Genomic DNA, 267,246 nt, shown 5'->3' with positions numbered 1-267,246 from the left:
TTTTCTGAGTGTTAGTATTCCGTTTATAGTTAATTACTATTTATTTAGTAATCGTTTGAATCATCATTACTTGTGATTGTTATTTAATAACCCTTCTTTTATAATTGCACATTAGCTTAAAGCCTTTGAAATCGTCTTAATAGTTTAAGCCTTTAAAGTGTGTAATCCAATATTATGTCAGGCGGTTCAATCGGATTGTTATCACGTCCTTTGGCTTCCCATTCCATATTTTCTCAGTCATCAATTAATTTTACGCCACTCGCCGAAAATTCCGCCATTCCCAGGCCATACTTACGTCAAAGTCAGGCTGGCAGGCAGTTTGAACATTTCTGCGATTTACGTGGCATAACTTTTATTGGCTTGCGGCGCCTTTCTGTTGCGTCCTGTTGTCACCAGGATTCAGTTGGAGTCCTGGAGCTGGAGCTCGGGTCCTGTCCCCAAATGGGACGTAGTCAATGGCACCGCCTCGAACTTGGTCCTCGCCGTCATTTTGTGCACTTAAAGTAATTAAGCGAATTACTTCAAAAGTCGCCAAGTTTTCTAATTATATCGAATAAATTTGTTTAATAGTATTCCCTGGGGTAAAAGTTCTTACTCACAGGCATCGCTGTCTTTCATTTTCTCCTCCCATCTGGACCAGAAAACCAATTTGCACGCCATTCAAATTTCTGTTGATTTTTTCCGATTTTCCGCGTTTTTTTCCCCATTGGATCTTTTTTTTTTTTTTTTGTTTTCTGTGATTTTGGCGCCACCGTTGATTGTTTACTCTAGTGGAAATGTTAATTTCTGGACTTTTCACTGAGGCTCTGCGCTGATTTCTGATTTCCACTGATTTGAATGATTTCGGCTCGCTGTGGATGCTCAATTGGGGCTCTTGTATTCGGGCCTTTGTTTCTTTTGATTATTTGGCTCACTTGCTTATTTCAATTTCCGCTTCGGTTCGTCTTTTTATTTCCGCCTTTTGTTGTTACTCCCGTCGATTGGCCTGCTCATTTGGAAACTGAACGGCTTTTTAGTTTAGTCGGAGGTTGATTGCATTTTTAGATAAGCTTTTGCTGAGCGGGGGGAGATCTTTAAGGAATTTAAGCTTGAATTAATTTCTAAAATGATTTGTCTTGTCCTGACTTCGACTAATGTAATTTAAATGCTGAGTGCGGCGGCCTTTTTCCAGTTGAAAGTATAAATATCTTTTGTGTTCTTTTTAAATTCAAAGTGAATATTTTCTCAGCTCTCAGAAAGATTTTCTACCTCAAGAGCACTCCCATATATGCAGTTTGTTTTTCTTTCCCACCTTAATTAAATTCATTCGAACTCCGAACTGTCCGCTTTAATAAAGTGTTTCATTTGTCTGGTCTGGAGTTAGTAACTGTATCTGTCACATATTCAGCTCGCGCGCACACTTACCCAACAATCCAATCTATATCAAAGGCAAATAAACACGCGCCTCTTGAAATCATAACCTACCCCTCTTAACACCCTCGTCACCAGCAACCCGGCTTAACCCCCTGCTGCACAATCCCAGTCCAACTTACAGACAATTGTAAGTTGGTTGTGTCTGACCCAATTCAAGTTGTACTGCTGCTGCTGCTGCTGCCGTCTGTGTAACTATATATCCGTAAGTCAACTAGCCGGAGAGGAGGATCCTGATCCCACCGTACACCCGTCCTACCCCGACTTGTTAGGTCTTAATGAAGCAACGCACGTAAACAATAAGCAAACTTTGAAGCGAAAATTTTGCGCAAATAACGCTGGGAGTGGAAAAAACCAAGGGTAACGGGAAGTTGCGGATGGGAAGGGGCCAGATACGGATACGGATACGTGCGGCGTGAGGCAGGAACCGGCGCGAAGGTCGAGGGTCCTCTGCCCCCTCAACTCCGTGCTCCTTGCTCCTCGTGCCTCTTAACCTACCTCGGACTGGAAAAGTTTCGCTGCTGTAACAAGTTGTTGGGAATTAGTTGCGAAAAGTGTGGCAACGCCGCTGCTCCTCCGCTCAGCTCATTAATTTTAAGGCACAAAAGCGGAAGCGTGCAGCCGGCTTCCGGATACGGATACCGAACTCGACCACGGGCCGGAGACAGCAGCACGGCCGTGTCAGGACTCCGGGCCTCTGCATTTCTTTATTTGGCTACAAGGGAAAAAAAACGCAGGTATAAGTATCAAGTATTTGAATGGATAGCAATAGAACACAGGACAGTAATTTAAAGAAGTTTCAACATTTTTTAAAATATGACTATAAATATTTATTTATTTACATTATTTTTATCAACATGTGTAATTTTCTTAACACATTTCTGTTTTTTTCAGTGCATATTTGTTTGTCTGCCTGCCACACTTGAGTTATGGTGAAACGTTTTTGTTTCGGCCTTTTTGTTTCTCTAGCTCTCTTAATAAGCAAGCGAAAACTTTTGAAGTGCGCGAAATATGCGCAAATGGCACGCGAGGGGCGGAGAAAGGTGGAGATGGTGGGGCAGTGCTATGTGTGGCTGATGATGCCACAACCACTCTTTGGACTGGTGGTGCAACATCACCCAGTTCTACGTCCGAACAATGAATAGGAAATTAATGTAGGTCGAAATGGCAGGGAATGCTCTTGAAATAGATTAATTAGATAATTGAGTTGGAAAACTGAAAGCTATGGCTGTACACAGCGAAGAGTCCTTCAAGGATTTTCAAAAATGTGGCGCTGCCATAGACATGATGAATGGAAAACGCCACTGCAAAGCTAAAGACCAACTTTGCTTTCGTGAGGGAGATCATGTTTAAGTCTGCTACGTTTTCTTAAATTTGCGAATTAGTTTCGACTCTCGTTTGTTTTTATTTCTTTCTTTACCCGGAACCATAGATCAACACCTCTGGTGACTAATCGTAAAGCACATTCTCGCACATCCTTGAAGATGCATGCTTTCCAGTTGAATTCCTCTGTCGTTTGCCTAGATACTCGGGCCATAATCCTTTGCCAAAAAAAAAAATCACCAGTGTTCATTTATGTGGCATCTTGGCCGTAGTTGGCATAAACTACAGCAGCAATGCCCCGAGCATATTTCAACTGCAAATCCTTTTAAAACGTAGTAGAGAGCCTTTTGTTTAGCTGCAGGATGCAGGAGTTGCAGCAGGATAACGAGGGGAGTGTGGGGCAGCGTGGAGAAAAGGCCTCTATATTTGTTTTCTTTCCTGTTGTTGTCGAGCAGAAACGAAAATATGCAGCTCGGCACAAAAATGTGCACTTGTTTGTTTTGTTTGTCAACAGAGTCCTGTTGGCAGTCCTTTTTGAGGTCCTGCGGCCTGATGTCTGCAATGCCTGCATATGTTGTCAGCGCTAATCAAGCGCACATATGATAAACAGACTCGCAGACAAACGTACGCAGTCCGAATCGGAGAAATGCAGAGAGAGAAATTAGTGCATTCAATTAAGGCGAAAGATGACAACTGGCACTCAATCCCCAATAACATTTATAAAAGTTCAAAAAGAAATGCCCAGTTTAACAGAACGAACTAAAATTCCATATTAGTATATTTATAATAGATATATTGTGAATTATCTTAATATATATTTATGAAAATTTTTTTAAGTGCACTCACACACCAAGACATGCCACACTACAAAAATTACAACTAGCCGGACAACAACAACAGCGGCATCAGGACTTATGCAATTGTATTTGTTTACCCGGACGGCTTAGCACTGAGTTCTCCTGCCTCTTCCTTTGCATTGTTTGCATTTCTTTCACTTCCTCGGCTTTGTACACATCCTTTGTGACGAGTCCTTTGGCAGAGCGCAAAAGTTTCTGCGCAATTTCACAGGCATTTAGCACCGCACATGCAACTGCAACTGCAGCGGCCCAAAGGTACAAAGGTGCTTTATGGCCTTTGATTGATTTATGTTAATCTTGGGCAATTATGCCGGACACGCACCCAATTGCTATGGTATGGTATGCTATATGGGGTTGGGTTGGGGGCTGGGGTCGTGGCAAGGACCTCTCTCCTTCGAAAGGAGATGCTAATTGCATTTGGCCATTAAATGCATAATTTGCCATTGATGGCATTCGGACACGGCGAATGCAAAATCACTTTTGCATGTTATGTGTGGCCTGCTGTGGGATATGAATCGATTTGAATAATGAAAGGGAACTGGGATCTAGTTGTTTATTCACCGGCTGTTGCATAATCAGCATCCGAATGAATAAGCCAAACAGGAACTCATTGACAGTCAAATGGATGGATTGCTTACTTGGGTAACATCAGGCTTTGCAGGGCAGTGTGTCATCTCAATTAAGTATTTATCATGTACTTATAACGAAATTAAATAAAGCGTTTGATTATAAAGCATACATACTAACATTAATGTGTATAAAGTATATATGATGTACATTTCATACCAAGCAATTGTCCAGTTAACTGTTTTTAGTATTCCAAACTTAAGAAATACAAACAAGAGTGTTGTGGCGAATATGAGTGTAAGAAGTTTATAGTTTCTAGATTCGTTTAGACCGCAAAAACCATTTGCTGTTCCAGAAACTGCACTTAAATCTGCACTTTCTAGACTGGCAGAAAAATGGTGCGGAGAAAAGTTGCTTAGTGACGCAGTTACCACTGTGAAAAAGCGTCTTTTTGCGGGCGGTTTCGACGTCTAAACTACTAACTAAAGTAACATTTTATTATGTCACTATGTCACACACATCCACACACTCCCACGGGCACCAACACCAGTGCACAGGCACACACACTCACACACACGTACGGGGCTGACATGTTGACATGTTAAAGAGCATGTAAGTGAAGTGTGATGGAAGCTGGAAGATAAGATGAAAGCGGAGCGAGTCATGCACAAAGCATAGAACCCGAGCCCGAGCCCAAACCCAGAGATATAGTCCACATCCTTCCTTCCTTCAGTCTTATAGCCACGCCCGCTCCCGCTCAGCGCCCCTTTCCTGGTGGCGTCTTGTCTATTTTATGGTTTACTTTTAGTTAGTTAGTAAAAAGAATACAAGTTCTTCGTCCTTTTTTCGGGCGCTCACGTCAGCCGAGGTATTTTTATGATGGAATTTTTAATGAATTTACTTTTAGCTGGGTGTCACGGAGCATCTGCCTGCGCTTGCATAGGAGTCCTTGTGACTCCTGTCTGAAAGACAGAATATTCACAATTTTCTAAGGATTCATATTAAAATCTCGCAGAGACAGGCTGTGAGGTTTCATACTTCGCCGCACACAAACGAAAGAGGTGTAAACTTGTTTATCAAACCCCACTTTTGTTGGAAAATATCGTTCGGGGTTGGTTTTCCATCCGAGCAGATTGAATGCGACAAGTCAAGTGATGTGAATTTAATTTGCATTGCCATCAAAATTGGATTACAAACGAAGAAATGCGAACAAATGTTATTGAAAGCTCAAAGAGGAATTCCAACAAATCAAATTGTGTGATGACATTTTTTGTGGTATTCTACAAAGGTGTACAAGTGAATTACTTCGAGTGCTTGGCGAGTATAGTTTGCTTTTGTTAGTGGGCTAGCATAAGAAAATATTTGCAATGCCAAACTTAATTCCATTGTTTGCTAAAATTTCACAACAGCAGGACCATTTATTTCATGCTTTAAATATATATTTTTAATATATATTCCATTAGTAAAGAGATTATATTAAAACCCAAATATCGAAATCATTTCGTTACCAATCAAAATTCAACTAGCCTAAAGACCAACAAGTTTTTAAATAGACCAAGTAAATGACTATTTCCTAGCTGCATTTAGGCCATCAAAGTTTCCCTGAACTACCCAACGTAGTGAACTATGCCCGCAAACACGCATTGATTAAAATCGCTGCAGTTAAAACTTATGCTCAAGTTCAAAATTAGTCGAAAGCTAATTAACGATAAGCTCGGCTTGCCAAAGTGCAGTGCAGAAGTTTTCGGCGGGGCTCGGAAAAGTTTTTAATGCATTTATCGAGTGACTTTGGTCTCTAGCTAAGTGCTTATTATCGGGCATCTATTTCAATTTCCCCCTGGCAATTACAAGGCAGCCGAAACTACACAGTGTAGTTGTCGGGAAAAACTACGTATTTTCCAGCCGCCCAAGACCTCTGACATTTTGAAACACCCACAACACACCGTGTGACCTTTAACCCAGGGCAGTTCAAAGGCAACTGCCATCGACTGCTCATTTTCGGTTTGGTTTTGCGCCAGGGAAATGGGAAAATTCACTCACCAGAGAGAGCCAGAGGGAGAGAGAGAGAGAGAGAGAGTGCGCAATCGAGTGGGAGAAAATTTCCCTTTCGAGTCCAAGTCTCTCCGAGAAAAACCGGTTTTCGAGTGGGATTTCGAATGATATTGGAGTGAGTTCGGTTGCAGTGCATTTGTTCCACTTTCTGAGCAGGATATTTTTGGCACGTTTTTGTGTCGTCGGAGCCTTTTGTGCATTGAGTTTTTGCCACACTGCCGGCTTATGGTCAACATGAGCAGAAATGAAGCGTGCTGTGGGTCGAATCCCCTTCCTGATTTTTGTAGTTGTTTTGTACCCTATTTTAGCCCTTTTGAAAGCAACAGCAACTGCTGGCAGCAGGAAGCATTGCGGTATCCTGACGCTCGAGGGACTCATAATGGTCGAGATTTTGAGTTCTGGTTACAGTTTGGCCACTGGGCCACTTTAAAGCCGCTGAAAACTGGGTTAGTTTAAGATGGCTAAAAGCCAGACGTCACATAATTTCCATAAATTCTTCATGGCCCAAACAAAACTTTTCGCTGGCCATAATTCTTCGTTTGATTTGGCGCAAACTTCGCGCTCACGCTTATCAAATGCCATAGAAGAACCCCTTTTTGCCTTTCATTAAAATCAGCACAGACTGGAAACTTTGCCACAAAGCAATTTGCTGGAAAAACACAAGACCGAAAAGCGTTGAAAAAACTTTAAACAACGAACGTGACCGAGGTGAAGTTTTCCCTTCTTAACAGCGGTTTTTTCCTCTGGTCTTTCGTACGGAAAATATAGTTTTTGGTCAAACTAGGTCAGTTGGAGAGCAAAAAAAAAATAAGGCAAAGGAAGAGGGCGAAAGGACGTCAAACATTTAAAAACATAAAAGACATGCCAGAAATTGCATGCTTCTTTAAGCAAGGACTTGACTTGATTTGTTGAGTGCCTCGCCCACGACTCACTCAAGAGCGAGTGAATCGAGAAAATGAGTGAGTGGAATGACAAATTTCCCGCATGGCAGGGCATTCTCAGCGACCCGATGTAGGCATTATGCTCTGCCAGCGAGCAGTCAGTCAACTTATAGCCGCTCCAGCGAACGGACGCACCGAAAATCGAGCTATAGAAACTCTACGGCAAATAAAAACCCGAAATCGAACCCATGACTTATATATAGAGCCAAACGATTTGTTTACGTGTCGTGACGCGAGTGTGCCAGCAGTTGTGTGCGTGTGCCAGACGCAAGCAGAAAATAAAGTTTACAAATTAAAATAAATCAAAGGCAATCACCATGATTAGCACCACGGATTATCCAACGGTGGAGACCACCACCACAGCCGAAGAGCTCTATGCGGAGTACATATCCGCGCCGGCCAGCAGCATGAGTCCCGCTGCAATTGCCGAGCACCTGCAGCAGAACCAGATCACCTTCGAGATACCCAGTGCCCACGATCTGCGACACATCGACGCCCTCAACTCCTTCAACGCCCTGCTCCAGAGGATTGGCAATGCGGCGGTGTCCTACGACCCCGCTCCACCCAGCGGCTGGTCCCCGGATGGCAGCATCAGCACCGAGCAGCTCTCCAAGTCGGTGGTTCTGGATCTGGCCGATTTGCGGGATAGGTCCGAGGAATCGGGCGAATCCTCGTGGTGGAGCCAGATCTTCGGGGATGCCGACATGCATGTGATCATCAACTATCTGTGGATCGGTGTGGTCAGCTCGCTGGTCATTCTGTCGCTGGTCTTCATCCTCTTCAGCTGCTACTTCTACAGGAAGTTCCGCACTTGGAAAAAATGCAGTAAGTTTCAGTCGGACAGCCACCCAAATATAATCCCCTCTCATTTTCCGCCCCCAAAATGCCATACATCTGGCTTTTATGTGCTCGACTTTAATCAAAATGTTTCGCCAAAGCCTTATCTCCGGCCATTTATTCAGCTGGCTAAACAATATAAAATGCAGAAACAGAAAGAGCAACCGAAACAGGTCCCACCACCCATCGGTTCCATCAGCTTGGTAGCCTTGCTCCATGGAGCTTCATATCCATAGAGCTCCTATGGCCGCAAAGCCTCATAAATTTTTTGGCGCGCTTCGAAATTGTCAGCCAGCCGTTTGCATCGTTCTGTTGTAATTTTAGATACACAAGTTTATTATGCCACAAAATATATGTGCCGCATATTTATAATATTAAATTGACTCGCCTCGTAGGCATTGTGCCCCTTTTATGATAGCGATAATGTACGAGCTGGAGAATATGGACGACCTCGTCGACCCTTCTCCCTCGGAAAAGTGGAATTGTTGCCCCGAAATTTGTTGCTCTGCAGGCGAAAGGCGTGAAATTGTGACTTGATATTTATATATATTTTGTTTTGGGGCCCGAGGCGATAAAGAGTAATATAATAAAATAATGATGGACCATATCACTCAGCTGCGTAGCTAAAGTCTGAGGAAATGTGGTCTTTGTAAATGGGGGAGATTGTAAAATATTTATTTTGTTTGATATTAGTTTAGGACCTAGAAATATTCAATATGAGATTTCATATTTTTCTAACATCTCCCACACTTTTAGTTCGTTCAGTCCAGTATTAAATCCAAAATCAATCAAGTTGGACACAACTGTTATCAAAATCCCACCTAAATCCCACCCAGATTACCACCACTCAACCCAAATAGAGCCCATGTAAATATATATCTTATCTGCTCGAAACCTGTTGCTCCCAATCCCAAAAATAAATCATATGTTTAGGCACTTTACACATAATTACGGAGCACCACAACAAAGAACCCAACTCATACTAAGCCAAATAGAACTAAAATGGAATTGTATTGGAGGGGCTGGCTAAACAACCTACACAACTAACAAGACTCCGACTCAAGTGTCAAACTTTTTGCAGACCAATTTAGCCAAATGATTTATTTAGGCCGGGCAGCAAGTGAAGGACTACGGCCAGGAGCAAACTTTCGTCCTGTTCCTGGGTCTGTGAGCAGAACTTCTTGGGCCAAAGGGCCGTGGCCTTAAAGCCTGGCCAACTCAACTGTCAAACTGTCAATTTTGTGCTAACGAGCCTTAAAAACTTTGCCCTGCGATTACGACACGCGACCAAGAAGGGTGGATCCGGAAAGCTCCATTTATACATATATATATATACGTGAAATATCAATTTGAGCGATATGTGTTGCCTGCTTTCGGGCGTCCAATGCGTCTAATTAGTTTCGTTAGTGTCGTGTTCTGGGCTTCTTTTTTTTGTGTGCTCTTCCCTGGTCCTATGGCCTAGATAGATAGCAAGTGGTGGTCGGTGGGATAGGTTGCCCGGGATACTGGGAGATACTGGGATACGAGAAGTACGTGTGTCATTTATAATTAAGCAACTAGGCCGGAGTTCACTTCGGCTTTTGTGCATTTAATGCCAGCTACGTGGCGTCTCGCAGTGTTTACCTTATAAATGCTTAACGAGGCCCAAACACAAGAGTGTCTGGCCCAGTTGCCATTCAGCCAGCCAGCCAGGCAGCCGGGCAGCCGGGCTTACACCTTATTTATTAAACTGTCACACACACTGGCGATGGCAAACTTTCGGTCCTTTGGCTTTGGCTTGTTATCAATTAGTGCAGCGGAGGACTACGACTGAATTTATTAACAGACCAGATGAAGTTACTAAATTAAAGCCAAGCAGAGGAGCAACAGCCACTGTTTATCATGTTGTATAGGTCCTGCATAATTTAGTTGCGTAAAAATGTAATTAAGCGTAGCATATTTGCCCAAGACCAGAAAAAGTTGCTCTTAGCCGGGCAGTCCTTTTAAATTTTTAATGGTTTTCGGAGCGACCAGCGCAGAAAAACTAGAAGCTGCTCTCTTTTTTGGCCATGGAAAATATTTTAGTTGCTCTTGTAGTTTTTTACCCCCATTTCGGCAAACTCAAATTGAGTGCTGTAATTAACCAAATTGTTTTGTAGCCGACCAGCACTTAGTGGTATGGGAAAGGCATACATAATAGAGCTGGCAAAAGTTTTAATGGCTGAGACTGCATCTTTTGTGTGGGAAATCGAATACCCATTTCAATGGGCGGCTTAATAACAATTGAAAGCAGCTTAAATACAATGATCATAATTCTTAAATAAAAAACTCCACTCAGATCGAATAAAGCCAGAAAAGTTGGGTCGTTTAAAAAATTAACAGACATTTATGGCAACACAAAATAAAGCAGCTCACTGCTTTCCATTTGCCAGTTTCCATTCGACGAGAGTGCCAGCTTATTGCGATGAATTTAAATTGTTGCATACATTTGGGCGCATCGACAACAGAAATAGTGGAAAAAGACAGGATACAAATGCAAAAATAAAGAGAAGGAAGGCAAAGTGCCAATGCAGCTAAAAACAAAAGGCATCAACGAATGGCGTTAATTTTTTTGTGCCAACCGCACAGAGAGCGAAATACAAGCTGAATTTTGTAGCTATATATTTGTTTCATTAGTGATACTTTATTTTTCTCAAAATAACATCACTAACTGGTTGCCAAAATAATAGCAAGTGAATGCAAAAATATTTGATATCACCATAGGACTTCTAGTTGGTAATATAAATTTTCTGCGTGCATCGGCCACCGATTCCCGATTTTCCGACTTTCTTTGCGTCCATCTGCAATGCTTGAAACGGCTAAGAGGCTGGGGCGGCCACCTTTTTCAGGGGCGGCTGTTTGTTCAACACTTGCATAAAATATGAAGCCTGCAGTCTGTGTATGAGTGGGCCACGCCCCCTTAGTCCAGCGCCCTGTTTGCCGGCTGTCTATCAAACAGAGAGCAAGGAAAAAAACACGGAAACAAAAGTCGAAAAAGGGAAAACAAAGAGACAGAGTCCTCATGTGGGGTGTCCTGGCCGAAAAAAAAGGATATATATGTGTGTGTGTTACAGTTATAACAATAAATCAACAACTGCTGGCAGCCACTGTAACTGCTGACTGGTTCTGCTACCGCTGCGTTTTAATATTGTAATGCGCAAATTTTTCAACAGGCTTTACCCCATGCCACAAAAACCGAAACACCGACCACCTTTCCTTCCTGCGAGATGCGCTTTAATTGAAAAAGCGTTTTCGGGAACGGAGAATTTATGAAAAATACAGCCTGAACAATTAAAAAACTGGCGAGTTTTTCCACAGCGAGGCGGCGGCCAAATTAAATGACACAAAAAATGGACAGAGGCGATCCCCTATTTATTTATTGAATGCAGTTTAAATTGCATTTAATAACACTGAATACCTGCCTCTTTTTGCAATGCCACATATGCTGGGCCGAAATTCTATTTGAGGCAAATTATTGCTTCATGCATTTTTAATCAAGGCTGTAACTCAAAATACAACCAAATTAAATTCTTTGATGGCCTCGGCTTAGAGTGCGTGTGCATGGAAATTGGAATTTTCCAATCTTAATTTAAGTCTGCTTAATTTGAAACATGCACATACACACACATGGACAGCAGCTGCGGCATTATAAAAATTAAATGCTTTCTGCTGCCTACTTTCCGGGGCTGTCGAGCTTTTATTTCATTGCAGTTGGCAGTTGGCGAGCGTGTGTGTGAGCCTGTGTGTCTGTGTGTATGCGAGCGAGAACTTTATTTCATTCCATTCTGCCACGCGCGCACTTCCGGCATATTATTGCCTAGTTGCTGTTGTTGTTGTTTGGGAGGCCGTCAGTCCGCTGTGAAGGAACTTCGCCTGTCCTGCCATCCTCGCCGGCATTTCCGGTCAGCACAAAACTTTCCGCTTCCCCCGTTTTGCCTTTTTTTTGCCTCTGCATTCGGGAAAGTTCAAGCGTTTGCGCCTTTACGCTAAATTGAATTTAATGCCACGGGACCCATCCTTCTACAAATGTCCTTTGACATGGACAAACAAAGTAATGACAGAGTCAAAACTTTGATGCCTGATTGGGAAGCACCCATTCCGCTTTTCCTACACAGCAAAAAATTAAAAAAAAATTGAATCATAAAATAAATTCAAAAGAAAAAGCGCATTTCGTAGGTTATTTTCTAATTATTAGTTACCTCAAATATTGTTGTCTTAATGTTTAAAGAATCTTAATTTATGTTTTCTGCATTCCTTGCCCCAAAAACTCCCTTTTTTTTTCTCTGTCCATCTAAACAATAGAAACTTTCTGCTGACAAACTCAACTAACAAGCTCCGTTTTCTGTTTATTGCAGATAAGGACATACGTGCCCAGATCCATGCGGCCAGTGACTCGTACTCCTCGCACCTGGTTGGTTGCGATGCCAGCAGACTGCTGTTGCACCAGCAGATGCAGCATCCACATCATCGGAGCAGCGAGGCTGGGTTCTACCAAATCGAATCGCCGCCCTGCTACACAATCGCCACCGGATTGCCCAGCTACGATGAGGCACTGCATCATCAGCCCCGGCACTTTGCCTACGGCATGAAGTTCGTTTATCCCTCGTTGGCGGCCGTGCATCATCATCACCATTGCATTTCCAATTGGGAGAAGCAGGAGCCGCTGAATAAGCTGCAAAAGTGCAAGCTGTCAGCGGCAGTGGCAGTGGAGGAGGATAAAGCCGACTCCTCATCGTCCTCGTCTGCATCTGCATCGCCATCCTCTTCGGAATCCAGCAACTTGGCCGCAGCAACGCCTGCCATTTGCATTAACATGCCAAGTGGGCGGCAGGATGAGGAGGTGGATAATTCAGATTCCGATTCCGCAGTTGCAGTTGCAGTGGCAGTAGCACAAAGTTTACAGCCGGCGGCGCCTGCCGACGATGATTGCGCCTCATTGGTCGTTGTTGTTGCCGCGTGATTGCCCACCCAGGGGTCAGGGGTCAGGGAATAAGGGGTCAGTCGAGGGTTTAGGGCCGGGAGTAGCAGCCCAATTGCTTAGTCACTTGTAAATAGTTGCATCGTCTGCTAATGTTGTTTGCCCCATGTAATAACATATATCTCCGAGAATGTACCCTCCTCCCTCTAAGCAAATTTAGTTTTGGTTTTTAGTTATCTGTTATATATTATTGTATTACGCAAGACTGAGTATTATTTATTGTACTATGTATAAAACCGAATTGTCTATCGATTAAGCCCTAATATCTAAGCGAGAGTTGAAGAAAAAATATAAAACTCGAATGAACACATTGCAAACTAAATTGAAATTTTCGTTTTCATTTCCTTATCAGTTTTTCAGTTGCGCCCAATGCCAAAAAAACAAATCATATCCAATGCTAGGCGATTTCCACTCCCATTGTTGACCTTGCTGGCAGTGCACGAATCCTAATCCCTCAGATACCCGTTTTTTGGGCAGAGCAAATATCAGATGCCGTTTGGGGTTCCGGATTTGGTTTTGTTTTGAAATTATGTACGTGACTTGGATGCGCCTGGCCGAGATTAGGTCAGCAGAAATGCAGTGCAGCTGGGGAAGGCCCCACGAACGTGCACTGCTGAAAGGACTTTTCAGCATCCGTTTTAAGTGTTACTTAAGGATTTGGCCAAATAACGGATTAAGTCGGAAAAGTTTATAGAGGAAATTAAGCTGATTACACAAGCGCGTGTCTTTAAAAACGGTCAGTTAATTGAATGATTGTGATCTTCTGGCATCAAGACTTGTCTATGATCCATTAAGATATCCATTGATATTTGAAATTACCGCTTTAATTTTATGGTTATTATTTCCCTTGTAAAGATTCCGCTTCAATTTCCAACACAAAAATTCTTGTCCACCCTCAAGACATCATTGTTCAATAACTAACAAACACAGTTTCTTAAAGTTGCAGTTACTACGATTAAATAGAAACATTAACTAGAGTAAAATCTAAAGCTAAAGCTCACAAACCAAACAAACGGAATACATATTGTCTACTATGGAAAGGAGAGAAAGGGAAGAAATTAATTATGCAAAAATATATATGAAAAGATATTATCAAATCAAAAAAAAAAAGAGAACAAAATCTTGAAATTTTATTTGCCTGTCTGGGATGATTTCAGCTCCTCAGGCGATGAACCTAATTGGGTGCACAGAAGACCCAAGGAACCTAACGGCCAACAAAGCAGCACTAAAAACACGAGTTAAAGCTTCGTGCGAGCATAAATAATTTCATGTCAAATTTGACACTTTTGTTGAAGCTTCTGCGACTTTAATGCTGCAATTTGTATTCAAATGTACGATTTGTTGATGAGTCCAAGCAGAATGAGGCATGGACGTGGTGTAGGCAAGGGAGGCATTGGAGGCACTGGCATGGCACATCAAACATTCCATAACGCAGCGGAGAAGTGAGCGAGGAGCTGCAAACACCAAACAGGGCCATAAATTATATTATCGTGCATCGTGTATCTGGTTCAGGTCGCAGTCATGAGTGACTGTGCCTCAAAACTGGGCAAAAGCAGGGGGAGATTCCGAATGGGAATGCCAACGGGATTGGGTTCGGGGGAGTGGGAATTGGGGATTGGGGACTCTGGACTGCGGACTGTCGACTGTGGACTGGCACTGACATCAACACCAGCAGCTACAGCACATCTACAGAACTTGTGGCCCCCGTTCCCTCTGTGTGTCGTGGTCGTGCCCTGCGTTCTCGCCATGATTTGCCAAAATGCACAAAAACCCAGTCGAAGACAAAAAATATAAGTCTCGCAGAGAATAGCGAATTCAAGATGCTCTTGCGATGGAACGACACGTGATGAAAGTGTATTGCAGAATCAACAAAAAATAGGGTAATATGTTATTTAAAACTAGGAATATTGATCAACTGTAGGAGAAGGCTTTACCATAAAAAGTTGATAATATATAGCGGATCTTCAATTATTCACCTATATTCATACTTTCTGATGACTACAAAACGTCTGTTAAATAGGTTATCAATTCAAAGTAACCTTAGCTATTTAAAAACTATACAGAACCAGCCATACCCTGCACTGCCAACCCGATCCCCGAGAGCTGCCCTAAACCCCAACAAGGTTAGAGACCAAATAGAAGCTCCATCAGCGAAAACCGTAGGTGGAGAGGCCTGCCCAACAGATAAGCGAGGTGGTCGGCATTCATACATGCGAGTAAATGTGTTATATGCGATGAGTTACTACTGTACGGTGCGAGTATCCGAGTATCTGAGTATCTGGGCACCGGAGTACGCTTTGGTACGTTTTTATGGTGACTGCACGTGTGTTGGCCGTAATTTGTTAAACGGTTTTTCTGATTTTTTCCTTCGGCAGAGTTCATTGAACAGGTTGTTTTGGCCTGACTTTTCGGTCGACTCTTGTTTACCCCATTTTGTGGCCGGCCCATAAATCCCTGAGACATTAATTTGTTTGTCACCTGTCGCACATGCGGTTGAATAAGATGTGTTGCCCCCTTTAATGAGTGCAATTAAATGCCTAATGGCTCTGATGACAATCGGCAAATCGGATTAAATTTATAGGGGAAAATAATTCATATATTGTTTACGGCTTTAAGAGCCTATTGCAATATGCTCGAACTGACATTCATTACAAGCTTCTCATAGTCTGGAAGGTTTATTGGATAAGGCTCTCTGGTAATTAATGGCTCAGCCCAACGGTCTGCATTTGGTCGATACTTATCGTCATGGATCCTCTGGTCTACTAATTTTCGGATTTCATCATCGGATAGCTCTTCCCATGGAGGTGGGTCTTTTCGTTCCAATAAAATTTGTTGTCTGGTTAGGCCTGTCATTTCATCCTTTTGCAAGCTGTCCCTATTTCTGAATCCACTTTCTGAGCTCTGGACAAAATTATTTTGCCGGAGATCACTGTTCTCATCAGCAGGAGTAACACTTTCAAGCTTTTCATTTTCAATATAATTTTGTCGTTCATTATTTATGGAATAAGAATCCCTCCTGGTGGGTCTTGCCTTAGGAATAATATATATATGTGAAGAGTCGGTTGACTTTGGCTGGTAGTCTGCTGGAGGAAAATCGACATTTGGATCACCAAAACCAGCTGCCGATTTTCCTACGGCATCACCAACATCTACTTTTGTTCCAGTATTGGGATTTTGATAAAACTTATCAATCGGCTGTCCAAAATGAACATTAATGGGCACATCCGTGTAATCATCCTCCATATCCTCGGTGGGAGTCGGATGCACTTCACCATCTTCTAGGACATCTTTTGAATTACCTCCATAACGGTCATCAAAGGGCACTACCATGTCGATACCTTGCGTAATATATTCAGGATCCCATTCGTCCGGCTTACGATGTCTGTGGTGTACGGTTTTCGGCTCCGGACCTTTAGTTCGGGACCTTGCACGACTCCTAAATCCATTCTTTGGCCTATGATGGTAAACTGACCAATCTTTTGTGGAATACCTATTATTTGGCCTGTGTCCGGGAATGTGATCTGTGTCATAGGGGTTCCGATTCCCTGGATTTCCTCTACCGCTTGGAATCTCAGGATAGTCTTTTGCATTTGAATCACTATCATAACCGTCATCAAATCCTCTGGTGAACCACGGCGGCAGTGTTGTTCCATCTGCATAAAATAAAATATGTAATTTCTCGCACTGTAATTATTTACGATATAATTACCGCCATCAAGACTTTTATAAGCATTGGTGGTTCTGATTGAGCCATTGTAATACGGTGTAGAGGTCTCTAACCAGCTATCAGGCGTGATGGGTCTATAATGAATCTGCCAATAGAATGTTAGCCAGAAAATGATGAGGAAGTCGTGAAACAGAATCAGAGATCCCAAGAAAAAGTCGTTCAGTCGCATCTCAGCAAATCGGTTTCCATTGATTGTTTGGCCATGGTACATTACGAACTAAGTGTATGAATACCAATATTAAGTGAACATACACTTGGGAATTACTTACCAATAGAATCGTAAAGGTTATAGATATTTCCACCACTAGATAGGCATAGGGAATGGTTATGCTCACAAGTAGTTCAAATAATAGTATAAAACTGGCCACAATCAGGAAAAGAAATGCTAATATAAATAAAACTGCTATATCTAGGGTGAGGTCGGCCTGGATAAAATGTTTTTAAGCAATTAAAAGATTATTTAAGCTAAAATTTCATATCTTACTCGTGCTGGTAGAAATACTCCTATTAGAAGAAAGATTGCCATTAAAATTAATGCGACTCCAAAAAATGTCAGGACATCCGCCCACCAACTAATGGCGACTAGAGCAAATGTGGATATGATCTGAAGCTCGACCTGAATTAAGTTTAAAATTAAATTCGCAAATAATATATACATTCATTATGAAGCTACTCACTATAATCAGTGACATGATAAAGTTGAGACCATTGATGAAACGCAGCTTCTCAATAAAAATAAAGAGCCCGAAGATCAGGATTGCCAAAGCAAAGGTCGCAAGGCAGATGTAGTATAACGACGTGAAGATTTCCCTTGCATCCTCTCTGGTGGCAAATGTAAATTAGGCAATATGTTTATTGATATTATTACTTACATAAAAGCTATTACCAGCCATTGGGCCAGAGCTAAAATGAGCCACAGAACCAATAAGCCATATGCCTTCAAAGAAAACTTTCTTCGCACCTTTCGGTAGTAGCGGTGCTCATCCGATACATACATCGTAACTCATGGGTCTACTATGTTTTTAATCAGTATATTTGACTGCAAATTTGTCCACGACCACGAAAAGTTATTAGGGAAAGATCCAAAAGATTCGTTTTGTCTATTATGTGGAGAACAATTTTAAAAGGAGCCTCAAAACTAATGTGATTTTTTTAAATGTTCGACGATTTATTCTATAACCGAAATGCAATATATTTAAAATCTTTAACAGCAGCACGTCACGCGGTTCTACTTTACTAAACTTTCTGCAGCTATAGTATCCCAATTATCTAGTAACCAATCATAATCGGTTTCATTTTTAGGCGACCAGTCATCGTCAGATGTGTTTTTGTCTGAAATGTTAAATTGTGTTCAAAAAGCTTTTTAACAAAAGAATAATATCACATACCGTAATCACCATACTCCGGATATTCGGGTGTTGTTCCTCGTGTATTTGGGGTACTAGTCGACATCCAGAAGAAGTCAGCTGATGTAAAGTAGCTATAATGAATCTGCCAGTAGAATGTGAGTGCGTAGGTGAGCAGAAATTCGTGGAAGACCAGCAAAGCGGCCAAGATGAAATCCTTCAGCCTCATCTGGATATACCGATCTCCATTAATTGTTTGAGCATGCAGCATGATCATCTTAAAATGAATGGTAATAAATATACTATACATTATGCTGCTGAATAAATTTACCGATGTCATTACAAAGGTTAGGCCAAGCTCAAATGTGAGATAGGCATAAGGCATCAGCTTTGGCAAAAACAAATGGGCCAACAGAAAATATGTGGACATCATGGCCAATACAAAGCTCAAGATAAAAAGCGGAGCTATGTAGCGAGTTAAGTCCATCTGATGGTTCGGGATAAATTATATACATGAATAATGATTTGATAGTCCTACCGAAAACGAAAGATGACATCCAACGACCAGGGCAACTATCATCAGGAGAGTGCAGAAAAAGAAGAAGGCCAGCAGATCTGGAACCCAAGTACGAGCTGCTAGCACATACATCGAAAATATCTCCAGTTCCACCTAATGTACATGTATATGGATTTTAAAAATTTATGGAAATTTTATAAAGCACTTACTATCACAAACGCTACAACCCAGCTATAGACCCTGTGGTTGCGAACACCTTGGTTAAAACAAAAAACTGTGAAACATAAGCCAGCCAGAACAAAGGTGGCCGAGCAAATCACCTCAAAGTCACGGAATATTCTACGACCACTTTCCCTGTGAGGTTTAATATTATGAAATATTACATTTATTTTGTATATTAATTACCTACACCAGGCAGACCAGAATCCATTGAGAGACAGCTAAGCCCATAAATATCACAAGGGATCCGTAAGTTTGACGGCCAAATTTTTTCCTTCTGCTGTCAGTGTCCATACTTTTCAAAACAGCGCTTGAAAGTTTAAAAGTAAGACCATTAACTGTAGATTTAATTACAATCGAAACAAATAAACAATTACAATCAAGAAAACAACAAAATAAAATAATACAAAAACAAATACATTCGTGATGGATGTGTGAGAGGTTACTATTATCCCTTAAATTAAGATCAAAAGGAAATTGTTGATTGTAATTGTCTTTGATATATATAAATTTAGCTTCAAATTAGTATTCATTTGTAGACTTATACTGGCATTATTATTTAATAATTAGTTGTCTTGTGGACTGTCAGTTTTAAAATAGTGAAATCCCAGTACTATTCTTAGCCAAGCTGTGCATTTTAGAATATACATTTGCCCCGTTAATGTGCCAATTATATTATGGTATTAACAAGTTCCGTCGACCCCGGGCAGTTGAATTGGCTCAGATGCAGGGGAGCTGCCTTTGAGTATCTCAATGCAGTTAGCCCTATCATTGTGTCAACTTACTTTACTGCTCCGTTCACACACAGCTGCGACCTGGCCCCGATACAAATACTGCAGCTACAGTAAACACACAGTGGGGCAGCCAAGCGGCTAACGCGTAAAATCAACAAAAATTAACGTGGGGCAAACAAGGCGAGCACGGAGCCAAGGTTGAGAAATTTGTGCTCAGCTCGATGCAGCAAACAAATTTGCACTTGTTAGCCCGACTTTGGGTTTTTTTCCCTCACCATTTTTGTGTGTTTGTGCGCTGGCAGCGGAGAAAATAGCGCAGAATATGCCAAAGCGACTGTCAACGGCAAGTGTTAAAAATGCCAGATAAATAATGTTAGAGCAGCCCCAGACAAGAGCCACAATGGCAAACAGACTCACTAATGAGCTGACTGCACTGTAAACTCAACTTTTCTGGCTGGCTGACATTCTGACAGATTCGAGGCTGACTCGCATGCGTCACACAAACAAAAAGACACAAAGATACAATTTGCATACTAAGCCCTGCGGGCGTCACACGGTGCGTATGAGCAATGAGGAATAAAAATCATTAAGCGACACATTTGGCATATCAAAGCGGCCCAAATGGCGTGTGGCATTCCCAATCAGCAGCCGTGTGCGTTTGTTAACTCACCGAAAATGCGACTTGAGAAGCAGCTAGCTAACTATCTGACTATCTGACTGGCATGCAAAATTAATTACGGCCAGAAATTTATTTACGACGACTACGACGTTTCTTCTTCTCCACGCGCTGCGGCAGCCATAAAAGTTTAACGCTTCAGCCGAATTTAGGAGCCGGAAAACAGGGACCAGCGAAACCAGGAACGAGACTGCAGCTTAGATACATTCTCCTTTTGCCGCCGCCATAAAATCCAGGCGCTGATGACATTTCGCCAGCTGCATTGCAGTGGATGTGGACGAGGACGTGGTCGCGGATGTGAATGTGTCACCACTGCGGTGCTGCCATCCAGCTACTGCAGCTAGTGGGGATTTTACGAGCTTTTGCAACACTGGTTGTTGTCGATGGTTAAAGGGGGTTCCCCCAGAGAAGGGTGTGCCGAAAATCACACCGCTTAAGTGCGCGTAATGAAATTTTAAGCAGCATTCGCTTCTGTTTATGATTTAAGCTTTAAAATGGATGCATTCGCCGGAGCCTCTAATTCAATTTGGTTTGGTAAGTGCGCAGCTTAAATTATTGCCAAAGGGTTGAAACATTCCTGCGACATTTTTCCACTACACTTACAATGTAGCCTAAAGTAGGTATACAATAAAATGCCAATATAAGGAAAATATATTTTATGATAAAATATGCTTCGTTAGATATTAGATATTTAGAACCTTTAAGATTTGAATAATTTAATGTTTTGGTGATCCAATGTTTATTTCTGTTTCATTTATTTTTAGGTTATCCAATAGAAAAGCTCTTATGCTAGCTCGAATTCACCCCACTCCACTACATAGAATGGATTGACTGCCTCTGTAGATTAGCTACAGCTAAGCAAACAGGCCAATCGGAAACCCTTTCGATTCCCTAGATTAGCCAGTTACATGTTAGTTTCTATTAAACTGGGTCGCTGTCAGATTATTCCAGCCATGAAGCTCACATCCACACACTATACATATGTATGAGGAAATACCGCTGACTTAGGTCAGGGATAGGTTTATACAGCGATAAGCCAGAGGTCTTATCCCAATTCTCAAACGCTAATATAAAACAAAGAGCAGTGCGGCTAACTTGCTGTTTGTTTAAACCAAATGCAAACAGCTAGCAGACGCTCATTAGCAGCAGCACACGCCTGAGATAAGGACCACACCGGGTCTAAAGATAGCTTCTCATCCAGAATACAGAGTCCAAAATCCAGATAAAATGCCGCAGGCCAAGTTCAAAGAGGCGGCGAATCGTGTGTCGTCACATCATCAAACAAAATGAGCAGCAAATTAGAGGCAGCGACTACGTAGACTACCGCCGCCCGGAAAATCTCTTTAGGTGGGAGACGGGGTACCCACTTTTATTTCCATTTTCCACTTGCGTCATCGAAATTTGTAGCAGCTTATCAAGCTGGCTGCCTGATAAAAAGATGAGCTCCGGAAAATTCTCGGATCTCCGGAGTCGGTCGGTGTTTCAGTTTCTGTGTGTGACTCACTTTTGCCGCAGACCAGAATTCCGAACGTGACCTGGCACTTTAGTGACACTCACTCTCATAATCGGAGTGGAGTGTTTTTCCTTGGTCCAGTGCCTTTATCAATTTTACGACTTCCTTTCCAGTCGAAGTCTGGATGTACATATGTATGTGGAGCGAGGAGAAGGACCACCGGCTAGCTGCAATTAGTTTTATTTTTTTCCGATTCGTGGTCTTGTGGCTCGCTTTAGTATCTTTATCTTAGCTAATTGATATTTATGGCCCGAACACGTTCTTCCACTTCGCTTCATTCGTTCAGGTGAAAATGTGAAAATTCTCGTGGTGCGTTTTCGATTTTCCTTAACCATGGTATTGGCAACATGGAATTATGGGCGGTAGGTTGGGTTGGTTATACTTTATTGGGGCATGGGGGAACGATTCTTGGTAAGCGGTGACTCAGACATTAGCTTAAGTTCCGTGGGGTCAACGATGGAGTCACGTTTTGGTTTTACACAGAAACAAGATTAGAGTCGTAAACAGTCGAGGAGAGTCCTCTTGGAATGGCTGGGAAATGGCTGTGGAAAGGTGAGTTCTCCCAGTCTGAGTCATCAATCACACTGCTCCCCGAATGAACCAGATAAAAAAAGAAGTGCACTCACAGGAAGCCCAAAGGATACTACAATCGGCCAGCTGTCCCGCCAACGAAGTTATAGGCTATCATATTTCCCTCTGACATATTTATCCTAAAAACAACCGTGAGGAAGCATATTTTTTCCAATAAACACTTCACAGGCTTCCTAAAAAAAATGTATCGAAAATTAACAATACTTGTAGCCATTGATTTATGAATGAGTTCCTCTAGCTGTGTTGTCTTTTTATGGCAGGATATTCTTTTTAGAGCATGATATTTGAGTTTTTGCGCCGTGTTTTTTGGTGGTAGGCAGGATATTATGAATGCATTTAGAGTGACTACTTAAAAGTAAATAAATAATGTAGGAAATTGCTTCACTGTTTATTCAGGAAACCATGTTGAATAGAGAATGAGTTGACGAACTAGATGCGAAAGTGGGGATTAAAAGGTTCAGCCTGCAAAGCATTACAATATCAGCTTCTTAATGCAATATCTTATTGTATGAATCGTATTTTAATTAATATGAATTTTTTGTAATAATACCTAACAAATCTTATTAAATATTTAAAATTCACAAACATTTCGCACATAGTTGGTATTATTTTTGTTCGAATTAATATTTCTAATGGTGTTTTAATAACGAATAATTCATTATATAGAAGGGTAAATACCATATGAAGGGTTACTTTGAATGTACTCCACATGCATTCCAAGATTTCCATATATTTTCCCAGAGCAGCAGGAACAGCAGCCCTACTCGACTTGACTTGAAGTTCATTCTTAATTTATGACACTTTCAATTAGGAACTCCTGCTAAAAGGCTAACATCAGGTAGGATTCTAGGGAAACCTATGCAACTCCCATCCACGCTGTGTGTGCGAGCGGATTCCAGGAATAAATTGAAAACCATAATTATGCTCACGCTTACAGCCTTCGCCTCCAGCGACTGTCAATTGCAAAAACAAACAGGAGATGGCGAAAAGAGCAGGCAGCCAACAAAGGCCAAGGCTATGGCCATACAGATTGAGATTCGGGGAAGGAGTAGTGGGAGATACTTGCAGATACTGGAAGATAGATTGACAATAACGAGGCCTAGGCCCAGGCCCGGGCCTACCTGCAGCGCTTCGCAAGTGCTTTGTCCTTGGTCCGGGCAAAAGATAGAGATACTGAACAGACATTGTCAATGTCGCATGTCTGGTGCTGACAAATCGCCAGGAAAAGGGGATTTATGAATAGGCCGAGTGCCAAAGAAGCCAAGGAAGCAGGATGAGGTTTCGGTCCCCTGATCGCTTCATTATTGGGCAGAACATGTCAATTTGGGCCCAAACTTCCTCCTACGAAATGGTACAAAAACTGAGCATTTCCAGCTGCGACTTTGTCTCATTCATAAATTGCAGCACAAATCTATCAAAATCCCCCAAAGTTGATTAGGCTGTCAGATAAATCAATTTGTCGCCGGGCATAAAATATTTTTATTATTTCACAAAAGTCCGGCTTAGGCTGAAAATTTTATGCCGTAATTTAGATTGATGGCCTCGAGATACGGGACAAAACAGAAAGTGTCTTTGGTATAATTGCAAAAGCAAAAGTAAATTGAGTTTCGCAGTCCTTGGAGATGCCAGGAGGAGGTGGCTCGAAGGCCTCTGCGCTAATTTTATGACTAGTTCGTGACTGGAAACTATGGGGAGTGATAAAATAAGGAGGGAGGACCAGGACTCACCTGTTACCTGCATCTAAAATTCAGAACTCACAACTCGCGACCGACACGCGTTCCACTAGAAAATGTGCTCGCAGCGATGGCAAATAAAATAAAAATTTTTACGTGCCCACGTGTCCTCAGTCAACAATTTTCGCGGCCAACAGCAAGAACAGCGGAAAAACGAAAATCCGTTTGCACGTTGTTTTTCCAGAAAATTAGTTTAAAAGCATCATAAAATAATTTTCGTGCGGCGTTGGGAAATTTCGCGTTTCGTCTCTCGTTTTATTATTGCCATTGACTCCCTTTCAACTTTGGCCATTTCGGGTTCGCTTTTCGACCATTCTCACACCCATTTTCGTGCCCAGGTGGGTAAATGGATTTGGAGCGCTTAGATAGCCCATCATCATCATCATCATCAGCATCGCCATTCGCTGGCTCTCTTTCAAATGGTCCGGCGCCATAAAAGAAGCAAATGCACAGGTCCAAATTAGATTTATGTCTTTTTATTCCCAGATTTTTTTGTGGGGCAGTTAAAATTGAAAATGGTTTGTGCCCTCTGCACTTAGGTCATCGCAGGGTGAAACGTAATTAGAGATACAATTTATGTGTAGATGCCAGGGTCAAATTGAAAACAAATTGTGGCAGGTGAAAGACAAATGGGACGGGATGATTGAAAATAAATTAAGTCTGTAAAACAGAATAACTTACCAAATATTCTACAATATGAAGTTTCGAACTCATCATAGATAAACAAATAAATATGATTTCATAACTTTTGTATGAAAATCCCCTTTAGCATTATCATAGTACATTGTTTTTTTAGATGGCATCATCCTCTGAATCACGCAACTTAAATCGGACCTGAAATTCATCTTTAAGATAGCCGAATTTCGTCATTCGTGATAAGGCACAGTTTAGAGAATCTTCCTTTTCGACAATCAGTCTGAATCATAGCCGAGATAACAGCGTTATTTGGTTAGTTGAAGTATCATCTGTTGCCATGGGGAATTCCCAGGGGCTGAATATAGTAAAAAAGCAGTTGAACACAACAACTTCCTTATTAGTCGGACAAATTTGTATCTTGTCCCACATTCAGAGCTATATCCTTCTGGCTCACGTGTAATCCATACCAAAATGCACTTAAGTCCGCACTCCCACATGTATCCTTAAGACCCAAAGAGAGTGCCCTGAAATTCGAGCAATTTGTTTTCATAAAGGTTGCCCTCTCCCACTTCCTTCTTATACAATATGATGCCAATGGCCACTAAATAGTATCTGGTATCTTAAAAAAGAAGACGAGTGTATCTTTTGTTGTTGCTTGTTTTCGTAGAAATTATGCCAGGGAATTTGTTGAAAATCTCTCAACTAAAGCATGTGTGGATTGTGGCATTACTCGCATGTTGTTCCTCCTTTTAGCAGTCGCTTCCTCTGAGAAAACAATCACCAGATCCCTGCCAAACCACTTGGCCAGACAAAATGAAAATTAAAGAAAAACTAAAAATGAGGACTTGCGGTCGAGGCGTGAATGTGTTTCAAGTGCCTTTCGCCGAGCTGTCCAACAGATTGTTTGCTAAGCTTTTTTAATAACAATTTGCCACAAATGTGGCCAGGTTTTGTTCTCTTCTTTGCGCCTCATGCATTTTTATATGTAAACATAATTTCTTTAATTGGATTTCGTCGTCGGTGCTGAGCAAACATTAAAAGCGCCGTCTGACGTCGCCATTCCAGTTGGTGACAATGGCGGTGTGAAAATCGCCGAGAGGTGGTGTGCAGGGTGGCACTGTCGAACAAAAACAAAACCAGGCTCAGAGCCAGACAGCGGCTTCCAACTACCAACATGCAGCCAGCTAGACATCAGTCGACCAGCTGGTGGAACCCGTTAAAATTGCGACCAAATAAGAGAGTGTGTGGCTTAAGTGTTTAGTTTAGGTCTGCTAAACTTTCCTGGGCGCTGCAAAAGTATTGCTAGGTTGGTGAGTGTAAACTTAACGAAACGGTTCGCTCTGTTTTGCAATTAAAAATTATTATTTACTATTTGAAATATTTGAAAAGTATATTAGAAGTACGTACCAGCACTCTTTTGAGAATGTGTTCAATACAAAAACTCTTTTCTTTTAATACAAGTTCTTACAGGCATCCATTTAGTGACTTGTGATAAAACTTGTTTTTTTTTGCGAAATGTAATGAAAGTACACCACTTGCAAATACATTACAAAGCTAGTTTATTACCTTCTTAAGGCCTTAGCTGACATAAAACTAACCGTAAGACTCCACCGAATGCCTTCAGCAATTCTTCTCTGCGGACTTTCTTTCCTATTTTACTTTTAACTGTTGAGCTAATCCCGACCCAGTGCGACTTTTATAGCGTACTACATCCTCCCATCACCCAGCCGTCCCTTTGACCGCTGACCATGTCCGAGTCACTCTTCATCCGCTTTGGTGGAGTGTATATCACCGCAGGGTATTCGCTCCAAACAAATGCCACCGACAGGCGACAGCGCGACACGCTGTCTAACAATTTTAATTTTCAATTTTAAACTACGGCTGCGACGACGTCACGCGGCTGGGTCTTAACCAGGCCCAAGCCTACACTGAGAGAAATTCCTGTAAATACTTATATATATTTTAACACTAACACTTACTGCTAAAAGTCTATACTTTTAAATATATTTAAGTAGCCTACAAAACAAATATATTTCTTAGCAATAAATCTTGGACATTACTTTGAGCAAACTCAATAAGTAATGTTATTATATTATGTAAAATATATCTTTTTTTGCAGTGCACTAAGTTCTGTTCACAATGCGTCCAGTTTTTCTCTAGCCGTTTTTGCAGCGCCACGTATCTGGGTCAGTGGTGTCAATTGCTCGCTGGTGTCGCTGCCACTGTTGCTTTTGCCATTGCCATTGCTTTTGCTTTTGCTTTGCTCGTGCTTTTCAGTTGCTTTTGCTTTTCTGGTGCTTTTGCTGCTGCTGTTGTTGCATCTGTTGTTGTCAACTTAATTATGTCGCAATTGCTTTGAAGTCGGGTTCTCGTCGTGCTGTATTTTTTGCAAATGTAAAGCAGACAGCAGGTGGCAGCAACATGGCCACATTGCTCCGCTGCCGCTGTCCAGTTGAAATTGCGCTTTATTCAATTTTTATGCCAGCTCGCAGTTCCCATCGCCCCCAAATGAAACCCCCCACAAGCCTCCTGCCCCTTATATCACCCACGGTCCTCCGCCCACCGCCTACTTGCCCTTTTTAGTGGATGCAGTGTCGTTGTCACTAGTTTAATTGGATTTGGACCCGCTGCCTTGCCAGGGCTTTGTCTTTGGCCGTTTCCATTTCCTTTCGACCAAGTCGTGGATTTCCCTCATCACCCTCAACACATTGAAAAAAAATAGGATGTTGTAACTTACTTCATATTTTAACTGGAAATGTTATCAATGGTGAGCACTTCTTTTCTAGACGAACTGATATACGTAATATATGTACATATATCCATTTATGTCTTTTTTATAATTTGTATATTATTTCTATACTGTTTTTGGCGTTTTTAAGTATATACGAGAAATGGAAATTTTTGTCTCTGCATCATCATCGTGATCGCAATTCGTTGCTGTAGCTAAAAAGCTGAAGCGCATTACAAATTGGTTTAGTTATTGGCTTAATTGAATTGTTGCAGATTGGACTTTAAATAAGCGCGACGCAGTCTTCGCTTCAGTTTTGAGCGAAAAGCGCCAGCGGCAATCGGTGTATAAATTTTCATCAGGTGCGCGTGTAAAAGGTAGCATGCAATTAATTTTTAGCGTGGGTGTGGAATGACTGCCGGCTATATAGTACTATATATAGTGTGGTGTCTAATTGGAACATTCGCAGATGAGCGTGTGAAAAGTGGCAGAAAAGGCAGAGGGGCTAAAAGCCGAGGGGAAAATGCTTAGCTGTTGGCTTAGAGGTGGCGGGGAATGGAAATCCCATTACAAATGCAAATAGTGCGGAATTTTTTTTTTTTTTTTTTTTTTTAATTAGTTTATTTATTAAGGCATACGGGGAAGTCATGAAGCCCCTTTGTGTCCTTCTTATCTATTAATTCAGCCCATTTTGGGCTCGCCGGCTAACTATAGTTAGCTTTTTCAAATTTACAGTAATTTAACTAGAATTACATAACAATCACATATAACAAATAGGATTTAAGATAAGCGTCAGCTTCTGCGGACCCTTGTCAAAGGAGATCGGGTAATGAGATCCCTCGGTTGCCTTCTATTGAGCCTCCTTGGTGGGCGAGATCTATTTAGAGCGCTGGCCAGCCGATTTCTGTGGCGCTCCAGCCTGTCATGGTATCTGCTCGAGTGCTGGTTTATTTCGTCGAAAACCGTTGCTAGTTTTAGGTCTCTGTGCAGAGTGGTGTTTCGAACAAACCACTCGCAGCCGGTGATAAGTCTTGCTACCTTATTTTGAATAGCCTGGATTCTTTTGATTTGGCTGTCACATGCCAAGCCCCAGATTTGGCACCCATACTTCCAGTTTGGTGCTAAGATCTGTTTGTAAATTGTCAGCTTGTTGGATAGCGACAATTTACTGCGCGAACAAAGTAGCCAGTAGTGCTTCGCCACCTTAGCACGTAGGCGCGTTCTGATGTCGGTCACATGCTTGGAAAATGTGAGTCTGCGATCCAGAAGCACTCCAAGGTACTTTGCTGCGTTCGGCTGTGGTACGGGGGCTTCCTCGATGTAGACGGGCGGTGGCGTTCTCCGCTTTAAAGTAAAGCAGACGTTGTTGGACTTACTGCTATTGATGCCAATGTTCCAACGTCTTGCCCATTCCGAGAACCGGTATGCAAAGTCCTGGATACCATCGGCTGCGTCGTGCTCGCATCGGGTCCTGTAGGTGACGCACACGTCATCGGCAAATGTGGCCAACATAGATTTCCCGTAAAGGCTTACATCCGGCTGCGGCATGTCGTGGCTATACAGGCAGTAGAGCAGGGGGCCGAGAACACTACCTTGTGGAACACCAGCTGCCACGTTGTGCTCGGTGGAAATTGCTGAATGAAAGCGCACAGCGAACCTCCTTCCTTCCAGGTACGATTTTAGCAGCCCAAAATATGGAGCAGGCAGCGTCTGCTTGATTTTCAGTTGGAGTCCAATGTGCCACACTCGATCAAACGCTTCTCGAATGTCCAAGAAGAGGCTGTTACAATATTCCTTACTGTCGTAGGCCGTCAGGATTTGCTCGACGACTCGATGGAGCTGCTCGACAGTACAGTGGCCAGCACGGAAACCGAACTGGTGCTCAGGGGTAATCCCCTGGGCTTCCATAATCCTTACAATCCGGACAGCAATCAGTCTCTCAAACACCTTCGAAATTGAAGGGAGGAGACTGATCGGCCGGTAGGAGGCGGGCTCCCTTTCCGGCTTGCCAGGTTTGTGGATCATGGTGATTATCCCGAGCTTCCACTGATAAGGGAAGTATTGCAACCTCACAATAGCGTTGAAAACCAACGTTATGTAGAGGATCGCTTGTCTGGGCAGGGCCTTCAATGTGGCGTTGCAGATGACGTCATGTCCAGGTGCTTTGTTGTTACTCTGGCGCACAATGACTTCGGCTACCTCGCAGGGTTCAAACGGCGTGATTGGCATATCCATTTGAAGCGCTTGGTTCAGCTGGTCCTGAGTTTCTTCAACCTGTTGCAGGCTGGCAAGCTTGAATGGTTGAAATCGCTCGGCGAGGTGCGCAGCGAATACCTCCGCTTGTCCCAAGTCGGTCCGACACCATGTCCCGTTGCTATCGACTAGAGGCGCCTTCCTCGTGCAACGCCTTTTGATTGCGCGCGTGGCCTTCCACAGCGAATGCGTAGCTTCGCTTTCGACTCCAGTATTGGCAAGCCTTTCGTCGAACCATGCGGCTTTGTGCAGCACCAACGCGCATCGGAGCCTACTCAGCGCTCGATTCCATTCCGTTTTGTCCAACGGGTGCCGAGACCTCATCCACCTAGTGCGTAAGCGCCTCTTCTCAGCTATAAGCAGCAGGATCTCCCTGGGTATTGGGATTCGATCTGCCGCGGGCTGCCGAGATATTCTGCGAGTTGCCAATCTAGCTGCTGACTTGATATTGTTGGTGAGCAGTTCGATAGCATCATCAACGTCCTGTCCAGAGTTTAAGGCAGTGTTGAGGGGCAGTGTGGACTCCAGTTGCGATTGGAATACCTCCAGGTTACTACGCCTAGTGATAAGCCGCTCCATCTTAGGGTAGGATATTGCCCCCGCATCCAGCGTAATTACCAGAGGCAGGTGGTCGGAGCTAAGCTCAACAACCGCACTTATGCTAGCGTGGATGCCCAGCACACCCTTTGTCAGTGCAAAATCGATGTATCCTGGTGAGCCTCTACTGCCGTACGGGTATCGTGTTGGTCCTCCTGTTGCTAGCGAGTCCACCTCCGAATTTAGGACGAGATTCGCTAATGCAATGCCTCTTTGGTTGCTCCTTCCCGCACCCCAGAGCCAGTGGGACGCGTTCCAATCGCCTGCAACAATGAACTTCGTCTGGAACTCTTCCAGAATGTCCTTAAACTCGTCCGTAGTCCATGCAAATCTCGGTGGGCAGTAGACCGCTCCAAAGCTTATAGGACCAAGTGCCGTTTCAATAACCGCCGGCGCAAGTTGCACCTTGGCAGTGGCTATTGGTGTTAGCGGAAAGTGGGCAAGGCTAGATTTGATTAAGATAGCTGCTCCGCCTTTGGCGTTGCCACCACTCGGATCATTGGCAGTGTAGGCTACAAATCCGAATAGCTTAGGCGTCTCTGCCCCCTTGCAGTGTGTCTCGCTGAGCAGCAATACATCGATTTCGTGACGTCGCACGAAGCACTCTACTTCAGGCAACTTCGTGGATACGCCGTCGGCGTTCCACACTAGGATGCGCAGCGGCATCATTATGGCGCTTGACGCGCTTGGAGAGCAGTGAGCAGATTGATAATCTGCCCCTGCTGCTGTGACTGTTGTTGCTGTTGCTTCATCATCATCATCATTAATTCCATCTGCTTCTCTTGAATCGAGCGCAAAGAATTAATGTTTTCATTAAGCGTCTGCAGGATGGCTTCAATGCTGCTGCTAGCATCCGTCGAGCGCTGAAGTGTACCCCTAGACGTCCTTGTCCGGCTGCGGCTCCTTTGACGACTGGGACTTCCATCATTGGGCTGTTGCTGTTGCTTCTGTTGTTGGTGCATCAGGCTCAGTGGTTGCTTGTGGTGAATGGACCCTCTAGCCACATCTGCATAAGATATTCCGCCTCGAGAAGAGGGGATCTCCTTACCTCCAGCTAAGCCCCGTGAAGTTGGTCGCTCGTTTACTTCTGTTCTTCCAGCCACTCCACTTCTGGGTCTGGATCGCTGCAGGAACGCTTGTAGCTTGCTGCAACCTTTATAGTTTGCAGGATGCTGACCGCCACAGTTGTAGCAAGTGCACAGCTCGATGCGTGGCCTGGTACAGTCCTTGGCTGGGTGTTCGCCGGCACATTTCACACAAATGTGGGCCTTACGGCAGTATTTGGCTGTGTGGCCAAACTGCTGACAACGATGGCACTGGACAATAGCGTTACGCTTGCGGAGAGGCTCAATAACTACTCTCATATGGCATAGTGCCTTAACCGCCAGGATCTCCTTATTGTTTGCCGCAGCAGCAATATTTAGGAAGAACATATTGACTGGCGACGCTTTTGAGGTACCCGGTTCGTTTCGCCTAAGCGGTGTATGAATATCGAGAACCTTGTGCCCGATCTTTTCCAGCTCATCCTTGATTTGGTGATGTAGCGTACTGTGGTGCAGGCCTTTCACGCATACCCTGTAAGGCCTGTCCTCTTTAAGCTGGTAGCAGTGGAACTCATATTCTTCGTTCTCGAGCCAGTTCACTATGGCGCGAAATGTATTAGCGTCAGCCGCGTAAAGCCTTAGGACACCGCTCATTGACGCCCTAGCCTCAACCTTTTCTAGGTCCACTATGCTTTCAATGCTCTGCATCATCAGGCATACGTCGTCCACTCCCTCCATTACTATAGGAGGTGGTTTGGACTGCGCCTTTTTGACTGAACTAGTGGTACCAGCGGAGGCTGCATCCCGCTTAGCGGCAGCAATAGCAGCTTGATGACTGGTACTGGGCTGGTCATACAGATCGTCAATTTCATTGCCTACTTGTTTGTCGGCTGTGAGATGCGCAAGTAAACCAAATCGGTTTGAATTGCCGCCATATCTAGGTTCTGTAGTCGAAGGGTTTTCCCCTTGTTTGCCGATGCTTTGTTTTGGTTTTTTCCTTTCAGTCTCCGGAGAAGCACGAGACTTTCGCTTTATTTTTTGAAAGCGCTGCGGGGCAGCACATTGGGGGCTCGGGAGAAACGCAGTATCCAACGATTCATCAGCCGCAGCGGTTTCATTTAAAGGGTTCATATTGTAGTGTGCACCAAATCACCAGGGTTCTAGCCAAAACTTGAACCCTGGGAAAGCTTTAAGCTCGCAAACAGCTGTTTGTGCGATCGCGTGGCAGCTGGGCAGCGGAGCCCCAGTTCGAGTAACTTAACTTTGTATTTTTGAATGAAAATGTTATCGTTTCACTATTATTTCACTGTTAGTGACTTGGGGGGTCACTATTTGCTATATGTGCCAGTATTCTGGACTTGTCCATAAGTTTATTACCGCGAAAACTAATTTCACTTTATCCACTTTGTCAGGTGCGTATTGCTAGACACGAACCTTTTCACCGAATAGTGCGGAATGATGGGGGATTATCTTATCTTAATTGCTTTTACTCCAGCTGATGTTTAACTAAAAGTGGGGAACGTTTAATAGGATATTGGAGAATGTATGAACCACACGATTTTTGCAAGTTAACATACTTAAATTTAAATGCTTAAATCGACTATTTTTACTTGTTATTAGAAGGGTAAAACAATTGACATGCAACAATTTAATCATCATAATAATAATTTTCTTATAATGCATCTTATTATAGATGCCTTTTCACTTAGCTCCAGAAATGTGAGGCATAATAATAGAAGAAATTTTCCTCTATTGTCCCCCTGCCCATGCGAATTCATTGAGGGATTCTTGAATCACTCTGGAAATCATAATTGACTTTCACTTCATTCATTAGCCCACAGCACTCAGTTCGATTGTTGTGGATCCTTTTGGCCGAATCACTCAACTGCCATTCACAGGCTAACAAACCTTTCGAGCCCCTTTCAAACGCCCCAATAACCGATTTATCGAACCCAAATGCGAGGGGGAAAAGTGAATCTGAAAGGGGAAAATGATATCCGCGCCAAAAAAAAAATCACACAATGCAGTGAGAGTGACACTTCCAAGAATTGATATGCCGAAAAGCAAATGCTTTGTAATGCTTCTGTCGCCAGGTTGAAAAACTCCCCCAATTCCCCAGATTTCTTGTTTGCATGCAACGTTGACGAGGCGAAAAGGAAAAAAAAAACAGAAAAAAGAAATGTCAGCACGGAAAAAATTGGACTACGAACTCTTTTTTCAGGCCTGATTGACAAGAAAATCAGTGAGGCAGGGAAATGTTTTTGTTTCTTTTTCGGTGACACTCGAAAACTAATGCGCTTATCAGTGGAAATGGATCTGGGGTCCCACCGAAAAATGCAGGTGATTGTGTTGGATCGTGTGTGGAAATAATTAACATGTACTTTCAATTTCGTGAGCCGCAAAATGAAAACTGTGGCGAGGGCGCAGCTAAGAGAAACATAAATGAAAACCCAAAGACACAACAATCAATAACATTTGTAATGTCAATAATGACAAGGTCCCCAAAACTGGAGGTAACCCTACTACCACTGGAGGCACAGAGAGAGTGCATTGATGAATTGCCCAAGCACATCAATCCCCTGGGCACCTTGCATATCATTTGATAAGAGTGCTGCGATAAGGAAATACAAGAAATTAAAGAAGTTTGTGCTGCGGGAAAGCAAAGCAATCCGAAAGTTTCCCAACACCTCGTGAACATGACCAACACGATAATCAATAATAAAAAATTTGTTTATTGATCGATTCCGATGGTCTGACGAAACCAATTGGGGTCAGTAGAATCGGAATCGGGTCTTAAGTGGGAGATCGGAAGAGAAAATCGGCTGGGCGCCAAGTGCGAAATTAAGGTTAATTGAAAGTCTCCCATCGATGTTAAAGGTCTGTGGGTCTCAACTATTAAGGGATCCCACACTGGGAGCCGCCCAGCAGTCCATAGAATTAAATGAAAGAATTCCATTCGCTATGCCGGATTTGATGATCTTGTGGTTTATTAGACAAGTTCGGTATGTTAATGCAAGCGAATGTTCACCACGTGCGAAACTTGTTTCGCTCATTCGGGTTCAATGACTGGCCACAAAGTGCAGTTGATTAATTAAGATTTGATTAGGCTAGATCGTGGGCTGATGCACAGAACCATATAAAAAATGCCAGCAAAGCACTGACACCACTAGGTGTTTACATTCTTTATAGAGAATGCAGCTAGATTTTGAAGCTGTAGTTTCATGTAACTCCCCTAATGAATCTTATTCGCTGAAAAATGACTTCACTCTGACTATCTGGTGAGCAACATGGTGTTACATGGCACTATCACTTCCTCAACTCAAGAGCTAGTCCGATATAATTACAGATCTCGAGCAGCGACAACTTGTTGCTGTCGGCGTAAGCGATCTATAAATCACAGGGGATATTTATCCCCTTGGGGGGTTGATCGGGGGAATATTAATATGAAATTAAAATATTCCGCGTTCTAGCTACAGATGAAAAGTACGCTTTGATTAGTTACAGTAGCTACAAATTACGAGTCAAATGAATCAATAAAGGTATATTAAACTGCTTGCAAAACAGTTCCAGTTACCCGGCTTATGGGCGGATTTTATTTGCACACTCGATTTTGAAAGCTATACATTTATCGGATTGCGTGCTGCGTAATTTAGCTTTTCAGCAATCCAGTGTTTTGTAACTTGTGCGATTGCATTTGATTCGGTGTAAATTTAGCTTAACGTTTGCCCCATTTGTATCTATAAATTGCTTAGACATTTGGATCATAAACGTTTCTATCTATCCATCAGCTTCGTAACATCTAGGTTTTCCCCCACCTAATGGACTACAAATATTGAAGCCTTATACAGCCAGTTAACCCTGTCGAGAATGTCGAACAAATTTATGCTTGAGTGCTAATAATGTTCAATCAATTGTTGTATAGAAAACCTTTGGAGCGATAAACCAACAAAAAACCGAAAACTTTGACAGCCGGTGATGGGGAAAGGTCCCCAAGACGGCGACAATAAAATGAAATAACATCATAAGTACTACACATGGATGATATGGTGGATATGGTGGAGGTGATGGGGGGCTGGAGGAGGAAGTCTGGCCAAGCGCAACGAACTTGGGGCTAAAACGCGCCCAAGATAATCAGACGGCAAAACCATAAACAAATAAAGTAAAAATCCAAGCAACGACAGCGTCGGAAGGTGGACAACTTTGGAGTGCTCCATACCGTGTGCTTCTATCTGTCTCCATGGCTGCAGGCGGAGAAAAAGCCTAGAAGTATTAGAAATTTATACTATTTAATATTTTCATATATTTTGTATATACATTTTTTTAAATTTTAGGTCATGCCAAAGTATAATAAACTTTATAAGAATTTGTGATTATCAGCAAATTATGGTTTTTTAATTTACCTGTTGCTCTTCACCATGATTTACTACTGAATAATTTGAAATTGTGACAATTTATTACACGTTTTTTTAATAATTTTCTAATAAATTATTTCATAATTACTTAAGTGATATTTCAACAGATATTTGTCTTAAATAAAGAATTTGAAATTTGAAATTTAATTTTTTCTAAGTGCACTTGTAGCTGTATCCGTATCTTTAACTGTGATGGGCGTATAAACATTACAACCGCGGTTCATTGACATTGAATGGGTGGGTGCCTACACGCAAGATGTTCCTGTGGGTAGGGGATTCGGAGGTTTGGCTTGGCTAAACTTGAGCCAGACTTCCAGCTATTCTGCTAACTCTATGCACAACTGCGTTTTTAATTGTGCCTGGAATAAAAGGCGCACTCATCGCTGCACTTGTTGTCTTCGGACTCAGATACAGATACAGAACATAATAGGCCCAAGCCACTTGGCTCGTCACATAAGAATATGAAAAGGATGGCTGGAATGCTCACGCGTAATTTCTACGAATCCATAACAAACACAATGGGACCAAAGACAATGCGGAGTCTAGAACTTGGAGTTGGAGATGGCACCGGTACCTACTCGGAACCTTGAGGGTTGCATGACCTATATCACAGATTAGGGAACTGCGAACTGACTTTCCCATGGCAGCGGCACGTCTCGGCTTCGGTCCATATGACAAATGTTTCACATCACTGCCCCCCGACAACTGCAGCAATTACCTGGCCAGGCTCTCGTACTTGTGTAGTATATGCTCCTGCCATGACTTTCGCTCCGTCACAGCTCAGTTGGTTGCATTGCGTCTTGCTGAGCTTCAAAAAAAGGAAAAGGCACAAGATACGTATCCAGAAAATGCGCCCCCGGGCAGGGTGAGAAAAAGTCGGAGTGGAAAAGGCAGAACAAGTGCTTCTAGTTGCCCGGCAGGATGTCATGACTTTATGGCCCATGCCCACGGGTGGCTATTGGGTACTGAAACTCCGGATTCGAGAATCTGGGATTCAGGGAATCCGTCTCAACTGCGAGACTGATTCGCCCAATGATACTTCTCCTGATCGCTCAATTAGAGCACTGTGCCCTGTAATTATATGGAAATCAGTTCGTTTTAGATGTGTGCCAAATATCTAGGGTTGAATTTACAACTCAATTAAGCTGGAAGGAAGTGGCAGTCATATTGCCAAGGGGCTTCCAGATGCCAGCTGCCTCTGGATAATGGATTTAATTTGTAAGGTGGAAGGGCGGTCATTCATTCCAATGCTTCCCAGAATTAAAGTCCAGTGCAGTGCTTGCACTATCAATAAGTTTACTAGGGTAAACACATTTAAGGTCATTTTATTCGAACTTTCTAGATTATTATTACACAATCAATATTTTGTTTACTCCAAACAGTGTAATCAGCAACAGTTTTTGAGATATTTTATTGCAAACTCATACCTACCCCTTTTACATATGTGAATATAAATCTATATTTAACATAGGTTAGCAACTAATTCCGCATCTGCAGTAGTTTTTCTTAACAATTAAAAGATTAAATGATGTAATTGTTTAGCAAACGTACGGCACTTTTGCAAAAACGGTCATAAAAATGTGAAAATTATAAAATAAAAACGTTAGTTTCTACGTCAGAGTTCAGTAAATAACTCAAATCAAAGTAATCGGCCGTCCCAGGGTTTCCTATACAATTAAAGCCGGTCCATTTAAATCACTACCAGCAAGCCGATTATGGAGCTGAACATAACTCAGGGGCTCGATCGGCGGATTCTTTGGGGCCAGCTTCTAGCTAAGGTCAGTCGCCATCATCAATAATGCACACACGGAGCCCCTGAGATACAAAGTGCCCTCAGCTAGGTCGGGAATCAAAAATACACCGCTCAAGATCAAATTTAAGCCGATTTATTAGTGTCAGAAGCGGTTGACTGGCGACAGAGGGCGGCGGTGGGGAGTGAGAATACCTAAGCCGAAATCCGAAAAATTAATAAACTATGTAAAAATTGTGGCTCGATGGCGGGGCTGCATTATGCAAAGCAGCCCAGAGACCCCGATCTCAGAGTCAGTGAAAAATTAAGCAGCTTTATCAGCATCAGAGCATCTGAGAGCATCACCCGCATCCGAAAATGAGGCCCCCAAAACCGAGAGACTAAATCCCAAGCCACCAGATCCAAAGACCAAAGACTAAAGACACCAACTGGCCGTGGACTCATTAATTTAACTTTTGTTCGCGGGCAGGGAGACGACCAAAACACAGTAGTCGGCATTGAAGACACAAAGCCCAGAATGCCTAAATGGCTCATTAGGGTCTTAAATTAAAGCTACTTGGCCCAAGTCGGTCAACTAAGCCGACGTGCGGAGAAAGAAAAAGAAAGCGGCGCGCAGACAAGACCACAATGCGGAGGAACCCAGATATACATACATATGTATATGCAGAAGCTACCGAACTACCCCGAGAATAGGTTAAGGCCCAAGAAAACCCAAGGCGGGCCTTAGCCTCCTTAATTAAATTGCCATTGTCTCTTCTCACGGTCCGTGACAGTTGATTGCAAAAGAACCGCATACCTGGCGTACTTAGATGGGCGGTTCTAAGTGCAGGGAATGGGAATTGGAATCGGAATGGTATTCGGACTGGTATTCGCCCATATGGGTTAGCCGCACTAACCAGAGAAGAATGCCCGGATAATTGTCTGTCCCCTGTCTTCAAGACGTCATCGTTGCGAAGACAACCTCCGGCATTTTGCTAATCTCCCCCAGCCTCTCTGCTGATTCATTTCCTCAACGAGATTAGCCGATCGTGATAAGAACTGCTCACTTCTGGCCGCTCTTCGATGAGCTCATCAGGAAGCATTGAGCCCGGAGACCATAGGCAACCCTTTGTGAATCGCAACAAGATTCATCTTAGACTCTGTCTTGTTGAAAAGCAATTTCTCCTTCATCTTCCAGCGGGTGCTGATCTTATCCGGCCTGTTTTGAGTGCTTGTATTTATGTGATTTTTATCGACGGGGGCATCGTAATGGGAAATGGCAACGCATTTCGGAGGGGGGCTCTTCAAAGTTAATTATTAGGGGATGGCTATAGAGTTTTAGTTGATTTATTGGGCTGTTATGGGGCCTGAGGAAATGCTTAGAAATGTGTTTTATCATCACCAGTACAGCAAATGTTTCGGCTCGGTGGGAAATTAGTTTCAATACTTAAATATTCTACCTTTAATGTCTTGGTATTTCCATTGACAACCGTTAAGAAAATATCCCGAAAGCATTTTCCAAAGATTATGTCATACCCTAGTCTGCGCCTCTTTGATTGCAAGGATAATCCCCCGTCAGCTTGCCCTGCTCATCCACAAAACCTCCAATTACACACACATCAATCCCATAAATGGACAACTATTGTATCTACTCGATCCGATCCTCAGTGCCAATCCCCCGTTCCCGGTTCCAATCTCAAGATCCAAAAGCGAAGACCTAACCCTACCTGCTGCTATCGCCAAAAAGTGATCAACCCAAAGCCAGGTGATCATCGCGTCGCCCACAAAATTGCTGCCCGAAATAAGATATCTGCACGTAGCTGTAATTTAAAACTTCACCGAGCCAAAAAAAAAAAAAAAAAATAAGACAAAATTGAATAAGAACAAGAGAAGTCTCGGGCCCCTTTGGGCAACAACAACAGTCCCACAAACACATTATCCTACAGCAATAATTTCTCTTTCCCCGACGAACAATGCAGCGGAACAAGAACTGAGCTGTACACCCAGCGGAAAAATGTGCCGTGAAATTTGGGAAAGAAATTTCGAAGATAGCCATAGACGTTCGAATAATGACAAGAAAGATCGACAAAAATATGAATAATTCTAAAAATTATTAAGCATCTAATTTTCAAATCAATTTTAAAGCCATTCTTTTGGTTTTCATCATATTTACCCTTGTGCCTTCCTCGACAGAATTAATATTTGAATTTTTTCTATAAGCATCCTATAATTTCCTATTTTCCAAATAATTTTCCCTATTTTTTTCGACTGCAAGGAAATGGAGATATGTCATTTGCCCGGCTGCAGAACGATCCGAAATCGAAGTAGCCGCCAGAGAAATGAAGATCGATGCCACAGGGCAGTCCCTCTATCCTCTCCTCCTCTCCTACCGATCCCTATTCCCGGCCCGAATCCTCTCCCTCTTCCCTCTCTTCTGCTTGAGCAACATGTGCGCCGCTTTGTAACGCCAATTATGGTCCCATAATTCCAGGGCATTGTCAGTTTCTGTGGGAGCACAAAAGATGCGCTCCGGGAATCGGAATCGAAATGGGAATTACAAGATACAAGATCGTTTCACGGCGAGAGAACGTTCTCAGCGATGCGTATCCGAGCGGCAAATGAGCAAGAAGAGAGGAGTGATCGAGATCTTGGCCAGGTAGATTTGGATTTACACTCCGGATCGGATGGGATCGGATCGACTCGACTCGGCTCGGTTCGGTTCTCTCTTGAGTGGAATGGAGTTAAACTCGTGGAGCTGCTCGGCTTGACCGCTCGACGAGCGGCCGCTCAAATCAGTTTGTTTGTAGACTCAGACGTCGACGGACGTGTGCGTTCGTTAAAAGAAACCGGAGACTAAGAACGATCCACGAGATACAGATACCGATATCGCAGCAGTGAAAGTGTGCCGCAGCGGAGACACAGATACAACAGCAGAGATATAGATACAAATAGAGATTACACCCGCCAGTCGACCGATATAAAAGTAAACCATGGAGGAATTGCCGCGCGCATTAAACTACGAACTCTCGCACGATTTGCATTTCGATCATTACGCCGGTGCCGCAGCTCAGAAGATTCTGAACAGCGGGAGAAGTTCTCCTGAAGCCTCCACGCCGACCATCACCACATTGGATGCCATCTCCAGCAGTGATTTCCTGAAACAGATTGGCCAGCAGATCCTCACTTCCATTCAACTGAAACATCAACATCAGCTCAACGAAGTCAGCCATCCGAGGAATTCCACCAGCGAGGAGATCATGGATTTCGATCTGGCCAATCGGGTGATTCTGGACAGCAGCAGTGTGGATCAGCTGCAGCAGGAGTTGGAGTACGATAAATTCATGAACGAGGTGTGGATCGGCATCGTCTTCACCCTGATCCTCATCTCGATGGTCTTCTGCATCTGCTCCTGCTTCCTGTACCATCAGTTCCGCACCTGGAAACGCAATTGTAAGTATTCCGCATTAGAAATGGGAAAATGTACATATGGCATCCATATATAGTTGTTAATTGAGATTAAGATCTTATCGACTGCGTGTTTTGATTAGCCAGTACTGCCAAAAAAGAAAAAAAAACACTCACAATTCAAGCCACATAAACAAGTAAAAATTCCAGGCCATTATAAACGATTTTATTGCTGAAATTAGGTGACCTGACTTCAACCGTCATCAGGGAAATATACTCCATTAGAAGTGGAAATCTTTTCGTATTTTATTCCGTCTTAAGTGCTTCCACATCTCTAATGATTCACTTTGTTACGTCAATCTATGTTTTTTTTTTTGTTGAGGTCGTAAAAGCAAAGTATTTCGTTAACTGTCGTCAGGTTCAAGAACAAACACAAATTTTCTGTAGTTCGTGATGCGGCCTAAAAAGTCACGAAACCTTGGGAAAAAATTAGCACATCGCCAACGAAATCGCAGAAAAGTACGGCAAAAATGTCAGAGAAATTCGTCTACCTCGAGTTTAATTCGAAAGCGGTGCCAAGGCAATTATGAAAAAGAATGCAGCGAAGAGAAAATATTTAAAAAGTTAATGGCAATGAAAGCCAGCAAATAGGGCAAAACAAATGCGGGCAGAAGCAATTGTAATATTGCAACTGGGTCGAGGTCTTCATTAATCTCGCCCAGTCAGTCAACACCAATCCAACGAAGGCAAATACTAATAAACAATTATTAATCTTTGTTTTGCAGATCGCAACAATGCAAATGGCTCGACGCAGTGCACCATTGTGGATATAGAGGCGTTGAAACTGCATCCGGATGTGGAGGATCCTGTGCCGGAATACACCCTAGTATCTGGATTGCCCAGCTACGAGGCGGCTCTGGAGCTGCTACAAAAATCCCCGCAGTCATCCTGCCTGATTGTCTATCCGAGTGTGTTCAATGTGTTCAATAAGCAGGAGCGGAGCAGCCAGGAGCTGCAGCATCCAGGAGTAGCAACATCAGCACCACCAGCCGCACTCGAGAATCAGCTGGCACCGCAGACACCTTCGTTTTGTGATGCCACAATGCCGCTGCTCCCAGCTACAGCAGCAACAGCAGCAGCAACACACGCAGCAGCAACAGTAACAGCAGCAACAGCAACATCTGCAACATTGGCCGCTTCGCCCACGTGCGAGGCGATTAAGCCAAACTTTGTGATGATGCCAATTGTGCCCAGTTATGCGGAGGTATTCGGCAGCTCGTACAAAACCGTCGACGAGAAAAAGAAATCGAAGTCGAAAGACAGCCAGTCGAAAGACGATATCAAGCGGTAAAGGTAAAAGTGAAGCCCATACGGATACGGATACGGATACCTAGCCAAGCAACTGAGCTCTGTGATATTTTCATGTTCATGCTGGAAAGACATACCCATATGTAATTAAACTAAGCGCTGTGATTATCAAAAAGACGTAACTAAACATACTACTCGCTACTAAATGTGTTAGCTGGATAGTTTCGCCACATTGTACTTAATGATTTCGTATCCAGTACTTATGGAAACGCAAAGATGCATATTGTTACTAGACTTAAGTAGGCCACAAACTAATTATTAATAAATTATACACTTAACAATTTAAATGATCATGGCTTTTATTATTTCTCGAGTAACAAGCACTCTTTTAAAGCTAAAAGCACCGAATGGAGCTCTTCATCTGCCGCCAGCTTCTTTGATTATTATTTCGCCATCAATCAGTTGACATTCAAATTGATTCATTGATGTGCTGCAGCAACTGATTTGATTGACGCCAGGAACAGATGGCATACAAATCCTTTCGCCAGGCGCTGCCACTCCCCGCTCCACACTGAGCTTTGTAAATAGCTTCCAGCTTCGGATGCCGGAGCACAACATCAACAATCCGGCAGATTGAGATAGTTGTCGTAGATAGATAGATAGATGGATAGATAGACAGATAGAGACAGTTCGATTTGACATTGAGCTAAGGACGTGATAGCTTATTCGACTGCCGGTGCTTGCAGTGCGCTCAATGCATTTGTGCAATTGTAATTTCGCATTGATAAGCTAGTAAAGCCATGTATAGGTATGCAAATCGCTGGCAGAGACAATAGACATAATAAATGATCTCAAACAGTGTTTTCCTAGCATCGATGCTAAGTCGGTGGACGTGACTCCCAGTTAACCCCGTGCTGGAAAACGTGGCCGCTTCCGAAGGCAATACGAATTGTGGTAGGTCTTGGGTTCTATCGCTCTATCTTTAAGAGTAAGAGGTTTTTTCAAATTTATTTCTATTTTATTTTTATTCCACGCTACACGGCGCCGCATTCCAACAGCTGAGTTGGGAAGCACTACTGCAACTAAGTTAGTATCTGCAATCTGAACAACCCGCTATCGACATTAACAAATGGCATGAATTCTATGGAAATTTATCTCACTGTGCAATGGATTTGTCGCTCTTAACCGCCATGTGATTTTTATTTATCATTATTATTATTATCGTTATTGTTGTATTTATAGATTGCCGGTTGCAGTTGCACTTGCAGTTGCCGTCCGTTTCCGTGCTTCATTATTGTTATACCCATTTGAATGGGTAAACAAATCACCGACAACCAACTAGAAATCCACATGTGAGGGTGCGAATAAATTGCATTTATGCGAGTGCAATAAAAGTTATTTATCTCGCTAGCCGTGATTCACAATCCGTGATCGGTGATCACAGGTCCGTGATCGGCGGTCAATGAAATGGGCCAAGTTCTGGGGAAGAACCTCTTGCGGTGGCATTTGCATATCGGTGGGAATAAAAAAAACAGACTTCGACCGAATGCCGCCGCTTATGCAAAGCAATAATTATTAATTGCAAATGCAGTCGAGATTTACGATCGCTCTTTGTTTATTTGACAGTTTATGACATATTCCCCGATGCGAGACGCCTTACTAACTTAGCCTCATGTCTAGAACCTATGAATATCTTAGCCAGCTCACAAGGGCTCGAATGATCTATGCTTGGATTTTATTGTCGACCGCTTGGACTGTAAAAATAAGCGAAACCTGACCAAAAAGCACGCCCACCAATTTGTCGGAACGCCACAATGTGTGCAAATTGTTTCATTAGTTGGATTTTGGGCGCCGTTCAAAAACAATGCCAAAAAATTCCAATAAGCGCGTGGTCAGTGGTTTAAACAATCCACGCACGTTCTACCGGCCATATCCAAAGCTATCAGGCTAGAAAGAAAGCCAGAAGTGTTGGCTCTACTAGTCAGGAGAACAATTCTGGATTATTCAATTGTTCCGTAGTTCAGCTACTTATTACAGCAGGCCATATAATTTCATTACTGCCATTACGGGGCATAAAGCAAACAGTTCCAGTGCATACTTGAAATTGTTGCTAATGAGTTTTAGTATCGGTTTTTATGTTAGCCTCGCTAATTGCCTAGCTAATGGGTTAAAGCCCAATCGGTTATGATGCAAAAATTCGCCAGTTGCCGGCCAGCAAAATGTGGCAATTTGTCTATGCTTTCACCTTGCCTCCAGACAGCATGTCCAATTTTATTTCTATTTGGAGTTTTATTTTTCGATTTGCATTTGCATTGCCGGTTTTAACGGCTGCTGCCACGAAAACATGTGTAGATCGCACCAAGGCACATCACAATATTATACAACATAAACAACATAATTAGCTCGAAATGCAAATTCGAATGGGAAGCAGCGAGAAAGCGCAACCAAAGGGCAATTTATTAAAAGCCCATCCATCGGATGCATCTTTCCGATCGGTGAAAGTTGCAGGTTGCTGGGGCAGAGGGTACGGCCTAATGAAGCGGACAATTTATTAATAAAATGCACATTAGCCCACGTTTATGGCCCCGCACAACACACGTCGACTTGGCCAACTGAATTTTCAATTAAGCGCCAAAATCGTGGCCCAAGCCGAAGTTAAATTTTAAGCTGGAAGTGGAAGCTGGAAGATAACCATACCCATTCCCATACCCATACCCAAACCATCGTGTGGCTCCAATCGACTAACTCCCAACTCAGACGAATCGCCGCCGATGTTTGAAAGCGAAACCGGTTGGCCAACAGCCGCTGGCTAAAAGGCAACGTCATACGCAATATTTGACCCACTTTATTGTGCAGGCGGCTAAAACCGAAACCAAAACAAAAGCCAAAATTAAAATTGGCAAGCCCGCTAGCTGTCTCTTGGAAAACGGTCACCAATTGTGGACATCTACACACATTTCTATAAATGTTTTTTATGGGCTCAGCGTTGCTTGTTCAAATAAAATATATATTACACAAACAAGCCACGCGGCTTTTTAATCGATTTTAGCCTCGAGTCGAGTAAATAGCACAAAAACAAACTACAAAAGCTGTGTAAATTGTATTGAGCCAATATTTAAATATTCATTTAAGCCCGTTGACCTAAAATCTAAAATTTATTTTAAAGTATTTAACTTTTCAAGGGTGATTACTGGCGATTATAGTCATCTTTTTTTTCAGATCTCCATTAAATGTTTATTTATGCTTTGCCGAGATTCTTATTAAGAGCCATACAGTGCCTCCAATTTGTTTATCACCCGTGTCAGCTGTGGAGCTTTTTTATAATGTCATGCGTTAAATTCAAACGCGATTTGTTTATCTTTTCTTTTAGACTTTGAGCAAACATTTCCAACTGAAGCTGCGTTGTTTGCTTGGATATTGCCCTAACTCAAAGGTGAATGAAAGATCTGAAAAAAACAAAAATAAAAAAGTAAAAATGCACGCAAACAATAGCAATAAATATTTGCAACAACTTCGCTGCCAAGGCTAAGATTTTGCAATTTGATGTGTTTGCCTTTGTAAGTGGCAAGCGGGAATGCGGCGGTTGGGAAAATATTTACTCAAAATGTTTTCCATATATGTAGATATGGTGAAGTGTAGTAAAAGCTTTGCCACGCGGCTTAAATAGCGAAAAATTAAGAGCTTTTCTTGATAAATAATCTAAACTATCGTTCTGCTTGCCTGGTTTGCGGCAGACCACAAAAAGATAATAATTTGAATTCTGTATCTTTGCACACAGATGCTGAATACTGCAATCCACCTAGCTAAAAATCAATTTTCCGTTCAAGAAAATTAAAGAATTTTCTGATTGAAATTCCATAAAAAAATAACAATAAATTGATTTGGGCTTGGCTTCGAGTGCGGCATGAAAACGCAATTTAGGATTGGGTCAAGCATGGAATGCGAATTAGTAACTGACAAACGTTCTACGCTCCAAAAACTCAGCAATATAACAATCTGAGCACTTCAAATTTGTATAAATTGGCAGCAGAAAAGTGCAGGCGGTTCAGCTTTTATGCTTAATTCAAGTGAAATATTTACCTCGATTGCGTTGCCAAACAAAAGCAAAATTAAATTCTATCTCCATGAAAATAAATATATAAAAAGTTGGAGCGTTCCGAGAAGCCCGACTAAAAGAAAAACAAATAAAAATGCAAATAAAAGTTGTCCGATTCGAAGTTATGGGCGCGCTGCAAGATACTCCAGGCCTGAACCCAGCTCATAAAAACCCAACAGGAAAACTCCGCCGAACGAGTTAACTGCGATGCGCTAACTGTTCCTATCTTGGGCGCTTCCATCAGAGGAACATCAAAGTGCAGCAGTGGGGGATCGGATCGGATTGGATTTGGGACTCGGAATGGGATTGAAAAGGCACTGTGAAAAAATGTTGCAAATGTTAACTAAGGTGTTTACCAGAAGAATAAATTATTTAAAAAAAGATACAATACTACTATTAGTTAAAAAATCTATTGGGACTATTTAGATTTTTCTAAAAATACACCAATGTATTTTTTAATTTTAAAATTTATAAAACGAACTACCTTTATATTTTATTTACGTTGATGTATTTTTTTTATTTTTAAATATTGAATATCAAAAATGGTTAGTCCCATGTCTAATCTTATACGATATAAATACAAGCTTCTCATGCAATTTAATTACCATTTTAATAGCAATTTATAAAAAGTATGTTAAGCGAGCAGAAACGTTTTCAAGTTTTTTTCTCCGTGTATAAATGGGATTGGGACGCGGATTGGGAGCTCGCAGCAGCCAGCCACAACGGTTACAGATGCAGATGGAGATGCAGACAAAGATACAGATACATATAAAGTAGGTTGCTGCAGGTTTGTTTTCCTGATAAGCTCGCGCCATGAGATTAGCCTGTTTTCCCTTCATCCTCCATCCAACAACAATTTGTTTTTCTTTTTCCGTCTTTGTCTGTTCTGCGTATTTGGCTGCGGTTTAATTTTATGGGCCAAAGATTTTATTTTGTAACTTAATGTTTGCTTGGCTCGCACGAGATTCGAAGCAGCAGGTTGTTGGATCTTCTTTTATTTTGGTACTCATCTGCTTTCAACGGAAATGCACTAAAACTGAGAGATGATGAAGAGCGGGGGACAGCCATTTACATTTTATAACCCCTTTTCCTATTACACTTTAATCGCAGCCATTTGCAGTGATAAGTATTACTTAAAAGCATTGATCTAGAAGCCATCGAATTACTTGCCAAATCGTATGATAATTTGATTGGTAACCACGGTTACTTCGTTATCTGCACCGCTAACCACACAATTGTCCCCCACCCACCCTGATTGGATTACTAAAATGCAATCAAAGCTCGCCAATCTTATCAAAAATGTTGCTCCCAGTGGCCAACGAATCGTGTAATTATGTTTAATTGGCCCAGCGAATCGAGTTAACACTTTGCGGGCTAAATAAATATTTTAATTAACTATTCAAATTGTAGATGCAATCGCAAAACCATTCACCAATTCTGTTTCACTTAATAAAATTAAAACGACCACAAAATCAAGATTATTTTTTTTCGCCGAAAATTTAAGCCGCCACATGAATGAAGTTCATTTTTTGCGCACTAAAAAATAACGAATCAATGTTTAATTATAGGAACTGCTTAGCCATAGCATTTATCTTCCTATTTTGCAAAAAATCACTTAACCGGAAAGAAAATAGCTTGATAGCTTCCGTCCGTTTTAAAATACCAAGCATGAGTGCACATCGACCACCGAAAATTTAGTGGGTTAAATTCTTTCTGCATACTGATAACTGTCTTATCTAAAATTGAGTTTTCCCTTTCATGTGATCAAACTTTAATAGCAGTCAGTTTAAAGCCATGACTTCACCTAGACGCGTCTATTATGGCCTTTTTCTGGCTTTAATTTTGTTTTTGGTTCTCACTCTCTATATTAATGTTGGCGAAGTTGATAGAACACCTGCCAAAGGTAGTAACAAACACACTTTGGATCCCCTGTACGAAGATATCAGGATTCTCTGCATGATACCCTATAATTATAATAGCCCAGACACTGCCAAATACGTGAAACGCACCTGGGGAAAACACTGCAATGTTTTGCTATTTGTGAGTGGGGATATCGATGGCGAGTTGGAACCCTATGTGCCCGTGATTAATTCCACGGATACGTGGACATTGGTCCAACAGGGGCTAATGCAGGCCTATCTGTTCAATGGCGACAAAATCGATTGGTTCCTCAGAGTCGAGCCCTCTAGGTAAGACCCCGTATTTATTGTTCACCAGATCATAACATAATTTGAATCGTTCGACGCAGTCATAAATTGCCGAAGAGCTCTATTATCGTTTTTTTTTATCACTAGAATATTGTTATGATATTCTAAGCGCACAACTGCCAGTACACCGAAAAAGATTTTAAGATTGCATTTATAAGGAATATACCTTAATAAAGTTTTTCATCAAATATAGTTCTTAAATCTAAAGCAGAAACTAATGCCTCTGAACTTAACGACAATTGGTTTTTATTTTTTGAAAGTGTTTTATCTATATCTATTTTTAGGTTTAAAGCACGCTTTTAGTTAGCTAAGAATGCAAATTAAATTACAGATAACCAATGAATTTTTACATTGTATACAATCTTACCGCTGTTGTTATTTTTTTCCGTGGCTCCTTATTCATTCTTGTTGTTTATTTTTATGAGCGTTGAGTTCGGTGGCCGCCTCACTCAACATATTTTGACTTCTTTCATTGATAAAGTTATCAGTCAGCCTTCGGCAGTATTTGTTTGTGCTCGCTCGAGTTTGAGTTTGGGTTTCGATTGTTGTTCGCTGGATGTTCCCGTTTACGTTAAGGTCTACATCCCGTTTTGCTGTGCCGGTTCCGTTCTATTCACTCCATTGTAGATCGATTTTTCCTCGGCTTCCTTTTGTGGTTTGGCCCACGTAGAGTTTCCTTTATCTGGAGGAGCTGGGGGAGAGATGTGCCAAGGAAGTGCGAGTATCTATAGGCGGTAGTTTATCTGTCTTTTGTAGGGGACACACAATGCACTACCCCATCCCCGGTTCCCCATTTTTCCACTGTGTATATGTCGCTTGATTGCTCTCCGGGGAGGTTTGCCTTCATAATTGGTACAAATTTCAGTTCGAAGTTGGAAAAGAATATTTTCCCATGGATTTTCATTCACGGTGCGGAATGCCATTAGCATAGTTTGCCTCAGATTATGCTGATAAGGCACAAATGAATTTCTATTCAGAGCGAGTGATCGCAACCCTATCCCAATGTATTCCCCATTCAATTCGAATTTGTGAAAATAAAATGCACTCTATAAACTAGACATTTATACAGACAGGTTCAATATGTCATTCCATTTCACAGGCATTGATTAGTTTAAATATATTTGCAATTGGCGCTATCAATTTATTTGATATTTTGCGCACTTTTCAAAATGCAATTCAATTAATCCCTGTTTACATTCAAATGCCAAGTTAATGGTCATATAAGTGCTAGAAGTTTCAATATGCCCTGCTCGTAAATGTTATTGATTAGAGCGCATTATCAATAGTTTTTTTTTTTAATATTGGGAAAAATGCGTGCCAAGGGGGTCAATTAAGTGTGCCGGAGTGCTGTCGATTGAAATAGTATTTTCCTAATTTATGCCGTCATACATAATTGGAAATTTATTGGATGTGTGATGTCAACACCAGCCGTAGAATATTACAAAATCAATTGAATTAGGATTGGATTATTTATACCGCGCTTAATCGTCTCTAAAATGACTTGATAACCTAACTTGGCGTCAACTTCGTGTGGTGGTCGTTGACTGGCAATTAAAAGTTTATGTCTTTAGCAAGAGTCATTAATTTTGGTAGTTTTATTAGCCGGTTCTGCATTGGACAAAGAATACGATATTCAATGACGGCTTCTTCTGTTTCATCAGCGTAATTAGTCTGATGGGAAAACAATGCGAAATTGAAACATTGTGATCGAGACCCTTAACGATTATACCCATCCCATATCAAAGTATACAGCACCTTACCTCATCGACATTACCAACAATTACTTATGTCTCGGTCCGGTTGTTTGGCAAATATTCAACGCCGTGTTTATGATTTTCTACGTTTATTTTCGCTTATATTCTTTATTTTTGTAGATTTTAGCCATCGTTGTTTGCGCCGCACATTTGCGGCTTGAACTTGGACTTTGTTTGCTTTGCGTGTCCACGATTCATTCAAAAACGGATCTTGCCATGTTGTTGACACGGTTTTTCTAAATGGCAATTGTTTGCTTGTCGCTCTATCCGCACTCAATTTTTTCGAATATTCATAAGACTCACACAACTAACAATTTGGCTATTCGTACATATTTGCATTGCGGCTTTGTATGCACAGCAGATCAGTGATGGATTTTATAGATATGCACGATTTTGCGACGTGAATAAAGAATGAGAATTTGTTAGGTGGCCACAAAGGAAATTTTCGACTGAAGTCTAAGTGTTTTCCAATTTCAGTTTTGTAGTTGTGGAGAATCTCCGGTATATGATACACAAAAGAAAATATCAACCCAGTCAACCGATATATTTTGGCTACGAGCTCGAGAATATTGTTACACATGAGGTAAGTTTTATTTTAAGGGGAATTTAAAGTATATTTTAATATTTGGCACTATTTTTCGCAAACATGTTTTATTGCGGGCTTTAGTCCTTTGTCCACCATCATAGTGGGTATGTTATAAGTCGCGAGGCCTTAAAAAGATATACGCTGGCATCGAAGGATCCTCAGAACAAGGAGTGCACTCATTGGGAGGGATATGTTGAGGGTCTGGATATACATCGGTGTTTGAGTTATGCTAATGTAACGGTAGCAGAAAGTCGGGACGAATTTGAGCACGAGACATTCCTGCCCGTTACAATGGATTACCAGTTCTTAGATGGCTATGATACTATACCCTGGCTGCGCAAATTGTCTTATCACAAACGAACAGAGGTAATACTATATTACTATGTTTGATAAAGTTCGATATGTAATATTTCCTTTTATCACCTTTTTAGAAAACAGTTCCCATATCCAGCCGCGCCATTTGTTTTCTGGTAGAATATCCGCCAGAAATGTACGATTACTACTATTTTGTTTATCGAATGAATATCTTTGGCAACCCCGTCCCAAACTCCATAGACTTTAGGCCGTAATAAAAGACTCACCTCTGGCAGCTGTCGACGAACTTCCTTCCTGATGTTTCAATTACTGAAGGGCTGAGAGGGCCTTGGTTACTTCCTAGTAAATCCATGCAATCCCGAGTAACCCACATATCATGTCCATCACATAACTCATCTCACATGTGGGAAAAAGGGGGAGGATAAACGTGTTCATCAATGAATCTGTCGTCTGGCCTGGAGTCTCATTTTCCCAATGCCCTTTGTCTGTGCAAAATTACTTCCGTTTTTCTTCGATTTTCGGTTTTCTTTTTTTTTTTGCCCAACTGCAAAGTGTCATTGTTACATCATGTCTGTGGGAAAGGAGATATCCGCATGAATGCAATATTGCACTTTTCCCTGCTTCCTGTAACCTTAATCATGTGTAGGCCTTTTGTTTACCTGTTAGATGAAAACTTGGCTCATCTGGAAACTTGAGCACGTAAACTGAGACATTAATATCCCACATAAGCAGAATATCGCTTACCTCGCACAGGTACCATATTTTTGGTTTGACAGTTTCACATGAAACCCGTACAAGTTGCTCTCACATGTGATTATCGAAATCTATACAAACATTTGTGGGTCTTTTGTTTTCGCAACAAAAGAGATAGGCGATTGAATAATATTTTGTTATTTTGGGATGTCTAAAAATATATACGAGTATCTATGCAAATCTAGAAACGTGTTTAAATCGTGTAAATAGTTGTAGTTTCGGATTCCACGAAGTTTGTTGAAATACGAGAAACATGACCGCCAGATGTGGGGGCCCAGTAATCGATACTCCACTTAAAGTTTGTGTAGTCTACGCAACACTTTATGAACTGACCAAACCCTTCCGGATGTAGCGACCCACTCGCCCCTTCACTTTCAACTGCAAAGTTTTGCATCAACTTGAAAGCCATTATCATCAATGAAAGACGATGGCAAAGCGTCTTCGATGCCCGAGTCGTCAGGTGGGTTAATAATTCTAATTGAAAAAGGCAATTTGTATGCGGCGGGCAAAGGGAGACCAAAGGCAGCTCCGACAGACAAAAGCACTCAATATAATTAAATTGTCGACGGACCACCCAGCGCCAATAGTTCCACCACCTGAACCGCCGATTGCAGTAATCGTTTAGAAATGCCACGACTGTTCAGTACACGGCGCCTCTTCCTGGGCGGAAAGAATGCAATTTATCTGCTTATCCTGGGCACTATGTTCTATACGCTAATGTTGCACCTGCCAGGGAACTCGAAACCTCGAGAAGTCGTCGAAAGCTATGGTCCGCCGCCCTCTAGGATTTTTTGCATTATCTCAACCTATGCATATCGCCACGAAAATGCCGCAATTCACATCCATCGGACTTGGGTCAGGCACTGCGATCACTATCTTTTCGTCAGCGATGACATTAATCACTACTTGGAACCGGCGGTATTTATGCATATGAATGACAAATGGCACCGAATGAGAGCCTATCTGGAGTACGTCTACAAGTATCACTTCCATCAGGGGGACTGGTTCCTCTACTGCAACGACGATAAGTAATAATGGCGAATTTTTTATGAAAAACTAATACTCTGAGTGCTAATTAATTGGCTTTTCAGTTTTGTAGTCGTGGAAAATCTTCGTCACATGTTAAAGACATATAGTCCCAAAGAGCTCATCTATTTTGGATGCAAGCTGCGAACACCCAATGGTCTGGTGAGTTAGTTTCTTATTTTATTTCCTAACTTATAAACTCTAAATAATTACTTAACTTTAATAAATCGGCCAGTTTGAAGTTTCACTTTTATAACCCTGCTTACATATATTTTAATTTAATTTATAGGTATTTATGCTAGAAGGTTCCGGGATTGTCTTCAGTGCAGCTGCTCTTAAGCGATTTGCACTCATGGCCCTGACCAACGAAAGTATTTGCAGTTCGGAGACAAAAGGAAATGATTTCACTAAGGAACTGGGTCGATGTCTTACAAATGTCAATGTGATAGCCGGGGATAGTCGCGATGAGTTTCAGAGACATCGATTCCTGCCTTTCGAAGCGGATTTGCATTTGGGATCAGCTATGAATGAATCCTTAGAACACCACAAGTATTTTCTGGATCATTCATACTATCCAGTTAAAGATGTGAGTTAACGCCTTCATTAGTTCATTAATTTTTTTATTTTTTTGCCGGATTCATTTCAGATGAACTTGCCGGTCTCTTTGCATTCAATATGCTTTCATGTTCAGTATATTCTCAACATTTATGATCTGTACTACTTTGCATATAAAACTAGTGTTTTTGGAGTGCCGCTCAACTTGGGCTTTGAAAATGAAAGGATGGGACTTGAAAATAAAACTGCATGATGCGGTCTTTAAAATGTAATTAAGACAAATATTCTTAAGTTATTCCAGTTATTGTAGAAATATACGCTTACATGCTCTCTCCTAAATAACAAAATATAAGTAGTATATATTTACAAATAATATTCGGCAGTTATGGACATAGCTTTCGAAAATGCCGTAAAATTCTCCTATTGTGTCTTAACATTATCCCAAAAATGTTGCAGTCTTTGGCTATTCAGATAACCGAATTTCCACTGTTGCTTATGGTTCTTCGGATCACAGACACTCGAAGTAACCGCATTTAATTCCGGCTGGGCCTCCAGGCAATGTCTGGAGTTCTGCTGCTGGCCGGAGATCACCTGATGGGTCTTGGAGTCGAAGGACCAGAACTGGTTTCCACTCTGACCATGGCATTGGTATATATGAACATTCACTCCGTGATTGCGCACCTCCAAGCAGTAGAATCCAGAACGCAACTCCCTATGATTAGTTAGGCTCCAATACTGCTCTGGACTTGGGAATACGTGGTCCGAACTACAAGGAGCTAATTTGGGTTGACCATGACTAGGATCTTTGCGATCCAGGCAGAGTTTCGGTGATGCTATACTTTGTAATACTCCCGAAGCGTATTCTGCGGGATCTAATACGGGATACAGATTGAGGAAATCCGTTGCGAGGTTATCCAAAAACCACTTGAAAGGCTTGCAATGGAGGCGGTTCTTAAGGGCTCGTTGCTCGGCGAGATTGCCCACCGGAATCACTGTTAAATGTGGCATGTTGGCAAATAACTTGTCCTTGTATTCATCTAACCAAATCTCAGCCACTCGGCGGTAGTTCTAAAAAAAAGTTTAGTTGTACGCAAACCATTATTTTACATTGAAACTATTTTATATAATTTATTATGGTACTGAACATAAACGGAACTCACCCTTGAAATTAATTTCTTCTCGCTATTTTTATCCTTATTGGTATAGCGAACTTGGAAATTTCCGTCTCTAAAGAGATGACCAACCCTAGAGCAGGGGACTTCTAGGATCTGTCCTCCGCACAACCATAGCTTAAGACTCAGCTCGAACTGCTCGGCTCCCCAGATCTTCAAGCCCTTGTCGTAGCCACCGAGCTCGGAGAACCACTCACGTCCAATAGCAAAGAGACCACCATTCATTATGGGATTCTTATGCGGAGCCGGCATGGCTACCGCCTCCTCCTTGAGAAGTGGAAGCTGAATATAGTTAAATTCCCAGTTAAAGAAGCCCCTCGACGGCTTGCCTCTTCTGTAGGCAAAGTTATCAAAGTCAATGGTGTCTATAATAGGAGTAGTGCAGGTCCTGTTGTCCTCCAAAATGGGAGCAATGAGCGGCTCCAGCCAGCCTTTGGTGACCTCCACGTGGGAGTCTAGGAAGACCAGGACATCGGCCAGGGCCAGTTCCGCGCCCACGACTCTCGCATGCATCAGACCCACCTGGGTTGTGATCCTGCGGTGCTGCACCATATTTAGGAACTTGATCTTAATGAAGTCGTTGAGCTTCTCGTCCACTTGGGTGCTCCCGTCGTCCACCAGGATAACCTCTCGGAGCAGCTGGATCGGAGTCCGGCTCCTCAAGCTGCTAAGCGTTCGCAGCAGCACGCTCGCCTCCTCATTGTGATACGTTATCACCACACTGACCGACGGGAGCTTTTCCAGCGGGTACTTGAGCTTTTTGCAGCTGTGGAAAGATCACAAAATTCAGAGAGTCTTATCATATTAACAGTGATGACTAGTTAGCTATGTATAAAAGTACAAAAGTACTTTAAATAATAAGTAATATAAATAATATATTAATAATAATGTATCCTCTTAATATTTTAAATATGACTAAAGAAAATATTAGCTATTTTTATAAATATACTAAGATATAAAGTGTTTCCAGTTATAACAATCGTTTCTAATATGATAAAAGATTTAATTGCTAGTAAATTTATGAATCTGAAATTAGCATTAACTAGACTATTTCAGCGCAAACATCAATGAAATGTGTTTGTTTGAGAAATGTCTCTTTAAAGCACCGACAGTACTGAATCGTATGCCACTCTTATAATGCTATTGATTTGCGCTCTGCAAGCTCTTAAAGCTCATTCTCTCGCCACTCACCTGCGATGTCGCATGTCGTAGAGCGATCGCTCAGGTGAGATGCGCTTGGAGAGCCAAGCATTGTAACCCGTTTCCCGCTGACTTTTGGCGATGGCCTCCAGCTGCTCCTCAGTCCAATTACCCCGCGCCGGGCGACCCAATGCTCCCAGATCCGGGATGACCTCCGACTCGAAGACCGCCTGCAGATCCCTTATGTCACGCTCCAAACGAGAAGTGGTTGAAGTTGCACTTTCATCACGCTCCCGCTCCAATTTCAGGGTATATAGATAGTAGATAATACTGCCGATGGCCATCAGCAGTAGCAGCGGCAACACCTTCTTCTTGTGCCTCCAAATGTCCAGGCACATCGTATCACAGAAACAAACACAGCCCTCCGGAACGGACAGTAAACTTTCGGCTTAAACCGCACAGCGTTTTGGCCAAGACTGAAGCTGGCCAACTGAGAGCATGACGAGAGCGGTCTTGGTCTTCCACACCAGTAATCCCATCTTATACGCTGAGAAAGTTTTCGATTCGGTGGCTCAATGAGCAGATCAGGGGCGGGCATATTGAAATTTCTGAAGGCCATTGGGTAGGTTTCAGACGGTTTGCCATTAAAGCTAACGACGAATGACTTTAATAAATCCTATCTTACTGGATGGAAGATATCTTACAAGGTACCAATTGATTTTATAAACATAATTAGTTATGTTAGCGCAAATTAATATGAAAAGTGTTGGGTATCCGATAGTCTTTACTCCTCTAAATACACTATCGAATGAATTTGTTCCATCCAAACCGAATTAACGAAGGCCTTTAATAGTTATTTTAAATATTTATTTCAGTCTAATTTTAATCATAATGAGATCACTACTATTTGGTACACCCTGTAGCTGTGCGATTTTCATTTTAGTATATTGTATAATTACTCTATTTATGTGGTTTTTGTATACAGATAACTTGTCAAACCTCATAGTTGACTTTGAATACTTATCAATAAAAAATCTTGGCGAACTTGGAAAAGAAGCGCATTTGCAAATGACAGAAACTGATTTAGTTGATGCTGAACTACAGAATGAGAAATATCAATACAATGCCTGGCTATCAGAAAGAATTCCGCTGAAAAGAGCTCTAGAAGACTATAGGGATCCACAGTAAGTACACTAAGCAAACCAATTTAATTACATGTACTAAATACTTTTTTAAAGATGCCTCAGATTCAACTATAGTTCAGAAAAAAGGGTTACTGTTAGCATAGTTATAGCCATCCAACAGGAGCATCCTCACACTCTGCTGAGAACCATCTACAGCGTTATTACGCAAACATCACCCCATTTACTGAAGGAAATAGTACTGGTTCATGATGGGCATCCCGATATTGATCTTATCCGGCACATTCATCATAAATTTCCCATAGTTATTCAGCTGGATATGGAATCTTTGATGGGAATTATTCAAGCACGTTTGACTGGAGCTAGTATAGCGACTGGAGATATTCTCGTATTTCTCAATGGCCACATGGAGGTCACAAGGGGTTGGCTTCCTCCTCTACTTGAACCCATACTGTTGAACAACCAGACTGTCACCGAGCCTATTGTAGATGCCATATCTAAAGAATCGTTTGCCTACCAGAAGCGGGTGGAACCTCAGCAAATGGCCTTCGATTGGCAGTTGGATCACATTTTTCTGCCCCTGGATCAGCACTCGTGGAATAGTCTTCCCAAGCCATACCCATCCCCTCAACTGGAGGGTCGTGTATTTGCCATTGATCGCAAGTGGTTCTGGCATCTTGGGGGATGGGATGAAGGACTCCGGGACTACGGAGGCGATGCTCTGGAACTCAGCCTCAAGGTGTGGCAGTGTGGAGGTCTCATCCTCGCTGTTCCCTGTTCACGAGTAGGAATAATCTATAAACGCGATGAGCTTGAGGCCCAGATGGCACCAAACAGAAATCCCAGCTTACAAGTCCAAAAGGTTGGTTAATATCACAAAATTATAGCCGAAACAATTCACATATTTCCTTAAAATTTCATATGTTATTAATTTCTTTTCCGGGTTTTAATTACTTTGCAGAACTTTAAGCGTGTTGTAGATGTCTGGTTTGACGAGTTTAAGCTGCACTTTTATCGATACAATCCCAAGTTGAGAAACCTTACTGCAGAATCGCTGGACAAGCCGCGGGACTTACGACGCCGACTGAACTGCAAATCCTTCGGATGGTATAGAAGCCAAGTGGCGCCGCAAATCAGGAACCACATTCTTCATGCTGGTCTTACCAACTATGCGATAGGTAAAATAATGCCCTTTGTGGCGCCACATTTTTGCTTATCGATCAAGGGAGGATTTCCTGTCATAAGGAAATGCCTCCAAACCAATTTCGAGGACTGGACACTGACGTCTCGCTGTCAACTGAAACATGGTAACATGTGCCTGTATGTGGACTATATAAATAATGTGCGGGCTACGAAATGCACTAAAAAATTGACGAAAAATCCATGGCACTATAATTACCAGCACAGCTCATTTGTGAGCAACGGAAACAAATGTCTACAAATTGATGTCAATAAAATTGGACTCATTTTAAGTGCTTGCGACTCTCAAGTGACGGAACAACGATGGATGATCACTAATGTGCAGGAATTCAAACAAGACAGCAACAGGCATGTTTGCTTAAGTGTAAGCCACTAAACTTATGGAATTCTTAAACTCTAGTTTTGATTTTACAAAAGCCAAATGGGTTTATTCCTTTAAAGCTACAACTAATGTTTAAGAATTATGAACCAATTCCGAAAATCTTATAAATATATCTTGAACTTCAGATACTTTAGAGACTGCGGACCTTACAGCTATCATAAGCCTTAACTCTATAGTTCTTTGATATAAAATCTATACTAAAGTATTTGCTGATTGCATTACACTAAGATTAATATTATCGAGAATCCACCTTTGTTTTTCGTTCGCGGAGTTGCAAATAGCCAGAAAAATATTAAGTTCATCCGCAAATTCCAGACACTTTGTATTGCTCATTAGTTGATTGCTTACCAAATCATAATGCCAACTTTGCCGACCTCCTAGGCTGTGGCACAAGTTGTATCCCAACCTCAAATTGGGATGCACTTCTGCACAAATATCACCAGCCACGCGTAGATCTTTGACATAGGTTAGTGTCCAGTTTTGATGAGAATTATTTGTACTGCAGCGTTCTACAAATAAATGCTGACTTTTTGCACTGATGGTCAAACACTTTTTGGGAAATCCAAGGGTTTTAACATGTCCTGAGGCATAATCCGTTCGATTTAGGGCCGTAACGTGTCTAAGACCTGGTGTTAAATCATTTATAAACTCCTTAAACGACTGACATTCGTTTTGCTTATATAGTTTTCGCGGTTCATTGAGATCCCCCTCGGAGATATTCAGGAGATGCGGCTGGTATTTATAAATGGTCGATTTTAGATCTCCTGTCCACACTTCTATAATGCGTTTGAGGTTCTGGAAAAATTATATATATAAAAACAGCAGAATTTCATTTTTGTTTCCTTTGTACATACCCTTGATTTTTGTTCACCCATTTCATGGAGATCTCCATATCGCTTTAGGTAGTCCCCATCCTTGGGCTGCAAGTGGCCAACTCGAGAGCAGGGAACTTGAACTATTCGACCACCAGTACACCATACTTTGAAGCTTAGTTCCAGCTCAGCAGCACCGAATCCCCGAAGATTCTTATCGAAGTTCGAGATGTCCTGGAACCAGAGAGCTGGAATGGCAAAAACGGAAGTCCTTACGGCAGCCACTTCGTAGGGCCAAGGAAGGTGCGACCTCCTCGCTCTAGATAAAGGCACTTCCCTACGAGTTAAGCTCCAATCGTACATTCCTCGTCTTTCTATAGACCGTCTGTAGGCCAAAGTCTGCTCGTCCAGATTATCAAGTATAGGAGTGGCCAGGGTATAACTTTGCTCTGCAATGGTATCAAGTAGTGGGGATAACCAGCCATTTGTAAACTCCACTTGTGCATCCACGAACACCAAGTTTTCGGCCTTGGCTTCGGAGGCAGCCAAAATGCGAGCCTTGATTAAGCCCACCTGTTCAGGCAGGTGAAGAATCCTCGCATTTGGATGAATATACCTGTGCACATAGTTGTCGAAGAAGACGAGCGATACTTTATCTTTCCAAAAGTCCTTATCACTGTTATCGTTCAGCAGAATAAGCTCGATATATAGGTATTTCGGAGTCCGTTCCACCAAACTATGTAATGTCCTTAAAAGTACTACGAGTTGTTCGTTTCGGAATATCATAATAATACTGGCAGATTTCATCTCATCAGAATCTTCATCGTCTTCAATCTTCTGGCATCGTGGATCTCGTAAGTCTGGCAAAGAACGCCTTAGAGGAATTCTCTCCGCCAGCCAAGAGTTATATAAGTAATACCGCCAACCCTGCGTATACGCATCGATTTCCCAAGATGGAACACTTAAATAAGAGGCAGATCCATTTTCGCCCAATCCCGGATGAGAAAGTGGTCCCATCAGGCCATCCCAACTGCTCAGATCTCTGTGCAGCAGCAGGAGTACAATAAATATCCACAGGGGTAAAACAATGTATTTAAAACAGTAATTTAAAACTGACGCGATATCTTCCATGTCTATGAAACAACTGATTACTTAATTGGCGAAACGGCAAACATATTCTTAAATAATACTTGCTTATTTTAAAGCGTAACATATTAGTTGAATGTGGAACACTTATACGAGAATGAAGTTATCGTTTTTACCACTAGAAATATCACAATCTTATTAATATTCAATTTTAAAAATCATAATTCACTTAAGATCTAGATATTTTAACCCTTTAAGGTAAATCCACTAAATATTTGAAAGGATAAGATTATGGTGGTCCAAACTATTTTCTGTTAATCAAAATACCATATTGAGCCATGGAAGTTTGTTAGAACTTCGACCAAATACTTTTTGTATAAAATAAGACTCCTTGTTTTTTGGGTTTTTCTAACTGTGTATACTCAGAAAAAAATAATTTAGAAAATATTTTTCAAGCAAAAAATTCCAAATTATTAAAGATAAATATATTATATTTCCGAAGCCCGGTACTTTCTCCACCCATTATTTATCCCATCAAACCGCAGCCACTACAGAGTTCCCACACCCCACACATGTCACATACGTGCGCATTATGCATCCATCATTACTCATGCCATAAACGGAATCCACTTAATCTCGCAACGAAACATCCAAACATTTATTAAAGACATCGCACGTTGAGGGTTGCCAGCGCCGGAGGTCCCATTCCCCCGAATCTTCAAGATATTCAGGCAAAAACTGCAACAAAAGGTACAATTTATAGTTCGACACCCTTGCCGGCTAAGTCCAACCCCCAAGATTTTTTGGGGGGGTAGCGCACGCCAAGGACATTGGGTGGGTGGTTCGAAAATGAAATTGCTGCCGCCCCAAAATTTGGCAAAGACCTTGAAAAAAATACCCAAGGAACAAAGAGAAGGGGAGCTGCTTTGTGGGGACGAGGGGCTGTTTGGGCTGGAGGTGAGTGATAGAACTTTAAGCTCAAACGCCCGGCCGTATGCAATGAATATTTACGACTAGGTCCTCTGAGGATTACATTGTCGGGCTTTTGGGCCTGGGGCTTTATGCAATTGTGCGCAAGTAAAAATCTAATTTATCCACCCACCACCCAGCCGGCGTTTTGTTTGACAATTGCCTGAAATGATGGCAATGCATTGGCATGAGTTCTACGCTCTGCCGGCACGTAATTCTTCCGGTCCTTCGATCTTCCGGGGGAATTCCCCCACAAAGCAGGCTGGAAAAATCGCTTCGCTTACGCATATCAATGCACCCTTTTTCGGACTACCAAAGTCCGTGGATTTGGGGTGGCTCTGCAGAGTTCCATGGGGTGGGTGGCTGCCGGGTGGGTGGTGGTTTGGTGGCTCAGTGGTTTAAAGGTCCCAATCCTCATCATAACACCACATGTTCCGAAATTCAGCGGCGACGTGGCGTCTACTTCATGTAGATTTCTATCTATTCTATTGTCTGACTTTGTCGCGTGGTAAATTTCGGCATTCATTTCGTTTGATGAGGCGCAAAGTTGTGGAATTTATTGCGTACGGGAAAGAAGTTAAGTGGATTTTACGTAAATTAATGAGTTTCCATCGGGGGTTGATGCCAGCCAGTGGCTATTTAAATTGCTATACAGGATGTTGGTCATGGGTTGAGGAATGCTGGTAGTGCGAATGATTGCATAGGATCGCTAAACAGATCGCTGGAGGATCCCCCTGCAGTTATTGCCCTGCTGATTTATGCTGCAAATAATAAACATCAACTGAATGCCGTAAAACATTAAGAGCGCCATCAGTTGGACATTCTTCTGTCTCCAGTGGGGGTACACTGAAAAAAGAGGAAAAGATTGGTAATAGTTACACCAATAATGTATTTAAAACCAATTTACAATTTTCAATTTATCCCAAGTGCCCAATACTAGTTCATCACTACTTGCGACATGAAAATGAATAATTTTCTTATGAAATATTTAAAGTATCTGAATGTTTTTCGGTGTAACCATCATAGTGGACACACAAAGCACCCACAATAAATTTCACTTATCAAAGTTTTCGCTAGCCGGCGGAGACAAAAATGGAGCAAAGGAAAGACGCGACGAGGGCCATTCGAAAAAGAGCTGAAAAGAAACCACGACGACGACTAACTTTATTGCATAGCCCCAGTCCAGATACAGATACTCGCCCTCCACGCACAGGAGGCCAAAGACGAGCGACGACGCCAGGCGGCGGGAAAATTAAATGTCTTTTGTCAACAGACGTTGCAAAAGGAACACTGGCCAGGAGTCGGTTGATGGAGGACTTGGACCGGAGGAGGAGCGGGCTCTGGCCAAAAGACAACGAAAAGCGAACGGACAATGACGCACTTTTTGGCCAAAAAGTTTGCCAACTCTGATATGCATTAAAGACGAATCGAAGGAGGGTGATGCCGATGGTCGATGGCCGGGGCTATGACTATGGCCAACTCCAATGGAGCGCAGAGCAATCTCGCTGTGCAAACTGGCATCATAATGGGCCACTTATCATGGCAATCACTCAGCAGTCAGTCGGGGAGTTTGCCTCTGCACTGTGAGAAATACCACCTAAATTGGCAAGCCTTTCGAGACTAGTTCATAGTTAATTTTAAATTAACTTTCTTTGTAAATAAGTTTAATTAATTAAGATAGTCTTTAAATTCTTGATTTCAACTTCTATAATTATCAAAATTTAATAATTATCTAAGAAACCATGTTAGTTACATCTAATTAGATTAATACGAATTTTCTCCCGGTGTGAGCAAGGAGTGCAACTCCAGTGTTATGTTCATGGACACCCCAGAGCTTCGCTCCCAACTTTGCTTTACTACTTTCCGATACTCAATCGTCGTTTGCCTTTTAATACTTTGGGCAAACACATTAAATGGAAATTTCGTGCAAGAAGACCAACACCACCATCCTTTTGGCTGAACTGAGAAGCTGAAGAATAGAATGTCCTGGGGGTAGAGCTTTTCCGACTGATTTTCCGAGAGCGAGGGTGAGCCATGCAAAGTGCCGGCATTTTTGGCAAACAGCAAACGCATTTTTCATGTGACATTTGCCAAAAGGGAAAAAAGCAAAACAAACTTTTGGCCCAAGCGTAGGACTTTCAGCCGACTGTTTGATCTCTTCACATTGCATTGCTTTTCATAGTTTTTTATTTTTCCCCCATCTTTGCCGGCCTGGGAAATCCTTGCGTCAATATGCCCGAAAAACAGTTTGGACATTTTTTCTCGTTTCGAGTGTTTTATAAATAAAAGTTCGCTTTTTCTCACTCTGCCTGGATAACTCTGAGGAAAAAATTTCTGTCTGTTTACTTTGAAAATTGCTGTGATTCGGGGCAGTTCGTTTGCATTCCTTGCGAGCAGGAACAGGACCAAAAAGGGAGGAACTCAAGTGGCGTCTCTTAAGGGGGTTTAAAATTGAATGATTGTTGAATTAGCAGATTAAAATTATTCGCCCTAAAGGGAACTTCCATAATGAGAATTTTGCAGTGTGCTTGCGGTAGGGATTAAATGAATTTGAGATCTATATCGAATCTAGCTTTATTTGTTCAGATTATCAGATAATTATTATATTATTTATAGAACCGTAGATAATGTTTTCATCAAACGAGCAATTAGATAAAATTCCTTTTCTACGGATCCTTATATAGCATCGATTATTCTTGAACATAGCAGCAGTGAAAAAATAACACTTCGAAATTAAATCAGATCTAATTTGGGACCCAAACAGAATTCGAAATAAATCGAAATTCAAGTTCAAGTTGCCCCGACATTTGTATCTGTATCTATTTAGGCATTCGTATCTGTATCTGTATCTGCATATTTGTACATCATGCACCCGAAGCTGCAGTTTAGGACCCGTCTTTCGGCATCTGAGAGTGCCTAATTAATTGTCAAACATTGCGCGCTATGTGACGTTAATAAATGTCAACTAAATGAGCTGCATGTACGGCAGCCAAGCGAGGCGAGACGAACTACTCAAAATGGATGTGGTTCGGGACTGGGAGAGCCAGGAGCTCTTGAGAAGGAGGTGGGGCTGATGCGACTCCCTAAACAGATGCTGATGATGCAGACTGGGGCTACTTAGTGGCGTTGCCAATGCCACATGTTGCACTCGCCGCCGAAAACAAATGAAAACTATTTTAAGCCGATTGTCTGTCGAGTGGCAGGCAGGTGTGACTGAAACTTTGTCGGGACACTGAGAAAAAATAAACTGCAAGGGTGATCACATTAGACCCAATTTAAAGTTCCATCTAAGAGTAAAGTAATATATTTTGAATTTAAGAAAAACTTACAAATTGTAAGTTTGTTATAGCAATATTGCTTATGTAAGGCATTTGTGTTGGGTTTCGGAACCGCAATAGTTTGAATTAATTTATCATTTTAAAAGTGACATAAAATAGTATTTCTCACAGTGCAAATCGGGTCTCCTTCGAATCAGCCCCGCCATCTCCTCGGTCTGTTTACCAAATTAGATGCATTTGAATTGATGTGCGTGCATAAATTACGTCTCAAATCCGAATCTCACATCGACTCTGGTTTTGCTCGGTGGGTTGCTTGGGTTGCATTGGACTCTGGGGTTGGGCGATTGCCTGTGGACAAGTTTAAATTAAATGTTTAACATTCAATCAGGGACGGCGGCCAACTCAAACTACTCGTAACTCCAGTTCAACCGAATCCCTATGTTTCTCAGCCGGCAGTTGAAATGCATTTGTAAACTTTTCTATTTGTCAGTTGCGAGATACCAGCTTGGAGGTACATAAACTTATTCACCCACCCCTCACTTCTAAACTTGCAATCAAGGCAACTTCCTGCCTGCCGCTTTCACACTTTAATTTCCGGTCTTTATTGTTATAGTTTCTTTGGGTTTGTGTTACGGTTTCGGCTTGAGTTGAACTGAGTTCTGGTTGAGTTCAGCTGACAGGCTCTATATGGCTCAAGTGGTTTCGGTGATCTGTCATTCGAAGAGGGGGTGGGACGGGGACTGAACTCAAAGTGACTAGGATGTGGACAACCGCGTTTTGGAATTGAAAAGTTAGACAGGAAAATTAATTAACATGAAGGCGCTTAGCCGAGAAGGAGACAAGGAAAATGGAAATTTGCGAAATGTACGTGAACTCTCATTTTGGCTGGGTATGTGGATCGTAAAGATAATTAAAACAATTAAATTCAAAAAATTCTTTTAAATATAAATAATATAAATTATTGCATCTAAAAAATACTCTTCCCCATGCTTTTGACCAATTAGGCAAAGTATAAGCTCCTGGCTATGCTATCATATTCGTCTGTAAAGTTATAAATAATGTATTTTCGTTTGAATTTTCCACAACCGGCTTTCAACATGCTTTGGTAAGTGATCACCTTTTAGTTGAAGCGAATTTAAGCTGCAGCAATGGCCCAACTTTCCCTAACTTCCTGATATATCATTGACATATCATCTAGCTGAACTTTCTCATCTGGCCCCGGGCTAACAACCTTCAGCAGACACACACAAAAAATAAGTACATAGAGGTAGCTGGCAAGCTGAATCCGCTTTTCACCTGCATGCAAAGCCACCGAGGAAATCTCCTCTTACCTTGGGTCATTTTCAGCAAGCCAAAGAAGGGTTTAATATGGTGAAAAAGGGGGGGATTCCCCGGCACCGCACACTTAACCCACCCGCACACACTTGTCTCATTTGGTATTTGTTTTACGCTGAAAGTGTGAAAGCGACGGCGAGGTGTGGGAAACATGGGTATAAATATGCGCTTGGGGTTAAATTCTATTTGAACTTTCTACATCCGTTTTTGTGCTGGCAAAAGGAGTAACGCACCGAACGGGGGAACCATGGAGCATTTCATTCACACTTTCATTACAGTCTGTGGAATATATTGCACCCCCGGGACGTTTGTCACAATCCGTAGAAGGAGCCGGAGCACTCCGAGTCCGAGTTTGACTCAAAGTCAGCGATGGACCCTCAAACTGGTGGGAGATATATTTGCATTGAAATTCGCCTTTCAGCGTCTGCCATGCGGAAGTTCTCTGTGGCAATTGCATTGGAATTTCCACTTTTCTCCCGATATGTACCTCTGGATATCTCGTCCATCGCAACAATGCGGTGCAATTAGTTGATAGCACGCCTCGTGCAACTCATTTCCCGAACAGCAACTGGGAAAAATAGGAAAATACCGCCCAGTCACGCGGCCACATTAATCAACATTGGCTTCACAGTCGCGTTGCAAGTTGCACGTTGCACATTGCCGGTGCCAAGTTGCCAGTTGCATTCCACTCGGATATAGGTGCCAGGTTCTGTTCGGTGTAGCCCATCGCAGTCATCTCAGTTCCGAAGATTAATTAAGGTCAGCAGGGAGTTCAGGCTCAAAAGAATGCCGCCTAAGACGGCTGACCTAGTCTAGTCATGCCAACTAATATGGGAAGAGCCGTGGAGCCTCTTCTCTCACTTCCTTTTTCAACCAAATTAAATTTCTTGCCCTGTGTATTTTTTACACTATAAAATAAAATTGATAAAAACAGCGACGTTTGGTAATGGATAAAACTCACACACGCCACATTACAAAAGTAGGAATAGTATGCATTTAAAGCATTATATATCTTTACCACTGCTATAAATTGATTTAAATATTAGAGTAAGTTGCTGTCCTCATCTATTTTTCTTAGTGCATAGTGTTAGCCCCACGAACAGTAGCGTTGTTAGAGATCCGCTTCCAAAATCTGACTTAGAGGCTTCCTGATGCATGTCGAATGCAGCGTAATGAGCGGGGGGTGGTTCACCATATGTGGTCCCCATTTCCACATCCATATTGTTAGCGGGCGAAATCTACGATGAAATCGACTTCAGGAGTCATCAAACATCATCAATTTAATCAATGGTCAGCCCACTGGGGTGTCCTTGGCACGAGGGGGCGAAAGTGGGAGTCGCTGCACATCCAAATTGCAAAGTCAAGCAGGCTGAACTTTTTCTGGGGGATGACCCGGGCAAGCTTACAAGTAATTAAGGGTGGCAATTTTAAGACAAATCCTTGGGGTAAGGTGTTCCCCCGAACAATGCGAAGGATTCGATGGATTCATTCGGATTGGATATGTAATTGAGGGGGGTTTGCTGTGGGGTGTCGCTTCTGTCGCCCTGAAGTACGTGATAAGGGCATTAATGATGGCTAAGCCGCCACCTTCCGACAACCAAATAAAACTTGATGAGTTTCAATTATTCTGCAGACGAGGAAGCTCCCGATGAGAAGTCGAATTTTGGCTGAGAATGCTGCTTTGAAGTAATAACGTGCCGTTTGTTTCTTTGTTTTAGACCTATGATAAAGAAAATCATCAGCTATATTGGATGAGTATTTAATGTAGAGCGGAATCTTAATAGAATTTTAATTTGTGGCCAGAAATATTATCAATGAGAATAAACTCTTCTACAAAGCAACAAAAAATGCAAAGGAAAGTTGAAGAAGTTACCCATTAATTATTAGTCAAAGGAAACTAATTGCTTTTCGCCATTTCATAAAATAATCTGCTGTGAAAAGCAACTTTCGTTGGGCACATTCAATTAAGAATTAAAGAGGAAATTGAAAGGAAAGACGAAGTCCGAAGTTTCTATCAAATAATTTAACTGAAATAAATACCATAATTTTGCTAAGCAATCTCAATAAATTAGTCTGCCAAAGCTTCACATTTCCATTCGAAATTATGGACCACAAATTGTGTCTAACGATAATTTACGGTCAAGAGGATACCGCATCCATCAATCCGAGTTGCACCTTGCTGCTCTGCTTTCATTCTCAGCATCATTACACATTCTAACCGCAGGATCGCAGTCAGACAACATCCTTCTCACATGGAATTATCAAATTGCACCTGCTGAATTCATTAAATTTGGCTAACGATCTGCTTGAAAGGCTGCAAAACAGGCCCAAAAAAAAAAAGAAAACATCATAAAAACTAAAGCCGAAATATTTGTCTTCCGCTGGTTAAAGTGCTACACATAGCCCAGCACAAGCATCATTAATTTTGCACGTAATTATGTGAGGCAAGTGGTAAAACACCTAACCAAAAACCCAAACCAAAAACCCAGCCAACCAAGCTGCAAAAACACAAAACTGTAAATCAGTGCAATTAAATGCGACTTTTCAACAAAATTTACTGAAAATTTATGACAACAAACGAGACTAATTACGCGACGAGGAACAAGAAACCGAAACGAGCGAGAATCTGATGATGAAGTTGGGGCGACGATGAAGACGGCGACACTATAGATACTGCAAAATTGAAGGCAATAAAATTGCGTTGGCCAAAAGGCGCGACAATAAAGCCCCAAACGAGAGCAGAACTATCATTAATCAAGGACCTAATGAGAGCAGGCGCGCCACGGCATATATGTACATCTAGTCTGGGCAGGAAGGACTTTATCGCCAACTCGTCATCGATTTGTTGGCCAGCAATACATCAAGCCAAAAGTATCCTTCGCCGTTGAGGCACAGCCCACTTAACTAAACTGACAGTTCAGCTGCTACAATTTAGTCGATTAACGTCAGATCAGCAGACGATCCTGACTTCTCGAATCCCAATCCCTGTTCCAAGGGATCAGCCCTCTGCGATCGTTCTTTACCATTTTTATTTTTGCCCTGGCAACCTGTCGTCATCAATTTTGTGGAGTCGTCTGGACCCGAAAAAAAGTAGTGGCAGCTGTTTGGCCTGGTCAACAAACAACGGCCAAAATCACTAAGTGGCCCCTGAGTGCCGCAGGTAGCTGCCAGACGGCAGGAGGCACGATCATTGATCAATGATCATCAGGACAAGGGGCAATACAGCACAGGTCGCGATTGTACACTCAGAGAAAATATGAATTTTAAGTGAACTACTTCAAAGTAATAACCATTTTAAAAAGAACAATTAAAGTTTAGCTATTATTAACAAAAGATACATCGAACTAAATAATGGATACTGCTAGAAGCTATGTTATATAAATTTAAATATTACATTCTTGTATTTTATTATTAAGTAAGAATGCAACTTTTTGCTTAGTGTTTTGTTGAACTCAAGCAGTGCGCAGGTGACTTTTTACCTTCATATATTCCATTTGAATTATGAAATTATGCATCCCAAGAAGAAAGTTAATCCCGCAGATGCGTATTCCCTCATTGAATGTCAGAGATTTTCCTAACGTTACATGATATGTGACCAGATCTTTATCGCTACCAGGCCATCAGGCCATCAGAAGTATAATTAAAAATCGTTCATTTGGCTCGTTTTCATTATCTCGGTATACAGATCTATTGATTGCCTTTCCTGGAACCGCGATGCTGGCTTGTTAGTTTAACAAGCTGAAGGAGAAGCTGCGACTTGGCCATGGAGACTGCGGCTGACCATTTAGTTGGCCGGAATTAATGGTCAGCAGACCTCGGCTCCATCTGTTCGACCAAGTCCAAAGGCTAGAGAACCATACGATTTTGGTGGCCCGAGAACGCGTGTCTGCATTTAATTTAATAATATGGTGTCATGTAGCAGTTGTTAGGATGCGCTAAATGCCCCATCCTCAGTCTACGAAACTCGGACTGGCATCTGTTTGAGTTTTCGGAGTTGTGTAACCCAATGCCAGACGGCTCTCGTAGACAAAAGCAAGCTGTTCCTGCCCCGAACAACAAACCTGATGCCGAACCTGAACATGAACCTCAATGGAAATTATAGCAAGTCTTGTCCATTTAAGAGGATTTAGGTTCGGTAGGTTCGCATTTGTATGCTAACAAGGGCGTGCGCTGAACGGTCTTTAAAGTAGGTGCCTGAAAATTGTAGAATTTCCCCATAATTAAATACGAGAGAATGCAGAACGATTCTCTGGTTGAACAACTGCCGATGACTGATCTAGTTACCTCAAGTGCCGGCTCTTAGTTTGCCCTTACACTTAGCAGCTTTAGATGGTATCTTTGAGTACGTGAATGAACCGTGAGATATGATGCAAATACGAGATACGTATCTCCACTTGAGCTGACCACACAGTCACGTTCTCAAGTCACCCTTAGATATTTAATACCTGAAAATAGTTCAGTGCTTTCATTTTAGGTATTGAGGATTAATTCGAGTTTTTGTCCAATTTAAAAAATATTATATGAATGCAAAAGTATCTATGCATGAAGCAAACCAACCATCCTAGATAATTTCGAAAAAAACTGATAGTGCATTTAGTGAGTACAGCTATACATATAGTGCATAATATTTTCAAATTGCAGAATGAATAATCGCAATCTAGCAGTTCCATCTCATATCAGCCACAATAATAACACCACTCACTTTGCCACAGTATTTCGAAAGTGCTCGTGTTCATTTGCATTCATTTTAGCATACCATAATTCGTTTGATATTCTCTGTTTTTTCGGAGGAGGTCCTTTTCCTGATTATCATGCTGGGTATGCCATCAGTGGAATGTCCTCGCACTTATTACATATGCAAATGGCAAACAGATTTATATACACCGAAACCGTTGACAGGACTCCCAGCCAACTTTCATTTGCCAACTTTCCAACTGTGGAGCTATGCATCCCCCGCTCACCATTCAAATGCAAATCCCCAAACTAATTTTTATTTCGACAAAATATTCACGGCTCGTTGCATTTTGTGGGGCCATCCTGAAATCAACCCTTCCGAGGGTTCAGATAGACGGGTTAGCCAGCTGGTCCATGGCAAATGCACAGAACACTACATAATACAATCGTAAAATTTGCCACAAAAGCCACTTGGAAATATTAAAAACAGCCGCAGGACAATGACAGTCACGCTCTCCAATAAATCGCTTACGCACAACTTTTCCCTCCGCTCCTCGAGGAGTGATGAAAAATTTTCCATTTTCATTTTCCTACATGCAATAAAATCTAATAATTTTTGGGGGTTGTGATGCCAATTTCTGGGAGGCTGTCGCCGACAAAATAGCTACAAACAATTGGCAACACTTGTGTTGTGCGGCGATTTTTTGGGGGTAGAACAACCCTCAAGTAGTGCACTTGCCACATCTCAAAAAGGGGTGTGGGTGGGGCAGCGGGCGGTGGGGGATTAGCCAAGAAAATTGGGGGAGTTATTGCAATCAAAACGAAATCATTTTTATGCGATCCCCGCTTCCCTTCCGCACGACAAGTTTTCGCTTCTCTGATATATGAGATGTAATTAAAGTCCGGACCACGAAATCAGTTTTGGTTTAGTGCAATAGTTTTGCGGTGGGTGGCTCTGAATGCGGGGGTGGTTGCCCGATGGGCGGTGGGCGTTAGTCGGTGGGTGGTGGGGCGTGTCGGTTGATTGCAAATTGGTCCATGGCCTGTTGGTGACGTGTCTTTGATTACGCCGCAAGTCGTTGGCGCTGTCATCGTGTTCCCGGATTCTGGCTTCTGGTTTCTGGCTTCTGGCCGAGATTCCCGGACTCCTTGCTGTTTGTTTTTAATATAAATGCAAATTTCGCCAACGGCATTCGCCAGGCGCCATGCTCCATAGTACATATGTGTGCGAGCCTGTTCCGGAGATCTGTCATAATTAATATTTTGAAGCTTTGGCCACCGCATCGCAATGCGTGCGGATGTCTACAACTAGTTGCAGGACGCATATTAAACAGGATAGCCATCCGGCACTCTAAGAAAATACCTCAAAGTTAATTATAATTTTGGTCAATAATGATATTGTGCGCTTTATGACACATTTTTAAGCGCTTTGAAAGCTTGAATCACTCTCTGAAATCGTACATAATAAAAAATTAAATAATGGCAAACTCAATCTAAAATAGATAAATCCACACTATATTTAAGAAACAGACCTTAATGAAAATTTTGAATTATTTTGAAAATTATAGCTGCAAATATATAATATATATAATAATATTAAAAAGGATCAAAACTGAGTTTTGTTAAATAGAAAATATGAAAGAGCTTCAATTATTACCGTAAATCGAATAACACATTTTTCCGAGTGAGAAGGCCACACAACTATGCCGCCGGCCTATGAGCAGTTTTAATGCAATCTAAAGTTTTTGACAACCCCTCACTTCAGTCCACTTTCATATCTGTGTCCTGGGCCCGAAAGGATCACCGCCCAGTTTCCTGTCTCCAGTGACCAGTGTCCTGGTCCCTTTCGAGAGCCGGGTGAGGGTTTAATTTATGACTTGCAATTAGCAGTTGGCAAATGTGTAATTTTCATAGATGCAGAGCCTTTTCGGAGTTGATATATAATGATAGGACATGCCTCCACAGGATATTTCGGCTAATCGAGATTTGAATTTCCAGCCATTTCAGAACAAAGGGGAGCTTAAACTTTTAAGTGGAAGAGAATTGCCCAATATTAGGTTGCCATTTAATTGTGGTAATCTGATGCAGGCCAGAAAGTTTGACTTTCAGGATGTGTTGCAACCAATTTGTATCAAAATATGAATCCAAAACTGGGTCAGCTTATCACAATGAATGGAAAGTTTCTATGGAGTGCCCGAAGAACTTTAATCTGCGTCTGAACAAGTTTTTCATTACAACGATTTATGGTTGAAAATAAAATCAACAACCGACCCGCAAAAGAGCCAAAGCTCAGCACTCCAGATTCCTTAACAATTCAACGCACTGCAGCAGTAATTTCTCCGCTCCGGACATTCGTTCTCCGTAAGCTGCAAGGGCAAGCTCAAATATTTATAATGCTGTCCAACACTTGGTTGACCACAACTGCTGGCCTGGCCAAGAACATTGACCGCAGCCCAAAAATACACAAAAAATAAAATAAACAAAAAACCCAGAGTGTTGGGCAATCGATGGGGAGGGCGAAGCGGTAAATTGATTTTTGTATCTCATCGAACAAGTTGAACAAGTGCAGGATCCGGGTAAAAGGAATAAACGTATCCAGAGTGCTCGCACACGCCCCGATAATTATGAAATGCGAGGCAAAGAAAATCTACAAAAAACCCAAAAATAAAAGAAACCAAATTTCTACAGAAACAAAAATCAATTTATGAGGCGAACACGCCCCAAAAACTTTGCAGCAACGACGTTTAACTGCAAAACGCCCAATTTCCAAGGCGTGTCCGAGCAACAGACATTTGAAAGGATATGTGGCGAGGCAGCCAAAGGACAATGCCTGGCCGCAACATATGCGAAAGGGATAATAATTCACTGGCCGAAAGGCGATGGGAACAATGGTCGCATAACTCAGGCGCGCCAGATGAACTAAGGACAAACATATCTATATATATGTAGGTATATGTAGGGATACAACGAGCTGACCGACCGCATTATGGACTTGGGATCGCTTCTAATTCAAAGGACACGCGCACAGCGGGATGTTTGCAATGTCCTTTTCGCCAGCGTTTGATGTGCGGCGGCGACTTGAAATTGACGTTTAATGAGCACAATCCTCGCTCCCACGCGGCACCGATGGGTGTTTTATTTGAACACTGGAAAAATAATATGGATTTGTAATGCACTAAAATATAAAAAATACTTTTATATTTAATAGGAAATGCTTAATATCTTATTAAAAAATCTTAAGAACGGCCTACTCCTGCTTCAACATTGTTCTTATAGGAAATTAGGATACTGTATCTGGATCTATCCATACTACACTCTATATTTTTTCTAGGTGCATCCTCTTACATAAATCCCGGCTAGCCAGGACCTCGTTTGTGCAACACCTTTTGTTATCGCCGAAAACACTTGTCCTGTGAACCAGGACTCCTTGCTGCCCAGTCGACTGGCAAATATCACATTGTTACCTGGACTGTCCCATGTTTGTTGTCTGGTGTCTGGCCGTCTGGTCGATGGGGATTTTCGATTAGCTCGCTCTTACACATATCAAAATCGGACGTTAATTGTTTTCAGGTTCGTGGCATGTCAACAGCTCCAAACACGTCGCCGGCTTCACCGAGGTTTTCTGCTCGATTTATCTGTCTAGCCGGCTAAATTTTATGGATTTGTTTTGTTTACCAGCACTGAGATTGCAACAATTACTTATGAATCATGAATCAAGTTGGCGAGACTTGGACTTAACGACGGTTTTTAAGGAGCGCTTTAATGCGATTTTTGATGTGCACATTTTATCGAGACTAGTCTGCAATCTAAAACCAACCATTGATTTAACGAGATAGATATAAACAACACTACATTATTTTCAAATGCTACGATTTAAGAATTTTTGTCTAACTAAAAATGGAAGACTTTAGTGGACTGAATACATTCCTAATACTTAAACGTTTTAAATTATATTATAAATCCTAATTACTAATTTTAGGAAGTAAATGTAAGATCGCGAGCATTTGTTAATCCATAACGAATAATTTAAAACCAATTTGTATTTTATGCTTGGATTTTTTTTTGTATGTATCTGACCGTTTGTTTTGTTTTTCTATTAGCAAGCAATTTGTACATGCCATTAAAATCAAAGTTACCCCATTCCACGCGTTTTAAGATCGCAAATCGCTTGACTTTTGCGCTTTTGTTTGCCCTGCCAATGAATTAAAATCCCCGGCACTCACGCAAACATATCGGCGAAAAACAAACAAGTGCTGAGGCGAGACAAGGGTCCTTCAAATTGACCACACTGCGGCCAAGTACTGGTCGCATTCTGGCCCTGGAGCACCAGCTGTTGCGTAGACCCACCCACTCAAAGGCGGACCAACCATCCACCACCCACCACCTTGCAGCCACCACAAATTCCAGCCGCGGAACAACCAACTGAATTCTAATAACTTTAAACAAAAACAAACTTCCTGGCCACATGCCTCATGCCCATGCACTCGCGTATTACAGAAATTACAATGAGCGAGTTTAGAGAATTCGTTTCGAAATTTCACGCCACCGTCTGTGACGAAATTTTTTCTGTTTAATAGCAAAGGACAAGTGCAGCCAGGAGCAGGATGAGTCACCATCCCCTTTCTCTTGCGTCCGGGGGCAACCCTCGGTGGCAAGTGGAAAAAGGTTGCAACACGAAACCTAAACCGAAAAACTCAAAAAAGCATCGCAACCCCGTAGACACAGTTGCCACTTTTAATCAGCATGAAAGTTCCTGTTCCCATTCCCGTTCCCATTCCCATTCCCAACCGGCTGTTCAGCTATTTAAGGACCCCGGAGATTCCGATTCCCCCGAATTAAAACTCAGCCGAAAATGAAAATTTCTATACTGCGTTAGTTTGCCTTTTTGTTGAAGGCGAAATAAATGAATGCATGAATTCCAAAGCAATTTTGATGTTGACATTGAGTAATGTTGGTTCCGTTCAGCCTGGCTGCTTTACTCTGGATCTCTGGATTTTTGGATTTTTGGAGTCGGGTTGCTCCGGTGGGTGGTTGTTTGGTTTGGCATTTTCATATCATTTTCGAATATTACATGCGGATTAGCATTTCCTCATCGGGATCGCAACAAAACGTGTGCCCATCTATTGGGGGGTTTTTTGTGGGGTGTTTCGCAGTTGTGGAATGAGGAGCGCTCCATAAAAGGGGGTGGTTCACTGCACTGGGTGGGTTTCGGTGGTTTGGCCTTTGTCTGTGGGAGTGTGCTGTCGATTACCCTCGGAAGGTGTTTTTTAGTGTTCTTAAAGGCCTTTGTTCGGAAGACATTAAAGTTGTAAGGAAGGCGTTGAGGAAGTGAAATTGACGCACGAAAAGATACGAATAATAATGAAAATGCTTTATAGCAAATCTATTTTAAATAATTAGCATAATGTTTAAGGACCTTTAAGGTAAGGATATAAGGCGTCGATGTATTGTCAGATGTTCCTACTACTATATTTAAATTATTATTAAATTATTTTATTTATTTTTTTTAGCTCCTTGAACCCAAAAACTCCTAAGCTATTAAAAATGAAGCTGGAGAACACCGCATTGCACTCATAGTTCGCAAAACTCAAATAGCTTTCCTCATTTTCGCACTTAAGAAAACTTGCCATAATCCCAGCATATATACCTTCAACAACTTTTGGCTTTTACAACCCGACTTTCGGACAAGTTTAAGGAATTTCCCAAATCAACAGCCTTTCAGAAACCGAACTGGCACGAGGGGGGATTTTTGGGGGGACTGACGGAAAACCCGGGCGTCGAACTAACTTTTCAATTTTCTTTTCACGCTCGCATTTTACAAGCTGCTACATGATTAGGGTCAATGGTTGCAGGCTCCCTACTTCCTCGCTCCGGTGGAAAATTGTAACAAGCTGCCAAATTTCACACTCAGTTTCTGATTCTGAAATAACTCAAACGAACACCTAACGAAGTAAAAGTTTGGGGAGGGGAAAACGGAGGGGATTTGTATCTCTCAATCGTGTCATCACTGCGATTGTAATCATAATCACATTCACTGAAAATTTTATTATTAACTGAGAGTTTATTAAAAACGCATTGGGTTGCCCCTGGTCTGCTCTGATTTGTTTGCCGGGATTTGCTGTTTGCTTTTGGTCTTGTTTGTTATCAAGATCATGGACACATGTCGGGGATGGCTGATTACCGACGCTAGATAAATATTAAGCAACTATGTGGAGTGTTTCCTCTGCGAAGATTCGGAGAAGGATTCGGATTCGGATGACGACATCATCGTTCGCTTCCTTGCAGTAATTGACTCTCTGCCAGAGGGCACAAAACTGCTACCCCCAAAATGGTAATGAAATTTTGGGTTCGAGTGCTAGCAGCATATATGTGTATGGGGGAATCCCCCCAGCCAGCCAAACTCCACTCGAGTTTGTTATTGTTGTTGTTTTGGCACGTGGCACGTGCAACGTGGCCAGGAAATGCCCTGAAATTGATTTTTATTTTTATTTTAGTTGGGAGTCTTCGCTTTTTTGCTCCTGTTGCCCCGAGGTCTTGGCGTAATTATTTCTGTCCGCTGTTCCAGAATGTGATTAGATTTTCCAGTAAAAGTTTACTCAGCTTTTGTTGTCGCTCGATGATAATTAAAAATGATTAGCTCATAAATATTTCCTCCTGTCGAGGGTGAGATTTATGCGAAGGTAAACAAGGAGACAGCAAATGCCCCAAGGGCTAAACATAAATATATTCCACTCAAAAGTAATGGTCATGGAGTATTAAGGGGAGGCAATCGAAAAGTTTGTGCTTATGCTAATAACAATTTAAATAAGTAATGTTTTATTCTTTACTATTTACTTGTAATCCTACGATTTTTAAAGATGCATTACATCGGCAATATTATCACAATTCGCGTCCATTGCATTCATCTGGTTCACTGGAGGTTATAAATATTAAAAATTATAATTGTTTTATTAAATTACTTGCACGTATTCTTACACAAACACTTTGTAGCTTCCAATTCACAACGGGTAACATTGCTCCACTTGGATCCAATTTCCTGGCTGCAGTTTCGATTTAGCTCATTTGTCATTCTATTGAACTTTCCCATTATGGTTTCAGTTTCCTGACATTTAAGCAGCAATTCATTGCATTTGAATAAATCCCCAACATAGTTGCCTTCACTTGCTATAAAAACACTGACGACTTTCAACGCAAATTAGGTATAAACTAATATTAAATCCATATAGTAAAAGTTACCGATCAGCACCGATATGATTGACATCTTTAAATTAACTTAATATAATTTCCCATTTTAACTGCTTTTATAGAGTTGGATCCTAAAATTACTTTATTTGCCTTTATTAACTTTTGATAAAACAATATGTTTATTGCCAGTCTGTTATTGCTTAAGCTTTTGTTTATATCCTCTGTTGCTGAACAAAAGAACATTTCTTAAAAAGACTTGATTACAATTCCAAGACATCTGCAATGTTGTTGCAGGACATATCATCACAGCGACGAAAAATAACTAAAATATAAAATCAGTTAGCGCTAAATATGACTTAAATTGCAATTGTGACTCACGAAGACAGGTGGCTTTTTCCATTTCACATCGAGACACACTGTTCCACCTTCCTCTGCGCTCCCGACGACAATGACGATTAAATGAATCTATAGTCTCATCGAATCGTCCAATTCTGGGTGTAAATCGTTGGCAATCGTTATAGATATTCTCACAGTACTCTCGACTCCATTGAGCTTCAATGTGGCTCAATTGCAGGATACAAATAACTACAAAAAAATGGGTTGTTAGAAAGATAAACAATCGTTGACGAGATAAAACTCTTACCCAACAGCAAGAATATTTTCCACATTTTTAAGCTTCCCAAACTGATGTTAAACTATCTGCGCGGTTGTATTTATATGGGCATCGGATCAAGATTCCTTACCATGATGAAAGGAACACCTTTCCCCAGTTCCATTTTACTCAGGTGCTTCTTTTGTTGTACCTGCGAATCGATGTCAGTAGGGCTATCCTTGCTCTAATTTGAATTTCATTATTATACAAGTGTTTTTTCTCTGTTCGCCCGTGTATAAAACGAGTTATCTCAGTTTCCAGCTATCAGTTGTAATAAAAATGCGGTATCAGTGCGTTTTTTCCTTAACCCTTATCCTTTGCTGCCTTTCAATAAAGGCTCAGAGCTTAAATTGCACGAGGCTTCGCGAAAATTGTCGTCCTTGCACCCGCCGCTTGGTGGATCCTATTAACAACCTGGAATTCATTAATAGCGATTGTAGGGAAAAACTAAGAGGACGTTGGATTTGGCGGGACGTAAGGCGTTGTAATATGCAAATCGTTGCGTGCGAAAGTAAGTATAATATAGTATAAGTATTTAAAAAGTATTATATATAGAAATCTGAGAATATTTTATGAATTGCAGATCACGAAACACGACTGGATTGCGAGAATGTGGCTAGAATAACAGGCATGAGACGGATTCGTTGATTTTTCATAAGCCTTGAGAGAAATTTAAAACTATTTGTCTTTTTAAACAATATTTTTAAACATAAATAAAGAAATATGTTTGTAAAAGCAATTTAAGTACTTTTGCTTATTTATTTCCCGCAAGTCCATAGTTAGGGAAAATCGATTTCCAAAATCAAGCTGAAAAACGACCTATGCCCAGGTTTTTAAATTAATATTGTTATCTAACAGCTATGTATCATATGTGACCAAAAGGATAACATATATTTTTTTTTTGGATTAAGGACACTATTAAAATTTGTTTAATGTTGCAAGAAAATATACATATATTTATTGAATTACAAAATATAGTAAAGTTTTGCAGAAAGAACAACCCAGTTGGTTGCAATATTTAATGAGAGCTACAACTTAAAATATAACATTTAAATAAAAAATAAGAATACAAAATTGAATCTTGTTAAATATCATTTCTCGCTTTCAGTTTATTCAGGGTGTTTTAAAATTTTCACCAAAGACGCATTCGGTGGGCAACATTCTTGCAAGTCGGTGTTTCGCAATCGCGCACAGTAGCTGAATAATTGGAAAAGTATTACTTTGATCTTTCTGAAGCTTAAGATGTTAACTCACATAAACAGGCTATTCGCAGAAGATCACAACGGCTTACATCTGACCAGACAGAATCCGAACGGCGACAGTAGTCGTTAAAGAACTTGGAGGTATCGTCCTGTTTTCCCAAACTAGCTTCATTTTCAATGCACTTATCATAGGTGCGAATGCAGATTTTGTGACGCCTGTTAGCTTCATCGGGATTGCCTTGTATGTGAGCCATAAGCAGGCACACAATAGCTGAGAGAAAGTAGCTTATTACCACTTAAATAAATATAAATACCTATTGGTAGAACTTACCCAATGACAGCAAAAGTTTTAACATGGCGTAACGATTGAAATAGTTTTGAGGTCTAAACTGATTAATAAAAACCCAACTGCATTTAACACAGGTATTGGGATCGTATCTGTTTCTTTGTTCAGATTCAATAAATAATAAATTCAATAAATTGAGGACACTTAAGACCTCGCTTCCTTGTTGGCCATCATATATAAGGCCCCATTCGCCGAAGTTGCCAAAATGCCCAAAGTGACTCCAAGACCTCCAGGATAATAAATGTAGCATATGGCCAAAGCATATGATATTCACTTTCGGGACTGGATAATAATTGTTTCTCATATTCTTGAAACAAATTTTTTAAAATACAATAAAATGCATTTATAAGATATTCTATTTAATTATATAGATTGACTATCATTACCAACGCTTTTAATGAGTATAATATAAATCTCCCAAATTTCAAAACAGCTAGCGAAGGTTTATATAAAGAAAACTACGCTAAATTTGCAGGCATAATTACTACAAATGTAATTTATTCTTATTTACGTTATAGAAAAATATTTATTTATTTTGTTTTTTAAGTCAAATTCCCGTTAAAGTTCAAATTGAAATCAATACGATGAAATGTAAACACAATATTATGGATCTCCAATTCTGGTCACATATTTATAGCACATCTAGAAATAAGTACATGAGTAACAGCTGTGGAACTGCCTTGAAAATCGTTACTATATAGATATCGGTATTTTGAGCAGATAATTTTCCTAAGCTTATATATTATAATTTTCTTATATATAAATAAACTATAAGCAGAAGCCAATTATTTTAAGAATGGAAATTAAAATCACTTTATTTGCTCTCATTGAAAAGCTTTTTCTATTTCGGCTGACAAAACATTTATTAAATCTCACAAGAGTAAAATAATGCAATTTATTAAGACCGCAGGCTATCGGCAACATTTTTGCAGGACACATTATCGCAGCGAACCATAGTTACTAAGGAGGAAAAATCTTAATAAAATTCCAAGAAAATAAAAAATAATTTGCTTACATATGCACGAGGCTTTGACCAGCTCACAACGGGTTAATTTCCTCCAGTTTCGGTCATGTCGTCCGCAATATGAATTAAATAGATCCACGGTATCATCCTTAGTTCCCACGGTGGGCTGTTCACGAAGACAGTCGGCGAATAAACGATCGCAAAATTGGCGACCCGAAGCATCCTGAGCTAGGACCTGGCATATCAATATGCAGCAGAAAGCTAAAGGATTGAAATTATATAACTAAGTTTTATCATCTATAAGGGTTGCTTACCCAACAAAAGCAACAGTTTCGACATTGCAGAAGTTTTTAAGGTGAACTTGATAACTACTCTGACTATATCGTAGTATATCGCTCTTTATTTATACCGTAAACATTGATCAAGGAAGAATACGTTTACAATTTTAACAGGTGTGCAAAGGCTTTATCTTTTTTACAATTTTATATGAACAATCCAAATTCAATAGGTCAGACTAGAGCAGCGTCTGTAACGCAAAATTAGTTGCTTTATTATCTCATCTGAAAAACAGATGTGGTCCTATTTGGAACATACCACTTCCTTGTTTCCAAATTATATAAAAGCTGAGATTTTTTAATTTAAGCCAAAAGGAAATCTCCAGTTGATTTACTTGCACGCAGGCTTAAAAATGCAATTGACAAGTATTATCTGCGTCATCTTGATCCTGGGCTGTGTACTAATTAATGGACAAAGTCCCGAATGCCGTAAGTTAAGGGACACTTGCAATCCTTGCATCCGAAGACTCAACAATCCCATCAATAATGTGGAGTTCATGAACGAGGGATGCCGTGAGAAAGTTCGTGGTAGATACATCTGGAAGAATCAGACTCGCTGCGATCTTCAAGTGATCGCTTGCGGAGGTAAGTTAATATAAACTGTTTGAAGAATAGGTACCTACTTCTAAAAATCAACCATAAGTCTTGCCTAACTGAAATGTAAATTAACTAATTTACTAACACTGTTATTTAGCTTTAAAGCCTTTATATAAATTTTTCGATTTTTTTTTTTTGAAAATGTAAATACATCTTCTGGACTAAAACTAACGTATATTGAAATGAAAACCAAATTAATTAATATTCATTTATTAATTTATTTATTTATTAATTTTTCACAATTTACAAAAGTGCATAATAATGTTATTGACTTTTGCCGCATTTGCAGCTCACAAGAGGAAACTGGATTGCTTGGTAATAGCAGAGCTTGCTGGGATGCCAAGGCGAACTTAGAAGAATGCCCACCAGCATTGTGATTACCACATGGAAGCACAGCTAAAATATTAAAAGTGATTTTGTCCAAATAAATGCATATGTGAAGAGATTTGACTTGGTTACTCTAGCTTGTCTGTGCGGCCAATAAAGCGATATGTTCTTGTCGTACTCGCGGTCTTGGCCTTCAATTTATTCTGGACCCTCTCAGCGCTCAGCCCTTCCAGGAATCAACAGTCGCCCGACCACGAGAGCATCTTCCACGTACGGGGCATTATCGTAAAGACGGGTCCAGACCAGCATCGCGATGAGTTGAGCCAGGCACGCACATCGTGCACATCGTCATGCTTGTCTTACACTTGATGCATCCTCGTCATCTCGTCTGGCAGTTCTTCAAAACATCTCACTCCCCTCCATCTTTTTCCAAAGCATAATTTTTCAAACGAAATGTTTTTGATTTTCTTGATGCCATAAAAAATGGTAGTTTATTATTTGGCTGTCTGAGATTGCAGCCAATGCTTTTGGTCCAAACGCTAGACGGGGGAGTTCATCTGAAGATCTGAACTTAAGGAAAATTTTCCACGCTACATGTGCAAACAGAGTGGCGCCTATTAATACCTGTCCCAAAATTTGCAGCCACCCGAGTTCATATCTATAATTAAATTCTTTCTACAGTTATTGACACAATTGGCAAGTCAACTGGCGCATTCTAAATGCTATATAAGTTCTTTGTGGAGGTATGGATGCACACAGTTTCCGACAACTTCCTAAAGGGGTTTCACCATGAAACTAACCGTGGTCTGCTTAGTGGGTAAGTTGAATTACTAAAATGGATAATTAATTTAGCTAACATGATCTTTTTAGTGAGCTTCTTTCTGCTGTACTATGCAGAGCAGAGTGAAGCCTGCCTGGAGGTAATTGAGAAGGCATTGGGTCTCCAACCGTGCAATGAAGGTGGTCGCAAGGAACACAAGGAGCCTCATAGGGGTGGACCAGGACCTGTGAGATCTACTGGGAGGCGCAGGAGAATCCCTAGGAGACGTGAGACACCAAGACCAAAACATCACAATATCAGAAAACGGAAGCATCACAGAAACACAAGGAAGCCTAGAACACACGTTCCTTGTACAAAGAAGAAAAAGAGGACGGAACCACCGGTTATAGATATTACTACTCAAAAATCCAATCCACCATGCACTTGTACAGATAGTACAACTCAAAAGACCAATCCGACTTGTACTTGTACAGATAGCACTACTAAAAAGACCAATCCGACTTGTACTTGTACAGAAAGCACTACTCCATGGACGGAACCACCGGTTACAGATATTTCTACTCAAAATCCCAATCCTCCGTGCACTTGTACAGATAGCACTACTAAAAAGACCAATCCGACTTGTACTTGTACTGGAAGCACTACTCCATGGACGGAACCACCGGTTACAGATATTTCTACTCAAAAACCCAATCCTCCATGCACTTGTACAGATAGTACAACTCAAAAGACCAATCCGACTTGTACCTGTACAGATAGCACTACTAAAAAGACCAATCCGACTAGTACTTGTACAGAAAGCACTACTCCATGGACGGAACCACCGGTTACAGATATTTCTACCCAAAATCCCAATCCACCATGCACTTGTACAGATAGCACTACTAAAAAGACCAATCCGACTAGTACTTGTACAGAAAGCACTACTCCATGGACGGAACCACCGGTTACAGATATTTCTACCCAAAATCCCAATCCACCATGCACTTGTACAGATAGCACTACTAAAAAGACCAATCCGACTAGTACTTGTACAGAAAGCACTACTCCATGGACGGAACCACCGGTTACAGATATTTCTACCCAAAATCCCAATCCACCATGCACTTGTACAGATAGCACTACTAAAAAGACCAATCCGACTAGTACTTGTACAGAAAGCACTACTCCATGGACGGAACCACCGGTTACAGATATTTCTACTCAAAATCCCAATCCACCATGCACTTGTACAGATAGCACAACTCAAAAGAACACTCTTCCACCCAATCCACCAAGCACTGAAAACACCGAACCACCATGCGGATGTAGTAGCTCTCACCCGTCTGGATGGAATCCTGGCGGTCCTATAATCCCAAGCGGTTCAACGACTACCAAGAAACCAGACGAATGCTCGAGAAAACCGTTAGGTTGGAATCCCGGCGGTCCGATTTGGACAATACCAACACCTTCTCGAACGCCCTGCGGCTGTGTCTCGTGGAATCCACCAGGTTGGAATCCTGGCGGTCCTTGTTTTCCCCCCTTTCCCGGACCTTCCGGACCAGGACCTGTCATTCCCAACAATGCAGAATGCGGATTTGATCCACAATGCCCACAAGGCTGGAATCCCGATAGTCCTCTAATACCCGATCCCGAAATTCCCGGGAACTTTGGACCCGGACCTGTCATTCCCCTCAGTGGAGAAAAAGGATGTGGCTGCCCGTGACCAAAAGTGGAACTTAGTAAAGGTCTTCGTACTACCGTGGATCGAATACCATTACTGATAGAAGAATGCATCCAATAAAAACCATGTTGATTGAACAAGAAAGCTGACCTAATTGTTGTTCATTGAATTACTTTGTTTTGCAATCAGATATTGCGGGAGCCGTCGGAATTTGGCGGTACAGGTCAGCGGGACAGGTCGGCGGATCCAGTCGGGACAGCTCGTCGGGACACTTTGGTGGAACTGGTTGCAGGACTGATCGACGAAACAAGTTGTCGGGAAAGGTCGGTAGTTCAAATTAAAACTAAATATGGTAAATCTTTGCGCTTTTGGGATATCAAATATATCCGTTACAAAGTTAAGAAATGGATGGTAATGATTTTCCACTCAGCCTGTGCCAACTGCTTATATAATATTTGAAAATTGAACATTTGGCGCTGCACTTGAAAAATGCTTAGACCAGGCCATCATGATGATGAAGTTTATAAAACTCTTGACCACAGTTGCCGCACCCGTCGCTTCGCCACTCCCCTCCCGTTTTGAAAAGTCTTTCCTTTTCGTTGCCTTCCACTTTGGACATGTCTGGCCAGCTGACGTCGGAAAAAGCGGTTAGAGAAGGGGTCCGAATGGAGCGGGTTCGGGGATTTAGAGATGGGGATGGGGTATATGGAATGCATTGCACTTGACTTTAGCGCCACTTGTAAGTGTAAATTTTATTTGAGCCAGCGAAGTAGGTACACATGTAGACACTCACATTCAACAGCCATGCCCTTTGTCAAGAGAGCTCCACATCCAAAGTGCCTGGCCAGCGATATTGGCGTTCGCACTCGTACTTGGTCTGGGACTTGGAAACATTTTCGACTTGGTCTTGGATTCGGCTGTGGAGCAGTGCACTATGGGGCATTTGGCCTGCCACTGCAGTGGTTTCAGTTCCGTAGCCGGTTTTTTGACCGGAGTTTGGCGTCGTGTCGTTGACAGCTAAGTGGTGATAATCGCTTTGGAATTGAATCTGAGCGAGTACATTTACAGGCAGACGAAGTTAAAATTCAAAAATGCAACAGACTTAAAGATGCAAGAGTTTTGGTCAATGGCCATCGGACAAAAGGCGTCACTTGCTTCGCTTTGGTCTGTATCAATTTTTGGGTAGGCGTTTGGACTTTTGTGTTTTGGGTTGCGGTTTTACTAGCTACTACGGTTTCTTTGGCTGGTTACAGTGGCTTTACTTTGGTTAAGTGGATTTGCGCCATCATTTAGATCATTTGGGCTTGATTTAAATAAATGTTTAAAGTCATAAAATCATGACTTGAGATCGTAAAAGGAATTAAGGTGGTGAAAAGCACTTGCCTATGAGGAATATAAGAAGTAAGTCTAAGTGTCCATTTCAAATCCTAGCAAACGAGTTGAGTTTCTTCTTGGCTAAATTCTTGATAATATATTCAAGTTGGTATTTCAATGCTCTCTGGTGTTTTTATTATCAATCAATTAACAAGCATTTGTATCATTATTAATTAATACGATCCATGCCAGCGAGTTCAGCAATATCATTACAGTTCATGCGTCGATTAGCACCTGATGGTAAATGAGATGGTAAGTAAATAAATACAAGTACATAGTAATGCATTCTTCGATATACAACTTACCCAAGCAGTTCAGCCTGGTGAGCTCACAACGTCCTACATTCCTCCAACGCCAATTGTTCCGAGTCTTAGTCCTGCACTCTTTATTGAGAACGGGCAGGTTACGATCAGGTGCATTATTCAATGATTCCACGCAGATTTCACATCTGCGGGTCAACTCATCGCAGTTCCGATTTTGTCCAGCCACCAAGACCAGGAGCAGGACTTTAAGCCAGAATTTAAGCTAATTATTATGGAACACTGCTACATAGTTAAAAGTCCTAGCTTACCAGAAAATACGGTTACAACAGCTTTAATTTGCATAATTTTAGTTTTAAACTTTTTGACTGTTGACTGGAACTTATCAGTTAGGTAACTACCGAAGACTTTGACAGAACCTGACTTTATATAAACACCATAACCTATGCGTAAGCAGCTGTTTCACAACAAAAGGTAAAAGTTAAAAATATGGAACAAAAGCTTTACAAAATTGTCATAAACCCTATTCAAACCCCTAATAAAAACTGGACCATCTTTTGAGCGTATTGAAGGGCATTAAGACAATAACTTCCTGGTTTAAATAAAGGGCTTAATGCATAAAAGCCACGTGGTTCTTATTCCGAAGGCTGTCGATCACTTTATAAAAGCCCAAGACCGAAGCACACTTATCACTGAAGTCAAGCAAGTTGTCAGTAGCAGTACCAACATGTCAAAAAATACACTCCTTTTTGGTAAGGATATAGACCGATATACCATAAATGATTATTAATCCTTATGATAACCATTTTAGCTATTCTTTGCCTTTGCGTGGCTGTTCAGGCTCAAAATCGTGAACAAGAAATTTGCCGTAAAGAAAACGAAACTTGCCGACGAAATGAACGGAGATTGGGAGTTCAAAATGATGTTTCGAACACATTTAATAATCACTGCAGCCGCCAGCCAGGCATTCGAAACTGGCGAAATGTCTCTCGTTGCGAATTGACTCTGGCTACTTGTCGATGTAAGTATCTGATTTGAAATAACCGTATTTCATATAAAAATATAATATTATATTATCTAACTATCGATTTAACAGTGACACTCCAGCGTTGTGCTGTTATAAACTGCAAAAATGTGAGAAACAGCATTGATGGCGGGTCCGGTCGCCCTCCCACTTCAAGGACGACAACCCCGCGAACTACTCGTAGGACCCCAACTACTCGTCGTGCTCCAGCAACTAGATCTTCTCGTAGAACTACACGTGGTCGTGCTCCAACTACCAGATCTTCTCGTAGAACTACGACTCGTCGACCTACTGAAGAATAACTCCAACCAAATCGTTCAGAATAATATCCTGGAAAATGTATACTGCTGAAAAACAATAAAAAACTTTAATGCTCTCAAAAATATTACCCTCTATATTAATATAACAGGTTCTGCCTAAAAAACTAAATATATTTGGCTCAAAGACTTTGATCGAACTTCTTATAAAGTATTTAAGATTTTGACATATAAAAAATTAACATCTGTTTATTTCATATATCATTACTTAATTAATATCTTAAGGCATTGCAACTTAGGAGTTATTATCAGTTTTATTAAATTCATCAGGGGATTCTTGTGTACCTTCTATGCTCAATTTTGTAACCGCTACGCTATTCTCTTCTAACTTTTTTGCGGCAGTATCCAATTTCGATGTAGAGTTTTTGTTTTGTGGTATTTCCAATCCAATAATGCTCATTATATTCCTTGAACTTTTCCGGCAGTCTTCGTTCATCAACGAGTAGAAGATTATTCCGGCTAAAAAAACTCCAAGTATTATGCCAAGAAAGAGGCAACCGATAGACTTTCTGGCAGGTAGGCCTTTGAATAAAAAATTTATTCATTTCAACGAAAAATAATTTAATAATATTTTCTATAATAATATTCAATATTATTTATAATAAATACTCACCTTCATTTAGGAAGGGTCTACTTGCCAGTTTCCTATTTAATTTTGATGAGCTTATTGGGTTCATTTTTGGACGAGGTCTCTTTGTCGAATAAATTCAAAACGTGTTGTGCTCATTCTTTTCTTTTAAATATTTTACGACTCTGAAACAATTGAGTAAACATACAGTTTAAATGCATAAAAATTGAGCAGGCAGAAATGCGCACGAGGTAATTTAACACGTTTCGTCTTTATAATAAATATAATAAAAGAAATGATAGATTCAACTTTTCGAATACTCAATTTTGAGCGGTAATCGAATATTTAGTCGTATTGACTGTATAGTTGCACTAAGTGATATCTAATATCGCTGTGCCTTCCATATTCAAATAATTGCGAAAATCTATTTGACATATCTATTATGTATTGATTGTTTGTATGAGCAAGTTTTCTTTATTTCCCGAAAAAATTCAAAGCATAGAAATTGAGAGCATCGAAGTATTTATTTCATTGCAGTAAAAAATGTTTTTCTTTTTTATGTGTATGTCGATTACATTTTCCGATTCTGATCTCGGTATTTTATTAGGCCAGGGCTCGCCGGACATTCTCGCAGGACAACGTCTCACATCGTTCTAGGGTCACTAAAGATAAAATACATGTATGTATAAAAATATATAAAAAATGTTTATATATACTTACATATGCAATTGGCTTTTGCGAGTTCGCATCGGGAGATTTCGCGCCAATTTCTATGGGTTCGCCGACAGTTCTCATTGAAAATATTCGAAATATCGTTGTTTCTGCCATTTCTCGCGACCCTTGACTCACATCTGTCGACAATTCGTCTACAAATACCTCTATCGCTTTGGGCCTGAACGATAACGAAAAGGCAAATAAAAGCTAAATAAAAGAATAAAATATATATTTAATAATTAAAGTATTTGGACTCCGAAATTCCATATGCAGATCCTTACCAATAAGCAGAGTAATCTTGGACATCGTGAATTTCTTACTAAAAATCGCGTACGTACTGTGTAGCTTTAGCCCAAACATGGGCTTTTATAAAGTGTAGCCCGCTCAAAGAAAAATACCCGGCTTTTAATTTTTGATTCACTTTTTTACTGACATCCAGGAAGCAAATAAAAGGCTTATTCAACTTAACAAAAACTTGTCCTACTTTGAATACATTTCCTAAAACTTTTCCACCCTTTACTAAAGGTTTTTATTTCTGATTTAAATACTTGCCATATTTCGTAAAACATCTGTAATTTCTGAGATATATTGTTTATGGTATTTATATAAAGTCAAGTTGGATCGGAAACTTCTGTAGTGCGTCAACTGATAAGTTCCCATCGTGAGAGTTTAAGCTACAATAATGCGCCTTAAAACAGTTTTAACCGTCTTTTTTGGTAAGTTTAAGCTAGAAATAATTATGACAATATGTTCAAAACATAAACATCTTGTTCTTAGTCATATCGCTGACTCTGGTTGCTGGTCAAGATCGGGACTGTGACGAATTGGCAAGGAAATGTGAATCCTGTGTGAGGCGTCTAAATAATTCAATCGATCGCGATTTACCCCTGTTCAATAGGGAGTGCAGGCAAAGGACCGAATTATCTTGGCGCTGGAGGAACGTCGGACGCTGTGAGCTCTCCAAACTAAACTGCTTGGGTAAGTTTATCTAAATACTTATATACTTATATCTTTAATAAACCTTTTTTATGCTATAGGTTGGCAATCACCCATGAACTGTGAAGACATTGCTTTGAGAGCTGGTATGGAACGCAGGCGTACTTAATGAGCATCCACTAATGCATAAATGAAATGATTAAAAAAAAACTAAAGAGAGCATCGAAGTAAAAAAACAAGTTATTTTATTTGCCATACAATTCAAATTTCTTCGCGCCACTTGTGCATCGCATATCGCACTATCCGATCTTCAATTTCATGTTCAATGTGTAGATCATGCTGACCGTAATCTGTGTCCGGCTGATTTTCTGGATTTTTAGACAAACGTAGAACATATAAATTTCGCTGGACTTTTGTTTTATCATTCATACTACCTTCAAAATAATCCATTCCAGTGGTATAATGATCAACGTACGATTCGGCATAATTATCAGTAGATATATCTACGTGAGGGTCTGGGTGGTTAGTACTGTCATGGTTTTCGTTGTGATAATCATACGACACTGTCATCTCATTATCAATACTTGCCACATCCTCATCTGGCCTTGTTAGGTGATCATCTAAGGGCTCTTCTGGATCAACATATTCTGCATATTCTGGTTGTCCAAACTCTATGCATTACAATTGTTAAGCACCCAATATAATTTGCGAATATTCAGTTGACTTACCCACTAGCAGTAGAACGCAAAATAAATTAAAATGTATATTAAATGACATGTTCTCCTTGGCTCTCAGATACTGATAATACTGATGGATGGCAGTAAAAATACATTGCATTTACCATTTCGAGCTTTTAATATTTAAACAGCATGTTCCTTATTAAGTATTCACATGTATGGTGTTGACCTGGATATATTTGCTTACCGAAAATTATATTTAGGGTATCAAAGCTTTTAATACCTTATGAAGTTGTCAATAACTTAAAAAAAATACAATATTTGTATTTATTCGGCTGGTCAACAAAACCTAGAAGGGTCATTACCCCATTCTTATTTTGGCGAAATTCCTATGAAATACCTAGATTAATAGACCGTAGAAGCTCTTCAAAGAATTTCAGAAAGCTTCCGGCCGTTCACCAACAAGAGAACTTCACCACGGGCCCAGGGAGAATTCACCACGACCGATCAACTTTAGCTAAACCTCTCACTGGTAAACAAAACTCGGCCAGAACCTGCGAGAGGAAAAGGCCAAAACAGGCCTGTCTGGCTCAAAAAATAAAAATAATAATTAAACAAAATCTGGCGGGTAGGCGTTAATACGCGTACAATATTGTTTAAACAAGAGACGAGATTCTGTCGCTGTCACTGTCACTCGATCTATCTGCTTAAATACATAATGTGATAACGAAGATTGCGGGTATGGGCATTAAACAATCTTTCCAAACTGCGGTTCAGTCGTCAACTGTTGTCGCTGTTTTTCACACACAAAATACGAAATACGAAATACGAAATCCGACATCCAAAATCCGAAAACGAAACCAAAGGAATAAAATAAATAATATATGCGCAGAATAAACGTTGAACAGACCAACTAGTTTAGTTTGTTGGCGAGTTACCAAAGAAACGGTCACGTTTGGCGGCTTCAGTTTATACGTTCTCGTGCCAAATTTGAGTTAATAATAAACTGGTACAGTGATTGATTGATTGATGGACTCATTGAGTGAGTGAGCTGCAATCATGGCTAATTACACAGTGGTGCGTGTGACAAAAGTGCAACCATACCTGCATACGGTGGGCAGTAGTTATGCAGCTTTGGCCAATGTCGATAGCTTTTATGCGCCGACCTTGGAGGCCGGATTACTGGATTTCCATGCAAATAGCACTGCAACCCATGCCAATTTAACGGCGGAAAGGGTCCTCGTTCTCATCGGCGAGGAGAACCACAGCTATCGATCGACCTCGACCATAGTCCTCATGGTTTCCGCCTGGATCCTGCTCATTCTGGGCTTTGTCTTCTGCTGCTGCGCCGAGTGCTGTGGCGTCAGCGTGTGGCGTGGCAAAAAGACGCGGTCCAGCATCGATATCGATGGCTTAAATCAGGCGGAACAAGGTGGAAATGGAAATGGGAGTGCCTCCGCCCGCGATGCAACTGCAGGTGAGTGCACCAAGTTCGCTCTATCATCGAAAGCTTTTGTTTTGGGGGCTCGTTTGCATACTTTTAGGCTGCCATCGAATATTGATTGGCCTGGGGGGAGACTGGCCAAGTTGTTCTCCCTTGCCGGTGGATAACTAAACTCATATTTCACGAGTATCCCATAAATGGCTACAATAAACGAGCAGCCACAGGGATATCCAAGAATTTGCAAGTGTGCAATATACCCTGCGATTCACTTAAGCACACAGCCTAATGGATATGTATAAAATTCAAAGGAAGCGAAATAAACATGCTTATCATATTTAACAATTATTAGATTAGACTTAACTATTTTTCTTTTTTAATTACTAAAACATTTTCTGACCCTTGCACGGATCCTTTATAAACTTATTTCCTGATTCTACCAAATTTCATTGGCCCCAACCGAACTGCAGAGTATAAAAATGCATTCGAATGGCCTGTCAATGCGCTTTGCTGTTATTGCTGAACTACTTTTCGAAACAACACGAAGGGGCTTCTGTGGGCTTGGGAGTTGCTCTGCGGAAACTGCCTGCCTCATCGATATCATAAAATATTTAGCTATTTCTCTTATTTCGCTTCGCTCCGTTTTTGGCAAATTTGGCATGCGTTTTGGCTGAAAATTGACTTTTGGCCAAGTTAACGAAACGTTCACAGAAATGAATGCTTCTACACAAACATTCACACACAAATATGCCAGTCGGGCTTGCACATACACAACGAAAAAATGGGAGCAACTTTAAAAATATATTTGTATTTGTTTTGACGAAAGAATGTGATTTAGTTTTAAAAATATAAAAACATGCTGGCCCATCTACTTATGAGTTAGGGGTTTCAATTTATTGAATGTCCATTGTATATTTATATTAAGTATTTCTCTCAGTGCACGGGCTGTAGAATTTCGTCGGATAATTTGGTTGCATATGCTGCGCTCAATGCAGCTTCTGTTTGCATCGTTGGCAATTAGCATTGTCTCGAAGATATTGCGTTTCATTAGAGCGATATGTGTTTCAGAGTGTTTGTTTGCGCCTGAATGTGCGTATGTGTGCGTGTGTGTGTGTGTGTGTGTGTGTGAGCCAAAGTGCACAGCAGTCAATGGGTCATTTCGATAACGGCAAAATTTGTTGCAAAATTTGTTCGGCATTTAAGCCAAAACTGGGATTTGTGTATTGTGTGGCTGCCAGAGCTTAAGTTGTTGCATTTCTGTCATGGATTCTGTCGATTTTTGGTATGCTTTTGTGTCCTGGCATTTCAACCTAACAACTGATACCATAGTTGAGCCATTGTGAGTAAGCACAGATGATAGGTTGAAAGTGCACATAAATAGGGCTATGTTACGCCCATTTGAGTGTGCAAAATTGTGTTTAACGAAAACCGATGACTTTTGCCGGAGTATCTGCCTCGTTTTCAAATAAAGCATACATTTGAGATGTTTTCATTTCTCAAATCTAAGATATAAGAACATTTTCTAGGCATGCTGTGAGATAATCATTTATTTCTAGAAGCGTTGGTAGTTTCAATTTATCAACTCGCTTATCACCTAGTTAGATAAATGGCAGATCAATAATGCCACAACTAACCTAGATAACATATTTCTTTGTACCTAGCTCATCATGGGGCACAATCAATTTATACGCTCGAGCGCATTTGGCCCATTTCGATAACGAAATAGGAAGCATCTTAGTATGTCAGTGCAATAAATTCTTCCACTTTCGTTTCGAACTGTGGCCACAAAACGTGCCTGGGTTCCATACCAGACCAATAGTTGCCTAGTTAATGCCCCCGTTTCTTACTCCACTTTTGGCCCACACGGGCAACTTAAAGTCGAGAGCCATAAAAATTGCGCAAAGTCACAAATGTTTTATGAAACTTTTTATTTTTTTTTATATTTTATTTAGCCCAACGCTCATTTCGCTGCACAAGTTTTAATAAAAAACTTCAGCCTCTTGTGCGAACCAACTGCAGTCGATGCCGCTGCGCCCCGACTTTTCTGTTCAGGAATTCATAACCGCATTTCTCTGCCAGGCTGCCGAGCTGCCGGGGAAAATCGAGCGGGGCAAGTCGGAAAACCAGGAGGCGCAGTTGTACATACCAATTGCTTATGTATCGACAATACGGGGCTGTGAGTGCAGCTACCCACTTTATCGCCCCACCACCCACTTTTGGGGTCCCAGCTGATGCGGCAAAAGCCCCGGCGTATAATAAGTTTTTGTCTTCCATCGAGGAGGAGCGCCTGCCAAGTTGCTCGCCTCGAGTTGAATCTATAATTCAGTTTCGCCAGCTATTTCCTTTTGTCTTCGGTGCGTAGACCACTTTAAATTTTCTTAACCAATTCGCCAGGAAAATGCAGCAGCAACGTATTATAGTCTAGCATAAATCCTTTCTATCGAAAAAGATAACTATATCTTTAGATAACTCATAATTTAAGATTATAGAAAGTTTTAAATAGTATATGAATTTTCTTTTCAGAATTACTAACTTAAATTCTTTTTAAACATACTTTAAGTTCAGTGTTATAAAAGAATATCCAAAAATACACGTTTTTCTACTCCGCGAAAAAAGCCAAAAAAATAAGGGAAATTTTTATTATTTATGCAAGTAAAAAATGCGTAAAAATTTCTCTCAACTTTATTTGCTGTTTACGCGCTTCATTTACGGGAACCAAAACACCACCCACGCCTCCCACAGCCACCCACTGTCCCGATAATTCGTGTACATCATTTTTTACAGCCCCTCATCAGTTGGTGGCTCTGCTTAGTTAGTCTTTCATGGCACTTTGATTGCTCATTTGGCATTTATTTGATGATGCCAGGACCCGTCTGTCTTCGGGGTCCTTAAATTATTCATTGTGCGTGTGCGTGGTGGCTCCTGCGCCTCCATCGTTCGCCATCTAAGCATCTGAAACATCGTCTCAATCCTGCAATGAGCCTGGCGAATTTTTTTTTTAAATATTCATGTCCCGCCTTTGGCTAGCGAAAAGAGCAAAAAAGAAAAATGAATCCGGCAGACAAGTCGCCGAAAACATCCGCGGACGAAGGCGACCAACTAAGAGTGCGTAATTTTTACCGACAGCGCATTGAAAATATCGCCCTCGGCGATAACAGCAGACATCAAGGATTGGGTGTGGGGCTGGATTTCGCAGGACTCCATCAGCGGGTGGGGGTCACGGCGTCCTACGTGAGTTTGAAACTTGTACTTGGTCAGGACTCGGCCAGGCGGATTGGATTTGCACCATGATTCAGCCGGAGACGAAGCATAAAAATGCTTTTAGGGTGGATCTTAATTCGACTAAAAAAATGCTAGGTCATAAAAAATCATTTTAAAATTGTTTCAAGCTTAATTAGATGTTGCGTAATGTTATGGAGCACAAAAGTACAAAAAAAGCAAAACTAACTTACGAGCGGTATAAAATATAAGCTTCGCTTAATAGACTACCAATTAAAACTTAAATAAAAATAATTTATTAAATTTTAATTTAAAAAAAACGTTTACAAAGTTGTAAAGCAATTATATGAATAATATTTCATGATACTAAAATAACTCAATTGAAGAATTTGGTTCACCCCAGCGATCATTGCCTATATAACCCACTTGGCCTGTTTTTGCTTTGACATTTCATCTAATTTGTATTTATTGTGTTGGATTTTGCTCTTCAAATTGCGCATACAATTTACATTTTTTATTGGCGCCGGCTACTTCGAGTATAAATTTCCCCGAGTCTACCAATTTTTCGACATCATTCTGTTATATATTTTTTTCACACGTTCGATTATTGATTGAACTGGGGCCGAAGAAAGATGTTCGATGCTTCAATTCAAGGGAGATGGAAATTCGTGCAATTTGAAATGCAGGTCAATTGCATTTGTTTTATCGAGGGGTGGTTCTGCATTTGAAGCTGTCAATTTGCAATTTGATTAAGTTGAATTTAATTGCTTTTGTTGTATAATTATAGGATAATTGCAAATTGCATTGGTCTTACTGTAGTGTCACTTATTTTGATAAATAATGCTCAATTTATTTTATAGCTATGCACTTTTTTAATTCGACCTTTTCAATTTAAAACGACTGAACAGTGTGTGTTAAAGTGGTTCATAAATGAATTTTGAGCTGCATATTGAGTACAAATGAATTAATGGATTAATTATAGAGTCAGAGGGAAAAGCAATGCCAAACAAAGGTACGTCATTGGAGTAACATTAATCAATTAAAAAGGTTAAATCTGGAATACAGCGTATGCAAATGAATCAACTGATTTAATTATTTAACCAATATTTGGCAACAGCTCCTTAATTGGCATTTAATGCTCCTTCTGCTTTAGCCGTAAATCTTGCACCCATTCAACCGTTTCAATTGCCCACTTAGCAGCCTTTCAACACAAATTACCATAATTCGAGCTCTTTCTCCATTCTCTTTTTGAAAAGGCTCACACACACTTAACCTTTAATTAAGATACTCGAAAGTTTTCAATATTAAGCTCAATTGTATGCAGTGGCGCCGCATTGTCGGCTCCCTTGCACCATGCTGCACGTTCCCATTTTCCGCTTTGCCACAGGTTCTACGACACGGGGGAAAACAAGGTGATCTAAATCATTGCAAATTAAAATTAAAGAATTTTATTTCCAAAATTTTAAATCTTTTCTTAGTATTCTTTTTATATCATAACAACAAATATTTATTCTTACAACTATGTGCTTTCTTTAATAGGATGGCATTTTTATATTTATCTTGCATAAACTATAAGATTTTCTAGCGAATACCATTAAGTTACCCAATATCTGGCATAAAAACATTGCTAACTGAACTAATTCCGATTACAAGGACTATTTTCCCCAGTGTCCTGTCCCTCTTATGCCCATTACCATTCGACTTTCCCGACTCCCATCATCCGGTTCCCCATCTCACGCTCACATGTCAAGTCGTTGCAATTTTCCATAACGAAATTAACGCCATGCCAGGCGGCGCTGCAAAGTATGCAACGTAAATTTTTGCGCCGAACCAATAAAAATAATTGAGGCAAAAGCGCCACATGTGATGATGGGATGGTGTTGGCGTGGCTGCAAGGGGTTAAGGGGGCTTGGTGGCACAGGGGTATTGAAAATGCAGGGGGTCCTTGCTCCAATGGCAATTTTGCTTTTATTGCCTGAATGCCTGATGACGGCAGCTCCTCATTGCACAGCCCTTTTCAATCCCTCCCGCTGACACTGCACTCAAAAGTTGAGCTCTTTAATTAATAAATTATGTATTTTATAATGTTATAACATTTATTGCGGGAAGATAAGACTTTTAGCGTCACAACCTTATAATAACTAATAATATTCTTTAATATAATGAGTTTTCATAGTTTTAAAACTGACTTTCTAGGCTCATGAATTACTAAGTAAATTAAAAAAGAACAGCACATAAAATAAAATTAATCGTTTTTAATTCACTATTTTACTTTTAACACACAGCTTCTTATATATTTGCTATTTATTAGTTAAACCAAAAATCGATTTTTATCAAATATTGAAAGTTAGCATATATTTTTCTCAGTGCATCCATGCGATGTTGACGCTGGCGCCTTCGCATGGCTTTTAAGTGCTCAGTCTTTGTTGTGGCTCGCCTTTGTTGTTGCAGCTTTGGTTGTTGTTATTGGCGGTACTTACACTCTCTTCCTTTCTTTTTTTTATGCCGCTGTCATCGCTCGGTTTGCACTTGCATTTATTCTTGTTTTCATTTCCGTTGCGCTTATCACATTATTGCAAGCTCATTGCCGCGGCTTCCCTTCTGACGCACACGCACACAAGCATCCGGATACTCTTAAGCTCGCACACAGATACACACGCAGACATATCAGTCAAGCTGTCTGGCTTTCTGTTTGACAAAAGGTACTTGTGTGCGTAAAAGGGAAGAAATATTCATGCGTTATGGGTATTACTGCTATTTTAATAATGGCAGTAAAGTCAAAGGTAAATTAAATACATTTTTAAGTTACATATTTGGATGTCAAAAGGTATTAAAATTTAAATACACCTTAAAGCTTGCTGGCAAAATCAAAGAATTTAAATTTGGAATATTCAATTTATATGGTCATAAGTATCATACAAATAGGAAGATCTGTATTTTACTTTTTTAGCTGTTTTTGAAAACGATATATATGCAAGGTAGATGAAACACACATATTCAGTTCTTAATCTTTTCAGTTTTCTATTTGCTGAAAACTATTTCTTCAGATCTTCGAGTATTTAATTATAAATGAAAATATAAGGCATCGATTTATCGGCTTTTCCGAACCTTTTCAACCCCTTGTCAACGTCCAAAAAAGAAGAAAGTCTGGAAATTAAACACAAAACACAAAAAATGTCAAATCCTAACTTTCCGAGCAGTTCAAACCCTCTTTAACTATGGCACTTTCCCGTTTCCCCCCTATCTTGGTCCCTAGATTCACACAATTTTGCATAGACATTAATAAATAATTTGGAACGTGTGAATGATTTTCATATAAATCGCCGCCAAGAAGGAGGAGGTTCCGGCAAAAAGAAAGGGAAGCGGAGCCCTGGCCTCCATGTGAGTGTAACGTTTGTCTACTCTTGCAGCTCATGTAATATTCATGATTATTTGAAATTTGCGCTTCGTTATCCTTTATCCCTTTTTATGTTTGGGCGAGGCAGACGACAATCATATGTTAACGCGACGCCTTTTACTTCTTCGTCGCCTGCACAGATATACCCATGTATATATACCCCTATGTATGTACTTAAGGGAAGGGGGTTTGGGGGCTGGCAGTGAGGTCCTTGCATATCAACTGAGCGTAATCGGGTTTTCATGCTTTGCTGCCACGCAGGACACACTGGGGAATTCCTCCAATGCCATTGATAGCAACTCAACGCGACTCTGGTCCGTCAATATCCCCTGGCAAACTGTTGCGTCGCCCATCCTCGCCTGCCAAGCGATTTTTTCTTTGCCACACGTTTGTCGCTGCACTCAGAGAAAAAATATATACCTTAATTTGAAAGGATGCAACTAAAACCTAAGCGCTAAAAGAACTGTTGCCTAATCAATTATTAATTCGATTTAGAACATTGTTACATGGTAATAAAATCAAATGAATAATTTCGTCAACATTTCAAGCTGATATGTAGATCTTAAATGTTTTCTCCAAGTGTACCAATACACCCATACCCATTAAGCTAGTCCTGTGTCTGTGTGCCACTTCCGTTTCGTCGCTTATCAGCCTTCGTCCTTCGTTATTGTTGTGGCTCCCTTGGTGCACTTTTTGCTGCAACTTTATATGCAATGCCGCCAAAAGCTAGCAAACGCGATTCCTTTCTTCCCGCTCGCCTCCCAAATGCCCGCCCACAAATGTCAATGGCTTTGTGCTGAAACTTGCTTGATGCCGCTGGAAGTGGGCGTGGCCAGCCTCCCATAGCCACAACCTGGCTGCATTGCGATAACAGACAACTCGAAACTTCAGCACCACCAAACTCGTAGTTTGTTGACAAACTGAAAAACAATTATGATTGATTGTGTGTCCAGGAGACCAGGGCAGAAACGCCAGGAAGCCACTGGAAGCCGGCTGACAAGGAAGCAAACTATTCGAAAGTAATTTTTGAGATCGCCAAGGTAGATATTGCTGAAGGATTCCAGGACACACAGGAATCTATTGCAATGTGATAAAAACATTGAGTTTCAAATTACATGACAGCGTAAAAGTTTAAAAAACTGAAAGATATATTGTAGAACGCGGAAAATATACATAATGTCTAATCAGTTTCAAAGTTTTAATATATTTAACTTGAAATTTTATTATGCATCTAGTTAAAAACGGTATTTCTATAACGTCTTAAATTAAATTAAATTTAATTTGGAACCAAGCCCCACACCTTTTTATATTTGTTTTTCCCAACCAACCTTATTTCAACTGGAACTTCTTCTACCCTCACCTCTTTCTTGTGGATATTCCTCAATTAAATAGGATAATGAATGAGGCAGTGTGTCACCCCATGACATTAAGACGATTTGTTCAATATTTGCCCCTAATGAGTATTTAAATTTATTCAACAAGGTGCGGAAGCGATCAAAAACGCCTCATTAGGTCGCTGCTGGTCAGTTTCGGTTCCAGTTTTCGATTCTTTTCGTATAATAAAATACGAAATAGATTTTCCTGCTTTGTTGACAAACAGCTCGTAAATTACACGCTCGTTTTTCAGACATTTTATGAACAGCACCGGGCCAAAATCGACCTTTCAAGCCGGCTACTGTGTGTGAGTCGAGTGCATTGGCCACGGTTCTGGTCGTTTGTTCTGCAACGGAAGTTCAGATAGAGGTAGGGGCGTAAAAAGATTGTTGTATAGCATAGTACTAGCCTGGTGACAATCCCAAAAAATAGAAATGATTACAGAAAACGCTTGCATAACTCTATGTGGAATACCCGGGCCAACAGCCTTTCAATTTCCGTTCTCACAGCGGCATTGGCCCAATGGTAAACAAATCAATAAGTTGAGAGAAGCGCGAACGATTGCATCCTTATCAAGGCATATGTCGTCCTTGTACCTGTCGGAGGTGCAAAGCCGAAAAGGATACAGCCTGCTGTCAGCCTAACCATTTCCGTTTAGCAAGCCAAACAATAACAATGAGATTTTTCCTCGCTGCGGCAGTCACTCCGGAGATAAAAGAGGAAAAGAGGCCGCGACCGGAAAAGCGCATTTAACGCGATTTGATGGTTTACAAATTGGCTTAAAGGAACCGGAGAACCGGGGAAACTGGGGAATCGGGGACCGGGAACATCGGGAGATATCCCACAAAGAGGAGTGTTCGAACAACTGACGGCATTTGTTCGAAGGGTCGGAGGTTGAGAATAAGAATGAGGCTTGTTGTGTTTGGATAAAAGATTGTTGCGATAGGGTTGCCGATGAGGGATCTAACGGAGACAAGGTGGTTCGGTACTGGAGTCGAGTGCGTTAGTAAAAGATGGTTTATCATAGGACGAGGGTTTTTCCTTTTGGAGATTATAGGGATATGCAAAAGGGCTTATTATCTTTTATTGTATATTTAATTGGATTTTTTCTGGAACACACTGATATACACACTGATATTCCAATAATGCTTACTGCGTATCGTTAAAAATATATATAGTGATAAAATATGGAACAGAATTTTAACCATAGATTATGGCTTTAATATTCAGGTAACTGGAAAGTGCTATTGAAGAGTTTTTGCTTATAAGTTATGTCTCACCATATAAGCTGTTTAAAAGAATAAATCCATCGAGCTGCGCATTCCCTGCTATTATCTTGGCCCAACAAAGTTACCTAACTATTTCATAATTCAGAAGCATTATCTTTCTATGCGGTCAGTCCTCGTTCAAAGACCCCGGTTACTCAGAAGTCTATAATTAAGTGCATTACAGGCGGCCACCATGCCGCGCACTTCCTTTGTTTGCTCACCTTTTCCCGAGTGGAGCGAAGTGAAGCGAGTGAAGCCGCAAATAACGCTGACTATTTGCCAAGTATATTCAACTGGCTGGAATGTTCGCTTTGGAGATCGGGGCTGGCATGGGAAATACCCGGGGGTTAATAACATTCCGTTGCAGAGTTACTTAATTGATGGCTTAATCAGCATGACTGTGAACTTTAAGCGGTAATCTAGCCGAACGACATCAAATTCCAAAGGTGATGAATTTATGATTTTAATATAACAATTTTATCAAGATCTTATCACCAGACTCAGTGGCGTCGCATTCTGTCTGTTGACCTCATTTGTTTTTAATTAAAGCATGCTGTTTGCAACAGTGTGACGAAATCATTTGGTTAATTATAGTGCAAAAATACCAAAACTGGTTGAATTACCTACTTAAAATAACTTGTACTTTCGAAGTCATCACGTGAGCTGTGTCACTTGATTATTTTGCCCGGCGCATGCGCAACCGGTTTACAACTTTTCACTACTGCCAGCCGGCGTCTGACACACAAAAAATATAAACGTAAACATGGCAATGATATAAATATTAATAATACACGTCGACGCCTGGTTTTCGTAGTATTTTCGTTTTTTGGGACTAATTAGTAATTTGTGGTGAGTTTGTCCTAATTTGGGGAGTTTCCTGTCCTAAGTAGTCTAATTAGATCAAGTTAGCGAGCGCAACAACCTTTGGTGCATGCAATAGGGTTAAAAACTATGCTAAGGTCTTGATGATGTTGTGGTGAATTTGATTTGAATGATTGAAACTACTAGGTATGTATATTAAAAAAAAATTTGGTAATTTATTGAAACTAAATTGCTAATTGGTTGCATAGAAATGTAGCTATCCATTCTGTTATATATATTCCCCATTATAGAAAAAATAAATATATGTGTTTTGTTTCGAAATATCAGAGATCATTAAAAACTATTTGTAAGCAATAAATCCTGTTAATTACAGTATAAAAATAATAATTATAGCTAACGAAGCTTTATGGCCAAGCTAATGTAAAGAGCATGCAAAATACCAGATCGAACCAAATCGAACCGAAACTTACAAAAAACGTATCGCACCGCATGAAAAACACATTTGTTGTTTTGCCTAAAAAAGGTATTTAGCTCATATTTAATGTAGAACGTAAATAGTAATCTGACGTATGTACGAGCTGACAAGATGATTGGTGGCCACTTGAGATAAGGAATCACCGTGATACACAATGCAACCGGCTACTCCAAATAAATCATGTGTACACAGATACTTTAGATTAATAATGGGGTGAAATGACCAGGGGGGAATGTCCACAAGACACCTGGAAACAAATATACTTATTGAAAACAAATATCATTTGTACGACTTTAAAACAATAACTCAATCAGCCGTTGTCCCACTTCCCCATTCAGGCCTTTTAACCCAATTAATTCCATTCAATTTAGCTTTTAGCTGTTAAAGAGCAAAAAGAGGTCACTTTAATGCACTCAATTGTTGATTGATTCGGCAGTGCGATTTATTTGCAAATACATATATACTCCGTAATCTATCAATTGGAAAGCCCGTGACAAAGGCTCTTCAAAAGCGATTAGGAGCACCCCCTTTGAGTGCCAACAGGGTACCAGCTTTAAGTGCCAATATCAATAAAATAATTCGAAATTGATAAAGCTCTAATCAAGCGTCACTAAGCCTGTGCAGAATGCTAATTGCAATTGATGCTCATAAATAGTGCAACGCCACACAGAAAAGTCAATATTAGCAAATGGAAAATTCATAATCAGGCAGTCGATCGAATCAATTTGTGATTTACAAATAGTTAACCGCAAACACAGGAAAAATTACTTCCACTAAGCACACAGACAAAGCAACTTCTGCATTTGGAATTATGCAATTGCATTAAAGCACAACATAATTGAAATTGTTCTACATTTCGAACATACATAGTTTAGGCGGCAAAGTGCAGCAGCCACAAATTCCCAATAATCAAATGAAACGAAATAATTAAATGCAAATTTTAATAAACACCAAAAAGATAATAAAACATACACTACGACAGCCGAGCAGCCAAATAACAAATATTACCGAAACACTAATGAAATACTCGCTGTGAAATTGTCCATGAAATGCTCACGTTTCGGCAGCATAAGTCCAATGCATAAATTTAAATGTAAATGATATGCAATAAACATGAAATATGCATGGCCGGATTAGAAGAACAATTTCTGATAGTCCTCTGCGAAATTGCAACTGGAAATAAACCAAAGCCAAATGCATTAAAGCCAGACTGCACTTTATAAATTTTACTTAAAACACTGGTGTTTATAAATTCAGATAAAATTCATATTTATGTATATGGTATATAAATACAAAATAGACTGTGTGAATAGAAATTCTTATTACTGATTAGAAATGGCGGAATCGTAAGTTATAGCTAATTAATAAATTTACATAAGCACGATTGCTTTCACTGCAATAGGTAGACTGCAATTATTATTAAGTATAGACGGAATATATTAAGCAATAAATAAATAATAAAATGTGAGAAAAGTGCGGCTACGGAAACAGACGACTTATTTACAATTATATTATTGAATCATAATTATTGTACATTACAAATATAATTTATAAACTATATCAATATAAATGAAAATACAACTTTAAGTGTGTAGAAAACCAAAGATCAGAAAGGTCTATATTATTTAGTGGTGTTATATTTTATAATAAAATGTATTTACTAATAAAAAAATTTATTTAATCAAAACGAAACGTCACAAACAATTAAATCTAAGAAAATAGTACAATCAAGCCGAGTCAATTCCTGCCATCGACTCGTTATGAATACTGATTTGCTAGTTTTAGTTCTCTCAGCAGACTAACTGCACCTAGAAAAATATGAATTTAATTTCCATTCAAATATTTAATTTAAAATTGGTTCCCTTTCATTTAGAATTTATACCTCAATCATAGTTATAAAGATATATATATATATTTAAATCATTAGTAGAAACTTTAATAAAATTAATAAGATTTATAATAAACAAAGGAATGGATTAAACATTACATATATGCTGATCAAATTTATGAAAAATATTTTAATTATATGTTTTATTAATATAATAGCAGTTTGTAGAGGTTATCATTTTCCAAGTGTCATTTTTGTCTGTGGCGACCGTTGATCGCGTTGTCTCACTTGATTTAAATATTTGCCGCGTCTTCGCGTCAGAAGCAGTTTCGGCCAGACATAGCTCAATCTCAATCTCAATCCGTATCTGTATCTGAATCTCAGCATCTGCCTAGGTTCCGTCATGCAGTCAGTCTGTCAGTTTGTCACACGCTCAGTTAGTCATTCATTCGGTTTGTTTGCCAAGAGTCGCTGGCTTTTCAACAATATTTTGCGGTCGCAGTCGACGTCGCGCTGTCACCGCGACGGCAGTTAACTTTTCGCTGTTAACGTGGCTATAATTGCAAGACGCAAGAAAGCAGTTTTAATTGTTGTAAACAAGCGCGCCCGGTCGGTTCATTTGGCTAAACAATAATAAACGGCCAAAAGTACTACTACGTTCAACCATTTTTTATTGTTGATAAAGGTCGTGAAACTTAAATGGAAAAAACGATTGGCGCCAAATATTCAACTCGTAGTAAACAATTATTTCACACAAGCAGTGTAAATAAATGAAAATATCTAATAAAAAGCGGAAACTAAATGATTAAAGAAATGTGTTTATAAAAAGTAAGCCCTAATGAAATCGTGTGCTTCCTACTTTTCAATATTGCATGTTTGCTGATTTGCTGCGTCTTTAATAAAAGTGTGATTACAAAACAAAGAACCGGGAAATAATAAATATGATATAAACAATAAAATAGAGAGCTAAATTAAAGCAATTCATCTCATAAAAAACGAATGCATTGCCCTAACTTAAATAAATTGTTTGATGAAGAAACCCATTGAAAAGTCAATGACAATATTTATCAATGAAAGCCATCTTTTTGTTTTATTTTTTGCTAGCATTCCAATATATATTTGTTGTGACATTAAATTGATTAGTTAAACATTTGTCCCAAGCACTATACATTTATATACTATTCTCATTATCAGTCGTTGGCTTGATCTAGTATTCAAGTTGAGATCTTAAAATTTCCCGCTTGATTTATTCATTAATTGCATATATTCTAGACTTTTAAATGCCCAGATATCTGTACTGAAATTCAATAGGGCTCCACCAGTTTTAATTAATGTTTATAGATGCTGAAAACAAGCGGCCTAATTGACTGTTATTGAAGCTGTTCTAAATATAGAACAGTCGTCTGCCATAAAATGAGATGGGTGTGTGCTTCAAGACTCGGAAAAGCCTCTGATTGTGGGTTAAGTTACGCCTATCTAGTTGTCAGTTGATCCAATTTGAATAAATCAAATAGGCATTATTGATTGAGTATGTGCACACAAGCGATTTCTAATGAATGACTGATTGATAATATAATTGGTGTTATTAATAAAAATCAGCAAGCCACTTTTATAGATTTATAGATATTATAAAAATATAAACTTGAATTCTTAATTTAAGAAATTCATGCGAATCTAGCCTTCTAAATTATTTGCTTTAAACTTGCTTAAATTTTTTGTTGATATTCGTAGGCCTTTAGTTTATGGAGTTTATGGATCTTAAACCATCATTAAGTAATTCACTCAGCAAATCGACATTTTACACGTGAGCTGCCTTGGATTTGCCCTTATGCACTTCACGTGTAATCGAGAATTAGCTGGGCAAATATGCGAAGATTTTACAGCCTCGCAAGTGGCAGAGATTAAACGAAACGGAGCACAGCTCCGGAGTAATGACAAATGTTTTCCCTCATCTCCACTTGGCAAATCAATAAAACTGAATTTCATACAGATAGATAGCCGAAGGATATACAGTATATGCATATGTTTATTGCTAAGATAAATTCCCCAGCAGCAAAACAGTAAACAGCAGAGATATATACAAAAAAATAAAGGAGAGCTTTAATGCCAACGATCAATATTTGTGCAACAAATCAGCAATGAGAGCGGCCTGTATCTGTGAGATACAGATACCATTTTTTCAACCCAAAACCGTACGAGATGCGTGAGGCGAATTAACACCGATGCGTTAACACAATTAGTTGAAAAGTGAAAAACGGCATAAAGTAGAAGCTGGGAGATTAAATAAAATAAAATCTATATGCCAATCGGGAGTGTCGACAAAAAGCGGGCCAGCGATTTTGCAACTTTACACTCGACGCCCGTTTTCAGTCGCGCAATGAAGCTCCAGCATCGCGGCTGAGTTAAAGAAAGAAATATATACGAAAGCACATGTGCCGACTGTACTAAAACTAAGTGATAAAAAAATATTACAGAATATATATAGTTCTGAACGATGGCTGACTTACTAAAGGCTCTGAATATTACGGGCAACCTGCTGGCAGGCCTCGAAGATGCCGGCAATCTAACTATTGCAACTGCCACAACCACAACTTTAAGTGAAGGCCTCAATGGCAATGCAACGACCTTGGATGCCGCAGCATCCACCAGTAGTGGCGAAAAACTCGATCTTGGCGGCTTCGATCTGCCCGGCAATTACTCCATACTCATTAACAAACTGGAGCAGCTGGCCTTGGGCTTGGACTCGGCCTTGGGAAATTTCACCATCGATCGCCAGGAGGTCGAGATCAATTTAAGTGGCGCAGCCACGGCCAACGACGTTGCCGATGTGGCTGACGATCTCTTCGATGTCCTGCCAGCTGCTCGGGCACCTCCGCCGCATATAGCGCACGGATCAAGGATATATACGGGCGACGATGGTCAGGACTTTGCCCACGTGGTCAGCGATATCTGGATTGGAGTCATCCTTACGCTGCTCATCGTCTTTGTGATATTCTTCATATGCGCTTGCTTCGTTTATCATAAATTCCAGCAGTGGAAGAATTCATGTAAGTGTGGTCAATGGGGCGTATGCGTAATATTTGGTATAAGTGTATGTCAAAAATCCATTCGGTGTGAGATTTTTGATTTGATTTGCTGTTATAAATCAACTTATTTTGCATATCTTATTACTTAAGCGCCATTCAGTCTACCCTTCGAATTTCACCTAAGTCAACAGATCAATAATCAGCGAAATATTATTTCGCCATACTCCGCTGGGATTTAATCTGTGCCTTCATATTTACATACCTGACAAATCAAACATAAACCATCACTCACACAACACGATTGCGCTATTGAAAATTCCGATTCGCGGTAATCCATAAATCAAATTGCAGAATCATTCGGGCTGAATTAAACGTCAGTGGAAACTCGTTTAGACTTGGACCAAAGACACTAGAATAACAAGATGCGTAACGGCCATACAAATTTTTGGCACGCGATTTTTTGGCCGTGGCTCTAGAGGTGGCTCCAGGCTCTCTTGAGTTTTTGTTCGAGAGAGAAAGAGCGGAGAGCGCTACAGCAAACAGCTCTTTTCTACGCAAACAGTGATAGCATACAACTGTATGTGTGCACACGTATGCTCATGTATTGTAAATTTGAAAAAATATGCCCTTTACCTTAGAAGTTCGTTCGTCGTTTAAATCTATATTATTTTTTATCAATTGGCACCATGCGAAAAATTCTTGTTTTGCATTGCCTCAACGTTATTATTATTTAAATAAAGCTTAGAAATAGTAATTGTAAAATCCCAAATAAGAAGACTTTACTCGTTGAGTTTTTGTAAGAAACTGCTTTTATTTGGAAATATCTTCGGTTTAAATAGGTGACATGAGAATCGCATCTTAAAGTAAATGGCCTACGCAGAGGCCTAAGTAAATAGTCCCCGCCTTATCGAGGTCCCACGCTCGGGCACATCTGCCTATCTTGAGCGGCGAGGACCTTATCTGTGGTCTCCCACTAAGGGACTATTTTAGGAGGCGGGGAACGATCTCAAGTGACTGACTCATGTGGTGTGCACATGTTTTTGAGCAATGCACCCATGTCGCCTTAGATAACAAAATCCTAAATATAATTTATCGCTCTCGATTCATTTACATAAGATATGAACGGAGCCCAAAATTGTAAGTCTTTAAATATATTCGTGTTCATGTGTGAACATTCTGCCAAAGGGCCAGCAAAGCTGAGATGTACATTAGTATATTAGTTGCATTTATAACAGTAGTGGACTGTATTTATTTGATATATGTTCATTTATTTTGCAACTAAGATTTCAATGGGCCTAGTTTTTCTGGCTTTTAATTTTATTGGATTACAATTATGGTTTATATTATTTTTAATTCAACAATTTGTACTCAATTAACTTATTTTAAACATTTTGCTTTTTCTATGTAGAAGTACATTTTCTATTAAACAACGATATAGTGGACTGTATATTTTTATTTGTTATATTATTTTATTGTTTATTTACTATTGATATTTATAGTACTGGCAACGGACCTGCAAAGGTTATTGCTTGCATTCTTTGTTGCACAGCACATTCCGTATGAAATATATTATTAATACTATCATTAGTATTAAGGCAATAATTAATCCAGCATGTCCGGAAATATGATGGAAATGTAAATCTTTCAATTTTTGATGGTTCTCTTTCATAAATTTAATTTCATTATTCAATCGTTCAAATTCCTCAGTATGATTTAATATTGATAGTTTCAGCGGATCCCAAATAATCTTCGGCACTTCACTAACTTCTCCTATATAAGGTGTTGATAATAATTCTTCACTTTCGGACTGAATGTTATGGTGGGCAACTAGAATTTTATCGTCGATTCTTGCCGTACAATATGGCGCAATGCTTAAAACTCCTTGCTGAGGCAAATCAAACAATTCAATTTGAGAGCCAGTACATTGCAGACGGACTTTTGAATTCGCAGGAACCTTACCTGAGAATATTTGTATTTAGCCTACCGTGATTAATATCAATCAACAGGCTTATAATGCCTGCTTGAATTTTTTCGCCTTCTTCAATCAATGAGTGTAGCTGTTTCGTAATCATAAAGAATTTTATTGATTCCTTATAAACATAATAATTTTCTTTAAGAACTTCTGTCATGTTCTCAATTCTTATTTGCATACTTCTAAAATTGGAGTTAACATCTTCTGTTGTTCTCTTTAATAGATTAGAAGTTGAATCAACCACAGATGTTTGTTTTTGAATTAGTTTATCAAGGTTGTTCTGGTTATCTAACAAATTCTTCATATTTTCTTCTAATTGCTCTCTATCATCTTCATCCATTATACCAAATAAAATATGATACAAGGAACCCATAAATTCGAAAGGAGCACGCTTGCTTCTAGATCTAGACTGCATCATAAACAATTTATTGTTTTCTTCAAGTTCCGATAACTGACTTTGCATATTATCTAAGACTAGACTACATTGCTCTTCAAAGCTATGAAGTCTTTCGCAAACTTTCCTCATACTTTGTATAAGCGCATTACCCTTTGTTAACATTTTAAAATATGGATCCATTTTATAATAGATAACCAAATTCCAAGAAGTACTCACAATCTCAACATCTCCTAGCGGGTCTAGATATATTGCTGAGGTTTTATTTATTTTGTCTATAGAATATCTTGGTGCTATATCTTTAGGTAATGCGCTAGAAACTTGACAACTTAACACAAACAACAACATTGCCATAATGATTCCGATCTTGGACATTCCCGATGTCGCTCTAGTTCGTCTTTTTGGCTCTTGGTCAGCCTCATTTTTGTCAACAGACTTTATTCCTTCCAAGGGACAAATTTTAGTAATGGGTCTAGTGATATATCCTTCCTGCATCTTTACTTTAGCCACTCGGACCTTATCATCATTCCCCTTATGCACCTTTTCCACCTTTCCTAAAGGCCATCTTGCAGGATGACAATTCTCATCCTTCAATAAAACTATTTGCCCTTCTTCTATATTAGGAATTTCCTTTTTCCATTTATTCCTTTGCTGGAGCGTATGCAAATATTCACTTTTCCACTTAACCCAGAAATCTTTCTTCATTTTTTGGATAAGTCTCCACCTATCCAAATTTCCGATTTTTTCATCTTCCATTGGTTCGACTATTTCTAAAGGTGGTCTTCCAATTAAAAAATGACCTGGTGTTAAAACTTCTTGTTGGTCCTTCTCACTAACTATAGTGTATAATGGCCTTGAATTTAAGCATGCTTCTATTTGACATAAAAGAGTTGACATTTCTTCGTAAGTCAAAATAGTGTCGCCGATTATACGCTTTAAATGGTATTTCATTGACTTAACTCCAGCTTCCCAAATACCTCCGAAGTGAGGTCCTGCCGGGGGAATAAAATGCCAATCAATCCTGTCCTTTTCAAGCTGCGCTGCAATCGTTATATTTTCTTGTATTGCATTAAATAACTCTTGATCTAATTTTCTTGCAGCTCCTACAAAATTTGTTCCGTTGTCTGAATAGATATTGGAACATTTTCCCCGTCTAGCAATAAATCTTCTGAGTGCTGCTAAAAATGCGTCTGAAGTTAGATCGCTTACCATTTCTAAGTGTATGGCTTTGGTGGCCATGCAAACGAATACAGCAACGTATCCTTTAAATGTTTTTTGGCCACGATTTTTTGAACATTTAACATAATAAGGACCTGCGTAATCTATTCCAGTATTAAGAAACGGGAATGTCATCGTCACTCTATATTTTGGCAAGTTACCCATTATTTGCTGAGCTGTATTTTGTTTATACCTTGCACACGTTACACATTCTCTTAAATACTTTTTCAACGAATTTTTCAACCCGAAAATCCAATACTTTCTTTGGATATAGTTTCGCATTAGGTTTATCCCTCCATGCAATGTTTCCTTATGAGCATTTTTTATTAATAAGCTTGTTAGGTGGCATTTTTCTAAAATGATTGGATGTTTAACATTAAATTCTGCATTGGAATTTTGCAATCTTCCTCCAACTCTTAGAACCCCATCCTTGTCCAAAAATGGATTCAATGACAATATTTTATTATTTGTCTTGATTTCCTTTTTGATTTTAAGGCACTTTATCTCTTGCCTAAACTGGTATTCTTGTTGTTTCTTAATAACAATTGTTTCCGCTATTCTTATCTCCTTTACTGAAATAATTGATGAATAGGCTTTATTTCTTGTTTTCATCTGCACGAATCTATTTATGTATGCTATTATACGTATAAGTTTTTCTATACTGGAATACCTTTCTATTAATTCGTAAATAGGATCATCTATTTTGTCATTTAATACCGTATTTATTAAGACAGGTTCTTCTACAGACTGCTGCCGAGGCCAAAGTTCTTTTGGGTCTGCTAGCCATTTCGGACCTTTCCACCAAAAATCACAGTTGATCAACTGGTTAGAATCCACTCCCCTGGATGCTAAATCTGCTGGATTATCCTCTGACTTAACATGATTCCATTCAGTATTTTTTAATTTCCGAATGTCATCCGTTCTTCTTTTTATAAATTTGATCTTACTTTGACCACTGTTAATCCATGCTAAGGTAATCGTGGAATCACTCCAAGCATAGATCTCCATTATATTGTCAATTGATCCTTTTAGTCTTTGGATTAATTCACTAAGCAGGTGAGCTGCACACAGCTCGAGTTTGGGAATTGTCTTCCTATTTTTTATAGGGTTGACTCTACTTTTGCTAGCTATTATATTAACATGAGGTCCTACTTTAGCATAGACTACTGCAGCATATGCTTTTTCGGAGGCGTCCGCAAATCCGTGAATCTGAATGACTGAAGAACTGTTTGAATTAATCCACCTTGGGATTCGAATATTCTCTAACAATAATAAATTTTCTTTATATTTTTCCCAATAATTTTTATCTTCTATGGATAATTCCTGATCCCATTCACTTTTATTTATCCAAAGTTTTTGAATAAAAAGTTTTCCTGAAACCGTGACTGGTGCCAACCATCCTAACGGATCAAATATTTTTGCTAGCGTTGATAACACAACGCGCTTATTTATATTTTTTGATTCATCATTACAATTTACGCTGAACTTAAATAAATCATTTTGAGATTCCCATTTTAGTCCTAAAGTTTTAACACATTCATTTTCGATAATATTGAGAACCTTATTGTCCCCTGTGTCCTCCACAGTGGTTAATATTTTGGAATTGTTGGAAATCCATTTCCTTAAGTTGAATCCAACTTTCTGCAATTCATGGAGAATTAATGTTATTAATTTATTAGCTTCTTCTACCGAATCAGCTCCAGTCATTAGGTCATCCATATAGAAATCATTCCTAATTATTGCACTAATAACTTGGTTTTTACATTTATCTGCAATATCTACCAGAACCCTGGTAGCCAAATATGGTGCAGATGCAGTTCCGTAAGTGACTGTGGTTAATTTATATGTTTTAATTTTTTCTTTTGGAGAATTTCTCCATAAAATATATTGATATTTTTGATCATTATTATCTATTTTAATTTGTCGGTACATCTTTTCAATGTCTGCCGAAACAACAAATTCCCATTTTCTCCATTTAATAATAATGTCAAAAATATCTTTTTGAACTCGTGGCCCAACCCACATTATGTCGTTCAAACTTTTGTTATTCGTAGTTTTTGCTGAAGCATCAAAAACTACTCTCAATTTGGTCGTAAGGCTTGAATCTCTAATCACTGCCTGGTGCGGTAAAAAATATTTGCCTTCATCACTCACTTCAATCATGTGTCCTAAATCCATGTATTCATTCATGAATTTAGTGTAGTCAACCTTAAGTTTTTCATTTCTTTTTAGTTTTTTCTCCAGATTCATGTAACGAGCTATCGCTTGTTTCTTTGAATCTCCTAAGGTGACATCCTCCTTGAATGGAATTGACACAATGTATCGCCCATCTGAATCTTTTTTTGTCGTTTTGATAAATTTATTTTCACAGATTTCAGACTCGATATCATCTTTTTCTTCTTCTTCCACTTCCCAGTAGCGATCTAACTCTTTTATTTCTATTGTTGTGGCTACAATGGTTTCTTTTCCTTTGGATTTTTTACATCCAGAAACTATCCACCCGAAATCAGTTTTTTGCCCAAGGAGACCGTCTATTTTTATAACTCCATTTTGCAGAATGTGAGTATATACGTCTGCTCCAATGATTAGATCAATGCGACCCGGTTTATTAAAATCGGGGTCGGCTAATCTAAAGTTCTTCCATTTTTTCTGATCAACATTAATCGTGTTGACTGGAAGTGCCTTCATAAGTTTTGGGAGAATAATTGCTTCAATTTCTAAATTTTTCGGAGAATTTCTTATCGAAATAACCGCTTTGTGCTTGGAGATGCACGTTCCTGTGGAAGATACTCCACTTATTTCAGTATGAGACCGAAATTTTTTCAATTTTAGAATCTGTGCAGACTCTTCTGAAATAATTGTGCTTTGAGAGCCACTATCAATCAATGCTCTTAATTGTTCAAAGCCTCCATACCTCGACTTTACTTGAATCAAGGCCGTGGCCAACAAGGCTTGACCTGTTGTTCTACACGTATTCACTTTTTCTGGATTATGACCTGCAAAGTGAAGTAACGTGTGGTGAGGTTTACGACAAGTCGAACAAAGCTGCTCGCTTATACATTTTTTACCAAACGGATGCCTCAGACATCTTAGGCAAATCCCATTTTTTCTTACCCAGTCAGACCGTTCTGCTGGATTCATTATTTTAAATTTATGGCATTGAATTAAATAATGCCCTGGTAGTTTGCAATATGCACAATTGTCACTATAATTTTTATTCTTGTTATTATTAATCATTTTCTTTACAGGTTTTACTTCCTGTGAGAATGATGATATAGAATTGAGCCTTTGCTCTAAAAAGTCCATGACATCAGAAAGTGCCTGTATTTCTTTTGTCTTTTTAACATGGCTTTCATATAAATTGAGTGATTCTTTATTGAATTTCCGAAGAATTATGTGAGCGAAAATTGCATCCACATCTTCTGGTAATTGTGCCTTTAATTTTATAATATAAATTGACTCGTTAATCGTGTCAATAAATGTCTTTATTTGCTTATTGGATTCTAAATTTAAATTTGGCATATCCATAAGCCTATTCATATGATCTGAGAATATGTTTCTTTTATTCTCATATCGCTTGGTCAAAAACTCCCAAGTGGCTTCATAATTTTCTCCAGAGCCGAGCAGTAAATGAGTAACCACATTTCTGGCTTCTCCTTTTAATGCTGACTTTAGATAATTAAATTTGAGAGAAGGACTGAGATCCTCTCTCACATGTATGAGCTCTGTAAAGAGTTCATTAAAAAGATCCCATTCTTTGGAATCACCAAAGAAAGTGGGAATCTGTATTTTAGGCAGGGTTGGTAACTCCTCCGCCTTAACAACCGTCGACATTTCAGCTTTATTTATTGTGCCACTGAGTCGACTATTAATGGCTGTAATAATATTTTGTTTGTCAAATTCAAGTTCGCTAATTTCTTCTTCGAATAGCGAGCTCTCAAAATGACTATTCACCTGTTCAATCAGGTTATCTATTTTATGCCATAAAAATTCAATTTTATTTTTCCTTATTTTAAGGAAATCTGGACTACTGTCTATTTGTTTAGACGTATCTTCTAGATATACTCGAAATTGGCCAACATTATTTCGAAATGCCTGCTCTACTTTTAAAGCGTTGTTTTGTGCTATACCCTCTTTTTCAGGGTGACCACACATTTCAAGGTTTAATGTAGGGGGAGGGTTTGATTTAGGGACAGTGTTTGATTTAGGGAAAGTGTTTTCTACCGACTCGCCCTTAATTTTTTCATTTTTATTTTTAATTTTTTCTAACACCATCATTATTAAATCATACTGCTTCGCGTTAAAATATTCATGATCGACAACGCCGATCTTTAACAAATTGCTATGATTAGCAATGAAACATTTTTGAAGCTCATTTAATTTTAGAATTTCTACATCTGTTAATGTTGGTTTTACTTCCAACTTTCTAATTTCCAAAATAATTTCGGACTGCTTCTTAAGGAATTGAATAGTCTTTTCTGACATCATTTTGAAAATTTTTTGTAATTTCTTAATATATATAGTACGTGTATATGTATTTTATATGTATTTATATATATATGTGTGTTTGGATAAACAGAAAATTCTTGTTTTGACTTAGCTGATGTCGTTGTTGTTGCTGCTGCTGTTGCTGCTGTTGTTGCTGCTGTTGCTACTGCTGTTGCTGCTTCTGCTGCTGCTGTTGTTGCTGCTTCTGCTGCTGGTAGAGGCTCCTTTGAATTTGACTTCCTTCTCTTCTTTAAGGCTCCGTCGATGTTTAAAGATGATTTTTTTTTTTTTTTTTTATTTGGCACGTTTTATTATTTTTGTAGTCCAGTCAGATTTTTTGTTTTTTAGCCATTTATTTCGGCATTTATGCTCTTTTGGCATATACACTGCACTCTATTTATGAGCTGATTTAATGCTATTAGAGCATTTATAAGGCACTGTTTTCAGGCACTTTTTATTTAATTTATGCTCTTATGGCATATACACTGCACTCTATTTATGAGCTGATTTAATGCTATTAGAGCATTTATAAGGCACTTTTGTTATGCACTTTTTAATTTCACAATTGCTGATGTATGGCCTCAAGCACGCCTTACCACAATTTATAATGGTACACAAAGCAACCTTTAGCTATAGACTATAAGGTGCTTGTTTTAAAACATAAAAGATTCTTTTGTATCTTTTTGCTTTTTATATTTATACTCTGTTCCTTACCTTTGGTAGGGGGAAACAAGAGTCACTTATTTTTGCTACCTTTAGCTGTAAGATGCTTAAAAGGAGCTGGCCTTTCTCTGAGTTCCTTACCTTTGGTAGGGGGAAACTGCAGAGTCGATTAAAGGCTCGATTGACCAAATGTAAAATCCCAAATAAGAAGACTTTACTCGTTGAGTTTTTGTAAGAAACTGCTTTTATTTGGAAATATCTTCGGTTTAAATAGGTGACATGAGAATCGCATCTTAAAGTAAATGGCCTACGCAGAGGCCTAAGTAAATAGTCCCCGCCTTATCGAGGTCCCACGCTCGGGCACATCTGCCTATCTTGAGCGGCGAGGACCTTATCTGTGGTCTCCCACTAAGGGACTATTTTAGGAGGCGGGGAACGATCTCAAGTGACTGACTCATGTGGTGTGCACATGTTTTTGAGCAATGCACCCATGTCGCCTTAGATAACAAAATCCTAAATATAATTTATCGCTCTCGATTCATTTACATAAGATATGAACGGAGCCCAAAATTGTAAGTCTTTAAATATATTCGTGTTCATGTGTGAACAGTAATAGACGAATCTATGTACATCACAAAATAAATTTCGAAAGACTTTATATTAGAATACTTGTCATTAGGGTATTCAGCTTGCGGCGTGAGAAAAATTAATAAGGCAATGATTGTTGAGTGCTTGTGTCCGCACTTCGTGCCTGACGATATGACTTTTGCAACGAACTGTTTTCATATTTTTATTTATTTTATTAATTTTTATTTTCTACTACGTATTATTATTTTTTATGAAATATTATTATGAAATATTATTATTTTTATTATTTATTAATAAAATTATTATTTTTATTATTTATTAATTAAATTATTATTTTTTTATGAAATTAAAAAATAATTATTATTTTTATGAAATATTTATTTCTCAATGTTATGTCTTCTTTTTGGAAAATTTATGTTTCAAATTACAGTAGTTATAATAATTTCCTTTGTATTTGCTTTTATTATTATTATAATAATTATTATAATAGTCAGGGAATTTTTATTTTATTTCATCATATTGCTACGAAATTGGCCACAACTCCAAATATGTAAATTCGTTTCTTCGATCAGAATTGATTTCGGCCCGAAAATCGTCTTCTAGCACAGCACGCACACATATACGCGTTCTCGTCTCTTGTTTTTACTCACGCAAGCAAGCAAATTCTATTTTTATATTTCTTACGCTCTCAACGTGAGCGAGCGGAAAGAGAGCAAATTTGGCCTTCACCAAAAAAGTGGCTGCATAGTGCCAAACGAATGTATGGCCGTTACGCATCTTGTTATTCTAGTGTCTTTGCTTGGACTTTGGCGCGAAGAGCGTTGAGAGCCAAGCAAATAAAAAACAAAAATAGAAACCGATAAAAGCAAATAAACAAAAGTACCAAAAGCAAAGTCTGCGGCAGGAAGGAACTTTTCCAACACAAATGAAAAAAGCGTAGAACAAAAACAAAACAATAAACTCCATCCCAGCGGAGTAATATGTATGATTCACCAACTGTAAAAAAAGGGGGAATTGAAATTTCAGCCAGTATTTGTTTAGCACATACCACACGCATTCGTATCTTGTGACTTGGAAACAGTGGAAACAAGAGCCCAAGATATTTCACAGCTTTGCTGGCTAATAAACAATAAATGAGTGTGTTCCATGAGCTGCCAGTTTGCGCCTACTATTTGCCAAAATAATAATTAGAAGCCGCAGATCAGAAGCTAAAAACACTGCAAAAAATATCACGAAATCGTGTCACTTATAGATAAAAACATATTTTAATACAATTTAACACAATTACCATTCGTATAAAATCTATAATGATTTAATAGAGCAAAAAAATCAAATTCGATTGTTATTGAATAAAATAATTTGGTAAAAGCCAAATAATAATTCTTTAATAATTTATTTAATTCAATGATAAAAAAAACTTTGCCTATAAAAAGCTATAGCTTTCATTTTACCTTTGTTTTAATCTATATAAATTGAAAAAAATAATTATTGAAATAATGCATCATGTAGATTTATTATATGCTTTCAATTTAAAGCTGATTAAATTTTCTTATAAACCAAAGAATTTTTGCTGTGCACCACCTCATCATATAATAATAATTATGTATTGTCCTGTTTCCACTTCCCAATAAATTAGAAAGCAATTAGCCCAATAAATTTCCAACTACATTGATTAAACATTGGGTAGAGAACAGCCCCCAGACAATGTGTTTTGGGCCCTTATCTTTCGAGAACCCCATCTTCTTGGCCTTTGGATCTTGGTTCTCTGGGCCATTGTCTTTGCGTTGTTGGCCGCCTTCAAAAACAAACATAACGTTTCCAGTTAATTAAAGTTGCAGTCAAGTGGCCCATTTAGAGTGAGAAATTCAAGCATTTGCCGTTGTTTACTTTTGCCAACATCTCGAACCCCGCCAGATACTTGTGCTTCCAGCGTCTCTATTACACTGCAAATTTGTGTTAATTAATTAAAATTTCCTTGTCCTGCACTTGGCCAACAGACTGGTTGTCAATTGTTTGCTTACGCTCAAAATGACTGCTGGCTAATTTCTTTTCCTCGTTTGGCTTCAATTAAGCCAGTTCAATTAGGCCCATAAGGGGCGAATGTAAGTCAAGTGCAGGAAGTAAAAGACCTGGAGCATTAATGGACAGATGACAGATATTTGGAATATTCGCATATAAAATAGACAAGGTCTATCACAATAAAATTCAAGTTGGACTTGGAATTGAAAGAAAAAAGGTTTAAAAATTCACAAATTCAATCAAAGCTTTTTTCACGTGATGCAATTTACTTAAAATGCAGCTATTTAAAGCGACTTTAATAATAATATATAATATCTGCAAAGGATATTTATACACCAATATAAAATATTTTTATAAACAAATAAAATAGTAGCCATTAGAAAGAAATTTCTTTCTCTGCCTGAGCTAAGCTTTTTCTAACACTTTTCTCTTGCAATCTATTCAACTGATATTTGTATCAAATAAACTCTAAAAACCACCAAAAATGTTCGAGTTGGCAACCGAGCAAAGTCAACAGTCAGATGCTAAATACTTTTGACTAACCACACCCCAGGTCTATTGAAGATAACTATTTGTTATACTCTTTAGTCATTGCTTTTTGTAGCAAAGTAGCATTTAGCCTAGACACATTTAGAGGCGATATGTTCAAATAAAATGTATTTCCATTTATTTATATTTATAGACGATAAAGTCATTTAAATTTTGCATTACATATCAATGCCCTTATTCAATTTCCTTTTGGTGAAATTCTTTATTTTTTTTGGAGGAGTAACGAGTGTCTTTATCAAACCGCGAAACGTCACTCACGTACGGCCAGACAACAGTGCGTATGAGTGACGGGTCGTGACATGGTGTTCGTTTTGGTTCACGGCTGTTTAATTTCCTTTTAATGAGTTGTTTATCTTTGTGTTGTTGCTGTTACTACCGGCGTCATTGTTGCGGCCATACCATTGTTATTATTTTAACTGATTTGCCATCCAATTTACCGCTTTCGGTTGGCCAGCAACACTTATTGTTTTAAGCTGACACCCTTGACTGGTTTGCTTGGTTAAAGGCTTTAAATAGTAAACATATGTTCGGTGTTTGTTTGCGGCCAAAACCTTAGGGCAACAAACTTAATTCTGTACCTTGGGGGATTGATGTTGATGGGCAGGTTAAGATATGTTAAGATCAAGCGGGTTCGTAGAAGCTCAAGTTCCACAAATTCAGCAAAGTTCGAAAGTTTCTTCATGATAGGAGCAACAAGTAACTACTAGATCAATTAAATTGCCATAAAGATAACTTATTAATAATACCACAAGTTATAACCATAATGTGAGTGGTACCAATTAGCCGAGAAGCCGAAGTACCAAATAAAGATAAGCCTTTTTAAAGACCAATAAATCTTATACGTTAGGACCCTAAAATCAGGCCATAAAAAGTGTGTATATAAATAGAAACCCCTAATATTCCAAATCGAGTGCAAACTTTTCCGTTTAACTTTTAGCGCATACTCTCTCCAAAATACTTAGCGAACTGTAACGAAAACTCCTCCTACAATTTTAATCAACTTGGCCACGCGGCAAATAAAACTTAGCGATTGGTTAATTAAATTAGGCAGTTCGATATTGATTGCATTTGCAAATGTAATTAACATTTGCGGTGCTTTATCGGGTTTATTAAAGTGCAAATTGCAATGGCAATGGCGATGCATCATCATCATCAGGGCCAATGTCCGTCCACGAATTCTTCAAATCGAACTTAATCAAATCCCATCGTATTAAGTCCGACTTTCTCCGTCATTCCCCCAAAAAAAACAGAGATGGATTCGCTTTAAGCCGCTTTATATAATGCAGGAGGGCAAAACACTGACGTCAATACAGAATGGTTTTCACGGCAGACAACAAAGCCGTAAGCAGCTTACGGATATATATGTAGATTCACGTTTAGGATCAAGACTTTAACGTTGTATACGTTGTTTTTTTCGATTTGTGGCTAAAATTGAACCGAAGCGAAAAATTCGCATAAATATGCTAACTGAGCGGGGCAAAAATATTGCGCAAATTAGCAGTAGTAACGAAAATGGCATTTGCATTTGTATTTGTAATGCACGTAATAAGGCTAACACTAATCAATATTTGCTAAACTTTAGTAGACTGTAAGTTACTGTGGATTTTGAAGGATTTTTATAATTATTTGACAGATATCTAAACCATTTTAATCTAATTAAATCTAATACATTAGTATGCAAATTTTGAAAGAATCTGGGTAAAATTACTTATGTATTTTACTCTCTAGCAAACAGGCTTCACCATCCATCAATCAATACCCAAGCAAACACGCATACCCCAATTACCCTTTAATTGCCTTAAATGAATGGCCGCAGAAAACAAAATCCCCAGTCCTATGGCCTATTCCCGGTTCCATTCCATCGACCGCAGGGTTCGAACCAATCGACATGATGCTTCAGTTTATAAGCCACAAAACGTGTTGGATTTGTTTCAATGGCGCTAATTGCTTAATTGAAACTGTTTTTGCATTGGCAAGCACTAGTGGGCTAACTGTAAAGCTATAGACATGTGTTCGGCCCTATTATTCCACCATTACCCTCCGTAGGCGGCATAGCGAGATGTCAATTAGTATTTGGTTGCTAAAAGCCAAAAAGGCAGCGGCAGCGGTAACAGCAACAAATAACAGCTACCAGAATTAGCTTGTACCATCACACATGTCAAGCTGTCGTATACGTAATATACACTTTGATTAGCGTTACGTATACGCCACGTTGAGCATTCGATTCGGCGTAATTCGGCTAGGGAATCGAATCTGTGCATATATGTAGGTGTGTGTGCACTGCATGTATTTTAATTGCAAATTTCCTCCGACTGCATCATAATTGGGCAGCATATTTCAATAATTGAAGCGCGCTATATTTTTAATTAGTTAAATGCGCGTTTAATTAGCTTTATAAATTATGCACATTCAGCGGTTAGTTGCAGTCCATCTCGCTCCCCCGCCGCGCTATCCCTCTCACTTGCACTCAATTGAAGCCCTGCGGGAGCTGACTTTGGGCTTTTTTACAATTATGAATATTTGTTTGTTCGACAGAGCGACAGGCCGCATTGTTGTTTCCCGCTGCTCTGATTTATTTATGCATTTGGCTATATTTTTTTCGCGTTTATTTCCATTTTTAACGTTTTCGACTTTGTTTGTTTGTTTATGTGCCATTTCACTGTCGACGGGAAATGAACTCGAATGCATTTTTTATTTATTAACGATTGCATGATTTATGGATAAATAATTTTTAATGCATTTCATGTGGATGAGGCTTGTCAACAGGACTTATGAATAAAAATTCTTGCTAACGCTGGCAATATCGCTTGGTAATCGTGTAAATCAATTGAACCAATTCAAGAAATTCGTAATCCTGGTGTCATAAAAAAAACTAGTGGATTGCATAGTAGAATTAATTTACTGTTAATTTGATTTCACGGTCCTGCGGGTTTTAATCACATTTATTTTGTTCTATTGATGAAAAAATACAGTTTGAGCATAGTGCAGATTAAATTTATGACTCGAAATTATTAACTCCTTTATTGTTCGCATTTCCCATTAAACTAAAAATAGGAAAGTAAAAGTGCCTGTCATGTTTTATATTGTTATTTTTTCTTTTTTAATATTCATGCGGAAGTAAATTTACAACTCAAAATTAAATCAATAATAGTTTGCATTTCCTATTAAACAGAAAGAAAACGTATAACGACTTTCATATTTGTCAATTTCGTCTATATGTACATAAATAATATAAAAGGTGCTATATTTTCTAATATCTAATATATATCCCAAGGTAACTTAAGTTGCTACCTACATTAGTCTTTCTTCAACAGCCCTAATATAACTTTCCTTTGACCAAAACCATTAACCATGAATTACGTATTATAGAATTGCATTGGTATTAAAACCCTATTACCCTACACTATACAATATAAATCTTATTTAGTATAAACAAAGGAATCGCATAAATGTAACCTTAAATTACTTTGCACTTTAATCATTCATACGCACCGTTGGCGATTTAAAATCTTTAAATGGCGCGCGTTCGCTTGAGTGTTGGAAAACTTGACAGTTCTCTCTTTCGCTCTCATTTGCCGTACGCACACAAACACAAGCGTCGATAGCAAAGCGGCTCACACACAAAGCAATGAGAGCTGCGCAAACAAATCAACAAAGCCAGGCAACAACACAAACACTGGCGCATTTCGAGAGCGCAGAACTTAGAACATTGAGCGCGATGCAACAATAAACAAGAAGGAGAGCGCAGCGGCTAATATCAACAATAACAACAAAACACGTTCAGCTGCAAGTTAACGACCGCAAAAAGAATGCAATGGATGAAGAGCAGAAGAAACGCAGCAGAGAGACTTAGCAAACAAAATCAAAAGCGGAGAGAGAGTGAAATGAATGAGTCTACACAGAGAAAAAATATTACAAAAATGCATTACTTTTGTTTTAAATATAATCCGTGTTGTTGCTTATGCTGCCTAAAACTATAAGTTATCAGTCTATTAGAATAAATTACATTATGTAACAACTAAAAACCTTGAGCAAATGGGTTATTTAAAGGTTATATTGCTAGAAAATAGTGCTTCAGCTATAAAATTTGTAAGAAACCCCACTAAAAAATAGGTATTCTATTTTTTTTTCAGTGTAGGCAGAATGTAATTGTATTGGTACCAAAAACCGCTGCCTCTGCCTCTGTTCACGTCGGCGCAGCGTGTGGCTTTATGGGTAGTTTTAAAATTAACCACAGCGAAAAGAAAGAGCAGAAAAAACCGAAGAAGTCAAAGTCTGAGAATGGAGCAAAATTCAATTAAAAGCCAGCAACATAAAAGTGTAAAAATGCTGACGAGTCGAGCCAGAAACAAAACAAAACAGTGAAGACGAGAGAGGGAAAGAACAGAGAGGGGAGAGCAGGCTTGATCGGCACACAGACACAGGCAGACACGCAAACACTCACACATGCACACATATTGCGGACTGACTGACTGTACAACGGGGCGTATACTCGTTTTTTTCGGCGCTTTGCTTTCCACAATCGCCAGCCCAAATAATGTGTATACGTACAGTTTTTGCTCGCTTTTTACGCTTTCTACACCAAAAAACGGCGAGAACAAAAGTCGCCACACTTAATTTGCATATTTTCGCACACACCAGCATGCACAACTCCCGTGCACATGTGTGTGTGTTTGTGTGCCTATGTGTTGTGTGTCACGTTGACTGTCTTCTTGCTTTCCCTTATTTTTTTTTGGCTTTTGGCACAATCTCCCAAACAAAGCACGCGGTACCACGCGTCGTATGCGTAATATTGCATTGAAAGCAAGCATGCAGCAAGCAAATTCTTTTTTCCTCATATTTGGCCTCTGTTATTCGCTGATTTTAGCATTTTTTCCCCGGCTGCGCTTTTGTTTGAGAGCCAGAACTAAATAAATTGTCATTGCTGCTGCCAGATGATAAGCATATGGCCAAATCATGCGAAGAGCAAAAGAAATTGGCTTTTGTTTAGATCGGAATGCCGGTCGAAATGAAAATGTCACCCACCAAAGAAGTGCAGAAGCTTATCTTTTATATATTTGATTTTTTTCACATTCCTGCTCTTATGAATTTATTTATTAAGAATATTTATTTTAAGACGAGATAGGGAAATTGATATTTTGGAAGTATATTTTTTGTTTAGTATTTTCGATAGCGATGCTATTATCCTGCTCCGTAGAGTTCAATGATCGCCTAGGAGATAGCTCTTCCACCTGGATCTGGGCATAAATCTCTCTCAGAGCTCCATTTGTCCCGCTTTATTTATCTCTCTCACATATCAACCCCTTGGCACCATGAAATGAACCGTGTACAACCCCATTAGAAATGACAAACTGCCGCTCGACATTTACTCTCCGTGGTCCTTCGGCCACCCCAAACGCAATCCTCTCGAGCAATAGTTAGTGCTGAAAAATTGACAAGGGCTGCAGGAGCAGCAGCAGCTGCCTCTGGTTGTCCTATGCCATAAACATAAAACATAAAACTCGCACACCCCCATTCAAATAATTGCAATTTCGGGGTTGAAGTACCGGGCACAACAACTGGCAAGTGGCATCAAATTAACAAGCGACAAATGTGAAATTATAAAGTAACGTATATTCATCGGACTCTCTTAGATGCTACAGAATGAGCGAAGCTGCCACAAATTCAATTTACAAAAATGCGTTCAGTGTATGTAGGAAATAAGCGATGTTGACTTTTTGCATGTTCATTTGCCTTTTCACTACGCTTACGATTCGAGAAATTAAGTAAATATACTAAAGTAAATGCGTAAAGTATATAAAATAAATATAGTAAGCGGAGATGCTGAGATAGTGCAGAATGCTTTCCAAGGGAAAATATATAAAAACTTTTCCCAAAGCAATTCATGTGCTTATACAATATAAATTTAAAATTATATTCATAAAATTACGTTTGTTTTGGAATTTCGAGCATAAGTTGCAGATTTTGTATAAACTGCATGCTAAATGACTTGCAATTGATTTTATGTTTGCTGTGAAATTAAATGAAATTGTGAAATATTTCTCAGCTTGTTCGGATTATAAATGCGGGGGGAATGGAGGGAATATGTTTGCAAATCAAATTCGAATCGGTGTGCGCATTTGTTTATAAATATCAAGTTTTGCTGATATTGAAGCTCGATAAGATTGAATTCGTCGAGCGTTTGTTTGTTTACAAATTATTTATAAAAACCTTGATTTGGGACTTCAATTTGGTTCAAATGAAATTTGAGTTTCAGCCATTGAATTTTAAAATATTTTAGTTGCCTAGTGTTGCAAACATTTCCCATGCTAGCTTACTGACTAATTTATTGGTATTTTACATAGTTTAACTTATTTTGTTCACAAAAGTTGCTCTGTCTATAGAAAAATATATATATATATTTATGTATAAAACTCATTGCAGTCTCTTGCTTGATTTCTTCATATCAAATATCATTATTTCTTTTATAAAGTAGTCTTTTCTTGTTCTTGTCGGCTTTATGTCCTTCACAACTTTGAATAATTCGCGGCTAACCGTATCCTCAATATAAGGTCGTAAGTATATAAATAGAATATATAGAAAATACTTGATCCCTGCTGCAAGATTGCATTTTAAATCGAAAAAGTTAAATTGCGAGGTGTGCGCTACGCTAGGGAAATGTCTCCATCATTTCCAAGTACAGTGGCATCTTAAAAGGTAATGAGTAAGAAGTGTTGCTGACCCTGAACTTAAGTCTTTAAATTTCCGCCTGCTGACCCACGACAGTGAAGTAGCTGGTTATCTTGCGATTCGCCTTTGTCTTGCCATCGGCTGTCATCGCGCTGGACAAAGCGTTCTCCTTCTCCGGCGTGATCTCCTCGTCGTCCTCGGTATTGGGTGCTGGCTCCATTTGCATGGACAGCGTCACTTGGACTTGAGCATGTCCTGCTCCGGCATCTGCCGGTATGTCCTGGCCAGATCCATCAAGTTTGTCCTGCGTTGGCTCCTCAGGTATTTCTGGCATAGCACTCAAGCTACGCTTCAGGTCATTCAGTAGCTTCTCCTGAGCAGCAATCTTTTGCTGCAGCTTCTCGCGTCGCGGACGTCGTGTCGCTGCTTTGGCTTTGGGTTCGTTTTCCTGCTCGTTTTCTGTTGCCGTTTTTGGGAGTTTCTTATCCGCCGTGCCCGATCCAGAGACTTGCTCCTCCATGCCATGCTCACGCTCCTGGTGGCGCAATAGATTTACACGTGACGAATAGCCACGCTGACAGGCATCGCAGTTGTAGGGTTTTTCACCTGTATGCCTGCGCATGTGCACCCGCATATCTATCTTGCGGGCGAAACGCTTGTCGCACAGTTCGCACTGAATGGGTTTATCGCCGAGATGAGTGCGTCGATGGACCACCAGATTTTGGCGTGCACGGAACGCCTTACCGCACAGATCGCAGCTGTAGGGCTTTTCACCCGTGTGAATCCGCACGTGGATGGACAAATCTGAACTGCGAACAAATCCTTTGTTGCACTTGTCGCACTTGTAGCGCCGATCGTTCTTGTGATGACGCATGTGCAGCGAGAGATCCTGCTTGGTGGCCAGTGGCATTGAACAGATATCGCATTTGTATGCCTTCTCGGCGCGATGACGCAGTTGATGCTCCACCAGACGCATCTTTAGGCGGAAAGCCCGGCCGCACTGTCCACACACGTATGGTTTCTCGCCGGTATGGAGGCGCAGGTGATCTTGCATTCTTGAGAAGCGCTTAAAGGTTTTGCCACAGAAATTACAGGTGTGAATTCCCCCGATTCCGTTGTGCTGCGATTCCTCCGATGACTCACGTTTGATCGAGGTAAAACTCTCATCTGTTGAGCTGTTGTGCGGCGAAATAGTGGCTGAGGAGTCATCATCCACCTCAGCCTCTTCCTCCTCGTCATCATCCTCCTCCTCATCTTTGATTTCGACAACGTAGTCCACATTTTGGCGGCTCTTGCGCATGCGCCGCACTGGGAGTTCTGGCTCCTCCTTGATTTCTTTGTCTCCCAGCGGAATGAGTACGGGTGTCGGTGACTTGCGCTCTTTGCGTGCGCGCTTGCGCTTGGTTGAATTGGTGGGTTCCTGTATTAGGAGGGTTTTAATAGGCAGCTTCTTAGAAAAAAAATTCATGTGTGATCTTACCTCTGACATCTGCTGGTGATCCTTTGAACTCTCGACAGGCATTTGCTGATGCACTTGATCCACCTTCTTCGATTTGCCAGCACTCGCCGGCTGGGAATGACCTTCCTCACTCTTATCCAACTGCTTCTGGTGGCTGTTGTCATCTTTATGTGTCCCTGCTTTGCCTGCTTCATCGTTTGTCAATTGCTTATCGTTAATAGTTCCTTTCAGAGCCACCGATTCTGTCTTATCCGACAACTGGTGATCTTCCTTTGAATTTGTCTCAGCATTCTCTAGGTGCTTGGGATTAGTCTCAGATTTCTGTGCCGACTGAGTACCGTCTTTCTTTGATCCCTTCGCGTTCTGTTGAACTTTTACGACATTACTCAACTGTGGTACCTCCGTTGCAGCGTGCTCCGCCAGATTACTTATATTTTTGACCTGCAGTGGCTCCAATACTGGCTGCTGTCCCTCCTCTTTGTTCATTTTTTTCTTCTTGTCCGTCTTCTCCGCATTATCCTGTTCGTTCCGCATGCTCTCCGGCTTGGAGCGCTTTCTGCCTCTTTTTTTGGGCATAGGAAGCTTGATGATCATCTTGTTAACCTTGGAGCTGCTGGTTTTCTTCACTCGCTCGGCTGCAATATCCGCGACCACGTCGTTGATCATGGTGAGATCCGCCTTGTCATTGGGCACGGTACTCGGCGGAGCCTCCTGCTCGGGTGGCGGAGTTTCCGGAGCTGGAATGGGCAGCTGAAGCTGGGCATTGGCCTTGTTCAGAGCCAGAGCACCGGGAATTGTGACCATGGCATGCGGTGGGAGATCGGTGGGTTCCTCCTTGGGCACCAGCAACTGAAAATAGCCATGCTGCTGGCTGAGATGCTCCTGAAAGCGTACCACATCCACAAACTGTGAGTTACAGGCGAGGCACAGTTGCAGCACGGATTCTCCTTGGACGAGCAACTGGGCACAGGCCTTAAGTTGGCCCATTTCCAAGGGATCAATGATCAAGGGAGGAGTAACCATAGGTTCTTCAGCAGAAGCCTTGGTTTTGCCTCGCTTCCTTTTCGGTTTCTCGACATGCTCCAGCTGAAAGTGTCTGGAGAGGATCAGGTTGTCGTCGTAGTGGTGTGTGCAGCTGGTACAGCTGTAGATGAAGCGGCGTGACTTCTCATCTGCGAGAACCTGAGCGGCTACCAAAGTAGCACTGGAGGCGACGGAGGCACTGGAAGCCTGCGAACTGGTGGAAACCTTGCGTTTGGGCCTCCCACGGGCCTTGCGTTTGTTGTTGCTGGGTTTTCCAGTTTCCTCCAGCTGCTCTTCGTTACCGTTACTGACCTGCGCTTGCCGTTGTTGTTTTTGTTGCAGCTGCTGCCGTTCTTTCTCGGCCTTTTTTGTTGTCTTGGCTGCTTCTTCTTCCACCAAACGAATGCGCTGCGCCTCCAGTTCCGCCTCATCCTCGCTGTCGATTTGTAGCGCTACATCCGGCAGATCGTCCTCCTCCTCGTCTTCCTCATCTTCCTCCTCTTCTTCCATATCGGACTCATCGGACTCCTCGTCGCCGATTGTTTTCTTCATTGTTTGCAGCGGATTTGCACCATTTGCCATTGCCATTTTCATCATGTCAGACACGAAACGCTTGCTTTTCTTTTAACAAATCGGCAAAAACTGCGGCGCAGCGTTCAGAACAAATCCAAATCCACCGACGCCGCTGGAAATTTTTATTTTCTTGCCTCTCTCTCTCTCTCTGTGTGTCTCTTTTGGCGTTCTTACCCTTGTTTGTGTTCGTGTGCGAGCGTGCGAAATTCGGCGTGCATGTGTTGGTGAGCGTGATCGCTTGCAACACTGTTTGAGCGTGTCAGTGCTGTACAGCGCCTACCCAAGGGGCAGTGCTGGAAGTCGGAGCTGCCGCAACGCGCTACAATTCAAATAAAAAGGAGCGTTAAATGCGAATTGTTAAAGTAAAAGAGCAGCTGCCGCCACTAATGCCATTTTGATAGATATTTGACTTTTGGCGCAGAAGCGGCCAACTATTTGTGTATTCCGTTCACGCGCTCAAATGGCACGTATTTCCCATGCACTTGTTTTTGTTGTATTCGCCCACTTTTTGCACTACTTCGTGGCCAACATAGCGGCCAAAACTCATGTCAGTGCAGCTGACTTGGATTTTTTAAGCCTACTTTTTTTCACTGTTTAACTTAAATATTTTAAAATATTTAATACTAATCTTAATTCATGGTAAAAAAGACTTGTTTATATGCATTAAAATTCTCAGAGGAAGACGTTTTCGATTGTATACTCCTTGTAAGCCCCTTTTATCATTTCCTTTGTAGTTAGTCCAACTTTTTCTCATATAATCTTGCCAGCACTGATTCGCACACACCCAGACGGTTTAAGCCTATTGTGCTATGTTTTTTTGATTTTAGTGGGACGTACTTTGGCTACATTGTTTGCCCGCATTTTCGCTACGGCGGCAACATGTGCAAAAGTCAATTTGAAAATTGCCGCAACTGCCGCACAGTCGTCCAATAGGCAGGAAAAGTGGTACTTTGTGGTTTAAGGCTTGTTTTCCACGCCCCAAAAACCCCCTCACACATAAACAATCGACCCCGAACAGCCCACCGGGAAGTTGTTTATATTGTTTTTAATAACATTCAGCGCCTCGCACAGGCAAAAAGGCACCATGTGTGGCTTGCATTTTATAAATTACACTAACTTTTTTCTTCCCCTGCCTACGCACGCCGTTTGCATTTTATGTATTAGTTGAACTTTCAGCAAGTTCAATGTACATAAATCAAATGGGCCAACAGCAGTTGCTAAATTAAAAAAAAAAATTCTAAAAGTAATTTCAAATTTAAAAACACTAAAATATACCATTATTGAACTTATAAATAAAGAAAAAATACCATTTATACCATAAACTGATTTTGCATATTTAAATATATTAATTTATTAGAATATCACATAAGTTTTGAATAAATGAGATTTATTGATTCATGAAAATGATGCCTGAAGGTTTAACCTTTTTAACCTGGGGCTAAAATAATACTTTGCAAATTCAACTGGAGTTTGTTAGCCGTAAACAGCGACTAAATTTGATCTACGATTGTATAATTTAGTTTTGGGAAATGCGACTTTCGTGACAGACCCCTAGTTTCGTCCTTTTTTGCACAGGAGCCTGCTGTGGGCGGAAAACCGGTGAAATCGGGGGTAAGCGGCACGGGAAATGAAATATTCGCAAACAAATAGACACACTTATTACTTTTTCGTCCTGGCGGCGGCATGTTGGATGTTGGATGCTCCTGGCGCGTGTTTCGCTTACTCCTGCTGAAGACGTCTTCATGTTGTCGGTTTTGTCCTTTTTATTGCTGCTCCTCCTGCCTTTCACTGACATGCCGCAATTTTTCTTCATTTCTGTTTCGTTTCGTTTCGTGTTGCAAGGACCCACCGAGGACCTTCGCCCGAGATGGATGGCTTGTCTTGCTAATAATTTAACAGTTAGTTTTAATGCCCTACAGTTGCTGATGATGGGACATTTGTCCGGCAAACACACACAAATGCCGCGGACATAATACGACAAATTTACCAGCGAGCCTATCTGATTCGATCCATTGTGCTGTGCAATAAAATGAAAATTTAGGGAAAAATATTCATTAATTTTTTTATAATTTTTATGTCACTACTATCCCTTTTTAAGAGAACTACAAATATTTCAAAATTATTTTGCTAATGAAGAGACTCTGATTTTAATCATGTTACTCATTCTGAAACTGCCATATAATAAATAGTAATAGTTTTATTTACTTAAAGAAACATAATTGATTAATTTATTTTTTAATTAATTGAAAACTAATTCCCTATAATTTCGTATTGATAATTTTCCTTAAATGGTAGGCCATTTGATGTCATTCAAGCTCGAACCAATAGCATCTTGTCCAGATCCTGGCCATGGGCAACATCATTTTTCTTGTCTCCGGCTCAAGGAAAACAATGCAATTCTGACATGCGTTTAGTTTAGGGCCTAAAACATTCTTTCGCATTGTTTTCCATCTATTTTTTTCCATGCCAGACCGACACGTGTTTTTCCGAGGCAAGGCCAAAATATGGCCTGGTATTTGCATGCTGGCTGCTACAAGAGTTTAATTAGTTAAACAAAGAACAGAGGCTGCAGCAGACAGGGCCATAAGTTAGCCGAGTAACCCCTGGCAAAACCCAGTCCAGACCCTTGACACGGATCAGAGCAGAGCTCCAGATCCCCAAATCCTGTGGGAGGCATAGGTAGCATTTAACGCCTGTCCTCTCCCTGATCCGTTTCCCGGGAATTGTCTGGCGGCGGCCACAACTTCAAATACAAAGTTGTCGGGGGATTGAAACACCGCCCGCCCCCTTGGGGGCACGGAACTTGCTGCCCAGATCTTGGGGCAGGCCTAACAGGTTGGCGAGGGCTGCTGGGTGGGGCAAAGGGGGCGTCACAGTCATAATAATGTTTCAAGGCCGCTTTGGCCCCGGGCGTAGACATTGGGGAGAAATTTAAACGGCAATTTGGAGCCGTGTTTACCAACCCCAAGGACATGGAGATGGGGCAGGGGCAGCTGCCAGGACGAGGACGGCTCCACGGCGGCAACATCCAAAAATGTGGGCTGAACTCTTATTTTTGGCTCCCTTCTTTTTTTCTGGGTGGGGGTTTCGGCGGGGCATAAACTGCTTACGTGCCTGGCAAGCCTTCGAGATGGCTGCTGTCTGCCAGACATTTTGCACTGAAAAAAAAAAAAAATAAATAAAAAAAATATTAAAAATTACCATGCTTAACATAACAAATTAATCAGTATATATATTTTCTTATCCACAAATTTCACTAGAATTTGTATTATTATAACTTCTTTAAATAGCCAACACATAATATAATAATATAATAGTTACAAGTTAAACTTTTAATTTCTCATTAAACATCTAAAAACATAATCATTAAAAAAGGATAAACCAGTATTTCAAACATAATACATAATTGTTTATAAAATATTGTAAATTTTTGAATTTTACTTACTTTTTTGTCATAATTATATGATTTTTTTCGAGTGCTTTCGCCCGAGGAAAGCATTTGCCCCTTTCCATTCTCGCCCACTTTTTTTCGGTCTGGTGGCAGGCATGTCGCCATCGCCATCGCCATTTCCATGGTCCTCATCCTGGGCACGTCACTTTTGGTTGCTTGAGCTGTGTGTCGTTTGTTTTCCTTTTCTGCTTTGGTGGTTTGGCGCACAAATCCACAAAAACGCACAAGCGCCCACTCCCACCCACTTCCTGCGATTCATCCGCCTCCTTGGTGGACGCCCAATGCTCGGGCACGAAGCCCCAACATAAAGTGTGTTTAACTTTTTGCGTTGATATTGTGAAAATGCCCAAATATCTTTAGCCTGCCTTAGGTAAGGATGTTCTGTAACTACACAAAAATAAGAGAATAAATTGCATGATGTTGGCCGAAATATTTCATATGAAATAGAGATGTAAGTAACATAATATACAAATTAAGAATAATGTTCAAGAAAATAGTGCACATATATATTTTATTTTAAACCTTACTCTTTTAATTACAACAAATTATTCAAATTTTAAGTTATATTCTTGTAGTATGCAGTTTTCGGTATAACTGACTTAAATATTTTGAAAGTTAGTATGCAGTTTTTCTTTCTGTGTAGCTGTAGTTTCAATCCTGATGGCTAGCGAGTTTTTGTTGTGGGCGCTTTGGCGCTTTCACGACCTCTTACATATTGACTAGTTGGAAATTTGGGTGTCCATTTTGCTGCTGGCTTATAACTTGTGGCGAATATTTTATGCACAACGCACTTACACTTTTGGTCCTTGTTTATTTTCGTTTCGTTTCATCGTGGCAAGCGGCTTTCGCTTTTTTATGCGCTGCACTTCATTTTATTGTCGTGCTAAGCTGCGTTTGGGGAATTGAATGCGTATGTCCTGCGGCTCAGGATTATGGCCCCGGACAGTTCATCAAGCCAAGTAGTTGCTGGGCAGGTCAGAAAGCGTCCTTTTCGGCCAGGGGAATGGACAGTTTATGGCCAAGTGGGGGTTGGTTACATACTCCAACTAGAGTGGTTGTTCAAGCAGAACTACAAGTCGCACGTTTATAAAGGCTTTTTCCGAATTAAAATTTACATTTAATGTGAATCAAGCGATATAATACTTGATAGGAAAATAACTAAAAATATCAAAAGTATATACAGAATATTAAGATACATATAAACACATTTAAGCTTGTAAAATGAATGCATTTCTTGATTGTTTTTAGCTTGAACCTGCGCAATTTGACTGAGCTCTAATTAATCCTTTAAGCCTCTGTATTTAACTGAAACTTAAGTAAAGCAACTACTAGTACGGACGACCTGTCGCAAAATCAAAAGTGTATCCCTGCGACATGTCCTCCCCTTGGAGGACATACGTTAAGCTCCTTGTAAGCCGGCCATAATTAACTAAAGTCAATTGAAAATTACAAAAAGGCTTAAGCACGTCGAGCTGTCGTCGGAGGAGAAGGAGGTTGGGCCACTGACAGCTCCCCCACCGTGCTCCACTGCCACATGGTCGAGCAGGCCCACCCAAAATGAGTTTTCACTTTCAATCCGCCCGCTTTCTTCCAACATTTTCCGGCCATCATCAATTTAATTTCGTAAGCTCACCGCCGAGCATTGCATAAAAAATGAACGTCCATTCCATGTGGGTGTGAAAATGTTGGAAAATGTTTGAAAATGTTGGAAAATGTCGACCCGCAGGCCTTAAATCCCCGCCAGTATCGACGGAGCAGCTAAGAATGAAAGGGTGTGAACCGAAGCGTGTGCCATTTTCAATATTTGCCAAAGCCACCCAGCATGCGGCTAATCTGGAAAATCTTGTACCACGTCACGGGTAAAACGCTTGCCGCATCAACAGTTCCATGTACTCCATCACCGGGGCTGCTGACTCACCTTCTCTGGGCGGAGAGGATTCCTGGCCAGATGCTTTGCCCATCCCGGGTGCCACATTTATTTTCCTCCTGCCGCTGGACGATTGCAATAAATGTTTTTGTTGCCTACTTTTAAGGGTTGGCTCGCCACTTGCAGTTGGTCGCCTTAAGGGCTTTTCACTGGCTTTTAAACGAACAAGCATGGGGTATAAAAATTTCATTTAGATCCGCAGCAGCATCCCCAAAAACTATAGGTAACATTTCCGGCCGTTTGAAGGCGATTTAAGTGCCGTGGATTCCCAATTCTCAAAGGGCAGCAAAGGGGAATTGATTTGATAATTCTGATTGTTCTTTTTCATTCGTTTGACTGCCGGATGTAGCGGGCTAAAAAAAAAATTAAAAAAAATAAATAGATAAAAAGAAAGAAGGATGCAAGCTAAAGAAATATCTTCTATGATTAAAATATGTTAATTTTATAAACTCCTTAAACATGCCACTTTTTTCGCCATCTATTAACCATTTCCATCCTTTTCTTTTACAGACCGCGCCAATCACAGTGATCCCACGATCGAGATCTGCCGCCGCTGTCCGCCGGACTACGAGGCGGAATCGCTGCCCTCGTACACGATTGTTTCCGGACTGCCAACGTACGACGATGCACTGGAGGAATTCCGCAAGGCGGGCATTATTCTTACACCCGCCGTCGTGCCCATCATCAAGATCTTCGAGTGCAACGAGACCGGCAAGGAGCAGGCGGTGGGCTACAGCCTGGTGGAGACGAACATAGCGAGTGCGGATGCTGCCGCGGATAATGTGTCGCTGGCCTCGACCACCTGCAATTGTGGCAACTCCTCGCCCACCTCATCGCTGCCCAGTTACAGTGCCGCCACGGCGGCTGTGATGGCAGCGGCGGCTGCTGCTACTCCGCAGGTGATTGAACTATCACCGGAACACCTGGCCTCGTTGTCCCAGAAGCGTCTCTCCCTGCAGATCTCATTCAATAACTCGGTGCGCCGGCAGTCGCCGCTCAGGAATCATCTGCTGAGATCCCGAGCGGTGGGAAATACCGCCGGAGTGGGTCCATCGGAGGCAGCCGGTCCTGCCATTCACGGGTCGGGAGCTCACGGAGTCCATGGCGGCGGAGGTGCCACCATTATGCCCATTCTGCATCGCTCCTCCTCCACAATTTCACTGTCCCACGAACGCCAGTTGCTGGATCAACGCCTCAGGCATTTGCATCATCGCGGTTCCCTCTACTGAGAACCCATATAGAGCATTCAAACTGCCTGACTAATCCTTCCTAAAGGGTATTCCCTACGTTATTCATATCCCAAAAGTTGTTAGTTTTAAGATACAGACATAATAAACATGCGTTGTTTTTTGATGGCTTTTGTTTCAATTCAACATCATTAAAAGATACATATCCGTAAGGATTACTTTTTGTATCTTTATGTTTAATAAATAGAAGTTATTTATAACTACCATGGTTATTTACTGGTAAACGTAAGTACAAATCGCATAAAATCAATAAAATCAAGTCAATACACCGGCACCTCAACTAATTACTATGGAAACTAAACAAAATGTTTTATGGGTGCCATCGCCGGCTTTTGTAGTTTAGTTTGATATTCAAAGTTTATTTTAATAGTAGCTATGAGCGCCTCAACACGTACTGGATTAATTCCCACGCCCAAGAGGCATGTTAAGTATCTAAAAAAGGTAATGACCTAATCATTATCCTAAGTTCTTATGTTATCTTTTGCTACTATAAATAATTATTAGTACTGATTCAAAAATGACAATATTACATTGAGATACTGAAGGCGATAAAATCTTTTCGGATTTTTATTTTATTTTAAAAAGTATTTAAAAAAAAAAAAATCAATTAAAGTGCTTCTGTTTTAATAGCGCAAAAACCAACATGGCGATATATCGCGAATGCCTCTTAAGTTCGAGGCCACGCCCATGCCGCTATCCTTACGCCCCTTTGGAGGACTCTTCAATCCTTTTGCCAAAGGATGCTCGGTGCTGTGCAATCATCCGGCGCCATCTGGGGTCAAGGATGTGATTAATCAGCTGAAGACATCGTTGGCGATCGAGGGCAAAGGCCAGCAGCATGGTAAACAGGACAAAATTCCTGAGGAGCCGGAACTGCAGCCCCATGAGGCGGATAATATTCCGGAGGATCTGTTCAGGCGATATGCGGAAACGGATTCGCGTCCGATGACGCCAACGCCCACGGTAACTAGTATCCATACCAGGACCAGTGCTGGGTCCTTCTATCGCCGATGCATTACTCCGGAATGGGGCAAACACGAGAACATAAAGCGGAAGAAGATCATATTGGATCTACGGAGATCGCACTCCCAGGAGACGCTCTACTGGAAGCCCAGTTCGGAGCTGACCCAAAGCGGCCTAGAGGAGGACAAGAAGCCGAAGAGTGCCGGTGCCAATGAGGACAAGAAGCCAAAGAGGCAGCCATCCAACGAGCAGAGACCCAAGTCCTCGCTGGCCACCGCAACTCTGGCACCCGGCGGAGATGCCTCCAATGACCAGGAGGCCAAGCCCAAAACCTGCATCAATGAGCACGAGCTCAGCGACGAGGATGTGCGAAGAGGCAAGAAACGCAAGAAGTTGAAGCCAGCTCAAGGTGGGTAACCATAAAAAAATGAATCTTTAAGATTAAAAATAAAACAAAATTGGCTTTGAGTTGAAACTTATTTCTTCCAAATTAAAGCCACCACCACATTTCACTTGAGTGAGGATCCCGAGACGCAGGTGGCTGCCTTGGGTCCCGATTCACTGAATCCCAGCACCAGACCAAGTTTGATACCCAACTCACTCACCTTGTTGCCCAAGGACAAGCGAGAAACTGAGCGGGAACCGATCCTCTTGAAGGGCAGTTTCCTCACCGATGAAGCTTTTCAGGCGTTGAAAACCGATTTGGATGTTGATCTTATTGAAAACACTTTTGGTCGATATGTAAGTGAAATTACTTAAATTCAGCTATTGGTTTTTGAAAGTTGAAATCTATTTTCCAAAGCTCAATAGAGCTCTAAGAGAGGCCATCAAATACATGCCACCCAAACCCAAAACTGTGCCGAAGCCCGTCGATGATAAAGTTCCACCAGAAACAACGTCCAAAATGCCGCGAAAGTTCTCCAAATCAGCGACCAGATTCGATGTACCCATGGACCTTTCCATGCTAAAAAGTGAGTACGCTTCAAATATTTTAAAGAAATTAATAATACTAATTAACTTACCCATTTAGATATGACTCCCTGGGATTATTTGAGCAAGTGCGTCTGGGTGTCGCAACAGAGAAAGCAGCTGTATAAACGAGTATTCTTAAAGTATCTGAGTAGAATCGAGGAGCCGGAAAGCGAGTTGGCCGCCATGGGAAATGATGAGCTGCCGGAATACAAATACCGTGAAAGAACCCTCGTCTGGCAGAGTCTGCCACAAGCTCTCGAGGATGTTCTGGAGTTCCATGGCACTGAGGAAAATGTACAAGGCACACTGAGAATGTTGGGCTACGACGCCCAAGTATCGGGTGACTTGGACTTCCGCGCCTGGTGCGGAATCGTCTCCTTCGCCGAAAGATTGGCCCTAGCTGATGAGTCCGGATCGGATGATTCGTGCGACGAGTTGGAAAAGGCCGATTTCAATAGCATGGAGCAAATAATGCCAGACTTCACTGTGCCCGAAAAGCTTAAGGATATTTTCGATGTAATTCGAAAGACACATAAAAATAGATATTGATTTAAGATTTGTTATTAATGATTGTCACTAAATTGCATTTAATAAATAAAAACTATGTGAAACAAAAAAAAATATCAACAGTTAATATCTAATTGTTCTAGAAGAAGAACATACATATGTAGCACTATAATTCATTTGTAAGCTAAGTGAAAAAAGATTTTATTATTTTTAAATAAAAACAAGAATAATTTGAAAACAATTTTGAATATCGCGGTCATTGAAAATGCATACTAACAAAATATTATTAAATACTAACGTAAAAATACTGAAAAAATACAATCATACTAAAAAGAGTCAATATCGAAACTGAAGCATCGGTAATTTGACAATCGACCTATCGATACTACCATTAGTGAATAATCCAATCCCGACTAATTAGATTGTAAATTAAAAGTAAAGACTCGTTAATTACCAATCATGGCCACCTTGGAGGACAAACTACTGGGCGAGAAACTGGAGTACTACTGCAGCAGCAGCGAGGGCGAGGACAATGGCGACGAGGGAGACGATAATAAGGGAGCATCCGGAAAATCCCGATCCTCCGGTCTGACCATCGACACAAATCCGGATGCGACTCCGGCTGGCGGATTCCGGCAGCAGAGCTCAACGAACACGGGTCCCAAGGGCGTTGTGAAGGACTGGCAGAGATTTAAGCAGCTCGAGGCGGAGCGACGGGATGAAACCGAGCGTCAACGTCTGGCGCTGGCCAAGAAGCTCACTATTACGGCGACAACGTCGGCGGAGGACGAGGAGCGCAAGCGGCAGGAGGAACTGGACGCCGAGCTGAACGAACTGATGAGCGAGGACTTCCTGCAGCAGTACCAGAAACAGCGGATGGCCGAGATGCTGCGACAGACGGGACACCACCAGCAGTTTGGCCAGGTGCAGCAGTTGACCAGCCACAAGGAGTTCCTCGCCTGCGTCGAGCAGGAAAACAAGCACACCACCATCATCATCCACATATACGAACGACAATTGGCCGCCTGTGCCACGCTGAACAAATGCCTGGACAGTCTGGCCAGCGATTATCCGTCCATTAAGTTCGCCAAGATCTGCAGCTCCGTGGCCGGAATGAGCAGGGACTTCCGCACCAAAGGATTGCCCGCCCTGCTGGTTTACAAGGCCCAAGCGGTCATCGGAAACTTTGTGCGGCTTACCGATGACCTCAGCGACGACTTCTTCGCCTCCGACGTCGAGAGTTTTCTGATTGAGCACGGCATTATAGTGGACAGAGCTCTGTACAATTGAGCTGTTAGCAAGGTTTATGAACTGACAAGTAACTTATTCGAGGCTTAACGGCTGGACCTTTCAATGTATAGCTAAGACCATTAAACTTTTAAATCTCTAAAACTCTATCTTGGTTAATTCCTTGATAAAATTCCGACCGTATTATTTGTATCAACAAAAGAAACTAACACGACTTCTTGGAATCTCCGAGTTACTTGTCAGTTTAAACCTGGGAATTAGAATTATCCGCAAATTTTGACCAAATATGTGTTCGTAAGATTAGCATTTAAGAGAACTTAAGCCCGCCCTCCTTTTTGATTTTGCAATTTAAATATTTATTCTTTCCACTCAGTAATTAGTTACATTATATGTATGATTCTTTTCTCTTTTTTTGTTTTTTTGTATACAGAAGTTCTTAAAGTGCAACTTTCACAAAATGGAAAATGTCTCTAAAATGGGGTAAATCAAAAGAACTATAAAACTAAATTAAAAATATTTGAAAAATGTATTCGAAATGCATTTTGCACTTGAAAATATATGGAACAGATCCTGCTCACTAAATATAGCGTATATCTATAACGATTCTGTCATCATTTACAACACGATTTATATTTATGTAATAGTATTTAGTGGCTAATGAATGTACTTCACTCGAACTCGTACTCCGTAAGATTTATACAATTATATATTTTATAGCTTATAGCCTACACATATACAGCAATAAAAATGATGTCGATAAAATTAACCTTCTTTTTGTTTGCTTTGCTAATCAACAAATTGGTGTTACTTGCATTACTCATTCCTATGTTCTGGGCAACATTCAGAGCTTTAAATTCTAATTTTTACACTTAAATAGATGCGCTTCATACTACGTATGAAATGGCAAAATAAGATGCATTCATTTCCATTTGTTTATTTCCTTAGCTAACATTTAGAGTAATTATGTAAATTCAATTTCAAAAACACACCAAATGTGGCCAAACACAGCGAGGAGGAAACTGTTTCTTTCTCTAACTTCGCAAAGAATTTTTCAATTAAAGCTGAAAAATCTCCAAGTCTGGGATGAAGGGGAAACAGAACTCTAGTGGCGGGGCAGTGGAAATCAATCTGGAGAGGGTCCTTTGGGACCATCTGGAGACCATACTTGGATTGGTACTATTAGTAACTAGTCGTCGAGAATTCGCTAAATCAGATTCTATATAAAGTGGAATTGTCTCATTCGTTTTAGCTGTTGTTTGGCGGTTCTGCTCCCCCGCAGGAAGGGCTGTTTTAGCATATCGTTTAGTTAATATACATACTGGATATATCTTGGACACATAGACATACACGTATATATGTACACATAGCACTATTAACGATAACATCAGTGAAATAACATCCGATTTACATATTGATTTCCGTTCGCAGTTATACAAGTTTAATTCGAAAACGCTTATCTACATATTAAATGCTAAGTTTTCTTGTTTCTATCTTTGTAAGAATAATGTAGAATTTGTATTAGATATTTTCGATTGGTTTCTGTTTAGTTTTGATTTTGTACTTCACTGTATCAAAAATGAATGTATATCTGTATTCGGATCTATGATTGCCTTTAAAGAGCTCCATTCATTTGATTAGTTTCAATTTGCATAGCTTAGAAGTAAAATCTATAATGGTTCTTATAAAGACAGAGAGTCGGCCTCGAAATCGATTGGTTGGATTGTTCAGATGCTAAAGAGTTTCGAAATTCTTCTGCTTTTTGTATCGTTGTTTCGGTTTGCGATCAGGTGAAAATTTCGTTTATTTTTACCTTGACAATGTTCAAGTTTGAGAGATTCTTGGCTAAAACATAATGTAAAATCAACCTAAGTCACACAACGAAATGAATGCTGAATAAAATTTGGCAATTTGTTGCATAATATAGTTAGTTTCAGTTGTAAATTGTTTGTTTGTTTGTTTTCATTCGTTCGTTTTCCATGTTTTTTGTTTTGTTTGTTTAACTAAAGAAAATCAGCCTTTTCTTGCTATACACATTAAATACATATATCGTTTACCATAACCTAATGTATGATGGTTCTTAAAGGGGACCGTCAAAATCTATAGAGATTTAACTATAATGCAAAATGCAAAACTGCCGGTGATCAGTGGCATTCCCATTAAAATCTCTATGGATTTCTTCGGCACTCTCTCGTTTTTGTGTGTGTGTTGGGTTGGTTTGAGTTGAAAGTATGTATACGTATTTAAAAAAATGGTTAGATCTTAACATAGTTATGGGCCGAGACTTTCTGGGTGTGCTTAGCCTTCGATCGAATGGGCTGTTGTCCTTGTTACAGCCGCGGCGGCTTGAAGCTCAGCGTCGTGCTGCACTCCATGCCCACGTCCATTGCATCCGGCGTCGAGATGCCGCACTCGGCAATGGAGTTCCGTACGGAGGGCGGCTGCTCGGCACCCGGCAGTAGGCCGACCATCAGTAGGGGTTTGTTTAGCACCGGAACACCGACGGCCGATCCTGCAGCTGCTCCAGCATTTCCGGTCAACTGATCACTGCCCAGGCTATTGCTACTGTTGCTCTGACTATTGCCGCCGATCTGCTTCTCCTTGTTGCGCCGCAGCGAGGATCGATACTGGCGCGGCACATTGATGAGCAGCCGCCTGGTGGTGGGATTGTGGGTGCTGGTGGTGTTGATGGTGGTAATGGCGCCGCCGAGGCTGGGATTGAGGCCGAGACTGGCGACCGGTCGTCGGGCTGCATACTGAATGGACTCGGCGCTGTTACTCAAACGGATGTTGCCAACTAAAATCGGGTTCGGACATAAGGTTGGGACAAAAAAAGAAAAAAGAGGAGAAATAATATTGCTGATGAGTTCATTTGTTTCATTCGGAGGTCTGGGAGTAGTAGAGCAAGTAAATGTTGGTGTTGTTTGTGGTTGAGGCGCTTTCTTGATGTGTTATATATGGCTTACTACTCTGGTTTGCTGTGGTTGTTGCTGCTGCTGACCGTCTCTGTGGGCGTTCCGACCACAACAACTCACAAAAACGTTAACAATTAGTGTACAAAATGTGGACGAAACACACAAAACTCGGGGTTAGTAGGCAAAATCAAACAACAACAAGTACAACACACGTTATTATGCATGTATCACATGTATCGAGTGTGTGTATAGTGTAATTTTATCGAGTGTAGAAAACACACAAAAAACAACACAAAAAGCTTTCAACATATTTCGATTTCGGTTATACACAGTATAAATAAATAAAAATGTTTATTGTTACAAAGCAAAATCATAAATGGATAAATGGAAGGCAAAGTACACAATACGAATAAATAGCTAAACTATCTGATAGATAAATCAAAAATAATACAAATTAAAAGGTACACTTAACAAAATTCCGATGGTCTGGCGGTGGCAACACGGAAATCTTGGCCTATCATGCTGGGTTAGGAAAATTAAAATTAAGTTGCGTATTACGCTTCGATTCCATATCTTAATACTTAGGCATGATAAACACTGAGTTCCTCTTCAACAACACGAAAATAAATGAAAATCTTAAACGTATGTATGTTTTAGCATTAGTTGGACATAAGCAAAAAATTCATGATTGGATGCAATTGGTAGCTACAAAACACAAGACATTTCATTCCGATTGTTCAGCTGGCGCATTTGATCTCTGCTTTCTTCTTTTTCTTATCAAAACAAAAAGTCCAAAACATTGAAAATGACTGTGGCAAAGTTGTTGTTGTGGTGGTTATTGTTGCTATTATTATGGCCGCTCCTGTTGTGGTCGTTGCCGTGGCTCAGATCGGCGGAGGTCACGTCAAAGGATTGGTACAAGGACGAGGCCATGCTGCTGCGATGCTGCTGCTGCGGTGTCGAGTGTCGCAGCAGCAACATGGCCGCCTGCCTGGGCTCCACGTGATGCTGCAACTCGTGAGCCTGCAGGGTGTGCAAAGCACCGCCGTCAAGGGAGTCGCCATCGCCATCGCTATCGGTGACCTCCGCCAGCTGCTGCTCCTCGCGCACAACGACAACAGGTGGCAGCCGGTTCAAGCACTGGCTGGAGTAGTAGCATGTGTTGCTGAGCGGTTCGTGTAGATAGTTGGCCAGATCGTCGCCGAAATGAGTGTTGTTGGTGGTGAGCGTAGTTAGTCCAGCGTTATAACTACCCGAATTGACATCCAGCAGCAGGCGACGTTGCTGCTGCTGCTGTTGATGCTGATGTTGCATCGGCGGTGGTCTTAGTAGACCCTTGGAATGTATGTGTTGCTGTTGCTGCTCCTGCTGCTGCTGTTGCTCCTTCTGCTGTCCGTAGCTATCCTCCGTGTCCATCATATCGTCATAGTGTTGCTCTTGCTGCTGCTGTTGCTGCTGCTGCTGCTGCCTGCGGTAAAAGTGATAGAGCAAGGCCGCCTGATTCCGCTCGCCTTCCGTTTGAGCCTGTCGCATGTCCCTGGTGCTGCCGCCACCCAAATATCCAGCGGCTGCGGCCAGACAGCAATTGCTGCACGTGTCCGCCGGCAATTGCAACGTGACCACCGCGTCCCGGGGACCCAGGAACCACTCGGAGCGGGTGCGCATGCGGGCGGTTTGGCGTTCATGGACCTAACACATTTTCCCATTTCGGATATGTTTCGACATGGCATTTTATTTGTTTGTTGGTTGATGTTGTTGTCGTGTGGTTGTAGTTGTTGGTGGAAAGACGAGGGGGGATTCAAAATTATCGCATTAGAGTTTTTTTGGCAATTGAAATTTGAGTTTTAGCTAGCTGTAACTTTTGCTTGATTAACTTAATTCGAAACAGAAATTGAAAAGCCAAATTAAAATCTTTAAAAACAAAAACAAAAGAAATTGGGTTAACAATATTATGTGATATATAAAAATGCAGCAAAATCAGCGCAGTGGAAAAAGTGCAAGACTATACAAAATGATGGATAGAATATTGCAGGGTATTCACCGCAAAATAAAGATGAAGAAAGAGAATCCTTAATCCAGCTTAACTTTACCACGAATACCCCAAATACTCGAAACAAGAACATTTCAATTAGGTATAGTAACATTCTGTGAAAAAACCGCCAACAAGCGCTTTGATTGCTTATCTTGAGGTGGAAGTAACAACATTTAAATTCCGACAAAAATAAGATTAATTACAAATGCAATTTGGGTTTTTTTTTCGGCTCGTGTTTTGTAGTATTTGCATGATGATCTCTTCGTATTCGTATTCTCGTGTCTTCTCGTTCTGCTTAGCAACTAAGTGTTAGTTGGTTAAGAATTAACTACCAACTAATATGCAAGGTGCAAAAACATACAAACAAAACAGGCAAGACAAAAGCAGGCATCTACGCTACATAGACCAGATAGCCAAGCGACAACGAATCAAAATGGTGCACAGTTATTAACAATATTCTTCGGGTAGCTTAGGGGTCTAGTAAAATATAGTACAAATAAACGATTACAACAAAATCAAAGGAAATCATACCGGTAGCTTATGGATACATTATACATTGTTGTAGTTACTTCTGATATGCCACCTTCGCTTTGTACAGCAAATGATAAGAGTGAGAACATTACACAAATAATAACTAAGTGTACATGGTGTGCTACATCTAGAGATATCTACTTTTATATATGGTGTCAATAGTTTTTGAAAAGGCTAGGATACTTATTCCAAGTTCTTTTTGTCCATAAAAGATTTTTCAGGAAGAGAATTCACGGTTTCAAAACATTACTTTTCTTATTTAGCCACCTAATAGCTGAATATTTTCAAGAGCCCATCTCATAAAAATAGGCCCAGAATATTGAGTTTCGAATTCAAGAGATCGAATTTTTGATTTTTGAAAACTTTTGAACAGCTGTCACTAATTTTATCCTTAGTATTTACAACTCCATTAGAACGAACTTATATCCAATTGCTATAAACTTCTCTTATTGCATTCATACTTGTCAGTCCCAATTTGTTTAAATTATTAAATACGCAATTTGGTGTTTAGTTTTCTTTTGTTGCAACATTGTATAGCACTCGTTTTTTATTTAGTGAAAATAGGTCTTTGGGCATAGAAAATGTATTTATATAATGTTTTTATGTTTTGGTTTGACATTTTGTTGTTTTCGTTTTTTAACGTTTATTTTTGTTTTGCTTGGTTTTTCTTTGTAAGAGAAGTTTGAACAAAAGCAAAAATGGAAAAATAAAATTAAAATATAAACATACAATGTAAAATGAAAGGTATTCAATCAATTTTGCTCCGTTGTAGTCCATTTTTACAGAGTTTTGGTGAAGTATGTTGATTTCTTTTTTTTTTTTTTTTTGTACTTTTTTGTACAGTTTAAGGGGTGTAAAGGGTGTGAGGGAGCATAGATTCTTCAAATTCTTAAGTCTTAATGTGTTGTTGATTGTTGTTTTTGTGTAAGTAGTTGTTGAGTTTCGTTGGCAGGCGCAAATCGTTTTGTTAGATTGTGAAAATATTAGAAAAAACTAGGCAAACATTTCCAAAATGAAACAAACTTGAGCAATTTGCTGTGTGATTCGAGTTAAGAGAGAGTCAAAGTAGAAGTGAGTGATAGAAAGATTAGAGGGTATAACATTTCCAATTGACAAAATTCAAACACAAGAAACAAAAGATATTAAATTAAGCTATTACAATAGGGTTCAATTACAATAAATCAAAAATTCGCAACAGAAAATGGAAGAAAATAAAAAGAGAAAACTTAAATACTAATATATTCTTGGTTCTTGATTCTTTTTCAATTCCTGGAAAAAAGAAACCAAAACTTAAAAGAAATTCGAGCATTTGCAAACGGGGTTAGACCTAGGATCTATATAATAGATGGTACATTCTACACAACGATCGCAAGTTCTCAAACGGAAATGCGTGAGCCCAGCAAGAAATCGTCCCTCACCTGTGGCAGATACGAGAGGCTCTTGGTGCTCTCCGCATATCGGTTGACGGCCCTCAGCTCCTCCATGGTCATGCCGCCTTCGGCGCCTCCTCCGTTTCCGGCTCCGGAGCCTCCGTTGCCGCCTCCTCCGCTATTCGAGCCAGTTGCTCCGGCGGAGTTGGAGCTGCACGAGCTGCTGTGCCGAATGCCTCGATTGCAGCGGCTGCACGTTCGCTGCTTGAGCTTGGGCGGCGTGGGATTGCCAACTGCTGAGCCTGAAGCACCTCCTCCTGATCCTGCCGCTGCTCCCGATCCCGTGCGCCTCTCCCCTCCGCCATCGAGACTCTTGGTGCCAGTGCGCAATCGCCTCTGATGTTGGCTGCTGCTCGGCGGCGCTGGCTTCTTTTTGTTCTGTCGATACCGGCGCTTCACAAACGTCATCTCATCCTCATCATCGTCGTCGTCCTCGTCGTAGTCCCGCTGGTGCTGAGGCGGCACCTGCTGCAGCTGCTGTTGGTAGTGGTGTGGCTGCTGCTGGGCTCGCTGCTTGTGGCGATAGATGCCACGACTTCCCTGCGGCGGAGCTATGCTACTGATCTCCAATTCGGCACCAAAGTCGTGAACGCCGTCCAGCTCATCGTTGTCCTCATCATCGTCGGCATAGTCATCGTAGTCGTAGTCCGTGGCATTGCCGTTGCCATTGCCATTCCGCTTCGCCGGCAACGGCGACGATGTCATGGCATAGATGCCAGGTCCCTCCAGCGAAACCGAGAGACGGGCGCAGCTCTCGATGAACGAGTGCTCGGGGGAAACGCCCAGCGACAGGACACTGTTCTCCAATGCGGAACTGGAGCTGGTCAGCAGGGCGGGCGTCGAGCGGGACTCCTCCTGGGCCACTAAATCAGGTCGGCAGGGGGTTATAACAAATGCATTGGATGACTCGTCAGAATGAGAGGGGTGGTGCAAACAACTACTGGGCATGCGGCACAAAGCTATAGAATGGGGGTGGTGCAGTGCGGGTGGGGCTAGAAGCTTATCTTTTCGGGACACCAGATGACCAAAGATGAGCTAATAAGGTATCAATAACATTTTCCCCTCCCACACAGACACACAGACAGAAGTTAGATCGGACAGTGTGTAGAGTAAATAGAGGTGGAGATTCCAGAAGCAAAGCACAATAGAGTATGATTCTAGCTATATCTACGTATAGGTAAACACATTTCAGGTACTCACGTAAGCCCCAACGCTCGCATTGGCACTGCAGCCATGTCTTCTCCGCCTCCAAAGAATGTTGCACTGTGGGTTGAAGCGATAAAAACGTATTAGCCAGCGAATATGTGTGGAATTTTCATTGCTTCAACAGAAGACTGAACTTGGAGTTATTTAACCAATCAATAAATCGATTAAGGACGCGCTTAATGGCATGCGTAAACATCTTAATAATTCATCGACAAACTTAGTTTGTTAAGTTATTAAAGTGACTTATTCATCATTTTCTGATTTATTTTAAATTCCTATCTAATGAATATAGCCCCTTTTTTATTCATATGCATTGTAAACATACATCGATAGAAATGTTATTCCAAGGCACTACTCATATCCACAGCTTATTTTGAAATTCCAACTTACATGCGTATTTTTGTTGAGCCAACTTGCCACGTGGCGGTGGTGGATACTGAAAGCTGCATATCCACTCGTCCTGCACCTTGAGAATGCGTCCTGTGACGCGGGCGTAGTACTCGTAGTTGTCGCGCCCGAAGATGTCGTGCGTGGCAAACTTATCAATTATATTCTGCATGATCTTCGTAGAGACCTGTAAATGAAAGAACATACTTTAGAAAGGTTTTCTTTTCGAATGAAAATAGTTTACCGAACTCACCTTGAACTTGAGCACATCCTCCATGCGGGCAGTTTTGCCATCGCTGACGCAGGATTGAAAGAAACTGGGGGCCACGGAAACGCCCAGCGCCTCGCTGGTCATTCCGGTGGAGGCGTGGGCCGCATTGCTCGCGATAACCCGGAATGTGCCGAACAGTAGAACTAATAGATGCTGTGTGTATTTCGGCAGCGAACCGAAGAGTCTGCAAGGGGGAAAAGAGAAAGGTTCTTTAGATGAAGAATGTCGGCACATTTATCTTAGAGATACCAGAAAGCGCGCACTGCGAGAAAGAGTTTCTTATATATCATAGCTGTGCTTCTTTTTTTCACTTTTTATGGTTTTCAAACCATTCTAAGAGTTTTGTGATGACTTGTTAACCCAATCATCTCCTCACGCCTTTTTTGTTTGCTTGACACATTCATTCTCATTCGGCATTGTAATTTTATTGTCTTACAGCGTGACAATCTTTTTCTGTACTTGTGTGGGCTAGATTGTAGATTGTAGATTTCATAAATATTTGTTGAGATCTGTTATCATAGCGAAATAAATCGTTGTCAGCTCTTTGAGCCGGCATAGCAATTGTTTGTTACTCATGCTATTTGTTTTTATTGCCATTACAGAAGTGCAATGACTCATTCTCAGGTGAGCTGCGCTCCTCCGCTTTTGCTGGCCGCCTGTTACCCATCAAAATCATCGCCTGGCCAAGCGGAGCCGGCAAAGAAAGTCAGAGCAGAGCAGCTCAGCTCAGCTCAGAGCTCCCCTGTTCACACTTTCATTTTGGCGTGCCTAATGATTTTTCGAAACAAATGGTTGAGCCAAGTCTGCGGGCCCCCAGCTGCAGCCCGGTGACTTTGGCCGGGGAAGAAGAAAAACTGGTTGGCAGCCTCCTAAGCGTCCACATTACACAACTCGATAGAGGTAGCTAACCAAAACCAAAATAAAAAATAAAATAAATGAAAGAAAGACCAAGCCAGCACCAAAAGCCAACACAAGACAAGCCAGGCCAGCTTTAGGATGGCGAAAAAAGAAAGATATATAAAACTCAACTCAATCAATTAATGCTTTTTAAAAGCAACACTCGCACAACACAAACAACATCTCTCCCCAGCTGGCGCTTAAAAAGTGAAAACTTCAAGATCCAACAATAAATTCAGGAGGCGATGGGGGCTAAAATCGCTTGACAATGAACTATACTATAATGCGATGGCTGTGTCTGGCTCTATTTTCGTTTTCAGATGTGGTGTAAATTGCCCCGCGAAGAAAGACTGAAAAACAGACTAACGAGTGAAAACGACAGCTTAGGCCGATCGATAAGTGTTGCATTTAGAATGAATGTCTCGGGGTTCGAAAAGGGAGTGCAGCGATAGGGTTTTTCAAGAAATAAATGGAAAATATTGAAATGTCACCAGATTCAGTTAATTGAAGTGAGGAAATGAGCATGAACTGTCGTCTCAAGTGGAGAAATCCAAAGTGGCAAACTGAGAGGTGGGTAGCACCTAAATGCTGTACAAAACTGAGACCCAAATGAGCAGTGGTTTCTGAGAACACCTAATGGTGCTAAAAACAAAGTTTAAAAGGTTTCGAGAAATGTAGTTCTTTAGTCCATTGTTATTTAAATGTTTGTAAATAAGTATTATATCATTATTATCAACGATACTCCTATTAGAACTGACATCGAAGCCTTTCCAGGGTTATGGTTGGTCAAGGTTTCGACAGGTTTCCATGAGGTTCATTAGTTCATTGATATCTCCCAATTTGTTTGCCGAAAACTACAGACGAGTCAATATGGCGATGTGAACAACCCAGGCAATGCCACCACACCCAACCCAAGCCAAACAAACACTTTAAAGCAAGCAAACCCTTGCCGAACGATCCCTAGTCAAACCAGCATTGCATTGTCAACAAAATTGGGAAAAACGTGCCGCCGAAAGCTATAGAAAACTTTCAAAAAATGTAGATAGGCAAGAAAACCTTATCTTATCGATACAAATTTGAACTACACATGTTGCGGCTTCTTTGCGGCGAGCATCCGAACTCCTTGGAGGCCAAAATGATAGGGGCCAACAGCTAGTGATCACCTCGAACTTCTGGCCAAATGTCGCCCGATAACGACGATTATCAATTAGTTAGTTTTTTTTGCTCGTTCTGGCGCCGGTTTACGCCCATAAAGCGGAATGCGTACAAATCGTTTATTAATTGCATTAATTACGTGGAATGCTGTTAAAAAAGAGCATAAACAACAACCGCAGAAACCACAGCAACTGAAAGCGGAACAAGTGTTTACGTCTGTTGATATTGGAGAGATAAGCAGTATCATCGTAGTTCCGAGCCCTATGATTCCGAATAAAAAAAAAATCACCTCAATGGTGTGAGTAATTGTGGTTTATTGTTTACTTTATCATTTGATGATTTCTACCTTTTTTGTTGTACCCTCGCTGCTTCGTGATTGATCGCCGGACCATTAGGGTCTACGGATTACCTTATATAATCGCGTTGCGCATGCGTCGTCGTATCAGTTTGTTTTTATACGCCATTCATTTACATAATCAATAGGCCAAACAGAAAGAGAGCCATACAAATAAAAAAAATATAAAACAAAAAAACCGGCCAAAACATTAGCATACACCCATATTTCCACGAATCAGTGCTAAATAGTTTCCGATATTGAAAATATTTAGCATTTGGCAGTCGTAGCTTCTGCGTATTGTTCATTGACAATCGGACAAACTCGTCATTTTATTTAGATGAATCATTTTCATTTATTGTTAACTTTGTTTATTTGCCCTGCTTGTGCTTTGCTGGTTTTTTCTTTTTTTCATTCATAAAAATGAAAAATGTCGGAGATTTTTTTTTTGTATTTCGCCGCATTTGATTTGCTTTTGTAACAGTTTTTTTTTATCACAATATTATATGTGTCTGCTGATATATGCGATTTGTTTTCAGTTCGTTACGTTACGTATGAAAAGTCTCGGAAGTTGAAGATGCGATTGCCCTACAGAGAAACCAGTTCCCCGATATTCCCACAAACCCAAACCCAAGTCTTTTGTGACACTTTCGAGTGGAGATCTCGAATCCGCATCTCGGTGGCAGTCGCGGTTTCAGTTGCTCCCAGTGAGTAAGTCAAGTGAGTGAGTGAGTGAATTGCGCCGACTGTCGAGGCCTGCGTATGTGATAAGTGAAATATCACACACAAGATAATTGAGTTTCCTTATGTACATGTGTACTTCAATGGTTTACATTAATGAACAAGTGCATAATATACTTTATGGAATTCAACTGAATGATAGCTTGCAAATGCGGAATTATTCAAAGTCTTTGCTGAGGAATTTATGGGGAAGTACGAAAATTTGATTTACAAGAAAGCAAACAACAATTTATCAATACTATTTGTATGTCAAATAAGTTATAAATTACTTTTTCTAATTAATTGCAAATAGAAAGCAAGACGTAAACAGGCGCTAATTAGGCCGGTCAATAATTTTAAATTGACAAAGTGTAAACACAAACTTCTTCCAGTTGAATTGAATTTAAAACGGAAGTTAAAGCTATTAAATATTTATTCGCAGCATAAACTAAGCTACTATAGGATATAACAAATGAAATCCCATTTCCACACATGAATGTTGGTCAGTTCTTTTTATCTGCAATGTGTAATCGTCTGAAGAGGCCTATAAAAATAACAATATGTGGATCAATTGATGTGGTCGCCTCGCTAATGATTCATTTACATTAGGTCATAAACGAATAAGTTTTTGTTAGTCTGTTAAGGGCATTACGCATCATCAATCGAGCGAACAAAGAGCATCCAGTATCTGAAGGAACTACAAGTATGAGAGTGTGTGTGTGTGTATCTTCTGGATCGCTTATCGCATCGGCAACATTTTTTGCCTACTAAGCAGTCCGGATCGGTCAGTTTTATAATTATGCTGTACGTATCGCTCATATCTTGGAGCTCCCTTCTCTGTTTTTTCTGTATTTTTTCTGTCTTTTTGCATCAGCATCAATATTCATTGCGACAAGCTCAATCTGCATCTTTTGTTCACTTCCACGCCCAAGATTCGCAACTGGAGAGTCAAGTACACGGAAAAAATAGGTTTATACTTAGATCTTAACTGATCATTAATATAATTTATCAGTTAACATCGTGTCATGTTTAGCATTTGCATTTGCATTTGCAAGTATGACTTCCCCTATTCTAAAATGTCTTCTCAATTAACGAAATAGACTTCGAATGTTTTTTTTAAATGTCTTCAGTACACATTCAGTTGAATGGAGTGGCTTTATGATCGCTCAACAGATGCGAAAACATAACCGCATCGGCAGCAAGTTTTTTATGGCTCTTGGTCGGCAGAATACAAAAGACAATACGTCATAATAACGAACCAAGGAAAGGCAATACTCCAACATCAACCACACCAAGTGCACGATGATAAAAAGCAGTTTATAACATACATATACTAAGTGCAAACATCACGATATGCGACGGATGACGGCTATGACCCACCAACCAAGCTAGCGACAATGCCCTGATTACACTCGACATCCCATTGTTTGTTTCTATCTCGGTGATCAATCATCAACATCAGATAATAAATTTACTGCTCTGATGTAAGAATTTCACCAGAACAATTATTTATTAAAAGTTCACTGTACCTCATTATGATCGGTAATACTCTTATGAAAACAAGGACTTTATATTTTGAAAAACAAGCTCAGGTAACTAAGAAATATTTTGTAGATCGTTGAAAGTGGGTGTATATGTTTACAGGTAAGATATCTGCATGTTTTATAACCCCGCCTTCTATAGAACTTTCTACCTACCTACTGCTTCTTGAAACCAATACACCCAGTTTTTCTCTACAAGTACTGTCAATAGAATTGCTGAAAAACAAAGATAAGCATTTAACAAACAAACACAACGAATCTTATCCAAAGTTCGTTATAAACTGGGCAGCAAAGTATTTTAGGATAAGAGCAGAGCCCTGACCTCAAATAAAACCAATTCCCTGCTGGCCAGTGTATATCCGCCATATGTTTTTAGTGGCTGCGTCTGCAATGTTCGGTCGGTTGTTCAACGTTCGACGTTCAGGGCGATTCACTGAGGGAAAAGTGCGAACCCAAGAGAACCCTTGAAGAAAAGAAATACCGATCGAGCCGTCCGGTCCACTGACGTAAATTTCCACGCTTTTCGCCTGTTTATAAGTACATTTTTTTGCGCCCGTTTCATTTAACATTTATTGGTTTTGTTTGCCATTGTTGTTTATACACGTCGGCGGCAGTTTCGAGTTTTTATTTATGCAAAGTCAAAGTCGAATGGATACTCCTGAGGTGGCAGTCGATAAAACAAAGACAGAATTAGCAAGCCCATTGAGGTATTTGCGAATTCTACAACAAATAGTAGATATACGAAATTAAATTATACTAAATTATAAAGATTTGGTTTCAATAAACTGACATTGTTTAGGTTTTAATAAGTCAAAGTATGATATAAATGATATTTACAAAAATATCCACATCATGCATAAAAACGATTTAAATTCTGAACTATCTTAATATATAACAATTTACCCAAGGATAGGATAGATCAGGTAAAAAGTTGATTTTACAAATGCGTGGAATTTTTACAGAAAACCCAATCGTAAAGAATTAGTTTTGCATCCGTAGAACTTTTGTTTCAAGCAACCCCGACCGAAAAACCGATATAAAAAGAGGAGGAAACAATGCAGCGCTTGTGAATAACCATATATAATAATAATCAGGAAGCGAAACCTCGGCCGTCTGGAAGTGGGCGATGGAAGGGAGGAGTGGAAGGGGAGGGGCCCTTCCAGACGTCGGATGACGATGACGGCTTATCGACTTATAGACAAGAACGTTGTTGTTTTTGCTGTTGGTTGGTTGGGGGTTTGTTGTTGTTATTGTTGGTAATGCCATTTGGGACAATGCGGCTTTGTCGTTTTTGCACTGCAGTTTTTGCCATTTGTTTGTCTAGTCCAACAAAAGCGGGTAGAAATTTTCATTTATTCCTCGGCTGCTCGCTCTTTTCTACACTTATCAGTATTCGCAGCAGACAGTTTTCCCTGGGCCATCAGCAATTGTCCACCAGGCAATTGTGTAAATAGCCTATTAACTATGTATGGCCAAAGACTAAGATGGAGGAGAATCAGAAGGATAAATAACACAAAGATTGAAACAAAGGGAAAGGAGGAAGCCAATCGGACGGAAAATGTGATTTAGGAACCAATTCTGAACGATTGTGAAAGATTTTTAAAAAGAAGAATCCTTGCAAGGTTAAAGGTATAGTAAAAATTATACAATCTGTTTTTGAATCCTGTACTGTAAGATCATATGAATTCGCTAAAATCGTTAGCAAGATTAGAAATAAAAGCAATTTCTAACGAGGTGGTTTCTTACTGGCCGTCAAGGGTTTTTAAGAAATGCTTTGATTTTTTTCTTAACTGTAAGTTTTTACAAAAGTAATATATCCTTAAATTAGCGATTAAACACACGTTACTTTATATAGGTCAAATTGTATCTGATTCCAGAGCTTAAAAATCGAGGAGTTTGAGAACTGCACAGATAGAAGTTAAACGAAAGAGCAACAGGCGTTGGAAAAAGCTCGCGAAAGCTCTTTTTCAGTCAGGCAACAAGTTGCGAATAACAGGACTAACGGCAAAGAGAGAATCAACTCGGGAGATGCGTGGGAGCGAGACAGAGAAGGCACTAGTCCCACTCTCTTCCAGCAGCAGCTGCTTTCTTGGTTTTTTCTTTTCGTCCATCCGCTGTGTTTGTAATTTACACAAAACAAAACGGCAAGAAAAACAATACACAATTCATTTGCACAAACGTACGCTCGTTCATATGTAGGTACGATTGTGGATATTTTTGGACTATTGCTAAAACGTGCAACAATGACGTCGATCCGCTGCAATAACAACAGCAGCAGGAGCAGCAACAACAACAACGGCCAAAAGGCCAGCAGCTGGAAAGTACACAAACAAAAACGATGTGCCAACTGATGGAATTAAACACTATCTGCCTCTCTCCTCGCGTCTCCTTTTGCACTCTCTTCCTATTTTTGCGTTTAGTTTTAATTGATACAAAGTTTCCAACGTGTGTCTATTTTTAAAGGTGTTGCTGTTGTTGTTTCTTTCGGCAGAGGCGCTATTTTCGCGCATTTTGTTTGATTTGATTCGATTGTGATTGCCCAATGTTTTTGTTGTAGCTCTGGCCGTTGTTGTAATTGCTGTTGCTACTCGTGTTGTTGTTGCTTTTGCTGTTGCTGCTGCTGTTGCGCCTTCCCCAAAAAGTAAATAAACAAAAGTAGCCAACGCAGCAGCAGCAACAACAATTACAATAAATGTGTATATAATTGTACAGGTTTGAAAAGTTTACACACACGCACAGCGGAGGTCAAGAAAATACGACAATGAAAAAAAAAGTAACAATCCTGGGCTAAAGTTATTTTCAGTATAGTAAAAACATGATATAAAGAAAGTTTTTAATTTTAAATGCTATAAATTTAAAAAAAATTTAATAATTTTGTAGATTTTTACTGCATTCTTATAACTGTTAAATCACATTTTTATTTGATTAAGCGCGCTCCTAGTATCTCAACCCCTGCTGTAGAGAAACACACAGGTTGCCAAACTGAAAATTTACGTTTTCCAATCCTTTCGCTTTTCCCACCCGAAAAGCGCTTCCCGCGAAATGAAAATAATTTGGCGGTCGATTTCTACGCATGTAGAAGTTTTAAATTTATGTTTTATTGCTGACGTTATTTGTTTACACGCACATTTGGCGTTTAGCGATCGGTGTTTCAGTGTTCAGTGTTTAGTGTTCGGCATTTAATGTAACCAATGGATCTGCTGACGCAGAAGCATCTCCCATCCACCAGCCACCATCCATCCACCGTATCCCATATCCATCTCAATCAGATACTGAGTGTTTGGCAAATTAGGCAAACGCCAGAGGAAGCCCAAACAGACAAATCATTTCGGCCCGTCAATTGCAATCGATCGGCTATAAATGTTCGTTCGATTTCTTAATTACAGGCAGTCGGCCACTCACTTTGCGAATATGTACGTATGTACATACATATGTAAGCCGAGTGTTGAAGAAGAACGGGCCAAATAGCACACACACCTCGCAAATTGCAGCGGCCAAGTATTTCGTCTACATTTTAATTGAGCCTGCGTTCGTGGGCTGGCTGCTTTGTGATGTGTTGGCCCACGCTTTATGCTCTAATTCAGATGGTTAGAAATCGATTGCAACAAAAGGAAAAACAACAAGCGACCAAATGGGCAAATGGACAGACAACAGCAGAGAGTTAGCCAAAAGCCAAAAGCGAGCCAAGAAATCCAAGCTTAACCCTTTCAGCGGCTTCTGTTTACATTTCCATTTCCAAGTGCCTTAAAGTCCATACAAGGCTGCACAGTGAATCAGCGAAAATCGGAATTAATTACATATGCACATATGTATATACGGTCGGAATTCTATAAGTTTTACTTTGCTTAGTTATCTGCAGATCAATGAATGCTTTGTGGGAATTTAAAGAATTCTTTATACACTGAATCGGAATTTAAAAAATATGTCCGACAAAAGTTAATCTTTTCTCTTTTTTGCAATACAACAAAATACTGAATCAAACCTTAAATAAATATTCATAAGTACAAAAAAAGAAAAAAATTGATTATATTAACGTTTAATTTATCTTGAGTGGGAGACACATATTTAAACACCATATGCTGGTTCAATATTTGCAAGTAATACTGTTTACTGCTTGTTTTTTCTGCTGCCGCACAAATTATGTAAATTGCCTGGCACATCTAAGGGTTAAGCGAACGCTTAACGCTCAAGTGAAAATTGGTGAAAATCCACACAAATGTGTCAACAAGTGCCGAGGAACAAAAACAAGAACAACGCCGATTTAACAACAACCACAACAACAACAAGAGCAGAGGCAGCGAAAACAACAAGAGGCTGGCTGGCTGGCTTTCCAGTGAATTAACTCCCCCTGAAGATTCTTGGGGCTGCAACAACCGAATCTACATCTATATCTATATGTGTACATCTAAAGATCCGGTTCAGCAAGTTTACCGCAAGCTAGTTACACTACAACAACAAGCCAACGTCTGTGTGTGCGCGCCGCACAGCAAAGGCCACAAAAATAGTAGTGGAAAAGAAGATCCAGCAACGGATTTATGCAAATCCTAGCGATTTGAAACAAATAAAAGATGTGCAACTGCGTTACAAACTTCTAAAGTTGTAAATACCCTTCGCAAGAAAGTAACATGTTAATAAATTCTTTTAATCCCCAACACGATCTGAATACTAATGTGTACCAAGTAATTGGTAATAACATTCTGAATAAGGAATCGCTGTCATTTACTTGTCTACCATTAATTTATGATATTGTCGAACGCTTATGTTTGGTGAAAATATATTAAAATGCCCGCTTAGAATTTATGGCCAGTGTAATGGTTTCCACAGTAGCACTAATAAAATGTCGAAATTTATTCATTTTCAAGACCTTGCCAAATTTATAGTTACTCCTAAGAAATTTACTCGCAGTGGATTCCTAGAATCCATCCAAGTGATGGATTTATTCCTTAATTTAATTTTTATTTAATTTAATTTAAACATTGAAATGAGCCTAGGTATATGACAGTTTTCAGTGCCAAGCATAAAAACTTTTCTGATTTTCTCAAATATAAAAATTGATTCTCAAAAATATGTTTAGTTCATTTAAATGATCTGAATAAAAATAAAGCGATTTACAGTGCTAAGCTAGCACCATGTTTTATCAATAAATTCCACAATGACTTATTCAATCACTATTAATATTTAGGGAATTACAAAATTCTTGTTTATGTGTCTCTCAAACAAAAGGTTTGTTTCTGATTGTTCTTATCAATGGAATTCCGTACTTACTGAATCAGTGTGGAGCCCATTTCACATTTACGTTATTCATAATTAGAAATTCCATACATTTTAGTTTGATTCTGCATGCTAACATAAAAAAATAATAATTCATAGAGTAGGCCCTAACGAAATTTACACTTTTCTGCAGCTGATGCTAACTTCGCGACCCCCATAGTGTTTTGGGTGGCCCCAGCGGCGGGCCCCACCTTCTTGCCACTCACCTGTGCAGTCGCTCCGTTTGCTCGGCTTCGTTTTGCAGATCGTTGATGGCGAACAGCTCCATCTCGCCGCTGCGCCCGAATATCCCATTGGGGATCTTGCGCAGGAACTTCTTGAGCACGCTGGCGATGGTGAACACCGAATAGTTGTCCACGTTGACCAGCCGACCGGCCTGCAGGAAGTGGATGAGCTTCTTCATGGCGCCCTGGTGGCCGGGGGCGCGGAATACATCGCGGCGGTTCGGTGACTCCTTGTTCAGCTTGAGGATCAGGACGAGCAGGGGCCCGGGAATGTTGTTGTTGTGCTTGCACACCTCCTCCAGCGGCACACCGAATTTGACCTTTTCGAGGCGGTACGGATAGGCGGGTGCAGTGGCGGGGTGGCCGCAGGAGGTCACCACGTTGCCCAAATCCGCGGCGCGCCTATGGACGCGTTCTGCCCAGCTGGACATGATTTTTCACGCGATTTTCCTGCCTCCCTGCCTGCCTGTGCTTGTATGCTTTTCCGTGCGTGTGTGTGCGTGTATGTATGTGCTGGCGAGTTTTTCAGCGAGCAGTGGAAAATGTGCTCGGCAGATTTTATGGTTTTATGCTGGCCACAAACATGTTCACTTGACTGGAATGTTAATTTGTTCGCCTGCCCAATATGCGGAAATTATCTTTCAGATTTTCACTATTTATTTTTTTGTATTATTTTTACTATATTTTCGACACCTACTCTCGCGTCGCAGCCCCAGATTTTAGCCCAAAATGAGCAGCTTTGGAAAGCCAGCTTTGATTAAAAAATCGCCACCACTCCTGCTGTATGCATTTTTCTCTTCTCTTCTTCGCGTCTCTCTTTTACACTGCGTTTCTCCGTTTCTTTTGCGCTTTTCTTCTTTTTGGCCAACGCCTCGGAGCTGCTATGCCTTTTGCGCCCCTTCGCTTGCTGAATTAAACGCTCGCCTATCGCATTTCGCTTGGGTTTGTTGAGAACGCGGCGTTCGGCGTCACTTTCGGTTAGTTTAGCACTAGTTTAGTTGTGTTATTTCGGGGAGTGTTTAATTATTTTGCTGCGCTCGCCCGCACGCTCGACTTTTTTCGCTGTATATTGAAAACGGAGTGTGGCCATCAAGCGGTAGCTGCAGAATGCCTGAGGCCTTAGTGCATCGCACAGAAATACCAACAGAAAATACCAAGAAATAATACTGCAAAAGTACTGCTATAGTAGGGGTGTTCTGGCTTTCGTTAAGTTTCAAAATGGAGTCAAAGAAATATATATTAATAAAGTAAACGCACTTATGTATTATCAAAAACATATAAATACATACATTTACCAACTTGACTTAACTAAGTTTATACAAATTACAATGAAATTAAATCTACTTAACTACTAGTGTTCTTAATGTTATTATTAGTTATTTCATACGATATGCAGGAGTCGAAAAATTTATTTATTAAAGCTATATTTTCATTGATGTTTCACGCAGGTATAAGAAAATTTCGAAATTTTTTAAAAAAATACAAATACGCTATTTATCTACATTTATCAGTCGCTATTACATTTCTTAAATAAATCATTAGGAAAACTAACAACTCAACTCTTTAATAAAATCTACTCTCCATAAAAAAACAACATTATCCAACCTTAACGCCTTGATATTAAATCATAAAAAAATTCAAATGAACACTGATCGCTTTGCCAATTTAAAATGCTAAGGTTTTCTTTTAAAATTTGAACTCGCTGGAATGCCGAGACTTGTGACGTCACACGCTATCTTCTTGCTGCGAGAAACATGCGCAAACGTCACCTTCTCAGCGGCAGACTCAGGGCGGCCATCCCTGGTTCAAATAATGCCACCCTGGTTTTTGTTTTGTAAAGTGAAATTGTTGCAAGTCAAACAACAATAATAAAAATCATTTAAAGCGCGTACAAGAAGTCAAAAAGAATTGCCCACACAAGTACGTATGGTCGGGCTGTCAGCCTCGCTATATGGAAATCAATTTTCCACTCAACTCTTACTTGGCAATCGGTATTTAATTTCGTGTTGTCTGCTGTGAAAGTAACAACAACAAAATCAAGAGTAACGTCAAGAGCAAAAATAGTTTTCCCCATTTTCAAAATCGACAAATATAGATGTAGATTTCCCGCGATTCTGCCGGACAGCTGGACTGGAGTTTAGACCAAATTTCGCAGTTTTCCCAGCCCAGTATTTTCGAGCAGCCGCACAGTCATCGCTTTTGTGACGTGCTCACCTTGAATTCATCAGCAGGCAGCAAGATATTGACCCTGCACATAGACACTCCCGGGCATGAAATTAGTAGCCGTTGCCAGTAGCCATTTGACACACTCCATTAGACATATCTAAATCAAAATATTGACATGTCTCGGCATTTTGAAAACTATTTCTCGAACAGAGCACGGCGACAACTGCAAGTGGCTGAACAAATGACCACCGCCGCCTCCACATCGCAGCATGCGACATCGTCCTCCACAATGATGGCGGGATCTGGATCCTTGGCGACCTCGTCGTCCGCCGCCGCCCCCACAACCACGCCCAGCAGCTCGGCAGTTCGCGCCCTGGCCATGGAGTACAAGTCGCTGCAGGAAGAGCCGGTGGAGGGATTCCGCGTCAAGCTGATCAACGACGACAATTTGTTCGAATGGGAGGTGGCAATCTTCGGGCCACCGGACACCCTCTACCAGGGCGGCTACTTCAAGGCACACATGAAGTTCCCGCACGACTATCCATACTCACCGCCATCCATACGCTTCCTGACCAAGGTCTGGCATCCGAATGTCTACGAGAACGGTGATCTGTGCATATCCATACTACATCCGCCGGTGGATGATCCGCAGAGCGGCGAGCTGCCCTGCGAACGCTGGAATCCCACGCAGAATGTGCGCACCATCCTGCTGTCGGTCATATCGCTGCTCAACGAGCCGAACACATTCTCGCCGGCCAACGTGGACGCCTCGGTCATGTACCGCCGATGGCGGGACTCACAGGTTAGACTGGCTCTTCTAGCTATAGTAAATGACTAGTATGCGGACTTCTCAATAATGAAAGCAGTGCAAAACTTATCTTTGGAATATGGAGTAGTCTTCTAACTCGAAGATCAATCTACTTCAGTTCTAAAGCCCAGATCTAGTTTACTAGTTTCATTAACTTCGATTTCAATGAATGCCAATTTCAATGCTTCTTTTGTGAACTTGACCATTGTAATTCACTTTTAATTACGTGCCTTGATTTTGGTTCTTTGAACGTGCATATTTCCATCATTACATTGTAAGTACGTTCTCTTTTCACACGAATAATCAATGTAACTCATTCAACCTTTCTAATAGTTATTATATAAATTGTGAGTGTTAATAATATAATAGTAATCAACGCAAAGCTTGAAGTCCGCATACTAGGCATTTACAAACGCCACTTGGCTTTTTAATAAGGACTTGCTTGATTTCAGGGTAAGGACAATGAGTATCCAAACATCATACGGAAACAGGCACTGGCCGCCAATGCCGAGGCCAAGCGGGAGGGCATTGTGGTTCCGATGACCCTGGAGGACTACTGCCTGAAGCCCACGCGCAAGCCCACAACGGAGTCTGGCCTGGATGCCAACTTCTATGATGATGACTTCGATCTGGAGACGGAGGATGATCTGCCATCTGATGATGACTTCGATGAGGACGACGACGAAGATGAGGACGAGGATGAAGATGAGGACAGTGCCACCGCGCCGATTAGCAAAAATATTGGAGGCAGCAGCAAGTGCAAGAACAACGGGCTGGTCAGAGAGGCGCCCGCTGCCGGAGCGGACGATGCCGAATCCGCTGATGACAGCGGCAAGGGCGAGACCACATAATGCAGCCAGGCCAGAGTCGCGTCATCTCTTCCTCCCACTCCTGCCCAGGGCGGCGAGCCACCGCCTTTTAATTTCTCCAACATTATTACTATTATTAATTCTAATTATACACGTTTCGAAACTAAACCGAACAACTGAGAAAACAATTATTTAGCAAGTTTATACGTACGAGGGTAGTTGAAACAATGGTCCTACGCTGATTTCATCTACTCAATTTTACTTTGATAACTAAGATGATTCGTATAAGCTACAGGTTATATGCATGCGGGCTAACTCAATTCCCAGCCTGTGGGCAAGCAATTAAGAGTTCAGGGACTTCTCCAAATCCAAACGTTTATACGCAGCAGAAACACACAACACAGAAACAAGAATAAAACCAATAACACAAGAAACTCAAACAGAAACTGATTATCAATATACACAGCATATGTACTAGGTATTTAATATTTAAAAATATACATATACACATTTTTAAGAGCGGAAACGAAATACAAATGTCCCAATTCGCGCGACGCGGCATCCTATCGTACATAATGACACAGCATCAAGGTAAAGAACAGCAAAAAAACACATATTAAACAATCAATGGATTTCAAGAATAAAAGCAAATATGGAAACATAGCGATTAAGCAATTTTTAAGTGCAAAATTGACAAAGTAAGTTTAAAACCAGCTATTGCAATATGGAAACGATGAAGCGCATTGTTCAAACAGTAACAGAATTGCAACAAAGATAAATAAGCCAAATAAAGTTACTGAAAAAAATAAGATGTTCCCTCAATTTGGATGGAATAATTGTTGGAAAGGGTACAGAAAAGCACTCATTGCATCACATTGAACTCTACAATTTATTTGTTCGCCTTTGTCGATTAAATTATTTAAATTTGAACCACGAGCTTGGCCCTTTTTCTCCAAGCCACTAGCGCAGGCGTCAGATCCTTCTCGGTAACAGCTGGCATGCGTATCAGTGAGCTGTAGACACCAATATCGGCCACCGACATCTGGGCTCCACCGAAATACTGCTGCTTCTGCAGTCGCTTGTCCAGCAGGCGCACCATGGCCACCTGCGTTTTGTGCGTGTTGCAGCGCAGCAGTTGGTAGCAAATGTCCAGGACGAGGTCGATCTCATTGCAGAGCGGAGAGCCCTCATAGCGATACTGGGCTGGACCCACACGGCCCAGATAGCGAATGATGTTCACCTCTCCGTAGATGGGCACGTACATGGTGGGCGAGCTGATCATCTCGGTGTGTTCGCCTGGAAGGCATTGCATAATCAGTATTTGTACTTTAGGAAACTAGCTTGAATGTTAATCATGGGGATCAGGCTCAGGTTTCTTCCATATTTATGGAAGCTATTTTTTAAATGGTCGTTTTGGTGGTAAGCCCTTGCTCTTACTCACAGTTCTTCCAGATGAGCGTCACACTAATCTTGGGCAAAGCAGGGTTTACTGGAACCTTCGCCAAGTTGGCCTCGAATTCCCGAGCTGCTGGTCCAATGTCGGCCATCGTGGAGTGCGTAAAGGTTTTGACATCAATAGTGTACAGATCGCGCCAGGCATTTTTCAGGGCCAACAAGGCATAGGGTATGAAGTTGGGATGTCCATTGATGACGACATCCTGCAGTGGCACCTGGTTTTGATTTATTGGAAATATTAATAAAGGTATTTGAAGGCGATGGAACTCTCTTTTTAGCTAAGACTTTTCAAAGCTATGTTACACATAATTATATCCTATTGCATAATCTTCTAAATATTATTATTATTATTATTATTTAGTTATTTATTATTTAACCTTTGAGCTCCTAGCCTTGAACTTTTCATATTGATAGTCGTACCTCCTTTAATCCACCATTCTGGAAGGCAGTCGTGTGCTGGAAGGTCTTGCCGCAAACACCAAGTCCCGCCCGGATTTGTCCCAGCTGCGCCTTCAGGTCCTCCAGCTGCTTGAGAACCTTCTCCTGGCGGGCGGCCACTGATGCCGTATCGTCCTGAAAGTAAAAGCAGGGAAAGCGGATATGTTAGGGAACGCCATATTCCATTGGCCAAGGCCACAAGAACACACAAAACGAAGCATGGATGCATTATAAACATTTCTGGTACTGGCTTGTTGTTCAATTTTTTTTTGTTGTTAGTCGGTGGTTTATAAATAGAATTTCGTATTTTAGTTTGGTGGTCTTAACCTTTAGCAGTCGTTGTATTTGTCGGCCTAAAGAGTCCAAATCAAGTGCACATGTGGCTGCGTTTCGCCCCGTTCTGTCGATCCTGTTGGCCTCCAATTTCTGGCAAGGATCACACATGCGGGAATGGAATGGATGTGGCGTTGTAGACATATGTTGCAATTTCACTGTCCTTGCGACCCGACCAACTTCTCACTGGCCCGGCAATTCAACTTACGCATGATGATGTGGACGCGGATGTGGATGCGGATGTGGAGGAGCCGCTGGCCAAGGAATCCGCCGCCAGGCTAACGTTCTTGAGGTGATACATGCAGGTGGGCAGCTTGATGTCGAATTGCGGCAGCAGGGTCTTCAGTTCGTACATTTTCGCGGCGAGAATCGTTGAATAAACACAATAACCTGCGCAAATTAGCAATTCCAAAATGTGCTTGCCGTCTATGAGAAACTCTACAAAATACCAAACAACTTAAGGCAATGCTATCGGTATCGTTCAACGTGACACCAATAATCTGGTCACATTGCTTGCTTTTAAATTCAAATTTAAATTTAATTTTTATACATTTTATACAGCAAAACTTACGGTTTGTTTCAAAGTTTTTTTGAGTTTCCCCAACTTCAGAATACTCTGCATGGTCAACTATATGCGTGTCAAGGTTTTTTATAGAAATTTCTTAAAGCAAGTAACAAAAATAGACAACAATTTGAGAAAATTAATGCAATTTATAAAATAACTTCCTTTTCTATAGGTGAGTGAATTGGGAGACTGACAATCGTTCATTTCATTCAGATTTATTTTTAAAACTACTCCTAGTTCTATGCTATCTTGGCCTTGGGTGGCACTTTCGGTATGCGCTTTATCCTCCTGTCCACGATGTGGCGTAGACGCCTGTCCGGCTTGACCAGCTCGCTCTCCGTCATGGGCTCGATTACCTGGCCCTTGCGCGTGATGACTGCCGGACGGGTCAGCATGCGGAAGGCCGTCTCCGGCACAAAGTTCCGGCCAACTGGGGCACGGATACTGGCTTCGTAGTCGGCCAGGGATCGGAAAGGAAATGGTATGCTGGAGACCATGTGCTGGCGCGCATGCTTGCTGCCCGACTCGTTGATGTAAAGATTATCCTTATTTTCGTCACGACGCTTTTCCGGAGCAGCCAACTTAAGAAGAAGCCGCTTGTTTCGTCGCTCCATGACCTCCTTCGAAATGCCAGCACCCGCCCAGGAACCCCATCCAGGCAGGGCGAGCTGAAGCTCAGTGTTCTTAAGCTCGGAGTCCTTGCTTTTGTCCCTATTAAAATCAGCTACAATGTCATCATCCTCGAAGGCCTGACTGATTGTCAACTGGCGTTCTGCAGCTGCGTCTTCCTCGTCGTATTCAGCTGCTTCATCGTCTATTAGAGCATCGTTAAGGCCTCCCGAGTTGCCCTTCTTTTGGGTAAACACCAAAGTTGTCACCTTGTTGGGATCTATGGTATCCACAGCTGGGGTTTCCGTGCTTTCTGTGTTACTTTCAACTTGGACAGGGATATTATTCTGTGAGTTTTTATCCTCCTCGTAGTTAAGGGGCTCGTCAATCTCTATCTGCTGCTTTGTCTTTTTTAAAGCCAGACTTTTTAGGTTCTGCAGGACGTCCTTCTTTTTCGCCTTTTTTGCCTTGACAGGAGCTTCTTTAAGTTTGTTTACCCGTTCCTTCAATTTCTCCATTTTCTTACTTAGTTTGGCTCTGATTTGATCCTCGTGTTTCTCAAAAATGTCATCAATGGCTTTTGAATTCGGCCTTTCCTTGGCTTCTTTCTGATCAGTTGGGCTAATATCCTCCACCTCCCAGCCATTTTCTATCTTAACTTTCGATTTCTTAAGTTTCTTTTTAGCAGGTGTTACTTCTGTTAATGGTTTTTGAATAGTTTCTTTCTCCTCCTGCTCGTCATTATCCTGGACTCCTTCCAAATCCCTACGATGCTCCTCCAGTAACTTTTCGTTTTTATTCCTTTTTGTCCAATATTGCCGCCAATTGGCATCCCCACTTTCACCTTTTCCATTTTCCGTTTGCTCTGTAGCTCTTCGTTTTGTCCAAGGATTAAAGGGATCGTAGTCATTCTCCTCCTCCTCGGGTACAACTCTCTTCTTGATGGTTTCATCTTCGCTGTCTGACTCCTGCTTTTTCTGTGTCAGTTCCCTGCTAACAGCCAACTGCTCTGCCAGATCCTTTCGCACATCCTTGTCGTACTTGGCCCGTATCTGCAGATTCTTCGCCCAAGTACCGGTGTTCTTGTGCCGCAGGCTGGCACGCTCCTGCACTCGACTCTTTTCCAGGGCATTCAGCTTTTCCAGCGCCGCCTCTGGATTGGTTTTCTGCAGCAACTCGAACTCCTTCATCTGCTCCAACATTTTTTGTCGCTTCTGCAGCTTGTGGAACTTTTTCGATTTGATTTTGTTCTGCATGCGCGCCTTTGCTGACTTTTGAGACTCGCGCATCTTCAGGTAAGCCAGCTCCTTCCGACGGGCGAATAGTTCGTCCCTGGTAAGCTTCTTTTGTAGTAAAAGCCGCTCCTGCTTGGCCAGCTCCTTTTCATCCGTGGTATCCCCAATTTCCGCTTTGCGCAGTTCCCGTAGTTTACGGTTGTTAGCCTCGAGTTCTTGAGCAAGATTGGACTTGACTCTGGTGTTTAAAGGCCGCGCATTCGCCGAAGTATTTACGTAAACCGTTTCAGATGGTAGGGGGAAGATCTGTAATAAGTTTTGGAGATTATATGTGTATCTCACTGTTGGCATTGGCTTTTACTAACCTGCGTCTCTGCAGATCTCTGTTCAGCCACCACAGCATCCCAACGACCGAGCTTCTTGGTGACTCCCTCGTAGCCAATGGTCCGCTTGATTCGATCCGCTGCTGGTTTCTCCAGCGGCTTCTCGAGCACCTTTTTGCTGCCCTGGATGTTCTTGAGCTTCTTGCCCGTCTGACTGTGCTTGGTGGAGGTGCGTAGGATGTCTACCAGATCGTTCAGACCCACGGCCCTGGGGGCGTTATCCGTTTCCGCTGACGAAACACCTTTCACCAGTTGGAACTCATCCTGGCGCGATTGCCGCTCGTCGCGCGTTGACTTCTGGATGTGCTGCACCTTGCCCAGACTGCCGATGGCCTGCAGCAGCTTCTTGTGTGCCTTCGGTTCGTAGTGCTCCTCGTCGTCGCTCATTTTTTGTCAGAAAAATATTTAAAATCAAATAACAATACAAAAATACTTCGCGCAGCACGTGTGCAGAACAACAGCTGAGGAGTTATCGATAAATTTGGAGGCCCATCACAATTTCTCCTTGTGTTCAATAGCATGGGTGTGGAAAATGGGGTTGCCTTCTTTTAAAAATGAACTTAAATATAATAACATTTACTACTCAATACATCTATTTATGCATTAGGTGTAAATCAATTGGTTTTTTTATAGTACAATAAGTGCCCTTTTACCTCAGCGAAAACCCCCTTTGTAACGCCCTTGATAAATACTATCGATTGTCCCCCGACGAAAGACCGGCTATCGATGACAACGGGATGAAAATATTTTGTTTACGAATTCGACATTCGAATCGTCATGGCCGACACGAAATCCGGTAGTGGTCGGCATTCGGCTGCCGGGGGAAGTGGAAACACCGTCCTGTCGCCCTTGGGGCAGGGTCCTGCGAACTTGGAGTGCAAGGACTTTCAGGAGTATCTGCGCACCCGCCAAACGCCAGAGTCGTTGGAGAAGCTGTACAACTATCCGCCCATTTGTTTGGCCGTATTTCGGGAGCTTCCCGAGATAGCCCGGCAGTTTATCATAAGGATACTGTTCGTGGATCAGCCTGTTCCACAAGCGGTGGTCACATCATGGGGTGCCCAACGTTGTGCCAAGTAAGATTGTATCATATTGGATTAAATACATCATTGCAATGCATTCATTACTTTTGCAGGGAGCAAGCCGAGGCTACCAGCTGCCTGACGGCTTTGAACGTCTGGAGGGTCACAGCCATTCCGGGTGGCCTTTCTGCGTGGGAGCTCTCGCCCACCTTCAAGAAAAGCGTGCGCCAGGTGCTGCTGGGCGGCGGAAAGCCTTGGCCTATGACCAACACGCTGGATAAGGACTCGAAGCCCAGGGACATTGCTTTTCTGGATACATACGCCATGTCCCGCTGGCGCTGCGTGTTGCACTACATGGTCGGCACCGGAAATCGCAATGGCACCGATGCGGAGGCCATTAGTCCGGATGCCGTTAGGATTCTGCTGCACGCCAATCTCATGAAACGGGATGATCGAGACGGTATAACAATAACCCGGCAGGGCTTTCAGTTCCTGCTGCTGGACACGCGAGCTCAGGTGTGGCATTTTATGCTACAGTACCTGGACACGTGCGAAGAAAGAGGAATCAGCCTGCCAGAATGCTTGTCCATGTTGTTCCAGCTCAGTTTTTCAACGCTGGGCAGGGATTACAGTTCGGAGGGGATGAACAGTCAGATGCTGACCTTCCTGCAGCATCTACGGGAGTTTGGACTAGTCTTCCAACGTAAACGTAAGGAGGGACGCTTCTATCCCACACGTTTGGCTCTGAATGTGACAAGCAAGGAGGCGGCTGCGACTGCTTCTGTGGCCATGGATGAGGAGGCCACTCAGGACTGTGGCTACATCGTGGTGGAGACGAACTACCGAGTGTATGCCTACACTGATTCTCCGCTCCAGGTAGCCGTGTTAGGTCTGTTCACGGAGCTCCTCTACCGCTTTCCCAATCTCGTCGTGGGCGTGCTGACCCGCGATTCAGTGCGCCAGGCGTTGCGTGGCGGTATCACGGCGGAGCAGATTGTCTCGTATCTGGAGCAGTATGCGCATCCCAATATGCGCATGGTTGAGTCAGCCATTCACTCTAAATCCTGCCTGCCACCCACAGTCGTTGATCAAATTAAGCTGTGGGAACTAGAGCGAAATCGCTTCACCTACACCGAAGGCGTGCTGTACAATCAGTTCCTCTCGCATACAGATTTCGTAACGCTACGAGACTACGCCCAGTCGATCCACATGCTGGTGTGGCAAAATGAGCGAACTCGCACCATGGTGGTGCAAAAGAATGGCCACGACGATGTCAAGCGTTACTGGAAGAAATACTCTAAGAGTGGTGTTTAGCCCGGGATGACGACCAATTGGGCAGTTATTCTAGGAGTAACATCTGTCCCCATTTTGTTACTAAGCTAAAACTTTAAAATATGGTTTAATAAGGGAGTGGGATACATATAAAGCATCGACATTCAACATACAAGTGGAATAAAATTAAAGTACACAGGTATCATACACATCAAAACATAAAACCAAAAAAGCTTTTCCTGGATTGTCATTTGGGGCAAAGACACTAAAATAATTATTCTAGTGTCTTTGTTTAGGGTGAGTCGACTTGTAATATTGCCAAACGTAAAACAGTGAAGAGACAACTAACAAATGCATACAAAATAATTTTATTTACCTTTATTTAGTCCTATAAGCAAATCTAAACATCCTCTCCTACCTAAATGCGAATGGAAAAGAAGCTAGCTCAACCTAATACAAAATGGGCCGCTGGGGCATGCAGAGATTGTAGTAGCTGCCCTTGGCCCAGAAGTCCATGCCCTTCCAGCCGCACCAACCCTTAATTTGAATGGTGGCCAAATCATCGGCACCTGTATAATGGGGATCCAAGATGAGGAACTTCACCTGACCCGTCTGCACGCAGTAGTCTACTCCGATAATGGTGTGGGCCAGCACACCGCCACCAATCATCACCGGTGTTCCTTGCGTTTGGAAATGCATCGCCAGCTCAGAGGCAATAGTGGCCAGCTCAGCTCCAGAGGCTACGTGCAGAATCTTTGAGTCCACGTTAAGGAATCCCTGCAGACACATGCTGATTTCTGTGGAGCCAATCCACTGAGAAGACCCCACGAATGCAGCAGGTTTGTCGTTGATCTTGTGAAGGTATTCCTGCACCTCCAGATGGGTCGGAATCGGTGCGTTCGTATAACCCTGCAGCACAAACCAGGAGCAGATCGTCTGCAGCGAGCGATAGGCGCATCCCCATCCCTTGTCCTGCACCTGCTGTTGCAGGTAATGATAGTAATGGTAGTTACCATTCACTAAGTACTCTTTGCCGTCGACAACTCCACTGGGACGTAATCCAATGTGGGTATTTAGCAGTGGAGTCCATGGTGCGTCCTCCGTTTCACCTAGGAAACGCATCTGGTTGGACCTGCGGAAATAAGGACGACTGACGGGCAAGGCAAACTGTCGATGCAGGCGCTTGCGTCTCTCTAGCATGCTTGGTGTATCGTCACTCAGACCTTCCAGATATGCGCAGCTCACGAAGTGACCAAACTCTTGTGGGTAGAAGTGATAGCTAGCGGGCACCAGCAGCTTTCCACTTCCCGACTCCGTGAGATGCTCAATCAGGCTCAATTCGAACAATCTGAGACCTCTGCAGATGCTTTCAATGAGCACGTCGTATAGCCGTTGGAGCTTCGTCTTGCGGCAGAGAATGGCCATGGCTTCGATCTCTAATGGTACCTGGACTCGGATCTGTTCCTCATTGGTCACAGCAATGCTGAGTGCCGGATGAGGTGGTTCTCCAGCCACGGGATCACGACTACGCGACCGCATCACATCTATGTGGATCACCTCGTAGTCACAGCCAGTCGGAGCCAGTCTCTTGACTGGCGTGTTCTGACCTTTGGGCTTCTTTTTGTCGACACTGGCAGTCTCTTTTTCATGTCCTGGAGTGGGAATGACGTCTATAAGATCCTGAATTTGGGAATCGCCGCTAAACTGTTTGTCCAGTGGACCGTAGTTATTAATGAAAATCTTTGTCTGCGGAACGTTAAACACTAGATTTCCGTCGGCTACCCTTTTGCGCAGCACATGCATTTCCCGGGACACAGATTCCGGTGTGGCGGCCGTTTGCAGAAAGAATCCGCACTGCAGCCGGGTGAAGCAGAAGTCGTTGTACAACTGATATGCCTCCATAACCTCGTAGGGTACCTCCTCCAGCTTTCCGTGGACGAAAAACGAGGCCCGCAGGCCCACCAAGGTGCCCAATTCGCATTGCAATAGGATGGGATTATCGGTGATATCCACTGATTTGATGACCTCATTAAGGTGCGCCTCGCCATCGGTGCAACCACCAAACTTGACCAGTCCGCATAGATCCAGTTCCGCCGGAAATCTGTGTTGGATCTGCTCGTAGTTCAGCTGTCCCAAACTGGACTCAATGTTGAAACTCAGAAGGAGTAAGGTACCTTCTCCATAGAAAACTCCAAATAAGCAACCACTGCACTGCTGCTTTGTTCGCTCCAGGCGCTAAAATTGGGGAATTCGGGTAAACGATATATGGTTAAATAAGCCATTTATAGTCTCACCTTCAGCAGGAACGCAGATATTTTTAGTTTGGGCAGCATATTTTTTATAAATGTATGAAAAGAAAAAAAGTAATACGGCCACCAGAGCAAATGTTGCACAGCTGGCAATTTTTTATCGATAACTGAGTCTGTATGGTATTTACCTATCGACTTACATATGTATATTAATTTACTGGCAAGTATTTGATTTCAAATAAATTGTGTTTGAATTGAAAAGAATGCATTAACATTTTAGTAGGATTTTAGTTTAGGGATTCATTGGTTTAATTTGAGACATGTCAAATATTTGTACAACGCACTTTGTAAAAGAATGAGCTTTGTAAAAATTAAATTTATGAAAATTTTTGTTTTAATAGACAAAAATAATGTTGTGCGCATCAAAAATGCAATGTACGATTACATATAAAGGCCAACGTTTTATACAATAGTCCATTACTTGCCATCTGTACAACTAATTAAAAAGTCGGTTTAAGTACACACACATATAACATTTATTTAATATATAGTTTATATTGAATTCGGCATAGTGTATAGATTCGCAAAAATGTTATAAACGCAGCCCAACGCCGCGCCACTGGCTCCATGACTCTCCCATCGACTATCATCCGTAGTCCACAATTCGTTAATTCTATCAATGTTACACATTTATATACAGTACATAATTGCGTGGTGCCTCTTATATTTGCTTCAACTGGAATATCGTGCTCCTTCTCGATTTGCTTTCGTGCCTACTAATTTACATTAAGAGTTTTCAAGCGGTTTTGTTTTGTTTGCCTTTAGTTAGGACATCTACAAACTACTAGGCTTTAGAATTTTCTAATTAATTTCATTGCTAAATTGTATGATTTGCGCAAAAACAGAAGCTTACTTAGAGAAAACAAGTTTAAAACGCAACTCCCGCTCTATATTGAATTCCTGCGGCCTTCCATTTCCATAATTATTTAAACGCGAAACTTAAAACACAAGCATCCATATCCACCGCGTCTACTCTGGCGCTACTTCCTCTGCTTGGCAGCAGAAGTGGCTGCAGATCCTCCTGGTCCAGAGGTTCCTCCACCGGTCGCAACCGATGTATCCTTGCGTGGAGCTGTGGAGATGGTCACGCTTGGACTGGCGGGCTTTGTCGTTGTCATCGAAGTTTTACAGCCACTGTTGTGGGGTTTAGTTTTGGGCGTTCCAGGAGTTGTGGTCTTACCTAAAAATAAATGAAGGAAAGAAATGTTAAATATTATTTGTTTTTTTTTTTTTTTTGCGTTAAATCTATTACCTTGGTCGACCTTCTTGCTTTTGCCAGCAGGCTCCATCTCTGGCTGCTCGGTGGCCTTTACCTTTGTCGGCTTTTCCAGGGTTTGAGTGGGCGAAGATGAGGATTCCCCCTCCGCGAACTCCTCGATAGCAGGCATGAATCCCTCTGACACACTGCTGCTCTCTTGGGTACTGGTGGGCGAATCTTTCTCCTCCGCAATACGCGGTAAAGGCTCACAATTGGCCAGGGTAACCACAGCGGTGGCACTTGGTTCAGTTCCAGCAGCGGTTGTGGAGACCACTGTTGCCATAGCAGTTTGTCTTTGAGATTCCTCAGAAGCGGCAGGCACCAACTGCAGGGGTTGAGCTGTCGGAGCCCCCAAAACTGCTCCTCCAGCTCCCGATGCACTGCCGCCAGGCGTCGACCTCCAAGTCGTGGTCACCACTCGTTGGTGGGTCGGCTGCTTGATAGGCGGCGAACAGCATAGTGGCGATATCTTTGTTTCCGCGCTACGGGGATGCAAGCGATCCGGCGACAAGGCGCGCCTTAGCAGCGGAGAACTCGGTTCCGCTGACTTGGTTCGTGCAAATCCTGCCTTCTTGGTGTTTGCGTTCACCGCCGTCTGCAACGTGGGCAGCGTGCTTCCCGGACTATAAGACTGTGTGGTGTTTGAGGCACCGGGCTGATGGCCCACCAATGGAAAGGCCAATGGGGAGGGAGATCTTGTGGGTGACGATGGCAGCGGTGACGGTGAAGGGGTTCGCGCCAACGGAGAAAGAGGAATGTGACCCACAGACTTCCGTCTATTCGGCAACGAATTGTTGTTCGTGGTATGCAAAGTCTTTAGGCCTCCGGCGGGATTGTTCGCATTGCCCCCGCCTGCTATTACGGCGGTGGCTGCATGCAGCTTGTGCTTGAGACCATGTAGAGTGGATGGACGCTGATACAGCTGCGGAACGACTCCAGTGGGAGAGACTATACGAAATAGGTAAGAAATATTCAATAAACTGATAATGCATTGTTGTGGCTTATCCCATTACCCGGTACATTTCCAACAGAGGTGGGGTTGCTGCCAACGACGGCTCCCACATGGGGCAGGAGCACCAGCTGCGTGGGTGGCGGAGCAGCAGATAATTGCACACTGAGGGCCGAGGGAGCAACTGCAACGGATCCTGCGTTGCCACCGTGATTGGAGCCACTTGAGCCGGTGGGTGTGTTAGGCGAAGAGGATGAGGGCGACGTGGATTGCGATGAAGAGTTGGCTGCCGACTGACAACAGCTGCTGTGATACGAGGAATCCAAAGGCGACAAATTTCTGGCCGATGGTGTGGTGGGTGAACTGGTGCCAGCTGAGTACTAAAATGATGCATATTAGGTAGTAAACAAGTTTGGCTTTAGATATGGTGCACCAGAAGGATCTTACCTGCTGCATCTCTGCATTTGCACGCTTGCTGCTTATACGGCGAAACAGCGACGTCTTGCGCTTCTTGTCGTGCTCTCGCTTTGTCTGCTTCTTTTGGCGATTCACACCTTTCTTGGCCAGCTTGCTTTGCATGAGATCGCGCTTGCGGCCACCGCTCTGGATGCTGGTGTGCTCGAGGGGAGTGGCCCGCAGGGTTACGTGCTCGCCACCACTAAGAAGCAGCTGCAGGACCTGTGTGTGGAACAGGCCTTGCACAGCCTCCCCATTAACATGAGTGATGAGATCCGCTGGCCGCAGTCCCGCCTCAAAAGCTGGACTGCCCTCGTCCACGGCCATAACCAAATGATGCATTGTATAGAAGTCCGTGTCGCCATAGTATACACGGATGGTATGGACAGTAAAACCAAACCCACGCGGACCACGACGTATGATGATCGGAGGCTTCAGATTTGTAACCAATGGCGAGAGCTCTCGACAAGGAGAAGTATCCCTAGAGCTGGCCGTACTGGAGCCATTGCCTCCACCACCTGGCGATTGAATGCCACATAACTGCGCAGCCAGTTGACTATTGTCTAGAGATGTCATAAGTGACAGCCCCAAGGCGGATGCAGATTTAACAATCGACCTGGACCGATGATGCTTCACACTGCTTCCGCTAGTACTGCCGTCCATGGATTTTGGTTGATGCTGCAGTGCCAGCGGAGATTGTTCTCTTGGCAAGTTCATGTTCTCCGTTGATGAGCTGCCCGCGGATATGGTTTCGTCCTCTATCGAGATGGAGAAACGCGGCAAAATGTCTCTGGCGCAAACACCCTTTCGTTTCCGGTTAATCTGCGGCGAAAAATCATCACTGTCCGTTTGCGAACTCTCTGGCGTGCTGCGCGAAAAGCTGCCCACAGTTGCTGTTGGCGGAGTGGCCGCCATTGCCGCCTGAGTTTGAGTTGGTGGCGGAGTGGCCGGCGTACTAATGATGGTGGTTGTGTTCGGTGGCATGCTATGCCGCTGCTGCATTCGCTGCGTGGCCCCGGGATTTGGTTGTTGGAGATAATGCTTTAGCATTCGCAGCTCAGCATCGTTTCCAATAGTCACATTGTGCAACAATTCAGGCAAGTAATCGGCATCCGGGGTGGACGGCACCTTCAGGCAGCTGGAGGAGAGCTAAAAGAAATGTTTCAATATTAATAAAACACATCATTTTCAAATAAAGCCCGTGTAGAACGAATACTCACATCTAGCTTTCGCAGTTGTGGCGTGTTCAAGAATTTGTTGACCACTCCGTCGTGGGAGGCGCTACCCGAACCACTACCACTACCGCTTCCACTACCGCTTCCCATTCCCGATTTAAGTTTAGGTATAGCGCCAGTTGATGTGGCTCCTACGGTAGCTGCGGGAGTCTCCTGGGCACGCGATGGCAGCGATGCAAGTGGTGGTGGACCCGTTGGCTTCGCTCCATCGGTAGACGTGGGAGTGGCATGCCGCGACCAGCTATAATGCTGTTTTCTGTACTGCGGAGTATACGAATTGAAACTGCCAAAGACGGGAGTGTCATCCGTGTCATCGGTATCTTCTCCACCTAGATCATGGTTATAGCGATCCATTCGGGCTGTTGAAAAAATATTTCAACAATTTATCAATAGGTAGTTAAAATTATTTTAATATAGCTTATAGAGCTTACTGTCAAAATAACTGGTATCATCATCGTGGGACAACTGCGGCACAAACTCAGCCTTCTGCCGCAAAAGAGAATTCCAATCCATGCCCAGAAAGTATTCGTGCTCCTTCATCTCCAGTGCACCCGATTGAGTGCCCAGACGATCCCGTGGATTCTGCTGCAGCAGCTGCGAGATTATGTCCTTTGCCTCCGCTTGAACAGGCCAGTCCTCACTGTCCGGCCACTCGATGTCATCGTTGACGGTGTGCGCAAATAGTTCCTCTGTGGTTTCGCCAAAAAACGGCACACAACCGATGAGAAATTCATACAGAATGATGCCCATGGACCACCAGTCGACTGGTTTGCCATAGCCTTGGCGCAATATCACTTCGGGTGCAATATACTCGGGTGTGCCGTACACCTTAAGAGACGTTACATTGAAAAACATGTTTTTTTTGTGGAAACTGAAGAATATTTGCATACCTGCTTGTCGGAAAACTGCCTCGTCTCCGAGTCGATATAACCCTCATACAAATTGGTGGCCAAGGACATTAGACCCATTTTGGAGAGCCCAAAATCTGTTAGTTTGATGTGACCCAAGGCCGTGATCAATAGGTTGTCCGGCTTAAGGTCGCGATGAACGATGCCGTAGCTGTGCAGATACTCTACGGCTAATACTGTCTCGGCGAAATAGAAGCGGGCCATGTCCGCGGGCAGTGGCCCGATGTTCTTCAGCAGCGTTCCGCAGTCGCCGCCCTCCACGTACTCCATCACCAGGCACAAGTGCTTCTTGGTCTCAAACGAACAGTACATGCTGACTACAAAGGGATTGTCGGCGAACGAAAGAATGTCACGCTCCGCAAACACCTGCTCCACTTGGTTGCGCAGGATGAGATTATTTTTGTTGATTTTCTTCATGGCAAAGCGTTGACGGGTGGTCTTGTGCTTCACCAGGTAGACGGCTCCATAAGCACCATTTGAGATCAGCTTGACAATGTCGAAGTCGTTTTCTTGGGGTGAGGGTTGTTGGACTCCACTGCCAGTTGCTGTTGCAGCCGAACCTCCGGTTATTCCTTCAGCTCCTGCCACCTTCAAACCCGATCCTCCAACTGAACTACTTGATCCTCCCTTCTCCTCATTCATCTGGCTAATAGCCAGCGCAAAAGAGGGTGCCGTGTCACACGAAGCCACTGGCGTTTGAGGAGGCTGCTGAGGTGTCGCTGTGCCGCTTCCCGAGTCCATAGCTATGGCATCCAAGGCCAGGCTGCTCAGCTGCTTGGCTGCACTGGTTAGGGGCGAGTTGAGTAGCAAACTGCCACCGGGTTGCAGTGGATCCGCATCTACGGTGACTTGCTCCGAGCACATCTGCTGTGTTTCCCTTAATTCCTGCTGCAGTTCTGCGATTGGATCACGGTTTAGGCCCAGCTTGTGGATGATGTATTGCGGAATGTCCGCCTTTATCACAGGCATAGCCTTGGCATGTCCTTCAGCAGCTTCCAGTAGCTCATAGAATTCTTGCGGATCGAATTCTAGGCATTCCAGCAATCGAGCTGGTCGCGAAATAATCAACAGCAGCTTTTTAATCACACCATTTAGTTCAGCTGCCGCCTCGGGAGATTTCTCCTTTGTCTCCACCAGCAAACGCTCCAGATTTTCACTCAGCTCATAAAAGTATTGCGAGGTTATCAACTTGGCCTCAGATTTGTGCAGGCAATCCCTTGCCATTTCCAATACTTGATGATGCACAAAGCTGCAAGGGAAAAACAAAAATAGTTTTAAAGGATCTACAAGGAGGATTTGATATATGTATAAAGCAGAAATCTGCCTGTATCATATACTCGATTATATCTACTCAAAATGATTGCATTGTTGTAGGGTTTAAACTCACCGCACTATCGGCTGCGAGTCCCTAAAGCTATTGCATGCAGCACTCTTGTTTTCGTTGATAAAGAGCTTCAGCCGCTCTTCCATTTGCTGTGTGGCCTTGGGAAAACGCTCCTTGTACAAAGTGTTCATTACGGCAATCTCATTGTCCACGATTGGTGAACGCGATGGGCTGGAAAGCGATCGGGAGCGCGGACGAAAATAGGGCGACATACGACCACCAACTTGCATTGCACTCGAGGCTGAGCTATTCGCGGATGAACCACCATTACCAGCACCACCACCTGCTTGCTGACCTCCACAGGTTACGCTCAGCTCGGCACAGCAATTAACGCAGGCCGCTGTAATCGATTTCTGGTGCTGCAGCTGCGTTGGCTTCGGTGGCTGGGGCGTCAGTTGCTTCTGGGAAACGGCTAGCAACAGAGCGCAGTGCTTGGGACAATGCTGTTTGAGGTGCTCGGCACAGCAGGCACCGGCGGCCACGGCAGCGGCATCCGCCTCCTGCACTCCGGGCGGAATGTTGTGCGGCAACTGGTTGAGACCCTCCTGACTCGAGCACTGAGACTGTGATACATGAAGCCATTAAGCTATTAACATACATACATTTGGTTTGGATTATCGAAAAAAAAAACTTACCGATAAATTGGAGCTACCAGGCGTGGTTCCGTAACCCGAAGAGGGCAGCGAGGCGACGGACCAACGACGTCCGTCGGCTACAACGCCCCGGCACGAGGCGATTCTTTTGATCGGAGCAAATGCAAATGGCATGGGTGAATTGAGGCGCGGACTATCCACGGGGCTGGCCGAGTATGGGGAATGGGTCCGGGATCCGCCAGCCGCTGCCACGGCAGCCGCGTTGGTGACCAAACTTAGACGATGATGGGCAACTCCACTGGAGGAGCCACCACCGGAGCCAGCACCTCCTCCAGCTGACCCACGCATCACAACGCCATGCAAGTGATGGTGATGGTGGTGTTTGACCAAGCCAATCCCTGCACAGCTGCCCGACCGCGAAATGTTGTGACCGCCCAAGGGAGAAGCCCCAAAGCCAGGTGGCTGTACTGGTAACGGAGCGGCCAGTTCGTGACGAAAATAGTTGCCCGTGAGGCATGGAGCTGACTTCCCCAACGAGGAGTGACGCATACGTAGCAAGTTGGACGTTTCTGCAATGAACAATTTAATACATTTTTTGTATAGATTGTGTAATAGTTGGACAAGAAAACTTAATTCTAACTTTTGGATAAATGAGTGGCTCTTAACTTGATAGTTTTTAAAAGAAATTCAATAAATACGTTTTGATCTGAACTTGATAACTTTTTTTTTATACGCTTACAAGGGCAGACAGACAAACATGATTAATGCAAAAATATAGGTGTCAAGCTTTGGGTGCTAATTAAGTCAGAACTCACATCTTATCAAAACGATAAAAATAGCTTGTAAATATGCTTCAAATATAAATATCAAAGCTAATATTATCGTTATTGCGGAAATATACATATGTACGCATATATTCTTTCTTTTCGTACGTTAAATCTTTCTTTTTTATGTGGTTGGGATAATCTCTTACCGCCGCTGACAGCGCGCAGCGAGTTGGTGTGCTGCTGATAGGAGATCTTCCGGAGCAGGGCGGTGTATCCCCTAGAGTGCAAGGAACTTGAGCTTCCGCACAGACCGCCAGAGGAGCTCTTGGTCAGGTTCAGGTTGCGCATCATTGAGGAGCCGTTGGTGCTATCGTTGCCGATGGATAACTTGGCCGGCGAGGTGGGCAGCAGCTCCAATCCGCTGCACGACTTGACGCTGCTGTTGCAGGACGACGATGCTACCGCAAGTGCTGCTGCAGCGGCAGCCGCCTCCTGGTCGGAGTCGTCGAAGATGAGTACGCGTGCCGAGTAGCTCGATTGCGGGCGTATCCGCGACAGATTGGCAGTGCTCAAGTGCCGCTTGGGCACCGGGCTGCCGCTCATGGTGGCTGTGGCCGTGGCGCCACTGCTGCTGTCCGCGGATGCCGAGCCCGAGATGGACATGGCCTCGATCTCGCTGGCCACGCTCTGATTGATAAACTCTTGCTCCTGTTGCTCATCGTTCTTTTGCGGCGTTGAGGTGGATATCTTGCTGCCAATTACAGCACTCACTGAGTGGTTGGACGATGTCGATGATGATGACGATGTGACTGGGCCGGCCGCTCCATCGGCTGGACGGGATGCAGCTCCCTCCTGGCGACTCATGTTCGTGCTGGCTTCGCGTTCGCTCTGATCTTAGCAGGATCGCATGTTGTTATCTGTCTCCGGGGCTTTGTTGCTTCGGCTTTTGGGCATGGCGTCGGCGGCTGCAATAAGAGCAATTAATTAGCATACGGCTGGCAAGGCGCTTCCCAGCTCTCAGTTCTCAGTTAACAGCTCACTTCCCATCCCATCCCACACCATACCATCTCCGACATCCAGACGCTGGCAATTGCTTCCACACACAAACCCCTGGCTAATTAATCTCGTTGGGCTGTCACTTTGCACGAGCCTAACAGCTAATAATTAAATATATACGTGTGTATAAATCGGTCAAAAATTGGATCGAAATATACTAATATGTAGTACATACTACACATATTCGTATACGGGAAGCGATCGCCCACTTGGTTTTGGGTGATAGTCCAGAAATTCCACAATGAGCAAGTGCCTGCTGAATGGTTGAATCACAATGCTGTGCAGTGACAAGGGTGACACGGAAATCTCTTTCAACCGAAAATCGAGTCCCGATGACTCAGAGATCTATTTTAGTTGACTAAAAAACCATTGTTTTGAGTCAACAACCTCACAAAATACAATGCTTCTACCAATGCTCATATTCTGCATAAAAATACTAACAGAATTTCTTAAATTATCGACCAAGAATTTTTGCATATCAAGTTCAAAATTGTTTGACATTGTACATTCTATTAAAATGACTAAACAATACAATTGGAATTGAGAAATTTAAGAAAGCTAAGTATCAACAAAGTTTCTAATTTAGACGAAACTTTTCCAAATATTTGTATAACGAATTAGACCGCTAGGAAATTTATAAACACATATACATACTTATATGCTAACAAATATACATGGATTCAATAAAAGTTTCTCAAGTTCATACTAATACATACAGAAGTGTTCAAAATTTACAAATTTCAAAAGACATTCGAATTTTTTCAATACTATGTGATGTGAAATTATTTCCTTTAAATCTTTGTGTGAAATTTCCACATTTTAAGACATTCTATCTTGAAAGATCATTAGGTACAACAAAGTGAAGTGCATTTGAAACAATATCACAAGTAAGTGCAGTAATGATCATTCCGAAATCGTCAGTTAACAATTCTGATAAATATTGATAATGAAAAAAGTTACTGCAGGCTGCGTTTGTTTATGGAATTGAGCGGCTCGTTCCACGACTCCAGTTTCCAAAACTTACACGTTTCGGCTGAGTTTATACACTCGAAAGCAAACCAAGAAACCCAGTTTCGGTTCCATTGTTTACCCTCCTCGCTGTTCTGAATAAAAGGCTACTAAATTATACGATTATCTGCAGGGGAGGAGCAGAGCTGAGCAGAGCGGAGTGGATGTGGTGGGTTGGGATCGGATCTCGAGACGGCAAGGGGCTAACAGCTGTGTGAGCGATATAAGCTATACGACACTATAGTGCACGATCGTAAAAGGTGCTCCGAGGCCTCCATGTAGACGTTGTCGTAGTCCGACGACTTCTGCGGTTATCAGTTTGTTTTCGTTTCGTTTATTTTTGTGTGTTTAGTGGCATTTATTCACACACTGTGCGGATTGTACACTAGGTGCGCACACACACGGCCAACGGGGCGTATATTTGTTTAAATTTCGCCCACTCGAGGCGAGACGCGCGAGTTATTCACATGATAATTGGATTTGCAAATGCGACCACCGCTGTTTGCACGGATTTGATTATATTGTGTGGAGCGCCCAGAACAGCAGTCACAAAAAATAAATAATAAATAACCAAGGGCAAAGGATTTTCGAGACCAAATTAATTATGGCCAATAGCAAGAACAACAACAACAACAACTGCAGCCACAACAACAGCAAGTGGGGGCTTTGCTTTGGTATGGGTAATGGCATAGCTGTGTATGTGTATGTGTGTGGGGGCGGCGAAGGAGCCCACACACACACACAGCACACGAACACCCACAGACGTTGTGATTACGGGCTTTTTGGTACAATAAATTGTCAGTTTCTCACTTTTACATCGCTTAACACTCGATTTGGAACTTTACATTTCTTACGCAGCATCTACGCTGAGGCAGACACACACACTCGCGTGCCTCGCACGCGATTTAAGGGGTATTACTAAATATTTTAACAGCGAAAAAATCGTTGTAACAATATCAATCAGCCGAACGGTCACATTACTAGCGATGACCCCCGATGCTGCTCAAGTTATCGAATCACGGCAGTGGTGGCACTCCAATCTTAAGATTTTTTTGCCATTGGCGGGGTGTTTGAAAATATAAATTACAACATTCTGTACAAGCAAAAAAAACTCATCTCAGCTTTAAGAATTGAAGGTTGCGTTTTAAGTTACCAGCTGTTTTTAATCCAGAATATATAAGAAAATAATCGATTTTAAACGGTAACTCTTCAGTGTGACCGAAGAAAAGCAATTCTACTTTGTTGAACTTTTTTAAAAATATTTACACACTTAATTTTTGAAAAATAATAAAAAATATTTATTTTTCCGTAAGTCTTCTAAGTATGTGTATATACACTTAAGTAACAAAAAAAAAAAAAAAAAAAAAATTATAAATAAAAATTTCATCAAAATAATAGCATTCGAGTTTTATTTCAAAAGGGAAAATCATTTCAATTTGTATTTATCAATGATAGAAAAGCGTAAAAATTACAAAATATTAGGTACTAAAATAATACCAGAGGGATGTGATTTATGTCTAGTCATAAGCAAAGAAATAATAATTCATTTAGATTCTAATTTTAAGCTTGAAAGTGATAAGCTTATATTCCTCAATTTCTATTTATTTCTAACGGATGAACTAGATGTTGTCTACCACAATCAATTTCAATGAATAGGACGCCGGGGACTTACATTTACTAACTTTATTTATTTATTATGACGCTTTTATAGAGAAAATGTAAATTTACCGGCCTTGCTTAGATTCTCCGTTATTTAGAATAATCAGAATAAAAGCAAATCTATCATTAATGAGAATACAATACAGTGTAACAATTCGTTAGCCATAGTTCATGTTTGTACTGTGCGAGGTCTGGTAGGCGCTGGATATGTTCTTTTGGGAGCTTGAGCTAGCACTGGTCTGCTGCTGGTAGCCGGATCCCGGCGAGGAGTCCTCCTTGAGATGATCGTTCTCCTGGCACCACTCCACAAAGTCGTCTATTAGAACCGGCCAGGCGCCCTCCGAATCGTAGTTGCTCATCCGGTCGTCGATGTTGGTGGCAAAGTCGAGCAGCAGGTTCCACGTATCTCGCGAAATGGCCCGCTTGTGTTTCTCCTCGAGGAACTGGCACCAGATGTCCAAGAACTTGAAGCGCCCACTAAGAACGATGCACCAGTAGGCGATTGCCATTTCCAGGTCAATGCCTTTTTGCCCCGGATCCTTGGCGTAGTTGAAGGTAAAGTGGTAAAAGTCCTTGAACTTGCCGGCGTCGTTCAGCTCCTGCTCAAGGATGGGCAGCTTGGTCTTTAGCTTGTCGATACTATCGATGCCCAGGTCGCACATGCCATTGATAAACTCATCCCGCGAGAATTCGCACTGTACCTCGGCGTGGAATTTCCACGCTATGATCAGCACCAGTTTTGAGTCTGGCTTCAGGTCTAAATCCTCAAGGAAGTGGATTACGCCCTGGGATCCGATCTTCAGGGGATCGCTGGGATCCCGATAGCGCATGAATAGCTGCTCGATGCGCTTGCGATCCAACTCCCGGTAATAGTACTCCGGATTCTGGAAGTAATTGTCGCTGGCCAACTCGAATTTCCAGTCGTTCTGTTGCAAACAGAATATAGCCGTCTGTTCGCCCGTGTGTGTCAGTGATATGAACTTCTTCACCTTATCGCGGTGCGTGCTGGATTTCAGTTTGTTCTGCAAAATCATAATGGGGCGTTACTGCAGATGGCTATGATGCGTGTGTCTTAAAGATCTCGGGATATAGTGGATCTATAGCTGTGGGATTTGGGCTGCTAACCTATGTGCGTTTATTAATAAGATCTGAATACTTCTCGTTTGAATATGAACTATTTTGAATGAAATATATTCACATATCTCTCTGCAAACTGGAATATTTACATATCCCAGTGGTTCCCAGATAAAGGCTTGAATATAAGATTCCTGTCGAGATGAGAGCCATTGACTAATGGGTAACTTATAGTCGGGAAAGGGTACTATACGATTCTAGCGTTATTTTCTTGTTTACTATGGATTTTGCTGCCCAGGCGAATTGCATAAATACAACAGCAGCAGCAACAACAACAACTACAACTAGTGTGCCCAAGCTGGCACTCCAAGAAGAAGCTGCTGGGGATGAGAAAATGGATCGACTTAGCCACGTTCTCCACGGTTCTCATTTTATGCTAACTGGGCCAGCACTCTTTTTGAAAATTTGAAGAAGTACTCACCATTGCACTGCCTGCCACTGGTTCAATTTTCGCACTTGTCTAGAGCTGTGGTTTCCGACTATTAACAACAAGAAACTGCGGACTGCAGGTGTTGGAAAACGACTATTGTTTGCCTGGAGAAACTAAACTAAACACGTATCGCACAGTTCCGTTAGGTTTAATTCGCGAAGAAATTTTTCTTGTTTTGGTAAATCTGTGTTGATTGTTTACACTATTTAGCCATATTTTCCAAAGGGATATTTTTATTTAGTTTTGTTCACTGATGAGTGACCTTCACTTGACAGTTGAAATATACCATAATGTTTCGAAATATACCGAAGCGTAATTAAATAATACCGAAATCACATTGGAAACTTAAATAGAAATATTTGAATTAAAATAATTTACAAATTTTAAAAACCAGAAAGATTATATAATTAAAGAAATTAATTCGATAAGACTATTGGAAACAATTTTTGCTAATACGAATATTTTATCACATATCTATTAAAAACATATAAGAATAAAATGAAACAATTAAATTTTTCAAATAATGGGATGTCATATATATTTTTAAACAAAATTTTTCTCAAAAAATACTGCTTAAAACGCAGTGGAAACACATTTAAAACTTATCGATTACTGTGCTACGCGACAGTGGATACGCAGTCAACAAAATATCGCTCAGCCCATCTGATTCACTATTGATTTTCTTCAATAACAAGGCAGAGGAAAGTGGACAAAAGGAACACAATTTGGGAAATACAAAACTTGGAAATTCGGAATGACGAGATGCAGCCTTGTATTGGGTGTCCTGCTGGCCCTTGGCAACCTTATTCACGCCAGTGATATCACGGATAAAGTTTTTGCAGATATTAAAGAGGGCATTGTTGCAGCTTTCGGGGATTTCAATTCCGACGAACTCACGGATGTTTTTGTGATTCGCGATGGGATGAGGAGGTTGCAGATACTCTTTGGTATGTTATTGGAGCCGGCAAACTGGATCTCCAAAGGTTTAATTGTCCGTTTTACATAGGGCACTACACGGAGCCTCTACTTAAACTGGGACCCGAGTGCCAGTATGGAGATAAGACCATTGTTAGTGTTATACCCGGAGATTTTGATGGCGACGCCCTAATGGACGTGCTGGTAAACCTGAAGGGCAAGGACGAGAACACCTACGAGGTGCTCATCAACTGGGGCAATACCACCGAACTGAAGTGCTCCAATAAGTCACTATTCACCAGCAAAGGAGAGGTAATGGCCCTGGACTTTAACCGCGACATGATTATCGATTTATACGGACTTGACTCTGTGGGAGTGCGCACATTCTGGATATTCAACAGCAGTAGGCTTCCGCCTGAGCCAGTACACCAAGCAGAACCCACAGAAATCAAGGAAAACTCGTTGAGCATCCCCAATGCAAATGCCTATCTGGATCTGAACGGCGACTTCTTGGCCGATCTGTTCTTGCAGACGGAAAGCTCCTACGAAATATGGCACGGCATCAACGAGCGAGACAAGCAGGAGAATTTCAGCTACCAATACCAAATTAAGTTCCAGCCGATCGGAGGCAATGACTACCACATCGGTCAGACTGTGTTCATGGACTTCGAGCTAAAGGGCGTGCAGAACATTGTGGTTCCGTTTTGCATCCTGTCCAATTGCCGGAACTCCTCAATCATGGTGCATGATGGCACCGACTTTCGAAATCTCCATGTAAACTTCCGCGATCCACAGGGCATCACTTGGGCCTTTGTGCCGCCCGTGTCAGATGATGTTTACTTGCGAACCATTACGGCAAGGAGTGGGGATTTCAACCTGGATGGGTATCCTGATCTCCTGGTTACTTTGCAGCCACTGCATGTGGGTAAGCCAGTGATGCAGACGTTCTTGCTAGAGAACGTGCCTTGCACAACGTGTAACAAGCCGCTAAAGCGCACTTTCGAGGTACGCTGGAACGCCCTTTCGCCAATGGGCAACAACACGGTGGCAGGTGCATTCTACGACTTCTACCAGGACGGTGTGCTCGATGTGATTCTTATTCGAAAAGAGGCAAAGGGCAAATACAAGCCACTCGCTTTCCGGAACACGCTTGACTATGACGCGAACTTTGTGAAGGTGATTGTGCTAACCGGCTTGGATAACAAGCAGAACCCGGAGAGACGCACTCCTTTGGGTAGGAAAAAGCGCACCTATGGCACTAACTTGCCAGGACCACGGATCACCTACAGTACCACTACTCAGGATGGTGATCAGCAGTGCGGCAGTAGCGTTCAACTACCGCAGGCCTCGTACTTTGCTCTGCAACTACCGTATACGTGCTTTGGCTTGGGTCGAACGCCAAATTTCGTGGATCAATTGACCGTAGGACTGGGCAGCAAGTTACGCAACTGGACGCAACTTATACCGAACTCTCAGATCATTGTGGTTCCAAAACCACTAAACGAACCGTCGCACTGGAAGGCTCAGCTTTTTGTCACGCCTAGCAAATTAATTCTGATGAGCGTCGTGGCGCTGGGTGGCACCTGCCTGGTTATCGTCTTCATCATCCTTGTGCTATACATCAAGGAAAAGCGCGAGGATAAACAGGAGCGCTTGCAGGAGTCTCACAGATTTCATTTCGATGCAATGTAAGGTGGTCGCCCCATGAAATGTAAATGATTTAACCAATTAGATGAGCTTTTAATTTTAATATTATTTAATGTTGATTAATATGCCTAAAAAAAGATCGCTCTGTTGAATCCATTATAAGCTTACCAACCCTTTTGAGGTTCTAAAATGCCACAAACAAATAGATAAAAATCTAAAGTAGAACAATATTTGGCGGACCATCTCAAGGTGGCTTTTAAAATCTTAGCTCATCATGGAATCAAAAGAGACACTCCTTTACATAATTTCCATTTGTAATATGGTTTAAGAAATGTGATAATAAAACGATGAAAAATAAGATTCAATAAGTTGCTCAGACAAAGTACATGGGGTTTTTCTTCATGAATTCGGGGACAATCGTGCGCTTTGCGTACTCCTTCTTCAAATCCAGAAACCTGTGGGTGCTGTGACATTACAGAAAGAATTAAGCTCAATGTACGGGTAAAAGCTCACAAAGAATATCATACCCAGTCAGATAAACGCGTCCGCGAGCAGCTACCAAATGAGCTAGATAGGCCGGGGCCGGATACGAGACCGAGCGATTGCAACGAGGGAACATGTGGCACAGGTTGTAGGTCAACTGCTGCAACAAGTCGATGTCAAGATTGCCTGTGTTCTCAATCACATTGTATCGTGTTGGCTTGGCTGTGCCCTGGATGGCCTGGTGGCTGACCATGAAGAACTGCATCTCGTTGGGATGCACAATGGTGCGATCGACCACGGTACCGGGGTCCACGTTGTTGAACCTGTTCGATGGCGTTTCGACGCCGCTGGGAAAGAAGCGAGTGTGATGACGCTTCACCACAATCACGCAGCAAATCTTAGGTTTACAGCCCACCTGTATGTAATAATATAATAATTAACTTATATCTGGTAACTGTTCATGTTAAATAGCTAGGAAATTCAAAAACTTACCTTGTCACAGGCTTGTCTTATATGCAACAGTTCCTCGTTTTTGATTTTCGGAAACTGGCCGTCGCTCACGCCATCTCGGTAATAGAGGATATGATCAGGGTAGGCTTTACGGTACTCCTTATACACGCGCAAGTGCTCCAAAGTTACTGTGTACATGTCCTCGATCTCCTCCAAAGTCCCTCGCTGCAAACGATATTGCATGTTATAACTAGCTCCGTAGGGATCGTGTGATGCTGCTACGCCGACCACACTGGGAATCTCGCGCTGATCGGGAGAGGGATGGGTCACATCAGCTCCCATGTACATGGTGTTCACCAACATCGGCAGTCGAGGATCGTCCTTGATCTTGTGGTTAATGCCGTTCAGCTTGGAGTTGATCTTAAGTAGAATATTTCCAATCGTCTGATCGTTACACTTTCTTTCCACGGTGAACTGCTTAACGCACTGCGTCAAAATCCCATGCTGTAGCTCGGCCTTCTGCTTAATTGTATCGTAAGAAATTCTAGACTGAGGAATAATCACAATTGCCAGATCGTAATGGCTGCGCTTCAGATCCGCGAAAACAGTGTCTAGGCTGCGCTCGTCATCCGTGAACGGTCTGATAGACACCTCAGAATCCAAGCTTATATTGAATGCCTTGCTTTGGGATAATATTTTTCGCCCGAAGTCATTTACCTGGTTATAGGGTATTTTGTGACCACCACCCCTCGAATCACAATACAAGACCGTCCACTTGTGCGCCACGTTCTTCGGCTGCAGAAACTGCATATTATCCATGCGCCACGACCCCTTATTCACCAGACTGAACTTCTTATTATGATATTCAACCTGAGGTGGGTTTAAGATGCGGGTGCTGACCACAATAAAATCGTTGGCAATGCGGATGCCAAAACGACTGATGGTCGGATCCAGGTTGTGCTGGAAGAATTTCATCAAGTTCATGATCTTGCCCTTTCGCACGTTCGTCGATGTGGCTGCGAACCTTATCATTTCGGATACCTGTCTTGCTCCATCCTTGCGCTGTGAAATACATATGTTAATAGGTATGTATATGTAATGAAAATACAGTCGAGGGTATTGAACAGCAAGATATAAATATAAAGGAATGTAGTGAACTCACGTTTAGGGCCTGACCTTCCTCGATGCTACATAGCTCGATGGGCAGCATAACACTCTTTACTGAAGATCCAACGTTCAAGCAATGAAGTTGGGGATACTTCAATGGGTAGTTGCGACTGTGGAAGTAGGACGCAATGGTGACCCTCTTCCCATCGTGTTCGAAGACCTCACTGTTGGCCGGGGCACGAGAAAGTCCATTTACACGGTATATCCTTGGAGCGCTTTGAAACGACTTAGGAGGCGTGTAAACCACATTGATGCCTTTGAGGAACGGCTCAAGGAAGCGTCGCGAATAATCCAAATTCGTTGTATTGTTGATTTTTGCATTTAAACTATATTCCTCCAAATATTGGATCATCGAAATGGGCTTCGGAAAGGATTTGTGCGATATATCTACATTTAAAAATGGCCTATCGCCCAGCATAAAAGCCTGATAAAGACCGACCAGGGCCTCGTATCCATCTTTCAGATCGTAACATTCACCAGGATCGGACATCTTAAAGAAGGAACGACCAACACGAATGGCTTTCTTGTAGCAGGGTGAAGCCAACACAACCTCCATGCACTGCATTGCTCGCATGGGCTTGTCGAAAATCCGGTCTTTCATATAACTGCAGAGGAGCGCGTTTAAAAGGTGTCTTTATGAAAAACCTAATTTATATTTACGTAGTTAACGATTTAAGGTCAATGTTCGAGTCAGCAGTCTCCTTGATTTCGATAGTGTAGCGCAAGGTACGACCATTACAATCTGTCACCTAAAATAATAAGAAATAAAAACAACTAAAATATCATATAATTTATATAACGTTATAATAATTTATAATTTAAAAATGTTATTACTCCCAGTTGTTCATAAGTTAGTACACAATTTCTTGCAACTTACAGTCACTTCCGGATTTTGGGTATTCAACGGCAGCTTATCCACCGAGTAGCAAGAGGCTTTGCCATCAAAGGCAAGAATTGCACCGCCCAATTGGTCCATGCGAAATTGTTCAAATGCCTGCCTGTAAAACTTTTTGGGGCGGTCTGGCATGATCTTCACGTCATAGTGGTATGCCACAGAAGGCATTTTGGACATGTCAAGGTCCAGATAGTTGATGGCTACTTGCCCGGGTCGGCCGATTGTTCCGCGCTTAATACTCCCGGCTGGCTGAGGCGGTAATGGTAATGGGGCAGCCTGCTGTTGCTGAGGTGGTCCACGAGATTGGTATTGGCCTTGGCTCTGGGTTTGGTATCCTCCCTGAGCTTGCTGATTGCCACCTTTTTGACCCTGTGCAGGCCGTCCTTGTGGTCCCTGCTGGTGGCCACCTTGTTGTTGTGCAGGCGGACGCTGTTGGTAGCCACCCGCTTGCCCTTGTCGTCCTTGCTGTTGGCCACGTTGTTGACCTTGTGCAGGCCGCCATTGTCCTTGCTGTTGGTCACCTGAGCCATCCCGAGCCTGGTCTTGTGTTTTCTGTCCTGTCCATCCTTGGAATTTCTGCTGTTGGCCTCCGCCTGAGCTTGTGGATGGCTGTTGCTGAGGTGGTCCACGAGATTGGTATTGGCCTTGGCTCTGGGTTTGGTATCCTCCCTGACCTTGCTGATAGCCACCATCTTGTCGTTGTCCTCCTTGCTGATAGCCACCTTTTTGACCCTGTGCAGGGCGTCCTTGTGGTCCCTGCTGGTGGCCACCTTGTTGTTGTGCAGGCGGACGCTGTTGGTAGCCACCCTCTTGCCCTTGTCGTCCTTGCTGTTGGCCACGTTGTTGACCTTGTGCAGGCCGCCATTGTCCTTGCTGTTGGTCACCTGAGCCATCCCGAGCCTGGTCTTGTGTTTTCTGTCCTGTCCATCCTTGGAATTTCTGCTGTTGGCCTCCGCCTGAGCTTGTGGATGGCTGTTGCTGAGGTGGTCCACGAGATTGGTATTGGCCTTGGCTCTGGGTTTGGTATCCTCCCTGACCTTGCTGATAGCCACCATCTTGTCGTTGTCCTCCTTGCTGATAGCCACCTTTTTGACCCTGTGCAGGGCGTCCTTGTGGTCCCTGCTGGTGGCCACCTTGTTGTTGTGCAGGCGGACGCTGTTGGTAGGCACCCTCTTGCCCTTGTCCTTGCTTTTGGTCACCTGAGCCATCCCGAGCCTGGTCTTGTGTTTTCTGTCCTGTCCCTCCTTGGAATTTCTGCTTTTGGCCTCCGCCTGAGCTTGTGGATGGCTGTTGTCTCAAACCTAGATTTAAAATCGGTAAAGAATGTTTATTACAATAGGTGTATAGGGCTATAGGTTACGTAGATCTGAACTTAAGAGATTAAAAGCAGATCTAACTTTTCAGTTGTTTGCTGCTTCTGCTCAAAGCACAGTTGTTACATTTGATAGTGAAAATTATTTTTTTTAAATATACGAGAATTTTAATTTAGTTATGTTAAGGGGAAATTCAATAACTTTTATATATAATTCACTTTCAAGTTAAATTTGGACCAAATCATTGATTATATTTTTCATCAACAAATATGATACAATATAACAATTTTGTTATGGTGATAGTATGCTTTACTTTTTTTACAATTATTTTATAACAGTAATATGCTTTCCTATGTGCAATGACAATATAACAATTGTAATAATTTTAGATAAAACATCATTTACTAGTCCTATATAAAATTGTTCATTTTCTTTAATAATTGTATCCAATTACATAGCATTAATTCGTATTTGGAAAGTAACCATAAAAACATTATTTGCAGTGATTGTTGTCCTTTTGGTTTGGGGTATTAATTTAATTAAGAGCTACATACATACGAAATAGCTACATACATACATACATACACACATACATAGGTTCTATACAACCACGTCAGTTGAATTGCATCATGGCAGTTCCAAGCAGTTCGAAAACTTCTGGAGCATTCGATTGCAAATGGTAAATACATATAAACATACATACATGCATACATACATATATATATTTTTACATACGCCGAGAATGTATAGCAAGTTGTACTCACTTTGTTGGTTTTGCTGTTGTTGCTGCTGCTGCGGTTGTTGCTGCCGTTGTTGTTGCTGCTGCTGCGGTTGTTGCTGCCGTTGTTGTTGTTGCTGTTGTTGCGGCTGTGGTGCTGCGGCGCTCTCCGGCCCACCTTTCTTGTACTCTGAGGTGGTAATTGGAAATTTGTATATATTTGTATAGCTGTATTGTCCTGCAAGTCGGGCAACTCACTGTCGTTCTTTCCCATGATTTACTTTTGAGGGTTTCGAATTAAGTGCTTAAGAAAACAGATGCAATTTTTATTGCGTTGTTTCACTTTGTTCACAGTCTCTTTTAGTGATGGGAGACCCTAGGGCTGGGTGATAAGTTATTGAGTGACACAGCTGGTGTTTTCTGCTTATCGATTATTGATAGTAACATACGGATTAGGCGGGTTATTCAAGTGGGGATTTTTCTCTACCTATTTTTTTTAATGTTTTGATATATTTTTCATATTAGCCTTGTAAACGTCTATCGATCTGCCAAAAAAAATTTAAAATGCCACATTCACACAAAATTCCATGTGATATTTTTTCATATTTTTATTAGTCTTGTAAATTTCTATCGGTTTGCCAAAAACTTTTTGCCACGTCCACTATTACGTCCACAAGCAGCCCAAAACTACCACGCTTCCAATTTTGAACAATTTTACATTTTTTTCTTATTTTATTCACCAATATTTAATTTGCGTTCGCATTTCCAAAAGCTGAGTAACCGGTATCTGATAATCAAAACGTCACACTGATGTCATTCCTTCTTTTTATATATCGATGTTTCATAAATAATTATTTAAAATAGGAACAAAAAATAATTTACTAGTTTTATTTAAATTTTATTTTGGAAGATAACATCAGTAAGAATCAACCATATTAATCACCACTGATGGAAAACATTAGTTTTATTTTTCCCCCTTTAAGTGAAAAACAATTTTACATTCCTGAAAAAAAGGATTGTTTTCCCTTAGATAATAATAATTGAAAGTACCAGATTCCCGCTGTTTGTATGGTTGTTTGAATTTTATTTGGAATTGCACTTTTACTTTTGCCAAATTACAGCAACCAATCATAAAAGTTTTACAATTTTTTTGGATGTTTTTTCTTGTTTTGTTTTTTTTTCCATTTTCAACGTCAAACATACAATATATGCGTTTAAAATGCTATAGCCAAAAAATAGTAAATAGTCGTACATAATTCATACTTGTATATATAAATATATCATAATGTATATTTCATGTTGTCTTCAATTTGTTTGTTTAACGCTTTATTAATAAATTTTTTTTTGTCATTGCACGAGCGTTTTGATTTTCAACATCGATTTCTGATTTTCGTATTTTTACTAAATATCTTTCTTTTAAAAATGTTCTAACAATTGCACAACTTCGCCCGCTTGATTTATACACACATGCACAGACATACATAGAAATAGCTAAATTATATTTTATAGATATTATCGATTTGATAGGAAATCAACGGGTTACGCTTGAAATTTCCGTTAAGTAATTTTGTGTATATAAATTCAACTAATAAAAACTAGAATGACTCATTCAGAACGCTGCGAAAAGAATACAAAAATATCTGTATAAATATGTATGTATGCCAAAAAATTGCACTAAAACGTAAAACACAAATTGTAAACATAAAAAACAAAATAATTGCTGCGAAATTTGATTAAATTGGGTTATACTCTCAAAATATCCCTTCGGTCAGTGCAGCGCCGTCTTATAATATAAAACTTAACAAACAATAATTCATTTTCATAATTGGCTCGGAAATTGTTTTAAATTGGCCAGGCAACGCGGCAGTTGGAGAACGCAATCGAATTGGGGATACGGATATGGATACGGATGCAGATACGGATACGGATACCCATTATAAATTCGTATGCTTTCCATCTATTGAAACTCCAACTTGACGGCCGCTGGCGAACAGATGATGAAGAGAAACTTAAATGCTGCATATAGACATAGTTCGTTACATAATCCTCCTATATAGCTACATTATGGAATTGTTTAGGTATTTTATCTCGTCGTCAGCTTTCGTTATTCGTTTTGAGAAATATCGTTTAAAGGAACAAGAGTCATGCCAAAGACAGCACAGAGATTGAGCTCCGGGAGTCTTTCGTTAATTCATTCATTCAATCATTATTAAAACATAATGTACATGTCGCCTCCAACTGTCGGCTTAACTCCAATCTGGATTTCATATACAATCAGAGCCTATTTGCGATCGGCTTTCTTTTTATCTTTCTATCGTTCTTTCATTATTATTTTTTTGTTGTTGTCGTTAACGTTTTCATTACTTTGCTGTTTTTTTACGTTTTTGTTTTTGGTCTGTTGATTTCGTTTAATTACAATATTATTATTTAGCTTCTCTTTAGACGCTTTCTGGATTTCTGGCTTCTGCATTTGAGCTTCTCGTATTTGTAAGTGTAATTGTAATTGTGGTTGTTGCTGCAGCTGGTCATTTGCCTAAGCTAGATCAAGTTTATATAACAGGAATGCATGACTAATATACATAGCTTTATAATATAGGCCCTACAAGTAGCTAGGATTACATAAACATTATTTATACGATATTAGTTATGGGCATTCTGGGCATCTGGGGCCCTGCGGAATATTTATTATGGGGGTGCGGTGGAGCAGGAGTGAGGAGGGGAATGTTATACCGCTTTGTGCTATCCAAAAGCCGAATAAAAAATTCATCAGGGTTTCCTCGTCGCATAAATTCATCAAAAACTCCCAGACTGATTAAATCGAAACAAAAAACTAAACTGCATTAAGCTGAACTAAATTGAACTGAACTGAACTGAACTCAATTGACATACAAATAATAGATCTAAAATATAAAACTCAGGAAGGCGGGCAAACAAGAAACGATTCCGGCTACAGAAGCCCCCCGGGGATATCGAGGGGTCCATGTGAATCCGGGTGTTTAGGACTTTTTCACATTGTGCTTGCTAACTAGGGCCTGCAGTTTGTGCAGCTGACTAAGTAGATTGGCATTGGTCTCCTCCAGCCCCTCGAGGCGCTTCTTGTAGTCGTGGTTTTCGGTGACCAGGATCTCGACGCGCCTCTCCAGCTGGTCCATGTACTCCTTCTTCTTGCGGCGGCTTTCCTGAGCAGAGATCTGTAAAATGATGCAAAGTGATATATAAATAAATATGATTTCTTTTAGACGGATGTAAACGATAACGCTGCATCGTTTAGTTTGCACCTACTTTATTCTTAATTTTGCGTCGAATCTTCTTCAGCGATTTCTCCTCGGCTTTGGTTAGGGGTAGCTTCTGCGGAATCGGATACCCTTCGGCCAGCAAAGTGCGTTTCTCCTCTTCCGTCAGCAACAGCGTCCCAGTGGAGCCCTTCTGCAAAATCCAAATTGTCCAAAGAGTTAGTGAGTGATGAATTTCTTGCTAAATAGCCGCAATGACGAGCATAAATTGTTCATGATTTTAAAAAAGATTCTTTGGCATTTTCTTCTCACTTCCCATGACTAATTTTACTTGCTACTCTTAAATCGTCTTACTTGAAGCAGATATTTATTTACGGAAACAATGGTTTTTCATATGGCCAAAACTATTCTCAAAATAACCATTAAACAAACTTACCGGCTGCGAGCTAATCAGCGGCGTGTGGATCGGCTGCCGTGTCGTGGTGACCGTTGAGCTGGAACTGGAACCGGACGCTGATGCGGATCCGGAGGACGAGCGCGTGATGCTGGCAGCGGTGCGGCTGACCCGTACGGATGACTCACCGCCGGCTGGATTGGCCACGGAGATGGAAACGGTTGCGTTCGGCGACAGGGGCGCAAACAGGTGTTCCGGACTCAAGTTACCTTCGGAATCGTCGCTGGGCAGGGAGGATGGTGGCGTCAGCGGGATTCCATAGCCGTGGGCATGCGATTTGCCCGAGCTATTGCTGGTGCTCTGTTTCTCGCTCTTGATCTCCATCTTGGCCAGCAGCAGATTGTCCTGGCCAAGGATTTGCTGCTGGCGCTGCTGGGACTTTATGAGGCTGTTGTTGCTGTTGCTGCTGGCGGTTAGCAGGAGGCCACAGTGCTGCAAGACAAACATTTCCCAAAAAAAATATATAAAACATAAATAAATATGGCAATTAAACATTGTGGGTGGAGTCCTAGTTATGCTGTGTGAACTCACCTTTGGCTCGAATAACATTTCCGACTGCAGGTGGGCCAGATTAAGGCTGAGCTGGTGCTGCGAGCTGCTCGCTTGAGAAGTGGGACTGGCGGGGCAGCTGGAGTCCGGCGACATGGGCTCATCCTTGATGGCCGACTCGTCGATCTCGATGTCGGAGCAAATGTCCGGCGACATGCTGCCTTCCCGCAACGACGACACCGAGGAGCTGCAGTCGTTGTCGTACAGGTGCTGAGGTAGTTGAAAGTGCTCCAGATTGGCCACCACCACGTGGCTCGAGCCGGATCCGTGGTGTGGCTGGTGTGCCTGCAGGCTTTGCAGGCTTTGCAGGCCGGAGGATCGTGTTAGATCCGCGACGGAGGTGTTTAGGGCGGGATTGCTGCTCAGCCGGCTGATGGGCGTGGCGTGCGTGGGCGGGACGTGGAAGGTGAGGCACTTGGGATCGATGGTCACGCGCCCATTGGTCGCCGTCTTCGGTGAAATGGCGGGAAAGCACTCGTCGTCCATGTCTGGGGAAGCATATATATGAAAGTCATTAGAGATTTTAGTTAAAGAGGGTTAGCTATAACAACTTAAGGGACACGTCTTAGGAATCCACAGCAACACTGCGTATTAGTGATCACAAAATGTGAGGTACACTTTCGATAAACTTCACATTAACTGTTAACATTTCATTTCATTATAACCAAACTTTTGCTTATAGCCCCTAAAACCTAAGACTTCATAATGATTAAATATCTTTTTCTATTTAAAAAAATTTAATTGCCTTGGCTTGCGTCAGTTAAAATCGGTCTCCGTTAGTCTCAGTTAATTGTTAATTTTCCCAAAAATAATTAGCTCACAGCCGTATTTGCTCCAACCCCCTTTTTGTTCCATAGACAATGGGCAAAATCAAATAGAGCAATATGTGGGTAAATATTATGGCCAAATATTATTGCTTCTAACCCACATTATTATGCAAGAATTGGGGCTCTTTAGACTGTAGTCTGTAACTAAGCAAACGCCGGATCACTTTCCTTTGCCTGAGCACGCGTCAATTGGCCGAGTTGCACTTGTGTTTGCATTTCATATTCTGTTGTTTCAGTTTTTTATTTTTTTTCTGGCAAAACTTTGGGCCCCACCCCCCGACGCCCGCGTCCGTAAAACTGGCCCAGCACAGTCACAAAAAAAAATTTCGTTTTATTTTATTTACACAGTTGTCGTACAGTTTCCATAAAATTACAAATAATAACAGCACGAAAAAAAAAAGAGAAGCCCAGAACTCAGGCAGGGTAATTATACACAGTTTGCCGTCATACATACGAACAACTGATATCGCGTCAAAGTACAAAACTTCATGCACGAGTACTGCGTTAAATTGCTAAATGCTACCGCGACACTAGAAACAGAACAGAGCGGATCTGAAACTGTTTTTCAACTGTTATTCTTGTCAGCGTTGTTTTCACTGTCTACATGGCCCAAATTAACCAACTGCCAACTGTGTTGGGATTGCTATTCGGGGCTTACAGACACCCCTTCAATAATACAAAAAAAAAAGAAAAAAAAAATGCAATTGGCCGTGTTATCGGTGATCGCTCTGTTTCAATCAGCAATCGTTCAAATTGCATAGGTCCACCTTGATGGGCATTCTAGCATGTGCTAGCATTGTAATGCATTCATATTTTAATATTTTATATTACATGAAAGCCCACCATACTACATCTAATAAACTGTTTTATGATATTTATGAATGCTTGCATGTCTGCAGTCATCGACAATCGATTTGTCCAACTAGGTACGACCCTGTAACTGTTTTTTACTGTTATCCATTCCTAAACTTGGCCTTTTTTACTTTAAATGGCTTTGACCACGTGATTTTGATGACTGTCATTTTACTCTTACTTTGCTAGATTAAATGTATTATAACACGTTATGGCCCATAGGTTTCTTGAGGTACCTACCCTCGATCTTGGCCTGGAGGCTTTTTGGTGAATCGGGCAGGGAGTCAACGTCGCTGCTGAGACTGTAGGAGTGCTCCGTCTTGATCGGCTGTGTGCCATTGAGCAGGGCATCCGAGATGAGCTTGTCGTTGAGTATGACGGTGGGATCTTTGACGTCCCGATCGAACAGCCAGTCGTGCATATCGTGATCGGGGCTGATTTTCAAGGATTCCTGTAACAGTGCAAAATGGGAACAAACAAATGGTTTGCAATTAGTTAATGTACAAAAGTCATTCATAGTCGTGCTGCACAGCGATAGCACGCTTATATAATTAAAACACAAAAACTGAATGCGAAAAACAAAAGTACATCTGCTCTACCTACCTATTTATACCTACATACATATATACGACCTATGGCAAAATCACACGAGAATCGCACACCCAAAACGCAACGCGGCCACTCGGGCCATGCAGATAGCTCAAAAAGTGAAGTATACTGTATAAAAAAACTGATTTCATTTGATTTGATTTGAGAAGTACATATATGTATATATATATAGCGCAGATCCCGAACGGCCCCTGCATATGGTGGCTATGCAATATATTTGTGTTGTCAATCTTATCAGAAGACATTTTACCATCGACCACGCTCGCCGATTCGGACGTACCCTTGAAATAATTTTTGTTGGCCCGGACAATCAGTAGAGGGAACCATTTTGAAGTTATCAATCGTTAAGTCATTATTTTTGGGGACCCGCAAATCAGTGGTGGGAATTTTTCTAGCCTAGCCTAGGTGGGGTACCAGGTATTAGCTTCTAGGTTGGGTAATTGGTACTCGAACTTTATGGGGCTGCGACAAGAGGAATGTTTGGCTGACTTAAGGAAATGGTAATTCAACAGAATCTTAACTTTTAGAAAGCTAACAGGTAGCTTGATACAAAAAAAAAAAAAGGTCCAATGGTTTCTTGCACAGAATTTTGAAAAGAGTTTCGATATATCATTGCAGAAATAGGATTTATCGGGATTTTCCTGAAGGACCCGTCAAAAGCACTCAACGGTCATTGCCCCTGGTTCCATTAGTCGTCAATCGAGTTTTGGGGCAAGTGGTTGGCAAATGGTTGGCACAAATTTAAATTAAAAGTCGCGTGGAGCGCTGTTTGCAAGAGTGTAATTAATTATAATGAACAGGGCCAGTGCTAAGTGTTTTCGATGCCGAGATGAGCACAAAAACCAACCTTGCAAATCACTCACAATCACGATCAGAGTGCAGCACAAATAATCCAAACAAGTTAGCCGTGTATTCTATTCAATTCTATTCTATTTGCCGCCAAAAAGCCCGAAGATCCAAACAGCTCCAGAACATATTTATTTTGAAGCTAAAGCCCGCCCGATGATGTAATCCCGAATGTGCCAGATTTTCGGACTGGATTCGCTTAATTGTCGCCCGCAATCTACGGCAATAAATTGCTGACCCATTTGGAGGTGGCATTTTGTGGCAAATATGCACATGGATACAACTACTTACATATACTTCAGAGTGACTGTCTGTCTGTCTGTCTGCGATAAAGAAGTGCATGTAATTACGCTTTAAAAACACATTTGTATGTAAAATCCCAGCCGAGCCCCACCTCACCAAAGTTCACATTCTAAGCCAAGCCAAGTGGAATCCAGTTTTGGCCATAAAAATAAAGGGAACGTCGTACGGATAAATACATACGCACGCATGTACATACATACATATGTATGTAGGCAGGTACGATTCTTCCCGGTTCTTTGGTTAAACGAATTCTTCGGGTTCCTCCACGAAATCTACCGTAGAAGGAACAAACCGTGAGTCCAAACATTGATTACCGTTTGCACGCATGCATTTGAAGAAATTTGGAATAATTATGCGGCACTCGCAGTTTCGAACGAGGGCGGTTTGATGAGTTTTATCAACGCTATTGTGTCAAGATCAACGTGCTCTACGCCGATGTATGCTCATAGTTGACCCTTAAATTATAGTTTAAGGATTTTACTATAACTCTGTGGTTCATATATTATATTAATATCTCCAATATACAAATTATTTTTTCCCTATGTATTAGAATAAATTTCTATAAAAATCATAATTAATTCCAGTTGTGAGCTGTAGCTCTCTATTTTTTCTATTATTGCGGATTACCTAATAAACAATAAAATGTATTTTTCATGTAGCTCACAAATCACGGAGCGTACGCAAAAATACAGCAGCCCACTAATTTGTTAAGCTCGATTGTGAAAAAAACAAAAATGAGAATTTTTTAAACAAATTCAAGACTTTATGTTTTTCTAAAAACAGATTATAATTATATACGAATCTGACGCTAAGTACATAATGTAAGCACTGTAAATTCGAAGTAAAACCGATAATTGCCAAGTAGCAGCAGTATTAACTGATGTATTTCAACGTAAATACTTTAAACCATAAATTAGCCCCTGTCGTTTATGTATTTATACGTAATTACAAGTTTTAATACCTTACGAGATATTTATTTTTAGCGCATTGTAAGGAGTTTCTTTAATATTTTACGGTGAAGTGCTAATAACGTTTTCAGTAATTAGCCAAAAATGGCAAAGGGCCAAAGAAAGTGCTATAATAGTCAAAGTTTCTCTTGACCAAAAAACCGCAGTCGATGTTTACTGTAATTCGTACATTCTGAAAGCCAACGAAAGTATGGAATAACCGAGAATTAATGATCCGCCCATTATGCTAATACTCGTGGGCCGTCCCTCGCATTTCTTTGCTCTTGTTGTACATTTCATTGGACAATGCATTAAAACACAAATACACAAGTGCTTTCTCCGCATTTTAGCCGTCTCCGCACATCGGGCCAAGAATCAGCAAGCAGTATGGTATATATAGTATACAGTATACTACTTATAAGCACCGAGAAGCGTAAATAAAGTGTGAGTGTGCGTGCCCAGTGTGTGTGTGTGTGTGTGTGTTTATGATGAGTTCAACGAACCTCGGGAATTGTTGAGAATTAGCAATTCTTGAAAAATGCTACCAAAACGGGCAACACAGATACAGGCAAACACACGTACTTCCATTCGAACACACAGATACAGAATACAGATGCCCGGGCGGCAGTCGTACAAATACAAATATATGTACATGTGTATGTATGTATGCCCATCGGTCGCCTGTATACAAATATGTATGTTGCCGATGATGAAAGAAAGAAGAAAGCCAGGAGAAAAATACAACAGAAAAAGACGGCAAAAATGCTCGCAGGCATTTGCTACCTCTTTTGTTAGCTGCTGCGGATCAGGTGGGGGCATCGTGTTCCGGAGGTGGGGTATTACACTGAGGGAAAATGCACACTGCCCCTTAGCAATGGTCATCGTCGTATCTAATCTTTAGTCATGCCAAATCAAAGCCCAATATCGTAGTGCTAAGATAACTTTTGTTTATTTTCAACTCTATTTATGTCAATTCGATCGCAAATCTTATCAGTTTCTAACTTAAATCCAAAGCATTATACTATGGTGAGACCCAAACGAAGATCGTTTAATATGCCACAACGACCTTGCCCGGAAAATGTGTAAACCACTAGGTAAATATGGACATTACGGTCTAATAGTACAAAAATGTATCACTTTTATTTAAAGTTTACCATTTCCCCAACATTTTAATTTGATTTTTGGAATCAACATATATGCAAGTATAAGCCATCTGTGATATTACGATCTAATATTACGCAATCCTATAGCTACTGCAGCTCAGCTTGAAAATATTTCTCATGGTGCACCTGTAGCACCGTTTGTTGAACGTTCCAGGTGGGTTTTTGCCTCCGAACCAACGCCACTTCTCCGATTTGTGTGTTCCAATGAAAGCGCGGCACCACCGGTGAAATGGCTAAGGGCGCCTTCTCAAGTGGAAAGCGATGTGGTGTGGTGTGTGGTGCGATGCTCGACTTGGAGCTCAAGTTGGAGCTGAAGATGGAGCTGGAGTGGCTCTTGGGCCACAAAAACCGCTTGAATGCGGCTAAGCTCGACTTGACTTGACTTGGCCGGGCAATCGATTCGATTGCCTAACCATCGGCGGTGGAGCCTGCGTGAAATGCAGTCATTTGACCCCATTTCATTGGCGATTCACAAAAAAAAAAATAAAAATAAAAAAAAAAATAAGAAAATGAAAACCTGTTGCTCCGCTCGAATGTCACGTGCAGAGAATTGTTCTGCGGGTTTCTCGCACTCGTCACTTGGGATCCCAATCAGGCAGCCACTTTGGAAACGATTAAGGTGGAATCAAATCGAAATAGCCGCCGAAGGGGTTTTCTTTATCTTACGGCATTAAATTAGCATACACACATGGGTGTTGGTGTTGCCTCGCCCCCCCCCACTGTCTTTCGTTTTACCCATTATACAATCTTATTCAAATTTCCAGTCTTCGTATCGGTCTTCCCGAAGAAAAAAAAAAAAAAACGCCAAGAAAGGGTGAAAAAAAGACCCACAAACCATACAATTTCATAAAAATAATTAAACTGGTTATAGTTTGGCTTGGTTTCTCCTCTTTCTTCTTTCTTTTTACCTCTGTATATTTTCATTGGGCTTTACTTTTGCCTTTTCTGGCTGTTTTGTCTATACATTTTTTCGATTTTGCTTTTTTTTTTCGCTTGCTCCACAATTTGGATTGATTAAATAATGTTGCAGCAAGCGAAAACCTTTCACATTTATAAAACTGCAGTCGTGTGCGTGCCGATCATTATGTATGTATCGCCTTTTCTTTGTGTTGCGCACAGCATTTTTTAGCCGAGTCTTTATTTCTTTCCAATTTTTATGCCCAGGCTGCATCATTCGGCGCTGGAGTGTTGGTAAAGTGAAAGGTGCTCCCACAATTCAAAAAGAGCAGAAACCAAAAAAAAAAAAAAAAACGAAGCGAAAAAAAATAAAACACAAAAACACGGATACTGAACTGCCTTTTAACTTGAAAAATTGCTACGGTTTCGTTTTTCGTGAGCGTGGTAATTGGTAATGGGGCTACGATGTAAATGGCCATCGTCGAAATGCCTCTGCTTTTGCCTTGAAAAGAAAGTGCGAAATTGGCCAGGAATGCCGGCCAAAGAATCCGAAGACTTCAAAACAGCTAAAAATCAGAACGCGCAATGAACTCACTCATATTACGTAGCCGCCATGTTGCAGCCTCCAATGCACAGTTAGAGTGTCTCTGAGACTTCCATGACGTAGTGATGGTTATAAATATAACCTGATATGTATAAAAATAGCTGGCGAAAGGGAGAATAGGGCGGATGGGTGGGTGTACATTGCGGGCTTAGCTTATCGCCACCATATGTTTGTGCGCTTTTTTTGCGATGAAAGTACGTAAGCAGCGCGTCTGACGTACACATGAACAATTTGCCAAACGGAAATCACTGTGAAAGTAACCAAAAAATATACTGGGCGAAAAATGCGAATAGGCGGCGCCCAAGGTGGTTAAAAACTGCAGAATCTTCGCTAAAATCCTCATCCCCCACAGATGGTTCATCATTGGGATAGTGGGTGCTCAACGGGGATCTGCCAAGTCTCAGCCTTCGAGACCGTCTAATGCCTTTCACAAAATCGCTGGCGAGCGTCGAAAAGCCAAAATCGTACATCTGCATATATGCAAAACAGACATAACCAATTTGGCAATGCGCGGATGAGTCAGAGAGCTGGGCGACCTTATTGGAGAGCCCATAATGAATTCACTTTCAAGGCTTCTCGGAAAGATAATGCTTGAAAAATGTGCCTGTCGCCGGGTAATTACTGAATTCTAGGCCCTAACTTATGACACTCTAATGGATTTTAATGGAGTGAAGATTGGGGTTTCTGGTGAATCCGATTAGTGCACCCTATTTTGGGATTGCTAAAAATATCATCTAACGTCAGTTGGCTTTTTATATTTATACATATTATTACATTGATATTTCCAAAAGGATGTTTTTTAAATTTGGTTAAAACCTACTTTATGACATTTATTCTAGTTTCTTCATCATAGAAATTCTCTTAAATTCATTGCAGAGATTGTCAGCTGTAAGCACTCTCCCTTAACTTCTCCAAATGAACCTTAAGGCAACCATATGCCAGAATTACAGAATTACGGTAACAGAAGAAAACTCTCCAAAAACATATTTAAAGGGTCTTAAGGTCAAAAGGGTATACAAATAACTTTTTAAAACGGAGTGCAAATAAATAAAAGGTATCGGCCTTCAATGGCCTTTATTTAAAGGTTTAAATAATTACAAAATTATAGTAAGTGATTTTATACATCTAAGAAATCTGTTAAGAAATTTATACATCGAAGAAATCTGTTAAGAAATTTCGGAAGCAAAACCTCTGTTATTTCTTAGGCTCAAAAAATATCGTTTTTTGAATAATTCTATTTTGAGCAATTAAACATTAATCTTAAGTCCTTGAAAACTACAATGATTATCGCTTACTCGCCTGGTGCCAAATAAAATGTCCAATCCGAGGGTGGTCTCCTGGAACCCCGCTCCTTAATCCCTGCTTGAATGCTACATCCATTGCTTCTCCGCCCACAAGAAGCAGCTAACTGTTGCTTCCTTGTTGCCTGTTGCCTGCTGTTACACTTATCGTGTAGCACTTCATTAGCACTGGCAATATGCTGCAGCGCCCACGCCCAGTTTCCCAGTTTCCCAGCTTCCCAATCCCCCAATACACCCCCCCCCCCCCTCGATGAGTGGGGAGAGGGGGTGCGCTGTAACATATTGTAACTTCCGAGCGGGTCCATGAATAATTCACGCTCTTCGGGGCTTTGGCCACAAGTCAACTCCTTCGACATCCTGACATTGACGTCAACAAAACAAAGCGCGAACAGCTGGCCAAATGGCCCAAAGGCCGCCCACTCTTTTGGCCAAAAGAGAGCAGCTACCGCAAGTAGACTAAACCCGGTCGAAAAGAGCAAGCTAAGAGTGGATTTTCCGCGTGGACACTATGGCTGCGCATCCTGCAACGCGCAGCGCGTGTAAGTCCGCATGAATGGCCGACATGAATGGGAAACTATATATATATATATCTATACAAGTGTCTACAGAGAGAGAGGGAAATAGAGAAATAGAGAGAGTGGAGCCATTGAGACTGGCGCACATGTAAACCAATACTATGTGTGTGGGGGCACAAATTTAATTATGCGCGCTTTTTTTTCTGCCTCGGTTTTGTTTTTTTTTTTTTTTTTTGCTCTTTCGCTGGCTCGCCATATGTTTGGACTTTTGGCATAGAAATTGTGTCGCTGGAGCGAGCTAAATTTGCAATAGTCGTCGCTGGGTTTCTTTGCATTCGCTTTGTGCTTTAACCTGTTTTGCAGATTGCAACGCTCCGGCTCATTGGAAATGTCAAAGTTAAGCAATACACAATACGCTGTACAGCGTATAGCCGAACAACGCGGCGTATACGCGATATACGAGATACACAGACGACTGGATAGACCATATTGAAAGTATCTAACGTGCATAGCTCGAACTAGTTATTCAAATATGCTCCCGAGAGTCAAGACTTTTAGCTATCGAAGTTAACAAAATGCCGACACAGCCTGTTGCCAAGCACGTTTTACTGATTTCCGTTTCTTGCTCGCTGGAGTTTGGTAGTAGTATTCTCGTGTGCATTTTAAGTAGCGAGCCACATGCATTTGGCCGTTAGAAAATCTCAGTCTAACCTCAACGAAATGCACATTTGCATTCGATGGCCAGGCAACAGGCCATATAGGGTATCGAATTGGGCGAAAAGAAATTGCTAATACCATTATGCATGCCCCGCGCCCCCGCCACCTTTGTATATTTTGCTTATATAAGCGAAAGTTGGCCCACAAAAAAAGAATAGCTCTAGAAATGTCAGAAATATATATTTGCTTGTATCTCAATGGAAGTGGTGAAAAGTTGCTGACTTCTGGTCTTCTTGTTAATGCTGCACTTTTTCCGCCTCGGTCTTTAACTCTTAACCTCTCACTCTTTCCGTTTTGACCAACGAAATAATTTCGGAAAGTCGATGGTTTTCGACTTTGGTCAGCATTCTTCTCCGAAGGCGAATGCAATTTATTTTGCTCAAGGCAATCTTTTCCGGCAGTCTACGGTTTCGACAGCAGAGCTTCTTCTTGTTCGAGGCCAGCTCTGCGACGATCTTGAGAACGTTTAGTTCGAAGCTTAGCTTTGTTTTCGCTTTCTTTCGAGACACAACCCTTTCTCACATACTAGCCTATATATGAGTGCGCGAATTCTACTTAGCTATTGAGAAGATAAGCTCGTTTCTAAGTCCGCATTAATTAGGCATTCTGTTTCCATGTGCTCGCTTCTCTTATCAACAAAATGTGAAAATTTCAGCAGTAATTTTAGCGCTGAACAGAAATAATTTCATTTTGTATTTTCTTATCAAGGCTGGACCAGAATCGAAAGTCGTTAAGCTGAAACATTGATATCTGTACTTGCACTGGAAACGGTTTGTTTGCCCCATAAACTGTATTCTTCGTAAATTGAATAGAGATCATCGTAAGTAATGTTGTTGGTTTTTCCACCGCCAATTGATTTTCACAGAATTCCCCCGATCGCGAATATATATTGTATGCGTGTGTTTTTCTAGAGCTTTACAGATTCTGCTGTGTCAACTCTTCATTGCTACCAACTGATACTGATAGTCAGGGGAACCACTCCAAGATCTCTCTGAATGAAATGGTAGGGGATTTCTTGATAACACCGATCGGAATCTCGGAAATGCAGGGCACGTGACATTATCGCAGGTCTCTCTGAAGACCAGCTAACCCCAACTGGGACTTTCCCATTTGTTGCCTTTCTGAAGCCTCTTGCCAATTTAATAAAATTGATTATCGACCCGTCAAGTCATTATTTTTGGTTTTTTGTTTTGGTTTAACGCAAGAACAAAAAAATCCCATGGCATCATAATTATTATTTATTTATTATTTTTTTTTTTTTGTCAACAGTTTAAGTGGAAAATGGTGCGCTAAGGCTAATCAAAATTGGGCACAAGTTTACTTTTTTTGTTTTTGCTTTATTTTTTGGTTACAAAATACTGTGAGATAAGATTGTTGATATGCTTGAAGAGGCTTTAGAATGATAGTTTATATTATTAAAATAATGCCAAAATAGAATGCTGATAGGCTTGGGCTAACAAAACAAACGCTTTTGGATCGGATCTTTCAAGGAATTCAGCTATCTAGCCATGGATGATATCTAACCGCGATCTTGATCTCACTTCCCAGGGTATTTGGGCGGCGACTTCCCACAGAAACCGATAATTTCTTGTTATGGGCACACACAGGCATTTGAGATACTTATGAGGTAATTGAGCGCACGCCCCGGGTACGGGTACATTGTACCGCTTACGGCGGGAAAAAAACGCAACGCAAATGCAACAAAACCAATAAAAACTGCACGCGCATTTTCCCGGGCATTGGGCCTATTTCTGTCCCTCCGGCTACATTGTCTACAAGTCGAGTAGTCGCCGGCGCGCATTTATTATCTCCCAATAGTAATGACACTGACGAGCCGTACTCTATTTGACTAGCTGCAAAGTGCAGGCGAAAAAAGTCATTACTTTGCATTTAGACCAGCTGATAGCAGCCTCTTATCAACTCCACATGTGTCCTCCTCCCAAGCCGTAATAGATTCTTTTCTTTTGTGCTCGCCCAGCAGAGCTTCCTCTACACAGCGCGCAAAAGTTGAGAGCGGAAATGTATGAAACATATTATAATAATTTATAGGGTATATAAAGAATAGAATATATATTTGTTTTAAAATTCATAGTGACGCCTTAGGATTTGAACCCGGACCATTTCCAAGAAATGATCACTAACTAAACTACGATCAAAACCGACGTTATTAACTGAAACTGATACAATTATTGTAAGTATCTACTTAATTTGATTTGGATCTGCTTTTTTACCGTGTACAACAGCAAGAACAAGTGAAACGAACGGACTTGGGCTGAATGGACGGGCGGACGACATATATTCATTACTGTTTCCGCAGCGATAAGCAATAGACGACGGCATCTCCATCTATGAGTACTCCGCAAATGGAGCTCAACCCGGCACATTCATAATCATTTCATTATATTGAAACGATTCACGATTGCAGTACGAGTATTTCGAGCTGCGGGGTGATAGTGAATGGAACTTCGAGCACAGAACAACCGAAACAGAAATCGTTCGCTAATGATAAATTTCTTTTAATTTCTTGGAAAACTTCAATTATCATTATCGCCAAGCAACACAAAACAACTTTGTAGGACAGCGAAACTTCTAAGTTATGAACAGAAATGTTTCCTGAATGCCAGATATAGTCGCTGTCGCTTATCAGAAAACCATGTAAATTGATATATTCGAACACAAAAAGTCACTAAAAATTGTCTTTCTCCCAAAACGAGCACGTAACTGCCAAGATAAAAAGCCTTGAAAGCTGCCTTTTCCTTTCGGCACTAGAGGGTTTGTTTGATTCGGTACGTATCTATTTGGCAAAGTTTTTTTCTTTTTTTTTCTGTTGAGTAATGCCATTGGGTTCGGCAATCCAAGAACGTCCTCCACGAAAATGAAACCAAAACTGTGATTCTGGGTGTGTTGTATATTACGGTGTCTGATGTCTGGAAGCCGGGCAGTTCGATTAGATTCTGGTTTTTTTCTTTTCACTATACGGTTATTTTTTTTTTTTTTTACATTCGGATTTTGGTGGTGCGGTGAGCGGACATTTTTATGAGGTGGCTTGGGACAGGTTTGATCGTAGGCCAGTTTGTCGGTGATCGGCATTCTCTCAGGTGATCGCATACATACATATAAATGCGAACCACTTAATATGCAGAGAAAGAAAAGAAAACTGGCTAAATTCCGTGGGACCCTGAGATCGAAATTCGTTTATTCATTTTCATTTTCCCTTCTGAAATCGATCATCATACTTAGAATTCAGCTCATGAATATGCTCACGTTTTTCTCCCCAACTGATAAGCTTAATGTGGGTCATTAAAGTGTTTTTCCTTAGATTTTTTAAAATGCAATTTCGTTTCGTGGAAGCACGACTCTTGCATGTTTAAAATGTATACCGAAATGACTTAATAATCGTATTGAAGATGTCTCTGTAGTCAAAGATCGAAGTTCAAGGGGTTCACCAAGTTTAGTTGCGGCATTGCCACATAAAATTTGGTGAGCTATAATGTACATATAAGAGCTACCTATGTATATCTCGGACATTTTCTTATCGTTGCGTTCGAGTTGTCGGCTTTAACTTTCACATACTCGTATAGCCCATATCAAGCATACCTGCTGTAATAAAAGGCCTCAAGTATCAATGGTTCTGTTCTGACTGATATAATATGGGGGTACAAGTTGCTTTTCGCATTTTTATTTGTGCTCTGGAGTGGTAATTCGAACACTTACCGGATCTAAGTCGGAGTCCCATATATCTTTGAGGTCGCCATCGTAGAATTCCATGGTTCTTTGGGGTTGGCGCTAGTCAGATGCGCTCTAAGAACTCTTTTAGTTGGTTTTTGTTTTGCGGTTCGGGGATGGTATGGTATGGTATGGGGTTTGGTTTAATTCGGTTCCACTCGGTTGCAGTCACACTAATTTTTCTACTTTAACCCACTTAAGAACTGTCTTCTTATAATTTTTGTAGTTTATGGTATTATACTATTATTTTCATACGATTTTGCTGACTGAAAGGTGGCTCTTTCTCCGCTCTTTCTCTTTCTTTATACTTTATCTTCTTTATTCCTCGTGCTCTCTTCTACCTCTCTTTCTCTTTTATTTTTTACTTTACTTTTTTCCGTAACGAACAGTTCTGGGTGATGACTGTTGGTTGCTTCTTTATAACACTTATTAAGGGGAAACCTGTTGCTTCCAGAGAATGTTTTCACTTGACATTGTTATAGTCTGCGTGTGTGTGTGTGTGTGTGACTTTTGCGTTTGTATGTGTATACCGGGCATTCATTCGTATTGGTTGTGTGGTATTTGGGGTGTATCTGTGTACGGATCTAACTTGGTTTACAACTGTCGGCTGGATTTAACTTGTTGCATGCGTTTTTCTCGTCGGATTATATTTGGCGTTAACATTAATTGAATTATTAACTTTTTCCCGATTCGGAAACGAAACACTCGATTTTCATAGAAAATAGTTATTATATGTATGTTTAGATTCAACGTTGATAACCATATAATTTAAGTTTATTTGATTTTTCTTTTCGCTGTACTGTGTTTTGGACTCGATTACGATTTCAATTGATTTAATTGAATTTTTTGATGTGTTTTGTGTGTGGATGGGCAGTAAACCGCTTTTGAAATGGCTTTGCTCGGCCCGTGTATAATAGCATTTAATATGTGTAGTTAATATCGTTAACTTTAGCAATAATATTTGTATGTTTGGATGTATGGGATGGTAGCACACAATTAGAATAAACTGTCCGTAGTGCGACTGCAGCCAAAAACGGTACTAAACTAAATGTCGGTGAAATTCTTGTGAATGCGAACGAACGAATCGAAACGTCAGCCCTCTGCTGACGTCGCTGCCGCTGCTCTGTCGCTCTCTTTTACTCTACAACGCTCTGTCTCTCTTCCGCACGTATAGAGCTCTCTTTCCGTCTATCTCTTTGTCTCTCTCTCTCTCTCTCTGCGTTTACAATGCCGGCAATTTCAGAATTTCATACAGAAAACCTCGAACAATTGATACTTTTTGTAATTAAAATAAAATTTAAAATGTTAAATTAGGATATGATTTATTGATGTTTCCTCATCAAAAAGAGAATATACATGTTAAAATGAATACTGTTATACATAGTAATTCTCAATCAAAAGCAGAAATCTTAAAGATATTTTTAGTATGTCTATCAATACCGCGATTATTGCCTAAATGTACTCTTCCAATTTGAAAAGAACGTTACAAAATAACATCGTATCTTTTATAACCTGTGTTAATAGTGTTATTGATTCGTTAATCTATAAGAAACGTTTGGGGTTGTTGATATTTCTTTCCCAAAGGTCAACTAATCACATACCTTATGTTACATTTGCTATAGTTTAATTGAATTTATTGACTTCTTAACGTGTTTGGGGTAGTTGTAACTGAAGCCTTGTACCATGCATTTCAGATATTGTATTCCCATGGTTCTTGGCCACCAATCTACCCTTGATACTGTGTAACATGCGGGCTAGCCGGCTTCGAATCCGAATCCCGAATGCGATAGCATCCGACTCTCTCCCGAAACGCGTGCTCTTAGTGAAACTTTCACGCTCTTTGGGGCTGCGAGAAGTGAATGTAAGTTGATTGTCGTAAGCCGGCTTTGACGTCGTTTTGAGACCGGAGATCGGAGACCAGGGGCCCGAGATTTGAGATTTGAGACCCGGAGCCGCATAGGAAAGCAAAACAAGTTTCTTCCGACGCTATGGGCTGCGTCGACGTCAGCGTTGCGGCAACATTTGTTAACCTGTTTTTTATTATAGATTTTGTGTTGTTGCTGCGAGTATTTGATTTGGCCCGAATGCACGATGGTGTAGGTAGGGGGGGTGTTGCCCGCTCTGCAACCAGACCCGACTTTGGCTGCTGCCGCTTGGTAACACTCGCTCCGTTGATCTTGTCAACTTGACCAAGTTATTTGAACTATGCACATGTGCAGACCATAGAGAGTCGGGCCATTCCAACCCAGGCGGGCCAAGCCGAGTCATTTGAAGGCTGTTTGCCGGAGCTGGGAGCCAAGAGTTTAGCTCGGAGATCTTTGAGAGCCAGAGCCTATGGATATGGATATGTCTGTGCGGATCTTTGGGGCCTGGCCTGGACTTATGCTGCTGCTGCTGCTGCAATGCTGCGACGTCGGCGACGACGCAAAGTGAATGTACTTTCAAACCAAAGATCCGGTTTAAAGCTGCCCGGGCAACAGATACAGCGCAGACAAACGACGATGACAACGGCGATGTTTTCACAAAAACGCTTGTGTAATACATATGGAGAGGCATAGGTATATGGCTATAGCTCCGTGCTCCGTGCATGTCATGTATACCCCGGCTGAAAATATACACACAGCTATCGGCCACTAATTTCTTGTTTGTTGACGTGATTTTATTGTATTCATTTTAAAAATTTCAAATTTAAAAATCCCCCATATGGCTTACACCACATAGTAAATCGAAACGGGTTGCCCCGGGTACGCTTGATTATCGCATTGAAAATCCCCAATAGACAATGTAGACAACAAGCTCAAGCTCCAAAGACTCCCAGATCAATGAGCCCTGATAGCTGAAGCTGGCTGGGCCAACAAGACGCCTCTGAGAGGGATCAGATCATTGTGCGCCCTTCTTTTTCGGCGCTGAGTACATCGATTTCTCCACTCGGCTTGGTCATAGAGGATTTCCCTGAATTATGACACATATATTTGTGCGCTGTATTCGATATGGAGAAGAGCGTTTTGTTCGCACTCCCAAAAAACATTTCGTTACACTTTCTAATTGGGAAAAAGGTTAAGATGATCTTGTCAAACTTGATCGATTCCAGGGCTTCACATCAATTGACTCTCGGTGTCAATTTAAGCGGTTTATGGTAAATTTGCAAGGGTAGCCTTTCCCTTCTTGTTTCAATATTTTGTGTATATACGCGCACATACTTGAATCACAATCCCATCAACAACATCATCAATGTGCATTGTGAGTGTATAAACAGCCCCATGAATCGACTGAGTGTGCGAGTGTTTTGTATTTTACACGGAAAGAAACAGGACATTACTATGGACTACTTTACTTAAAATCTACTAAGGTCTTAAGATCTGTTAACAAATATATATGAATTAATAAAAAAGATTGATAGCTAGGGTGGGATTTAAATATTAGTGAATAATATTCATTTCGGCAGATGGAGCTATAATATTTATATTTACAAATTGGAAATAAAATCTTTTTTAAATAATTAGGTCTTTTAGTTCTAAGTAGTAGGTTCAAATCAGTCCTATATTATTATGCAGCTTAATGTAGAGTGGAACTCCGTTTCAAATGTCAAAGTAATATTCCAAATCTAGTTTTATCTATTCGCTCGCGTCATTTCAAGATAATATTACCTGTAGATCCTCGTTTTTATGGGTGTGCAGATTTCTTGTTTATTTTAAATGATGATATCATTGCGATTTAGCTAAGCTTCAGTTTCCTTGCTGTTTAATAATGTTTTTAAGGTTTTTTTGTTGATAAGATGATTTTTAATATGATTTTTTGAAATTTAAATCTCTTTTTTTTTGCAAGTGTACATTAAATTTCATTTGCCAGTCGCGAGACTGTGTGTAATAATTCGTCATGCTGGCCGCATTTGAACCCGCATAGCTCGCTGCCGCAGCCTGCGTCTCTGGCCTCTGGGTTTCTTCTCGAGCCGAGCCGGGCCGGGCCATTCCCAATGTTTTTCGTACCCCCAGCCCAACCCCAACACCGCCCCTAATTTGCGAGGCAGCGAGATAATGCGCGCCTCTCTTAGCTGCGCTCTTAGTTTGCTTGCCGGACTCGATCGCTCTCTGCGGCTTCAAGTGGATTTTTACAGTTATATAGTATATATGGAAAGAGATATTGTATCTTATGGGTTATGGCTGGCACAAATACTTTTTGCCACCGCCGACGACGCTTTTTCGTGCATTTTTCTTTTTTCTCTTTTAATATTATATATATATTTTATTTGATTTGTGAATCACGGCAAACAGACGGTTGAGTTGTGGATAAATGGGTGTGTGTGTTTTGCGGGAAAATTAGAGATACAGCTCAGTTGGTGCAGGAAGATGTAGGTGTCTGTTCGTCCGCTTTTCCCCCGCCTGGTTTATCTGCCGTAATATTTTAATCTGCACTCGAGATTTCTTTTAGAATATAATTTAGCGTTATGCCAGAAAACTGTGATTAGATTCCTTCGCTGTCATGCCGCTGGGGTTGATAATTTACTAACTTCCCCCTATGAATGAATGTTTGTTATTGCGGGTTCCTGTTATCATTCTAGATTTGCCCCAACGAACACATAAACACTATAAATATCTGCTACCATGCTTTAGAGCCGTACAATATTTTAATTTCGAGAAGTTTAAAGCCTCTGTGTAATAATCTTTAAGAGGAATGCTAGTTCCTCACTAAACATACCAGTACATATGTGTTTGCTGATAAGGATTTCCCTTGCAGGACACAAAGGACCGCTTATCGCGTTGGTAAAATGAGTCACTCCATATCGACTCTTATGCTGTGCCTTCTTTCCCAGCGGGTCACAACATTTTCTTATCGCTAATTATTTTTAGCATAAATTTCATGTGTAGGGAACCCGAAGCCTAAGAGGCCGATATAAAGTGGCCATAATATAAATCCATGCGACAAGAAACTTTTACCTCGAATTGCATTTCGCTTTCAAGTTGATAAGTTTAATTTATTCTTCGCACTGAACGAAATTCTCTTGTTTAATGATATGCTATTATTAGCGGCACGTATGAAAAAGCAGCTGTGCCTGTGGCTTTTGTGTTTTCCTCGGAAAAATACTAGGAAAATGCATAAAAACATATGCCATGGCATCTAAAAATATGTGCTCGTATTCAGCTATTTCGATAAACGATGGCCACAAAGGCCAGTGTTTAGCAGGACATTGATCTCGTTCAGGAGAGTTGCTAATTGCATTAGGCACTTAGTCAGTAGCACTTAGTCAGCTTCCGCGGTCCTCTATTGAGTTATTATTCCCACTGAAAGCGACAGCAAAGTCAGCTAAATAAGCCGCACTGCGTTCTGACCCAGTTCCATCATTATCATCACTTTGTCAAAAGCAGAATTCCAGATCACACGCAGTAGCATGGGTAGTATCTTATAGTACCTGCCTTTTGGAGATACTATACGCATTTACCTTTGTCTAAAAATAATAAATGATCTCATTGTTGACTGTTTGTTTGTTCTCCCTCAGGACTTTTTTGGGAAACGATCGTGTTGTCATCGTCATATTTTGGGCCACTTGTTTTGGCCGCATGAAAAAGTATCTTTAGACGAAGCTGGCGAATGATATTAACACACGAGGAGATTGTCAATAAATGTACATGTGGATTGTAAATTAAATACACCTATATTGGGTTGTATCTATATATCGAGTCGTGTAAACATACGCAACGCAGCAGACATTCTGCCGTCGCTGTCTTTACAACTGAATCCACATACTGCATATATATGTATGTGCATACAATGTATCTGTAACGTCAGCGCATTGAGCACTCTTTTGTTCCAGCTCGATCGATGTTTCCCGTCATCCGTTCTGTCCATCAGTCCATCTGTCAATTGCATTTAAAGCAAATATCGCCCATAAGAAATGGGCTATAATAAAGTACATTCGTATGTATGTACAACAACACGAGAAGATTGGTTACGTCTGCACTTGTTTAAACAATTCCCATAAAGTACTTCAGCCACTAACTGCGCTTGTTGATTTTATTTATATTTTTAATATTTTTTTCGATTTCTTTTCCCTTACAGGTGCACGATAAAGTTAACCAGCATAGACCAGCAGCACTTTTTTTCGGCCTTATCGTCCCTGGAAATGCTTGACAATAAATTAGATTTTGTGCAAATTCTCCCGTCCGATCGATCCACTCGATGGTGTCCGTCCGCCATGATGGTGCAAATAGTGGAAAGGAATCCGAGCACCGGACGAGAAATATACTATACTATACCTCAGGCAAATCGCAAGTTCGTGTGATTTATATCATAACAAAAGGTGGAGGGGCGCAATGCCAGATCGAATATCGGATACCCTTTGTGCAACTAAATACTAACCATTGTATTATAAGAACATGATAAAGCAAATTACACCAAAAAGAACATTTAATATTACCATCTTCTAAGTTTTATAATAGATAAAATGAAATAGTAAATTAGCAATTTACCTCATAATGTAAATTTTTAGGAAAAGAAATACACTTAGAATCCATCTATCATAACTTTCCTTTTGATTAAGCTTATAAATAAATCTCAAGTTGCAAAATGTAGAAGTTAGCTAAGACCATGACCGATCATAATTTGAAAATGCAAAATAAACGCATAAAATATATTATTTCGAACGTTAGAGTTAAAAATATTATAGTTATGAGATAAGTGTAATCTAAGATACTTTTCTGGACACCCTGTTCTATTGAAATTTGAAGTACTTGATGCGAAATGGAACGTGCATGGAGATAATTTCCTATCTACATTTTCGCCTTATTTGAAATGACGGGGCAAAATAGGTCTTTTTTGACAGGGTATAGTCCAGTCTGATCATAGCCAAACTACTCGTCAGCTTGAAGTCTTGGAGTTTGGCTATCCATAAACAAAATACGGCCAATGCGGCTTTTGTTGAGGTCAATGATTTCTGTTGCGTTGTCTTTTTCACGCTTTTTTGACGCTTTTTGTTCATATGTTCGTATGTACGTATGTATTGAATATTAATTTTAAAACTTTTTCGGCTTGTGTAAACATATTCAGCGAAATACTTAAGTGGAACCATCGACCGCTGTAATGTCGATTCTGCAAGCAAATGATGACATAATGGAAGATAGTTGAAACTCCAAGAACAGGAATGCTGTGATTCACGGGGACCAGAATATTTTGTAATACAATGAACCGCGTCTAGAGCTATCTCGAAGGTCTTTTCGATAAAATGATATTCAATTATACTAAAAAGAAATGCATGTCGGTTACTTCTTAGGGGAAAAAAACTCATCGCAATAGGTCCATAAATATAATGGGGAAACCGTCGACTCGATTCAGTAGAACATTCCATACGGAGCCAATAAAATGTCCAAATATCTGATACACCTGTGCCTGGTGCTGCTCTGGAGCTCTCGGATAAATGCAGATCACTTTGACGAATGTGACGGCATGGACGATGGGGCATTTGTACAAAGTTGGGAGAGCTGCCAATCCTACGTGTACTGCGAGGGTGAGGAATCCCTGAAGGGCGATTGCGAGGATGGTGAATACTTTGATTCCGAGGCGGGAACCTGTGACGCTGCGGCCAATGTGTCATGTTTCCTGGACGAAGTCGATGAACCTTCGGAACCGGAACCGGAAACAGACGAAGAAGAGGAGGAAATACCCGCCACACCAAGACCAACCGAACCACCGATTGTGGAGACCCCGACCGAAGTGGATATCGTGAATATTGCGCCCGTTGTAAGGCCCAACTGTCCGATCAGCGATGATCCCGGCCAGGTTATATTCATGGCCAGCAATAATTCGTGCACCAACTATTATCTCTGCTATCACGGTCATGCCATGGAAATGCACTGTGATAATGAGCTGTACTTTAATTCGCTCTCGGGACAGTGTGATTACCCAGATAAAGTTCAGTGCGCCGTAAGTATCTTCTGCAGATCCTTTTACCCATCAGTTTTCTGATCTAAGTTCCACTTGCAGTTTGAAGATCCGCGATCCCACAAGTGTCTGCCACACATGACCGAGTTCTTTCCACATCCAGACAACTGCAACTACTTCTACTACTGCATCAAGGGCTTCCTGACCCTGCAACAGTGCCCCTTCTACTACGGCTGGGACATAGAACGCCGGAGTTGTGTGCAGATAGGTGTGGCGAAATGCTATGGAAACTCCAGGAGAACAGGTCGGAAAGCCCCATTGCCACCCAGAAAACAACTCATCAAGACTTAAGGGGAGTTGTCTACCAGATAAGAGCTCTATTTATTGATAAGTTACAAGATTGTGGCGACATGAGACCTTTAATTAAATATAACTTATTAGAGAAGACCTTGATTTTGATTGACTTGCCACCGGGCTGAGCTATAAAAAGCTTAGCCCACCACCACGAACTCCACAAAGATCGAGAATGCAGCAATCTTTACGCGTGGAACTGCTATTGATCGTTTACGGTTTGATTCTCGTTGTCTGGGGAATCAATGGACTGAACATACCCGAGTGCAGTGGCCAGAATGGATTTATCAACAATACGCGACCCAATTGCAATTACTCCCTCATCAATTGCTCTGGCCAGAACTCGATGTTCTGCACGGACAACACGACCTGCAATGCCAACTTCACCTGTGGCGACATAGTTCCGGTGGATAATTCAACAGCATTACCCATCAGCACGACTCCCAGTGTGGTAACCACAGCCGCCACAACTGTTTCACCTTCCGATATCCGACGAGAGTGCCGTCAGGGAGTTACCAAAAGATTCAGCTATCCGCAGAATTGTAACTACTTCTACTACTGCGTTGATGGCTTTCTGCTGGTGGAGCAATGTCCTATTGGCTACGCATTCGATCCCCAAACTGGAGCTTGTGGTGGACGCATACGTAGCTCCAGCGATTGTACTTTCAAGTGAACATAATCGCACAACACTTTTAATTAAGCCTCTTGTCGTGTCAAATTAAACAATTATAGCTAGAAAATAAACTGAATTTAGAGTCTTATCAGAGAACAAGCAAGCCGCACAGCATTTCCACCTATAAAGAAGGCACTGATCTCGGCGACGAGGCAGTTGAAAGTCTATTGAATGTGGCAATTGTTGATAGTCTTGGCCTGCCTGTTACCTGGCTACCTCTGGGTGCAGGTGCAGGCGGTTTTTCTCGAGGAATGCAAGGGCGTGATCATCAATAAGGTGACTAATGAGAATCAGGAGTGCAGTGAGTTTGTTCACTGCGATGGCGATGATTCCTACTACTGCAATGGGGATTGTCGTGAGCCCGTGGAGTGTCATACCAATGTGGTTACCACACCGGTTACCACCTTAAGACCCATAGGAACCTCTACGGAACGAGCACCATCCGCAGAGTCAGTCAGTACTACCTCCACGACTGTAGCTACTACCACGCCTACAACGATTGCTGTAACCACGACTACAACCCAAGTTCCGAGCACCGATGTGCATGTCATCTGCAAGACGAGTGGAAGGAACGGGGTCTATCCCTATCCGGCAAACAGCAATTACTATTATCAGTGTCTTTCCGGTTATCTGCTGCTCCAGCAGTGCCCACAGAATTTCCATTTCGATGCCTCCCAGGGACAGTGCGTTGCCACAAAACCCAATCGTTCATCGGGCTTACGTCTGTAAGATTCATATCCCAGTTTGTAATAAAGCAATTATCAAAAGCGTGTTCTTGGGCAAATTATTTTCTGATAAGGATAGGTGGTAAGAAAAGCCCAAAGTTTGCATACGCAATCGATCAGTTTACCATTTGAGATCGAGCTGAGAAGATGTTTGGTGCTTTGGAGTGTGGATGGATCCTGGTGTCCCTACTGTTTCTGGCCACCAGTCATGCGGATATTTTCGATGAGTGTAACGATGGCAACAACCTATCCTTTATTACTTCGCCAAAGAGTTGCGCACATTATATCTTCTGCAACGGCGATGAGTCATACGATGGTGAATGCGAGGATGGCGAGTACTTTAGTCAAGATATGGAAATGTGTGAGCCCATGGGCGATATCGACTGTCGCACGGGATCGGAGGTGCAAAGGGAAAACACTACCGACAGCTCAACGGAGATTACCTTGGAGTCCAGTACGATTTCCACAGTTGTAATCACCACATTAGCTCCATCAGCTGTGGTCACATTACGACCAGCAGTCAATCAAAGTGGAGCCAGCAATGCGACTTCCGTATCGCCTGCTATAGAGATTATTGTGACCAATGTGTGCCCACAACTGGATAATCAGAGTCGTATCGCATTGCTGGCAAATCAGAACTCCTGTTCAGATTATTACATTTGCTATCGCGGTGTGGCACTTCCCATGAGCTGTGCCACCAGTTTGCATTTTAATTCACGCACCGGAAAATGCGATCATCCCGAAAACGTCAGGTGTTTGGTGGGTTAACCCATGGGGTACTCCATATCTTATCATTTGTATAATAAATTATTTACAGGCCACGACTTATAATCCCAGGGAGCAGTGCAAGCGACATGTAATCGATGTTTATCCGCATTCCGACAACTGCAATTACTTTTACCAGTGTCGTTCTGGCTATCTGATGGTCCAGCAGTGTCCTTTCTTCTACGGATGGGACTACGAGAAGCGATCCTGTGTAGCACTGGGCCAAGCCAAGTGCTACAACAAACTGCAAATGCAAATGAAAATTTATTAAATATACATAATATTTATTAAAAAACAAAAGTTTACACTTAATTAACTAGCTTTGGGGGAAAATGTAAAATATTGGGGAATTTTAAAATATTTTGACCATAAAGTGTTGTACATTTTAATGGTGACAGCGAAAGTATGAAACAAACCTAAAAGTTGGTAGTCAATAAAACTTCTTTGTGAAACTATCTAGAAAACGGACGACCTTGACTCATTCCTAAATTTATCGGGTGATATCAAGCAATTCTTTCATATCTCTGCAAAATAAAAACCTTGAATCGAAACATTTGCCAAAATTGCTTAGAAAATAGGGCAACCTTCGATGTGAAACATAACAATTTGACCGATATGATACGAATTTCCTCACAAGGACAACATATGTCGTGATATCACCTAATCAAGTTCCTAGCTAATCTCGGCTTCCTTTTCACCAGGTTTTAAAATTAAAAATCCAGCATTAAAGATATATCTGCGTGCCAATTCGAGATACGATATCGGTTGATTGTGAGGAAAGGGAGCCATATTTCTTTTTGGCAAAACAAAATACGGGAGTCTTATCAACTTCTTCTTACAAGCAATTGAAAATGTTAATTTTCTGATACTGAGCCACATAGTCGGCTGTATCTTGGCGCCGAATGTATCACATATATGCCAAGTTCACCGGGCATTACGAAATTAGAATATAACTGCGCTCTACTGGAGTCTGACGATAGAACAAACGATGATGCTTAATACGGGTTAGTAGGATTGATATTCAAAACTAATAGTATGATGAGAATTTATTGGTTTCCAGCCTTCTATTTGATGGTGAACTGTTTGCTGGTCACAGCGCAGATAACCTGGAGACCATCGAAGCCCACAAACTCGGTGACCATCCGGCAGAGTGGGAGTAGAATTTGTGCCAATCATTTGGTTGGTGAGTTTGTGGAGCATGCGGAGGACTGCCACATGTTTTACCTGTGCGTTGAGAACGGGGATGCAGTCCTGGCTTCCTGCCCACCAACGATGCTCTTTAATTCGGAGAGCAGACTCTGCGATTCGGCGGCAAATGTAAAGTGCAGAAATGGCACGGATCCCATAGAGACTCCTCCATTCGATGGCGGAAATGGTGATGGAGATCCAAATAACATGGTCACGGATGCCGCCACCTATTGCTCCACGTTAGTGGAGCAACAACAATCCAGCGACAGGATTGTATATGTCGGCAGCTCGAGTAGTTGCAGAAAGTACTATATTTGCTACTATGGACAGGCGATCTTGCAGGAGTGCAGCTCGCAATTGCACTGGAATGCAATGACGGGTAAATGCGATATTCCGGAGAGAGCCCAGTGCACCGTAGGTGGTCAGGAGGATATGCCAACGAATGGGAGTCCCGGTTTCCCATCCGGTGGATCCGCCATTTCGAGTGATCTCATCCACTGCCCCGCCTACGGACAGCATCTGTATCCCCATATGCAGCGATGCGAGTTCTTCATCTACTGCGTTAAAGGACACGCCAGCCTGCAGCAATGTCCTTTCTATTACTTCTTCGATATAGCCACTAAAAGTTGTCAATGGTCGCGAACGGCTCTGTGTGTGCGAGATTTAAATTTGGCGCCACTAATAAAATAGAAGTTGTAATATATTTGGCATACAATTTTTTGAACTTTGGGAAATACCAAATGCTTTTTCAGGGGTTTCTTTTAAAAGTACTACTATTAAAAGCTATTTGAAAAAAAAAAAACAAATATAAATAATAACTTGTAAGCACTATCTTTCAATTTGTTAGGTAATGTTCACTAGCTGCCACTTTAGAACTAATATAAGTTTTGAAACTCCCGCCGATTACAGATGCAAGACCGAACTAATGTGTGTACACACTATCTTTCGACATCGATGTTCGATAAATCGGTTTCGATATAGTCTACTATATTACTATATATTTTTGCGGTAATCAGACACGGTCATACAAATCCCACAATATAATGTTAAATTAATCATATTTATACTTATCTACATATAAGTAAAGCGAAATATTCGATTGCCCCTCGAAGTAAACAACCCAGGTGCTCAAACATGAAGCTAACAATGTTAGATTAAGCTGTGTCTACAAATTATCTCGAAGCACACGAATTTCTCGTCATCGAACTCAAACTGCCCAACTCGAAAAATCAACAATATATTTGCATCGGGCCAAAAGTGCATTAAAATCGGAGCCTCAAGTCTCGGGCGGCAGGTAATTTATTGAAATTCAAAACAGCCACCCGGGGATTCTCCTAGACAGCGGTTGCCACAAGAAAAGAAGAAGAGCTGGGCGTAATCTTCTGGAAAATTGGTGACTTTAGCCGAGAATGTTGGAGAATTTGCGAGGTATTTTTCGGAAACGGCGTCGCTGCGAGTCGGACACCGCCCCACCGCCGCCGCCCGCGAAAGAGGCGGAGATAATACCCCCTTATCCGGAAGACATAGACGACGAGACGCCCGAGTCCAATGATGGCTTTGACGCCTCCTGGACAGAAGAAGGCTCTTTTCACAGCCCACATTCTGATAGGTAATTGAATTCTGCGCATTCACGCTTCCTCTTCTCTCTTATTGCAGCTTCAAAAAACAGATAAAATTAAGCTTAATAAGCAACAGCATCAAACACTTCGACACCCACTTGAAAAAAAGCTAAAGACATTCCAAAAAAGTAGCCACCAAAGCGGCTAAACAAAAATAAAAAAAAAACCTAAACCCAAAACGAAACAGTAGGCAGATATCCAACCATCTTTGGTGACAAACACTTGACCGGCTTTTTGGAGGGCGACAGGTTTAAATCAAATCTGGAGCAGCCGCAGGATATGGAAGTTGATGCGCCTACAGCGCAGGAAAACAGTGACACTCATCGGCAGGCCCAGAATTACCATCACCATAGTACTCATCACCAGCAGCTGCATCAGATCTCGCCCAGCGATTACCACTCGGAGGCATCCATGAATTTTGATCATTTGCAAGACCTGGGGGCCAGTGCCATGGCCTCCTCATCCGCGGCTGGATCCGGAGGTGGTGGCAATGGTGGGAACAGCTCCTACGGACTCGTCGACGATAGTAGAGCTCTGGACAGGTTGTTATTTCATCATAACTAAAACCAAATCAGACACGAAACCAAAACAATACCACCGATTACATTCACACAACCTCGTAGCGAAACAAAAGTTATACGTTTCTTATCTATTATTTCTTCACACTACCAGCTACCAGCTTCATTCGAATCTTTTGTTCCATAATAGTAATGGTGATAGCTTAAAGTATCTGTCGCGTACGCCCACACAACTCCCAAAAGAGCTTTGTGTGCGAGCGCCTTTTCTTGTAGACCTATTCTGGTTATAATTTCGTAGCTCTATAAGTGGTCAGTCGATCTGTAGCAGAGCGATCTAACACTCTAACGTTGCTTGTCTCGTTTCATGTCTTAACCACTGAACCGCAATCACACTTAACCGACATGTGACAGACCATTTAATACCAGCGAGAGGTAAATCTTGAATTTATAATAACCATTGAGCGTGACTAACCTTTGAGTGACTCGCAGATTTGTCACCATACTGGATAATTTGGATGCACGTGTGGAGAAGCTGCGCAAGGATGCACTCAACCTGCAGGAGAAGAAAGACTACCTTCTGATGTCCATGGATCTGATTAAGAGCAACGAAATGATGCAGAACATGAGCGAGGGTAAGTGAATGGAACTATTATAGTTCATAACATTTAATTGACTTCTATTGAGAAGCATCATGTAGCAGAGTCGATACAAAAAACTAAAATGTGTATTGCATTAGTGTAAAGTATTATATCAAAGTCATAAGTAATAGTTTCTGAAGAAAAACTAAGTAAAGGGTTATTCATAGTTGACTGCGAACTAATATTGTACCTTCTTTTGCAGCTGAACGAGAGGAGATCATTTTGTACATACAGCGGGTGAGCTCTCGCTTGGCCACCGTGGAGCTGAATGTGCGCACTGTTCGGGACAACTCTCAGGAGGATTCCCTCAGCCAGATAAATGTATTGATCGACGGCATGATCAAGATGGGTGATCCCGTGATCGGACGCCAACGATGCCAGTTGTACTTAAACGCCTGCTGCAGCAGCTCAATGGATCCATCCGGACACATGGACACCGTGCACGAGGCCGATGTTGGGCCCATCGACAAGAAGTTCGAGAGCGTTCTGCTTGGCTGCACTCTGGACGATCAGAAGAACATTAAGAAGCGGCTCCAGGCCCTAATGGCCTATCTGAATAAGCAAACTGTTAGCCATTAATTTAATTGTTTTTGGTCTATTAACTATTCATAGCATTATTATCAAACCAAACGAAATACATCACCAAGCCAGATGAAACGAATAATAAAGAAAGCAGCATATACACCAGGCCAGCAGTGTTTGAATCAAGTAAAATATAATTTAAATATTTATATTACAACTAAATGTTACAAGCTAGGAAAGCACATGTCCTTTGCATTCAAGACCCGATCACTTAGGACCCATAATGCATCATTGGAGGTGAAGAAAATCTGCTGAATGTTCTTCGATGTGAGATATATGATCTCGTTGCCCTCGGCTGTGATGTTGTCTAGTTTGGCACATCGTACGACAGCTCCGAATTTGGGGATAACATAGTACAAGGTTCCGAAATTGTCGACGATCATGCTGCGACTGCTGCCCAGAAGACTGCCCAAATGTGTGAGTGTAATGCTATTGTTTATTGGTTTGCTTGCTAATTCGCTTTTGCCTTCAATTTCCAGTCTGTCCACCGTACTGTATAGATCACCATCCTGGTCGGAGAGTATGAGTTCCCCTTGAATACCGAAGGTGAAGTCCACTGGCTTGATGGGAAACGATTGGTTCATATTCTCGTACTTATTGCTCTCCAAGGATAGGCGTTGCCACGTCTGCTCCAGGATGTCGTAGGCTAGAATTTCTGGCACCCTTCCCAGGATGAAGTAAATGTGGCGCTCGTGCTCGCATCCCGGACCCTTGGGTCCCATTTGGACAGTCAGAAAGTGGGTGTCATTAGCTCCTATATGGTGGCCACAATCGATTCTCAATAGCTCCGCGTTGTTACGCATCAGATCGAAGACAAACAAACGGGGTGAGCACGTGCTGCCGGGAAATCCGATGTCCATAACCCACAACCGACTCAGTGCATCCACCTGGGACCAGTGGGCCTGCTGTACCAGCGAGCAATCATCATGATCCCCCATGGAATGAACATCGATGTGGGGAAAGACGACAGTGGGCATGGGAAAATAGGAAACCGGCCATTGCGCCTCGATAAAAGTGGGCGCATCGTTGCTTTCGACGTTTACGCTGAGAAACACCCGCGAAAAGTGCATTGATAGATGACGGACTTTGTAGCTGGATTCGTTTAACCCAGATTCGGATAACAGCCAGGCGTCTGTGGCCAGAATTAGACCAACAATGAGAAGTCCCAAGCCGAGGACGCCTTGTGTGACCATCTTTAAACGCGAATTCAGACTGAGCTTAGGGCTAGAGAACTCTGCTTACGTTGTAAGTGCCCGTCCAAGAAGTCCACCAAAGTGTCTACATCAGCAGTTGGGATCGGGTGTCGCCGAATATATCGGCGACCTGCATTAATGGGGACCAGCATTGGAGTGTTTCTCTATTCACTTGTGGTCCCAAAAAAAGCTTACCAATTTCAATCGGAGAATATCGAAATCGTGACACAGTTTCCTCGAAAATGACCCAAAATAGATTGTTATATTTTTCAAAATAAATCAAAGTTAACCCCAACAAAATGGTTGGTTTTTTAATAAGTACCACGATAATTAATAACCTATAATTAATAAATCATATTAAGGCTATTTTTGTCGAACTTTAATGATTTCGATAAGGTTCCTGTGATCTGAACCTACCTTAAGTGCTTTGTTTTAACATAACCTTAATGTTAGCTAGTATTTCTTCGCGTAAAAAGTAATAAAACTCAATCATATCTTTTCAGCTATTATAAAGATTACTTGTAGATTACTCATTTTCATTGGGAATTGCCAAAAAGCTAACGTGAACCCCCGAGGAAACAATTATTGTTGTTTAGCTTTCAGTTTTCAGTACATTCAGTACATTTTTTTAAGTACTCAAATTATTTAATAAAAAAAAAGAAAGAATTTCATTAGCTTACATTACACTTTCGTTTGTATGTTTAGATTTCTTCCAATTAAATTATATTATATAATTTGTTGCAAAAATTATAATACTCTCTTCAAATCCAGCCACTCCGAAAAATGTGGTAAGCTTTATTTTCTAACACTTCTCTTCTGATTTTGTTGATTATAACTGGAATCTTTATCGATTTCTCTCTTTTTTTCCATCAGCAGGTTGAGAGCTTTTCCTACTTTTCACGCCAAAATGGGAAAAATGGCACTGCACGTAGAGTCAGTTATCCATTTGGATTGGTCAAGATCAGATCGAAGTACGCAAATACTTGGCTAAAATCATTTTCGGGAACCCAATCGAATACTCATACACCACAAACTTCAAACAAGGATTATCATCATGTGCAACGCTATTTGTGAATGCCTTAAATGTCCTGGCAAAGTTATTTGCTGGTAAGTTTCCATTCAGATTGAATATCCTTTTAAATATATATATGATATATTATTAAAAATATGAAATAAGTAATTACCGAAAAAGGGATAGTCGACTTTAGGCTTTGTTAACTATTAGAGTTTTACCATATAGATAAGGTTTGATGAAAAATCCCCCAACAGCGTTATTTTCGTGGTATTTCAAGTACTATTCCTGGTATTTGCAGCTTAATTGACAACTTTCCACTATCAGCTAATAGGTTTTTTGATAGAGATTGCCAAATCCTCGAGGCATTACAATACTCTTCAAATTGAGCAGAATTTCTAGAAAGCTCCTACCAGAGTTTTGATCAATGATAACAGGTATATATTACTTCCTGCTCAGTAATGCCTTAAATATAGAAAGCTTGAGGTTGGTAAAAAAAACCCCTTCTATTGCCACAAAGTTGATTGTTGTCTTTTAACAATCTAGAACGGATGAGACATACATATCTTCAACCGAACAAAACAATTTGTCATTGTCACAAACACTCTGCGCCCTACACTCCAGTTCAAAATGATTCATCTACCTTTGCGACCCTAATCAAATTCTTTGTTTCTTATTTATTTGGAACTAAATAGTAAATAAAATCAAATGTAGGAAACTATGTGCTGGAATCGACGCTTAATCGTTGTCATTGTGTTTATCGTCGTGCTAACATTAGTTTTCTTTATAATATTTCATATATATGATAAGTATTACGATCAGTCCCTCTTCACTCGAGATGTGTGAAAAGCAAGTAGTTTTATTCTGTACTTTTATTCTGCTGGATGCAGCAGTACCAAAAGATGGATAATGCAGATACAGATACAGATACATTGGTCGAATGGAAACATTGTAAGCTCCGTTTTCCAATAACTCTCGCCCACTTTTGTCACTGGCGTAGTGATAATTATAGCCGACTTGTTATCAGTCTATTTGTTATTTTTTCGCCCGATATGATTAAAGCTTTCAATACCCGTAGACCCCAAAATGCGGTCGATGGCAGTTACCCGCTTCAGTTAATATTTTGTGTTGGTCAACCACGCATCGGGAATCGGAAATACACTGTATCTATCTATCTATAAAAGAATAACCCAAAACCGTCATCACCATGTGCAACGCTCTCTGTGAATGCCTCAAATGTCCCGGCAAAGTGGTTTGCTGGTAAGTTTCCATCATATACAAATATGTACTATATATATTATATGTGAGGGATCTTGACCAGCTATGGATAAAGCCAATTTAGGCAATTTATCTTGAGTTGCAACCATCCAGAATTGAACCTGATTGAAATGAACTGATTGCACTGATCTGACAACTAGATCTGACTTCCAGGATATCTCCGGCTTGATGACCATGTGTCAACTTTTCTAATCAGATTTTTCTATATCCTTTCAGCTGCTGTTCCTGCGCCTGCAAGATGCTGCTGAGCATCGTGTTTTCTGCGCTCCTGATGGTCGTGGTCATTGGCTTGATTGTCTACTTCACGGTCTTCTATCACAAGGATAAGAACACGGATGAAGTGCAGAAGCAGGTCGCCCAACTGACGCCCATTGTGAAGCGCAGCATACGCGACTACTTCAACAAGGAGTACTGATCCGAGGACATGAATTTATACTATAGGCCATATTAATAATAACTCCGTCGAAATCGAAACGAACTAACAACCAAAGCCGTTCAGTGCAAGACTTAATCTAATCGCGTCGGATGCTCGTTATGGGATTTTTTCTTATCTATAGATAGTTTGGGACTCAATTGAATGGGCAATTTGTGCGTTCTTTAGAAAGGTAGATAATGTTGGAGCGGCAAAAAATGTGACTCACTGTATACCTTACAATACATTTTGAACTCGAAACCCAGTAAAGCATTCACAATATATGTACATATGTATGAATGTAAGGAAGATTAATAAAGTTATATTGTAATGGATGACACACTATAAACCAGACTATGAAACTAAAATATCTATAGAAAATTGAAAGTGAAAATAAAAGTAAGTATATCATGACTTAAAAAAATTATAAATTTTTATATCTGAATTAACACTTAGTAAGTTCGTAAGAAAATCAGAAAACTTCGACATTGAAGTGTAAGATATTCACTAATAAATATTTGAGCTGGAATTTGAGTTGCAATGTTTTCAAGATGAGGGTTTACCAGCAGGGAAACCCCTCATTAGCTCAGTCTAATATTGGTCCTCCCTTCCAGCTGTTTTCCTAGTTTTATGTACACCATTGTTAGGGATCAGGTAGCCTAGAACACAGTCGAGGGTTGAAAAGTGTCTGGTGGTCGGTGGTCCGTTCAAATGCATTTCAAACTCGTCCCCTGACTGGCTTCAATCAACTTTGGGCTCAGTTGCTCGCCAGCATCAGGTTCAGAATGTCCTCCGATTCCACGCTGTACTTCAGTGCCGTCGAGGATATGTTCAAGGAAGTGTTAACCATGGGGGACGAGGAAAGGGATCCTGGGAACGAGGAGTTCTCCGAAACACCTAAACGCTGTGTACAATTGCGCCAGCAAAAGTTGTTTGCGAACGACTCCGCGAGTTTTGTGATAGGTCGCCGTTCGCCGAGGATTGAATACAAAATCGATCTCAAGAGAGATGTATCTCCTGGAAGGCGAAGGGAGCTGCGCGGCGAGGAAATCCTTCGGATGCGCAAGGATCGGGCGGAAAAGGAGCGAATGAGGCCCCAAAGGCGACTTACCATGCGGATTTAGTGCCACACCTGTCCACCGCCGAGTTGTGTTCCCCAATCGAAGTGCTTCCCTGTTGTATGCTTTACTTTAGGATTTAGTTTTAAGCTCACCTAAGTATGCTATGTTTTGAGTGCCAATAAATTCACTTAATTCGCTTTATAAATATTAAATAAAAATAATAAATACAATTGGTCTGCTTGAGTCTTTACGTTGTTGTTATATATCATATATAGATCAGGATTGTTAATTGACTAAATATTTGTTTCTTAAAAGTTTGTCTTTACATACTTTTGCTGACTTCGCTGCTATACAATTAAGACACATATTTAAATATAAAAGTTTATGTAGGCAGGCTTTTCTGACAGTGGGCTATTTATTATTACCCACATTATTTTATAAAATAGGTGAAAATGTTTTCTGTTTTCTCATATTTAACGATAACTCTTTAAATCTATCACTACCAGTGTGCTCCAACACAAATTAAGTTATACTGGATAAAGACTTAAAAGGAAAATTGGTTGATAATCTAACAAAAATACAAAATTTCAGTTTAATAAATATTTTATAGCAATTTAGCTAGTACACAAACCTTTATACAGTCGACGTAGACATTGTGTAGAATATACTTTTTATAAACTTTAAAAGGATACCATTTTCTAATCCTGTTTTTGTAAAACATATCTAAACGTATACACTTTAAATTTTTGACTAAAAGCACAATTTAAAGATTTACTTTAATAGTTTCATGTTTGTATTATCCGTTAATATATCAAATGGCCAATAATCATCTTTCTTACTTTTGAAAAACACTAACAGGTGAAACTGATTTTCTTTTACCAAACAGGTTAATGATCTGTGACAATGTTTGGGTTTTCTTTGCCATTTAAGTGCCAAAGACTTCTTTCAACTTGAAGATTAGGGTAATTTTACCCCTATCTTTATAGTTTTACCCTTGGCAGGTTTAACTCAGCTTAGCAACGATTAAAACTAATTACGAAGCGCAGGCCACTTGAAATCGGTGTTTAATCCCAAAAGGGATTAGCCGCTAATCGCCCATAGAAGGAGTAATCACTTTTCGCTTAGGAAAAATTAGGTGCAGTTGGTAAAGTATCTGATTAATACTTTTGTACTTACTGGAATTTAGAAAGTAGTCATTGGGGTCAAGATACTTTAATTATAAAAAGGAAGTCTGCAGCAGTGATAATGTCGTAATATATCTGTTTTATTCTACGTTGTGTGAATCTTGTATTAATTAAATTGCAATTGTAATCGCTGGTCCTTTTTACGAGCTTTTCTTTAAATGCAGAATAATCAAGAGCAGACCTAATCTAATGCCATGACTTGAATTTCTGCTTAATTAGTTAGAACGAACTAAAATTCCAAACAAAATGATTTGCAAATATACCGTCTTCCTTTCATACGCATTAATTATTGCAAATCACCGAGATTACATTTAGTTAAACCGCCAATGACCTTTCCATTTCCCCGTGGGTTCAGAAAATCTTGTGCAACTATATTTTTTTCAACCCATTGATTGATTAGTGGAGCCTGCCGTTCTCCGTTTCCCTTTGCCAATTAATAAAATAAACTATTATCAGCCCGTGCGACCGATTCAAGAAAGCTATGTACATACAAGCGTACATCCATATGTACATACGTACACATTCATAGTTCGCCGCCGTCAACAACTTTGGATGAATTGTAGTAGTGGGCTTGTTTTTGTTGCTGTTATGTTGTAGCGCGTCTAGTGAAGGCGGCTCTTCTTCTTCGCGATGCGAGCTATAACGGAAAATCTTGTAAAATTCGGCACAGTCAAAGTTTTTTATATTTTTAAATCAAATTTGGACAATTGATAGGTATGCGGGTAATCTATACACATGCCAAAAATGATTTGAATAACTCCATTGGAACTCCCTCAAATCGACCGAGTTTGTCACTCCTCGAGAATTTCTCCGATTTTTATGATTTTTGAAAAATCAGATACTTTTGTGCAATATCTACCGATTGACCCGGTTTGAGCCGATTCCATGCACTCTTTCATATAGAAATCATTTAACGAAGAACAATTTAAATCGTCCACCTGCGGTAAACAAAAAATGATTCGCTACATATGCTCGATCTATTTCACTTATCGCCAAACACGCGGCTAACCGGCTAGCGTTGGAGCGAAAGAGAGGGCCGCGTGGGACGAAATGGGGGGACAATGCCAGCAAGAGAGAGAGGAAGAGCGCGAGAGAGAGAGCTCCATTTGTGCGCTACTTGCTTTTGCTTTGGGAAAGAAGAGACAACAAAGAGCGGTCAAGTCTGTCGAAATTCGGGTTGAAGGCCTGGTTATATGTATCTATGTATCTTATAGTTTACGTATCCGGAATATTCCCAGCATAGATAATATCAATTAGATATTCCATACTTAAACTATACAGAGCTATTTACCTACAGGTTACTTTCTATTGTTTATTAATTATACAACGAATGTTTAAGGAGAATATGCCCAGCACGTGCGTTTCTTAAATGGATAATCAGCTACAAAGCATACATAAGTATCTTTGTATCTTGTGCTGCACTTTTAAATGCTATATATAGAGGATAAACTTTAATGTACATGCTTATAATGTAATGTAAATGTCTTAATATTAAATCGCAAAAATATATAATTATCAATGCACATTTTGGTGATCTAATGAAATAAACTAAATATATAATCCACTTGATTTTCGCTAATCAGATCTTCACCTATGACTAAGTGCATTTTTCTACTTTCGATCGATTAGTGCCAGTCACTACCGCCACCAATTTATAGACCCTCAAATTAAGTGTAAACTACCCAACCGTTTATGATTAGACAAAGCTACTGATAGTTTTGCAATTTATGGACAAGAGCGATTCATTCAAATACTTATAAATTTTCGAAATATGTGTACCTTAACTATATGAACATACTATTTTTAAGAATGGCGAACGTCTTGAGGTCAGTCACTTTACTGTCCTTGGTTAGAGAAATTTATTGGTATGTCATTTTGGCAATGTATAACTTACGTAAGGTACGCTTTCAAATATATTTTATAAAAAATGAACTCTTCAAAATAAATGAATTATATAAAATATAATACTGTATAGTAATAACCGAATTTCAGCAGAATTTCGTTCAGATCTTGACAGCAATGCAAACTCATTAAAGTTGAATAAACAGATGAGCCAGCGAATTTGTTATCGGGTGTTTATGGCTGATAAGGCAGGATCCTGGACAGGAACTTAATATGACTTGCAAGCTGTTTATCACGCCAGATTGTTCAGTTGGTTATCATGTTGTTTTCGCGCATGAGGAGGATCAAGTCGAATATTACTGCTAGGTATTAGCACGTATCTGCAGATATTTTATCGGTCAGATGCATGGCAAAATTAAGTTCGTTGCCTTTGTGGCGAAATAATACTACAAATGAGCAATCTGCAAAGGCAGAAGATTCTGCATCGAAAACCAAAAACATCAACTTTAGTTTGAGATATTTTTTTATTATAATAATAAAATATATGTGTTTCATATATATTTCATGCGTTTCTAAGTCTATGTAATACACAATTTGTTTTTGAACAAGCAAACTATCCATAAAATTACCCCCCTAGGTGTACGATCTACGCTTAACGTCTATGCAGATTCGGCCATGTCAGCAGTAGAGACCCTGGCCCTCGTTCTGCTCCACGTGGTAGTAGCAGTACTGCCGCTGGGTGGGCGTCAGACCCATGGTCTCCGCCTCCGACTTGAATTGCTCGATGCCGCCGACTCCGGCCAGGTAGCCATTCAGTTTGGTGGCCACATAGCTGGTCTGCAGCAGTTTGGGGCTGAGATTCAGCGAGGAGGCGAGATCCTTGTGGCCCTGCAACCTATACTTCTGGTGGTACCTATGGGCAAACGTGGAAATTCATATCAAGGCAACCAGATATTCTTAGTTAAAACTTACGCCTCGGCTGGGTAAAAGTTCTCCTTGGATGCAATCTCAGTGGTTATGACCTCCGGGGCACGGCGCTCTTGCTCCTCCAATTTGGAGGCGTGAGCCACCTGCTTCTGCTCCTCATCATGGTACAGAATCAAGGAGGCGTACTGTCTCTTGATGGGCGTGGTCAGGCCATACTCATGGTTGTTCCAGAACAGATCCAGCAGCTCCTTGAAGCTAATGACCGTGGGATCATAGTCGATTTCCAGCACCTCCGTATGATCGCCCCTGTTGAGATTGGTGGTTAGTACCGGATCCGTAAGGATTATGGGATGGAACATGTAGGGACGTGAAAGGAAGACACATGGATGATTAATGCTCTCTACTCGCTCCCTTACATTTTACGGTACGTTGGCAAATCCGAGCTGCCGCCGGCGTAGCCCACGGTGGTTCTCAAAACTCCACGTGTGGCTCCATACAGGGATTCTGCGCCCCAGAAGCAACCCATGCCGAAAGTGGCCGTGGCTTTGGTGACATTCACATCGTGAACCGGCGAAATGTTCAGCTCCTTTTGTTCATTGCGAACGGTGCTCTGGAAGAAGAAGAAGAAAGGGGAGTATGAGCAACAGATTTCTAAAACTTTAAATATTAGATTTATACGTATTTAGCGCATACCAAAAACAGAAACGTGAGGCCGTAACCGTAGCCCGGCAAACAGCGCATTTTAAGCACAAAATTATGTATATAATAAATGCAATATTCGGCAGATTTTAGGTATTATTTTTGGGGGCTTTGTTCGCGTCTGATGTCGTCAGCAAAATAATAATGCACTCTGTGCGCTCATTTTAACTTCTCTCTCGCGCTCTTTCCGCTTTTCGCTCTCTTCGCCTTGCACTTGCAGCTGTCGAACAGCTGATTGAAAATACTCTCGCACACACTATTGCAAAATCAATTTCAAAATCAAGGTCAATGGAAAAACTGATTTAAAGAAAGTAAAAGTCGTTGGCTAACAGCGCTTCACTTCGCACAGCTAACAAATAAATTAATCCCAGCTTAAATCACTTTTAAAACCATTTAAATATAGTGTTTTTTAGGTGTGTAAAACTCGCCTTGAAATTACGAAACAGTCGCGAAAACATTATTATGTGTAAACTGCTCAACTGTTGGGAAGCAACTGAAGCTGGCCACAACAAATCGAATTCCTCTCCAACAAAAAGGTGCTCGCATGAGCTTTAATTATTCTGAACACTAGATGTCGGAAACTGGCTTTTATGACTAAGCACATGAAAATTTTGGCCACCCGGCCTTGGGGGTTCAAGAAACTTTAAGACTATTAAATTACTTAAGTGCTTTGCATCAAATAATTTAACTTCATGTTGGTTCACATAAAAATATTAGAAGCACTGCTGTTTAAAGGTGTATTAAAGTCACGATTCGCAAAAAAAAAAAAAATTTTAAATACATTTCATTAGCTATCATAGCATGTTGTAATTTACATTTAAGCTCGAACTAAACCGCAGGACATTAAAAATCACTAGTCACAGGATTAGCCACCAATCACTAGACCAATTACTCACCAGATCCTTGAGCTCAGGATGAGTGACACTGGAAGTAATAGTCAGAGACATGATTTCACTAGTTGAAATTGTTGTTTATTTAATGTGTCGCTTTTAACATTTAAAGCTGAACTGATGCATCTGCAGAAAGGTCGGTCCAATTTATACTGCCGCCTCTCCCGCTTTCTACGCGAATGTGGAGAGTGCCGCGCTATCGTTATCAATTCTCCCGCTCTTCAGTCTTCTGGTGGCCGGCCCCGTCTCTTTCTTCCTCTCCCGATTCTACGCTGATTAAAACTGCGCAGCGCTACAGGTTTCTTGGGGCCACAATGGATCGTACAGCTGGGACATTTGATCAGGGTTATAATTTAATTGCCTTTAATATTCTAATTTAAACAAGTCAAGTGCAGTCTTTTGTGTTCTCCGGATTGTGGGCTAACTGTTATTTGCCGGGCTCGTATTTTAGCCGGCTCAAACGCAAAATGAAGTCTAACAGGAACATTTGTATTTTGATCTCCTTGGGATTCTCGGTGACATAGAAGCCGGGAACGCCGGCCTTCTGAAGTGTGGATTGTTGGTCGTTAACCTGCGCAATGACATTAGATATTAGTTCAACATCAAAAAACGAGGAAAGTAAAAATAGTAAAATCTAAATTCGTATTTCCATATAATAATTTGAAGTTATGATTAAGAATACTTTGTATTACAAAATAATATAAAAAAAATATCTTTAGTAATTTAGCCGATCTGGATATAAATATGATTTATCTATAATTTCACTGCAATTATAAGAATCTGGAGTGTAATTATTATGCAGTTAGAAAAATATATCTAATCTATAGATTATGGATTTCACATCCAAATTGGAACGACTCGATAGGATATTGAATCCTTCACCTTTTGATCTAGTATTTCGATAATCTTCGTATCCGACTCGAGTAGTTTCTTAGTGTGCTTAATTTTCATGAGTCCCAATATGTGGCGCAGCTCCTCGGGATCCTTGATCTTGCTCCTCCACTCGGCCACTTCTATTTCATACTCGTTCTCCGCCTGCATCCGTATTTTAATCAAGTGTCTTTCGGTTTCGTGTTGCAGCTCCATTAATGCTTTTACTATTACAAAAATGCCCTCGTTTAGCACACAATTGGCGAGTTCGGTGAGTAGATCGTAGGAAATGCGTGTCTGCAGGTTTCTGTTAATCAAAAATGGCGTTAATTATTTAAATAAATTAAATATCAAGGACTTACTCGGGTAGTTCCGAATGGTAAGTTCGCAATTGGTCCACCAAAAAATAGATTTTGCGCTGTAAAAACTCCGAAGTTGGCTGCTGATGCTCCACTACTGCCTCACTGGTGCTCGAACTACCTTCGCTGGTTGCCGTTATGTCCGCCATCCTAACTAAATTGTGAATTTCTATTTACAAGAATTTGTGTAATATTTCCAAGTATTTCTGTTTTTAGTGATGTTTTGTGCAACCGCACTCCAAATTCGCCTCTTCGCCGCACGAACAGCTGAGCGCCAGGGCTGTCAAATGCAGCAGCAGCAGTGTGACCACAATCAGTTTGGCTGCCCACATATCGATAAGTTAGAGAAACGCGCGGAACGTAAAATGTTTCAAAAGTATTTATATTTATTTGTGTTGTATCAGAGCGTGAAAAGAATTGTGACTGTACGATTTGAAATCAATGATGCTTATGACTAAGGTGATTACATCGGTTCGTATTATGATTAGAAGTTTAAAGACTTGCGCGCCTTGATGAAATTCTTGTCAGCCTCGTAAGTGTAAAGGCGATTCAGTTTGTTCTTGCGGCGTTTTTTGAGCTCGGTTTGGAACTTTCCGTGTCCTGAACTGCTGGGGGTGGCTGGTACCAGGGAATACTTCTTGCTGTCCAGGGAGTAGCACTCGCGTTTTCCAAATTCCTTCTGCTCCTTTGGGGTTTCCACGATTTTCAGGCTGTTCAGGCGCTGCAGCACTTGGTTGGTTTCATTGGTCGACGACATAATAACTGCTGGGTTGGCTGATCAGGAAGTTAATGTGAAGCTTGACGTTGCTGATTTGCTACTGACTTCCTTTTGCCCCCGGCCTTCTTTATATCCACTTGAGTGTGCAATTTCAGGACTGCAATAAATATCTGCGCGAAAAATACAGCTTATCCGTTTTCCACATCTGTCACTTTTATGGCGCTACCTGCTCGTAATTAAAATTTCCGCTGAAAATTCTCGCTAATCCCTTTTTAATGCGTTCAGAATTATGCGAGCAGGTAGTAATGGGTTTTAGTCTACCGCCATAATGTCCGCCTTTTACTAATCGCAATAAATTAGAAAGAAAATCGTAACAATTCCCAAATTTTATGCTTGAAGTGCATAACTTTTATAATACTGTATATTAATTTCTTACTTTATAGATGATACTTTAATACTTTAGAGATATTATTAATAGCTTGAAGATAATTTAAAAAAAGACAATTTATTGGATCTAAAAATGCTTTCAATCAACCAACATGAAACATTAGTAATAAAAATCCAACTTAACGGCATGTCTTTTAAACGTAGCCTCTAATCATTTAATACGCTTTTAAAAAATCGCGCGCAGGTGAAAGAACACACTGCCGTCTTAAAGTGTGCACACACTGGCGGTATCATATGGTGAGCATACACGTGTATCGGTTGTACAGTTTATGCGTTCATCGAGTTCGCGAACTATGAAACCAAAAGCTGTTTGATATTATAAAATAAAGACTTTCTGAAACAATTAATAGTGCCCATTATAGTTGAAAGCCTAACGAAATAAATGCTTGCCAAATATAATCGCTGCCTTGGGTTATTGCCATGAAGAAATTACGATCTGCTGAAAGTCGAGTTGTCTGCCGCACGAACGCCCTAACATACGGCTCTTTGCGAGTGTCTCTCTTAACATTTCGTTATGCGATTTGAATGGGGCACTTGCATTGGAGCCTCGTCCGCCGAACACAGAACATTACAAACGCGTTTCCAGGAGTAATTGTCGGTGATTTTAATCGAAAACAATTGATACGAGCGCGGTGCGGCAGCCAGCAGAATCAAAGAGTGCTAAATCGGGAATCACTGCCCTAAGTAAAGTGTATTGTGTAACCTTTCGAGACGATGACAATAGGCCTAAAGGAGGCGATGTGGGGCAGGCTGGGCTGCCAATGATCATATGATTGCCTAGAGCGGAAAAATACTCAAAATCATAGCAGTCGGCGAGGCATTTCGTTGCCAGAAACGAAAACAGCAATACGTAAATCGAAAGGACAAAGTATATTTTAGCCCGGTACTCCCCATCTCCCCACCACCATGTACACGATCAACAAGGGACCCAGCAAAATTGTTGCTAAAACGCGTCGCGGTGAGTCCGAAATATTGATAGTAATAATGGTTAATAATGCCACAATAGACCCTTTCAAGAGAACAGCTGTTATGTCACAAAAACATACTCTTTTCCTTTCTCTCTCTTTCTCTCTCTATCTGCCGCTCTTGCTCTCTGGCTCTGTTAACTTTTTGTTTTGCCGGCGTTTTCCACTGTAAATACGTATTTTATAGCTTTCCATCGCATGTTTTCCATCCGCAGGCCTGGCACCAAATTTTGAAAAATTCGAAAGCATCAAGGAGAGCGGCCGCAAGAACGCCAGTTTCGATCTGAACAGTCCCGAGGAGCACAAAAAGTAAGAATGCCATGCTCATCATATATACCCATACCCGAATCTTGGGTGCTTATGCAAACGGATGGCACATGGTGAAATGTGGAAAGCGGGAAAAGTGACGGGGGAAAATGCGGGACTGGGGTTCAAGACCCTCGTCTTATCGCGCTGACATTTTATCGCAAGAATCCGTGGCGACCTAGCACAGTAATGCTAATTGCTCCCGAGCAAGTAGTCTTATTCTCGCTAGGAGACCCATGGGAAACACGTGGGTCAGGCGTCGGTTATCGGCTCCATTTTAATTTAAATGCCCCGGAGGCATTGACTTTTCCACGTCCGTTACGTCACGGCTCCAACGTAACTTCTCGGCAATGCTCGGCAAAGGCTGTGCCAAAACAAGCTGATTAGTTTACTTGTTTTACCTGGAAGGGTGTGAATTTATTCCGAAAGTCTAGCTCCAATCGATACTTGCAATTTCAGAGTAGAAATTGAAGAGTGTATCTCATTTCTTGTTTAGCTGTGTGCCTCTTATATCAGCTGTGTTACGCTGGCTGTTGAAAGTATCTTATGGATGCGAGTTTTCTAGAATTTCCCATAGCCAATTCAGCTTAACTGAAAAGATCTCTATCTAAATATTAACTTTATAAACTCCCAATTGTATTTTATTTCATGCGATTGCTTTTATTTTTAGAAATTCAAGATAAAAACTACTTAACCCCTTGCCGAAATACTCTTATCTAAATTAATAAACCACAAATCCTTGTCAGTCAATGGGATGGGCACTGTTTACTATCTGCCACTCTAGATAGCTTATCAGTACTCATTGCTCTTAAAAATAACAGTATTCAATTACTTATAAAAATATATATTGAGTTTGTAATTGTTTTTTAGACACATACTTTTAATATATACACATTAATATTACATATATTGAGCTTGTAATTGATTCTGCGATATATAATTTTAACATTTAAAAGCCAAAATAATGTGAATATTGTAATCGACGAACTGCAGCGCCTTTCTCGAATTAAAATGCATTTAGCGTTCCTCGAACTGAGTAGCAAGCTGTCGAACCCAAGTTACCCCACCTTGTTCTCCAAGTGATTTATTTTCGTAGTCCACATGTTTGGTGGGATCTGTGTGGTTTGCATAAGTGCCTTTACATTGAAATTCAAGCACATTGTTATTACAATTTTATGCATATTTCCTGATTTTTAAAAAACAGCATACCGCGTCCGGTGTTTCAACAGAGCTTCGCCTCCAAGCGGATAACGCCAACCAAACTGATCGAGGATGAGGTGATAACGCCGCAGCATGAGGAAATAATACGTTACATAAACGACTGTAAGTCTAAAATATGATTGTAAAGATTTACATATAAGTTATAAATGTGGTTTATTTTTTGGCAGCCTGGAACATGCTGGTGGCGAAGAACCCCTACGACTCGAGCTCATCCGCCAAGCCTGTTGAGAAACCTGTAGCGGATGCCAACAACAACAGCGCCGCCAGTCCAGTGGAGAGCATAATGGCCAACAGCCCGGTGCCCGCAGCCTCGACAGCCACTGTCTGGGTAGAGCCACCGAGTCCAGTACTGCAGGACTTCAAGCCCTTCGACCTGGAGTCGTGGTGGGGACGTCGCCTCTTCCAGAACATAACCAAAAGCCTGTAGGATGGATCGAATGGGCACAGCCTGATTTTTGGCCATTCCTAGATAGTCAGTGCTTCCTTCCGCGCATGTACATTCGACTGGACATGGGCAAAATCACACTAGATGATAGTCGGCGAAACGAGACGTGACGAGAGACTTGCTTAGTTTTCGGCTAGCGACTAAGTAAATATCACTTTGGATGTTAGTGGTGGGAGGCCACCGCGGTGGCAAATCTTGGCATAGGTTCATCTCGCTTATAAGTGTGTATATGGAGTAAATTGAGAGTCGTCGCCGTTGGCCAATGTAAATAATACGATTTCTGATTTACAATTAAGAATGTGTTATAGATATATAAGAAACTTGTCATCTGGATGGCTTGTCAGTTTTTTAAAGTCAACAACACTCGTGTGAATTGTATAAAGCATAAGGATTAAACTAACAACTTGATTTTGGTTTTACTCAATTCTGTAAATGCCGATTCCAGTTTAAATATTTGCCTGTACATACTAAAATAATTGGATTTTATTACGTCAACTCTAGTTAAGATTTAGAAATATCCAAAGTGGGAATTGGTTGAGCCGATTTCTCACCACTGGCGTTGCCTGTATTTAGTTTCTCACGATAAAACGATTTATGTTTAGCATAAACAAAATAAAAATCAACAAAATCATTTTCGCTTTTAACAAAAATACTTTAAAAGTTTAATTAATGGGGGGAAACGGAATGCGAATATTTACTTTGTGTGGGCGTAAAAATTAATGGATATTCACCTCTTAACGTACTTTACATTTTTGTTTAAATTTGCCGTCCCAAATGATATAACAAGAAATAATTAAGTCTATTTAAAGATTATTCATTACATTTCAGAATTTTTAAATTCAAATTTGGTATATTTCCATGCAGTCAAAATACTAAAAGTATATTATATTTCCGACAGCTTTCAGTTTATATTATAGGCCGCAAGCTGGTCACTCTTCCAAAACCTGCCAAAATATTTTTTTGTCAGGATTAAGTTTATTGTTATTTATTAAATAAAACAACATGTGTGACGGCGATGTGGCAATTGCGGAGCTGGAATCCCGTCTGGAGGATGTCAGTCTGGAGGACATAGGTGCCAGACATCGCCGCGAGCGCAAGGATTTGCAGGCCAAGCTGCAGGCCATGAAGAAGAATGCGCCGAAAAATAATAAAAACAAGCGGAAGGAGTTCCTGGAGGAGATGGCTCGCCTGGAGGGAGAGCTGGAGCAGCGCCACAAGGCGGAACTGAAGGCAGCTGAAGCCATAGAGGCACCGTTGGTTGTGGAAGCAGTCGCCAAAGAGCCAGCGGAAAAGCCGGACGACGATGAAATCGAGGAAAAGGAGGAACAGCTGGCGCCCAATCAGCGTGTTTCCAAGGCACAGAAACGCCGGGACAAGAAGGCCAAGGAGGCACGTGCACGAGAGGCCGAGATCAAGACGGAGCTGCAAAATGCTGCCAATCAGCCAACACCCAAGTTAATCGAACTGCAACAGATCACAGCAAAGCTATCCCAACGCCAATTATCCCTTCACAATATACCCTCCGATGGCGACTGCTTGTATCAGTCCATCAGACACCAACTTATCGTAAATGCTCTTCCAGGTAATGCTTCACGATTCATTCCATACAGCACCAAAACTAATCCATAATCATTGCACCAAAGGTCACAGTGTTCAGGAGTTGCGGGAGGAAACTGCCAATTATGTGCGTGCCCACAAGGACTCGCTTATCTCCTACATGGTCCACCCGGAAACAGGAGACCTGCTGAACGATCAGCAATTCGAACAGTACTGCCACGACATAGCAAGAACTCACGCTTGGGGTGGCCACATAGAACTGAAGGCCATCTCATCGCTACTCCGGGTGCCCATTGAAGTTATCCAAGCGGAAGGAGCACCGACGCTCCTGGGGCAAGAGGAATTCGGTGGATCGCCGCTGATCATCTGCTACCACCGCCACATATACCAATTGGGCGCCCACTACAACTCCACCGTGCCAGCAGCCTAAAAGGGAAATGCCCAATGACATCCACCATAAACTCACTCGATTTTGTAACAGATTGTTTTATTACATATTATGTTGACTTTATAAATACGTATGCATTTGGAAGATTTGAATTATTGTCAAAAATTGCAAGTATGTAGTAGTTATATACAATAATAGTCAATATAATAACAATTCTAGGTTAGCTAGCAACTTAGTTAGCTGGATTTGTTCTAAGAAAATATTTCCTATATAGAAAAATAATTCGTTTAGCTCAAATTTAGTTTTCTTGCGGCGGCTTAGTGTAAATTCAAGCAATAATTTGATTATTCCTCGAGCCTAGCTACTTATTACTTGGTAATGTTGTTGCAACAACCCATTATTTGTCCTTTTTTCTAGGTAAAGCGTTCGATTTCAATTATTTGTCCTTCTTGCTGTCCTTAGGCTTCTTGGCAGCCGGTTTGTTGGGATAAATAGCGAACATGGAGAGCTGAATGCCGCCCAGGACCAGCAGCAAAAGATTCTGCAGCTGAAATAGAATAATTTTCGGTTCACATTTACTTTCTCTATTAATAGAATTAATTTCTAACTTACCACCATCACAGTATTCTTGATTGAGATGGCATACAGCGTCCAGGAAAGTGCCACCAGATTACCGGCAAAGATAATTGGGAACGGCATTCCCTCGGTGCTCTTCTTCTCAATGATTTTCGGCAGATGCAGCAGGGGAGAGCCCACCATCCAAACTAGGATGCCGGTGATCAGCATTCCCAGGCGGAACTCGATCTTGGCCGGATCCTCGAAGTTGGCATACGCGGTGATGACCAATAGGAAGACCGAGGAATAGCCAATCTGCTTCCAGATCTTGCTCCTGCTGGCGCTCGAGGCGTAGTAGTAAAATCCGAACAGGAAGACGAAGTTGATCACCAGGCCGATTAAATTCGTATTGATCATGGCAGCATCATTCATAATGTTGGCCAGCTTCAAGCTGAGAACGGTCCTAGAAATGTCCAACAATTTATTAATTAGTTACTTTCATTTAGGAGAAAATTTGGTTTTTATATTATTCCTACTCCCAAAATCAAAGCTTCTTTCTGGGAAGGAAGTTTTTCTTAAAATTAGACTATTCATTTAAATAAATTCTTATATATAAGGCTCCAAATTTTATAAATTCCAGTTTACTTGTAGAATATAGCATAGTTCTCTGAAGATATTATAATTAATTCAAATTAATTGACCCTGCCCAAACCAGTTTTCCCCCAGTAAATCCCTACAGAAAGTTCAAATCAAGAGAAATGGAACTAGTTTTCATTTAAAGTGCTCCAGTGACCATTAGTATAAACATTTCAGCCTGCCACTTCATTGAAAAAACCAGTTTACATTTACTAATTGCGTTATCAGATTCTATACTAGATGGAGATAGATAAATAAGCATAATAGGGCCGGCGTGCAAATCGTGGTACACGTAGCATTTGATAAGGAGCTCAACGCGTTGGAAAACAAATAATCAGCATTATCATCGATCAACCTATAAACAAACCCACTACAATGATGAAATACACCCGTGCTGGGCGAAATGAAATGCAAACTGGCCGGGGAACCTGCCCTTGACCCAGACCTCGAGCGCCCATTGGGTGGAGTGGAATTCGTTTAGCATACAACTGTTGCTTCGCTTGCATGTCTGCGGGTCCTTACACTTGACACAGTCCAAGTTAACACCTTCCGGAAAACCACCCCCAGTAAAACCCGGCAGTGATGGCACACTCACTTGGTACTCACTTGCTGCCATATGGCACTTTATCCACTTTATCATCTTTTGAGATGTACAAAACAAACAGTGGAAAGTTTACGATTTAAAAATAAAGAGGTAAATGCCACGAGAGTTCATCCACATTTAGTGTTTTAGCCAGCACGAATTTGGATTTGATTAAGTAAATGTATTATTATGGGAAGTATAGTTGAAAAACTAAGATATTTTGCTAAGCAAACACTATTATTCACATGGGCAAGCCTTACTGCTATAATTAGAGAAGATTATATTTATAGTGGGTACAGCTGACAAGATATTCCCATCGCCACCACTGGTGGCCACCCCCTTTGGAATCTGGGCAGCCCCGCTTTATGCCGAGCACGTGGAGAGGGCGAGTCGCGTATCTTTCGCCCGTCATATAAACGATTAGCGGCTCTCCCAGATTTGGACAGACTCTACCGGATCAGCATTCGAAATAGAGGAGCTCTAAAATTATACACTTCAGATAAGAGCTACGTGTTTGGAGGGGTCTCGCATCGATAAGGCGGCAAAGGCGCTGCTGTCGGATTCTCGACAAGGTTAACGATTTCGAAATGTAACGGTCGCGGAGGATCGAAGTGGAATTCCCTTTTTGGCCATCGCAGTGATGTAATCGATTCCATTGTTATCTTCTTGAATCAAGTGCAAAACCGATTCACTGGCGGCCTTGAAGAGACTCGATTCTGTGCTGTCATGGCGACAGTTCAAAAATTTAATCAATTCCCACACAGATGCGTTGGCTTTTGTGTTTTTCACTCGCTTTTCCTGCCCCCTGCCCACAAGTTTTCTTCGATGTCGCATGCAGTGGAGCATCACGGAATCCCAATTAGGTTACTTACAGCACCACTCCGAAGAGAAATGGGCCCACCGGGTAGACGTCGCTGCTACCCTTCTTGCGGATGTCGTTCATCAGAACGACTCCGGACAGGAATTGCAGGGTAGTTATGGTGCCGGCTACCTTGGCGATTAGTTCGCTGTGTGGCGCCAAGAGATCCCCCAGTGCCTCCATGATTTCAATGCTACTCAGTTGATGCCTTTCAAACGGGTTATGTGGGAACGGGACGGGGGCCGAGTGCCGCGCGAGTATAAACAAATGAACGAAAACAAAAACTAACGACCGACTGGCGGCTGCCGTAACAACAAACGAACAAATACTGAGCACCAACGGCGGGGCTGGCAACCTTTTATAATCGAGAATCCCCTAGAAATGGACACGCCTCTCCGATTTTCCCCAAAACGTTATCGCCCGCGGGGGCTTATCGGATACGAATTGAATTTCAAACTTCCGCGAAACGTTGCTGCATGCCAAAGCAAATGAGTTTTAGCTCTAAAGCAACAGGATAGTATTCCTTAGAGTTTATCAGCACATTAAACATCTTCTTTGTTCTAGTATCACTGCATTAAAGCCAAACAATAGCTTAAACTAAGCAAATTCACTGATAACTTCAGTTTGCCTTGACCACCCTGAAAGTCACTTGAGAACAATGAGTGTTAAGTCTGAAATTCGAGGAATATTAGGTTCCTTAATATATACGAGACATCGTAAATACATAGTCTCCTTACAAAAATCAATTTTATTCAAACTTATCCAACTACAGTCGTAAGCAATCATCCTCACACCTCCTCCTTCAGCACATGCTTCTTTTTCTCGCTGACGTAGGGCACCTTCTTGCTCTTCTTGGTGTGCTTGCGCACATTGGCCTCCTTGACCTGCTCCTTCTCCTTGACCGTGCGCATCTTGTTCTGTGCATTGAGCACGTGACGCGGCACCTGGCGATGGCGGGCGATGCGCTTGATCTGCGGATGAGCGGCATACTTTTGCTTCAGCGCCTCCTGGTAATTAAAGTTGACGCGCTCACGTGGACGAATGACGCCCAGCTTTTCGGAGGCATTCGCCTTCCACATGCGGACGTTCATTTCGTCGGAGCCGGAGAAAACGTATCGATTATCCAGGGACCAGGCCACGCAGACCACATGCTGCATCCGTTTTGTGTGGTAAATATCCCGCGAGTGACTGTGGTGGGCATTGTAGATCCGAATGGTCTTGTCGTAGCTGGCCGAGACGAATTCCTTACCAGTGGGTGAGTAGTCAACATCAGTGACGGCGGAAACATGGTCAAAGTGAACCTTCAGCGGCGTTTGCAGCTTGCGAGTGTCAAAGGTATAAAGGCTGTAAGAAATAAAGATTTTAGCAACACATCCCCTTCGTATGTCCGTTTTACTCACTTGCAATCCTCGTTGGCCACTGTGAAGTTGAACGCCTCCATGGGATTCCAGGCGAGCTTGTTGCTCTTCATGGTGAGGACGACCTTCCTTAGTGGCTGCGCCTCTCGCTGATCGTACAGGATAATGCTGCGATCGCTGGCACAGCACGCCAGGATGCTTGTTTCCACGGGGTTATAGGATATGGTGTGCAGTGTATCGACGCCCCACTTCAATGTCTTCAGAGGATCGTTGTGACTCTCGTCCCAAATGGCGCATACCTCACCACAGGTGGCGAACTTGTTGTCCTTGCGATTGTGCGAGATGCCGTGCAGTCCAAATTTACTCAGTATAGTGTTCACCGGCACCTCATCCTCGCCGACTTCCGGAGCCTCTGCCTTCCAAACCTTAATGGTTTTATCATCGCCCACGGTGAAGATGCGACCTCCGTTCTGGGTGTAAACAATGCCGCGAACGAAACCATCATGGGCCACAAAGTTCCTGGAGCTAATACGATTTGCCAAGTCCCAAATGCGCACTTCGCCGTCATAGGCGCCGGTAGCCAAGGTGGAAAGTTGCTTGGGATGCTTTCCGAAGCAGGAGACTCCATCGCGATGTCCGCTCAAATTGCAGACAAAGGGTTTGGCAAACACTCGATCCAACTTGGTGGCATTCAGAGCGCGCACGTATTCCCTGGGACCCTCCAAAGGATGCAGCGAAGGATCGTAGTTCCTGGGCACTGAAAGTGGCATTCTTATAATACGTTGGTCTTCCTTCGTATGCAAACTTACTTTTGTGCTGTTGCAGTTTGGTTTCTCGGACATAGTTATCCGGATTGCGACTAATCATTTTCACCTTCATCCTGTTTGCATTTATTGAGCTTTTCTGCGGCGTAAAATAAAATTATCCGTAAATTTCGAACATAAACAACATGTGCGTGCTACAGTGTTGCCATGCAGAGCGGGTGTCAGCTGATTGTGTCGGATTGTGGATGTGGTAACACTGATGCGCAACCAATAGGGTAACACTGTAATTTGAACTTTTGGAGGGAATTCTTTTACGTGTTGTTTGAACAATCAAACGCAACAAAGTTTACATACGTCCATTTTATTCAACTGCATAATACTGAACAATTTCTTATATTTGATTGCTTGTGCTTCAACCTAGTACTGATAGCAACCAAAAACGGCAGTAATACAGATAAAACTGCCACCATCAAAGGTGAAGGTTACATAGTCATCGGACAGCTCATCCCAAATGGCGCGAGCTCCGTAGAAACACCCGGCTCCGGTCTGCTGGTACAGCATTACGTTAACCACGTGCTTGAACCTCGGAGAAGATCCGCGTCCCTTCATCTTTATGTTTATGTCATCGGCGACTTCGCGGGTCCACTTAAGGGCTTCCGATTGATTATAGGTCTTGTTTGCCAGCTTCTCCTTGACCACCTGGGCTATCATCAAGCGGATATACGGCAATGGGAACTTCTTGCCGAATGCTGGTCCCATGTTGTAGTAGTTATAGATGGTGACATCAGATGCCGGCTTATCCTCATTCCCCAGCTCCCATTCTTCATCCGAGTCACTGTGAGAGATAACTTCGGATCGGCTGTCTGCGCTGACCGCGGACGCTCGAAAGGACTCCTTCGCGGTCGACAAGGTTTTGGGTCTTTGTGTCGACATTTTGGCGATATTTTTATCTCAGTGTTTCGTTCAAATTCCAGATATACTTCGATTTGAATAAGGTAAGAGAAATATCATAATCAGATAGAACGAATTTTTCATGGCCATCTAGTTTCCCTAAGTGGTGAGTTAAATTTTCGCTTTTTGATTCTTTGATGCAATTATAAATTACGCAATAATAATAAAATCTGTGGTTTTCTTAGTTTTTATATTTCGCATAAACATATTTTTGTTATTTTTTTACACTTTCCATTGTCTAAATGACACAATTTTTTCTAGTTAAAAGATTTCAAACCTAACGTTAAGTAGTAACCAAAAGTGAAGATTTAACGAGCTGAATGCCTGTAACGACGAAATCGAGGATGTCGATTGGAGAGATTCTGAACGTAGGTGTCACTACTCTGCTCTTGACTTGAGCGTTCCCTGGCCCTCGGAGTGAGCAAGTCATCGACTGGATTCTGGCTCTGACACTTTTCCATTTCCTCCTTTTTGAGCTGCTGCTGCTGAAGCTCGTGGACTTTTCGCAGGCAGCAGCAGTTCCTGAGGGCATCCATAAAGCACTCTAGATTCCTGCGAAAGTTCTCCAGATTCTCCGGAGAAATGGGCGGCTTCTCCGCATGACAACACTCATCGATGACCACCTGGGCATGGAATATACACTCGCTAGCCTGACCGAGTGTATTCTTCAGGTTGAAGATTTGCTGTTTCTTCTTCAACTGCATTTGGATATAGCGGGTGCACAGCATCTCGAAGCGACGCTGTTCACTCCGGTACTCATCGAATAGCTCGTCGTATTTGGAGTGCAGCTGCTCCGTTTTGCTTTGAAGTACCTTGAGAGCCTTTTCCCTTTTGGCTAACTGCCGACGACTCTGGCGATGGGACACGGAGAGCTCAACGTAACTGAAAAGATTACTTAGTACCTATATATATATTTTCTAATATTGTTGAAAACTTACCGCTGTTGCATCAGCAGGGGACTGATGGAGTCGTACAGCTCACCAATGGAGTTCACGTGGGAGCCGCTGGGGCCCGTCTTCTCCGGATCGCTCTCACCCGAACTGGAGCTATCGATTCCCCGGAGCAGCTGCACCAGTCGCTCGTTTCGCTTCCTTTCCGTGTCCAGTGAAAACACCAGTTCCTGAACCCGTTCTGTCTGCCTGTCGAGGGCCATTCGGAGCTTGAACTCCTGCTGCCGATCCTCGTGAATTGTGTGCTCCAGTTCGTTCACCAGACGCAGTATCTGTTGGACGGTCTGCTGGTAGGGATTGGTCGACAGGTTTTTGCTCAGACTGGCATCAGCTGAGGCCAGGTGATTTTCGCCCAGTGATATGGCCTCGTCTTCGTCCTCCGAGGGAATTAAGAGACTGGAAACGGGATCCAAATTTGAATTATTGGAAGGCGAGCTCGACGTGGAGCTAGGAGTGCCCAGGTGACGGCCCAAGTCGCTCTTTCTCGTGGCGGTTCCGAAGCCAAGACCGTTGCTCACACTCCTCAGGAGGGTGCTCAGGTTCATCCTTGGTCCTTTCCCACCTCGTGTCGCTGTCGTCGTCGATGTCTCCGTCTTGTCACCTGACTGTGAAAGTACTCAGGTGTGTGCTGCGTTGTGTGCTCGGCTTGTTTGTCACTAACTGACTGCCTACTTGTGGGTACACTACAATAAATAAATCTAAAACAATACTTCGCCCTTAAAATATTTGCTTTTGTATAAAATTTATTCTCTATCAATGTTTAGACTTTTTTTAAAGAGCAGGAAGTCAAATAGTTGTATAATTAGATTTCCTATTATGAATATAGCAATATTTACTAAAATTTGCAACGAATTAAACATTAGTTTCAGAAGCTTTTCTTAGATTTTTCCGAGTATACCAACAGCTATCCGAAAGTTGCTGCCTTCCGGGCTCACTTTCCATATGGTATCGCACAACTTTTTAAATTGGTTTCAGTTTTAACACCTTTGCCTTCAGTTTCCCCGGCACTCAATCAAAGTTGTCGCTACTCCGCCACCGATTTCATTCCCTCGCATATGTTCTGAAGGCTTTTCCCCGACTTTCCCCAACTGCCTTCCCAGCTTTCCTCTGGTGTTTGTTAGTCGTGCGTAAATTGCCATTAGCCAAAAAGGGTTGCCAAGACTTGATACACTTATTGCATTTTTATGGGCCAAACTTTTGTTGTTTTTCCCTCAGTTTTTCATTTTCGGTTTTGCTGACATAGAGAAGTTGCATGTATCCTTGATTAAGAGGGATACATACGTATTGTAAGCATGATTGAGGTAATTTTGCAATTGGTAGAGAATGTGGAGAATACTCCAGAGTTGCCTTTGCGTCATGGGTTTCAGTAAAATTCTTGATGATGTTTTTGCACTATGTAAAAAAATCTATTAATTTTCAGCATATGACATTTTGAACTAGATATAAAAAGATTCTAGTATTGGATACCACTTTTCACATATGTAGAGGCATTCATATTTGCACTTCTCCTCATTTACATTGAATTCATTTAAATTATATCTCGTAGAGTCACAATACTCGATTCTATCATTGCTTTGGGATACATCCTGGTTGAATAGATCTATTTTTATAGAAATGCCAGTAGAAAACCAGCTAAAGATTCCTTCCTGCTCCACATCCGCATCCAAAGTCCAGTACAAGTCATCTATATCGTTCTTGAACAGATACTGGTTAACCAAGTCCCATTCTTCAATGGTCTCAAAAACAATTAGATGGGCACCTTTTCGATGACAAGATTCTGATGCATCACTCAAATTTGTTCTCTTCTTAGTTTCAATGAAATAATAACCGCGTCCGATTTTAACGAATGCACCTTTGGTAATGTTCTGATAAGAAAAAACACTTTCTTCAATAGTTGGTGTCACTTGATAACCTCCAGCGACAGAAAGCAATAGTAGAGTGCATCTGATAATCATTTTGCGGTTATTAAATGAAGCGTCATTAGATTAAGGTGTTTATACCCCTACAAGCTGGCCGGTTTTCTTACTGAAAATATGCTGTTGACCCGTCAATATAGGCATTGCTATTGACAATTAATTATAAAGACGATAACAACAGCTGATCCAATGAAATAATAAGTGACAAAAGGCTGCTAAGCCAACGACTATTTAACCCATTGAATTGATATTCTGCTATGGTGATCACATCTGATGGGTCCAAGAAGATATAGTTAAAGCCAAAGGATAACGAGAAAGGAAGCTGGTTTCAATAAGCTGAAGCTTAAATACCCTCACAGAGATTAAAAATTAAAAAAAAAAAATGTAAAATTTCATTTTCTAATATTTTTACTTAATTTTCCGACTGCTTCTATGACAGCTACCGGATATAGTAGTCCGATTTTATAATTTATATATTTAATAACTTATAATAATATATGAATATACATGCTTTTAATCCAGACTGAACCGCATTTTCGTTAGGCATTGGAAAATATTTTGTAACATGTTTGCTTTTTAGTTCGTAAGAGTTTATAAAAAACTTGTAAAGTATCAATATTTTCATTGCTCTAATAGTCGCCGTAAAATTCGTCAGATCGACCCAAATATAAATCCTAATCAAAAATGAAACTGTTTGTTTTGGATATTCCTATTTCACCTCTTTAAATCTATACAGCGATTTCAATGGAGTGCTGGAAGTCTCAGCCGCGGTTCTGTTTTGGGTTCCTCGGATGCCCATCATCACAATTTCCTGATTTTTTAACATTGTTTCGAACTCGTTAACCAATTCCCATTTTTCAATGGCCTACTAAATTTTTTTTTAAATTCCCCTTTATATTTCGTTGATGAAGTATTATTATAAATGCTGGAAGTAAGTACTAGAATTAAATCTAATCTGTAAAGACTGATAAGGCCCTCTAAGATATCGCTTAGTTAACTGCATTCTTAAGCTTTCATTAAAAAGAAAAACAAAATTTACTCCACGCTCTTGCTTGTATTCAGAAAACGTAAACATATTTATTTTCTCTTAGCTGACCGTCTTTCTCTTTTAATCTATGCCTGGCTCTCTGCTTTTCACTTATTGTCTTTTGTAACAGCTGAGCCATCGCTTGGAATTTTCCTCAGTAAAGCTCCGTCAGCGTTGGCGGCTGGCCGCTTCCAAAAAAAAAATTTATTACAAAGTTGTAACAAAAAATCTTTTATAAAAATTAATCCAAATTTAAGCAATTGAGATAATGGCTCGGTTAATTTCGGGAGTTCGCAACTTGTTCCATCGATATCCGTTCGTCACCAATAGCGCCATCTATGGGAGTCTTTATGTGGGCGCCGAGTATTCCCAGCAATTCGCATCCAAACGCTGGTTGGCCGTAAGTAATATTATTTACAGACACTTATGTGGAGAATATGATTTGGGAGATATATCCGATGTCCGAGGGGTATATCTGGCGATTTCTAATCCTATTTATGTGCCCTGTAGACGGCGAGCAAGCCCGAGGATATCGATTATGCAACAATAGGAAGATATGCCGTGATGGGTACTGCAGTATATGCCCCAACACTTTACCTTTGGTTCGTGCCTTTCAGTTTTATGAATCTGTACATACAAAGCCACATATTATTATTACTTGTACATGTAAACAGTGATGGTCGACATAGTAGCTCTGCTTTTTTCTTTGATTTCTAATCCAATCAGTTTATCAAGAAATCTACACCTTTTTATTATAATTTCTAATAAATTCTTAATTTATGATTTAGAAAAATACTATGATTTAGAAGGAGAACAGTCACCTTAAAATATGATATAAATCGGAGCTATTACGTTGGCCGAGGCTGTGTCTGCATACTAACACATCTGTGGACCATTCAATTTACTCACACTTACATGCTCGCCATTTAACCATTCTTTTTATTTCCTCAATTTGCTTCGCCGTACGCTTCTGTTGTTGTTTTTGACTTTTATCAATTTGTTTACGATTCCGTAAAAGCTCCATGAGCACGTGTCGCAAGTCAAGAGCATGGCTCTCCGCCACTTTTATCACTTTCTCTTCACACTTTCTCTTTAGAAGCACCCACGCCACCAGAGCACCAAGCTTTTCCTCTTCAATTGAGTGAGAGGGAAAAGCTGCCCAGAAAAGCACGCAACGCACTGAGAAAATGGGGCGTATTTGCACGACATAAAAGTCAAAATGCAACGTAAGTTTAGGATGATAAAGTTTGAAGGAAGTTGTCTACTGGGGATCACCCATTCGAAAAACAAAACAGAACAGGATGCACACAAGGATATACAAACATGCGGGATAAACATCTCGGAATATTATAAATACATATCACGAACACATACACAATGGATGAAACACTTACACATAAATGAATACTCTCACACCATAAATTAAATACAAATATGCAAAAACACTATTTAAAGAAACTTCAAAAGCACCAAAAATGATCTTGCTTACCTAGCCTGCTTTAGCTTTTATTTTGATGTCTTAAATATAATTAAGCACAAATCTTTATAATTCAAATAATTAATTTCCTAGGTACAAATGGTTAGATCGCGCTTTTCCTGGCACCACTAAGGTTATCATAGTTAAAAAATTAGTGCTTGATCAGTTTGTACTAACGCCTTATCTATTGACTGTGTTTTATGCAGGTAAGTTGTTCTGATACTTTTAAATATAAAGATTAATTAATGTATATTAAATGCATGTTTATTTTTGTATGTTTAACATATGCTCTTTGTTATTTCACAAATAACAAACTAATTTTTCAGGCATGTCCATCATGGAGGGCTCTGAGGATATTTTCCTGGAACTCCGCGAAAAATTCGTGCCGACTTTTATGCGTTCCTGCATTTTCTGGTTGCCCGCGCAGGCCTTGAACTTTTCCCTGGTTGCACCCCGATTCCGTGTCATCTATATGGGTATTTGTGGATTGATTTGGGTGAATATTCTATGTTGGACCAAGCGGCAGAGTCTTCCAGTCGCAACGAAAGAAATTGCAACTGATTCAAATAACAATGCAGCTGTCATAAGGAATTCCGAAACATGAGATTTGAATACACGCACCATAACCATGTATATAGTGCTAGATAGTTTTTGACCATGCATTGCCAAATAAAGGAGAAGCAAAGAGTGTGGTTGACTATTTATTTAACCTGATTGCAAAGCGTTGGTATACAGTGCGTATGATTGATGTTCCCATAAACGGAAACTCATCAATTACTACTTACCCTCTATTCATCTCTATTTCTGTGAGTGCGTGCTTGTGTGTGTGTGTGTCTGCTGTTTATCAGCGTGTGTAAACGCGTTAAATTGTGTGCGTGTGTGCGTAAATGTTTCCATCAACATTTGCCACACACAAACAATAAAGAACTATCCTGCATACCCCGCTAAGCCACGTACACTGAACCCCCTACACCACAATTTATGTGACATACAACAAAAACTTCAATTTTTAAAACTATTATATTATTAATTTTCCTGTTTCTGGTACAAACGTAAATAGGTGCGCTTCGTCACTAAGTGCATTGCTGTCCACAGTAGTAATCAAGTTTCAAGCTTTGGTATGTTTAAGTGGGTTTGGCCTTAACATTTACATTAGATACTGTTCCCTAATTTATGTCTCTTGTTCAATGGCAGCTATCCGTGGCTAAATGCATTGTAATTCCCCGATCGCATTAACTTTTTGCCTAATTATTGCTCATCTCTACCATCTCGGCCGACTGATGCCCATGACCCCTGACCCACGAGCTCCCGGAGCACCCAGCAAAACTAATTAGACGTGGCGTGTTTCGGCTGCCGCCCCGCAATTCCAACTCCCTTCGATATCCGCCCCATGTTAATGCGTTGAGTGTGTGCGTCTGTTTAACTTATTGCTGTCTATTTAAATTGCAATTTGTCAATATGCGTGTGTGTTGTAGTTACCGCACGCCCATCTGAGGCCATCTCCTTGTTTTTCCTCACAGTTTTCCATTTGCACTGAAAGAAATCGTACTAATACAAAGCTCTTGATAGCGAAAGTACTAAGAAAGATATTCAGTGCCTAAAATTAAACATGCCCGAAAAGATGTACTTAAGTTTGGTAATATTATATTGTATCTCTACAAATAAGATATATCTATACCTCCAAATTCAATTCATTCTGTGGTTTATATAGCATATATTCTGTAAAGTTTGCAGCACTTATTTTTCGCTGTGTAGGCAGTCATACAATTAAACTTCTTGTGCACTCATTAACAGCACATAACGTTGGCCCAGCCCGTGTCCAGGCGGAATTTGCTAAACTTGGCAGACATCGTAGCTCCAGTTCAACCGACCCTCCGAGTCTCCATTTCCCAAGAACTCCCCTTGGCCAGAAGTGCGTCTACTTCCTTTTGGACCGCCTGCGAAGGTCCTTTTCCCACTCCTTTGACTTTGACGTCTTCGCTGGATTCTCTAGGTTGCTGCTGGTTCCTGTTTCGTTTTTTGTGTGTGTTTCTTTTTTTTTTATTTACATCCGCTTGTTTGTTCAAAGCGGAAAATTAATTCCATCTTGGCTTGTTTCCGTTTATCTTGAAAAAGTATTTCGTCGTCTTTTCGCTTTATACCGTAGACCGCCTCGCCCCTTCAACGCCGCCCCACTTTGTTTTACTTTTATTTTCGACAGCCTGCTGACCAGCTGAAAACTGCTTTTCCTACTTTATATTTGTGTGTGGAGCCGGGGCCAGGGACTATTTACTTCATCTACTCGTTCTGGGCAGATTTTCGGGTGCTTTCTTGGTCCGCTACAGAAATTAAGGGTATTTGCGGTTGGTTAGGCGAACGGAGGAATTCAAAACTGTTTTCTAAAAATATTAATATGCACACTAATCTGTAGATCACTTTAAAAATTAACTAATAATTTTTACTTGGGATTATTATATTTAGAATTCAATCCTAGCTCATCTTGCGTGAATATTATAAATTATCTAAAAATTATTGCCATTATGCAAACATGATTTAACTTACTCCTGCAGGACTTTCAACTTTATATATTTATACAAAATAAAAAATTGTCCATTAGAGCATACAGTGTTCCACGTCCAATGGCCATTCCGTGTTTGGCTTTCCACTCTTGTTTTGTTTTGCTTTTGCTGTTTGCCTTGGGTGGGCGGTGGGTCCTCGGCCCCGCCCACTTCCTGTCGCTCCGGCCATCGTGGCGTGAAACTAGCGCGTCGCCCACCACACGTACATTAAATTAAAAATTAATTTACAAAAATAAACAGAGTTATGCCAGAGGAAGCGTCTCCCGAACGATACCGACCATAAGAAGCTAATACTAATGCTGCTTCATTTGATTCAATTACCGGAAGCAGTCCGTCCAATCCGTCCGTCCGTCCGTCTGTCCGGCGGAACAGAGCGGAGCGGAGCGGATCGGAACCGCCGGACTCTGACGCTCCTCGGAAATTTTCGTGTTTGTCTTGGACACGCGGCAGGAAGTTGGATGGCTATCCAGCTATCTGAGTATCTGGGCATCTGGACATCCTGCTCCAAGGACTTGTTGTAATTACCGCACAAGACAAATAGAAAATGGCGTAAAAACGAGAAATTAATCAACGTTTGGCGCCCCGGCCCACCGCCACTCGATATAGATATAGATATATATATATATAGTCCTGTTCCATCCATCTATCCAACCTGATTGCGATTTGATGTGAAGCGCTTGGCAAATATGACAGTGAACAAAATGTCCAGTGATGGCTCTTTAAAAATTAAAATGAATAGTGTGAATTTGACTTTACGAAGTCGCAGGACTTAGCAAAACTACATTTGTGGAATATTTTTAAAAACTTTAGAAGCAAAAATAAATTTCAGGTTAAAAAACAACATAAAGGTGAGAAAATAAATAAAACAAAACTATTTTGGTTATATTAAAAATAGTACTTTCTAATACTTTCTGCTGATAATTAAACTAAGTATGATACTTTCTTAAATTCAATTAGCTAAACAATAAAGTGTAACACTATATAGGTTTATATATATTTTTTTTTTTGCATATTATTATACATATGTATGTGCCAGCAATAATTTTGTAACACATTATTGTTTGTTCTGTTAGTTACTTGTTAGCTAGATTCACTTCCCAACTCCTTACTAAGGCCTAATTTACACTTGAAAGGTTTAATGAGTGTTAGACTTCATTTTGGATTGCAGGGACTTCCGGTGTTGCCTTTGTTGCCTAGGGTTTCTCCTTTGATTTCCTGCATTGATGATGGACCAGCATAATGGATCTGCGACGCGAAGGGGCATTATAATTTAAAACTACTTCTTCGGCAATCCGGCTACCACCGGCCGCCCCCCGCCCCCCATTCCGACGCCTCTGCCCCATTTTGCGCTGGGGGACATCCTGGTGGGGCACATTTGTTCGCCGGCATGTGAAAATTGATTGCTGTTGTTCATAGCTGCGGGATATGGCCAAAGTTTTTAAGTTCCCAATGCCTGTCCCCCGGTTCTGGGAAACCGTCGTCCCAACGCCACGCCCACTTATTTGCCCAAACCCCCGGCTTTCCGCTTTTCGGTTGTTGTTTGGGCGCTGAAAAGCTGAAAACAATGCGAATTTTCCTCGCGGGTCTGCCGTCGCCTTGGACCGAGTTTACTCCTCCTTCTGGGCCGCCTTTTTTTTTTGCTCGTTGTATTATTAAGAAAGTTTTATATTTTTTTTTGTCGGTTTTGGGGTTGGAGTATATTTACATTTGGCAGTTGGCTGCGTTAAGCGGCTTGCGTTGCTAGGGAAATTCTGGGAAAGCAGGGGCAAACTGGCCGGGAAAACATCTCGGACGAACGCTGGTCAGAAAATTCCGTTGCTGCTGGTGCTGGTGCTGAAATTTTTAATACTCTGTTACCTTGTCGTGCAGACAATTTGATGCCAATGGGAATATGAGTTTTCCCTCTACTTCTCCCATGCTATTATTTTTTTTCTTCATTTTGGTTTTTTGGGCTGTCGAGCTATAAAAACCCATATATATTTATATGTATGAAACCGAGTGTGAGTGTGAGCCGGGTTCGTGTAGCTTTATAATTAAGGAAAGACGAGGCGAAAACAAAAGAATAATAGCAAAATAAGAGCTTGGCAACCGTTGGCAAGAGATTGCGCCCATAGAGAGCCTGTTGATATGGCTCACCTTTAAATACTTCGAGGGTCTTGATCAGGGTAAATTTTCTTATTTTCCCGCTTGGTTAATTTCCGAAACCAATAATTTCACTGCAACTTACAGTTTATTACAACTCATAAATTATAAAACATATAAAAAGCCGCCATTTTCGTGTAATTTCAGCACTTGAAAAGCAGATTGAATTATGCAAAGCTAGTAATTAGCAATGAAGTGGCAACATACAATTATAACGCTAAAGCGCCCGCGTCCTTAGCTGCATATTAAAACTGGCAAATTGAAATTGCAATTATGCAATATCTACATCGGCTATTGGATAAATTAAAAGCGATAGCGCGGACCGAAAAAGGCTAACCCATTAACCCACTCGTCGAGCAAGGTCAGCTAAGCAATTAAAAGCGAAAAACGGGCTGCGCATAAATGTAACATTATAACGCAGACAATGTGGTTTTTAATGCCAGCCACCCCCTTAGTTTGACCCCAGAAATGCCATAACTTTTATGGCACGCACGCAGTTTTTATCCCAGTCGATCTGCAGAACGAAATGCCATCAAATGCCTCAACTGCCAGCCAACACCTGCCGTCAAAGTCAGCCATGTAAATACCCGTGTTTAAAAAAAAGAAAATAATAATAATAAAAAAGGTCGAGGTTTGTGCCGTGTTTGACTTCTGCCTTTATGTGCATGCAAACGCATAATCAAGCGTGAAGAGCAGACAACCCGCTCCAGATACATTCGGTCCCAGCATCTGCGAGATATATGATGGTATATATATATATATATATAATAGTACGTCCGGGGAGTACGCATCCCTGTCGCCCCTACTCCTCCATACATTTACATTTACATTTAATTTCACCTTCAGCCACCAAATCCGAACCGCCAAGACGTCGCGTCGCCTGCCAACCAAGCCAGCCAACCCAAGTCAGCCTTTTGCTGCTCCTCCTTGCTTCTTTATAATGTTCCTTTTGGGGGGCACATACTCTGCCAGAAGGGTATATTCATAATAAGCTATACCATTGATCTATTTGGTATGAAGCCAAACATGATCGCATATCATTTATGCGTAGAAAGTATTTCACATTTAACACTTAATAATTTTAATTGGATATACCTTCGCATTTATCTGCAAGTAACGTGTAAAAAGTTGCAGTATTCACACTAGCTTTACGAGGGCAGCAAGGATATTAAAATGTCGGCCATCGCAGATAATATTTCGCTTATGTCCTTCTTTTTTGGGGGTTCCTTGTTGTCGTCTGTGCATTTGACAGGAAAAATTAGTTGGCTACGAAAAGTTTTGGCCTCGCCGTCGCACATATACAAACGTGACATATACGACGTGAGGTGTGTGTGTGTGTTCTATCGCATTCCTCGTCCTTTTCGTCCTGGCAGTTGTAAAATTTCTGCTAACGAAAAACCATAAACAGGTGTTGTTTGTTGTTGACGTTGCATGTGGCCTGCCGCACAATCTGTTCTATTCGTATGTCTGTTTTCTACATAATCCGCTCGCCAAGGCTGATCCTGTTTGGTCCTGCCGAGGAACCCACAGCTTTCGCCCACCCCAATCGGCAGTCCTTCGCAACTGTTCCGGGCACTGAAAGTTATTAAACTTAATGCAGTTTAATTGACCTTTTTGGGGGGCCAAAACTTTTGCACCGTCTGCTGCTGGCGTTTCAGGACGAAATGGGCAAAGACGATGGAAATGGCAAGCGGCGAAGGACAAACACTCGCCTTCGCATTATGACTTTTAATTACGGCTTAAACCTATTGACTGGAAATTTTAATATGTTATTTATTTACCATTAACGCCCCAGCAAATGCTTTCGTGTACAACTGGGCGTATGATTTATGGCATTCTCGGCCTCCCCCAGCAATTGTAACTATTGTTGAATGCAATTTCCTTTTGTTTGCGATTGTAAATATATATATATATATAAACATATGTACATATAAAATTGTGCGTGTAACAGTTGCCTCTCGTAAATTACAGGTTTAAGGATTTCGGGCGGGGTGTGTGTGTCACTTTTAAAAGCCAAAATCTTTGGTCGAAGGGGTTTTTGGGGTTGGATTGAAGCCGAAATGAAAATGAAATTATTTATGATTCTCATTTGATGCGACAGCTTTTGGCCAACACGCGCTTTGCTCCGAAAATGGGTTGTTGGATGAGGCCAAGCGGAATCAAATAATGGGTATAGTTTGGGAGGATGTAGTTGATCAATTTGCAAATATTACTTAGGCTTCATTACGAATTAGGAAGCACTTGTCGAATAGAATTTGAATAAAAGTGAATTATACTATAGCTATTTTAACAGCTGTTTTTTATCCTAGCACCAAAAGAATTATAAAATGTTATATGGTTTATATATCTATAATCGTTCTACATAGCTCGCTGTTTTCTATTTTCTGAAAGCGTATTCAAATTCCGTTTTGTAACATTTCATTTAACTTAATTTTATTTGCTATTTAAACTATTTTATTTTTGCATCAAATTCAATTACAATGCTGTTTCATTGTTAAAGAAGCCCGAAACCCAATACAAGTCAAGAATTAAATCTTTTGCGTCCATATAATATGGGATTTGGACAAAGTCTTAAAGTAAAGCTAATTAACTCATAATTAACTATAAAATATAAATATATAACCATATTTATTCAAAACTTTATGCAGCAAATAAATGGGTTTTTATATATTTGTAGATTTACATCTGGCATTTTGGATTACATTAAAGCTTTCCATAATTTCCCCGACTTCCCTGAACTGCCACTAAAATTGTTTTATAGTTGTGTCCTTTGACCCCTGCAGCAACTTGCAATGCTTTCAGTTCTCCGAAGACTGTATATATCCCTGTTCCTTGTGCACAAACTCATTCCCATATTTTAATTTGTTAATTACTTAGTTGCCTTGTTGGTAGAGGAAGAGGCTGTACATTCATACACCGTCTAGCTGCCATCCAGGCTAAGTAATTACCATATACTTATATATAGAGCGATACAGCCATGAACTTAGTTTTGCATACTGCTTACTGGTCTTTTTCTTGTCGAAAAGTCTGCAGATGGCTAAAACTCAGGTTAAACCGACGAAGTTATTCATCAGCCCGAGTGGATATTAAACATTTATAAAAATTAACTGATTAAGTTTCATAATAATAATAATACATTACATTTTTAGGAGTTTTTAAGTACCCAAAGATTTCAAACCTATTTACCTCGTAAAACAGATCACAACTTTTTCCTTTACATTTTTCCTGCACAAAGTAGGTTCGGATATATAAGTACGTGTTTCGTCTCAAAAACTTTCAATACTACACAAACCGCTGGCGGGATAAGTTCAATTCAAATTAATAAAACAAGAATATTAAGTTTTGTCGATCATGCAATCTCAAGAGGAAGTGAAGGCCACTTTCAAGCTGATTCTAATCGGAGACGGGGAAAGTGGGAAAACAACATTTGTCAAGCGACATCTGACCGGCGAGTTCAATGTGCAACACAATGCGACCTTGGGTGTGGAGGTCAACCATTTACTTTTTCACACCAACAGAGGAGTTTTCCGCTTCGATGTTTGGGACACTGCCGGTCACGAGATGTTCGATGGCCTGCGCGATGGCTACTTCATCCGATCACAATGTGCCATAATAATGTTCGATACGGCCAAGGCGAATACCTATAATAATGTGAATAGGTGGCACCGCGACTTGGTGGGAGTATGCGGCGACATACCGATTGTCATTTGTGGCAACAAGGTGGATATCATGCCTAAAAAGTCTTGGAAAACATGGATTAACTTTGATCACAAGTCAACCCTTTACCACATTGAAATGTCCGCAAAGACGAACTATAACGTTGAGAAGCCATTCGTCTATCTGTTGAAAAAATTGGTCGGTGATCCCAGCTTGAAGTTAGTCCAGAGCCCCGCTATACAGCCCCCAAAAGTTGTTTTTACCGACGAGATGAGTCGTCAAGTGGAACGCTTGTTAGATGAGGCCACATCCTATACTCTGCCCCCTACTTACGATTTTGATCTGTAAAGCTCAGGATTATTGTCCTTTAGAAATTCATTAGTTCTTTTACCGGCTAAATTTCTTTCAAAATTTTCATATTCTGCAAGTGCAATGATGATCTTTGCTTACTTCGTGCCCATGGATGAAGACATTCAGCTGAAGTCCTTAATAATTGATAAATTTCTAAATTTCTAAATTCCGATTGTTTTCGCAGATTCCAATGTTTTTTGTAATGGACGTACATTTTGAAAATTCAATGGTGTAAAATTGCAGGCTCGGACTTATATTTCTAAATGACTAATGTATCCCACTATATCTGTTATTTATATATATAGATAGATGTAATAGATGGAACTACTTTATTTATAATTTATTTATTTTATAATTTAAACGACTTTATACGTTTTTGACCCATAAGTTAAAAAAAAATGCCGATAAATCGATTCGATTTCATTAAGCTCTGCGCATTGTTCTGCTGCAAATTGAAGGATCCTGGCCAATTTCGGGGGCTCCAAATAAACCGCTTCGTCAGTGGGGGATTCATATTAAGCCTGGGAGTCCGCGCTCGCATCGTAGCCACCTACATTACCCATACCAGTGCACATAAGCGCTTAATGAGTATAAATGAGCTTGATTGCATATTCCAAGGCGCTGGCGGACCTATCCTTGTGCGTCTGTGTGTGCGAGCTGTTTTTTAATAGCCTGCATATGGCGTTGTAAAAGTTTTCATTACACAAACAGCAGCAGTGGCAGCAACTACAATTTACCGGCAACAACAGCGGGCGCAGCAGCAGTGGCAGCAGCAACAACAACAACTTATTGGCCTGACTTTTAAGCGCATTTAACACACGGCGTATGCGTAATGTGCTGCCAGAGCGAGAAAACGGGAGGCTGGCAGTCAAATTGAATACAGTTGCTCGTAAAATGCTTAAGCACCTGCACACAGCAACGGCAGCAACAATTACAGCAACAGCAGCTGAAAAGGGGGACGGCACAAGGACTTCAGCAAGGACCTCACTGAAAATAAATATATTTCGAAATCTGTTTGCTTTTTCTGATATATATAATTATATATTTTTACCACTTTTATTTTGTTAAATATTTTGTACTTTCTATTTGTCGTTACCTTAATTCATGTAACAGCATTTTCTTATTTCTCGCTTTTACAAATAATATTGATTTTTTGTAAGTGTACACTTTACGCTAATTTGGCGTTTTACCGTCGAATGATTTTTGAGCATACGCAAGTTACATGCCCATACACACACACACACGGTCGGGAAATTTTCTGCTAAAAGTTAAAAACTTTTTTTTGACTACGGATAGCGGATGCTGTTTCTGTGGAATTTTCTGGGCAAAATTTCATCTGCGGTTGATTTTGATTGTGAAAGGATTTGCCAAATTGCTGTTTGCAACGGTGCGGCAAAAAATCAAAGGGATTTTCAATACCAATACATTCATGCGGCACTAGATCGAAGCCATATATGTGGGTGTATGGTTCAGCTTGTGGCTCGCACAATGGTACCGCCCAGCCTGCCACCATTCACCACCCACCGCATTTCTTTTGGCCAATGCCAATGCGTTTAAACAACAGTTTAACAGCAGTTTGCCTCCCTTTTGTTATTGGTGAGGCTTTCGCCTTTTCTCCTCCGCAGCTCTCTGCTTCTTTCGCTGCATTTGCCCCTTTGGTGGGCGGAAAATTGGGGAAAAACTGTGAGAAGTGGGCGTCTATAGTTGCTGCTCGATTTATGGAAATTGTGCAATATTTTTTTGGGCTCAATAAGATTTTTTCAGTGGCAGTCTAGGGTTACCCAACTTTTGCATATGTGAGCCTAACGAATTGGTATACTTTTTTTCTGTTGTTCTGGCCATTTTATGTCTTAGGCTTAAACAATTTAAAATTTTCATGATTGTGGTTGATATTTGTGGCTTTGACATATCCACAAAAAATGGAATTTCTGGATTCTTATTGTAGCAATGTAAAGGGACACGGATAACCTATTTGTGTATATTAAAAGTAAATATTGTAAACAAAATTTGGTAAACATAATGATTCCAAAAACGATTTTGTAATGTTTCGCTTAGTAGATGTGGAATTTTCAAATTTACGAAAACATTGATCCTACTTGCTCCGTAAATATTTTCCGCAATATTTCCCCTTCTGCACTCAGCCAATTGTCCCTCATTTTATTATTAAAAACCTTTGACTTTGTACCAACAAAATTTGTTTTCAGTCCATTTTTCGCATACACGCCGCTGGCTATGCAAAAATAATGGAGGGGAAAAAGGATGCGGACTAGGGAAGCGCTCGGCGAAAAGGAATGCAGCCAATAACTTGGCGCTTAATTTTTGCACAATTTTGGGCGCCAAAGGCCAAATAAATAACTTGATATAGCCAAAAACGGGCATAAGAATAGTTAAGCTTTTTCTCCATCCATTCCATCGCGTAATTATGCGAAATGCGGACGCATTAAAAATTAATAACTAAACTGCCTTTGGCAGTATTTGCCATACCGTTGCCCAGTCGCCAACGCCTCCGCACTTAGCCAAGTGGGCGTGGCTGTTGCGAAACTAAAAGCATATTTAATAAACTGCAGCAACAATGAGCGGCATTTGAAACAGACTGAAGCGGATAAAAAAGGAACGAGCACTGGAGACGGCGGAGTAAGATGGCGATAGCAAGCATATTAAGTATACGCCATGCTGTCCAAATAATGGAAAAAGCGTCGCCAAGAATGTGCATTAAAATAATGAAATATTAAAATAAAGATTAAAAATGGCAAAAACAAACCAAAATATGCGAACAAAATTAATGAAAATGGAATGGCAAAAGTTCTTTGACATAAGCCATTAAACTATTTTAAGGCTAAATAAACAGGCGGAACGTTAAATAGATATATATATGGTATTAAGCTATTTAAACAATATATCAAATATTAGGAAAAACTAAAATAAATCGAATAGGCGGCAATTAGTCTTAATGATAAATTTACAATAAATTAAACCAGGAATCTAATTTGGCATTAATATACATTAAATGTCAAATGGCTCATTTTGAGATATTATTTAGAGAGAATAATAAATCAACTGTTAATTAATTGGTTTTCAAAATAAGATGTTTTATATATTCCACCAAAATTGTACTAAATATTTTCGGCTAGAACTTTGTATTGCACAATGTTAATCATTTTAGGTATATGCAATGAAGGGAATTTCTACTCTTAAATACTTTTAAACTTAATCACTTGAAATTCAAGCAAAAGAAACTAATTTTCATCTACTACCTTGAATTTATTTCCCATGTTTTACAAGAATGGTAATTTATTGAAGGAGAAAATAGTTTGCTCTTAGTTCTATACTACAAGCCTTTCTTCAATTAACAGGGCTTAAACCACTATTGAATATTCAACTTTTAATTGATTGTATATCGAATGGTGCGTTTATTATTCATAAGCTAGTTTCAAACTAAAGCACTTACCATAAATTTATAAGACAATTTTTCCGGGAGGCAGGAAAAGTCAAGAGGCGTTATTAATAAATACAGAGTGCCATGGAGAGAGCGAACGCGAGATAGTTAGTGTGCCAGCTGGTTTTCATTTAACATTTTTTAAGCTACTTCACAGTCCCCCAGCGACTTGGCCCATTTGGGCCAACTAACGCCATTAGCTGGCCCATTGAGCGCTTTGTTGGCTTTCAATAAAAATTTCCATTAAATTGACCCACCCCGCCTGCCACCGCCGCTTCTTGTGTGCACCGCTTTGCACCGATTTTCCCCTAGTTTTCCACCACTTTTCCTACCCGCTTCACGTCATTTGCTGCATCGCATAAAACGCGTATGCATATTGCCGACTTGCAACTGCTACTGTTGCGTTTGGCAACTGGGCAGTAAATTTTAACTACTGCCAGGCCGGGAATCCCCTTACCATCCTCGATTTCCCACCCATCTCCGCACCTCCCCTCGCTTCTGTTAGACAGATAAATGGCGGCTAGTTTTGCGTTTGCATGGCTAATGGAAATTTGCATCCAGTTGGCGGCTTCCACAAAACTCGCTAAGCGTTTTTTTTCCACATCCAACCCAATCGGCCCCCTACTTCTAATGAAACTTTGGCTAAAGTTGCAGCGGCCTAGAAATGAGCTGCAACATTATCGATAGCTGCTGAGAAATATTTTATAATCAGTTGCTCATTAAAAATACTTTCGGGTATGTCAATCAGGGGGTCACTTAAAAGAAAGACTAAAGAATTTATGGCTCACTCACACAAAATAATAATGGTAAAAATGGTTTTGTATATGCATAATTACCATACATTAGAAATACAAATTACTTGCATTGCTTTTGGCTGAATTTTCTATGTTCAGCATTATTCTAAGTAATTTAATTTTCCAATAATGCTTGTTAATTTCTTTATGTATTTTTGTATTCCTGTTGTAGCGCGTTTGATGATCGATCTCGCCTAACCGATAAACAAGCCAGGTTTCGAGTGCTTTAGTAGCTCGCTTTCTCTGTGCGAAATCCATTCGATATTGACTGTTGTTCTGTGAGTGCGCTCCTCTTTCTCGGTGTGAGTGCATATAAATCTTAATTATGTACAATGCACATTTTCTAATTGACTGCACGCACACACACACACACAAAACCCGCCGCGCAGGCAGATAGAGACCTATGCGTATTTTGCATGTGGGCATGGGGTTTTACCTAGGCGGCTCCACATTACGTATACGTTATGTCAATTATGTAAGAAAAGTTACAGCTACGAGCGATGCCGTGCGCCAATTTTCTGCGCCAGCACAGGGCATACAATTAATGTGTGCACTTTAATTATATTTGAAAAATCTTAATGGTAATTAAGTTATAATAAAGAGCTGTTGTTTTAATTTTAGGATTTTTAAAAATAACTTTACATTAATTAATTAAATATAAAATTGCTTAAATTAGATTTTAATGTACATATGGTTCCTAATCCAAGTTTATGATTAGTTTTAATACTATATACATATATAAATATTTATATTTTTGGAATAATTATTGTTTTGATTATTTCTTGCTAGTTGGTACAAATAGTTTCTTGCAGTGTTTTTTTTGACCTGAGAATGGGTCGCGTAATTTGTTTACCAGGCAACCACTATTGGAGGTCGACGCTTCGCAAAATGTCCAACCAACTGTTAAATT

At 41.1% G+C, this 267,246-nt stretch overlaps 59 protein-coding genes across 89 annotated transcripts; 29 read left to right on the top strand and 30 right to left on the bottom strand.

The window, feature by feature from the left end:
- The first annotated feature begins 7,242 nt into the window (after positions 1–7,242).
- Positions 7,243–13,305, top strand: LOC117140328 (protein commissureless 1). The gene is made up of 2 exons (XM_033303178.1): positions 7,243–7,975; positions 12,361–13,305. The coding sequence occupies exons 1-2, from the start codon at positions 7,468–7,470 to the stop codon at positions 12,963–12,965; spliced, it is 1,113 nt and encodes a 370-aa protein (XP_033159069.1). The 5' UTR covers positions 7,243–7,467; the 3' UTR covers positions 12,966–13,305.
- A 2,208-nt stretch (positions 13,306–15,513) lies between these two features.
- Positions 15,514–17,829, bottom strand: LOC117140084. The gene is made up of 6 exons (XM_033302837.1): positions 17,583–17,829; positions 17,388–17,532; positions 17,195–17,326; positions 16,980–17,135; positions 16,693–16,927; positions 15,514–16,636 (listed from the first exon to the last, which is right to left on the bottom strand). Exons 1-6 carry the CDS (start codon positions 17,705–17,707, stop codon positions 15,603–15,605), a joined length of 1,827 nt encoding a protein of 608 aa, XP_033158728.1. The 5' UTR covers positions 17,708–17,829; the 3' UTR covers positions 15,514–15,602.
- Positions 17,830–17,861: 32 nt separating this feature from the next.
- Positions 17,862–21,833, bottom strand: LOC117140086. Of its 5 annotated transcripts, none has more exons than XM_033302839.1 (7): positions 21,707–21,833; positions 18,983–19,102; positions 18,783–18,927; positions 18,595–18,726; positions 18,388–18,543; positions 18,099–18,333; positions 17,867–18,042 (listed from the first exon to the last, which is right to left on the bottom strand). In XM_033302839.1, exons 1-7 carry the CDS (start codon positions 21,763–21,765, stop codon positions 17,939–17,941), a joined length of 951 nt encoding a protein of 316 aa, XP_033158730.1. In that variant the 5' UTR covers positions 21,766–21,833; the 3' UTR covers positions 17,867–17,938. The 5 variants fall into 5 exon arrangements, with proteins under 5 accessions (XP_033158732.1, XP_033158730.1, XP_033158731.1 ...); XM_033302840.1 differs by lacking the exon at positions 21,707–21,833 and adding an exon at positions 20,197–20,810; XM_033302842.1 differs by lacking the exon at positions 21,707–21,833 and having other exon boundaries at positions 17,869–18,042; positions 18,979–19,068.
- An 18,388-nt stretch (positions 21,834–40,221) lies between these two features.
- LOC117140085 (protein commissureless 2) lies at positions 40,222–42,497 on the top strand. Its single transcript, XM_033302838.1, has 2 exons — positions 40,222–40,887; positions 41,628–42,497. The coding sequence occupies exons 1-2, from the start codon at positions 40,428–40,430 to the stop codon at positions 42,191–42,193; spliced, it is 1,026 nt and encodes a 341-aa protein (XP_033158729.1). The 5' UTR covers positions 40,222–40,427; the 3' UTR covers positions 42,194–42,497.
- Positions 42,498–48,187: 5,690 nt separating this feature from the next.
- Positions 48,188–51,385, top strand: LOC117140088 (glycoprotein-N-acetylgalactosamine 3-beta-galactosyltransferase 1). Its single transcript, XM_033302844.1, has 4 exons — positions 48,188–48,435; positions 50,685–50,790; positions 50,875–51,159; positions 51,225–51,385. Exons 1-4 carry the CDS (start codon positions 48,203–48,205, stop codon positions 51,360–51,362), a joined length of 762 nt encoding a protein of 253 aa, XP_033158735.1. The 5' UTR covers positions 48,188–48,202; the 3' UTR covers positions 51,363–51,385.
- A 939-nt stretch (positions 51,386–52,324) lies between these two features.
- LOC117141254 (glycoprotein-N-acetylgalactosamine 3-beta-galactosyltransferase 1) lies at positions 52,325–53,695 on the top strand. The gene is made up of 4 exons (XM_033304622.1): positions 52,325–52,889; positions 52,953–53,049; positions 53,177–53,473; positions 53,534–53,695. The coding sequence occupies exons 1-4, from the start codon at positions 52,489–52,491 to the stop codon at positions 53,693–53,695; spliced, it is 957 nt and encodes a 318-aa protein (XP_033160513.1). The 5' UTR covers positions 52,325–52,488.
- On the bottom strand, positions 53,479–56,230 carry LOC117141253 (polypeptide N-acetylgalactosaminyltransferase 8). The gene is made up of 3 exons (XM_033304621.1): positions 55,806–56,230; positions 54,603–55,380; positions 53,479–54,510 (listed from the first exon to the last, which is right to left on the bottom strand). The coding sequence occupies exons 1-3, from the start codon at positions 56,150–56,152 to the stop codon at positions 53,863–53,865; spliced, it is 1,773 nt and encodes a 590-aa protein (XP_033160512.1). The 5' UTR covers positions 56,153–56,230; the 3' UTR covers positions 53,479–53,862.
- Positions 56,231–56,652: 422 nt separating this feature from the next.
- On the top strand, positions 56,653–58,787 carry LOC117141593 (putative polypeptide N-acetylgalactosaminyltransferase 11). Its single transcript, XM_033305107.1, has 3 exons — positions 56,653–56,938; positions 56,993–57,758; positions 57,858–58,787. The coding sequence occupies exons 1-3, from the start codon at positions 56,721–56,723 to the stop codon at positions 58,470–58,472; spliced, it is 1,599 nt and encodes a 532-aa protein (XP_033160998.1). The 5' UTR covers positions 56,653–56,720; the 3' UTR covers positions 58,473–58,787.
- On the bottom strand, positions 58,623–60,421 carry LOC117141592 (putative polypeptide N-acetylgalactosaminyltransferase 12). The gene is made up of 2 exons (XM_033305106.1): positions 59,333–60,421; positions 58,623–59,273 (listed from the first exon to the last, which is right to left on the bottom strand). Exons 1-2 carry the CDS (start codon positions 60,419–60,421, stop codon positions 58,671–58,673), a joined length of 1,692 nt encoding a protein of 563 aa, XP_033160997.1. The 3' UTR covers positions 58,623–58,670.
- A 17,062-nt stretch (positions 60,422–77,483) lies between these two features.
- LOC117141984 lies at positions 77,484–77,893 on the bottom strand. The gene is made up of 3 exons (XM_033305793.1): positions 77,869–77,893; positions 77,608–77,814; positions 77,484–77,545 (listed from the first exon to the last, which is right to left on the bottom strand). The coding sequence occupies exons 1-3, from the start codon at positions 77,891–77,893 to the stop codon at positions 77,484–77,486; spliced, it is 294 nt and encodes a 97-aa protein (XP_033161684.1).
- A 184-nt stretch (positions 77,894–78,077) lies between these two features.
- LOC117141739 lies at positions 78,078–78,488 on the bottom strand. The gene is made up of 3 exons (XM_033305359.1): positions 78,461–78,488; positions 78,196–78,402; positions 78,078–78,139 (listed from the first exon to the last, which is right to left on the bottom strand). Exons 1-3 carry the CDS (start codon positions 78,483–78,485, stop codon positions 78,078–78,080), a joined length of 294 nt encoding a protein of 97 aa, XP_033161250.1. The 5' UTR covers positions 78,486–78,488.
- Positions 78,489–78,742: 254 nt separating this feature from the next.
- LOC117141854 lies at positions 78,743–79,130 on the top strand. The gene is made up of 2 exons (XM_033305530.1): positions 78,743–78,980; positions 79,053–79,130. Exons 1-2 carry the CDS (start codon positions 78,749–78,751, stop codon positions 79,115–79,117), a joined length of 297 nt encoding a protein of 98 aa, XP_033161421.1. The 5' UTR covers positions 78,743–78,748; the 3' UTR covers positions 79,118–79,130.
- A 471-nt stretch (positions 79,131–79,601) lies between these two features.
- Positions 79,602–80,027, bottom strand: LOC117141795. Its single transcript, XM_033305436.1, has 3 exons — positions 80,003–80,027; positions 79,724–79,942; positions 79,602–79,666 (listed from the first exon to the last, which is right to left on the bottom strand). Exons 1-3 carry the CDS (start codon positions 80,025–80,027, stop codon positions 79,602–79,604), a joined length of 309 nt encoding a protein of 102 aa, XP_033161327.1.
- Positions 80,028–80,915: 888 nt separating this feature from the next.
- LOC117141777 lies at positions 80,916–81,338 on the bottom strand. The gene is made up of 3 exons (XM_033305409.1): positions 81,296–81,338; positions 81,033–81,242; positions 80,916–80,977 (listed from the first exon to the last, which is right to left on the bottom strand). The coding sequence occupies exons 1-3, from the start codon at positions 81,318–81,320 to the stop codon at positions 80,916–80,918; spliced, it is 297 nt and encodes a 98-aa protein (XP_033161300.1). The 5' UTR covers positions 81,321–81,338.
- A 313-nt stretch (positions 81,339–81,651) lies between these two features.
- On the top strand, positions 81,652–82,267 carry LOC117141516. Its single transcript, XM_033305006.1, has 2 exons — positions 81,652–81,901; positions 82,203–82,267. Exons 1-2 carry the CDS (start codon positions 81,670–81,672, stop codon positions 82,265–82,267), a joined length of 297 nt encoding a protein of 98 aa, XP_033160897.1. The 5' UTR covers positions 81,652–81,669.
- A 737-nt stretch (positions 82,268–83,004) lies between these two features.
- LOC117141660 (mucin-2) lies at positions 83,005–84,827 on the top strand. Its single transcript, XM_033305250.1, has 2 exons — positions 83,005–83,057; positions 83,111–84,827. Exons 1-2 carry the CDS (start codon positions 83,030–83,032, stop codon positions 84,724–84,726), a joined length of 1,644 nt encoding a protein of 547 aa, XP_033161141.1. The 5' UTR covers positions 83,005–83,029; the 3' UTR covers positions 84,727–84,827.
- Positions 84,828–86,190: 1,363 nt separating this feature from the next.
- Positions 86,191–86,772, bottom strand: LOC117140659. The gene is made up of 3 exons (XM_033303703.1): positions 86,630–86,772; positions 86,364–86,564; positions 86,191–86,292 (listed from the first exon to the last, which is right to left on the bottom strand). The coding sequence occupies exons 1-3, from the start codon at positions 86,661–86,663 to the stop codon at positions 86,228–86,230; spliced, it is 300 nt and encodes a 99-aa protein (XP_033159594.1). The 5' UTR covers positions 86,664–86,772; the 3' UTR covers positions 86,191–86,227.
- Positions 86,773–87,045: 273 nt separating this feature from the next.
- LOC117139298 (salivary glue protein Sgs-3) lies at positions 87,046–87,644 on the top strand. Its single transcript, XM_033301531.1, has 3 exons — positions 87,046–87,070; positions 87,130–87,339; positions 87,415–87,644. Exons 1-3 carry the CDS (start codon positions 87,046–87,048, stop codon positions 87,642–87,644), a joined length of 465 nt encoding a protein of 154 aa, XP_033157422.1.
- A 235-nt stretch (positions 87,645–87,879) lies between these two features.
- Positions 87,880–88,367, bottom strand: LOC117141416. Its single transcript, XM_033304843.1, is given in 2 exon segments — positions 87,880–88,181; positions 88,273–88,367. Coding segments are annotated over 2 exon segments (366 nt in total). The 5' UTR covers positions 88,337–88,367.
- A 379-nt stretch (positions 88,368–88,746) lies between these two features.
- LOC117141609 lies at positions 88,747–90,116 on the bottom strand. The gene is made up of 3 exons (XM_033305126.1): positions 89,223–90,116; positions 88,948–89,148; positions 88,747–88,889 (listed from the first exon to the last, which is right to left on the bottom strand). Exons 1-3 carry the CDS (start codon positions 89,299–89,301, stop codon positions 88,831–88,833), a joined length of 339 nt encoding a protein of 112 aa, XP_033161017.1. The 5' UTR covers positions 89,302–90,116; the 3' UTR covers positions 88,747–88,830.
- On the top strand, positions 89,582–90,046 carry LOC117141610. Its single transcript, XM_033305127.1, has 3 exons — positions 89,582–89,657; positions 89,719–89,919; positions 89,979–90,046. Exons 1-3 carry the CDS (start codon positions 89,624–89,626, stop codon positions 90,044–90,046), a joined length of 303 nt encoding a protein of 100 aa, XP_033161018.1. The 5' UTR covers positions 89,582–89,623.
- Positions 90,100–91,259, bottom strand: LOC117141608. The gene is made up of 3 exons (XM_033305124.1): positions 90,606–91,259; positions 90,312–90,548; positions 90,100–90,245 (listed from the first exon to the last, which is right to left on the bottom strand). Exons 1-3 carry the CDS (start codon positions 90,712–90,714, stop codon positions 90,139–90,141), a joined length of 453 nt encoding a protein of 150 aa, XP_033161015.1. The 5' UTR covers positions 90,715–91,259; the 3' UTR covers positions 90,100–90,138.
- Positions 91,260–91,612: 353 nt separating this feature from the next.
- LOC117141607 lies at positions 91,613–135,735 on the top strand. 2 transcript variants are annotated; one of them, XM_033305123.1, is made up of 2 exons: positions 91,613–92,031; positions 134,908–135,735. In XM_033305123.1, the coding sequence occupies exons 1-2, from the start codon at positions 91,614–91,616 to the stop codon at positions 135,624–135,626; spliced, it is 1,137 nt and encodes a 378-aa protein (XP_033161014.1). In that variant the 5' UTR covers position 91,613; the 3' UTR covers positions 135,627–135,735. The 2 variants fall into 2 exon arrangements, with proteins under 2 accessions (XP_033161014.1, XP_033161013.1); XM_033305122.1 differs by lacking the exon at positions 91,613–92,031 and adding an exon at positions 106,229–107,425.
- LOC117141605 (zinc finger protein 37 homolog) lies at positions 124,889–129,178 on the bottom strand. The gene is made up of 2 exons (XM_033305121.1): positions 127,445–129,178; positions 124,889–127,384 (listed from the first exon to the last, which is right to left on the bottom strand). The coding sequence occupies exons 1-2, from the start codon at positions 129,041–129,043 to the stop codon at positions 126,032–126,034; spliced, it is 2,952 nt and encodes a 983-aa protein (XP_033161012.1). The 5' UTR covers positions 129,044–129,178; the 3' UTR covers positions 124,889–126,031.
- Positions 135,736–136,019: 284 nt separating the features above from the next.
- LOC117140502 lies at positions 136,020–138,181 on the top strand. Of its 2 annotated transcripts, XM_033303468.1 has the most exons (5): positions 136,020–136,085; positions 136,275–137,016; positions 137,104–137,348; positions 137,410–137,578; positions 137,638–138,181. In XM_033303468.1, exons 1-5 carry the CDS (start codon positions 136,020–136,022, stop codon positions 138,126–138,128), a joined length of 1,713 nt encoding a protein of 570 aa, XP_033159359.1. In that variant the 3' UTR covers positions 138,129–138,181. The 2 variants fall into 2 exon arrangements, with proteins under 2 accessions (XP_033159359.1, XP_033159360.1); XM_033303469.1 differs by lacking the exons at positions 136,020–136,085; positions 136,275–137,016 and having other exon boundaries at positions 137,227–137,348; positions 137,418–137,578.
- Positions 138,182–138,456: 275 nt separating this feature from the next.
- Positions 138,457–140,100, top strand: LOC117141905 (phosducin-like protein). Its single transcript, XM_033305617.1, has one exon. The coding sequence runs from the start codon at positions 138,546–138,548 to the stop codon at positions 139,374–139,376; it is 831 nt and encodes a 276-aa protein (XP_033161508.1). The 5' UTR covers positions 138,457–138,545; the 3' UTR covers positions 139,377–140,100.
- A 1,004-nt stretch (positions 140,101–141,104) lies between these two features.
- Positions 141,105–159,336, bottom strand: LOC117141904 (rho GTPase-activating protein 20). 6 transcript variants are annotated; one of them, XM_033305611.1, is made up of 7 exons: positions 158,228–159,336; positions 148,086–148,287; positions 147,836–148,019; positions 147,440–147,502; positions 146,228–147,102; positions 143,500–143,935; positions 141,105–142,128 (listed from the first exon to the last, which is right to left on the bottom strand). In XM_033305611.1, the coding sequence occupies exons 1-7, from the start codon at positions 158,674–158,676 to the stop codon at positions 141,662–141,664; spliced, it is 2,676 nt and encodes an 891-aa protein (XP_033161502.1). In that variant the 5' UTR covers positions 158,677–159,336; the 3' UTR covers positions 141,105–141,661. The 6 variants fall into 6 exon arrangements, with proteins under 6 accessions (XP_033161502.1, XP_033161506.1, XP_033161504.1 ...); XM_033305613.1 differs by lacking the exon at positions 143,500–143,935 and having other exon boundaries at positions 142,013–142,128; positions 158,228–159,335; XM_033305610.1 differs by lacking the exon at positions 141,105–142,128 and having other exon boundaries at positions 142,563–143,935.
- A 707-nt stretch (positions 159,337–160,043) lies between these two features.
- On the top strand, positions 160,044–162,638 carry LOC117141862 (ubiquitin-conjugating enzyme E2 R2). 3 transcript variants are annotated; one of them, XM_033305543.1, is made up of 3 exons: positions 160,044–160,165; positions 160,622–161,213; positions 161,672–162,638. In XM_033305543.1, the coding sequence occupies exons 2-3, from the start codon at positions 160,653–160,655 to the stop codon at positions 162,068–162,070; spliced, it is 960 nt and encodes a 319-aa protein (XP_033161434.1). In that variant the 5' UTR covers positions 160,044–160,165; positions 160,622–160,652; the 3' UTR covers positions 162,071–162,638. The 3 variants fall into 3 exon arrangements, with proteins under 3 accessions (XP_033161434.1, XP_033161435.1, XP_033161433.1); XM_033305544.1 differs by having other exon boundaries at positions 160,045–160,165; positions 161,678–162,638; XM_033305542.1 differs by lacking the exon at positions 160,044–160,165 and having other exon boundaries at positions 160,607–161,213.
- Positions 162,639–162,893: 255 nt separating this feature from the next.
- Positions 162,894–164,704, bottom strand: LOC117141863 (probable aminoacyl tRNA synthase complex-interacting multifunctional protein 2). 2 transcript variants are annotated; one of them, XM_033305545.1, is made up of 5 exons: positions 164,463–164,704; positions 164,249–164,347; positions 163,904–164,056; positions 163,470–163,698; positions 162,894–163,324 (listed from the first exon to the last, which is right to left on the bottom strand). In XM_033305545.1, the coding sequence occupies exons 1-5, from the start codon at positions 164,607–164,609 to the stop codon at positions 162,948–162,950; spliced, it is 1,005 nt and encodes a 334-aa protein (XP_033161436.1). In that variant the 5' UTR covers positions 164,610–164,704; the 3' UTR covers positions 162,894–162,947. The 2 variants fall into 2 exon arrangements, with proteins under 2 accessions (XP_033161436.1, XP_033161437.1); XM_033305546.1 differs by lacking the exon at positions 164,249–164,347 and having other exon boundaries at positions 164,463–164,702.
- Positions 164,705–165,018: 314 nt separating this feature from the next.
- LOC117141859 (U3 small nucleolar RNA-associated protein 14 homolog A) lies at positions 165,019–167,517 on the bottom strand. The gene is made up of 2 exons (XM_033305539.1): positions 167,029–167,517; positions 165,019–166,969 (listed from the first exon to the last, which is right to left on the bottom strand). The coding sequence occupies exons 1-2, from the start codon at positions 167,431–167,433 to the stop codon at positions 165,059–165,061; spliced, it is 2,316 nt and encodes a 771-aa protein (XP_033161430.1). The 5' UTR covers positions 167,434–167,517; the 3' UTR covers positions 165,019–165,058.
- A 269-nt stretch (positions 167,518–167,786) lies between these two features.
- Positions 167,787–169,571, top strand: LOC117141861 (general transcription factor IIH subunit 4). Its single transcript, XM_033305541.1, has 2 exons — positions 167,787–168,122; positions 168,182–169,571. Exons 1-2 carry the CDS (start codon positions 167,824–167,826, stop codon positions 169,380–169,382), a joined length of 1,500 nt encoding a protein of 499 aa, XP_033161432.1. The 5' UTR covers positions 167,787–167,823; the 3' UTR covers positions 169,383–169,571.
- A 121-nt stretch (positions 169,572–169,692) lies between these two features.
- On the bottom strand, positions 169,693–171,745 carry LOC117141860 (probable Ufm1-specific protease 2). Its single transcript, XM_033305540.1, has 2 exons — positions 171,635–171,745; positions 169,693–171,575 (listed from the first exon to the last, which is right to left on the bottom strand). The coding sequence occupies exons 1-2, from the start codon at positions 171,671–171,673 to the stop codon at positions 169,791–169,793; spliced, it is 1,824 nt and encodes a 607-aa protein (XP_033161431.1). The 5' UTR covers positions 171,674–171,745; the 3' UTR covers positions 169,693–169,790.
- Positions 171,746–172,284: 539 nt separating this feature from the next.
- LOC117139099 (microtubule-associated serine/threonine-protein kinase 1) lies at positions 172,285–182,226 on the bottom strand. 3 transcript variants are annotated; one of them, XM_033301227.1, is made up of 11 exons: positions 182,109–182,226; positions 179,406–180,164; positions 178,475–179,001; positions 177,843–178,402; positions 176,438–177,704; positions 175,979–176,375; positions 175,533–175,906; positions 174,304–175,461; positions 173,921–174,236; positions 172,902–173,855; positions 172,285–172,829 (listed from the first exon to the last, which is right to left on the bottom strand). In XM_033301227.1, the coding sequence occupies exons 2-11, from the start codon at positions 180,061–180,063 to the stop codon at positions 172,630–172,632; spliced, it is 6,411 nt and encodes a 2,136-aa protein (XP_033157118.1). In that variant the 5' UTR covers positions 180,064–180,164; positions 182,109–182,226; the 3' UTR covers positions 172,285–172,629. The 3 variants fall into 3 exon arrangements, with proteins under 3 accessions (XP_033157118.1, XP_033157121.1, XP_033157120.1); XM_033301230.1 differs by having other exon boundaries at positions 182,118–182,220; XM_033301229.1 differs by lacking the exon at positions 182,109–182,226 and adding an exon at positions 182,074–182,092.
- Positions 182,227–182,655: 429 nt separating this feature from the next.
- On the bottom strand, positions 182,656–184,750 carry LOC117141108 (DCN1-like protein). Of its 3 annotated transcripts, none has more exons than XM_033304430.1 (2): positions 184,478–184,750; positions 182,656–183,944 (listed from the first exon to the last, which is right to left on the bottom strand). In XM_033304430.1, the coding sequence occupies exons 1-2, from the start codon at positions 184,478–184,480 to the stop codon at positions 183,081–183,083; spliced, it is 867 nt and encodes a 288-aa protein (XP_033160321.1). In that variant the 5' UTR covers positions 184,481–184,750; the 3' UTR covers positions 182,656–183,080. The 3 variants fall into 3 exon arrangements, 2 of the variants coding, with proteins under 2 accessions (XP_033160321.1, XP_033160320.1); XM_033304429.1 differs by lacking the exon at positions 184,478–184,750 and adding an exon at positions 184,276–184,320; XR_004459457.1 differs by lacking the exon at positions 184,478–184,750 and adding an exon at positions 184,048–184,269 and having other exon boundaries at positions 183,854–183,944.
- Positions 184,751–185,129: 379 nt separating this feature from the next.
- LOC117142125 (T-cell immunomodulatory protein) lies at positions 185,130–187,430 on the top strand. Its single transcript, XM_033306021.1, has 2 exons — positions 185,130–185,433; positions 185,493–187,430. The coding sequence occupies exons 1-2, from the start codon at positions 185,241–185,243 to the stop codon at positions 187,091–187,093; spliced, it is 1,794 nt and encodes a 597-aa protein (XP_033161912.1). The 5' UTR covers positions 185,130–185,240; the 3' UTR covers positions 187,094–187,430.
- On the bottom strand, positions 187,140–192,444 carry LOC117142124 (protein argonaute-2). The gene is made up of 8 exons (XM_033306020.1): positions 192,333–192,444; positions 192,121–192,264; positions 190,026–191,344; positions 189,809–189,897; positions 189,144–189,753; positions 188,024–189,043; positions 187,576–187,946; positions 187,140–187,512 (listed from the first exon to the last, which is right to left on the bottom strand). The coding sequence occupies exons 1-8, from the start codon at positions 192,346–192,348 to the stop codon at positions 187,422–187,424; spliced, it is 3,660 nt and encodes a 1,219-aa protein (XP_033161911.1). The 5' UTR covers positions 192,349–192,444; the 3' UTR covers positions 187,140–187,421.
- A 1,108-nt stretch (positions 192,445–193,552) lies between these two features.
- On the bottom strand, positions 193,553–210,674 carry LOC117139482 (cyclic AMP response element-binding protein A). Its single transcript, XM_033301802.1, has 6 exons — positions 209,606–210,674; positions 198,230–198,440; positions 196,293–196,798; positions 195,744–196,193; positions 195,357–195,500; positions 193,553–195,265 (listed from the first exon to the last, which is right to left on the bottom strand). Exons 1-6 carry the CDS (start codon positions 209,657–209,659, stop codon positions 195,071–195,073), a joined length of 1,560 nt encoding a protein of 519 aa, XP_033157693.1. The 5' UTR covers positions 209,660–210,674; the 3' UTR covers positions 193,553–195,070.
- An 874-nt stretch (positions 210,675–211,548) lies between these two features.
- Positions 211,549–216,111, top strand: LOC117139483. Of its 2 annotated transcripts, none has more exons than XM_033301803.1 (2): positions 211,549–212,175; positions 215,672–216,111. In XM_033301803.1, the coding sequence occupies exons 1-2, from the start codon at positions 212,162–212,164 to the stop codon at positions 215,892–215,894; spliced, it is 237 nt and encodes a 78-aa protein (XP_033157694.1). In that variant the 5' UTR covers positions 211,549–212,161; the 3' UTR covers positions 215,895–216,111. The 2 variants fall into 2 exon arrangements, with proteins under 2 accessions (XP_033157694.1, XP_033157695.1); XM_033301804.1 differs by lacking the exon at positions 211,549–212,175 and adding an exon at positions 212,704–212,857.
- Positions 216,112–216,333: 222 nt separating this feature from the next.
- On the top strand, positions 216,334–217,898 carry LOC117140393 (peritrophin-1). Its single transcript, XM_033303261.1, has 2 exons — positions 216,334–217,531; positions 217,592–217,898. Exons 1-2 carry the CDS (start codon positions 216,971–216,973, stop codon positions 217,838–217,840), a joined length of 810 nt encoding a protein of 269 aa, XP_033159152.1. The 5' UTR covers positions 216,334–216,970; the 3' UTR covers positions 217,841–217,898.
- Positions 217,899–218,015: 117 nt separating this feature from the next.
- Positions 218,016–218,624, top strand: LOC117140863. Its single transcript, XM_033304000.1, has one exon. It carries the CDS (start codon positions 218,016–218,018, stop codon positions 218,511–218,513), a length of 498 nt encoding a protein of 165 aa, XP_033159891.1. The 3' UTR covers positions 218,514–218,624.
- A 60-nt stretch (positions 218,625–218,684) lies between these two features.
- Positions 218,685–219,283, top strand: LOC117140843. The gene has a single exon (XM_033303967.1). It carries the CDS (start codon positions 218,685–218,687, stop codon positions 219,240–219,242), a length of 558 nt encoding a protein of 185 aa, XP_033159858.1. The 3' UTR covers positions 219,243–219,283.
- Positions 219,284–219,372: 89 nt separating this feature from the next.
- On the top strand, positions 219,373–220,303 carry LOC117140575 (probable chitinase 10). The gene is made up of 2 exons (XM_033303574.1): positions 219,373–219,997; positions 220,056–220,303. The coding sequence occupies exons 1-2, from the start codon at positions 219,386–219,388 to the stop codon at positions 220,272–220,274; spliced, it is 831 nt and encodes a 276-aa protein (XP_033159465.1). The 5' UTR covers positions 219,373–219,385; the 3' UTR covers positions 220,275–220,303.
- Positions 220,304–220,962: 659 nt separating this feature from the next.
- Positions 220,963–221,881, top strand: LOC117141048 (probable chitinase 10). Its single transcript, XM_033304329.1, has 2 exons — positions 220,963–221,007; positions 221,064–221,881. Exons 1-2 carry the CDS (start codon positions 220,992–220,994, stop codon positions 221,879–221,881), a joined length of 834 nt encoding a protein of 277 aa, XP_033160220.1. The 5' UTR covers positions 220,963–220,991.
- A 315-nt stretch (positions 221,882–222,196) lies between these two features.
- Positions 222,197–224,654, top strand: LOC117140670 (BAG family molecular chaperone regulator 2). 3 transcript variants are annotated; one of them, XM_033303718.1, is made up of 5 exons: positions 222,199–222,315; positions 222,848–223,352; positions 223,740–223,760; positions 223,818–223,960; positions 224,169–224,654. In XM_033303718.1, exons 2-5 carry the CDS (start codon positions 223,090–223,092, stop codon positions 224,543–224,545), a joined length of 804 nt encoding a protein of 267 aa, XP_033159609.1. In that variant the 5' UTR covers positions 222,199–222,315; positions 222,848–223,089; the 3' UTR covers positions 224,546–224,654. The 3 variants fall into 3 exon arrangements, with proteins under 3 accessions (XP_033159610.1, XP_033159609.1, XP_033159608.1); XM_033303717.1 differs by having other exon boundaries at positions 222,199–222,485; XM_033303719.1 differs by lacking the exon at positions 222,848–223,352 and having other exon boundaries at positions 222,197–222,800.
- Positions 224,655–224,712: 58 nt separating this feature from the next.
- Positions 224,713–225,741, bottom strand: LOC117140668. The gene has a single exon (XM_033303716.1). It carries the CDS (start codon positions 225,739–225,741, stop codon positions 224,713–224,715), a length of 1,029 nt encoding a protein of 342 aa, XP_033159607.1.
- Positions 225,742–226,662: 921 nt separating this feature from the next.
- On the top strand, positions 226,663–228,792 carry LOC117139991 (protein midgut expression 1). Of its 2 annotated transcripts, none has more exons than XM_033302701.1 (2): positions 226,663–226,848; positions 228,248–228,792. In XM_033302701.1, exons 1-2 carry the CDS (start codon positions 226,796–226,798, stop codon positions 228,444–228,446), a joined length of 252 nt encoding a protein of 83 aa, XP_033158592.1. In that variant the 5' UTR covers positions 226,663–226,795; the 3' UTR covers positions 228,447–228,792. The 2 variants fall into 2 exon arrangements, with proteins under 2 accessions (XP_033158592.1, XP_033158591.1); XM_033302700.1 differs by lacking the exon at positions 226,663–226,848 and adding an exon at positions 227,470–228,013.
- A 363-nt stretch (positions 228,793–229,155) lies between these two features.
- On the top strand, positions 229,156–229,692 carry LOC117140627. The gene has a single exon (XM_033303647.1). It carries the CDS (start codon positions 229,229–229,231, stop codon positions 229,565–229,567), a length of 339 nt encoding a protein of 112 aa, XP_033159538.1. The 5' UTR covers positions 229,156–229,228; the 3' UTR covers positions 229,568–229,692.
- A 3,383-nt stretch (positions 229,693–233,075) lies between these two features.
- Positions 233,076–235,142, bottom strand: LOC117139954 (peptide methionine sulfoxide reductase). Of its 5 annotated transcripts, none has more exons than XM_033302642.1 (4): positions 235,053–235,142; positions 233,874–234,067; positions 233,503–233,763; positions 233,076–233,443 (listed from the first exon to the last, which is right to left on the bottom strand). In XM_033302642.1, the coding sequence occupies exons 1-4, from the start codon at positions 235,101–235,103 to the stop codon at positions 233,209–233,211; spliced, it is 741 nt and encodes a 246-aa protein (XP_033158533.1). In that variant the 5' UTR covers positions 235,104–235,142; the 3' UTR covers positions 233,076–233,208. The 5 variants fall into 5 exon arrangements, with proteins under 5 accessions (XP_033158533.1, XP_033158535.1, XP_033158536.1 ...); XM_033302644.1 differs by having other exon boundaries at positions 233,886–234,067; XM_033302645.1 differs by lacking the exon at positions 235,053–235,142 and adding an exon at positions 234,585–234,629.
- A 235-nt stretch (positions 235,143–235,377) lies between these two features.
- LOC117139955 (gonadal protein gdl) lies at positions 235,378–236,510 on the bottom strand. The gene is made up of 3 exons (XM_033302647.1): positions 236,279–236,510; positions 235,929–236,223; positions 235,378–235,617 (listed from the first exon to the last, which is right to left on the bottom strand). The coding sequence occupies exons 1-3, from the start codon at positions 236,422–236,424 to the stop codon at positions 235,474–235,476; spliced, it is 585 nt and encodes a 194-aa protein (XP_033158538.1). The 5' UTR covers positions 236,425–236,510; the 3' UTR covers positions 235,378–235,473.
- Positions 236,465–236,629, bottom strand: LOC117139958 (gonadal protein gdl-ORF39). The gene has a single exon (XM_033302651.1). It carries the CDS (start codon positions 236,605–236,607, stop codon positions 236,488–236,490), a length of 120 nt encoding a protein of 39 aa, XP_033158542.1. The 5' UTR covers positions 236,608–236,629; the 3' UTR covers positions 236,465–236,487.
- Positions 236,630–236,658: 29 nt separating this feature from the next.
- Positions 236,659–237,130, bottom strand: LOC117139957 (protein Z600). The gene has a single exon (XM_033302650.1). The coding sequence runs from the start codon at positions 237,030–237,032 to the stop codon at positions 236,760–236,762; it is 273 nt and encodes a 90-aa protein (XP_033158541.1). The 5' UTR covers positions 237,033–237,130; the 3' UTR covers positions 236,659–236,759.
- An 806-nt stretch (positions 237,131–237,936) lies between these two features.
- On the top strand, positions 237,937–240,779 carry LOC117139956. Its single transcript, XM_033302649.1, has 4 exons — positions 237,937–238,398; positions 238,621–238,714; positions 239,916–240,034; positions 240,100–240,779. Exons 1-4 carry the CDS (start codon positions 238,347–238,349, stop codon positions 240,357–240,359), a joined length of 525 nt encoding a protein of 174 aa, XP_033158540.1. The 5' UTR covers positions 237,937–238,346; the 3' UTR covers positions 240,360–240,779.
- A 516-nt stretch (positions 240,780–241,295) lies between these two features.
- Positions 241,296–242,466, top strand: LOC117140835 (deubiquitinase OTUD6B). Its single transcript, XM_033303944.1, has 2 exons — positions 241,296–241,959; positions 242,021–242,466. The coding sequence occupies exons 1-2, from the start codon at positions 241,380–241,382 to the stop codon at positions 242,362–242,364; spliced, it is 924 nt and encodes a 307-aa protein (XP_033159835.1). The 5' UTR covers positions 241,296–241,379; the 3' UTR covers positions 242,365–242,466.
- Positions 242,467–242,504: 38 nt separating this feature from the next.
- LOC117140837 (sugar transporter SWEET1) lies at positions 242,505–245,280 on the bottom strand. The gene is made up of 3 exons (XM_033303945.1): positions 244,969–245,280; positions 242,935–243,340; positions 242,505–242,869 (listed from the first exon to the last, which is right to left on the bottom strand). Exons 1-3 carry the CDS (start codon positions 245,136–245,138, stop codon positions 242,759–242,761), a joined length of 687 nt encoding a protein of 228 aa, XP_033159836.1. The 5' UTR covers positions 245,139–245,280; the 3' UTR covers positions 242,505–242,758.
- A 396-nt stretch (positions 245,281–245,676) lies between these two features.
- On the bottom strand, positions 245,677–247,279 carry LOC117141176 (DDB1- and CUL4-associated factor 13). The gene is made up of 3 exons (XM_033304514.1): positions 247,123–247,279; positions 246,356–247,070; positions 245,677–246,299 (listed from the first exon to the last, which is right to left on the bottom strand). The coding sequence occupies exons 1-3, from the start codon at positions 247,190–247,192 to the stop codon at positions 245,744–245,746; spliced, it is 1,341 nt and encodes a 446-aa protein (XP_033160405.1). The 5' UTR covers positions 247,193–247,279; the 3' UTR covers positions 245,677–245,743.
- A 142-nt stretch (positions 247,280–247,421) lies between these two features.
- On the bottom strand, positions 247,422–248,075 carry LOC117140738 (tctex1 domain-containing protein 2). Its single transcript, XM_033303815.1, has one exon. The coding sequence runs from the start codon at positions 248,008–248,010 to the stop codon at positions 247,495–247,497; it is 516 nt and encodes a 171-aa protein (XP_033159706.1). The 5' UTR covers positions 248,011–248,075; the 3' UTR covers positions 247,422–247,494.
- A 124-nt stretch (positions 248,076–248,199) lies between these two features.
- LOC117141658 lies at positions 248,200–249,647 on the bottom strand. The gene is made up of 2 exons (XM_033305248.1): positions 248,967–249,647; positions 248,200–248,910 (listed from the first exon to the last, which is right to left on the bottom strand). The coding sequence occupies exons 1-2, from the start codon at positions 249,521–249,523 to the stop codon at positions 248,337–248,339; spliced, it is 1,131 nt and encodes a 376-aa protein (XP_033161139.1). The 5' UTR covers positions 249,524–249,647; the 3' UTR covers positions 248,200–248,336.
- A 1,895-nt stretch (positions 249,648–251,542) lies between these two features.
- Positions 251,543–254,086, top strand: LOC117141690 (mpv17-like protein). Of its 5 annotated transcripts, none has more exons than XM_033305295.1 (5): positions 251,543–251,825; positions 252,179–252,321; positions 252,432–252,523; positions 253,492–253,604; positions 253,725–254,086. In XM_033305295.1, the coding sequence occupies exons 2-5, from the start codon at positions 252,190–252,192 to the stop codon at positions 254,000–254,002; spliced, it is 615 nt and encodes a 204-aa protein (XP_033161186.1). In that variant the 5' UTR covers positions 251,543–251,825; positions 252,179–252,189; the 3' UTR covers positions 254,003–254,086. The 5 variants fall into 5 exon arrangements, with proteins under 5 accessions (XP_033161186.1, XP_033161189.1, XP_033161184.1 ...); XM_033305296.1 differs by lacking the exon at positions 251,543–251,825 and adding an exon at positions 253,018–253,147 and having other exon boundaries at positions 252,230–252,321; XM_033305293.1 differs by lacking the exon at positions 251,543–251,825 and having other exon boundaries at positions 252,095–252,321.
- A 7,306-nt stretch (positions 254,087–261,392) lies between these two features.
- LOC117140237 (GTP-binding nuclear protein Ran-like) lies at positions 261,393–262,423 on the top strand. The gene has a single exon (XM_033303039.1). It carries the CDS (start codon positions 261,450–261,452, stop codon positions 262,101–262,103), a length of 654 nt encoding a protein of 217 aa, XP_033158930.1. The 5' UTR covers positions 261,393–261,449; the 3' UTR covers positions 262,104–262,423.
- Positions 262,424–267,246: the final 4,823 nt, after the last annotated feature.

The sequence above is a fragment of the Drosophila mauritiana genome, chromosome 3L (assembly GCF_004382145.1).
Source record: "Drosophila mauritiana strain mau12 chromosome 3L, ASM438214v1, whole genome shotgun sequence".
NCBI classification, from domain to species: domain Eukaryota; kingdom Metazoa; phylum Arthropoda; class Insecta; order Diptera; family Drosophilidae; genus Drosophila; species Drosophila mauritiana.
This window is presented reverse-complemented; position numbering and strand designations above follow the sequence as displayed.

Bases quoted from the DNA above. Each gene is read 5' to 3' on its own strand.
- LOC117140328 (XM_033303178.1), top strand. From the start codon at position 7,468: ATGATTAGCACCACGGATTATCCAACGGTGGAGACCACCACCACAGCC. The intron at 7,976-12,360 runs GTAAGTTTCAGT...TGTTTATTGCAG, and splicing joins CCGCACTTGGAAAAAATGCA to ATAAGGACATACGTGCCCAG.
- LOC117140084 (XM_033302837.1), bottom strand. From the start codon at position 17,707: ATGTATGTATCGGATGAGCACCGCTACTACCGAAAGGTGCGAAGAAAG. The intron at 17,533-17,582 runs GTAAGTAATAAT...ATTTGCCACCAG, and splicing joins TGGCTGGTAATAGCTTTTAT to AGAGGATGCAAGGGAAATCT. The intron at 17,327-17,387 runs GTGAGTAGCTTC...AACTTAATTCAG, and splicing joins TTATCATGTCACTGATTATA to GTCGAGCTTCAGATCATATC.
- LOC117140086 (XM_033302839.1), bottom strand. From the start codon at position 21,765: ATGAGAGTGAGTGTCACTAAAGTGCCAGGTCACGTTCGGAATTCTGGT. The intron at 18,928-18,982 runs GTAGGTAATTAA...TAAACCTCACAG, and splicing joins TGGATTCTGGTCTGCCTGGT to GGAAAGTGGTCGTAGAATAT. The intron at 18,544-18,594 runs GTAGGACTATCA...CCGAACCATCAG, and splicing joins GATGTCATCTTTCGTTTTCG to ATGGACTTAACTCGCTACAT.
- LOC117140085 (XM_033302838.1), top strand. From the start codon at position 40,428: ATGGAGGAATTGCCGCGCGCATTAAACTACGAACTCTCGCACGATTTG. The intron at 40,888-41,627 runs GTAAGTATTCCG...TTTGTTTTGCAG, and splicing joins CCGCACCTGGAAACGCAATT to ATCGCAACAATGCAAATGGC.
- LOC117140088 (XM_033302844.1), top strand. From the start codon at position 48,203: ATGATACCCTATAATTATAATAGCCCAGACACTGCCAAATACGTGAAA. The intron at 50,791-50,874 runs GTAAGTTTTATT...TGCGGGCTTTAG, and splicing joins AGAATATTGTTACACATGAG to TCCTTTGTCCACCATCATAG. The intron at 51,160-51,224 runs GTAATACTATAT...TCACCTTTTTAG, and splicing joins CTTATCACAAACGAACAGAG to AAAACAGTTCCCATATCCAG.
- LOC117141254 (XM_033304622.1), top strand. From the start codon at position 52,489: ATGCCACGACTGTTCAGTACACGGCGCCTCTTCCTGGGCGGAAAGAAT. The intron at 52,890-52,952 runs GTAATAATGGCG...TTGGCTTTTCAG, and splicing joins CTCTACTGCAACGACGATAA to TTTTGTAGTCGTGGAAAATC. The intron at 53,474-53,533 runs GTGAGTTAACGC...GATTCATTTCAG, and splicing joins CATACTATCCAGTTAAAGAT to ATGAACTTGCCGGTCTCTTT.
- LOC117141253 (XM_033304621.1), bottom strand. From the start codon at position 56,152: ATGTGCCTGGACATTTGGAGGCACAAGAAGAAGGTGTTGCCGCTGCTA. The intron at 55,381-55,805 runs GTGAGTGGCGAG...ATCTTTCCACAG, and splicing joins TACGACATGCGACATCGCAG to CTGCAAAAAGCTCAAGTACC. The intron at 54,511-54,602 runs GTGAGTTCCGTT...ACTTTTTTTTAG, and splicing joins AGAAGAAATTAATTTCAAGG to AACTACCGCCGAGTGGCTGA.
- LOC117141593 (XM_033305107.1), top strand. From the start codon at position 56,721: ATGTGGTTTTTGTATACAGATAACTTGTCAAACCTCATAGTTGACTTT. The intron at 56,939-56,992 runs GTAAGTACACTA...ACTTTTTTAAAG, and splicing joins GAAGACTATAGGGATCCACA to ATGCCTCAGATTCAACTATA. The intron at 57,759-57,857 runs GTTGGTTAATAT...ATTACTTTGCAG, and splicing joins CCAGCTTACAAGTCCAAAAG to AACTTTAAGCGTGTTGTAGA.
- LOC117141592 (XM_033305106.1), bottom strand. From the start codon at position 60,421: ATGGAAGATATCGCGTCAGTTTTAAATTACTGTTTTAAATACATTGTT. The intron at 59,274-59,332 runs GTATGTACAAAG...TAATTTTTCCAG, and splicing joins TGGGTGAACAAAAATCAAGG to AACCTCAAACGCATTATAGA.
- LOC117141984 (XM_033305793.1), bottom strand. From the start codon at position 77,893: ATGTCAATCATATCGGTGCTGATCG. The intron at 77,815-77,868 runs GTAACTTTTACT...TTGCGTTGAAAG, and splicing joins AATCATATCGGTGCTGATCG to TCGTCAGTGTTTTTATAGCA. The intron at 77,546-77,607 runs GTAAGAATACGT...TATAACCTCCAG, and splicing joins GGAAGCTACAAAGTGTTTGT to TGAACCAGATGAATGCAATG.
- LOC117141739 (XM_033305359.1), bottom strand. From the start codon at position 78,485: ATGTGGAAAATATTCTTGCTGTTGG. The intron at 78,403-78,460 runs GTAAGAGTTTTA...ATTTTTTTGTAG, and splicing joins GAAAATATTCTTGCTGTTGG to TTATTTGTATCCTGCAATTG. The intron at 78,140-78,195 runs GTGAGTCACAAT...TTTATATTTTAG, and splicing joins GGAAAAAGCCACCTGTCTTC to TTATTTTTCGTCGCTGTGAT.
- LOC117141854 (XM_033305530.1), top strand. From the start codon at position 78,749: ATGCGGTATCAGTGCGTTTTTTCCTTAACCCTTATCCTTTGCTGCCTT. The intron at 78,981-79,052 runs GTAAGTATAATA...TATGAATTGCAG, and splicing joins GCAAATCGTTGCGTGCGAAA to ATCACGAAACACGACTGGAT.
- LOC117141795 (XM_033305436.1), bottom strand. From the start codon at position 80,027: ATGTTAAAACTTTTGCTGTCATTGG. The intron at 79,943-80,002 runs GTAAGTTCTACC...ACTTTCTCTCAG, and splicing joins AAAACTTTTGCTGTCATTGG to CTATTGTGTGCCTGCTTATG. The intron at 79,667-79,723 runs GTGAGTTAACAT...CCAATTATTCAG, and splicing joins TCTGCGAATAGCCTGTTTAT to CTACTGTGCGCGATTGCGAA.
- LOC117141777 (XM_033305409.1), bottom strand. From the start codon at position 81,320: ATGTCGAAACTGTTGCTTTTGTTGG. The intron at 81,243-81,295 runs GTAAGCAACCCT...TCAATCCTTTAG, and splicing joins GAAACTGTTGCTTTTGTTGG to CTTTCTGCTGCATATTGATA. The intron at 80,978-81,032 runs GTAAGCAAATTA...TTTCCTCCTTAG, and splicing joins GGTCAAAGCCTCGTGCATAT to TAACTATGGTTCGCTGCGAT.
- LOC117141516 (XM_033305006.1), top strand. From the start codon at position 81,670: ATGCAATTGACAAGTATTATCTGCGTCATCTTGATCCTGGGCTGTGTA. The intron at 81,902-82,202 runs GTAAGTTAATAT...CCGCATTTGCAG, and splicing joins TCAAGTGATCGCTTGCGGAG to CTCACAAGAGGAAACTGGAT.
- LOC117141660 (XM_033305250.1), top strand. From the start codon at position 83,030: ATGAAACTAACCGTGGTCTGCTTAGTGG. The intron at 83,058-83,110 runs GTAAGTTGAATT...TGATCTTTTTAG, and splicing joins AACCGTGGTCTGCTTAGTGG to TGAGCTTCTTTCTGCTGTAC.
- LOC117140659 (XM_033303703.1), bottom strand. From the start codon at position 86,663: ATGCAAATTAAAGCTGTTGTAACCGTATTTTCTG. The intron at 86,565-86,629 runs GTAAGCTAGGAC...TCTGGCTTAAAG, and splicing joins TGTTGTAACCGTATTTTCTG to TCCTGCTCCTGGTCTTGGTG. The intron at 86,293-86,363 runs GTAAGTTGTATA...ATTTACCATCAG, and splicing joins CACCAGGCTGAACTGCTTGG to GTGCTAATCGACGCATGAAC.
- LOC117139298 (XM_033301531.1), top strand. From the start codon at position 87,046: ATGTCAAAAAATACACTCCTTTTTG. The intron at 87,071-87,129 runs GTAAGGATATAG...TAACCATTTTAG, and splicing joins AAAAAATACACTCCTTTTTG to CTATTCTTTGCCTTTGCGTG. The intron at 87,340-87,414 runs GTAAGTATCTGA...TCGATTTAACAG, and splicing joins GACTCTGGCTACTTGTCGAT to TGACACTCCAGCGTTGTGCT.
- LOC117141609 (XM_033305126.1), bottom strand. From the start codon at position 89,301: ATGTTTGGGCTAAAGCTACACAGTACGTACGCGATTTTTAGTAAGAAA. The intron at 89,149-89,222 runs GTAAGGATCTGC...TCTTTTATTTAG, and splicing joins CAAGATTACTCTGCTTATTG to CTTTTATTTGCCTTTTCGTT. The intron at 88,890-88,947 runs GTAAGTATATAT...TTTTATCTTTAG, and splicing joins CGCAAAAGCCAATTGCATAT to TGACCCTAGAACGATGTGAG.
- LOC117141610 (XM_033305127.1), top strand. From the start codon at position 89,624: ATGCGCCTTAAAACAGTTTTAACCGTCTTTTTTG. The intron at 89,658-89,718 runs GTAAGTTTAAGC...TCTTGTTCTTAG, and splicing joins AGTTTTAACCGTCTTTTTTG to TCATATCGCTGACTCTGGTT. The intron at 89,920-89,978 runs GTAAGTTTATCT...TTTATGCTATAG, and splicing joins CTCCAAACTAAACTGCTTGG to GTTGGCAATCACCCATGAAC.
- LOC117141608 (XM_033305124.1), bottom strand. From the start codon at position 90,714: ATGCAATGTATTTTTACTGCCATCCATCAGTATTATCAGTATCTGAGA. The intron at 90,549-90,605 runs GTAAGTCAACTG...TGTAATGCATAG, and splicing joins TTGCGTTCTACTGCTAGTGG to AGTTTGGACAACCAGAATAT. The intron at 90,246-90,311 runs GTAGTATGAATG...CTAAAAATCCAG, and splicing joins TGGAATGGATTATTTTGAAG to AAAATCAGCCGGACACAGAT.
- LOC117141607 (XM_033305122.1), top strand. From the start codon at position 106,873: ATGGCTGACTTACTAAAGGCTCTGAATATTACGGGCAACCTGCTGGCA. The intron at 107,426-134,907 runs GTAAGTGTGGTC...TTTCTTTTACAG, and splicing joins CCAGCAGTGGAAGAATTCAT to ACCGCGCCAATCACAGTGAT.
- LOC117141605 (XM_033305121.1), bottom strand. From the start codon at position 129,043: ATGATGAAAATGGCAATGGCAAATGGTGCAAATCCGCTGCAAACAATG. The intron at 127,385-127,444 runs GTAAGATCACAC...CTCCTAATACAG, and splicing joins ATCACCAGCAGATGTCAGAG to GAACCCACCAATTCAACCAA.
- LOC117140502 (XM_033303468.1), top strand. From the start codon at position 136,020: ATGAGCGCCTCAACACGTACTGGATTAATTCCCACGCCCAAGAGGCAT. The intron at 136,086-136,274 runs GTAATGACCTAA...CTGTTTTAATAG, and splicing joins ATGTTAAGTATCTAAAAAAG to CGCAAAAACCAACATGGCGA. The intron at 137,349-137,409 runs GTAAGTGAAATT...TATTTTCCAAAG, and splicing joins AAAACACTTTTGGTCGATAT to CTCAATAGAGCTCTAAGAGA.
- LOC117141905 (XM_033305617.1), top strand. From the start codon at position 138,546: ATGGCCACCTTGGAGGACAAACTACTGGGCGAGAAACTGGAGTACTAC.
- LOC117141904 (XM_033305610.1), bottom strand. From the start codon at position 158,676: ATGTCCAGCTGGGCAGAACGCGTCCATAGGCGCGCCGCGGATTTGGGC. The intron at 147,103-147,439 runs GTGAGTACCTGA...GACCTGATTTAG, and splicing joins ATGCGAGCGTTGGGGCTTAC to TGGCCCAGGAGGAGTCCCGC. The intron at 143,936-146,227 runs GTGAGGGACGAT...AAAATGTGTTAG, and splicing joins GCCTCTCGTATCTGCCACAG to GTCCATGAACGCCAAACCGC.
- LOC117141862 (XM_033305543.1), top strand. From the start codon at position 160,653: ATGACCACCGCCGCCTCCACATCGCAGCATGCGACATCGTCCTCCACA. The intron at 161,214-161,671 runs GTTAGACTGGCT...GCTTGATTTCAG, and splicing joins GCCGATGGCGGGACTCACAG to GGTAAGGACAATGAGTATCC.
- LOC117141863 (XM_033305545.1), bottom strand. From the start codon at position 164,609: ATGTACGAACTGAAGACCCTGCTGCCGCAATTCGACATCAAGCTGCCC. The intron at 164,057-164,248 runs GTTAAGACCACC...TTTTACTTTCAG, and splicing joins AAATACAACGACTGCTAAAG to GACGATACGGCATCAGTGGC. The intron at 163,699-163,903 runs GTACGACTATCA...AATCAAAACCAG, and splicing joins AGAATGGTGGATTAAAGGAG to GTGCCACTGCAGGATGTCGT.
- LOC117141859 (XM_033305539.1), bottom strand. From the start codon at position 167,433: ATGAGCGACGACGAGGAGCACTACGAACCGAAGGCACACAAGAAGCTG. The intron at 166,970-167,028 runs GTTAGTAAAAGC...AACTTATTACAG, and splicing joins AGAGATCTGCAGAGACGCAG to ATCTTCCCCCTACCATCTGA.
- LOC117141861 (XM_033305541.1), top strand. From the start codon at position 167,824: ATGGCCGACACGAAATCCGGTAGTGGTCGGCATTCGGCTGCCGGGGGA. The intron at 168,123-168,181 runs GTAAGATTGTAT...TTACTTTTGCAG, and splicing joins GGTGCCCAACGTTGTGCCAA to GGAGCAAGCCGAGGCTACCA.
- LOC117141860 (XM_033305540.1), bottom strand. From the start codon at position 171,673: ATGCTGCCCAAACTAAAAATATCTGCGTTCCTGCTGAAG. The intron at 171,576-171,634 runs GTGAGACTATAA...CCCCAATTTTAG, and splicing joins TATCTGCGTTCCTGCTGAAG to CGCCTGGAGCGAACAAAGCA.
- LOC117139099 (XM_033301227.1), bottom strand. From the start codon at position 180,063: ATGAGTCGCCAGGAGGGAGCTGCATCCCGTCCAGCCGATGGAGCGGCC. The intron at 174,237-174,303 runs GTAAGATCCTTC...GCATCATTTTAG, and splicing joins CAAATGCAGAGATGCAGCAG to TACTCAGCTGGCACCAGTTC. The intron at 172,830-172,901 runs GTAATAGATTTA...ATTTATTTTTAG, and splicing joins AAGCAAGAAGGTCGACCAAG to GTAAGACCACAACTCCTGGA.
- LOC117141108 (XM_033304429.1), bottom strand. From the start codon at position 184,305: ATGCAATTCGCCTGGGCAGCAAAATCCATA. The intron at 183,945-184,275 runs GTAAACAAGAAA...ATGATTTTGCAG, and splicing joins CCTGGGCAGCAAAATCCATA to AACAAACTGAAATCCAGCAC.
- LOC117142125 (XM_033306021.1), top strand. From the start codon at position 185,241: ATGACGAGATGCAGCCTTGTATTGGGTGTCCTGCTGGCCCTTGGCAAC. The intron at 185,434-185,492 runs GTATGTTATTGG...CGTTTTACATAG, and splicing joins GAGGTTGCAGATACTCTTTG to GGCACTACACGGAGCCTCTA.
- LOC117142124 (XM_033306020.1), bottom strand. The intron at 191,345-192,120 runs GTGAGTACAACT...TTTTAAATCTAG, and splicing joins ACAACAGCAAAACCAACAAA to GTTTGAGACAACAGCCATCC. The intron at 189,898-190,025 runs GTAAGTTGCAAG...TTATTATTTTAG, and splicing joins CCCAAAATCCGGAAGTGACT to GTGACAGATTGTAATGGTCG.
- LOC117139482 (XM_033301802.1), bottom strand. From the start codon at position 209,659: ATGGAATTCTACGATGGCGACCTCAAAGATATATGGGACTCCGACTTA. The intron at 198,441-209,605 runs GTAAGTGTTCGA...GCACTGTTACAG, and splicing joins GGGACTCCGACTTAGATCCG to GAATCCTTGAAAATCAGCCC. The intron at 195,501-195,743 runs GTAAGTTTGTTT...TGGATTTTGCAG, and splicing joins CGCTGATTAGCTCGCAGCCG to AAGGGCTCCACTGGGACGCT.
- LOC117140393 (XM_033303261.1), top strand. From the start codon at position 216,971: ATGTCCAAATATCTGATACACCTGTGCCTGGTGCTGCTCTGGAGCTCT. The intron at 217,532-217,591 runs GTAAGTATCTTC...TTCCACTTGCAG, and splicing joins CAGATAAAGTTCAGTGCGCC to TTTGAAGATCCGCGATCCCA.
- LOC117140863 (XM_033304000.1), top strand. From the start codon at position 218,016: ATGCAGCAATCTTTACGCGTGGAACTGCTATTGATCGTTTACGGTTTG.
- LOC117140843 (XM_033303967.1), top strand. From the start codon at position 218,685: ATGTGGCAATTGTTGATAGTCTTGGCCTGCCTGTTACCTGGCTACCTC.
- LOC117140575 (XM_033303574.1), top strand. From the start codon at position 219,386: ATGTTTGGTGCTTTGGAGTGTGGATGGATCCTGGTGTCCCTACTGTTT. The intron at 219,998-220,055 runs GTGGGTTAACCC...AATTATTTACAG, and splicing joins CCGAAAACGTCAGGTGTTTG to GCCACGACTTATAATCCCAG.
- LOC117140670 (XM_033303718.1), top strand. From the start codon at position 223,090: ATGGAAGTTGATGCGCCTACAGCGCAGGAAAACAGTGACACTCATCGG. The intron at 223,353-223,739 runs GTTGTTATTTCA...GACATGTGACAG, and splicing joins GATAGTAGAGCTCTGGACAG to ACCATTTAATACCAGCGAGA. The intron at 223,761-223,817 runs GTAAATCTTGAA...AGTGACTCGCAG, and splicing joins CCATTTAATACCAGCGAGAG to ATTTGTCACCATACTGGATA.
- LOC117140668 (XM_033303716.1), bottom strand. From the start codon at position 225,741: ATGGTCACACAAGGCGTCCTCGGCTTGGGACTTCTCATTGTTGGTCTA.
- LOC117139991 (XM_033302701.1), top strand. From the start codon at position 226,796: ATGTGCAACGCTATTTGTGAATGCCTTAAATGTCCTGGCAAAGTTATT. The intron at 226,849-228,247 runs GTAAGTTTCCAT...ATATCCTTTCAG, and splicing joins CCTGGCAAAGTTATTTGCTG to CTGCTGTTCCTGCGCCTGCA.
- LOC117140627 (XM_033303647.1), top strand. From the start codon at position 229,229: ATGTCCTCCGATTCCACGCTGTACTTCAGTGCCGTCGAGGATATGTTC.
- LOC117139954 (XM_033302642.1), bottom strand. From the start codon at position 235,103: ATGTCTCTGACTATTACTTCCAGTGTCACTCATCCTGAGCTCAAGGAT. The intron at 234,068-235,052 runs GTGAGTAATTGG...TTCTTCTTCCAG, and splicing joins ATCCTGAGCTCAAGGATCTG to AGCACCGTTCGCAATGAACA. The intron at 233,764-233,873 runs GTAAGGGAGCGA...CAATCTCAACAG, and splicing joins TTGCCAACGTACCGTAAAAT to GGGCGATCATACGGAGGTGC.
- LOC117139955 (XM_033302647.1), bottom strand. From the start codon at position 236,424: ATGGCGGACATAACGGCAACCAGCGAAGGTAGTTCGAGCACCAGTGAG. The intron at 236,224-236,278 runs GTAAGTCCTTGA...TTTGATTAACAG, and splicing joins TACCATTCGGAACTACCCGA to AAACCTGCAGACACGCATTT. The intron at 235,618-235,928 runs GTGAAGGATTCA...GTCATTGCGCAG, and splicing joins TCGAAATACTAGATCAAAAG to GTTAACGACCAACAATCCAC.
- LOC117139958 (XM_033302651.1), bottom strand. From the start codon at position 236,607: ATGTGGGCAGCCAAACTGATTGTGGTCACACTGCTGCTGCTGCATTTG.
- LOC117139957 (XM_033302650.1), bottom strand. From the start codon at position 237,032: ATGTCGTCGACCAATGAAACCAACCAAGTGCTGCAGCGCCTGAACAGC.
- LOC117139956 (XM_033302649.1), top strand. From the start codon at position 238,347: ATGTACACGATCAACAAGGGACCCAGCAAAATTGTTGCTAAAACGCGT. The intron at 238,715-239,915 runs GTAAGAATGCCA...TTTAAAAAACAG, and splicing joins AGTCCCGAGGAGCACAAAAA to CATACCGCGTCCGGTGTTTC. The intron at 240,035-240,099 runs GTAAGTCTAAAA...ATTTTTTGGCAG, and splicing joins AATACGTTACATAAACGACT to CCTGGAACATGCTGGTGGCG.
- LOC117140835 (XM_033303944.1), top strand. From the start codon at position 241,380: ATGTGTGACGGCGATGTGGCAATTGCGGAGCTGGAATCCCGTCTGGAG. The intron at 241,960-242,020 runs GTAATGCTTCAC...ATTGCACCAAAG, and splicing joins TATCGTAAATGCTCTTCCAG to GTCACAGTGTTCAGGAGTTG.
- LOC117140837 (XM_033303945.1), bottom strand. From the start codon at position 245,138: ATGGAGGCACTGGGGGATCTCTTGGCGCCACACAGCGAACTAATCGCC. The intron at 243,341-244,968 runs GTAAGTAACCTA...GGACATTTCTAG, and splicing joins TTTCTCTTCGGAGTGGTGCT to GACCGTTCTCAGCTTGAAGC. The intron at 242,870-242,934 runs GTAAGTTAGAAA...ATTCTATTTCAG, and splicing joins TCAAGAATACTGTGATGGTG to CTGCAGAATCTTTTGCTGCT.
- LOC117141176 (XM_033304514.1), bottom strand. From the start codon at position 247,192: ATGAAGGTGAAAATGATTAGTCGCAATCCGGATAACTATGTCCGAGAA. The intron at 247,071-247,122 runs GTAAGTTTGCAT...TGCCACTTTCAG, and splicing joins CAAACTGCAACAGCACAAAA to TGCCCAGGAACTACGATCCT. The intron at 246,300-246,355 runs GTGAGTAAAACG...TATTTCTTACAG, and splicing joins GTGGCCAACGAGGATTGCAA to CCTTTATACCTTTGACACTC.
- LOC117140738 (XM_033303815.1), bottom strand. From the start codon at position 248,010: ATGTCGACACAAAGACCCAAAACCTTGTCGACCGCGAAGGAGTCCTTT.
- LOC117141658 (XM_033305248.1), bottom strand. From the start codon at position 249,523: ATGAACCTGAGCACCCTCCTGAGGAGTGTGAGCAACGGTCTTGGCTTC. The intron at 248,911-248,966 runs GTAAGTTTTCAA...TAATCTTTTCAG, and splicing joins CCCCTGCTGATGCAACAGCG to TTACGTTGAGCTCTCCGTGT.
- LOC117141690 (XM_033305295.1), top strand. From the start codon at position 252,190: ATGGCTCGGTTAATTTCGGGAGTTCGCAACTTGTTCCATCGATATCCG. The intron at 252,322-252,431 runs GTAAGTAATATT...TGTGCCCTGTAG, and splicing joins CATCCAAACGCTGGTTGGCC to ACGGCGAGCAAGCCCGAGGA. The intron at 252,524-253,491 runs GTTCGTGCCTTT...TTAATTTCCTAG, and splicing joins GCCCCAACACTTTACCTTTG to GTACAAATGGTTAGATCGCG.
- LOC117140237 (XM_033303039.1), top strand. From the start codon at position 261,450: ATGCAATCTCAAGAGGAAGTGAAGGCCACTTTCAAGCTGATTCTAATC.